The sequence below is a fragment of the Stegostoma tigrinum genome, chromosome X, assembly GCF_030684315.1.
Source record: "Stegostoma tigrinum isolate sSteTig4 chromosome X, sSteTig4.hap1, whole genome shotgun sequence".
Taxonomy (NCBI): Eukaryota; Metazoa; Chordata; class Chondrichthyes; order Orectolobiformes; family Stegostomatidae; genus Stegostoma; species Stegostoma tigrinum.
The window spans coordinates 5,851,105-6,118,775 of NC_081404.1; the positions used below are offsets into that span (position 1 = coordinate 5,851,105).

The following is a 267,671-nucleotide window of genomic DNA, read 5'->3' on the forward strand; positions in this document are numbered from 1 at the left end:
CTGTCACAAACTAAGATTAAGTTTCTGCCTAACGAGCGGCCAGTTGAACTGAATGGCCTTGTTTATGTCAGACTATGAAATACCAAGAGTCCATGCGTAAAGTTATGCATTTTTTAAATGCATTTCATCCAATACAACTTGCATTGTGGTACCAACAGGCTGATCTTTCAGTAACATTTCAGTAACACAGCAAGTGTGGTCTTGCCAACTAAAACGCTACAAAGTGACCAGACTGAGGTTGTATACAATCAGCCTCTTCTCATTGAGGCAATAAACTTAGGCAACAGTGTTGCCAAAACAAAAATGCTTTATTTATCCCAGACATATGAAGCACCAGACAGGCAGGCTAATGTAACATGTTAGAATGCCACCCAACACAACAATGATACTTCTGGTCCTTTCACTCAGGCCATCTTTTCCCCCCACTCCCCAAGTACAAGTTGGTAACTGAACATAGAGAATTAAACAGACTTGTCATAGCAAATACAAAATCAGCAATTCACTCCAGAAGCTGAGAAATGATTGGTCAAAAAGAGAGAGAGTGTTCTCCTTCAATGAGAAGCACAAATTAGCATTTTCAGAAAGAGCCAAGAGGTAAACAGAAGACGTCCCTGATCCTGTGAGGATTCAGTCTGGAAATGAACCATTTTAGGTGCTCTGATTCTAGCCACATCCATGCATTGCGCCATTGCCTTTAACAAAAATCAGTGGTCTAGAAAGTTTTTTTTTAATTAAAAATCAGTTGTGGTGCTCTGGACAAATCACATTGCAAATGGGCTCAAAAGTGACCATCAAAACACACAGTGGGAAAGAAAAATTCCTGACCCCTCCAAGAAGAAAACTGATATTTACGCAAAGAGACAGTTCAAGAGGTTACAGGTGAAAAAGCTCAATTTCCCTTTCAGGGATGAGCACAATTAACCCTTTGGAGACCTATTCACAGCCATCAAAAATCGCATGTATTTTTGAAAAAAGTGAAGAACATCATGAGGTTTTATACATTTCTCATTAACAGCAGTTACCCACACATTTCTGTCCTTCATAGACAAAAATCAATATTTTGAAATGTGATCAGAGACATAGCAAACAGACAATGCACCGAAAGTGTTGTTTTATTTATCAATTGAAGCCACTTTCTGATTAATTGGGAAAGCTCAGCAAGTCTGGCAGCATCCGTGGAGGGAGAAATTAGAGTTAACATTTGTTTCAGCGATCCAACCTGAAACGTTAACTCAGATTTCTCTCCACAGATGCGGTCAGACCTATTGAGCTTTGAACAATTTCTCATTTCCAGCATCCACAGTTCTTTGGGAGTTTATTCTGATCTAAAAAAAGGCACAAAACAACATTTTTAAAATTTCTTTTTTAAAAGTGACTCTTCTGTTTTATGAGCATTTCTCCCTGCTTAACAGATATACTACAACTTTAAACTCTGCACAAAAAGAGAGAAGGTTTTTAAAATATTTCAAAGCAGCTTAGTTATCAAGATACACCCATTACTTATCTAAACAAATAAAAGGTTAATGGTTCCTTCCAATAACATGTTCTTGTTGATGCTTTCATCTGTTTACCAGATTGTGTAACCACCATCTGAGCCACCAGAAATCCAGTCGGCCTTTCTCTGGGTCATAACAACGTTGCCACTCTGCACGGCTGCAATCTGAGCAGCGTTAGGAGCGCAACCAGGTGGAGGAGGCTAAAGTGAAACAGAAAAATAGAAGTTGCTTTTAAGGTTAACCAACAGAACGTGGTAAAATTGAATCCACTGTTTAAAAAAAAATAACCCAAACATTATCTTTCAGCTTAATCAGCATACATTCAAGTTTCAGTTTTACTTCTTCTCCGTCTCCAGTTTCCTCCTCTGCAGCATATTGGTACCTAGACAAGTCTCTGGTTTTCACTGACAAATGGGAACTAAATCATTAGAGTGCCTTGGGACAGGAAGCCAAATTAACCACTCAGCTGGTGTTCAGCTTTGTAAAGTACAGTCAGACTCAACGTTCCACATGTGCACAGGGTGACAATTCAGTCAGTGTCTTTGCTAGAGTAAGCACAACATGGTGTCATGATTAAAGCCATTTAAAGAAATAAATGAGATGTCAATGGGTGATATCATTTCCCAAGCCCGAGTTGGTGGCAAACAGGATATTCAATTAAAAACGGGTCTTTACGGAGTTTAACCCTTGTAAAAAGTGTGAGGTGATTCATTTCGGAAGAGCAAATTTGAAAACAGAATACAGGGTTAATGGAAAGATTCTTGGCAGTGTGGAGGAGCAGAGGGATATTGGGGGTCATGTCCACAGTTCCCTGAAAGCAGCCATCCAGGTGGACAGAGTTGCTAAGAAGGCGTGTGGTGTGTTAGCTTTCATTAATAGAGGGATTGAGTTCAAGAGCTGTAAAGTTAATCTCCAGCTATACAAAACCCTGGTTCGGCCACATCTGGGATAGTGTGTCCAGTTCTGAACACCTCATTACAAGAAAGATGTGGAAGCGCTGGAAAAGGTGCAGAGGAGATTTACCAGGATGCTGCCTGGAATGGAGGGAAGGTCTTACAAGGAAAGATTGAGAGCTCGGACTTTTCTCTTTAGAACAACGAAGGATGGGAGGGGACTTGATAGAACTTTATAAAATGATCAGAGGTATAGATAGAGTAGACAGCCAGAGACTTTTTCCTAGGGTGGAGATAGCTAAAACAATGCCCCCTCGTAATAAAGTGAGTGGAGGTAGATATCGGGGAGACGTCAGAGGTAGGTTCTTTACTCAGAGTAGTCGGGGCGTGCAATGCATTGCCGGAGTTGGCCTCATTAGGGACATTTAAGCGGCTATTAGATAGGCATATGGATGATAGCATAAGGTAGGGGTGGAGGTTAGATAGACCTTAGGTTTAGGGTAAAAGTTCAGCACATTTTGGGCCGAAGGACCCGTACTGTCCTATGTTCCTCACGGTCAACCCAATTCAAGTCAGCAAGGCTTTACAGTGATATAACCATTGACTACAAGAAATCAGTGTTAAAAGTGCCACTGACCAAAAGAATAACATATGAAAGAGTTAAACAGCCTCTTGTAACCTATAAAAGCTAAATAGGGATTTCTATGCTCATGGTAAAACTAAAAAAGGAGCAGAATTCTCCAAACCTTGTACACTCTAAAGGCAGGTATTAGCAGAATCCTTCTGAAAGGCCTTTGGAATCATGAAGGATTAACTGGTTTGGAGATGGGGGTGTGAGGATAAGCAGATAAGAGTTAAAGCGAACGGTATCAGGGACAAAGCCAGGCTAGGGCAAGATGATAGGTTCTGTTTGGGTGAGTACAAGATATGTATCTGGAATTGAAGGCATCAGCTTTTTGTGATTATTTACAGACAAAGGTGGAATTTGAGTAATGAACTATTTGACTACATGTGCACAGTAAAGATGTGTTTCTTATCTTCAGAGTTCTGTTCTAGCTGGTTCTAGGATAGGACGCTCACGCGTACACTTCAATAAATGATTATAATCCTCTACCCAAGACTCTTGTGGTCAATCATTAGAAGTAACCACAACACACAATTTAAGTGGCTGATACGGTTCCAGTCAGAAGAAACCAAATATACTCAAAAAAGGTGCAATTTTGCGAGTTTGGATTTCTAAATGCAGGATTTGTACAAGTTTGGCAGCATCAGTATGATACCATGCTTGATCATTGCATGCATTAATATACTGGGACAACTGGCAAAGTGAAGTTAGCAACCAGTCTATATTCAGACATGCTGCACTCAGTCTATATAAAATATCAGCGTAATGCATTGACCTTGCTGTCCAAGGATTTGGCCTTTAAAAGGAAGAGGGTTTATTAAACACAATGGGAATCAGGTAGATTCTAAAAGACCTCAATACAGGATGAAAAATTCACACAGAGGAATGTGTCTCTTGGGGTGTTACTGTTCTGCAATTTACAAATAATTTGCATATAATCAGTAATGTGACACCAAAACAGGAAGTGCTGGCGAAACTCAGCAAGCCTGCCAACATGTGACGTCTTCTCCCCCACAGACCTGCCAAGTTTCATCAGCAATTTGTTTTCATTTCAGATCTCCTGCATCGATAGTTCTTTGTGTTTTGTTATACTAAGATTTTATGGGGGGAAAAAAAGTGGGAGTTGAAAGTAAAAGCAACATGCTACAGGAAGGTAGTCAGTCTTGTAATCTGCAACAGTCACGAAAAGGGAAAAACCATACTCTGAGGAAATGCTGTTAAGATTGTATCTTTTACTTTTTCTTTATTTTTGATTTTAGACTGGGATGAAAAAAGGACTGTTATTAAACTCAGGACTGAAAGAATTGCTGCACTTCTAACAAGTTACTGGGCTCACTGCAAGGGGTGTTTATATAGTTGTTTTGTGACAATGGGAGGAGAGAGATAAGACACCACAACCCCAGACCGACAGTGTATATTCAGAGAGATTTGTCCAGCAACAGGTAGCTGATTGGTTTGTGCAATTGTGATCAATTTAGATACTGGAAGTAGTCAACCTGACAACAGCTCTCTGATTAGTTCTTGGATAGGTGAACAGCTTAGGTACTTACAACAGAAGGACAGGTGCCTCTGGACTACTAAAAAAAGGAGCAGGTTGTGTGGCTCTACCTCTCTGCAGTTCAAGTAACTGATGCCTGAAGGCCAGTCATTTTCTCCCACCAGTTGCTGTAGGCAGTTGCCTTCAAGCAGTAACTAGGAGATTTTATAATTAGTGGACCAATCACCTTGTGCCTCTTGCAAAGACATAAAGAAACCTGGAGGAGGAGAGCAGACAGCAGTAAGCCTTAAAAAGCAAAGTGAACATTGCGTCAATCCTGCACACTGGAACTCGAACTATATTTCCCCAGTGCCTTTTCCCTCCACCTATAACACCAAGTATTTTTTTTTTGGGATGTCTGTGTGTGACGAGAGTAGGGGAGAAAAAAAAAGTCTTACAGTCTTCAAAGTGGAGAAGTCCACAAGCCAAGATGATACATCTTCCTCAACCGTCTGGGATATTAGAAAGGCACTATCAGGAGACCTGGCAGTAATTTTCAACTCCTCGCTGCTCACAGGTAAGGTGCAAAAGAACTGGAGGGCTGCTAATGTCTCATTATTTAAACAGGGAGGAAGGGACAAACCACAAAAATCACAGGCCAGTCAGTATAACCTTACTGACATAACCAGAAAGAATTCTGAGGGACAGAATATCTCTGCGCGTGGAGAGACATGGATTAAATCAGGGATAGTATACATAAATTTGATAAACAAAGGTTGTGTTTGACATTTCAGAAGAGATAACCAGGAGTTTTGAGGAGGCTAATTCATTTAACGTAGTCTATATGGAAGTAAATAGAGGAGGATACGGATAGACTAGTCAGTTGTGCAGAGTAGTGGCAAATGGAATTCAACCTTGAGAGGTTATGCACTTGGAGAGTCACAAGGCAAGGAATTATATGATGAAGGTAGCACCCTAGAAAATAACTGAAGATCAGATGGACTTTGATGTGCATGTCAACAGATCCTTGAAGGCAGCAGGGCAGTAAGAGAAGGTGGTTAAGGCGACATATGGGATACTTGTACTCTGCGCCTTGGCTAATAAAAGGCAAGAACAAGGTTATGTTGGAGCTGTATAAAACACTAGTTCGGCCATGACTGGACGATGGCGTGCAGTCTGATCACCAAACTGTAGGAAGGATATGATTACAGTAGAGATGGTGTGGAGGAGATTCACCAGGATGCTGCCTGGGGTGGGGGGTTCTGAGCGATGGGCTGCTTTCTTTGGGACAGCAAAAGTGTTGCGTGAGACATGGTAAGAAGATTTCTAAGGGCATAGACAGAGTAGATAGGAAGGCACTTTTTCTTTTAGTAGAGGTATCAGTAACCAGGAGGCATAGATTTAAAAGGTAAAAGGTAAAAGGTTGAAGGCGAAGAGGGGAATTGAGGAGGCTGGTGGGTAACTGGAACTCACTGCCTGGACAGGATAAAGGGGCCTGGGACCAGAAGAAACAGCAAAGACCAACGAATTCTCTTCATAGCCCTTCTCAGGATGGTTATTGAATATCATGGCTGAAGTAGTAACAAAGCCAACAGAATTGGGCATTTAAGCAACAAAGATAGATTAAGACTACGAGTGTTATATATTGGAAAACAAGTGGATTAGAATGAAACTAAAGATATACACAAGATCTTCTAGGGATCCCAGAATGATCAAAATGGCCCATAAATACAGAACGATACGGAGACAGAAATGAAAGGCATTATAAAATTCAAATAAAGCGGAATAAATATTTGCTATTTGAAAGGCAGGGGTAAAGTGGGGATTGCAACTGATGGATGGAGACGGCTGCTTCTGGTTCTCTATAGCCTTATTACTCAAGACAGCCAGGTGGAGACAGTTAATTATTTCTAGTGATGAACCTTGGGTAATGATGGTTTCCTGGACCTTGATTAATTGCCTTGGAAATGAATTTCTCAGCACTTTTTCCAAATTTGGCCATGCTTCCCCCCCCACCCCCTCCCCCCCACCTCCCCACAGTGCCTCTCCCTGTCGACTCTGCCAAATGATTATCTCTAGTAATTACAGAGATTGGCACTGAAAATAAAAGAAAAGGTTGCAACAGCTCAACTCATTATTCATAGGTCTGATGATTTTCTTACACTTTTCATGCTATAGACAGAAAATTACATTTTCTAAAAAAAGAGAAATGAAAAAGTGACAAAAGAAATGGGTGAAAGATAGGAGAGAAAGACTACTAGAAATGTCATTTTTAAACTCATTTCTTATTGAAGTTTGAAATTACAGTATGAGTTACTTAAAATGATATAATTGGCTTTTTAAAACCTGTGGTTGCTTTAGCATCATAATACAGAAACTGCAAGTTTTGTAAAACTAAATTACAACCAATTCACCCTTAACAATCACAGATAACACACTGTGCCACACTATATTCATAACCATACCAATAGCACCAACTGTTTAGGACACTTACTGGAATATTAGCAGTGGCTCCTGCCCCAAACCTGGCACCTGCATCAAACCCATCCTTCACGACCACAGTTGAAGATGGAGAGAAGACTTGTGGCACTGCATAGTACTGTATGGGCACGGCTGCCCCAGGTGGACCCATTTGCATTTGGCTTGTGCGTGGCACATAGAAGCCACCTGGATAACCAGGTGGAGCCTGGACAAATCTTGGCTGCTGGTGAAGCTGGGATGTAAACAAATTCAAGTGATCATTTCACAGTAAATCGATAAAGTTTACTGTATAATGTCGTCCAAGGCTATTTGAAATAAACAGCTGACGACGTTCCTGGAAACACAAAAGGTCCATCAAGACAAAGAGAAACAACAGGTTCAAGTTTCAGCTCTAACCATGTATTCTTGTGAAGGAACAACAGATGAAACTTTAACTTGTCTTTCTACTTTTTAAAATGCGGATGAATTTTTTCCAGCACTATTTATATTTTTACATTTCCAGCACGTGTTCTTCCCCTGCTCATTCCCCTAGAATTCTCAATTAGATCTTTAGTTCCTCCATACGTGGGAGACTCTGTTATCATGGTGATGCCACTGGCTCAGGCTAATGCTCTGGGACAGAGGTTCAAAATTCAGCATGAAAACTGGTAGAACTTAAAATCAACTGGCATAAAGATTGTCTCAGTAATAGAACCAGCTAGTTTCCTTGTGCCCATTAGAGAAGGGAATCTGCCAATCTTACTGGTCTGACCCCAACATGAATTCAGGCCTACTATTTTTAAAAAAGACCACCATGTAATTATAGATCGGTTAGCCCGACATTGGTAGCTGGGAAAATGATAAAAGATTGAGTGGCAGGATCAGACAGAGTGAGCACAGACAGGGACATTGTGCTTGACAAATCTACTGGAATTTCTCGAAGATGTAACTAATAGAGAAAAAATTCTGACAGGACTAGACAGGATGTTCCCTATGACCAGGGGGCCCAGAACCAGTGGTCATGGTCGCAGAATACAAAGTAGGCCAGGAAGGGGGAAGGGGGGGAAGGGGGACTCACCAGACAGTGGTGAGCCTGTGGAACTCACCAGACAGTGGTGAGCCTGTGGAACTCACCAGACAGTGGTGAGCCTGTGGAACTCTCAGGCACAGAAAGTGGTGGAGGCCAAAACATTGTATGTTTTCAAGAAGGAGTTAGATAAAGTTCTTCGGGGTAAAAGGGAATGGAGAGAAAGCAGGAACAGGGAAGTGAGTGGGATGATCAGCCATGATCACACTGAACAGCAGAACAGACTCAAAAAGGGCTGAATGGCCTACTCATGTGACAACAAGGTGTCGAGCTGGATGAACACAGCAGGCCAAGCAGAGGAGCACGAAAGCTGACGTTTCAGGTCTGGGCCCTTCAGAAAATTTTCTGAGGAAGGGCCCAGACCCAAAACGTCAGCTTTCCTGCTCGGCCTGCTGTGTTCATCCAGCTCTACACCTTGTTATCACAGATTCTCCAGCATCGGCAGTTCCTACTATCTCTGGCCTACTCATGGTTTTCTGTTTCTATGTGGTTGATTCTTAAGTGTCCGAGAAATTGGCAAACAAGCCTGTCAATTCAGGGATAACAAATGCTGCAGATTTAACATTTGATAACACAATAGTACCATCATCTTGAAAGCTCACCCATTCCAGGAAGCCCTCTAATAACAGAGTACAGTAAATTTAGATGAGACAATTGATTTCAGAGCTCTGAGGTGATATCCACTCGGGCTTCATTCTGGGGATAACATTTACTCATAGTAAAAGATAATATTAGATCTCACTTCCAGCTTCTTCTTATTTTGATAAAATGAGAGATTAAGTAAGTTAAACCATCTCTTCCCTGTCACGCTCATCAAAAGGTATTCTAATATCAAGATATTAAAATAACTAGCAACTCTCTTAATTAAAATATCAAATGATATTAACCAATTTTGTGCCAAAAGGTAATTCTGGAAAGGTTAATGGGTGAGGCAGGAAGTTGTGGAGATTGTTCTGACAAAGCAAAAGACATTTGGGCTCCAATCGAAGTATAGCAAACATTAAATTAATAACTTGTCAGAGCCTAAAGTCTGTAATGGTTATGGTCACCAGTAAATCTCAGGGTGAACTAATAATATTTTGAGGCAATTATTCAACTAAAGTATTTTGGTATGTGTGGTTGAACTATTTAGACCAAGCAAGAAAACCAAAGAAAACCTGTTTCCTGTAATATTCACATTTTATGTTAGGTTAGCCACAACAGAAGTTTCCAAATGAGGGGAAAGAAGCATGTTGTTACACTTGGCACTTTTAAGGATGGGAATCCTACCAGAGATTGAGAACTTTGGTCTTCTGTTCTTGCACAAATCCTCTCTGAACTGATCTTGCAGCTCTCTCATATATGGTGTTCATGAAGGAGAGTGGAGGGAGTGGAGTGTTGTGTTGTACAGGAGAAGGTGAGAAAAGGAATGCTGGAGTCTCCTGGGAGCAGGTGGGGAGGGAAAACATGATGCCTTAACGTGAATAACATCTTGCGTCTCTCTGCACTCCCCTTCAAAACCGGATTCCACTTTGCAGCATGAACAGCAGCAACCTGATTGTTCTGGAAGACTGCTGAGATTACTAAGCTGGATGAAAGCAGGAAGTGAGAACCCTCATTGTTTGCTTTACAAAAAAAGTGATTACAATCCTTACATTTTCTACCCAAAACGTGAAAATAATTAGTTCACCTCTCTGGGCCTGTGCAAGTTGTCCATACCACAAAGCCACAATTTTTCAAGTCAGTTGCTAGAACAGCCTAGAGTGTGTTCAGAATCAAATACTTTATCAAACCAAATTTCAGCCAAGTTTTAAATCACACATCAGAGAATCTCCTTCTGAGGCTCACTGTCTAGGACATGTGAAGTGCCCCGAGATGTTTCACAATGTTAAAAGTACAATATAAATGGAAGTTATCCTTTCCATGTTAATTCTGAATAATTGCGCCCAAAAAAATGCACACGATGGCAGATTTCCTACCTGTCAGTCTGACATACATATCCTCTCTCTGAACAGGAATGTGCTGATACTAAACAGCGATGGTCAGAACAATTTAACATATTTCAGCAGAGCTCCCTTCTTGCGAAGCAGAAAAACAGGAAACCATGGCAGTCTACAGCAGACAAAAGATTACATAAAGGCTTTCAAATGGCCATGGGGTGTTCACGTTAATAGTGTTCGCTCCTTTACTGCAACTATGTTGAAAGTACTACGCACATAAATTTCAATACGAGCACTTTGATAGCATTAGCGCCATGCTTCAATACAGCTTTGCAGTCTGAGCCTCACCTGGCCACAGATTTGCGATCACTTGCCTCAGGTCTGCCATGCCTTGCTGCCTGAGCTCAGCCATGCCTCGCCGCAGCAGCTCGGTCATGCCTTGCCACAGCTCTGGCAGATCTCTAGCGCGCCTTGCTGCCACATCTTACTACAGTTCTGCTGTGGCTCTGCCACCTGACTTTTGCTACAGCTCTGCCGTGCCATGCCACAGTTGTGCTGCATGAGCTCTGGCACACCTTGATGCAGCCATACCACCTGGGCTCTGCCACTGTTCCAGTTCTTCCTCCTGATCTTTGCCATAGCTCTAACTCGCTATGGCACAGTTCTCCTGCACCTTGACATAGGTTGGCCACGCTGTGCAACAGCTCTGCTGCATGAGAGCTGGCACAATCTTTCCTATCTGGCCACAGTGTTCAAAAATCCCAAACTTATTTAAGAGGGAGTTCAGTGTGTTTTAAATGACTCCTCTGAGGCCTGTGTTTCTTCAGCAAGTCACCCTTTATTTACACGTAGAAAGTCTTTGACACTGATTCAGCTTCCTCAGAGCCAGCTCACAGGGTAAACAGAACCTCTGACCCTCCTGTTCTTATCTGTCAGCCAGGGCTCCGATTGGACAGGGTTAACAGCTCCAATCGGGGGCCTCACATTGTGAGGTCAAGCTAGCTGATCTGGTTACAAATCACTACAATACTACTAGAACAAAATGATTTGTGACTGGTCTCTTTTCCAATTTGATAGGTTAGAAGGATGCGGTTGGCACATGGGATTACGATCAGTGTTTCTGTGGAAGATAAATGCCATTGGTTAGTTGGGCTCTTAGAATTACACAGAAATTATGCATTGCAGTCAAAGTTATTTTAAATTCACCTGACTTTGCAACAGCAGGCAAAGTCATCTCAGCGTGCTCATGGGAACAGACTGTATGAAAAAGGTAATGAACTCAGTGCTGTCATTAAAATGTAGTGAGAATAAGTGTATAGTGCCTTTGTAAAAGATATTTCTTTCTGCAGCAGATTCTTCCCATCATACACAATTTTAGCAGCACTAAGTCAACTATTTTTAATACTAATATCTACGATACATCTTGAACTTTTTTTGGGCTTTTTTGTATTTACCTTTCTGGAATGCTATTTTGTTTAATGCCTTCATACGTCGTGCACTGCTCTTACAGTAATTATGCCTTGCCGTGCTTCAAGTCAAACTTTTTTTTAAAAATTTCGCTGGCAAGAGTTGCTGACTGCCCTATTGCTTGCCCGTAGTTACACCTGGAGAAGGCAGTGATGAGCTGTCTTCATGAACTGCTGCAGGCTGAATACCGTAGGTTATCCTATAATGGAGTTATAGCAGGTTTTAATCCCTCTGATCTCTCCTGGCTAACTTTCCAGGTAGCTAAGTCAGAAGCAGTACCCTCTGAAATATCCGACTTTATGAGAGAGAGAGTTGGGTGCAGCACCTTTCACACAGTCCAGAGGCGCCGTTCTAGTCTATGCTTCAGCAACTACAATCTTCCTAATTGAAAAATCTAGGCCTAATACTTTAAATTGAACAGTCAAAAGGCTGGGCCACTGCAATTTCTTTTACAGCATTCATTCCATTAACAACCAAAAAAACCCCAAGACATGTTGTGCACTCATTCAACATGCATGTTGCTGAATTTTTCAGACAAGCCCCCAGAAGATGCCATGCACATCTCTTTAACAGGATTCTGAAGAATGCAAACATAGGACAATTTATAGTAATATAAAACTTTAATAGAGAGGCTATTGATTACTAGTCCATTTGAAAAGGGATCCTTCAACCAAAAAACATTTGAGAACCATTCAACCAACCACACCTATAGCAGCTATAGACTAATCAAGAACATCCCCGGCTTAGCTGAAACATACAAGTGACCGAGGCCATTCAGTTCATCTTTCCACAGAAAACCTATGATTTTGCTATCTGTACACGGCTGCCTCTTGAATGTCTCCTCAGTTTTTGCCAGTGTTCTTTTACGTAGATGTCATACCAGGTATTGAAAATTCTGTGGGAGTATACATCCTGATAACCACAGTCATGAAATTAGCTTATAACAGGTTGTACTTGCAGTTACCCTGCAACCGAGTTCTAACTACAGGCCCATCTTATTTGCCTCTTTCGAAGAATGGAAGGTCCAAGTTTTCCAATATACCCAGATAGCTCAGTTGTCAGACACTGGTCAACTAAAATTCAGCTTAATCTAACACCTGCCCCCATCAACACTGTTCCCACGCCTTCCCCCCCACCAATCCCGTTCAAGACAAACACCACACTTCGTGGCCTAACGCCAACAGGGGCAATAGTTCTTATTCTGTGTCGTTGTGAAAGTTTAACCATGTCTCATTTCCACAAACACCAAACACCATCAACTGGGGAAACTAACTTGCAGAAGAATGGATGGGGTTGCCAAATCAGGAATTGTACCCAATCTCTTTAATTGAGAGCATATGGGCAGAATAGCTGGCTTACAGGCCAACCAATGAAAAAAAAATCCGAAGGCGCGGGGGGGGAGGAGGAGAGAAACTTAATTGAGAGGTTTTATTCCACTTTAAGGAATACAAGCAGACATGGTTTCCTGAAGAAAGGCAAGCAAACGTCACCTCCACAGAAACTCTCTGACAACTGGATAACTCAAAGTCTAGGAATGGTAATGTACTTTGTTGGTGCAAAAATACCTAGGTGGATCAAGAGGGCCATGAAAAGACTTAACATCTATGCCAAAGATGGCTCGAACCTTTTCCACAAGAACCTTCCTAGCATACAGAGAACATAATGATAATGGGGGTAAGAACAGAATTAGTACCCTAACGCTGCTGGGAGAGAGATTCCCTGATGCAAGTCACCAAGGAGGCCATGTCACAGAATCCAACATTTGAGAATTAGTCCAATGCCATATTTTGACTGCATAAATGAACAAACTTAAACAACTTCAGTTTTGAACCCTGATAACAAGCACCCAAATCTAATGATCAGGGTGTTATCTTACTATAGTTTTTAAATTTAATATTCTTCTTGAAATAACTGTAAAATGGATCTGAATTTGACCTTCGCCAATGACAGCAGTTAGGTAATTCTGAAATCAGTCAAAACCTTTGAATCTTGTAAATGTACAGCATGTTTTGTACTCAGAACAGGTAAGGTTACATTTTACTTCAACCCATTAGTACACCAAAGGGTACTTCCTGAAAACAAGCTCAGCTGCCAGGAGCCTAAACATTTACTGTCTGGTATAACTGACCACAGACACCTCACCTGTGTTTCTGACAAGTTGGGCTGGAGGAAGGGAAACAGAGAGCAAGTGAGAGAATTAGGTCAGAGCCATAGAATATACATGCTGGGTTGCAAACTCTGTTCATTGTGGAATTTATTGAAGAGGATGGAGTGCTGGTGCAATTAGATTTAGGAAGCAGTCGGTGAGATTGTATCCCGGGTTCTCAGAAAACACGTGGATTGCCACGACTGCAACGAGGGAGGGACTGGGATATGGGTGTGCTTATAAAAGGTGAGGTACAAAGTATAGAAATGAGGGAAAGGAGGCAAGAGGGGGAAAAAAACAGGAGAAACAGCATGGTTATTCTTCAGGAATACGGAGGTAAAGAGTACTTAAGGAAGTATGGAGACTGAGGCAGCTCAAGAGAAGGATCCGAGAGAACTAGGGCATGAAATTCTATATATAATCACACACGCAGTTGCACGTATTGATGTTCATCATGTTCTACAGGTTTAATGGGAGTTGTGCTAATTACAAAACCATTACTATCATTTCCACAGACTAATGCCTCTCAATGTCATATTTTATTCAGTGGTAAAGCACCCTCTTCACCTCCAACATCACTTTTTTTTTTTGAGTAAAGTAAGGTTTCTAAACAGAGACAGAGCATGCGAGAGAAAAACAACATCACAATAGTCTTACTGGATCACAGCCTGGTCTCTCATTCGAGAGAGATGACCAGTGGTGGTTTAACTGGAGGGTCACCATGCCTCAGACAAGGGGAAGAGGTTGAGAAGGAGAGTCTTTCACGGTAACCCTTGGCTGGTGGGGGAACTGAACCCACGCGGTTACTGTCACTCTGCATCATAAACCAGCTGGCTGGGCTGACCAACTCCCATTCACTGCACTATTACTGAACGACAAATACCTTTGATGTTGTGATGCTTTTAAAGGCCACTGCAGAGTGCTTCATTCATCTAAGAGTTGATGCAAACTAGCTGACTCACCTCGGCATAAGATGGAGGAGCTTCGGTGTAAGGTGGTGCCTGAGCAGCTTGAGCGGTGGGCTGTTGTTTTGGCGGAGCCATTGTCGGCTGCTGTGTCGGATAACTTTGCTGCTGAGGATATGCTCCTAAAATGGTAAAATGATGAGGGAAGATTTACACACAAGACAGTCAGTTCAGAGCACCACGATTTTAGATTTAAATATCAATGTCTGTTCAATTGATTTGTTGTTGGCGTGGGGCAAAAACCTACATCTGGGGAATTAGGCTGTATACAGTAGAACACCTACGGCAGAATCTTATGTATATTTGCACCTTGGACATAGCCAGGGTATTTTGGAGCAATTTTGTGCTGCAGGGCTTAGCAAGAGAGTTTGTCATTCCTTATCAAATTCACCTTATTAACTACTTATCCTGCCATTACAGCATTCCTCTCATCCAATTTCATTCCCATCTTACCATGTGCCCAGGCAAGTGTTGGCAATCCAGCATAGTCTGTTATGTGATGGCACAGCAGCCGTAAAACCACGAAATAACAAGGTGTAGAGCTGGAGGAACACAGCAGGCCAAGCAGCATCAGAGGAGCAGGAAAAGATGTTTCAGGTCTGGACCCTTCTTCAGCAGCCGTAAAACCATACTGCTCAAGGCACACGGACACAGAAAAATCAGAAGCTGAAGGTAATCCCCACAATGCAAGCCAAATGCCGGTATCATGACCATTCCACAATGGTCTGCTGCACCCAGCAGTCATCTGCTGGAACAAGGATGACAATAAAGCCCTTCCTTGTTTGTAATACGCAACGCTGCCAAGCTCTGACAAGCAGAAAGAGAGTTTCTTTCTCCCCATTATCCTTATGTTCCTCCTTGGAAAGCTGCTCCCATTCTCCTAGTTCCTCAGCATCTGTCACATCACCTTGCTGCCTGCTCCAATTGTGCACAGCACATCAGGCCAGGATGATATTGCCCAGGCTACACTGGAGGGCCCTCCCAAAGCTCCTCTAGAGACTGGTGCAAACAGCAGAATCATATCTTCAGCAACCCCATGCTCTGCTCCATCCTGGTCAAAGCATGAGCAACATGAAACTTATGCTTTGCATCAGTCAGGGGGACTGCTCCAGGATGTACAAGTCAGGGCAGCTGCAAGGGTAGCAGGCACCTAAGTAATAAGAGGTAACACTGATCATAGATGACCTGGACATCAATGGAATGGAACCCCTTCCTGTTGATGAATTCCAAATATTGATATATGGCCCTCTCAGTGGCATGTGTGCGCAGTCAATGGCACCCTGCGCCTGACAAAGCCCAAATCAGACTGCCCAGGCTGCAGCACTGACTTTGTCATGGAGAAACGAAATGACTCTTGCATAAACGGCATTGATCACTGCCCTAATGCTGGTGTCAGTGCACAGTAAAGGCGCCAATTGTTACACCCTGTCGCACAGATGTTCAAAAGTGGTTAAATGCAAAAAAGGAAGTAAAACAAGGATCCAACCTTTCTGCTCAACATTGATTTTGTAATGTAGAAATTGATGGTAACAGTAATGTCACTGGATTAGCTAAATCAGAGGTCCAGTCTAATGCTCTGGGAATACCACTTCAAATTCCATCGAGGTATGCAGTGAAACTGAGGCTCAATTGAAAGCTAGTCTCAGTTTCATGGTGAACAATATTATCAATTTTCATAATAACCCAAATGGTTCATTAATTGCCTTCAGGAAGGTAAATCTGCTCTCTCTTTACCTAGTCTGGCCCATAAGTGATTCCAGACCCAGAACAATACAGTACAGTTGTCTTTTAACTGCCTGGTCAAATGGCCTAGCCAAAAAAAAAGGGCATTTAGGACTGGTCAACAAATGCTGGTCTTGCCAGTTACACCCATAACTCAAAAGAATTTTTAAAACGTATTCTAACCACTAAGCACCAACACCAGTAACTGCACTTTGGTTTGGGTTTCATGGTCAGTGGCTAAATGCCAACACTCACCACAGACCTTGAAAAAAGTCACCCATAAAAGATGAAGACATCACTTTGACATAGATTGGCCTTAGAAAATGCCAAGTCACACAATAGTAATGAGATTGTTACATCATCACACGTTACTATATTAGTCAGGAGAACAGAAACAGCATGTACTAGGAGAGAGATGTACTTATCTTACAGTACAATATGTATTATAGTGTAAATAAAAACAGTTTTGCAGATAACTGCCAGAGTCAGATTATAGTCACTGATTAGGTAAAGTAAACCTTTAGGCCAGGGTGCAAAACTGCAAGAGACATTCAAATTGGATCCAAAAAAGTGGAACCAAACTACAAGCCAAAGGGAATTTTGAGACATTTAGCAGCAGTGATGGTATCAAGCAGGTTAAGAAACCAATCACTGAGAATATTCTCAGACAGTAAAATCAGGAAACACAAAGAGAAAGAAAAATCTGTACACTTCTGCACTCCATGTTCACAGATAGTGAAATAATGTCATGTGTATGCTTCAGTCATCAAGTTAAAATATGTACTAAAAACTTTAAATCACAATGAGATTTGACATTATACGTATGTAAAATTAGTCTTCCAGGGTCAGTTAGACAATTTAGCAGTAATTGTGAACTTAATGAACTGGAAATCAAGTCCCAACTATTCCCAAAAGCAAAAAACGTTTAATCTTTTGGTAAACTACACGAAGTCTCCACGTTACCAGTCAGCTTGACCCAGATTAATAAAAAAACATAGACAAAGCTTCTGTACTTAACTACTTATTGCAAGTAAATATGTAGTAACCACAGGGGAAAAAAATAAAGCAACCAACACAGAACTCTACTAGTTTAAACTTTAAAGCATCCCACCTACCCACAGGCACATGCATGCATACGAAAATGCATTATAAGAAGTCTCCAACTTATTGGTTAGAAGCTACAGTTTACTGCAACTGGTGAGATAAAATAAACTGACTTTCTTCAGGAGAAAGTAAGACAGAGAGGCTGCCAACATTGTTCACCCCCATACAAGTTGCTCAGCTACTCAAAAGTTGTATAGAAGGGTCACCAGTCTGTAGACATGAATCGGAGACAAAGGACTGTAGATGTTGGAAGCCAGAGTCTGAGAGAGGCTGGAAAAACAAGGCAGGTCAGACAACACCTTACAAGCAGTTAAGTCAAAGATTTCAGGTCAAAACCCTTCATCAGACGAAGCATTTCGGCCCAAAACATCGACTTTCCTGCTCCTCTAAGGTGGTGTGACCTGCTGCTCTTTTCCAGCCTCAAACCTATAGATTCAAAACATGAACTCTATTTCTCTCCATAGATGCTCTCAGACCAGCTGCATTTTGCCAGCATTTTTTCAGTTTTTTGTTTCAGTTCTTCAGCACCCACAGCTCTTGATTTTAATTTTTCCGATCATATCGTTGCTGTTGGCCTTTGATTTATGACATCCACAACTGGTCACATCTTCAATCAGCAACCTGTTACCAGCCAAATCTCACTTTGTAGGCTGTGCCCTGGAGCCGAGCCATCTCCTGTTACAATGAGCTTCAGGTGACTTGCTTTCTCGCTCCTTCTTCAGTCCTTTTTTTCCCCCACGTTCCCCCGCCCACCACCAAACAGTCCTTTTCTCAGTTCAATTCACTATCAAAAACATAAAATAAAGTTGTACTATCTTTACGTTAGCACACTGTGAGAGCACCCTCATTCAATGAGATGCAATATTTCCCACAAACTTGAAGCAAAACTAATAGCCTAAAAAGGGAAATGCTCAATTTTATTCAAGTCAATTCTAAATAGAGATGGAGTCATGTTGTTGAGGCCACTTTTGCAGCACTGCGTACAATTCTAGCTTCCCTGCTATAGGAAGGATATTATTAAATTAGAAAGGGTGCACAAAAGATTTACCGCAGGATGTTACCGGGACTGGAAGGTTTCAGTTGTAGAGAGAAGCTGGAGAGGCTGGGACACTTTTCATTGGAGTGTAGGAGGTTGAGGGGAGGCCTTATAGAGGTTTATAAAAATCACAAAAGGGCATAGATAAGGTAAAAAGCAAAGATCTTTTCCGTAGCGTAGGGGAGTCCAAAATTAGAGGGCATAGTTTTGAGGTGAGAGGAGAAAGATTTAAAAAAGGGACCTACGAGGCAACTTTTTCAAGCAGAGGCGGTTTATATATGGAATGAACGGCCAGAGAAAGATATGTAATGCAGGTAGAGTTCCAACATTTCAAAGACATTTGGACAGGTACACCAATAGGAAATGTTGAGGGGGATATGGGCCAAACAAAGACGAATGAGACCAGTTTAGTTTGGGAAACCTGATCAACATGGACAAGTTGGACTGAAGGGTCTGTTTCCATCCTGTATGACTATGAAAGGAGAAGGTACCTTACAGAGGTGTGTAAGATTAGGAGGAACATGGAGAGGGTGAACAGAATGAAGCTGTTCCCCTTAGGTGAAGGGCCAGTAACAAAAGGGGTCATAATTTTAAGGAGAGAGGCAGGAGGTTGAGGAAACATTCTTTTTCCACCCAGAGGCTGGCAGGAATCTGGAATGCAGTACCTAGGAGGGCAGTGCAGGTGGGCAACCTCACAATCTTCAAAAACAAAAAAAAACAACAAACAGTGGATGAGCACTTTAAAATGTTATAGCATTCAAAGCTACAGGTCTAGTGCGGGATAATGGGACCAGATTAGATTCAGAGCCGCTTTGAGTCAGTGCAGTCTAAGTGGGCTGAAGGGCTGCTTCTGTACTGTACAATTCTATGATTTACCATCTGTATCTGCTGCAAACCTTGAGAAAATGCAGTGAATCACTGACAGCAACTTCTGCATTTTTATGTTTTACTCCGCATTTACAGAAGCCAGCGTTCCTATCAGTTTCAGTGATGGTAAAACTACCAGTAGTCACCATCATTACACCAGCAAAATTCTGGCTTTTTGAAAATCATGTTCTCTAGTCCAGAAATCTTTATGCGTGGAACAGATTCACTGTACCATTGCCCTCCAGTATTTGCCACTTGTCAAAACTAGGTAACTGTTTTGCTACGCACCACCTAGCAGCATTTAAACATTCCCTAAACACTGCTCTTTACAAGAATGTACATCAATCTTCTGCTTTTCAATGGATGGACAAACACTAATAGACTATCACAAAGTATGAATCACGTTTATCAGGTAAACTTACACAGAGTAAGACTGTCACATTTTAGTAGTTTTTTGTAAAATGCCAGATTTCTCATTAGTGCTTCCAAGCCATCTCAGAACACTGACATTTCAATAATAATAGGAAAAAATCTGTTCATGAATTCACATTCATCTTCCATGCAACTACCCAAAGGGTAGATATTCATTTAAAAAGCTCGGTCTGAAATTTAAACAGTCTTTTTTGGCTCAGCTCATATGCCAGTTACTTTCCATCACGTCTTCCACTGGGAGCAACCCTTCAGTAAACATGCCCTCTCCTACACAGTATGACTCTATTGTAATATTTATGCATTGCCTTCAAAATAATTAAAATGTCCCAAGAAAGTTTACAGGAGCACTACACAAACAAAACGTCACATGCTATTATGTCAGATGACTAAAAAAAGTTGGTCAGAGGTAGGTTTTAAGAAATGTCTCAAAAAAGGAGGAAAGCAAGGTAGATCAATTATAAATGGGAATGCACAAGAGGCCAGAATTACAGTAAAGCTGTCTGGGAAGGGTATGAGGCTGGAGGTTAGAGTTATGGAGTGCTGAAGCCACAGAGGGATTTGAAAACAAAGCTGAAAATTTTAAAATCAAGATGTTGCCTGACTGAGAGTCAAGGCAATTCAGTGAGGGCAGGGCTGATCACTGGAATGGGCCTCACTTTCAATTAAGACTAGAGCAGCAAAGTTTTGGATGAGCTCCAAAGTGTAGGAGACTAACCAGGACTGTGTTGGAAGAGTTGAGAGGGGTAACAAAAAGTATCAATAAAGGTTTCAACAGATGAGCTCTGACAAGGGTGAAGTCAAGCAATGTTACACTGGTGGAAATAGATGGTTTTAGAAATAGCATGGGCTCAGAAGTTCATCTTAAGATCAACATGACAAAGCGTTCACGTGAAAATCCACACTGTGCCTTTGGATTTTATCACTGAGGGGCAGTCTGGAGATGAGGAATAGGAGGGGAACAAGGATAGATCCTGGAGGGATTATCAGAGAGAATAAGAGGAGGAAGAGAGGAGATTGTTTGTGATTCTTTGGGTATGAGGAGATGAATAAGAACGGAACCAGGTGAGAGCAGTCTCCCTGCGCTCCCCCAGCTGGATGACAGTGGAGGGGGCCTGGAGGAGGATGGTGTGTTCACTGTGTCAAAGGCTGCAGACAGGTCAGAGAGACTCAGGAGGGAAGGTCTACCACCGTCAGTCACGTAGTACCAACTGAACCAACAGCCACTTAAAAAGTTTCTTTATATCTTTGTACAATACAAATCACCAACACTAGAAACAAGTTATAAAAATACCAAAACTGTTTTCAGAAATCATCTCACCACAGTGCTGTGGGAAATATGAAACCAGTTAAGAGGTAAACCAGGTTCAATTTTATTGAAAATTGTTTTTATGCCAGAATACTTAAATTTTCTTCAAATTTATTGCTTTTTTAAATTGTAAACTTGATGACATCGCTTTTGGCATTACTGGAAATAAAACATATTATTTTGCTTATTTCAAAAGAAACTTTGCTTTTCTTGCTGACAATTTAACATTACAAGCATTCTCCTCTGCTGTCCTTGGTGTTTACCTGGATTCCTGAGATCCTGCAAGTGTGACCTTAACATCAGAAAGTAAATTACAAGCTGTGGCCACTAGATGGAGGCTGTATACTCTCTGACTAAAGTAAAACACAGCCTGAGAGATGGTAGGATACTGTGTGTTTTTTCCCTGCTGTGTTTTCAATGTTTAAAAATCAAGAAGCATCTTCTAATGCAACTCATTATTTTGGAGGGGCTCAACATTGCAAACTCTTCACTCCCTTAGGATTGTAAATCTTGGAAGTGTTACGGCACAAGACTTGTTCCAAATTGTGAATTTGCAGAGAGATGTTGCTACAGTACAGAATGGTGGCCGCCTTTCACTTTTGGGAAATGGGTAGTCTCCAGCCATCTGGATGGCACAGCCAAGATCAGGAATTCAATGGCTAAACAACTACAGATGCAAACATGCATCTCACTGCTCAGTGACTCGCTGTACCAAAAGTAGAGGCTTGAATAAAAGTAGCTAAGATATTCAGCAAATCAGGGAAAAAACGTTTACAAGTCCCCAGAAGCTAACTGTTGAACACAATGAGGGAAGTTGCCAAGATACCCATCCACTAAAAGCAGGACAAATCCAATTCAGCCAATTAGAACTTTATTAGCCAACTCCAGATAATTAAAGTCACGGATGGAGCACTGTCATGCAGCACTCATCAATGACCAGCTCATTGATGCTCAGTTTGTGTGCCAACAGGGCCACTCAATTCCAGACCTCATTACAATCTTGGCACAAAATCAGAATCCTAGGTGTGAGGTGAAAAGGATTGTCCTGGATATTAACACAGCATGTGGCTGAACATGGGACCAACCAGCCCAATGGGAATCAGGAGAACATTAGCTAACTGAACTCATACCTAGCACAAAAGGAAGATGATTGTGGTTACTGGAAAACAAATCATCTGGGCCCAGGGGCAACACTGCAGCCAAGACTCAGTGGCCCAGTAGATTCAAATATCTTCAGCAATACACTTTTAAAGAAGGGTTACTGAATCCAAAATATTAACTGTTTTCTGTCCACAGATGAAGCCAGAACTTCGGAGTTTTTCCCAGCAATTTCTGTTTATATTTAAGCAATTGTGTTCCCATTAGTGGGAAGGGCAAGGCTGGTAGAAGTAGGGAAAATGGGATGACTGAAGATCTTCAAGCTCTAGCCAAGGAAATGAAGGAAGCATGTGTCACGTATAGATAACTGGGATCAAGTGAACCCCTTGAGGAGTATAGTGGTTGTAGGAGTACATCTAAGGTGGAAATCAGGAGGGCAAAAAGGGGAAAGGAGATAGCTTTGGCAGATAAGATTAAGGAAAATTCAAAGAGATCCTACAAGTATATCAAGGGCGAAAAAGGGTAACTAGGAGGTAATAGGACCCCTTTAAGATCAACGAGGTCTTTTGCGTGTGAAATCACAGGAGATAGGAGAGATCCTAAACTATTATTTTGCATCAGTATTTAGCATGGAAGCTAAGGAACTCAGGGGGAAAAATATTGTTGTCTCAAACATCAGAGGATGGTCACCTCCAACAAGAGAGAATCTAATCATCCCCTTTGATGTTCATTGGCATTACTATTAATCAGCTCCAACAACATTCAAGACATTGCTTTGTCATGGATGGTGTCCAGTCAAGACTGAAGTGTGTATTACCACAACTTTTCTGAATGGGCAAAAGTGGAATAAAATATGGAAAAAATGTGAAGATTATCCACCTTGGTAGGAAATGTAGATTATTTCTTCAATGGCAAGAGTGTAAAGTATACAAAGTGACAATGTTTCCTTATCAAGAAGTCACTAAAATATAACAAAAGTTCAGTAAGCTATTAGGAAGCCTAATGGAGAATGTTAGACTTCATCGCAAGAAGATCTGTAATACAGAAGTAGTGAAATCTTGCTTAAATAGTGTTTGGTTCGACTGCACCGCGTGTGTGAAGGTTTGGTCTCATCTCAGGAAGGATATTAATGCCATACAGGGAGTGCAATGAAGGTTCACTAGACTTGTTCCTGTGATGGCAGGACTGTCATTTGAAGAGAGATTGGGTGAACCAGGCCTGCATTTTCTAAAGTTTCAAAGACAAAGGGGTTACCTGATTGAAACTTACAAAATACTTAAAAGGAATAGACTGGGTAGGTGAAGGCAAGATATTTCACCAGGTGGGTGAATCTAGAAACAGAGGGAACAACTTAAAAACTAAGGGGATGCCATTTCGGACCAATTAGAAGAATATAGTTTGCTCAGAGAGTTGTGAATTGTTGAAATTTTCTATCCCAGCGGGCTGTGGAAGCTCAGTCTTCAAGCATATTTAAATTCGAGGTTTGATAGATTTGTGTTTACCAGTGGCATAATGGGTTATGGAGATATTGGAGGTAAAAAGGCATTGAAGTGTTCAATCAGCCACTATCATATTAAATAACAGAACCAGGTCTGAAACCAGGGGGCACAGATTAAAAATAATGGGGATAACACTTAGGTCTGAGACGTGGAGAAATTTTATTATTCAGAGGGTTGTGAATCCTTGGAATTCTCTACCAATGGGAAGCTCAATCTTCAAATATGTTTAAAAGGCAGAGATTGATAGATTTCTGGGGATAAAGTGGGTAAAAAGGCATTAAAATGTTTGAGTGCATTGCATGATTGGGCAGGCTCAGTGAACTGAATGACCTACTCCTGTTCTTGTTCCTAAAAAGCAATTGAAGATGGGGAAATAAATGCCAAAGTTCACGTACCAAGGTTTAATAATCTTAAACATGAAACAATTGCTTGAGGAATCCAGGACAGACATGGAATCCAGCACAGCAGAATTGTGGTAGCAACATGAAATTCATAGATAATGGGAACTGCAGATGTTGGAGATTCCAAGATAATAAAATGTGAGGCTGGATGAACACAGCAGGCCAAGCAGCATCTCAGGAGCACAAAAGCTGACGTTTCGGGCCTAGACCCTTCATCAGAGAGGGGGATGGGGGGAGGGAACTGGAATAAATAGGGAGAGAGGGGGAGGCGGACCGAAGAAATTCATCTCAGGGACATTATCCAGAAACTTCTCAATTTCAACATGGAAAAACTCTCTAGTGGAATGAAGTGACAGTAGTCAAGACTTCACTTACAGATTTAGGGGATCATAAATCACATTATAGCGACAAATGCTTCTATTTTATACTCGTTTTAGATAACAGAATTGTTTTTCAGAAAAACATCAGCAGCAGGCGGAGCTGGCTATCCACAAGGGACACGCACTACTTAAGAATACCAGGCACTGAAATCTCATTATCACAAACAACAAATTTTATGACATTAATTAGCCTATTTTAAACCAGTTTAAGGTGTGGAGACATTTCGAGTCAGTGCAAGATGCGCTGAGCAAAACCGGCTCGTCAATCTGATATTTTATTAAGATCCCATTATCACTCAACAACTTGTATTTGTCAGTGTTTTGATGTGAGTCACAAGGTGCTTAAATGGAACATTGCGCCAAGTTTTGACACCGATCAAATGCTACAATGACTTTGATACATCACCAAACTTTGAATCTGTCCACCCCAGCGAGCATCTACATTGCCACCGGTGGCGTAGTTCATTGTTTGCTCAAAATCTACGCAGAGTTCAGAGCGGAAGAAAAGGTAAGGCTCCCAACGTCATGACCACGTCTCCAGTAACAACTGTGTGCGTGAGGACATTACATTAGCATAGCTGTAAGGGCCTAATCCTCGCAACAGAGGGAGGTATTGGAAAATAGGTCTACAACGGGCAGGAGGGGAAAACACACGAATTTCCCTCAGAGGGTTTGAAAAAAAACATGTACTAACATTCCTGTCAGCTGTTAGTAGTTTCAAAAATAAATTGAAAATAATTCGCAGTGTTTGTGTAAATCAGGGCTGGCCTCTTACTTCGATCAAGGATATTTGGCCAGGAGACAATCGAGACTGAAGTCGAGCCAATGGTCCTAATTTGATTGGGCGACCACACTCACCACTGTCCAAGAGCCGCACTTAGGCTGGGCTTCGCAAGGTGCAAACCACCAAAGCTTCCCTGGTTTTAATCCGGACAAAAGCCCAGACTTACCTTTTTTACTCATACTGAATGCAGCGTGCGCTATCGATTCTCGGTTTCTCCAAGCTCCGACTGATTTCGTTCAAGCGACTCACTTCCTTGTTCTGATTCTGTGGCAGCACCGCCCATCACTCCCTGGAAACGCACCAAGACTCTTAAAGGGAAATTGCATTTGTTCTATCATTCTATTTAACACGGGCACAATTAAAAGGAAAGATCTTTGAACAGTTCATTCAGGCCATCGATTGTTTTATTCAAGTTAGACTGATCGAAGGGGAAATTAGACGAAGGTTGTGGTTCTGATCATGGCAATAAAAACTAGTTTCGAGGAAGGGTCACTCGACCCAAAACGTTAACTCTGATTTCCCTACACAGATGCTGCCAGACCTGCTGAGCTTTTCCAGCAACTTGTGTTGTGGTTCTGTAAGAAAGCAAACGTGAATAGATAGCAGGAGAGAGTAATGCCAATCACAGTCTAATAGTTTATCAGTTATTGACCGTTACTGTTTAGCCTTAGCTGCCTTTCAGATGAGATGTGAAACTAAGTCTTCTCATTCTCATGAGGGCAGGAAATGACCTATTATCGCCAGACTATTAATCCAGAAACTCCGCTAATGTTGTGGGTTTGAATCCCACCGTGGTAGACAGTCGAATTTGAATTCAATTTTTTTAAAAAGCTGGAATTAAGGATCTACTGGTGTCCATGAAACCATTGTCATCTGTTGGGAAAAGCCCCAGCTGGTTCACTAATGTCCTTCAAAGGAAACTGCCATCCTCACCTGGTGTGGCCTACACGTGACTGTAGACCCACGGCAATGTGGTTGATTATAAATTGTCCTCTGAAATGTCATAGGAAGCCACTCAGTTGTATCAATCACGACAAAGTCTGAACAAAAAAAAAATCAAATTGGACAGACTACCTGGCATAGACAACAAAATCTCTGTCAACCCTGCAATGTCCTCTGGACTGAGTTCTCTTGATTACCTGTGTGTACTGTCAGTGCATACTATCTACAAGATGCGCTGCAGAAATTCACTAAGGGTCCTTAGACAGCACCATCCAAACTCATGCCCACTTCCACAAGTAGGACAAGAGCAACAGATACATCGGAACACCACCACCTGCAAGTTTTCCTCCAAGCCATTCAATGATTTGAAAGTTCCTTCTCTGTTGCTGGGTCAAACTCCTGGAATTCCTTCTCTAAAGGACATTGTGGGTCTCCCTACAGCATGTAGACTGCAATGGTTCAAGAAGGCAGCTTACCACTACCTTCTCAAGGACAAATGGTGATGGGCAGTAAGTGTTGGGCCAGGCAGCAATACCCATGTCCCATAAGCGAATTTCAACAAGTGGACATAAAAGATCCCTTGATGCTTTTGAAGGAAAGTAAGTTTTTCTTGTTTTTTCTTGGTATAATGGCCAACATTTGTTCTTCAAACAATACCACTAAAATGTATTGTCTCATTGCCAAACAGAGTTCCTACTTACAGCGATTCTTTGTCACATTTCCTACAACAGTTACTACTCTTCAAAAAAACATCATTGGCTGTAAAATATATTGGGATACTCTGAGGTTAAGAGAGGTACTCATACAGAAATGGAGGTGCTTATCACCATTTAATCAACACACACACTTGGGCTGGGAATCAGGGAGGTTTTGCCATCTGTGAAATGGCATCCAACCACCAGCTAACAGGAGAAATAGGTGGAAATTCGGGAAAATATCTCTCTTGTATCCCCACATGGGATAAGTTCAGGGAGTGTAGCATCATCATCTGGAGCTTCGCAAATGGGAAAGGAGTTGATAGCTTTGCTAAGCTCCTCCACTGCGGGTCTTGTATCACTCTTCTGTGTCAGTTAGGCTCTCTGCAAAATCTAGATATTCATGCCCCCCACTGGACTGTAACTCAAATTAGTGTTCTACTCATCTCTCTAACTGTCATTCCAAATGATAGACATAGAAACGTAGGAAATATGAACAGCAATAGGTCATTTGGTCCACTGAAAACACTCTGCAACCACTCAACATGGTAATAAAATGTGAGGCTGGATGAACACAGCAGGCCAAGCAGCATCTCAGGAGCACAAAAGCTGACGTTTCGGGCCTAGACCCTTCATCAGAGAGGGGGATGGGAAGAGGGTACTGGAATAAATAGGGAGAGAGGGGGAGGCGGACCGAAGATGGAGAGTAAAGAAGATAGGTGGAGAGAGTATAGGTGGGGAGGTAGGGAGGGGATAGGTCAGTCCAGGGAAGACGGACAGGTCAAGGAGGTGGGATGAGGTTAGTAGGTAGCTGGGGGTGCGGCTTGGTGTGGGAGGAAGGGATGGGTGAGAGGAAGAACCGGTTAGGGAGGCAGAGACAGGTTGGACTGGTTTTGGGATGCAGTGTGGGGGGGGGGAAGAGAGCTGGGCTGGTTGTGTGGTGCAGTGGGGGGAGGGGATGAACTAGGCTGGTTTAGGGATGCAGTAGGGGAAGGGGAGATTTTGAAACTGGTGAAGTCCACATTGATACCATATGGCTGCAGGGTTCCCAGGCGGAATATGAGTTGCTGTTCCTGCAACCTTCGGGTGGCATCATTGTGGCAGTGCACGAGGCCCATGATGGACATGTCATCTAGAGAATGAGAGGGGGAGTGGAAATGGTTTGCGACTGGGAAGTGCAGTTGTTTGTTGCGAACTGAGCGGAGGTGTTCTGCAAAGCGGTCCCCAAGCCTCTGCTTGGTTTCCCCAATGTAGAGGTAGCCGCACCGGGTACAGTGGATGCAGTATACCACATTGGCAGATGTGCAGGTGAACCTCTGCTTAATGTGGAATGTCATCTTGGGGCCTGGGATAGGGGTGAGGTGGGAGGTGTGGGGGCAAGTGTAGCATTTCCTGCGGTTGCAGGGGAAGGTGCCGGGTGTGGTGGGGTAGGAGGGCAGTGTGGAGCGAACAAGGGAGTCACGGAGAGAGTCGTCTCTCCGGAAAGCAGACAGGGGAGGGGATGGAAAAATGTCTTGGGTGGTGGGGTCGGATTGTAAATGGCGGAAGTGTCGGAGGATGATGCACTCCGCTCAGTTCGCAACAAACTGCACCTCCCAGTCGCAAACCATTTCCACTCCCCCTCCCATTCTCTAGATGACATGTCCATCTTGGGCCTCCTGCACTGCCACAATGATGCCACCCGAAGGTTGCAGGAACAGCAACTCATATTCCGCCTGGGAACCCTGCAGCCATATGGTATCAATGTGGACTTCACCAGTTTCAAAATCTCCCCTTCCCCTACTGCATCCCTAAACCAGCCTAGTTCATCCCCTCCCGCCACTGCACCACACAACCAGCCCAGCTCTTCCCCCCCACCCACTGCATCCCAAAACCAGTCCAACCTGCCTCTGCCTCCCTAACCTGTTCTTCCTCTCACCTATCCCTTCCTCCCACACCAAGCCACACCTCCAGCTACCTACTAACATCATCCCACCTCCTTGACCTGTCCGTCTTCCCTGGACTGACCTATCCCCTCCCTACCTCCCCACCTATACTCTCTCCACCTATCTTCTTTACTCTCCATCTTCGGTCCGCCTCCCCCTCTATCCCTATTTATTCCAGAACCCTCACCCCATCCCCCTCTCTGATGAAGGGTCTAGGCCCGAAACGTCAGCTTTTGTGCTCCTGAGATGCTGCTTGGCCTGCTGTGTTCATCCAGCCTCACATTTTATTATCTTGGTATTCTCCAGCATCTGCAGTTCCCATTATCTCTGATACACTCAACATGGTCATGGCTGATTCTCTACTTCAATGCCATACTCCTGCTCTTTCCCCATAGCCGTTGATGCCTTTGGCCTCAAAAAATCCAATTCTTTCTTAAATGTATTCAACGACTTGGGCTCTACAACTTCTGTGGCAAAGAATTCCACAGGTTCATCACTGTCCGAGTGAGGAAATTTCTGGTCAACTGAGTCTGATATGGACTACCCCACATCCCCAGACTGTAACCATTTGATCTGTACCTCCTAGCCAGGAGAAATATCATCACTTCATCCTATCTGTTTCTGTCAGAATTTTATGTTTCAATGAGATCCCCTTTCATTCTTCTGAACCCCTGAGAATATAGGCACAATCTCTCCTCATGTGACAAACCTGTTATGCCAGGAATCAGTCAGGTGGACCTTCACTGCACTTCCTCTGTAGCAAGTATGTCCTTTTTATAAGGTAAGAAGACCAAAACTGCATTCAAAACTCTAGTTGTGGTCTCACCAAGACCCTGTACAGCTGCAGTAAGACTTCCTGGCTCTTGAAATAAAAGGCCAACATACCACTCACCTCCTAACTGCTTGCTGCACATGCATGCTTGCTTTCAATGGCCAGTTTGCAGTGACATGTATACCCCTTTGTATGTCAACATTTCCCAATCTATCACAATTTAAATAATACCCTATCACTCTGTTTTTCTTACTAAAGTGGTTAGCTTCACAATTACCCCTGTTATCCTGCATCTATTATGCATTTGCTCAATCAACTTGTCTAAATCATCTTGAAGCCTCTTTACAACTTCCTCATATCTACGATCTCACACAGTCCCAATTTTGCGGACCACGCAAACTATTTTACTCTTGTCCAAATTGTTGATAATAGTTGTGAATAGCTGGGACCCAAGCACTGAACCCTGTGGTACCCCACAGCCTTCCACTCTGCTATGAATTCCTACTCTCTGTTTCCTGTCTGCGAATCAATTCTCAATCCATGCCAATACGTGACTCCCAATTCCAAGTGCTTTGGGTTGCACATGAACCTCTTACTTAGGACATAAATTTTCTGAAATTTAAAATCCACACCACTTTTTCTCCCTGCTAGTTAGTGATTACTTCTCCTGCATTTGTTTTCAATGCAATTGGAGTTGCCTTTTTAAGCATTTGTACACAGTTCTATCATAAAGAGTACAGACCAGGTTTCTTGCAGACCTGTATCCTCTCAACACTTCCCCTACCAGATGAACACGGAAAATTTTTCTTTCAGTGATCTGCTCTCAGCAACCTTGGTCTTTGTAGCAAACATTGCTAATGTTCAACCTATTTAGGTTAGATTAGATTCCCTATAGTGTGGAAACAGGCCCTTCAGCCCAACAAGTCCACACCGCCCCATGGAACATCCCACCCAGACCCATCCCCCTATAACCCACACACCCCTGAACACTACGGGCAATTTAGCATGGCCGATCCACCTAGCCTGCACATCTTTGGACTGTGGGAGGAAACCGGAGCACCCGGAGGAAACCCACGCAGGCACAGGGAGAATGTGCAAACTCCACACAGACAGTCGCCCGAGGCTGGAATCAAACCTGGGTCCCTGGCGCTGTGAGGCTGCAGTGCTAACCACTGAGCTACCATGCCGCCCAGAGTTCCATGCTGATATCATCGACCAGTTCATGTTGTCTGTCAATCGTGCACACATGTCCCTAACCTTCCAGCTTGATAACTGGAGTTGGCATGTTTATTCACCTAGTGCAATGAATTCCACTTGTTGAGCAAGGTCTCTGAATTCCAGGGCCCAAGCAGGCGGAGTGTGGCAGGGTAGCAACTTACCAGTTGGAAACCGCTTAATAGATTGGCAATGACAGATCAGTGAGACATGACTTCCCCTCCCAGCGTCAGTGACAGCTCACAAAATCCATTCTCTTAGTTAATTGAATTGGGCTCATTACTCATAACTGTTATCTCTCATTACATTTTTATTCTGCAGCAACGCTGGAGGGTCCTCTCCAGGGAACAAGCCTTGGCAAAAGAAAGACTCTGGGCTGTGCAAACATCAGGACACCCCTAACTTCTACAGTTGGATCCAAAGGAATGGAAAGCGCTACATTTGGCCCCGGCTCAGTTGCGATTTATTTTTGATTATTTATTTGGATGTACACATCAGTGACAAGGCCAGCATTTATTGACCTTCTCTAACTGTCCCAGAGAGGGTGATGTTATCTCTGATGCAGGTAAATATACAGCGGAACTGTGCAGGGAGTACCAGGCTTTTGATTAAGTGATAATGGCGGAATAGTGATATAATTACAACTCACAAACATGTGTGGCTTGGAGAAGAGCTGGAAGGCAGTGGTGTTTCCACGCATCTTGCTGCTTGTGTCCTTCTAGGCAGACGTGATCACGGGTTTGAAGAAGTCAGTTGGTGAGTTGTTGCAGTGCATCTTGTAACTGGCACACACTGGTACCACTGTGGGTTGGTGGTGAACAGAATGAATTTTTCAGAATTAAGGTTTAGGGATGGGGATACTGATCAAATGGGCTGCTTATACCTACGCTTGGTTTGTACTAAACATCGGGGAAACCAAGTGGAGGCTTGGGAATCACTTTGTGGAACACCTACGCTCGGTTCACACTAAACAACTGCACTTCCCAGTCACAAATCATTACAACATTCAAACAAACACTAAATACTGTAATAATTTACCTCCCCCACTCAACACCTGAAACAATACAAGTTAAACATGAATTAACATTTCTGAAGGGTCCAGACCCAAAACGTTAGCCTTCCTGCTCCTCTGATGCTGCTTGGCCTGCTGTGTTCATCCAGCTCTACACCTTGTTATCTCAGATTCTCCAGCTCCTACTCTCTGTGAATTAACAGGCATGTTGCAGTTATAAGCTGTAAATTACACATTCAGTGGCAGATACAGCCAAGACAGACCTTAGAAATTGGCTTGGCAGTCCACACAGTATATAACTCATCCAACTTCATCATACTATCCTTCAAAACTCTGGTTTTTCTTATGAAAGATTTCAGTTCCTAGCATCCCCAGACACTGCCTGGCCTTCAGCCTTTGCTGCACACAACCAAGCCAAGTTCAACAAACAGTCTTCACCAAAATTGCCACAACTTTGTAGAATCTCCTCAACTCTGGTAGGTTTATGCCTTACAGACAGCTATAAACAATGTTGTTATCTTCAAGCAACAGAAACAGCTGCAGCAATTATTTACTTGCTTATTCTGAGATCCTGAACCTGGCATGTTTTCTTCAACATTCTCTCCACCAAATTTATTAACTGTTACTTAAGGTTTTAGAGTATATTTGTATTATATATTAACTGTGTAATCTCCTATACACACATTAAATGTTACTTCTGAGCTTTTCACCACTCTATAGCCTCAGCCAGCTTCAGTCTGTCCAGAAATGTTGGTTTTCAATTTCACTTTCAATTTCAATTTGTGGTTCCTTAGAAACTGGAAAGAGTCAGTTTATGTTCATATTATTTTTTGTTTCCTTTTTCAGTTTAAGTTAGATTCTACAAATACAATTTTTGAAAGCATAGATTCCATCACGATAGTGTAAAGCTTTGAATGTTATTGGAGCTACACTCATCCAGGCAAGTACAAAGTATTCCATAACACCTCTGACTTGTACCTGGTACTTCATGCACAGGCTTCGGGGGTCAGTAAGTGCATTACTCACTGCAGTATTCCTAGCCTCTGACTTGCTCTTGGCCCACGGTATTTATATGGCTAGTGCGGTTGAGTTTCTGGTCAATGGCCAACAGCCACAACCCCACCTTTGGTGCTAAGAATGACTCCAATCAGTGCAGAGGTCCACCCACAACCACATCGCCCCTTTCCAATTCCCATTTACTCCAGTTTTAATAGGTCTTCTCAATGCCCACATGGACAAATGATACCTTGACGTTAGAGGCAATTATTCAGACCTTACCAGTTCAACTTCTTTTGTCTATACTTGGACCAAGTCTATAATCAAGTCAAGACTAGAATTGCCATGGTGGAACTCAAGCTGAGCAATAGCGAGCAGGCTATTATTGTGCAAATGCTGGTTGATAGCAATGCTGATGCAGAACCTACTTAATTAATTCGTGAGTTGCACCTGGGACCAATTAGTTAGGAAGCAAGCACATGGTTTGGAACAGTGCCGAAAGCATGGGGTTCAACCCTCATTCTCACTGAGATCCACTTGGGTCTTGCCTCCTTATCCTGCCATATAGTAAATTCATGATATAAACCATGTTTTGCAACTTTTAAATAATGGGGAATGCTAATTGTAGAAGGAGTAAACTATGTAAAAGAGTTGAATCTGTAACAAGCAGTGAATAGTTTCCTGGTCACGTTATAGTAAATTAAGACGTATAAAATGTATTGGTTGTAACTTTTCACACATGTGCAACTCAAATTTTTAGATGAAATTAAAATATAGGGGGGGAGAAATGCAGTATTTTTTTGATTTAAAAAAAAAATCAGGCAGCATGACCAAGTATATTGTGCAGAAGAAGCATCTGTAATGGAGATAGAAACATTAACTGCATACCAAGCACTGTCTAAATTCCAGGCAGAAAGTATGATTTTTACACCATAGAAGGTTTTCTACCAGAAGCAATGAAGATAATGTATACTCTTCATAAATAACTTCCTATATAAAAAAGGCAGATTTACCAATCAAATAAGGGGTACTTTAATTCCATATATTTACATTCTTATAGATAAGATACTTATCCAACACTGAATGATTTTATGTTTCATCTGTGACTGGACCATGTTATCTGCATCCATATTGATATCCACTTACCCTCAATGACTTCTTTCAGAAAGGTTTTTTTGGAGTAGCTTGCGGTAGAGCCCACGAGGGAACAGGCAGTTCGGGATTTGGTGATGCGTAATGAGGTAGACTTGATTAGAGAGCTTAGAGTGAAGTTACACCTAGAAGGCAGTGACCATAATATGATAGAATTCACCCTGCAGTTTGAAGGAGAGAGGCTGGAATTTGATGTAACAGCATTACAATGGAGTAAAGGTAACTACAAAGACTCTCATGTGGAGCTGGGTGAAATAACTCCATAGAGGCTGGTATTCCATCACAAGGTCACCCTTTATTTACATGTGGTATCGCCACTGAAAGAGACTGTGATGAATTTAAATTTTCTGACACACTTCCACTCACAGCTGATAATATCAGACTTTGGATGTAGGAAGATCTGGTCCTGGCAAAACAAAGAGCTTGTGGTGATGGGCAAAACCAAAGGGCCATCAGAACCAGAAGTAAACAAAAACAGAGTTGCTGGAAAAGCTCAGCAGGTCTGGCAGCATCTGTGAAGGAAAAAAACAGAGTTAACATTTTGGGTCTGGTGACAATTCTTCAGAACGGATGGTGGCTGGGGAAATGTCAGTTTATATGAAGTGGATGGGGTAGGGAGTAAACAATAGGATATAGCCTAAAGAGAGCGAAGAGCAGTTGGACAGACAGAGTTGCTAACGATCAGGCTGGGACGGTGGGTCGTTGTTAATGTGGACTGTTAGTGGCTTACCACAGGGGGTGTGTAGTGGCAGGCTATGTGGTAACAAGGCCTGGTGTGTGAGGTGGGGGTCTGGGACATGGGGGAGCTTAGGCCCTAAAATTATTGAACTCGATATTGAGTCCAGAGGGCTGTAGGTCCCCATGTGGAAAATGAGGAGTTGTTCTTCCAGCTTGTGTTGAGCTTTGCTAGAACACTGCAGTAAATGTTGGACAGAAGAGACAGAAATGTTGGCCAGGGAACAGGGTGGTGTGTTAAAGTGGCAGGCAACAGGTAGTTTAGGGTCTCTTTTGTGAGCAGAACGTAGACGTTCTGTGAAGTGGTCTACCCAATGCACACTTTGTTTCCCCAATGTAGAGGAGACCACATTGTGAGTAGCAAATGCAGTAGGCTAGATTCTGGGAAGGTATGTTTGGTCCCTTAGATACTAGGGAGGGAGGAGGAGGTAAATGGGCAGGTGTTGCCCCTTCGCCGGTTACAGGGGAAGGTGCCATAGGGCTGTGGGGGTGAAGGAAGTGTGGACCTGGGCGTCCCGGAAAGAATGGTCCCTGTGGAAGGCAGACAAGGGAGAGGAGTCGCCAGACCTGCTGAGCTTTTCCAGCAACTTTGTCTTTGTTCCTGATTTACAGCATCCGCAGTTCTTTGGGTTTTTACAACCAGAACTAAAACTTCTTCGAATCCGGAGAGACCCAGACACAATAAGTGGATGTCACATTATTATGGGGAGCAAGAATGATTGTCCCAAGCAAGGTCACTGTCAGATACTGGCTGAACTCCTTCTAGGGAGTTGACCTGGCTGACCCTGTTACAATCACTACACTAACTCGAGTTGTCATTGAATTGCTGGAAAATGAAGCTGGAGAAGAAATAATGGGAAACAAAGAAATGGCAGAGGAATTGAATAGGTACTTTGCATCAGTCTTCACGGCGGAGGACACGATCCTCAAGAGAGCCAGGGGATAGAGGTGAGTGCAGTAGCCATCACTGAGGACAAAGTGCTGGGGAAGCTGAAATGACTGAAAGGTGAATACATCACCGCAACTAGATGCGCTACACCCCAGAGTTCTAAAGGGCATAACTGAGGAAACTGTAGAGACAATGATGGTGATCTTTCAAGAATCACTAGAGGTCAAGGAGGGTTCCAGAGGACTAGAAAATGGCTAATGTGACACCCCTGTTTAGGAAGGGAGGGAAGCAGAAGACAGGAAACCATAGGTCAGTTAGCCTTACCTTGGTCATTGGTAAGATGTTCAAGTCCATTATTAAGGGTGAGTACTTGGAAGTGCATGGTAAAATAGGGCATTCTAACACCTGGAGGAGGAGGAGTGAGGCTCCAAAAGCTTGTGTTTTCAAATAAACCTGTTGGACTACAACCTAGTGTCATGTAATTTCTAACCTTGTCCACCTCAGTCCAACACCAAGGACTTGCACATCAAAACAGGGCAGAGTCAGCACAGCTTCGTCAAGGGGAGGTCGTGCCTGACAAATCTGTTAGAATTCTTTGAAAAGGTAACAAACAAGTTAGACAAAGGAGAGCCCGTACACATGATCTATTTGGATTTCCAGAAGGCCTTTGACAAGAAACCACACGTGAGCTGGGAAATAAGAGCCCATTGTGTTCAGGGCAAGGTACTGGCATGGATAGAAGGCTGGCTGACTGGTAGGAGGCAGAGAGTGGGGATAAAGGGGTCTTTTTCAGGATGGTAGCCAGTGACTCGTGGAGTTCTGCAGTAGGTCATTGTTGGGACCCCAACTATTGATGTTATATAGTAACGATCTGGACAACAGCACAGAGTACCTTTTTGCTAAGTTTACAGATTACACAAAGGACAGGTTAGGAGAGTGGGCAAAAAAAAAAATTGGCAGATGGAATACAATGTGGGAAAGTGTGAGGTTATGCACTTTGGTTGGAAGAGGAGAAGTGTAGACTTTTTTTCTAAATGGGGAAAGGCTTTGGAAATCTGAAGCACAAAGTGGCTCTGGAGCCCAAGTACAGGATTATCTCAAGGTTAACATACAGGTTCAGTTGACAGTTAGGAAGGCAAATGCAATGTTAACATTTGTTTCAAAAGGACTAGCATACAAAAGCAGTGATGTACTCCTGAGGCTGTCACACGGGACTGTTAATCCAGAGACCCAGGTAATGTTCTGAGGACCTGGGTCTAAATCCTGCCATAGCAGATGGTGGAATTTGAATTCAATAAAATAAATCTGGAGTTAACAGTCTAATGATGATCATAAATCTGTACACACTTGGAATACTGTATTCACTTCTGGTTGCCTCAATATAGGAAGGGTGTGGAAGCTTAAGAGAGGGTACAGAGATTTACCCGGTGTGGCTTCCTCTACATTGGGGAAATCAAGCGGAGGCTTGGGGACCGCTTTGCAGAACACCTCCGCTCAGTTCGCAACAAACAACTGCACCACCCAGTCGCAAACCATTTCCACTCCCCCTCCCATTCTTTAGATGACATGTCCATCATGGGCCTCCTGCAGTGCCACAATGATGCCACCCGAAGGTTGCAGGAACAGCAACTCATATTCCGCCTGGGAACCCTGCAGCCTAATGGTATCAATGTGGACTTCACCAGTTTCAAAATCTCCCCTTCCCCCACCGCATCCCTAAACCAGCCCAGTTCATCCCCTCCCCCCACTGCACCACACAACCAGCCCAGCTCTTCCCCTCTACCCACTGCATCCCAAAACCAGTCCAACCTGTCTCTGCCTCCCTAACCTGTTCTTCCTCTCACCCATCCCTTCCTCCCACCCCAAGCCGTACCCCCATCTACCTACTAACATCATCCCACCTCCTTGACCTGTCCATCTTCCCTGGACTGACCTATCCCCTCCCTACCTCCCCACCTATACTCTCTCCACCTATCTTCTTTTCTCTCCATCTTCGGTCCGCCTCCCCCTCTCTCCCTATTTATTCCAGAACCCTCACCCCATCCCCCTCTCTGATGAAGGGTCTAGGCCCGAAACATCAGCTTTTGTGCTCCTGAGATGCTGCTTGGCCTGCTGTGTTCATCCAGCCTCACATTTTATTATCTTTACCAGGATGCTGTCTGGACTGGAAGGCAGGCCTTATGAAGAAAGGTTGTGGGAGTTAAGGATGAGAGGTGACTTGATAGAAGTGTACAAGATGATGACAGGCATAGATAGAGTGGATAGCCAGAGGCTTTTTTCCCCACAGCAGAAATGGCTATTACCAAGGGGTGTAATTTTAAAGGTGATTGGAGGAAATTATAGGGGAGATGTCAGAGGTAGATTCTTTACACAGAGTGTGGTGAGTGCACGGAATGCGCTGCTGGCAGTGGAAGTGGAGTCAGCTACTTTAGGGACATTTAAGCGACTCTTGGATGGGCACATGGAGGATAGTAAAATGTAGGGTATGCAGGGTAGTTGGATCTTAGAGTAGGATAATAGGTCGGCACAACATTGTGGGCTGAAAGGCCTGTACTGTTCTATCTTCAGACCACATTCAGAATATTGTGGGTAGTTTTGGCTCCTGCATCTAAGGATGTGCTGGCCTTGGACGAGGACCAGAGGAGGTTTAGAAGGATGATTGTGGGGTGGGGCAGGTTGGGGTTGAGGACTCTGTGTTTGTATTTGATACAGTTTATAAGGATGGGGTGGGGGGGAAATCTGATTCATTATTCTGTAAGTTCCAGAGGCCTGCATAGAGTGGACGTGGAAATGACATTTCCACTAGCAGGGAAGACTAGGACCCGAACGTACAGCTTCAGAGTGAAGGGACGATCCTTTAGAATGGAGGTGTGGAGGAATTTCTTCAGCCAGAGGGTGCTGAATCTGTGGAACTCATTGTTGCAGAAGTCTGTGGAAGCCAAATCATTGAGTGCATTTAAGACACAGACAAATGGGTTCTTGGTTAGTAAGGGGATCAAGGGTTATGGGAAAAAGGCAGAAGAATGGGGTCGAGAAAAATATCAGTTATGATCGAATAGCGGAGTAGACTCAATGGATCACATGGCCTAATGCTGCTCCTATATCTTGTGGTCTTACACATTTGCACAATGTCACCCATCATTACTAACAGCACTAAGCCCCCACCTCATCCAAATGTGTGCCTCTGAAAATCAAAACTGTTTCACACCAATTTGGCAGAAAGATGTTGTAATGATTTTGTTGGCTTTTCATTTTTAACCTCAAGTTTCATCAAGTGGTTGTGGTGCTTCTGGAGGAGTGCAGGACTGGTGCATCATTCAGCCTCTGAGCAGTAGAATTTCTGCAGATGTATATCTTTGCACACAATGTTCTTATTAAAATGAAATAGCTCAGTTCTCTCTTCAGTATCTAAATAGAATCAAGACTGAATATTTTAGGTTTGTTGAATTAAAAACTCTTTTACCATAGAATAAAGAACAGTGAGTCGACTCTACAACTGATTGCCTTACAGAATTTCAGATACCTTGCCTGAAGGAGACATCAAATACAGACTAGCAATGAAGATTTGCTCTGTATTCAAAATCAAACATCCTATCTTGATAAATACAATTTCAATGTTATCACTCATGGTACATATTGGAAAGTTTTCCTGTAGGCAATTTCAACAGGGAGATTAGACAAAAATTGGTGATGGGTCACTGTTTGCACCTCAGCTACACAAAATGACAAACATAACAAAACAATGGTCCAAATTTTCCAAACCGGATTGGAATCCCTATTTCCAACTAAGATCAGATAAAATGTTAGAGATAATGGGAACTGCAGATGCTGGAGAATTCCAAGATAATAAAATGTGAGGCTGGATGAACACAGCAGGCCAAGCAGCATCTCAGGAGCACAAAAGCTGACGTTTCGGCCCTCTGATGAAGGGTCTAGGCCCGAAACGTCAGCTTTTGTGCTCCTGAGATGCTGCTTGGCCTGCTGTGTTCATCCAGCCTCACATTTTATTATCAGATAAAATGTTGCCTATTTACCTTTACAGGAGTCTTCCCACTGAACCTTTGAGACTACAGTCTCCATAACTGAAGCAGTCCAGCATTCAAACTGTAGTAGAGTGTATTGTCACTGAAATCTCACACATTTTTAGGGCTCTAGCCATTCTATTCCACTGTTTAGAAATCCCAAAGCCACTTTGACAACCACTGAGAGAAGGGAAGTAGAGGGAAGAAACAAAATAGGATCAGATGGTGTAGAATCTGTGTAGGTAGAATTGAGGAACCACAAAGGCAAAAAAAATTGTTGGAGTTGTGTACAGGCCTCCAAACAGTAGTCAGGAGCTGGGGCGCAAGATACACCTGGAGATAGAAAAGGTGTGTAAGAAAGGCAAAGTAACAGTGATCATGCGGGATTTCAATATGCAAGTGGACTGGGAACATCATTTGGTAGTGGATTTCAAGAGGAGGAATTTGTGGAATGTCTATGAGATGGCTTTTTGGAGCAGCTCATGGTGGAGCCCATAAGGGAACAGGCAATACTGGATTTAGTGTCGTGGAATGAGGCAGACTTGATAAGGGAACTTAAAGTAAAGGAACCCTTAGGAGGCAGTGATCATAATATGATAGAATTAACTCTGCAATTTGAGAGGGAGAAGAGAGAATCAGAGGTAACAGTATTATAGCTGAATCAAGGCAACTACAGAGGTATGAGGGAGGAGCTGGGCAGAATTGACTGGAAGAGGAGCCTAGCAGGAAAGACAGTGGAATAGCAATGGCAGGAGTTTCTGGGAGAAATTCAGGAGACACAGCAAAAATTCATCCCTAGGAAAAAGAAGCATGGTACAGGAGGATGAGGCAACCATGGCTGACTAAGGAAATCGGGGATAGCATAAAACAAAAGAGGAAGCATATAATGTGGCGAAGAGCAGTGGGAAACCAGAGGATCGGGAAGCTTATGAAGACCAGAGGGCAATAAAAAAAGAAACAAGCAAGGAGAAGGTTAAACATGAGGGTAAGCTAGCTCGTAATATAAATGATGACTGTAAGAGTTTCTTTAGATATATAAAGGGCAAAAGAGAGACAAAAGTGGACATTGGACCACTGGAAAATGACGCTAGAGAGATAGTAGTGGGGAACAAGGAAATGGCCGAGGAACTGAATAGTTACTCCGCATCAGTCTTCATGGTGGAAGACACGAGTAATATCCCAAAAATTCAAGAGAGTCAGGGGGCAGAGCTGAGTACGGTGGCCATCACCAAGGAAAAAGTGCTAGTAAAACTGATTAGCCTGAGGTGGATAAATAACGTGGACCAGATGGACTACACCCCAGAGTTCAAAAGGAGATAGCTGAAGAGAAAGTGGAAGCATTAGTGGTGATCTTTACAGGAGTCAGCGAGGGTCCCAGAGGACTGGAAATTCGCTAACGCGACACCCCTGTTTAAAAAGGGAGTAAGGCAAAAGATGAAAAATTACAGGCTGATTAGCTTAACCTTGGTCATGGGTAAGATTTTGGAATCCATTGTAAAGAATAAGATTTCTGAATATTTGGAAGTGTACAGTCAAAAAGGGTAACGTCAGCATGATTTCATAAGGCGAGGTCATGCCTGACAAATCTGCTAGAATTCTTTGAGGAAGTAACGAGCAGGGTAGACCAAGGAGAGCCAATGGATGTTATCTACCTGAACTTCAAGAAGGTTTCTGACAAGGTGTCGCTTAGGAAGCCACTGAGTAAGATAAGGGCCCATGGCATTAGAGGCAAGGTGCTCACATGGATACAAGATTGGCTGTCTGGGAGAAAGCAGAGAGTGAGGATAAAAGGGTCTTTCTCAGGATGGCAACCAGTGACAAGCAGTGTTCTGCAAGGGTCAGTGTTGCGACCACAACTTTTCACTTTGAAAATTAATGATCTAGATAAATGAACTGTGGGCATTCTGGCTAAGTTTGCAGACAATACAAAGATAGGTAGAGGGAGAGGTAGTATTGAGGAGGTGGGGAAGCTGCAGTAGGATTTGGACAGGTTAGGAGAGTGGGCTATGAAGTGGCAGATGGTCTACAACGTGGGAAAGTGTGAAGTCATGCACTTTGATAGGAAGAATAAAAGCATTGGCTATTTTCTAAATGGGGAGAAAATTCAGAAGTCTGAAGTGCAAAGAGACTTGGGAGTTCTAGTTCAGGATTCTCTCAAGGTAAACTTGCAGGTTGAGTCAGTAGTCAGGAAGCCAAATGCAATGTTGGCATTTATTTTGAGAGGACTTAAATATAACAGCAGGGATGTACTACTGAGGCTTTATAAGGCCCTGCTCAGGCCACATGCGGAGTACTGTGTGCAATTTTGGACCCCATATCTCCGGAAGGGTGTGCTGGCTCTGGATCGGGCTCAGAGGAGGTTCACAAGAATGGTCCCAGGAATGAAAAGCTTAACATTTGAGGATCCTGGGACTATACTCATTGGAGTTTAGAAGGATCAGGCAGGGATCGAGTTGAAACTTACAGAATACTGAATGGCCTGGACAGAATGGATGTTGTGAAGTTGCTTCTACTGGTAGCAGAGACTAGGATCAGAGGGCACAGCCTTAGATCAAAGGGAAGACCTTTTAGAACAGAGATAAAGAGAAACGTCTTCAGCCAGAGAGTGGTGAATCTACAGAATTCACTGCCACAGAAGGCTGTGGAGGCCATGTCATTGAGTACGTTTAAGACTGAGATAGATAAGTTCTTGATTATTAAGGGGATCAAGGGTTACAGGGAGAAAGCAGGAGAATGGGGTTGAGGAACTTATCATCCATGATTGAATTGCAGAGCAAGACTCGATTAACGGAATGGCCCAATTTCTGCTCCTATGTCTTATGGTCTTATGGATAAGGTAGTAGTTGGGTGGTGGGGGTGTCAGGGAGGCAGATGGGTGGAAGTGTAAAAATGGGTGTGGGCAACAGGTGGGTAGTATGGCAGTTAAGTGTGTGAGGGCTGAGGGAAGATCAGGGTAGTGGGTGCCCATAGGGTGTTAGGGAGCACAGGGTTGGATGTCCAAGGAGAGTCGGATGTCAGATTGGGGGTACATCCAGGTCCAGGGAGGGGAAAATCAGCTGTCCATGGGGTGTTTGGGAACTCAGGGCATGGGGATGGATATCCTTGGGGTTTGGGTGGTAGATGGTGTGGCTGGGGTGGGACAGAGGTTTTAATTCTTCCACCTTTTCCTAGGAAACTATAAAACCAAAGTTAGTTGAAAACCTCTGGAGCCTCTGATTCTAACTCAGAATTAGAGACATTTTCAGAAGGTTCCACTTGCTGGGTAATTGGCCACTGCAAGTTGCAACCTCCTGGGCAATCACCATGGAGTCAGCTGCATCGAGATATCTGCATGGTCCTGACATAACATTTAATAACTGTAATAACTATTTTCCAATTGGAAGATCTGGGCCAAAGACACAAGCAACTTGGCATACACAACTCCTTGTTGGTGATCATTCCCTCAGCAGGTGTTGTCAGCCATCAATAGCCGCAGAATTGGACTGCAACACAATCTGTAACCGCTTGCCCTGCACACCCTGCTCCCCCACTTAACCATTACTATCATGCCAAGGGATTAACCCTGGTTCAATAGACAGTGCAGGAGGGCATGCCATATGCAGCCCCAGGCATAACTGAAAATGAGGTGTCAACCTAGTGAAGCCACCAAACAGGACTACTTACTGCCAAACAGCATAAGCAGCAAGTGATGGACAGAGCTAAGTGATCCCACAACCAATGGATCAGATCCAAGTTCTGCAGTCCTGCTACATCCAGTCATGAAAGGTGATGGGCAATTAAATAACACACTGGTGGAGACTCCACAGATATCCACATCCTCAATGTTGGAAGTGCCCCGCACATCAGTGCAAAAGATAAGACTGAAGCATTTTCAGCAATCTTCAGCTAGAAGTGCCGAGTGGATGATCCATCTCGGCCTCTTCCAGTGCATTACAGATACCAGTCTTCAGCCATTTCAATTCACCCCACGTAATAGCAAGAAACAACAGGAGGCACTAGATAGCGCAAAGGCTATGGTCCCCGACAACATTCCGGTAATCATACTGAAGATGTGTGCTCCAGGACTTGCTGCTCCCCTAGCCAAGCTCTTCCAGTACAGTTATAACACTAGCGTCTATCAATGATGTGGAAAATTGCACAGCTATGACCTGTGCACAAAAAACAGGATAAATCCAAGTCTGACAATCACTGCCACATCAGTCTACTCTTGGTCATCAGTAAAGTGATGGAAGGTGTCATCAACAGTGCTATCAAGCAGCTTAGCAATAACCCACTCAAATGCCCAGTTTGGGTTCCAATAGGACCACTTAGCTCCCGACCTCATTACAGCCTTGGTTCAACAGCTGAATTTCAGAGGTGCGGCCAGAGTGACTGCCCTTGACATCAAGGCCACATTTAAAGCTCGTGTGCCATCAAGGAGCCCAAGCAAGACTGGAATCAATGGATATCAGGGTGCTAACTCTCCGGTGGTTTGAGTTATACTTGGCAAATAGGAAGACAGTTGTGGTTTGTTGGAGATCAGTTATCTCAGCTCCAGGACATCTGTGAAGGAGTTCCTCACGGTAGGCATCCTACGCCCAACCATCTTGAGCTGCTTCAATGACTTTCCCTCCATCACAAGGTCAGAAGTGAGCATGTTCTCCAATGATGGCACAATGTTCAGCACCATTCACAACTCCTCAGATACAAAAGCAGTCCATATTCAAATGCACTAACAACTGAACAGTATCTAGGCTTTGGCTAACAAGTGGTGAGTAACATTCATTCCACACAAATGTCAGTAATTACCATCTTCACTAAGAGACAATCTAACCATCAACCTTGACATTCAATGGTGTTACCATCACTGAATTCCTCACTATCAACGTCTTTGGGATTACCATTGACCAGAAACTCAACTGGATTCGCTATATAAACACAGTGGCTACAAGAACAGGTCAGAGGCTAGGAATACTGCGGTGAATAACTCACCTCCTGACTCCACAAAGCCTGTCCACCATCTACAAGGCACAAGTCAGGAGTGTGGTGGAATACTCCCACTTGCCTGGATGAGTGCAGCGCCAACAACACTCAAGAAGCTTGACACCTTCCAGGACAAAACAGCCCACTTGACTGGCACCACATGCACAAAGATCCACTCCCTCCTTCAGCAATGCTCAGTAGCGGCAGTGTGCACTATCTACAAGATACAGTGTGCACTGCAGAAATGTATCAGGGCTCTTTAGACAGCACCTTCCAAATCCACAACCACTTCCATCTTAAGGGCAGCAGACACATGAGAACACCACCACCAGCAAGTTCTCCTCAAAGCTCCTCACCATCCTGATTTGGAAATATATCGCCATTCCTTCACTGTCTCTGCATCAAAATCCTGGAATTCTCTCCCTTTGTGGATTGACCTACAGCACATGGACTTCAATCGTTTAAGGTGGCAGCTCACAACCACCTTCTCAATGGCAACCAGGAACAGACAATTAATAAGGGCCAGTCATAGACGCCCACATCCCACAAATAATTTAAAATAAAAGCAAAGCAATCTGAATTTCATCATCCCTGTTCACATATCCCTTTGTTTGTCTTCTCTTTAATCACTGTCTAACCTATTTTTCAACGTTGAGATGACTTTTGTTTTAATCCAGGTACTTACCACACTCTGCACAAAAACAAGATGTCTCTAAGCTTTAAACGTACTCTCTTTTAACTTAAACCTGTGTCCCTGAGTAATTGACATTTCTACCCCAGGAAAAACACTGCGACCAACCATTCTACCCATGCCTCTCATCATTTTGTAAACTTCTATCGGGTCAGCTTTTACCCCTAAACGTGCAAATGAAAACAAACCAAGTTTGTCCAATTTCTCCTCATAGCTAATGTCCTTCAAAGCAGGCAATATCCTGGTAAACCATTTGTGTTACCCTCTTCAAAGCTTCCACATCCTTCCGGTAGTGTGGCAATCAGAGCTGTATGCAACATTCCAAATGTGGCCGAACTGAAGTTCCAAACAGCTGCAACATGATTCACCAACTTTTATACTCTATGCTCCAACTGTTGAAGGCACGCACGCCATATGCCTTCTTGACCACCTTAGCCACTTGTGTTGACACTGTCAGGGAACTGTGGACCTGTACACCTAGATGTCTCTGTATGTGGATACTGCTAAGGATTCTGCCATTTACTGCATACTTCTATCCTGTATTAGATTTCCCAAAATTTGTCTGGATCAAACTCCATCAGCTATTTCTCCGCCCAAGTCTCCAGCCTTTCTGTTTCCTGCTACAACTGCTGGCAATCCTCCTCTGTAGCCCCAACCTTTGGGTCACCTGCAAGCTTAACTTACTAATCAGGCCACTTGCATTTTCCTCCAAATCATTGTATATATTACAAACAACAGGGGTCTCTGCAGCGATCCCTGCAGAACACCACTAGTCACGGATCTCCAGTCTGGAAAAAACACTCCTGCACAGCTACTCTCTTCTATGACTAAGCTAGTTCTGTAACCATCTTATCAGCTCACCACAGATCCCACATGACTTTAGCTTTTGTATCAGCCTGCCATGACAGACCATGCCAAAGGTCTTGCTAAAATCCATGTAGACTTCATTTATTTAATGTACCTCCTATTACAATAGTTTGTACATTTGGACATTATCTCCTATAGCCTTATATCCAAATCATTGATGTATACAATGGACCCAAATGGTTCCAGAACAGAAACCTGTGGTACACTGCTATCAGCTTCCTATCACCCTGAGAAATGGCCCTGATCTCCTACCGTCGCCTCTACTGTAACCCATTTCTAAATCTGATTCATTAATCCCTCTCTTATTCTGGAGCCTTTAATCTTCTCTCATAGCCTTTTTTGTTAGCTAAATAGCAACCAGAAACCTGACACTGGATTGCCTGCATACCCTACTGAATTTATCAAAAAGTGAGAGAGATAGGAGGCAAGAGAGATTAGAACTTAGTACCTGACAACATTATGACAGAATTCCAAGCACTATTAGGTCTAAAATTGTGAAATAATATAAAAGCAAAATACTACAATGCTAGAAGTCCAAAGTAAAAGAAAATGATGAAAATACTCTTCAGATTTGGCTGTATCTACGAGGAAAGATAAGAGTTAATGTTTCAGGTTGATGACCTTTCATCAGAACAGAAGAGAAATAGAAATGAAAGAATTAATAACACAGTTGAAGTGGGGGTCAAGAGTAGAAAAAAAGTGAAGATCCTTGGAGGTGGAGTGCTGGACAGATTAAATAACAAAAGAGGTTTTGTTGCAACGATCAAAGTGGTTCCAGGTAAAGCAAAGAAACAAAATGAAGTGCAGAGCAGCCATCCGAATATCACATGATGGGATGCAGAAAGAAACAAGCCACTAAAAAGTCTTCTATAAAAAAAAAAGACAGAACAGGATGAAGGCAGAGTTTGTGGTCTAAAATTGTTGATGTCAATATTGAGTCCAGAAGGCTGAAGAGCTCAAAGTCCAATTAATCTAACTTCTGCTACTAAAACTCAATATTTATCCCTTCCACACTGGTGCACTGTGGCTAACATAGGTTCCATTTATTAAAAAATATGCAAAACATCACTGAAGAAGACATTTTATTGAAGCTTTTCATCTTTCAATCATCAGGACAACTCATAAGTATGCCAATTCAAGGGGTAAAACAAAGCTTAGTGTATCAGGAGAGTGCTGGTTGGTTGGCAAGTGCACTCTGATTGGTAGGGGCAATAACATGGAGAGTGCACCAGTTAATGGTGAGTAACAGAATCCACTTGCCAACTAACCAGCATTCTCTTCTCCTAAAGTATAAATCTTGGTTTTAAACCAAAACTGGTATTCCTGCGAAATGCCCTGTAAGGTTAAGCTGAAAAGCCTTACTCAATGTGTCTTTTTCAGCAATACTCAACAGCATTTATTGGTTCCTACTGATTGATCACGAAATGACAAATGTGGTATACGATACTGGTGATGTATCTATTGACAGAGAAAAAATATCTGAAAGTATTTGCTCACTGGAGGATTTTGACATTATTTTACTATACTTCCAATCCGAAGTGAAATTCAATTCAAGTTCTTTTTAAAATTCACTCACGGGACATGGAATTTGCTGGCTAGCCAAATTTATTACCCATTCCTATTTGCACTTGAAGGTATATGAGCAGCTTCCTACTGCTCATTATTTGTATGTTTGGGTGTTCTCATAATTCGCCCTCTTAGTGAGAAATAAGCCTCAGTTCTTCTCTGATAACAAAGTGTACAGCTGGATGAACACAGCAGGCCAAGCAGCAGCTTAGGAGCACAAAAGCTGATGTTTCGTGCCATCATCATCTGATGAAGGGTCTAGACCCGAAACGTCAGCTTTTGTGATTCAAAGATGCTGCTTGACCTGCTGTGTTCATCCAGCTCCACACTTTGTTATCTCTTTATATAAACAGTTCATAATTTATGAAGTACATTACAATTTTCTTCATCCCCATTGACATACAACGCTGCCAGAAAATCTACATTAACTCAACTGACACTCAACCCACTCATAATTGAATGACTGTATTCCATTAAAAGCATGTGAAACCACTGAAACCCCTATTGCCCTATGTTATACTCTAATTCATTCTTTCTTTGGAAATCAAAATTATGGAACTAATTTTCCACTTTAGTCTTATCCAGCTTCTAGAATGTACATCGTCCAAGCTTCAAAACCTTCAACTACTATCTACTGATTTGTCTTGTCTTCTGTTCTTTTCAACTTTAATGCTGTTTTGCATGATTGGCCTTCATCTAGGTTTCTAAATTTTAAAGAAAAACTGGAAAAAGTTTCAGTCAGTGACAGCAATAAAGAATTTACACTGGCTGCAGTAATGGAATTGTATATAATGAATCCAACTTTGACCAGATTATCAGGATGCCTTACGATCATTTTAAACATAAATCAGTTGTTGATTAGGCTTGCTTTTATTTTGCAATGTCAGCACAATTGTAGAGTGGGTTTAAATGGAAAATGTGATTTGTTAAAAGTGGTTGCTTTATATTTTAGGAAATAAAATGTGCAATTAGTGTCAAGGAGTATTTTTGTTTTGGTCACAGTCCACTCCAAGTATTTCCAAGTGAAGAAAAGCTTGGGCCACATGCAGTGATTTTAAAGGAAAACTTCATATATTTTACCAGGACAGGCACAACATTTTGATTTCCTCAAACATATTCCCCATTTCTTTTGCTGTTACCTTATATAAGTATGACCAGTTTTGTAAAAACCTAAAGGGCTGCGGATGCTGTAAATCAAGAATAAAAACAGAAGTTGCTGGAGAAGCTTGACAGGTCTGGCAACATCTGTGAAGGAAAAATATCAGTTAATGTTTCAGATCCGGTGACCCTTCCTCAGAACTTCTTGACCAGTTTTGTGGTATGGGTCAATACTTGGCTGGAATTAGGTTCTATCTATAGTTAATTTCAAATAACTTGCTTGATGAATGAATAGGTAATAATGTAGCATCATATAGACAAGTTTCAGTCCCTTCTCAAGGGAGCAACTGGCACAGAAGATTGGTAAGAAGGTGAAACAAACTAAATTTGCTATTCAGAAACAGGACTTTGTGGCATCAACAAGGAATTTTGAATTTAATCAGAAGCCATTCTAATGAAGGGCAACTCATCCATGATGACATGTTGAGCCAATTATTTGAATTCATGTTATCTTCTGAAAGCCCTGCAAAATCTGTGATAATAGCTGCATTTTGAAGTGATTTTGGAAATGGTGTGCACTATTACAATAAATCCTATTGATACTGCAGCTCACTGTAAATGAGTTAATTGCCGACTCCTTGAGTGTTAATCACGTGAACAGTGTATAGAAAAAAGTATAGCTTCTGGATTATACAGGGTAAACTTGTCTTATATGAGATAAACTTTTCCTATCTGAACTACTGCTAGGCTGTTGAGCCATAAGATTGAAAACAAAATAACAACATTTTAATAGGAAGTTTTCATTACATTATCATTGGGTGTGATGTTCTTTTTTTGATAAAATGGATGAGATGCTTTTTGTCAATAGACTGAACTGTTAATTGAATGACTATCATAAAGTGTACATTTCCCGAGAATGGCTTTAGCGTGAACGAACCCTAGTAGTTAATAATGATGCATCTGTGCAATAATGATTTTTGACAACTCTCAAGGTGCTTAACTAGTGTAAATATCAGAGGTTTTATGCAATGTGCAACTATAATATAAAATGGCTGATCAACAGAGAAAATCCAAAATTAGCCATGCAGATATGCTCAGCCCCCAGTGGCCGTCCTGCATTCATTGTTCAAAGAATGGTTTTACACTGGCAGTCTCCACATTGTAGGCTGATCTATACCATATTATTTTGAATTGTTATGTTGGTGCTCATAATACCAAAATGTGAAAATCAGACTTCAAAGTAACCAGCAACAAGATTATTTGTTTTGCATTGCTATCTGTCCACTCACATGAACATGCTGGTTTAACCAAGTAAAAACCTATCTGATATGCCCAAAACAGAGTTTTAAATATTCCTCTACTGGATGGCGGTCAGTTTCTTTTGTAATTAGATGCTGAAGTGCTGTTTGAATGGCAAATGCAGTAATTAATTCGTTAATAGGTGCAATCAATTGTATTTTACAGGAAATACTGAACCTGCTTTAACTTTATAATTATAGTATAAAATATAACACAGGGTTACAGAATTAGCTCCATGACCAGTAGAAAACTACATCATATTTGGTTCTGAATCAAAACTTTCTGAAATATCACAATATGTTGCCCCCAGAAAAAACACTCATAATCTAATCGCTCTGATCACTCTTTCAATACAACTAGTTCTGCCATTGATTCCTCATGCCCTTCATTTTCCATAAGATTATTACAAAAAAGAATCATCAGTTGAACCATTGTAGCTTGTCAATCCAGAAAGACACTTTGACTACACAACTACAGCTTCCTTCTGTGCCTTGGTGTACAAACAAAAAGTAGTCTAATAACTAGTAGTCATAGAACTGGACCAGCAATCCAATGGTTGAGTGTCCATAAAACTGAATTCAGTAAATCTGTTATTTTGTGACCTTTAAATCTACCAAATTGATATCAACCTTAACTGGATTACCAAAAGTGCCTCAGAGAGGGAAGCTGCCACCTTTATCCAATCCATTCTACATGTGACTGTCATCTTTCATGATGTAGTTGACGACTAATATTGTCAAAGCAACTAGCAATGCATTACAAATTCTCCCTGACAACAGCTTTTTTGGTACTGCTAGTAAAAGTCACTGATGACATTCTGTGTGACTGACTATGATAAACATTTCCTACTCAGCATCTTCAACTTGTCTGCAGCCTTTGACACGGTGACTACACCATCTTCCTCCAGCCCCTCTCCACTCTCATCCAGCAGCTGGGGAGGGGAAAAACACTGCTCTCACCTGGCTCCATTCTTATCCATCTCCTCGTAACCAGAGAATTACCCACATTGTCTTCTCTTCCTGCTCTTGTTCCCTCAGATAAATCCCTCAATGATTTATCTTTGCTTCCTGCCCCACCTCCCCATTTCTCATCTCCATGCTGCCCCTCAATGACATCATCTGAAGACACTGTTCATTTCACATGGACACAGTCCACCCCCAGCTCTACCTCGCTATCATCCCTCTTTCCCAAGCCCTCCACTGGTGCTGAATTCTCAGAGTGCTGGATGAGTAGAACTTTCCAACCATTAATTATTGGGAAAACGGAAGCCATTGTTTTCAGTCTGTGCTCTAAACTCAATTCCCCAACTGCCTACTCCATCTGTCTCCCTGGTGACAATCCAACAGTGAACCAGTCTGTCCAAAATCAGTGTCATATTTGACCCTGGGACTCCTCCAGTGTCACAATGACACCACCCGCAAACTGGAAGAGCAGCACCTCATATTCTGCCTCGGGAGTCTACAGCCCAATGGCCTAAATGTGGATTTTACCAGTTTTAAAATCTCCCCACCCCCAGCCTAATCTCCTGACCAACCATCCATCTCACCCCCGCCTCCTTGACCTGACAACCTGTCAATCTTCCTCCCACCTCACTGACCAATCCCCACCACTGCCTACCGACACTCACCTATCATCATCCCACCCATTTCCCAGCCCTATTCTCCTCCCTCTCTATTTTCAAGCTACCATCTCCCTCTCCCATTTCTGAAGAAGGGTCCTGACCCTAAACATCAACTTTCTTGCTCCTCTGATGCTGCCTATCCTACTGTGATTCTCCAGCTCCACACTATTATTTCTACCTCCAGCATCAACAGTTCTTACTATCCCATCCTGATTTCATCTTTGTTTTCAAATCCCTCCTTCTTTGCCCCTATCTCTGTAATCTTGCCTAGACCTACAACTCTCTGCAATATCTGTGCTCCTTCAATTCAGCCTTCTTTCTTAATTCTGATTTTAATTGCTTCATCATTAGTGGCCATAGCTTCAGTTACCTAGGCCCTAAGCACAGTAATGCTCTACAATTGTCTGTATCCTAAGTTATATTTTGTCTACTAAGACATTCCTTAAAACATAACACTGACCAAAGTTTTGGTCATCTACCCTAATGTGGTTCAGTGTCAAATTTTGCTTGGTAACACTCCTGCGGAAAAAAAACCTTGGGAAGTTTCACTATATAAAATGCAAGTTACTGTTGTGTTATAAAGAGAAAACTGAAACAAGCTGAAAATATAAGGTGTTAATTCAGATTTTTGGCATTGGTAGTATTTTGTTTCTGCGTTGGCTTTGTTGTAGTTTTGTTTTTCTCTGTTCTCAAGTCTTTCTTACTGGCGCTAATTAGCGGAACAACTGTTATGGAAATTTGATACGGCTGAAACGGTAAGACATCGATTGAAACGTTCAAACAAGATTCAAGAGAAAGGACAAATTTCAGAGATGTGATGAGTACAAAATGAGGCTCTACTGAAGACTGTTCTATCTAGGTATTACTGCGCCTTTCAGTAATGTGCAAATGTAGTGTAATTTGGATAAATGTGAGATTATTCACTCTGGAAGCAAAAACAAGGAGGCAGATTACTACCTGAATGGCTGTAAATTGGGATAGGGGAAGAGCAGAGTGTGCAGCAGGACCTGGGAGTGCTTGTGCACCAGTCGCTGAAGGTAAGCATGCGGGTGTAGCAGGCGGTAAATAAGGCAAATGGTATGTTAGCCTTCATCGTGAGAGGTTTTGAGTACAGGAGCAGGCATGTGTTGTTGCTGTCATACAGGGCCTTAGCGGGGCCACACCTAGAATCTTGTGCGCAGTTTTGGTCTCCTTTTCTGAGGAAGGATGCTCTTGCTCTCGAGGGAGTGCAGTGAAGGTTGACCAGGCTGATTCGAGGGATGGTGGGTCTGACATATGAGGAGAGATTGACTAGGTTGGGGTTGATTTCACTGGAGTTCAGGCAAATGAGAGGGGATCTCATTGAGACTTATCCAATTCTAACAGGACGAGGCAGGGTAGATGCAGGGAGGATGTTCCCGATGGTAGGTGCATCCAGAACCAGGGGCCACAGTCTGAGAATTCGGGGTAGACTATTTAGGACGGAGATGAGGAGACATTTTTTCACCCAAAGAGTGGTGAGCCTGTGGAATTCGTTACCATAGGAAGTAGTTGATGCTAAAACATGGAATGTATTCAAGAGGCAGCTAGATATAGCACTTGGGGCAAATGTGATCAAAGGTTATGGGGAGAAAGCAGGAGTAGGCTGTTAAATTGGACGATCAGCCACGATCGTGATGAATGGTGGAGCAGGCTCTAAGGGCTGAATGGCTCTCCCCTATCTTCTCTGTTTCTATATTCCCAATTGTGCCATCATCTTTCTGACTCTGCTGCAGATTCCTGGATGTTCACTCCACAAAGTACTACCATCAATGCATCTTCCAATACTCTCTTCTCAAGTAGCTTCTGAACTTCAATCATTATACTAGTCTCTGAACATGGACAAACTCAGGTGATGTTCCATGCTGGTTCCATCCCACCTATTTACTACAGATGACCACATAAATCAGGAGCACAAGTAGGCCACTTGGTCCTTTGAGTATGCTCTTAAACGACAATATCAATCAATATTCATAAAGTCCCATTAATTCCATCTCCAGTTTCAAAGTGGGGCAAATGTAATGAGTCCAGAGAAGGAGCGAGGCTCATTTCGCACTCACAGGGCTGAGATATGGCCATATACAAATATAAGAATTAGGCAAGTAGGTAGGCCATTCAACCCTTCAGGTCTGCTCCACCATTCAATAATGGCTGACCTGTTTGTTTTTCAAATTGCATATTCCCATCTATCCTCGATAACTTGGGATATCCTGCGTAACAAGAATCTACCTACCTTTACATTTTACTGCATTCCATGCTAAAGTCCCAAAGTCCCACAATCAGTTCAGAGATTCCTGTCCTTTAAAAAAAAGTTCTCTAATTTTAGAGAGTGTCCTCTTGTTCTGGGCTCACTCATAAGAGGAAACAACATTTCTGCATTACCTTGTCAAGACCATTTAGGATATTACATACTTCAATCAAATCAACCCTTCACTCTTCTAAACTCCAGCGAAAACAAGCCCAGCCTATCCAATCTTTTGTCATAAGACAACCTGCTCACTCCCGGTATTAATCTCGTGAACCTTCTCTGAATCACCTCCAATATTTTATTCATTCATAGGATGTGGGCATCGTTGGCTGGACCAGCATTTATTGCCCATCTCTAATTGCCCAGAGGGCAATTAAGAGTCAACCACATTGCTGTGGGTCTGGAGTCACATGTAGGCCAGACCAGGTCAAGATAGCAGATTTCGTTCCCGAAAGGATGTTAATGAACCAGATAGGCTTTTCCCTGACAATCAGCAATGGTTTCACGGTCATCGTTAGATTCTCAATTCCAGATTATTATTGAATTCAAATTCCACGATCTGCCACAGTGGGATTTGAACCCAGGTCTCCAGAACATTACCCTGGATCTCAGGATTAATAATCTAGCGATAATACCACTAGGCCATCATCTACCCATTATACAGCACAACATAACATAACCCATAACATAATTACATGCTTACTTGAATAACAAGTGCAAGACTGCACACATTATACCACCACAGGGCCTCTGACTTTAGCGCTGGACAGTCTCATATTTATTGCTCATTATTGCTCAAATGGGCCATTCAACAGCTTTTCAGCTCCTCTGATGCTGCCTGGCCTGTTGTGTTCCTCCAGCTCCACACGGTTTTATCTCTGACTCCAGCATCAGCGTTCTTACTATCTCCGAGTGAGTTATAACCCCATTGCAAAGCATCTTTGAAGGACACCTGCCTTGAAGAAGTTATCCTCCTCCCACCAGAAAGATCACTGTGGATCTCTCACCCACTGCAACTCTCTGGTAATCTCTTTGGCCCTGAAAGTGCTCAACCACATACTGAAGCAAACGAGGTACTGCAGCCACGTTGCCTCTCTCAGTACCTGCCCATGGAACCAAATCATCCCAAAACAGATTGCAATCTCCATTCAAGCCATTCCCAATTTGACCCTGACAGTGGCCACTGCTACATACACAACATTCAGATCCTCCAAAAACAGTTTTCAAGCACACCCCCATTTCTGAAGAAGGGCCACGACCCAAAACATCAGCTTTCCTGCTCCTCTGATGCTGCCTGGCCTGTGTTCTTTCAAATCCATGCTGTGTTGGCAATTCGTACTACCTCTGAGCCTTGTATTTATTTCCTGTTTATTATCAGGGCCTCATTCCATGCTATTAAAAACTCTACAGCTCGAACCATCCTGAATTGTCTGGGCTGGCAACGGGCATCAATACATGTTTGCTTAGCTACACAAAATATACACATTTATACAATTAATTACTACCTCTTCATGGAGATCTAAACATGAATAATGAATACATACACAGATCACCATTGCCTTGTTTTTAAAAAAAACAAATCAAATCTCAAAATTCTGACTAAAAAAAAATGAAAGAACTACAGATGATGTAAATCAGAAACAAGAATAGAAGCTGCTGGAAAAGCTCAGCAGGTCTGGCAACATCTGTGCTGAGCTGTCAGAGTTCATGTTTTAGGTCTGATGCCCTTCATCAAAACTGGAAAGGTCACCGAACCAGAAACATTAACTCCGATTTCCCTGCACAGACGCTGCCAGACCTGCTAAGCTTTTCCAGCAACTTCTGCTTTTGTTTCTCAAACTTCTGATGGTAGGCTACCTACTTTTCTTCCCACAGATTCTGCCTAGACCTGCTGAATATTTCCAGCCCATTTTTGCATTCAAAGTAAATCTCAGAACCGAAGGAGCAAACGCTTCTAGGCTTGATGGCTTCTGACACCCTACCTGCGCTTTCTCGGAGTGTGTCACATGCTCCCAATTGAAGTGACTTGCTGAGATGTTGTCCCTTTAAGAAGGAAAGCGCGCCATCTGTCCTCACAGATCGGAAAGACAACATCAACATTTTTTTGTCGTATGCAGACTCGCCTTTGCATAAATTATGTTCATAACGTAGTGCTTAACGAGCAATGTTTATCGAAGCTGGTGGCTTTTTAATTACAAAGGAAGCAGCGGCAAGACAATTTCCTTAAGAGTTTGGGAGCGCCAAATGTTTCCACAACAATGGTGAAAACTGTGAAGAAAAAATAAAATATTTCTCAAGGCCTATCGCTTTTTTAAAAAATCGATGCAAATATTCCTTCGTTAAATCAATAGACTTTCCGTTCGTCTTAAATTGAAAAAAAGTCTCGACTTTTTTTTCTTGTAACTTGCCTCAAAAGAATTGTTGGCAAACAAGCTGGTGAAAAGCGAACAGTTTCCGGGCTACTTTCTGCAGCTGAAAGATTAAAAACTAACGGTAAGTAGATGCAGGTAATCCTGGGTGGAGCGGTGGGTGGGAGCAGTTTTTTTTCTTTTATATCTATGTGAGAGAGAGAGTGTGTGCACATCTCCGAGAAAGAGGTGAGAAGTGGTGGGGAGGAGGACGGAGGTTGTGTCGCCTCATTTGGATTTTTCTCCGCCATTAGCATAATTTATAAATTTATGGCAGCGAAGAGCAGCAGTTGATTTTTCTCGAGCGAATCGGCCGTTTGACGTCTTCCGGTAGAGCCGGAGTGCGCGCCGTAAACCGCTTTTTTTGGGGGAGGGAAATATCATTCCTCCCCCCGCCAATCTCTCTCTGACATTCAAAATAAGAGGAAAAAAAATAAAATTTTATGTGTTGTGTGTCAGAGGCCCCGAGAAAACCGAAAGCTCGCGCAGGCAAGTGAGAGGCTGCGCATGCGTGACGCTGTTAACGGCTAAATCGAAGTTCGGGGTGTTTTTTTTAAAAAAAACGGTTAAAAAATGTGTTCGATGAAACCCACTCACCTGCGAATTGAAAAGTTGAAATATCTAATGTTTGAATTACATGGCGTGAAGTAAGAAGTTAGTGTAGTAGCAATTATTGGATTATTTGAATGAAGCGCCTTTTTTAAGTTCTTAAAATACTGTCTGAGGAGAAATCTGCTTCCAGAGAGACGTCCTCCCATGTGATGTGGTGGTGAACTGTGCTGCATTCGTGCTAATTGGGAAAAGGATCGTGGATTGGGTTGTTTACACACAATTTTAAAAAATTATCCCATTTGTTTTCACCCGTTTCGAACTACTAAAAGATGATTTGGGGGGCTGGAGTCCTGCACAATTAGGAGAGGAAATTTGCGTGGAAATTAACTTGGTGAAGGGTGGTTTGTAGGAGAAAGATGAAAACAACAAAGGAAAAAATTACATTTATAGGTTACAATGTGATCAAGCAAAGATATGCGTTGTATTAGGGAGAGTGCTTGTGAAGACCAGACTCCAGTTGTTAGCACTTTGTGAGGAAAGGAAAACTTGCTTAGCGTGGATGAGGTACTTAATAAATGGATATGAGGTTTCTCACGAGTACCCGTCCCGCTCTAGTTAATGGTGATTTATTTTGTGCTGGTCAGAGGCAGTAGTATTAATCGGGCGGAATGCACTTTCTTTGTTTTTGAGAACATGCCAGCAAAGTGGCAATGTAAAAATATCACAAGACAAACTGTAATTTTGATCAGTTTTATCAGTTATTTCAGAACTGTAGTAGACAAATAATTGGTTACTTCTACTGAAGAGCTTTGAGTGATTTATTTAAATTTAGTTTCAATGCAGTATGGAAGTTCACTAGTTTCTAATTTGACAGAAATTGATTTGGTATTTTAAAGTAGAATTTAAACTAGGGGGAAAAAAAAATCTGATATGGACACTCTGGTGTTTGAATCTGCCATGTCAAAAGCAGGGCCACGTGGTTTACAATCTTTCATGTAAACATCACATCACAGAGTCAGAGATAATGGGAACTGCAGATGCTGGAGAATCCAAGATAACAAATTGTGAAGCTGGATGAACACAGCAGGCCTAGCAGCATCTCAGGACCACAAAAGCTGACGTTTTGGGCCTAGACCCTTCATTGGAGAGGATTCTGAAATAAATAGGGAGAGAGGGGGAGGTGGACCAAAGATGGAGAGAGGAGAAGATAGATGGGAGAGGCGAGTATAGGTGGGAGGGGATAGGTCAGTCCGGAGAGGACGGACGGGTCAAGGAGGCGAGATGAGGTTAGTAGGTAGGAAATGGAGGTGCGGCTTGAGCTGGGAGGAAGGGATGGGTGAGAGGAAGAACAGGTTAGGGAAGCGGGGATGGGCTGGGCTGGTTTTGCGATGTAGTGGTGGGAAGGGGAGATTTTGATGCTTATGAAGTCCACATTGATACCATTGGGCTGCAGGGCTCCCAAGCGGAATATGAGTTGCTGTTCCTGCAACCTTCGGGTGGCATCCTTGTGGCACTGCAGGAGCCCTATGATGGACGTGTCGTCTGAGGAATGTGAGAGGGAGTTAAAATGGTCTGTGACTGGGAGGTGCAGTTGTTTATTGCGAACCGAGCAGAAGTGTTCTGCAAAGCGGTCCCCAAGCCTCCGCTTGGTTTCCCCAATGTAGAGGAAGCCACAACGGGTACAGTGGATACAGTATACCACATTGGCAGATGTGCACGTGAACTTCTGCTTGATGTGGAAAGTCAATCAGTCATACAGCACGGAAACAGACCCTTCGGTCTGACCAGTCCATGCCGACCATAATCCCAAACTAAACCAGTCCTGCCAGCCTGCTTTCGGCACACGTCCCTCCAAACCTTTCCTATTCATGTGCTTATCTGAATGTCTTTTAAATGTTGTAATTGTACCCACATCCACTATTTCCACTTTTTCTGGATGTTCGTTCCAGATGTGAACCACCCTCTTGTGTTAAAAGAAAAGTTGGTCATGTCTTTTTTTTAAATCTCTCTCTCCTGTCACCTTAAAAATGTGTTTGCCCCCCCCCCCCCTCCCGTCTTGAAATTCCCACGTCCTAGGGGAAAAATATCAGCCATTAACTCTATTAATACCCCTCATTACTTTCTAAATGTCTATCAAGTCGCCTCTCAACCTCTTACGCTCCGATTGGGGGGTGGGAAAAAGTCTAAGCCTATCTGGTCTTTCTTTATAATTCAAACCTTCCATACCTGACAACATCCCGGTAAATCTCTTCTGAACCCTCCAGCTTAATAATATCCTTCCTATAACTGGGCAACCAGAACTGGACACACTTTTCCAGAAGAGGCCTCACCAACGCCCTGTACAACTTCAACATGCTGCCCCAGCTCCTGTTCTCAAAGGACTGAGCAACGAAGGCAAGCATATCAAATACCTTCTTACCCACTCTGTGTATATGTGATGCAACCTGCATCACTAGGTCCCTCTCTTCTACAACTCTACCCAAGGCTCTACCACTAATTATATAAGCCCTACCTTTGTTTGTTGTACCAAAATGTAATACCTTGCATTTGTACAGATTGAAAGCCATCCGCTATTTTTCATCCCATTGACCCATTTGATCAAGATCCCTTTTGTAATCTTAAACCTTCACTGTCTAATGTGCCACCAGTTTTGGTGATGCCCGCAAACTTACTGACCATGCCTTTTATATTCTCATCTGACATCTATGAGTTCAGAGGGAAACTGCAGTCATTTGGATGGAACCATACTCCAACCCAATATAGGCAATTGAGGAAAAAAAACCTAAAACTGGAGCTGTGGATTGAAGGCAACTTCTGAGAACTGTTACAGGTAGCCAGGGTGAAAACTTTTCTTGCTGTAACAGATCTTCAACCAGAGGCATTAAATGCTTTTTGAAGGGGTCAGTGAAGATTTTGGCAAGGACTTCCTATTGAGAAGCTATTTAACATAGAATATTCTAATCTGTATTGCAAGATTTAGTAAGTCTTCATTGGTTTTCTTTTGGTGATATATTTTTGGAGAAAATAAATAAAGAACCCTGCTTCCTGCTTTTACTCTGTCATCTTTTGCAATTCCATGAGTAATGCCAGTAATATCTGTTGATCAGTACTGGCCCATGGCAAGTTGATACTATTGTAAACAGCACGGTGAAATGTTGGTTGACAAGGCAATGAATCATTTAAAAACAATGCAGACAAAAAAAAGAGTTGCATCACATAGCTGTGTCTCTGATGTCACTGCAATACAAACAAAACATTGTCCCTCATATCATCCGCTTTCCCAATAACCTGCTGGGGATGATGTCAGCATTGTGTTGCCAATGTATTCTATCATAGTGAATTATTATTTAATTTTGAGCAAACAAGTCTACAAATCCTTTCATTTTGGTCAAAACTATAATTTGCCAGTATGATATCAACAGGAGATGAACTATTAAGATTAAATTCACTTTCAAAACTTGCATACAGACATTCATTCCGTAGTAGCCCTGATTCATTTTTGGACAAGGAAGAAATACTGATTTTTATCTTTTTCTTCCATAAAATTTTATTTTCAATTTCTACATAACGTAGCCCTGGCAGCTTTCTTTTGGAGAGATAATGTTTGGATTGTATTGTGAACATTTCTCATGTGAACGTGTTGCTCAATAACACCTCCATTTCAGTAGGACTTCAAAAATATTATTAAAATGGCTGAGGCCAATGATTAAGTGCTCTGTGGAATTCTGACCACATTTACAGGTTCATTGTTGGAATATTGATTGTAAAGCGAAAATGCTATGAATTTTGTCATTTCAGAAAGTTGCCTTGAAACTCACAAGTTGGTTTCTACTCTTGACAAAATGCTAACAACAGTATTGTTGAAGTAATATGATGTCAATTTAAAACAAAATTATGTTGCATGTACAAGCTTAATGTGTTGTGTTGCCTAATAGGAAGAGAAATGTGGGCATTAAAGTGGTATGGCTGCATTCTGATCCTGACTGCTATTTTAACAGAAAAATGAATCCACTCAAGCAATAACAAATAATGCTGGCATAAGAATGAGGGCTAATAGAAATCAGATTAACTGCTGGCAGGAACCTGAATCACAACCAAGAAGTTGGAGTAATATCAGGAAATTGGGAGTTGATGGGAGGAGGGAACTACCCACATTATCTGGCTGTAGTGCAGTTCATTCTCAATGTAATGTTAGGAGACATTTCAGAGTTATACTAAGTATGGATTGGTAACCATCTAGTACAGAGATTTCCACATTGACTTGAATGCATTTTGAACAGTGACCCATGTAATAGTCCTGCTTTTGGAGCATTACAAAAATGTATGTAGGTTTTGAGATAGTTATTGGTGTTGTATCTTGTAAATCAGGACAGACTGCAGCAAGAAGGTGAGAGTCATGTACATGTCGGTTGTGAAATGAACACTCCCTCTAATTAAGTAATAGTTTGACATTTTTCACGTGTGCATGAAGATTTAACACAAAGATAATTCAAACTGGGACGAGGGGAGGAAACTTTACAGAAGCAGCTCTGTTTCAGATCTGTTATGTTTGGACCTGTACCACGTGGACTGCAGTGGCCCAAAAAAATAGCTCCCAGCACCTTCTGAAGGGCAACTAGAGATGTGCAATAAATGGTGATCCAGCTCGCAACACCAATATGCCATGAAAGAAGAAAACAAAAAGACAATCAAAACTTTTTAAAGGGAAGTACTGATTTTTACTCATTTTATCAATTAAATTCAATGGGTGCTCCTTTAGGACGCCTTCATGAAGCAGATGGAATGACCTGCTATTGGACCACTGTGGTACCTGCTACGAAGGTGGCAGGAAGTAAAGATGCTCTCAACCATCCATTTAGGTGTCTACTTTGAACCTGGCTCATTCTGAACTCTGAGAATTTTTTTTTGCATGAATGCTTATAGTTGTGAAGATATTTTTCAAACATCAAAATGATGCCATATGACTGCAGTTTGGATTTGCAAGGTTGGGAAAAGGTGAATAAAATACTTCCTGGAATTCATATTATTCTGCTTGTCAGTGAGGTAGAGCTCTGGAAAATGCTAACGAGTGACTTGGATGTTGGTGATTTCTTGCCTGAGAAAGCTGACTAGCCTGTTCTTTGATACTTCAAATATGAAGCTAAATATTTAATTGATGACAGATGAAAATAAATGTATAGGCAGCCTTTTATAGGGCTATGAGGGGTCTGCTATTTTAAACATATTTTCCTATGAGGGGTCTGCTATTTTAAACATATTTTCCTACAGGTTGCTTCGTAAATATTAAACTTGTACTTGGTGTGTGGTCTGGGCTTTGCCGCCATCAGGTGTTGTGAAGTTGGGTAGAGTATTTTGAACTGGGAGGAAGGACATTAGAATTTGGTATTTGTAAAATGCCAGGGGGGGAAAGCATTGCATGGTCCTTCTTTAAAAGATTGTACTTTCCTTGTGCTTAGAGATTTTAAAAAGGATGTTTGTGGGTTTGCGGGTGCATGGAGCACTGGAATTGAAACATTTGTATCAAAAGGCTTTACAGTTTGCAGGCCAGGCAACAGTTTTGTTATCAAGACAACAAGTTTTGATTTTAGCCAATCAGTTTGAATCAGGTATTTGATATCAAAAACCAATTAAATTTAAATCTGATTGTTTTGACAACATAGGACTAATCTTCTTGTAAGATATTGATATGTCATCAAGGATATAAAAGGAGAGGGCAGTTGGAAAATCAAGAGAACTAATTGCCCTCTGCCAGAGTTAACAGCTCTCAGCTCACAAGAGAGATTTGCTGGCTCTCACAGTTTTCTCGAAGTTTTAGAGAAAGCACCATCTAAATCAGTGGTACCTCTGGCACAGCTAGTTAATATTCCTGACAGAAGGATTGATCGAGAAGACATTCTTTTACAGAACATTCCAGAAGACCTGTAACCTAGCTGTAATTTTGAGAGACTGAAGTCTAGGTTTTTTAAAAAAATGATGTAGGTGGGATTTATATTTATTGGAACAGCATACCGTTAGAATCTTATTTTATTCAGGAATAGTTAGTAGTTAGTTGGGGTTGATGAGGTTTGTTAATGGTTTATTTAATTTGTTCACTTAGAGTTAGGTAAATAAATTGTTAGTTGCTGATTGTACAGGTGAGTGTCAGGGATTTCTTTTAGTTAACCACTAGAAGTTGGTGAAAGGTAGGTTACACCACTTTTTACACCTTTTTAAAAACAGATTTTAAGTCAAGTTGCTCCTTTTTGGAGATTTTAGTTTTAGTTCTCAAAGGCGGGGGGGCTCAACCTCTGCTTTATAACACAGGGCAATTATAGCTGTGGGGTAATGTTTATGTTGGCTCCCATAATAAAAGAACTAGAGGAAGAAGGGTCACATTGGACTGAACATAATTCTGTTTCTCTCTCCTTAGATGCTGCTCGACCTGCTGAGTTTTATTTTGGCATTTTCTGTTTTTAATTCAGATTTCTAGCATCCACAGTATTTTGCTTTTACGTAAGAATTAAATGTGGTTATGTGGCATTTTAAAGAGTCTGAGAGAGCTTGGCAGAGTGGATATTAAGAATATGTTTCCACTATTGGAAGAATCTCGAACTGAGGGTGGGAAGAAGACAACTAGTTATAGAATATGTAGACACTCATTTAAAACTGAAATGCAAAGGAACCTGTTCTCCCAGGGTCAGTGAATGTCTGAAATTCTCTACCCCAGAGAGTTATAGAGGCTAGATCATCAAAGAGAAGGTGGATAGATTTTGCACTATTATGGAGTTGAGGGTTAGGGCAAATCAGCTGTGATCTTATTCAGTAGTGCTGCCGAATGTTACTTCTGCTCCTAATCCTTAAGTTCCTCTGTTATGTTCTTTATCAATGTTATCAACAGAAATATTTAACAAAACCTGAGTCCATGAGGGGGAAAAAAAAGGAACCATTCAACGCGCAGACTTGCTTATCATTGGACTGCAGACAAGAGCATCAGTTGTTGATTCTCTGAGCAAAACAAATTGATAGACTAAATGGAAACTATTTCCTTTGGTAAGGGAATGCAGAGTAAAAGGATAAAATCATAACATTGGACTTCAAGAGGGAAATCTGGAAGCATGTTTACACACGAAGGACAGTGAAAATCTGCAACTCTTTTTTTTCTGTGTATGCTGGTCAATTGAAATTTCAAAAATGTTTCGACTTGCATTGGGGAATCAAGGAATATGGAGTTAGTTGAGCTACAGGTCAGCTGTGATCTAATTGAATCCTAGTCCTGTACCTAATTTGCCTGTGATCTTTGGGTGGCCCAATGACCTGTAATGGACTGCATCTCTGTCTTCAACACCTAAATCAGACTGATAGTATCTAGTATCAGAGATAATGGGAACTGCAGATGCTGGAGAATTCCAAGATAATAAAATGTGAGGCTGGATGAACACAGCAGGCCAAGCAGCATCTCAGGAGCACAAAAGCTGATGTTTCGGAAGCTGACGAAAAGTCAGCTTTTGTGCTCCTGAGATGCTGCTTGGCCTGCTATGTTCATCCAGCCTCACATTTTATTATCTTGATAGTATCTAGTGTTGTGTTAACTACTTTTCATGTATTAAAAGTGTTGTGGTGATTCAGGTGCTATTGAGTTAGCTGGATCAGATCCAGATCTGGCCTGTTTTCTTACCAGACAACAATAGTCTCTCTAGTCATGCACCTTTTTTGTCCTATTGACAGATTCAAAGTACTGTTAAATCTAGATAATTAATGAGACCAAGTAGACTTGACAGGAGTCCATGTACTTTGCGCCTGTGCATCCCAGGGCATCAAATCATAAAACGATGATAGTGCAGAGTGAAACCATTTAGCCCATTGTGTCCAACTTGGCTCTCTGCAAGAGCAATTCAACTAGTCTTGCTAATCCCTCTCTCTTGCCTTGCTCCGCAGCTTTTGTAGTTTTCTTTCCTTCAGATAATTGTTCAATATCCTGTGAAAGACAAAATTGAATCTCCCTTCTCTATATACTCGGGCAGTGTATTACGGATCCTAGTCACTCGGTGCTCAAAAAACTTGAGATTCTAAGGGGACTTGATGGGTGGATTTTGAAAGATGTTTCCTCCTGTGGGAGAATCTGGAACTAGGGGTCATGACTTACAATAAGAGGCACCCCATTTAAAATAGAGGAGGAAACATTTTTATTTCGCAGACTGATGAGTCTTAGGGAATTCCTTTTTTTTCAAAAGACAGTGGATGCAGAATCTTTAAGTATTTTTGCGGCAGAGGTAGATGGATTATTGACTACCAAGGGGATGAACGATTATTGAGGAATATAGTGAGGAATATTGAGGTTATGTAAGGTCACCATGATTGTATTGAATGGCAGAGCAGGTTCTAAGAGCTGAGTGACCTCCTCTTGTGTCTTGTTTGTATGCTGATAAAAGTTTTCCCTCATGTCACCATTGCTTCTTTTGCCATTCACCTGTAAATTGGTGTGCTGTGACTCTCACCCCTTCTACCAATGGGAGCAGTTTTTCCCTGTACAATCTGTCAAAACCTACTACACATAAACTTCTCTGTCAGATCTCCTTTCAACCATCTCTTCTGCAAAGAGACCAGCCACAGCTACACAAGCTATTTTACTTAACTGAACTTTCTCATCCCTGGAATCATTCTTGTAAGTTTTCTTTCTGCATTGTCTCTAAAGCCTTTGTGTCCTTCCTAAATGCATTGCCCAGAACTAGACACAGTACAGCAGTTGAATTGTATTCTTCAGTTTTCATTGCCTCTTCTCGTTCTTTCCATCAAAACATATCACTCCACATTTCTCTGCAAAATTTCATTTACAGCATGTCCACTCATTGCACCAACTTATCTCTGTTCTGTTGAAGGCTAGCACTATCCTCCTCACAATTCAGTGATTTTTTTTTGTCACCTGCAAATTTTTTAATTGTCCCTTTACGCCAAAATGTACATAATTTATAACAAAGTGTGAAGCTGGATGAACACAGCAGGCCAAACAGCATCTCGAGCACAAAAGCTGACGTTTTGGGCCTAGACCCTCTCTGATGAAGGGTCTGGGCCTGAAACGTCAGCTTTTGTGCTCCTGAGATGCTGTTTGGCCTGCTGTGTTCATCCAGCTTCACACTTTGTTATCTTGGATTCTCCAGCATCTGCAGTTTCCATTATCTCTGTACGTCATTTATGTTGTATCAAGAAAAGCAGTGCCAACTTCCCCAGTCTTTGGGGAACCCCACTTGCAATTGGATAAACAACTGTTCACAGCATTAATTTTCTACTTCCTGTCACTCAGTCAACTTCATATGCAGCTGTCCTTTTTATTTCACGGGCTTTAACTTTACCAGTAAGCTTCTTGTATGATATTTCATCAAACAACATTTAAAAGTTCATATACACCACATCAACTGCATTACCCATAACAACTTTGTTCCCTCATTATAAACTCAATCAGTTTAGTTAAACATGATTTGATTTGTACAAATCCATGCTAACTTTCTGGAGTGATTTCACATTTGTCCAGGTAACTTAATTTAATTCTGAATAACCACCTCTAAAGGCTTTCTCACCAGAAGTTAAACTGACTGGCTTGTGGTTGCTGGGCTTCTTGTGGCAATAGGATTGACTAGTTTGCTTCACTGAGAATCAGTATAGACTTGACTGGTTGAGTGGCTGCCTTTTGTACCATAACTAACTCTACAACCTCCCTACATATCCTTGGAGACATCAGATCCGGTGACTTAGAAACTCTAACTATATTAAGTTTTTCTTTTATAGCATCCTCTTCATTAATTTTTGGATCATCAAATGTCTCATCTACCTTCTTTTTCATTAAGACTTTGGCAGCATCTTTTCCCATGATGAAGACAAATGCAAAGTATTCATTTAATACCTCAGCCATACCTTCTGCCTGCACCAGTTGATCCATTCTGATCGACTGTACTACTCTTTTTATTACATTTTGTTATTTATATGCTTAGCAAAGACCTTTTGAATTCCCGTTTTGTATCAGCTTCCAGTCTCTTCTTACGCTGTCTCTTTGCCTGTGTCATTTTTTCATTTGCCCTGTGAACTTACTGTATTCATTCTGGTTCTCCATTGTATTGTCCACCTAATGTCAGCATATGCACCATTTTACGACTTCAGCTTCCTCTCTTTCATCCAGGGAGCTTTAGTTTTGCAAACCATACTTTTCTCTGTCGTGGGAATGTAACTCACTTGTACCAGTACGATCTCTTCTTGAAAGGTATCTGTTTCAGTTTTCCCTTCCAATCTAGTTTTCCAATTTAGCTGGGCCATACCTGTTGTCAGCCCACTTAAATTGGCTGTCCTTCAACTTGGTCACATTCTGTAGTGCTCGTCTGTGTGTGCAGCTTACCAATGTTATATATCGTGCTACACACATTCATATATATACACTGTAAACAGAATTTAGTTATTGCATTTCCTTTTACTCTGATTCAATAACTTAGCATTTTTTGCTCCTAGTACTGTCTATTCCAGGCCTCTTGCGTGCCTTGCTTTCCTTTTTCAGTGTTGTATCTTGATTCCCTTTCCCATTCCCAGCTAGTCAAAGCCCTCCTCAATAGTTTGAGCAAGCTGACCTATGAAGACATTGCACCCTTTTTGCCTGTACAGATAAAAACTGAAAGAAATGCGGATGCTGTAATCAGGAACAAAAACAAAGTTGCTAGAAAAGTTCAGCAGGTCTTGCAGCATCTGTGAAGGAAAAAAAAGTTAATGTTTTGGGTCCGGTGGCTGTTCCTTACAACTCCGTTCTGAAGAAGGGCCACCGGACCCGAAACATTAACTCTGAAGAAAAAAAAATCACAGGTGCAGCCAGACCTGCTGAGCTTTTCCAGCAACTGTTTTTGTGCCTGTACGGATACCTCCTCCCCCGGAATTAGTTCCAATGTTCCAAGAATCTAGATCGATCTCTCCAGCCGCATGCTCAACCATTCTAGCCTACAATTTTCCTCGGGATATTTAATATTTGTAGTCAACTTATGATCAACTTATAAGGGTGGCATGGTGGCTAAGTGGTTAGCATTGCTCTCTCACAGCACTAGGGACCCAGGTTCAATTCTACCCTGGGGCTGTCTGCCTGGAGTTTGCATGTTCTTCTGTGTCTGTGTGGGGTTTTGCTGGATGCTCTGGTCTCCTCTCACAATCCAAAGTTATACACGTTAGGAGGGTTGACCATGCTAAATCGTCCCTCTTGTCCAAGGATGTGCAGGTTAGGCGAATTAGCCATGGGAAAGATAAAGTTATGGGGATCATGTGTGGCTTTGGGTCAGGGTGGGATGCTGTTCAGAGGGTCTATGCAGACTCGATGGGCCCAGTGGCCCTTTTCCATACTGTAAGGTTTCTATGATTCTATTCAGATATTATTTTACATCTCTGGAGTAAATGGGACTTAAACCCAAGTCTCTTGCTTCAGGGGTAGGGACATTGTCACTGCACCACAAGAACCCTTCTGTGCACACTCGATGGGCTGAATGGCCTCTTTCTCCACTATTAGGATTTTATTCTAACTCTAGATTTAATCTCAAATGTGTTTAACGAATCAGCCAATCATTGCTCTCCAAAGGGGAGATGTTTTCTTCATCAACCTATAATACACCTATGGAACTAGGTGGGATTTGAACCCTGGTCCCCTGGCTCAGAGGTAAGGACATTATCCCTGCACTTCAAGAGGTCTGAATTTCTCAGGGTAGCTTTTTTAGATATTTTGTAAGTTTCTCAGGGTAAAGTCTTCAGCTCCTTTTATTGTTAGCTGAAATGCTAGAAATACACAACAACTCAAGCAGCCTCTAGGGAGAGGAAAAAGCAGAATTCATGTTTCATGTTATCTCGTTTCATCAGAACTGGGAATAGTTAGAAATGAATGAGGAGAATCTATAAAGAACAATGCAAAGATTTGTGAGAGGTTGGAAGATGAGAGACATGACATGATAAAGGGTGAGAGTCACAGAGTCATACAGCATGGAAACAGACACTTCAGTCCAAGTCATCCATGCCAGCCAAGTTTACCAAACTAAACTAGTTCCTTTTCCCTGCATTTGGCCCATATCCGACTAAATCAGGGGTGGGGAACTTGCAGCCTTTTGGGGTACTAGTTGCGGCCTTGTGCCTATTTGCAAAAACTAAATCCATCTTTTTAAATCTGTGTACCATTTTTAAAATTTTTACTGATAACCCAATCATGTCAAAAGCTAGGAAGAGAACAGAGTATTCAATGAAGAAAGGGAATTGCAGTATTACGTAGTTGCTGTGAAAAGTAAAATGATATGTTTGCTCTGCGACGCCATAATCCCATCAGTGAAGAAATCCAATGCATATCAGCATTATGCAATCCGTAAGGGTCATAAATATGCTAAACTGGATGGAGACCCCGAAAGCCTGCACTTAAGAAAGTTAAAGATCAAAAGCAGCAGCAGCAACTATTTGAAACAATGTCAGGATAAGGGACTGACATCACTGAAGCACCTTATAAAGTAGCATATGTGCTTTGAAGAAAGGGTAAGCCATTTTGTGATGTGGAAATCATAAAAGAATGGATTGTTGAAGTTGTAGGATGTTTAGCTTCAGATAAGGTTAATAAGTACAAACAATTACCTCTTTCAAGAAGGACCATAACTGATCGGCGACATGAATTATACCTCAATGTAACAGAACAACTTCATACAATATGCCAAAGCAAAGACATTTATTGTTCAGTTGCCTTTGATGAATTCACTGACTCAGCACAGGTGTTATTTCTTATTCGAGTTATAATTGCAGATTTTCATTGCCATGAGGAGCTACTAGCTTTGCATACCCTTACGGCGAGGACACATGGAATTGACATCTTCACTATCTTCAAAGAAAAATGCCTGAGGCGAAACAGTATTTCTGTGCCAAATCTACTGTTTTAAGTGACACATTAAAGTTCTAGGCCTCGTAAACTACATTCAAACAAATGCATCACGGCTCTGCCAGTGTCGCAACATGCTTCAGCTTGATGAAACGTTCAGTGTGGATCTGCCATGTCATTCTAAAGTGTGCTGGTTGTCACAAGGACAAATACTTGTAAAGCTTTTATCTTTTCAAAAACAAATCACAAGATTTTTTTTGAGGAACTGAATGAATCATGTGAATTGTCAAGAGGCCTTCTGCAGAAATGCTGCACTTTTGTGTGATCTACTGATGAAGCAAAATGATCTGAATTTTTTTTGCACAGTAAGACTAAATCTACCTATGATATGTGGTTAAAAATCTAGGTATTTTGAAAAAAAAGTTGACCTTTTTCAAAACTATCCTTACCTGATTAGAGCTTTCAGCTGAGCACTTTCCTGAACTGGCAAAAGCAATTAATGACTGCGATACAAGCATGTGACATGAAAGAATACACAGCTGTTCTAGACTCCCTGATTGAAGAATACAATGAAAGGTTTGCAGATTTTGTGAAACACATGATCTCACACTGAAACTAGTTTTTCAACCACACATGGTTGATGTCTCCAAAGCACCTGATGACTTACAGATGGAATTGATTTGAGCTCTCAGAAGATGATATTCTGAAGTCTCTATTTGATGCCAAGAAGGATCCCATTGAAAGATGGAAAAATGGCGTTGAATACCCATGTCTACGTCAACATGCTCATTGAATGCTGTTTTTGTTTTTGCACAACCTACTGTTGTGAATCAACATTTTCATACGTAACACAAAATAAAATGCGCTTGAGATCTCAGATGTTCTCTTGGAGGACCAGTTAAAGCCAAATATCTGATTCCTATCTCTCAATAAGCAATCACAAAAAAGCCATTAAGTAGTTTGCCTAAGTTCGTCACTTCTTATTAGTTCTGCTGTCAACTTTGCCAAACAAATGTGTCTTTGAATTTTTATTTTGTTTAAAGTCCTCAATAGTAGGCTTTAATAAAATTAGTAGATATGTTGACAAAAACATGACATTTGTATATGTTAAATTCTCAGCATGCAGCCTAATAGGATCTTGGTTAAATAAAATGTGACCTTCCAATGTAAAAAAAGGTTCCTTGCCCTTGCTCTAAGCCTTTCCTCTTCCTGTACCTGTTCAAATGTCTTTTAAATGTTGTAACTGGACCTGCATCTACCACTTCCTCTGGAAGTTTAATACCACCTATGACCACCCTCTGTGTAGTAAAAGTTGTCCCTCAGGTCCCTTTTTTAAATCTTTCTCCTCTTGCCTTAAAAACATGCCCTCTAGTTTTGAACACTTCTTCCCTAGGGCAAAGACCTTTGCTATTCACCTTATCTATGCCTGTTGTTTTATAAACCTCAAGAAGGCCACTCTTCAACCTCGTATGTTCCAGTGGAAAAGAAAGTCCCAGACTGGGCAGCTGCTCCTTATAACGCAAACCCTCTAGTCCAAGCAACACCCTGGTAAATCTTTTCAAAACCCTCCCCAATTTAAAAATATTCTTCCTATTCCGGGGGTGGGGGGGGGGGGGTGCGACTAAAACTGTACACAAAACTCCTGAAGTGGCCTCACCAGTGCCTTGTACAACTCAACATAACCAGAGAAGACAGAAATGGAACAGGTAAAGGAACAGAAGATGTGCCTAGAATGGTTTCCACTGAAACCCCATGTCAAGACTGTATGCAAAGAAAATTAAACAAAATGGGGGAGCGGAGATTACAGTCTGAGATTATTGGACTCAGTTGTTCTACCAACATCATCCAGAATCATGGAATGTAAATTTGAAATTTGATCCTTTCTCATTTTCCTTAAAGCAATGGACACCTTGCTGTTAAAACAAAATGCAGTTGAGAAATCAGAACCCTTTTCTATTTGTGCACATAGAACTGGTCTTCGTGTCTGGACAAGATATTAAGACGCAAACCAACTTTCAAAATGGCTCATTGAGATTTTATCAAAATACAACAAACCTCTCCTGTGGATTAGTGGCTACCTTATCCAAATAATTATGGAAATTAGAGATAATAGGAACTGCAGATGCTGGAGAATCCGAGATAACAAGGTGTAGAACTGGATGAACACAGCAGGCCGAGCACCATCTTAGGAGCAGGAAAGCTGATGTTTCAGGCCTAGACCCTTAATTATAGAAATTAGTTCAGAGTGCACTTAGGGACTTCTCAGCTTTGGAGTGGAATTTCAAAGAATGGATGTGATCAAACTCATTCTGCTACAAGGATATGTGAATGACTGAGTCTCAAACACTAATGTGTGTTTAAGGTCTAAGTTGTCAGAGACCATTTGAAAAGACAATGAGAAACATGATATGGTGGCCACCTGATAGCCTAGTTTCTGATGAGGACCATTTAATGAGACATTTTTTAGGCAGATAGAGCTGAGATCAGCAAAGGAGCAGGTCCTTATTTAAGATCCATGAGCAAGCAGAGATTGCAGGCTAGCCTTTGCCTATCTAGTTGAAAAACCAACCAGAGATAGTAAGAACTGTGGATGCTGGAGTCAGAGGCAACACAGTGTGGAGCTGGAGAAACGTAGCAGGCCAGGCAGCATCAGAGGAATAGGAAAGTTGACGTTTTAGGCCAGGACCCCGCTTCAGAAGGCATTGTCTGACCTGCTGTGTTCCTCCAGTTCCATGCTGTGTTGCCCTTGTATTTGAAAAACCAAGCCACGTTTTTGCTTCAGGGATTTAACTCCTCTGATTGGAGTGAAGCAATAAACCACCATGTGCATCTGTCGTCGTCAACCTTCAGACTTTATTACTTCAGTGGACCAAGAGGGAAATGCAGGCCTGCAACATTTCAAGACTTAAGCTCAGGCAAAGTAAATGAGACTGAAGTTTTAGACTTTTAAGACCTGAGTATATGTTACTTTATTTGCTGGCCAGTCTTTAACTCTCAATTGGCATAGCAAAAACTGATCATTGTCATATTGCTGTTTGTATGATCTTGCTGTGTGTAAATTGTTGCTGTATTTCCTACATTCAGTGAGTAACTTCAGAAGTGCTACATAAAGCACTCTGGCCGCCCTTTGGGGCGGCACAGTGGCTCAGAGGTTAGCACTGCAGCCTCACGGCGCCAGGGACCCGGTTTCGATTCCAGCCTCGGGTAACTGTCTGTGCAGAGTTTGCGCATTCTCCCCGTGTCTGCATGGATTTCCTCTGGGTGCTCCGGTTTCCTCCCACAGTCCAAAGATATGCAGGCTAGGTGGATCGGCCATGCTAAATTGCCTGTAGTGTTCAGGGGTGTGGATCTGGGTGGGATGCTCCAAGGGGTGGTGTGGACTCGTTGGGCCGAAGGGCTTGTTTCCACACTGTAGGGAATCATATCTAATCTAATCTGGCTATAAACCATCTGCAACATTCACTACACAAATTCCCCAAGGCTTTCGCAACAGCACCTTCCAGGTCGTAGAGGCTGCGCAATTGTAAGGGTAAGGGAAGCAGATACATAGGAACACATCTGCAAGATCCCCTCCAATTACACAACATCCTGACTCGGAAATGAGCCACTATTCCTTCAGTGTCACTAGGCCCTGGAATTCCTTCCCGAACAGAACCGTGAGTGTACCTATGCCGTGTGGACTGAGGCAGTTCAAGGAGGCAGCTCCTCATCACCTTCTTGGGGTAATTTGGACAGAAGACAAACATTGGACCTGTGAACAAAGCTCACGTTTCATGAAAACTTATTTCAAAAAAAGCTCTGAACTGTTCAGATTAGCTGAAATGAAGTTCTTTTCTCATCTCGTACACTGCTATGGGGTTGGTTAGTTCAGTTGGCTGGATGGCTGGTTTGTGATGCAGAGTAATGCCAATGGTTTGAGTTCAATTCCTGTACCAGTTAAGATCATCATGAAGGCCCCATTTTCTTGACTGAACCTGAGGCATGATGACCCTCCGGTTAAACCACCACCAGTGGTCTCTAATGTGATTGAGAGCAACCCCATGGGACTGTGGCTACTTCATATTGCTGTTTTCTTGGTCTAAAATAGATGAGTTGCTACATTCAGCTAAGTATGTCAGTAATATTGGATCTGAAATTCCAGTATCTAATTTGTGTTGATTAAGTGTATGAAATGATCTTTTTCTCACACAGGAACATTTGATGTTTGCACTGGGATCATACATGTCACTAAATTTTTACTTTGAATACACATAACAATAAATAATTCAGTAATAAACGATTTGATAAACTTGTACTGAAGAACCTGTACCCAGGTACCTTGTACTTAAGATGGTGCTGTAAGTGGCGACTTGTAAACTTTTCACTGTACTCTTTTTGAGTACATGTGACAATAAAGCTAATTCAAGTCAGTTGAAATTCAACATTGGAAACTATGCTGCAACTTCATCTGACCCTCAATTTCCTGCCATCTCTCCACTTCCCTGAAGATGGTCAAAATTTGGGGATTTTAAGGACAAAATGCTTGGTCACTCCTCCTCATATGTGATTCTTTAGCTGGACACTTTTTTTTAAAAAGAAATCTAATTACCTCTCTATCCAGAGCCTTCAGATCTTTCTACATCAATGACTCTGTTAAAATGCAAATTGTGATGTAATTTATTCACTCAATCACAACAGGACCACAGTGCAACACTGAATCAAGTGTTGTTAATCCGGTTTTTCAGAGTCACTAAATTGAAAAGTTGGACTTAGATGCATTAACTGACATTGCTTTATTGAACCCCATTGATTTTGTTAATAATGGTCAGTAGTAGTATTCTCTTCTCATAACTTGGCAGATCAGATATTGAAGTCCCACTTTTAAAAACTTTAGCACATAAACGTGGCCTGTACTCCCAGTGGGGAACTGTGTAATTCTTCCTTTTTAGTGTCAGATGCTATAAATTGCCAGATTTTAATCGGGTTGAAGGCTAATGAAACGTTTGGATGTTAAAATCCTTTGCTGTGCTCGGTGCTTAAATCAAGATATGATTTGTGTTTTTTTTTCTGATCTTGGAGTTACTTAACATTCTTCCTCGTTTGCGCAACTTTCCTGCAGCCAACACCAGTGTTATCTGGGAGTATCTGCAATTACTACAATATGTAGGCTCTTTGTATCTCCGATTTTCCCAAGCAAGATTAGCCCTTTTAGATCTTCCAAGATGGCAGTATTGTGGCCTTGACAAAGACCCTGAGAACATGTTTAGCTGTTGCTAAGATGTATAGTTGTACCAGTCACTCCCTGCTCTACTTGATCAGTACAGCAACAGCGAAGCCATCATCTTACCCAGGTATGTCAGATCCACAAAAAACATGATTGAATTTTGAGCCAAGTCCCAGTCATCAGTAAAGTGACAGAAAGTCCTAATTCTGTCATCAGGTTAAACCTTCTTGTGGTTGAAGTCATTTCTTACGCACAGAAAGATAAAATATTTGTCGAAGTTTGACCATTGCTGCCCCTTGGCATTATTGCAAGACTTTCTCAAGGCAGCAGGCTTAGTCCAATCATTTTCAGGTGCTTCATCAATGACATTTTCTGACTTAATATCAGGTGATGGATGTTTGTTAACTGTTGGGACTCCTTTTATAAATCAGAGAATCATAGAATCCCTACAGTGTGGAAGCAGGCCATTCAGCCTATCAAGTCTACATTTCCTGTTGAGGAGCACCCCATCCAGACCCATCCTCCTACCCTGCCCCTGTAACCCTGCATTTTCCATGGCTAATCCACCTAGCGTGCAAATCCCTGGATACTAAACAATTTAGTGTGGCCGATCAACCTAACCTGAATTTTTTTGGACTGTGAGAGGACACCAGAGCAGCTAGAGGAACCCACACACACACACAGGGAGAATGCGCAAAATCCTCCTGAGAATGAAGTAGATATTGCTAGCCTACAGCAGGAGTTGAACAGCATCCGGGCTTGGGGCAACAAGTACACACAACAACATTGTTTGACACCCTCATGGTACCAATGACATCTCCCAAAATAAAAAGCATGAAACACCCTCTATTGGCCTCGGTGGCACCACCACTCGCCTGATGGGTCTAACTACAATAAACCTGAGTAGTATTTCATTCAGGTAAGCTTGAGACCCTTCATTCCTCCTCTTTATGGCTGCAGTATGTCATGCAACAGTACGCTATGTCATAACTCCACTTCTGTAACTCACCACACTTACTTTGGCATTTCTTTATTCCCCTTGAATTTTTTTTTAGTTCTTAAGGACAAGAGCAGTAACTCCACGGGAATACCATAATCTCTCACTCCTCTCCAAGTCTCACACGTCATTCTACTTCAACATACATCACAGTTGCTTGTTAGAGGCTCAGAAGCATACAATTCCGTATCCTGTGCAATATAGGTGTTCCAACAGTTCAAGGTGAAGGTCCAAGCACCAAGTTTTTGGGATAGCTAGAATGGGCAATGAATTGTGGCCTTGCCAGGATCCACCCACATCTCAAAAGCAAATGAAAGAAGAAACAGATTTTATGAGAAATCTTACTTAATGTTGGGACACCAGACTTAAATGAGTAAGAACTCACTTAATGTTGTAGTGTTCCTCAAAAGTGCAACTTTAAATAAAACTACATTAGAAATCAAAATTTTGGTTCTGTCAGGCCTTTCTGGTCAGAAAGCAGCATTGAAATGTTAACATTTTAAAAATATAAAAGAAATATGCTGACCTTATACTGGCTACCTCACCTGCTTGCCAACCTTGCAGCTCTCTGGCTGACTATCTCTCCTGCTCCAGAACTGTCTAGCTTGCTGCCGATCATGCTTGCCAATCCTCCCTCTTGCCACCTCTCCTGCTCACTCTGCACCCCCTCTCAAGCCTCATTGTGTGAGAGGGCTCACAAAATGAGTGACTAGAGGCAGCAAGAACAGCTTCGAGTTGCAGGGGTAAGCTGCCAGCTGCAGAGGCAGAGGGAGGGAAAGTCAGCAGTGACTGGGAGGGTTGGTGAACAGAAACGTTGGTAAAAGGGAAGGTCAGGAATTACTGGCAAGGCCAAGGATTGCAACATCACCAATCAGACCGTGCAGCTCTGTGCATGACCTGGTGTGTTTTTTGTTTAGAAAAAGGAAAATTAAATGCCTGAAGCTAGCGGGAGTTCAGGCACTATTAACTGACTGATGTCAGCCATTAAAACTGACTTAAAAATGGAGCAGCTTAAAACAAGAACTTGCTTTAGAACAGAAGGAAAATGAAATGTGTTTATGACTATTACACATTGAGAAATGCTACAATCCCGAGATCCATAAACCAAAATAATCAACTTCACTGAGTGAGTGAGTGCCTTTCAAGTGAAGAAATTACCAAAAGACTTCTCTTCATGTAAGCACATTCATTTACACATTTTTTAAAATATCAATTTGCCGTGAATTAACTGGTAAATAATACTTCAAATGAAAAGGTAAGTTTCACTTTGATATAGCAAATGTAGGCCTGGCGCAATCTGAGCACCTACATCACTTCCTGCACCTGTGGCCCTACATGTAATTCAAAAGTTCTCTAACTCCGCTCAAGTACAAAGGGTCTTTCACTTTCCTACTCTATCAATTCAGCCCTGGAGTTACATTTGCGATGAAACACATAAGTGAACATTCTTGGCTTGCATCAGTCCTGATGGAATAGCTTTCAAGAATTCCTGTCCAGCCAATTGCCCAACAGCACCCAGACCAGGATCTGGGTGTTCAACACAGACTTTCACTGCTTTTTGATGCTTGACCTATCTGCACTGATTTTAGGAGTTAGTTCACTTTTACCTCCATTCAAGTTATATTATTCTTGTTATCAAATGCAAAATTTCCTTCATTACGGAGAGCTTTTGTGGTTTTGCTTGTCAGAAATTCTGTGTTTCTCTTTCTGTCTGTCTTTTATTCTCTTTTTAACTGTGTCTATGTCTGATCAGCTGTCTGTATTTGGTCACCTGGCTTCCATATCTTCCTGTTGGGCACTGTTTCTAATTCAAGTGTATCTAGGTCATGCATAGCAGTATTTCTTACTACAGCAGAAAATTGCAATTGATCCTTTTACAATTGAGGTAAACTTCTTTAAAAAAATCATTTCCAAGCATTTCTAAAAACAATTACAGATTCCCAAAATATGTTGTAATAATAATCCTTACTGTTAACTACTTCCAGGTCAAAGATTATTACAGGAAGAACTATTCAATATGATCATGCTGATTTTTGCTCACAACTCTCCTTTCCTGGCTGCTCTTGAAACCCAAGAATACCCAAGTGACCAATAATCTGTCTCCGCCTTAAACGCAGAGAATGATTCAAAACCTTTTTTGGTACGTGGAAACAACCCTTTGAGTGGAGAAATTCCTCCACATCTCAACCCTAAATGTTCACCCCCTCCTACTGAGGTTGTGCTCTATGTTCTAGATTCCCCAGCCAGAGGGAACAAATCTCTTTAAAATCTTAAACGAAAAAAACAGAAGTTTCTGGAAAAGCTCAGAGGGTCTGGCGGCATCTGTGAAGAGAAATTCAAAATAATATTTCAGGTCCAGTGACCTTTCCTGAGCTCACAGATGCTACCAGACCTGTTGAGCTTTTCCAGCAACTTCTGTTTCTGTTTTTGATTTACAGCATTCACAGTTCTTTTGGTTTCTCTTCAGAATCTTGCCTACTTCAAATGAGATCCCCATCTCTCATTCTTCTAAAATCCAGGGAAAATAGACACAATTCACTCAGCTTCTTGTCATAGGACAATCTTCTCATTTCAGGACCAATCTGCTGAATCTTGGTTGTACCACCTTCAAAGCAAGTGTATATTTCCTTAAATGCAGAGACAAAAACTATGCACACCACTGCACTTCAGATGTGATCTCACCAACTATGTCTACCACTTGCGTTTGTTTATTTCACTAGGTAGAGCCACAATTCATGATGGCCTTTCTTCACTTGCCTCAGTCTCTGGACACCATTCTCCTTCAGATCATTTTGGATTGTATCCATCCATTCATCTCCTTGTTCTTCCTCTTTCCTGGTATATCCCACTCAAATATCCTTCTCATATACTGTGATCTTCACTCTGTCATTAGCCCTGCCAGTCTCCTCTCCAAATATTTCTGCCATCCTGACTTTCCTCCCAGATGCTGTAATTCTGGGCTCAATCTTTTGAGGCCTACACAATTGCAGCAAAAACTTTTTAATCTTGTCACTTAATCCCCTTGCAATAATAGCCAACATACCATTTGCCTTTCTAATTGCTTGTTGTGCCTGCATGCTACCTTTTGTATTCCTTGTATGAATAAACTGGAGTCCCTCTAAACCTAAATGTTTAGATGTTTTACACCTTTTAAAAAAAATCTACTTTCCTATTCCTGCGAAAGTGAATAACCTCACACTTCCACTTTATACTCCAGCTACAACCTTGCTGCCCAATCATTTAGCAATAATAGGAACTTCAGATGCTGGAGAATCTGCGATAACAAGGTGTAGAGCTGGATGAACACAGCAGTCCAAGCAGCATCTTAGGAGCATGAAAGCTGACATTTTGGGCCTATACCCGTCTTTTATAGTGACTTTCTGTCCACGTCACAGCTGATACTCCCACCTTGCTTTGTATCATCAACAAGTTTAGATGTATTACTCTTTGCCGCTTTGTCTAATCCATTCATTATAAATAATTGCAGTTCAATTATCCAACTGAACTCCAATAATCCAATTAGCACTCCAGTAATCACATTTTGCCAACTTGAAAATTCCCCATTTATTCCACATTGTAAAGATTATTTTTTTCTTTATTTTGAATTGTAGACTAAAATGGGAAATTGACTGTTTAAACCGAGGATTGTGGAATAAGTTGCACCATTAAAGACAAGTTATTAGAACTTGTTATGAATTGTGTTTACACTTGTTTTATCTAAGCAATGAGGGGGATATCTAAGATGACATGGCATTGGGGTGGGTGTGCAGATTATACTCTGCTGAGTGACAGCATGCTGATTGGTTTGTGTTGTCAGGACTGGTTGTGGATACAAGAAGTCATAAAAATGGTGACAGTTCCCTGATTGGGTGGGTAGGTGGTTGAGCAGCTGCTGTGTTTGTAATACAGGGGCAGAGTTCCCAGACAGCAAGAGTGACTAGGTCTATCTCTCTTGCCAGTGATTGGAAGACAGCTCATTATCCTTTCCCAGCATTTTCTGTAAGCTACTGCTACTAACCAATGATTGAATAATTTTGCAATTAGTATGCCAAATGCCCTGTGTCTTCTGCAAAGAATTGAAATAATTTGGAAATAAGAGTATCAAAGAATAGAAGGTCCTGGTACTATTGAACTGTGTCTCCCCAGTATTGTTTTCTCCACCCACAAATATGCATGTTTGTTTGTTTGTTTCTGTGTCTGTATTTGTTAAGGGAGTTTAAGAAGGAGCTAAGAGTTTCAACTATTTGAGCGTGTTGATCGTTCATATTTTTGTTTGCCTGTGGTTAGAATTCACTTCTTTATAATAAACAGTTTACTGTTATGTACAGGAACACTGGTCAGTGTTTATGTTAATCTGACACAGGTGTAAAGTCTTTGAGTACTTTGATTAAATCATTAACTTTTGTGACCACCCCAGCAGCAATGGGGCTCAAGTATCAGCACACTTTCCCATGTGAGTTGTGATAAGAGATTGGGAGCTCTTGTGGGATTGTTGAAATGGACAATAAAAATTTTATTGTGGTATTATTTAGTGATATAGGATTAAGAAGTATGCAATTACGAAATGAGATAGAACTATATTTAATGATGCACTAAAATCATCGTTACTTGTGAACAATCTGTCTGGCCCTGAAAAAGCTTTATATTTGTGAAATATCACATTTCTTATTAATACAAAAAATTCTATTCCATGTAATTTTTTTTTAATTTTTGAAACATGACTTTTCAACCTTTTACTGTTGTACATTGATCCAAATTATTAGTCTCTAAATGATTGAGAATTCGAACTTTTTTTAAAACTTCCAGTCTGTAATCATTCTTCATGCTGCTTAACTGCATAGCTTGCTTGATGAAAGACTATTGCGGGACACCAGAGATCCTCTAGCACTTAGACCAGAGCTAAACTAATGCTGGGAAATGGGAAAAATCTATGTCACAGAGTTGATGGACGTTTGGAATAACTTTCTTCAAACTCAGCAACAAGTGTTGTTATTTCCCCATGAGCACAATATCTAGGCCATGACCAAGTATGTTCATCATATACAAATCCACTTGTTGAGGTGTCATTGTCCCTGAATACATTTTTTGTTTCAAATCTTGGATACAGTAAACATTACAGAAAATTCTTAATGCCCATATTGTTAAATTGAGATGTGAACATACTAATCACTTCTGCACATGTTGGAAACTATGTCGTGCATTTCCAGGAGCCTTGGAAGGCGAACCATGAATTAAACAGATGACAATAAAATAAAATGACACTGGAAGCTGTGAAAGGCTTCCTGCAGGTGGCAGAGTTATCCCTCACAGACTTAAAAATAAAATTACAAAAGCCAGGTTAATTGAATTAGCAAGTACATTGGGTGTGGAATTGTCTTCTAGAGCTAAGGTGACAGACAGCATTTAGATTTAGGAGAAATATCTGGATGATACCACTATTTGATGTACAACCATCCATTCTTTGGCTGCAGGTTTGTGAGCCTGTCACCACCTTCTTGTGAGAACTCCATTCTAATTTTCTCATGCTCTGGAACTCCTTCAGCTTCCACTTCAGTGTGAGCTGTCTCTGCTAACTTACTTCACACCGAATCTGTCTCCTGAGCATCAACAAATAAAGACATGCCAAACACTTCTTTTGAGTTATCCATCTTCTGAAGGAGAGTTTCAGCTACCCTAACATAAGCTTGTAGTATTGCAGTAACCTCTGGTGATGGACTTTACTTAGCAGTTGTGCTGGTCGCTACACACAACGTTGGTGGGGGGGAGATACCTGAAATCTGTTCTTGCAACTGTTTTGCCTCTTTAGCCTCGCTCTGACACTTCACGATTATAGGTGAAGCTATAATTTCTACTCCGGCCAAATCATTCCCCAGGAATAAATCAACTCCATCCATGGTTGATTTGTTTACAACCCTGAATACTACTAGTCTACGTAACAAGTCACACTCTAGTTGGGTTTTTGTACAATAAAACGGGATATACTATCCATTGTCACATTGACTGACTAACATTTTGGCTTTCATTGAACTCTGGAGGATGTCAGAGAGAATAACACTTTAAGGTAGAAAGCGAACTAAATCATTTTCAAAGCAATCCTCTGACAATCGGACTGTCCAATGTAGAAAATGCTGGGTCAGAGACACTGCCCTCATATTTAGAGTGAGGACAATGGGAAGATCTTGTAAGGCAATATAAGAAGCATAAGATCATCTATAGATAAGCACCTGGATGGACGACATTATCTATACATGATACGGATATAGAAGAGTCAGGACGAATTTAGTTAAGCCCAGAGAAGAAAGGTCAATACTGGTTGAGGTCCGATACATGCTGGAAAATCATTAATTGAACGTAGCCACAGCAGGTGAAGTTCACTGGTAGTATTGTTCTTTTTTTTTAATTCACACATGGGATGTGGACATTGCTAGCCAGCATTTATTGCCTGTCCCCAGTTGCCATTGAGAAGGTGGTAGTGAGCTGCCTTCTTGAACCGCTGCAGTCCATGTGCTGCACTGTATGCCTTCTTAACAGCCCTGTCAACCTGGGTGGCAAGTTTCAAGGATCTGTGTACATGGACACCGAGATCTCTCTGCTCATCTACACTACTAAGAATCTTACCATTAACCCAGTACTTTGCCTTCCGGTTACTCCTACCAAAGTGCATCACCTCACACTTGTCTGCATTAAACTCCATTTGCCACCTCTCAGCCCAGCTCTGCAGCTTATCTATGTCTCTCTGCAACCTACAGCATCCTTCGTCACTATCCACAACTCCACCGACCTTAGTGTCGTCTGCAAATTTACTAACCCATCCTTCTACGCCCTCATCCAGGTCGTTTATAAAAATGACAAACAGCAGTGGACTCAACACCGACCCTTGTGGTGCACCACGAGTAACTGGTCTCCAGGATAAACATTTCCCATCAATTACCACCCTCTGTCTTCTTTCAGCAAGCCAATTTCCAATCCAAACTGCTATACCTCCCACAATTCCATTCCTCCGCATTTTGTACAATAGCCGACTGTGGGGAAACTTATCGAACGCCTTGCTGAAATCCATATACACCACATCAACCGGTTTACTCTCATCTACCTGTTTGGTCATCTTCTCAAAGAACTCCAAGGTTTGTGAGGCACGACCTTCCCTTCACAAAACTATGCTGACTATCCCTAATCAATTTGTTCTTTTCTAGATGATTATAAATCCTATCTCTTTTATAACCTTTTCGAACACTTTACTAACAACTGAGGTAAGGCTCACTGGTCTATAATTACCAGGGTTGTCTCTACTCCCCTTCTTGAACAGGGGAGCCACATTTGCTATCCTCCAGTCGTCTGGCACTATTCCTGTAGACAATGATGAGTTAAAGATCAATGCCAAAGGCTAGGCAATCTCCTCCCTGGCTTCCCAGAGGATCCTAGGATAAATCCCATCCGGCCCAGGGGACTTATCTATCTTCACCCTCTGTAGGATTTCTAATACCTCTTCCTTGTGAACCTCAATCCCACCTAGTCTAGTAGCCTGTATCTCAGTATTCTTGACAACAGTCATTTTCTAGAGTGAATACTGTTGAAATATATTCATTTAGTGCTTCCCCTATCTCCTCTGACTCCACACACAACTTCCCACTACTATCCTTGATTGGCCCTAATCTTACTTTCGTCATTCTTTTATTCCCTAAACACCTATAGAAAGCCTTAGGATTTACCCTGTTCCTATCCACCAACAACTTCTCATGTCTCATCCTGGCTCTTCTGAGCGATCTCTTTAGGTCTTTCCTGGCTACCTCGTAGCCCTCAAGCGCCCTAACTGAGCCTTCACATCTCATCCTAACATAAGCCGCCTTCTTCCTCTCGACCAGAGATTCCACCTCCTTCGTAAACCATGGCTCCCGCGCTCTACAGCTTCCTCCCTGCCTGACAGGTACATACTTATCTAGGACGCACAGGAGCTTTTCCTTGAATAAGCTCCACAGTTCTAATGCGCCCATCCCCTGCAGTTTCCTTCCCCATCCTATGCTCCCTAACTCTTTCCTAATCTCATCGTAATTGCCTTTCCCCCAGCTGTAACTCTTGCCCAGTGGTATACACCTATCCCTTTCCATCACTAAAGTAAACATAACAGAATTGTGATCGCTATCACCAAAGTGCTCAACTACTTCCAAATCTAACACCTGTCCAGGCTCATTACCCAGTACCAAATCTAATGTGGCTTCCCCCTTTGTTGGCCTATCTACATACTGTGTCAGGAAGCCCTCCTGCACACACTGGACAAAAACTGACCCATCCATAGTACTCGAACTATAGTGTTCCCAGCCAATATTTGGAAAGTTGAAGTCCCCCATGACAACTACCCTGTCTCTCTCACTCCTATCGAGAATCATCTTTGCTGTCCTTTCCTCTACATCTCTGGAATGATTCGGAGGCCTATAGAAAACTCCCAACAGGGTGACCTCTCCTTTCCTGTTTCTAACCTCAGCCCATACTACCTCAGTTGACGAGTCCCCAAACAATGTTGATGGTGGGAGTATTCAGTGTTGATAACACCATTGAATGTCAAGGGGACAGTGGTTAGATTGTCTGTTATTGGAGATGGTCATTGCCTAGCATTTGCGTGGTGTGAATGTTACTTGATACTTGACAGCCCAAGCCTGGATATTGTCTGTACCTTGTTACATTTGAAATGGATTGCTTCAGTTCCCAAAGAGTTGCGAGTATTGCTGAACATTGCACAATCGCTAGCAAACATCCCCATTTCTGACCTTATCATGTAGGCAAGGTCATTGATGAAGCAGCTGAAGATGGTTGGGCCTAGTACACTACACTGAGGGACTCCTGCAGAGACGTCCTGGACCTGAGATGAGTGACCTGTAACAACCACAACCATCTTCCTATGTGCCAGGTATGACTCTAACGAGTGGAGCGTTTTCCTCAATTTCCATTAATTCCAGGCTTCTAAACTCGAAGGATCATCTACATTCTGTATGGATTATAGAAAAGTAAGCAGTTATAAAACAAATTCATACCCATTCCTCAGTTAGAAGACTTGGATTGATAAGGTTGGCAGTCCTTCATTACTTTCTAAGATTGATCTGTTGATGGGGGGGGGGTTACTGGCAAGTGCTATTAATATTAAGAGCTAAAGAGATATCCATATCTGGCACACCAAATGAATTACAGCAATAGGGGACCGCTTGGGGACCGCTTTGCAGAACACCTCCGCTCAGTTCGCAACAAACAACTGCACCTCCCAGTCGCAAACCATTTCCACTCCCCCTCCCATTCTCTTGATGACATGTCCATCATGGGCCTCCTGCACTGCCACAATGATGCCACCCGAAGGTTGCAGGAACAGCAACTCATATTCCGCCTGGGAACCCTGCAGCCATATGGTATCAATGTGGACTTCACCAGTTTCAAAATCTCCCCTTCCCCTACTGCATCCCTAAACCAGCCCAGTTCATCCCCTCCCCCCACTGCACCACACAACCAGCCCAGCTCTTCCCCCCCCCACCCACTGCATCCCAAAACCAGTCCAACCTGTCTCTGCCTCCCTAACGGGTTCTTCCTCTCACCCATCCCTTCCTCCCACCCCAAGCCGCACCCCCAGCTACCTACTAACCTCATCCCACCTCCTTGACCTGTCCGTCTTCCCTGGACTGACCTATCCCCTCCCTACCTCCCCACCTACACTCTCTCCACCTATCTTCTTTACTCTCCATCTTCGGTCCGCCTCCCCCTCTCTCCCTATTTATTCCAGTTCCCTCTCCCCATCCCCCTCTCTGATGAAGGGTCTAGGCCCGAAACGTCAGCTTTTGTGCTCCTGAGATGCTGCTTGGCCTGCTGTGTTCATCCAGCCTCACATTTTATTATCTTGGAATTACAGCAATAATTGGTTTTAAAAATTTCACAGCTACTCCACTGTAAATCAAGTTGTAGCTGATGTACCTAACTGTGTAGTTTATTTAGACAATCTTATCATCTGCAGTAACACATGGAAAGAGCATGAAAGGTAATCCTTATAATGAAGCTGTTTTGGCTGCCTCTGACTTTACCAGACCTCTTAAATTTGTGATTGATGCCAGTGATTAGCGGGTAGGTTTAATCTTACGACAAGCTGATAAGCAGGGTGTAGACAAACCAGTGGGTACTTTCCCAGAAACTAAACCAGTGTGGTACTTACGTAACAAACTAAACCGGTATCAGAGGAAGTAGAAAATAGATTTTGGGATTAATATTGGTTCTTCAACACTTTAAAGTCTACATCTGGCATAGCAGCACATTTGTTCCCTCTGTGTCACATACTTTGTGATGAAATACACTTGGAAATGGTGCTTCATCTCCTATAAGGATTAGGGCATATAAAAACCACATTTTAGATTGTTGATTTAAAATGGAAAGTACTGTTTTACACCAAGGAGTGTGGAAGAAATTGCTGCACCTTTTAAAACAAGTGATTGGAACTCATTGTGAGTTATGTTCACTCTGCTGCTTTGTTCAAGCAGTGGGGGAGATGTCCAAGATGCTATGTCAGCAGGGTGTGTTCACAGTGAGCTTTGTCATGTGCCAGTTCCTGATTGGTTTGTGAAATTATGACCAACTGTGGATGTAGGCAGTGTGGCAGCAACTTGCTCATTGGTCCTGGTTGTGTGTGAATGGTAGAGGGAGAGAAACCTACAGGGTTCAGAAAAGACAAAGACTTGGACTCTCTTACTCTCTCTCGCTCACTGCAACCTGAAGACACCTAGATATTCACTCTGACTGACGAGTTGCTGTGAGTAAAAGACTTCACAATTAGTGAGCCAACTGCTGTGTCCTCTGGAGTTGAAAGAAACCTTGAAATAGGGAGATCTTGGGGAAAACGAAATCTTGTTTGCTCTCGCTGTGTGTGTGTGTGTGTGTGTGTGTGTGTGTGTGTGTGTGTGTGTGTGTGGGGGGGGGGGGGGGGGGGGGGGGAGAGGGAGAGGAGGTCAAATAGGTGTTTAAGAATTTTGACCAGCAGAGTGATGCTATTCATACTTTAGTCTATCTGTTATAATTTATTATTATGAATAAGCCACTTACTGTCAAGTACCGACATTTGGTCAATACATCCTACCAACCTCCGTATACAGCGCATCATCCTCCGACACTTCCGCCATCTACAATCCGACCCCACCACCAAAGACATTTTTCCATCCCCACCATTGTTTGCCTTCTGGAAAGACCACGCTCTCTGGGACTCCCTTTTCTGCTCCACACTCCCATCCAACACCACTACACCCGGCACTTTCCCCTGCAACCGCAGGAAGTGCTACACTTGCCCCCACACCTCACCCACGTCCCAGGCCCCAAGATGACTTTCCACATCAACCAGATGTTCCCCTGCACATCTGCCAATGTGGTATATTGCATCCACTGTACCCGTTGTAGCTACCTCTATACTGTGGACCACTTTGCAGAACACCGACGCTCGGTTCACAACAAACAACTGCACCTCCCAGTCGCAAACCATTTCAGCTCCCCCTCACGTTCCTTAGATGACATGTCCGTCCTGGGCCTCCTGCAGTGCCACAATGATGCCACCCGAAGGTTGCAGGAACAGCAACTCACGTTCTGCTTGGGAACCCTGCAGCCCAATGGTATCAATGTGGATTTCACAAGCTTCAAAATCTCCCCTCCCCACCCCCACATCCCAAAACCAGCCCAGCTCATCCCCGCCTCCCTAACCTGTTCTTCCTCCCACCTATCCCCTCCTCCTACCTCAAGCCGCACCTCCATTCCCTACCTCCTAACCTCATCCTGCCCCCTTGAGCTGTCCATCCTCCCCAGACTGACCTATCCCCTCCCTACCTCCCCACCTATACTCACCTCTACAGGCTCCATCCCCGCCCCTTTAACTTGTCTGTCTCCTCTCCACCTATCTTCTCCTCTATCCACCTTCGATCTGCCTCCCCCTCTCTCCCTATTTATTTCAGAACCCTCTTCCCATCCCCCTTTTTTTTGATGAAGGGTCTAGGCCCGAAACATCAGCTTTTATGCTCCTCTGATGCTGCTTGGCCCGCTGTGTTCATCCAGCTCCACACTTTGTTGTCTCGGATTCTCCAGCATCTGCAGTTCTCATTATCTCTGATACACTTTCATTAAATGTTCAGCTTTTTAGTCCAGCTTGAGAATCAGTGCACTTTTCCAAGTGACTCTCGGTTTTCTGTTTTTTAACTGAACCTCTTTTCTGCTAAAATATCACCCCAACTTCAGGAACTTTATGCTTCGAATTAACGTTTTTGTGTAGCACCATATTGAATGTCTTTTGGAAAAACAAGTACCGATTCCCTTTTATCTACACTACTAGTTATCTGCTTGAACATCACTCATAAATTTGCTGAACCTGATTTTCCCTTTCATAAACATGTGGACTTTCTCTAATCATACTGTGTTTTTCTAAGGCTGCCTTAATAATATATTCCAGCATTTTCCCAATGATTGATGGATACCTAGCAGGCTGTTCGCTGTTTACTTTCTCCATTTCTTCTTTCGTAGTGGTGTTTCTTTTGCTGACTTCTGATTCACTGTGACCATTGCAGGGCGCTTTAGAAAATCGTTCCCACAATCTGTGTAGCTGGCTTTTTTTGAAACCTGAGCATGGTGGGCCTTTAGGTCCTGGAAATTCTGTCTTGTAATTTCTGCAATTTTCTTTCTCTACTCATTTTAATTTAGTTTTAATTTCCTCAATCTTATTTATCCCCTGGTTACCTCTATTTCTGGAACAACATATAATCAGATAAGATGCACAGTAAGAGCTGGATTGCAGTGATATAATATGAAGATTAGAAGGAGCATAAAAGCAAATGAAATTGTTCAGAACACACATACAAAGACACAAAAAAAAAAGCAAGGAGCATAATAGTAAATTATGGCTTACCAGCTAGAGGGTGTGGACAAAGGAGGTTGATGGCTGTGGGAGGGAGAGTTGGGGAAATTAGTGAGGAGAACTGGAACTGATGAGTCTAAAGAAGCGAATGGTTATTCAGGCTCCATTATCGTGCTGCTTTGACATGCTTTCTCTGTACCTGTTGCTGGCACAGACTTTACTCATTTATTTCAGGGACCCCTTAAAGTTCAGAAGCAATGTAAAGGATGAAAACCTATTGTACCAAGTCTCCATCCCCAATTTCTGACTCATATGCATGGGCTAAGCAAATTCCCCAGGAGAAAAGTTGGGGAAGATCTGTGTCACAAATATTGAACTAACTAAATTAAATCACATTAACAATGATTGAACACACTTCATAGAATCCCTACAGTGTGGAAGCAGGCCATTCAATCCACTGAGTCCATACCAACCCTCTGAAGAGTATCTCACTCAAACCCACCCCTCTACCCCTGCATTTCCCATGGCTAACCCAGCCTACACATCTTTCAACTGGGACGAAACCGAAGCAAGCCTGACACAGATACAGGGAGAATGTGCAAACTCCATGCAGTCAGTTGTCCAAGGCTGGAATTGAACCTGTCCCTGGCATTGTGACACAGTACTGCTAACCATTGAGCCACCACTTCAGTTTAAGTTTTGTAACAGAACACCTTGTTCACAAAAGCTGCTTTTTAGCAACGTGTTGTCTGAGACAATGAGCAATGATTGGACAATATTTATGGAGAATTTGTATTCCTGGGAATATTTTCAACATGTTCAGTACAGTGGTACAGAAGATATTTTTGCAGCCAATCATTTCAGAATTCTATGTTTCGAAATTAAACAAACTAATTCAATATTACTGGTCACCTTCTTCAAATTAAGTTCGTTATTCACATTCTGTTCCCTGTTTATGCAATAAGGCAGATGAATCTTTTTCTTTCAGTGATGTGCAATGGAAACTGGCAGTCTGACAGAGCAGCGTGACGCTTTGTCTAGCACTAAGCAGGTATGACACTTTTTTTCTCTTTTTATTATTCTTTGCACCCTATTCTAATCTAAACGGGAAACCAGTAAACTTTGAAAATGTAAAATATCTATTTTTGATTAAGTTTTTATTCCTAAATTTGTATTAATGTGCTGGTGTTCTGGAATAGAAGAATGACTTCGATTATTTTGCTCTCAAATGCCCAGTGGAACTTTTGGAACATACATGCTTTCCCTGGAAATGTAAAAAATCTTTTTACTTTTGAATCATTTTGATGTTTAATATATTTAAGGAGTACGACTAGGAAATGATGTATCAAATGAGCATGTGGATGCTGTTGAGGCTGTGGTATGTATTGTAACACTGAGTGGTAGGATTTAGTTTTTTATCCTGGGATTCTAATGTGAGTTTCTAATTGCAGTTATACTATTGAGGAAGAATTAAATTGGGTTTGGACGCTGGTTATGTCAAGTACCCATCCAGTTTTCTGCTCAGGGAAGGGAAGGAAGGAGAATTGGAATCTTGCTGCAATATATTTTGATAAGGGAAAATCTTGAGCTGAGGAACTAATTACACAGACTATAAGCCAACTACAGCCTTTGCACCTCTGTTGCAGACCCCTCAAGTCCAATATCATGGAAGAACAAAATTTTCCAAACAGCTCCACCACGTGGTCACTGCCTTTGTCTCCCTGTTTTCTTTATTTAAAGTGCCGTTGTTTTGATCATTTTTCCCAAAAGCTCCAAAACAATGCAACAGCTTATAAAACAGTAATTACTGCTCCTAGAATTTGAGAAACTCAGCTCCAACACTGAAAATACCTCAAAAAAGGAACAGATCATACAGCACGACTTTCTTTTCCATTGTCCAACTTGGATTACCCAGAATTCATGCAATACAGAGAGAACTGGCTATTTGATACAGAACTGTCTCAAAGTTAGAAGAAGGAGGGTTGTGGAAGGTTGTTTTTCAGACTGGAGGCCTGTGACCAGCAGTGTGTCACAAGGATTGGTGCTGGGTCCACTGCTTTTTATTGTTTATATAAATGATTTGGATTTGAATGTAGGGGGTATGGTTAGTAAGTTTGCAGATTAAACTAAAATTGGAGGTGTAGTGGACAGCAAAGAAGGTTACGTCAGGATACAATGGGATCTTGATCAAATGGGCCAATGGGCTGAGGATTGGCATATGGAGTTTAATTTGGTGAACTATTAGGTTCTGCAGTTTGGAAAAGCAAATCAGAGCAGGTCTTATACATTTACTGGTAAGGTCCTGAGGAGTGTTGCTGAACAGACACGTTGGAGTACAGGTTCATAGCCCCTTGAAAGTGGAATTGCAGGTAGATAGGATAGTGAAGAAGGCTTTTAGTATACTTTGTTGGTCAGTGCATTGAGTTTAGGAGTTGGGAGGCCATGTTGCAGCTGTACAGGACAGTTCTTCAGCCACTTTTGGAGTATTGTATACAATTCTGCTCTCCCTCCTGTAGGAAGGATGTTGTGAAACTAGAAAGAGTTCAATAAAGATTCACAAGGATGTTGCCAGGCTTGGAGGGTTAGAGCTATAGGGAGAGGTTGAATAGACTGGGGCTATTTTCCCTGGAGTGTTGGAGGCTGAGGGGTGACCTTATAGAGGTTTATAAAAGTATGAGGGACATGGATAGTGTAACTCGGCAAGGTCTTTCCCTGGGGTGGAGGGGTCCAAAACTAGAGGGCATAGGTTTAAGGTGAGAGGGAAAGACTTAAAAGGGACCTAAAGGACAACTTTTTTCACACAGGGTGCTGTGAATGGAATGAGCTGCCAGCCGAAGTGGTGGAGGCGGATACAGTTACAATATTTAAAAGGCATCTGGATGGGTATATGGATAGGAAGTGTTTAGAGGCTTATGGGCTAAATGCTGGCAAATGGGACAAGATTAGTTTAGGATATCCGGTCAGCATGGATGAGTTGGCCTGAAGGGCCTGTTTCCATGCTGTATATCTCTCTGATTCTATGAGTCCCAATTGAAGAAATTGATTGTCAAGATTTCACTATTTAAAACTTTTACTGTAATGATCAATACTGCAGCAATGGAAATCCTAAGTATGAGCTAACAATCAGACTGTGTTCAGTAAAAACTATAATTTGCATTATAAATAGCTGATGATGAGGGAAACGTGATGGCCCTTGACACCAAGGCGTTATTTAACCGAGCGTGACATCAAGGAACTTGTGCAAAATTGGAGTCAATGGGAACTGGGGAAGACTCTGCGCTGATTGGAGTCATAAGAGTTTGGTTCAGCCACATTTAGAGTACTGCGTACAGTTCTGGTCGCCGCATTACCAAAAGGATGTGGATGCTTTGGAGAGGGTGCAGAGGAGGTTCACCAAGACGTTGCCTGGTATGGAGGGTGCTAGCTATGAAGAAAGGTTGAGTAGATTAGGATTATTTTCATTAGAAAAGTGGAGATTGAGGGGGACCTGATTGAGGTCTACAAAATCATGAAGGGTATAGACGAGGTGGACAGCAAGATGCTTTTTCCCAGAGTAGGGGACTCAATTACTAGGGGTCATGAATTCAAAGTGAGAGGAAGAAAGTTTGAGAGATATGCATGGAAAGTTCTTTACGCAGAGAGCAGTGGGTGCCTGGAATGCATTGCCAGCAGAGGTTGTAGGCACATGCATGATAGTGTCTTTAAGATGTATCTGGGCAGGGAGCAAAGGGATACAGACCCTTAGAAAATAGATGACAGATTTAGACAGAGGATATCGATCAGCGCAGGCTTGGAGGGCTGAAGGGCCTGTTCCTGTGCTGTAATTTTCTTTGTTCTTTGTTCTTTATACCTGGCACAAAGGAAGATATTGTGTTTGCTGGGGGTCTCCATCTCTGCAGGGGTTCCTCAGGGTAATGTCCTAGGCCTGACCATCTTCAGCTGCTTCATCATAATGTCAGAAGTGGGGATATTTACTAATTGCACAATGTTCAGCATCGTTCATGTCTCCTCAGATATTGAAACAGCCTATCTCCAAATGCGGTCTGGTCAATATCCAAGATTTGGGCTGACAGCAGCCAATGCCATTAAACAGACATTTATGCCACACAAATGCCTGGCAATGACCATTGCCAACAAGAGAGAATCTAACTATCACCCCTTGATGTTCAATGTCATTATCATCGCAGAATTCCCCACGATTAACACCCTGGGGGTTACCACTGACCAGAAACTGAACTGGTCTCATCACATAAATACAGTGGCTAGAAGAGTAGGTCAGAGGCAAGGGATCCTCCAGTGAGTATCTCACCTCCTGACTCCCCAAAACCTGTCCACCATCTACAAGGTACAAGCCAGGAGGGTGATGGAATACTCCCACTTGCCTAGATGGCGTCAGCTCCAATAACACTCGAGAAGCTTGACACCATCCAGGACAAAGCAGCCCGGTTGATTGGCACCACATCCACAAACATCCACTGCCTCTACCACTGATGCTCAGGAGCAACAATATGTACCAACTGCAGAAATTCACCAAAGATCCTTAGACCGCACCTTCCAAGCTCACAACCACTTCCATTTTCTCCTGCAAGGGCCAAATTCGCATTACTTCAACAAGCAGGGCAGCTCACAATGCTGGTGCAGCGGGGGAAATGTGGCATTTTAATCATGGAGTGCACAAGAGATACCAGTGTTGTAGCAGATATCTGGTTACTGGCGCAATTAATGTGGCGTGTTTGATAAGATAAGGCAAACGTGTTTTCTTGCGCTGTGATGACAAACGCTACAAATAATTTGATGTAACTTGAACTTGGGTTAAAAAAAACAGAGTACAGCCCTTAGTCCCAGTGCAAAATGACTTGAATGTTTTCAACAAGCTCTGCAATTCAATCACAAAGGGCTGTCTGTCAAGACTGTCAAGTATTAATGTTTCTGAACCCACAGATAGTTTAGCCCCATCCCCCATTCTCGTTTTGGCTTTCAAGAAAAATAGAGGTGCTAGACACCTAGATTCAGAGTCTGAGAAGTGGAAAGAAAGGGTTTGTGTAATGCAGATCCCTGTAAGCATCCTTTGGTTAAAGTTTAAATGTTGCCAGTTTAATCTCAGTTGCTGTCAGTGGTTGAAAAGCATGACTGTGCAGCAAAATATTTGCAAATTCAAAAAAAAAGCTTTGTAATTCTAATCTCTAAAAGACAAAAGGAAATGGTTTTAACATTAGTTTGCAGTTTTGTTTTTGTTGACATTTTTGCTATTGAACTGGAGCTTGTTTCTTCTTTTATTGTATTTCTATGGTATGAGTTACTGCTTGCTGCAGCTTATCAGTCAGAAACAGACCATTGTGCTTATACATGTTCAAGACTGCAAGATGCTGAGTTTAAGCACTTTGCCCCAATTTAACTGGGATTAAATCTGCCTCTTGCCCATGTTAGAAACCTGAACTATTTAGTGTGCAAGTATCCACAGAGTCCTGATAAGATTGTTGTGCACTTATGATTATCTCAGGATAACCCCTCCTGTTGCATTTCTAATATTCAGTTTAAGTTTTCAAGTGAATTGCCTCAATGAGAAACTGTTAAATTGAAACAAGAAAAGGAATTTTTGAAAAAGCTCAGCAGGTCTGGCACCATCTATGGAGAGAATCGGTTAACATTTTGTGTCGAGTGACTGACAGACCTGCTGAGCTCTTACAGCAATTTGTTTCGTTTCTGATTTACAGCATTCGCAGTACTTTTGGTTTCTAACTGTAAAGTTAATATTTGTGCCAGTCTAGACAGTTATGGTATACAAACTATTTTTGGAAAGCAAGTGAATGATCTCAAGTAAGACATTTATAACAGTTCATGATCTTCATGCTAATTATGGCCACATTTGTGTTTTAACAGCTATTTATTGGATCAACAGTTAATATTTGTAAGCAATAAAAAAAAATTCGCAAATTAGACAGTTAAGAGAAGAAAACAAAGGCCCAGATAGTTTGGGGGGAGGATATGATGCTGAGTAGAAACATGAAAACTCCAGCAATGGGGATACCTGCTGATCAGATTTAAGGACTGAACCTCATTTTTCTTCTGTTTTCTGTTTGCTGTCAGGCAGCTGGCCAGGTTGATAGGCCAATTCACTGCTGCTAAAGAAAGATTAGAGCAGTGTGGTGGGAACTTTCTGCAGTTGGCGAATCATGACAAGAGGTTTGTTTGTGGAGACAGGTCAACAGAGTAGGGTGGATGGGTCTCTCGGTCATCCTGGCCCAGAAACAATGCTGTGAACACCAATGAACTGCTGGCTGCAGCCACTTCCACCTTCTTTTCTCATTGCAGGCTTCAGAGCCCTGAGCAACCTGACTGCTCAGTGCTAAATTTAACTCATTGCCAAAATACCAGTAATGGAGCTTCACACTTTTTTATTGGTCAGAACGTTGAATGTCGGAGTTGGGACGTCATGCTACAGCTGTACAGGACTTCAGTGAGGCCACATTTAGAATACTGCATACAATTCTGTTTGGCCTTCCGTGGGAAAGATGTTGTTAAACTTGAGAGGGTGCAGAAAGGATTTACAAGGATGTTTCTGGGATTGGAGAATTTGAGCTCCAGGGAGAAGTTGATTAGGCTTGGGCTATTCTCTCTAGAGTGCCTGAGGCTGAAGAGTGACTGTACAGAGGTTTGTAAAATCATGAGAGACATGGACAGGGTGAATAGCCAAGATTTTTTTCCCCAAAAAGGTGGGTGAGTTGAAAACCAGAGGGCATAGATTTAAGGTGGGAGGGGAACAATTTATAAAGTACCTGAGGAGTAACTTTTTCCACACAGAGGGTGATGCATGTATGGAATGAGCTGCCAGAGGAAGTGGTGGAGGCTGGTACAATTACAACATTTAAAAGGCATTTGGATAGGTATATGAATGGGAAGGGTTTGAAGGGATATGGGTTAAATGCTTACAAATGGGACTAGGTGAGATTAGGATGTCAGGATGGTGTGGACAAGTTGGACCAAAGGGTCTGTTTCTGTGCTGTATGAATCTATGACTCCAACTTAAATACAACTATAAACCCACCACTCCAGAGCGGGCAACTTGAATGTGGTTGAAGCACAGGCTTGTTTTGTGTCAGATCAAGGCTAGGTTTTGCAAATCGTCTAAGTTTAAACCCCCACTCTGTCCAGAATGGAAACAAAGACTTGGAAAAAAAACAGTAATATTTGGAAATAAGCGTATGGATTGTAATGATCATATTCAGATGTATACATAAGTCAGACCAGTAGTCTCATTTGCTAATTTTACCTGTTTTCTTTTTTTGTAAATCAGCCTGTTCAGAGATGTTATTACACACCTCTGGAGCAGGTAGAACATGAACCCAGGCCTCCTTGCTCAGAGGCAGGGACGAATTCCCCCAATGCTACCTGCACACAGGATCCCTTTTTCACTAAATGGCTGATGAAACATGAAAATAGCAACACTGGGTTAACAGGAAGAAATAGCATGGACACTGGCACTTCAAGGGCATTGAAACATTGATGGGCATGATGCCATGCTACAATTTTGAACTGAATAAACATGTTTTATTCATGACTGAAATATTGCTTTCTTTTTGCTGCATTCTGTTGTATTCTATTCATTGAAGTTAGGTTCATTGTGACCTTGCCCTTCTTCCCAAAATTTCAAGTTAGGACTTCTTCTGGATATTGAGTTCTAGAAAAATTGATTTGTAATTGACATAATGTATAAATTGTGATTAATTAGCGTTATACAGCCTCCCTAATGAATAATAACTATAATACTGTTTTGTGAAAATACAACTTGGTATTTTAGAATCACAGGAGAAAGTCTGTTTTCTAACCAAGTTAACACCCACAAAATATTTATTAATTTGTATAAATCATTAAGATGTTCTCTTGTGACATTACAATTACTGTCGGTTTTGTAAAGGACTTACACTGCATATTCAAGGCAAATATTTACTTCGGTTGTTAATGTGTTGATACAAATGAGGCATAATTAATACAACTCATTAACCCTGAAAGTTCTTAATTCAAAACTTAACTTATAATTTAATTTTAATTAGTTATTTAATTAATTTTAAAACTTAACTTGCTTCTTCCCATTCTGCTAGCTTATCTATATCCTATTGCAGTCGTCTGCTATCATTCTCATTTTCTGCTACATCTATTTTTGAATAATCAGCAATGTCTGAAATTTTACACACTATTCCAGTATCTAGGTCATTTATGTATAGTTAAAAAAGCTGTAGCTGTCACAGCTAGTCTTAGTTCCTTAGGAAAAACTACTATCTGTATAACTCCAGCCTCAAAAATAACCACTAACCACAATTTTGCTGCCTTCAGTTCTTAAGCAAATTTTATTTATCCAAATTGATGTGATATTATTCCATGAGCCAGAGCTTTTATTACCAGGCTTTTGTCTGGTTCATTTGTCGTCATCTCCATATGTGGAACATCCAGCTTTTCCATCATCATCTCTCCTATTAATTCATCACAAAAATGAATTAGCTCAGTCAAGCACTGTCTTTTTTTTCAAACAAATCTGTGTTGGCTGTCCTTAGTTAACTCAAACCTGTTCAGATGCCTGTTGATTTTCTTTTCCCCTGATGAGTGTTTTTAAAATATCATCCACCTGAGATGTTACTAGGAATTTCCTTACAATGTTTCTTGAATAAGGCTGTCATTCTCCAATCCTTTGTCACTTCTCCGTGTCTAGGAAAGTTTGAAAGATTATTTCGAGTCCTTCCACTATCTTCTCCACTTCCATTAGCAACATGGAGTGTGAGCCATCTAGACCAGGTAACATAGCCAGCTTACTAATAAATCCTTTTCATTTATTTTCACCTCATCCATCACCTCTACTATCTCTGTTGCTAATGACATGTTGTTAGCATCCTGAATTCCCTGATGTCAACTTCTACTGCAGCATGGGATTAACATCTGCAGTTTAAATACAGAGCTCTGATGAGACATGAGAGGAACTCCTAGGATCCCAACAGTGTGGAAACAGGCCCAACGAGTCTGTACTGACCCTCAATTGTCACAACACCCAGCGATTGCTGATCTGGTCCAAAGCAAATTTCCCTTTATTATCTGCCAGAAACTTGGCTTGTGGCACATGTTTAGTCCCTATCCAATCTTGCATGAAATTGTCTCTTGATAACTCTTGTTCTTACTATGTATTACTATGGAGAAACTAAATCCAGTTGCTATGTTCATAAAATGTAAGATAAATATTTCTGCCCCATGCATGTTTAGATCCATGACGATGACATTGTTAAAGTCTCAAATCAACGGAAGGCTTACAATAAAATTTAGTGGGAACGTACATTGCTCATTACAGATTAAACACTTTTCACTAATCTCTAACATAGCACATAGAACACTACAGCGCAGTACAGGCCCTTTGGCTCTCTGTTGCGCCAACCTATGAAACCAAACTGAAGCCCATCTAACCTACACTATTCCAAAATTATCCATATGTTTATCCAATGACCATTTAAATGCCCTTAGACTTGGCGAGTCTACTGTTGTTGCAAAGTACCTGAACAGAAACAGTAGGTTTTCGGAAGGGCATACAATAATCCCCTGACTTGATAAATTGCAAAGCTACCAACTTTACAAAAATAATTGACACAATAAATTCATCAATCTATAACTAACAGCATTCTACATTGCAGTGGCCACCTTCCTCCTTCTGTGCCATAACATTTCTATGATTCTGGGAAACTGCTTGTTCTCTTAGATTATCAGATAATTAAGGAGTAGTGTGTGAAAGTGGAGTTGAGATAGAAGATTGCCATGATCTTATTGAATAATGGAGCAAACTTGAAGGGTCAAGTGGGCCACTCCTGCTTCACATTCTTAGGTTCTTATGACCTTCAAGGTCAGGAGGATGCTGGAGAGGTCAGAGTGTGGGGTTTGCTACTTACCCTCCGGAGGCCCTTGAACCTCTTTGACAATTGTCTCCAGCTGAGCCAACTTGTCACTAACCCCCACCCAAACCTGTGAAAATCTAGGCCAAAGAAACTAAAAGAACTGCAGATGCTGTAAATTAGAAACAAAATCAGAGATTGCTAGAAAAGCTCAGCAGGTCTGGCAGCATCTGTGGGGAGAAATCAGAGATAACGTTTCAGGTTGAATGACCCTTCCTCCAGTTCTGAGGAATGTTAAGTCTGATTTCTCTCCACAGAAGCTGCCACACCTGATGAACTTGCCCAGTAGTCTCAGTTTTAATACCTAGTTTGTGGTTCATTTGTTTTTAAACAAAAAACTTTGATTCTTAAAGCTAAAAGTTAACTCTAGAAAATGATTGGTGTGTGCGCATGTGTGTGTATAGAGTCTTTTTGGGAAACTGGTAAAAGCAGCTCCGAGATGAATGCAGTTGGGATGCAATTAGTTTAGCTTGTGATTAGTGCTGGATGCGGGACCAAATGAAAACAGGATACAAAGACTGGCTGGTTTAAGAGGCACAGCAAAGCCCATCACAAATACAATGGTTGGTATATTTCTGAGGAACTATATCACATTTTAAAATTTCTGTATTCCAGCAGTGTTTTCTAGATTGAATTTGTACATGTGATGAAAGGAAACCGTTTACGTTTATTGTATGAGACCTACTTTACAATGTTGCTGAAAGCTGTAATTTTTAAAAATAAAGTTAACTGGATTTTACTGAACTGCAGAATGAGTTCATGAGGCAGTGTCAATGTCGTTGATTTATAAGGTAAGATAACAAGGTGTAGAGCTGGATGAACATAGCAGGCCAAGCAGCATCAGAAGAGCAGGAAAGCTGACGTTTCAGACTGAAGAAGGGTCTAGGCTTGAAACATCAGCTTTCCTACTCCTCTGATACTGCTTGGCCTGCTGTGTTCATCCAGCTCTACACCTTGTTATTCTCAGATTCTCCAGCATCTGCAGTTCCTACTGTCGTTGATTAATAAGATGGGTCTGGGTGATATGCTCTTCAGAAGGCCGGTGTGGACCCGATGGGCCGAATAGCCTGCTTCCACCCTGTAGGGATTCTATCTGCCAATTTTCTGCCCACTCACATGTCATCCACAAATTTAGCGACTATACATTTTGTGCCTGCTTCTAAGTCACTGATATAGATTGTAAATGTTTGAAACCCCAGCATTGATCTCTTTGGCACTCCACTAGTCCACTTATCTCACCAACCTGAAAGTATCGCCTACTACCTGTTTTCCTGCTAGCAAGGACAACAAATTGATTAGCTAATCTGTTAGTTCCTACACCTTGTCAAATGCTTTTTGGAAATCTAAGTACATCTCCTCTAAAGGTTCCTTATTATCCACATTATTTGTTATTTCTGCAAAACCTCTAATAAATAAATGTTAATAAATTAGTTTTGTCAAAGGAAAATAGTATTTAACTATGTTGATGCTGCTCATTGCCCTGAGATTTCCTAAGTATTCTGCCATAACCACCTCAAGAATGACTTTGAGTACTTTCCCCGTAACAGATGCTGAGCTAAGTGGTCTGTAGATTGGAGATGATGGGAACTGCAGATGCTGGATAATGCGAGATAACAAAGTATGGAGCTGGATGAACACAGTAGGCCAAGCAGCATCTTAGGATGCTCCTAAGATGCTGCTTGGCCTGCTGTGTTCATCCAGCTCCACACTTTGTGGCCTGTAGATTGCTGCTTTCACTCTCCTTCCTTTCTTGAATAAAGGAGTTACATTTGCTATTTTTGAATGTGATAGCAATTTCCTAAAATCTAGGGAAGTTTAGAAAATTAAAATCGGTGCATCTGCTGTCTCAGCTGCCTTTTCTTTCCAGACCCTCTGCTGAAGTCCATCAGGACTTGGCAGCTTTTAATTCTAAAAGTTTTCTCAATACTCTTAGTGATTGCTATAGTTTTACATGTGTCCGTCCCTTTCAACTCTGGCTTTACAACTGTTTCTGAAATGTTATTTGTATCCTCTACTGTGTAAACAGATGCCAGTTAGTTTATCATCGTTTCCCTGTTCTCCACTATTAATTCCCCAGACTAACTTTATCGAGGATCAATGTTCATTTTTTACCTAGTCTTTTCCTTCTCAAATATCTTTGATACATCTTAATACAAATCTTCTCAAAACTCGCTATCTTAATATATTATTTTTATCTAGCTTTCCTCCATACTCAAATTTCTTTATTATTTTGTCATTCTTTGCTATATTTTATATATTTTCTTCTTTCTATCATGGCATATGGATATTGCTGGCAAAGTCAGCATTTGCCACCTGTCCCTGATTGTCCTTGTACTTTAAGGCCTTGCTAAACCATGTCAGAGAGCAGTTAAGAGTCAGCTGCATTGCTGTGGGTCTGGAGTTGCATGTAGGTCAGAGAGGGACAGCAGATTTACTTCCCTTCTGGGATTTAGTGAACCAGATGGGTTATTATGACATTCATTGATGGTTGTAATGGTTACCATATCAGCTTTATATCCCAGGTTATTTAATTGGATTTAAAGACCACCAGCTGCTATGGACAGCATTTACCTGGACCTCTGGATTATTTGTCCAGTGACATTACCGTCATGCCATCGTCTCCCCATAACTGTCCAATCTCTGACCTGCCACTAGTCTTTCTTTCAATTTGATACTATCTTTGAATTTCTTAGCCATGGATGGTATATCCTTTCCCTAGATTCTTTGTACTCAATGCAATGAAACTTTGCTGAGTGTTTTAAAATAATTTTTCAAGTATGCTGATGATCTATCCCTTTATCGAATGTTCCAGTTCACTTTATTCAGTATTATTTTCATACCCTCATAATTTTCCTTATTTAAATTTAACATGTCAGTCTTAGATTAACTCTCTTCTTCCTCAAACTGAAAGGAAAATTCAATAGTGTTTTGCCCGTTCCTTCTTAAGGGTACCATTATTGTGAGATAATTACTTAATCATTGTCATCTACAGAATAACCTGCTCTCTGCTAGGCTGTACCATTTGGTGCTTTAAGGAATTGTCCAAATATGCTCTATGAACACATCTTCTAGATTACCTTTGCCAATTTGATTCACCCAATCTTTATGTAGGTAAAGATCACCCATGATTCTTGCCACCACTTTCTACAAGCCTCTATTATTTCTGCTTGTATACCTTGTCCTACAGTGTGATTAGTGGCTTTCGACCTTTACTATTTCTTATTTCGACCCATATTGATTCTGCATCTTCATCTTTGAAACTAAGGACATCTCTCTCTATTGTATTAATGCCATGCTTATTAACAGAGCTACCCCTCCACCTTTTCACGAGCTTTCTGTTCTTCCAAATTTCATGTCCACCAAGAATATCGAGGTCAGTGTTTGCCACGTTGCCATTACACAGACATGGCTGCAATCAGATAGAAACAAATGCTTATTATTTTGCTGTCATTTAATCTGTTCTACCTGCATTCAGATGTGGATCGTTTAACACTCTCTTTGCTGGTTTTTTTTTTTGCATTCCTTGGCCGGATTTGTTGCGTAGTTTTTGTACACTCTGTCCCTTTCCTGGCACGTTCTGATCATCAATTCCCTTCATTGTTACCTTTCTCACTAGCTTTATTTCTTCTTTTTAATTCATTACATCTTCTTTCTCAAACTGAATGCTAAATTCAATCATGCTGTGAGGATTCCTTCCTAAAGAGCTAATTACTTGATCCTTTCTCATTGCTAAACCACCTCCAGTTATGGTAAAGAGTACTAAAATATATAGTTCAAATAATGGAATAAAAAGAAGACCAGAGTTGAAAAAGTGGAAGCCAGACGGTACAGGAGATGAGTCTTTGGAACATTATTATACAATAGGATTTTGCTGCTCACCAAACCTGTGCTGATAATGCAACTGTGTTCATCACATAATACAGGATGTATGTAACTTTTCAAAGACAAATGCACAATCTTTTGAAAAGATCTTTTGCGTCTTTATACTGGCATCAATCAAGACCAGTAGCCAGGAATGAGGCTTCAATAGAGTTATGGTTCTGCAAAACAAGTCTGCTGTATACGCTCTGAAAGAGTGGTGACAATCTGAAGGGCTCCGGCCTGAAACGTCAGCTTTCCTGCTCCTCCGGTGCTGCCTGCCCTGCTGTGTTCTTCCAGCTCCACACTGTTATCTCTGACTCCAGCATTGGCAGTCCTTGGTATCTCTGTTAACTAAAGGGTTTGGTTGTTGACAGTATGCTCTGTTTATTTTCTTCAAGAGCAAACTACTTTATCAGAATTGATATATTAGGAGACTTGGGGAGGAAAAACAATTGACAAATTGTCCATCAATTGTCTTCTGAGCTCTGATTCTATTACCTCCATTTCTCTATAGGGTATCCTGACATAGATCTTTGGCTAATAGACATCTGAATCATTTTCAACCTCCTGTAATCTCTGCTTTAACACCAATAACACCCTATTAATTTGTCACTTAAGGGCACCAGAGAGAACCGGGACAGGCAGAAACTCTTATTTTCTTGTTTCATTGAGAAAGTGGCACTTCAGCTTTTAGGTCACTAGAAACATCACAATTGATTCTTTAATCATCAATGGGATGAGAGTGTCACTGGCTAGGCCAGCACCTATTGCCCATCTCTGATTACCAGAGGGCAATTGAGTGTCAACCACATTGCTGTGGGTCTGGAGTCACATGTAGGCTGTACCAGGTAAGGATGGCAGTTTCCGTCCCTGAAGGTACATTAGTGAACCGGATGGGTTTTTCTGACAATCGACAATGGATTCATGGTCATCATTAGATTCTTAATTCCAGATATTTATTGAATTCAAATTCCACCGTCTGCCGTGGCGGGATTCAAACCCAAGTCCCCAGAACGTTATCTGGGTCTCCGGATTAACAATCTAATGATAATACCACTAGGCCATCGCCTTCCCAACTGATCAATATGTTCACAGTCTGATGGGAATGTGACTTTTGGCTGATTCTTCCGTGTTCAATCAGGGATGGGTGGTAAATAGCGGTCTAGCGAATGACATAATACTTAGGTACAGCATCTGCTGTACTTAACACAATTCAATTCTAAAATGAAAAGTATCAATTGCCACATGTCTTAGCTTGTTGGGTCTGTTCCACTATTTAATATGATCATGGCTAATTAAACACTACAGTATCTTTTACCCATACTAACGCCATAACTTTATGCTACTTGCAAACAGAATAGATTGATCTCTACTTTAAAGATACTCAACTGACTGCAGTTCCACAGCCCTCTGGGGTAAAGAATTCCAAAGATTCACAACTGACGATGTAAAAATGATTTTCTTTGGCTCAGTCCAAAATAACACAACATTTTTTAAGTTATTCTCCTTGTTTCTTGATTCCCCAACTAGGGGAAATATCTTACCTTCTATCTGGCTATTCCTTTCAGGATTTTGTAAGTTTCATTGAGGTTATCTCTCGTTCTATGAAACTTGAGAGAATACAGACCCAGTTTGCCCAATCTCTCTCAGGATAGTCCCGCCATTCCAGGAGCAAGTCTGGCGAACTTTCGTTGTACTCCCTATATGACGATAATAAAACCAGAGTTGAGACCTGGCAAATTCAGCATGCTTCTTGTTCTGAAGGACCTCTGTGTTGGAGTCTGGGCACCAATGTGTCAGAGTATGCTCCATGGGAACTACCCACATAAAACCCTCAATATGTATCAGCCTCTAAGAACAGTCACAGCACATCTCCAATCCACTTACAGGATGCTTCTGCACTTCAGTGTCTTTGCTACAGGCGTGTGACGTTTGGCAATGGTTTGTTAGTCTAGGGGTATGATTCTCGCTTTGGGGATTGTACAGCGTAGATATGCGAGAGATCCTGGATTCAAATCCCGGACGACTCTCATTACTTGTGGGTGGCACAGTGGCTCATTGGTTAGCATTACTGCCTCATAACACTAAGGACCCCGGTTCGATTCCAGCCTCAGGCAGCTATCTGTGTGGGTTTCCTCCGGGTGCTCTGATTTCCTTCCACAGTCCAAACGTTGAGGTTAGGTGGATTGGCCATGCTAAATTGCCAATAATGTTCAGGAATATGTAGATTAGGTGGGTTATAGGGGTATGGGTTTGGGTGTGGGTGGATTGCTCCGAGGGTCAGTGTGGACTTGTTGGGCCAAAGGCCCTGTTTCCGCACTGTAGAGATGTTGTGATTCTGTCATTGTAACACTGCAGCAAGGACACTGTTCAGGGACACACACCCAGCTCATTGACTGGACTAGACTATATCTCTGGGCTCCTTGCTTTTACTCTTAGCGTTCACTCACTGTGAGCCTACCTGGATGCTCACAGTATCTATGCCTTGCTTTTGCCCCTCAACCAGAGATGATAGGCTCACATTAGAACGTAAGAACTTGGAGCAGGAGTTGGCTATCTGGCCCCTTGAGCCTGCCACACCATTCAATAAGATCATGGCTGATCTTTTTAAGACTGAGCTCCACTTACCCGCCCGCACGCCATAACCCTTAATTCCTTTACTGTTCAAAAATTTATCTAGCCTTACCTTAAACACATTCAACGAGGTAGCTTCAACCACTTCACTGGGCAGGGAATTCCACAGATTCATAACCCTTTGGGTGAAGAAGTTCCTCCTGACCTCAGTCCGGCATCTGCTTTGCTTTATTTTGAGGCTATGCCCGCAGTCCTAGTTTAACCTGCTAGTGGAAACAACCTCCCTGCCTCCACCTTATCTCTTCCCTTCATAATCTTATATGTTTCTATAAGATCTCCCTTCATTCATCTGAATTCCAATGAGTATAATCCCAGCCTATTCAGTCTCTCCTCATAATCCAACCCCCTCAACTCTGGAATCAACCGAGTGAATCTCCTCTGCATCCCCCTCCATTGCTAATGTACCCCTTCTCAAGTAAGGAGACCAAAACTGCGCACAGCACTCCAGGTGTGGCCTCACCAGGACCCTATACAGCTGCAGCTCCCTGTTTTTAAACTCCATCCCTCTAGCAATGACAGACAAAATTCTATTTGCCTTTTTAATTACCTGCTGCACCCACAATCCTATTTTTAGTAATTCATGCACAAGGACACCCAAGTCCCTCTGCATAGCAGCGTGCTGCAATTTTTTACCGTTTAAAACATAGTCCATTTTGTTGTTATTCCTACCAAAATGGATGACCTCACACTTATCAATATTGTGCTCCATCTGCCAGACCTTTGCCCACTCGCTTAGACTATCTATATCCTTCTGCAGACTTTCAGTGCCTTCTGCACATTTTGCTCTACCACTCATCATAGTGTCATCTGCAAATTTTGACACACCACACTTAGTCCCCAACTCCAAATCATCTGTGTAAATTGTAAACAATTGTGGCCCCAAGACTGATCCCTGAGGTACACCACTAACCACTGACAGCCAACCAGAAAAATACCCATTTACCCCTACTGTCTGCTTTCTACTAGTTAACCAATCCTCTATCCATCCCAATATTATTACCTGTAATACCGTGCAACTTTATCTTATGTAGCAGCCTTTGGTGTGGCACCTTGTCAAATGCTTCTGGAAATCCAGATACACCGCGTCCACAGGTTCCCCATTGTCCACCATGCAAGTGATGTCCTCAAAGAATTCAAACAAATTAATTAAACATGACCTACCCTACATGAACCCATGCTGGGTGTTCCCAGCGGGAGAATTTATATCCTGATGTTGTGCTATGTCTTCCTTAATGATAGCTTCAAGCATTTTCCCCACTACCGTAGTTAAGCTAACAGGCCTATAGTTACCTACTTTTTGCCTGCTTCCTTTTTTAAACAGTGATGTTACATTGGCTGTTTTCCAATCTGCGGGAAGCACCCCAGAGTCCAGTGAATTTCAGTACATAATCACTAGTGCATTTGCTATATCCTCCAGCACCTCTTTTAGTACCCTGGGATGCATTTCATCAGGGCCAGGAGACCTGTCTACCTTTAGCCCCATTAATTTCCCAGCACTGCCTCCCTAGTGATAATGATAGTTTCTAGGTGCTCACCTGCAATAATCTTCAAGTCATCAGTTTTCGGCATGTTACTTGTGTCTTCCACTGTGAAGACCAACACAAAATAACTGTTTAATGCCTCGGCTATTACCTCATTCCCAGTTATTAAGTTGGCCTTCTCATCCTCGAAAGGCCCAATGTTTACCTTTGCCACTCTTTTACAATTTACATATTTATGGAAACTCTTGCTGCCTGTTTTTGTACTTTGGGCTAGTTCAAGCTTATAATCTATCTTACTTTTCTTTATAACTTTTTTGTAGCTTTCTGTTGGTCTTTAAAGAATTCCCAGTCTACTAGTTTCCCACTAATCTTTTTTTTTTGTTTTTTTTTTAAATCTGATACTTTCCTTTATTTCCTTAGACATCCATGGTTGACCATTTCTTTTCCTACAGTTCGTTCTTATCACTGGAATATACTTCTGCTGAGCACTGTGAAAAATCCTCCATTGTTTTGAAAGTCCTCCATTGTTCCTCAATTGACCCACCATAAAGTTTTTGCTCCCATTTTACCTTACCCAACTCCTCGCTCATCCCATCATAGTCTCTTTTGTTTACTTGTATCTTTGCCATTTAGCACAGATACAAAACCTGGAAGTCTATCATGGTTATCAAGAGTCATCTGTCAAGTCTAGGGGGATAGCTTTTGGTCAGTTTTTTTTTAAATTCAATGATGGGATGAGGGTGTCACTAACTAGGCCAACATTAATTGCCCATTCCTATTTGTCCAGAGGGCAGTTGGGAGTCAAGCACATTGCTGTGGCTCTGGAGTCACATGTAGACCAGACCAGGTAAAATGAAAATCCCTAAAGGACATTCAGGAACCAAATGGGTTTTTCTGACAATCAACAATGGTTCCATGGTCATCAGTAGGTTCTGTAATTCCAGATGGTCCCGGCTTAGTAAGCCAAAGGCAGCCTCCGATACCAGTTTAGGACTTTCGGAATGGTTAATCAGCCACTCTGGGTGGTCAGAGTCAGGATGTTCTCTGTTGCAAGGAGCGTCATTGACCTTCTTCCTGCGATGTTGTGCATTCCTTCAGATGGCTGAGAGCGCTTTAACATGGATGATAACTTCAGAGCAGGTTGGTGTGGCCTGGTGTCATGGCTTCCATTGCTGGTCCTGGGGGAAGTGGAAGTCCCAGCTCTGCAGCACCCCATCCAGCAGGACCTCCAGGTCCTTACCTGCAAAATGGGGTGATGATTTCCCCTACCTTGCTTTGCCTGGGGCAAATGATAGCAGCCATGTTTTTAAAGATGGTGCAGGAATAAGGGATGTCAGTGAGTTCCAGGATCTGCTGAGTGGAAAGTTGTTCAATGAATGGTAAGGTTTGGATCTGGTGACGCGTGTAAAGTTTGGATTTGGATGTGGGAGATGCCAAAGGGGTGCTGTAGGCAGTTGATGAGGCAATTTTAGTAAGACAGGGAGAGAAAACCTACTAGGCCTCATGACAGAAATCCCTCCAAAAAAACTCAGTGCAACTTGGGCTTCCTCAAAAAGACGCAATATTTAGCCCAAAATAATCAATTAACGTCTCTGCAATTTCTCTATTCCGCATTGTAAATCCTCCTGACTCTGCTTTTAATAGCACCAAATTCATCTTAGCCAACCATTTCCTTTCTACATTCCTGTAAAACTTTTACAGTCTATTTTTGTTTCTTGATAAATTGCATTTGTATCCTATTCTTCCTTTCTTTATCCCTCCTTTGCTGTAATCTTAAAAAACTTCCTAATCTTCTGATTTGTTAGTATTTCTGGCCATTTTATAAGCCTTTTCTTTTAATCTTATGAAATTTTTAACTCCCTTTGTCAGCCATGGTTGCCTGACCTTTTTTTGGGGGGCTTACAGCTAGACAGAATGTATAATTGCTGTAAATCATGACCTGTTAAAAACGATCCATTGCCTATGTACAATCAGAGCCATACAGCATAGGACAGATCTTTTGGTCCAACCAATCCATGCCAAACTCCCAAACTAAACTCGTCCCGCCTGCCTGCTCCTGGTCCATATCCTTCCAAACCTTTCCTACACTTCTATCCAGTCAAATGTTTTTAAACATTGTAGTTGTATCCACATGAACCACTTCATCAGGAAGTTCATTCCATGTGCAAACCACTCTCCTTGTATTTTTTTTAAATCTCTCCCCCTCACCTTAAAAATGTGTCCCCTAGTCTTGAAATTCCCCATCTTTAGGGAAAAGACAACTACCATCAACTCTATCTAAACCTCTCATTATTTTATAAACTTCTATCAGGTCACTTCTCAACCTCCTACGCTCTGGTGAAAGAAGTCCCAGCCTTTCCTTACACAAATCTTTCATACCCGGCAACATCCTGGTAAATAATAGCCTTCCTATAACTGGACGACCAGAAATGGACAGAATATTCCAGAAGAGGCCTCACCAACATTCCAACTCCTATACTCAAAAGACTGAGCAATGAAGGCAAGCGTACCAAATGCCTTTTTAACAATCCTTTCTATATGTGATGTAAACTTTAAAGAATTATGTGCCTGCACTCCTAGGTCCCTCAGTTCTACAACACTACCCAAGACCCTACCATTAATTATTATAAGCCCTGCCCTTTTTTTTGTACCAAAATGCAATACCTCACATTTGTCCAGATTGAACTCTATCTGCCATTTTTCAGTCCAGTGACCCATTTAATCAATCCTTTCATTTACATTACTATTTAGAATTCCTCCACTTGCCTTATCTATCATTTTAAAGTCTCCCTTAACAGAATGAGCAAATCTCCCTGCTAGGATATTCGTCCCTTTCCAGTTTAGGTTGGACTCATCCTTTTCAAACAGGTCTTTTCTTTCCCAAAAGACATTCCAATTGTCCAAAAACCTGAATCCCTGAACAGTACACCAGCCCTTCAGCCATTGATTTATCTCCTTTAACTCTTTGTTCCTTCCCTTGTTTGAGTTTGGCACTTCTAGTAAACCAGAAATTACTACTTTTAAGGTTTTATTTTTTAATTTTCTACCTAATGTCTTAAATTCACTCTGTACTGTTTTAATCTTTTCCCTAAAAATGTCATTCCTACCAATGTGTACAATAATTTCTGGTTTTTCAATCTCATCTTTAACAATATGCTTGAAACGTTTACAAATGTCCTTAATCCAGGCATCAGGAAAGCAACAAACTACCTTAAATTTACGTTCACTCCATGCCCCTGACAGGACAGTTCCCAATAACAATAATTCTATTAAATCTTGTCAAACACTGCCTAACATAATAATCATTCCAAGTGTCCAATAACCGACTGGCCCTTCCATTTTCCTCAGAGAGACTATCCCCCTCAACTGTTCCAAAAACTGAAAATCTGTTTGATCAAGGAATAGCCACCGGAGACTTTTGAGCTCCCTTCTTATCTATCCTGACAGTCACCCGTCTATCTGACTGATCGTGCTGGGTAATAACTTTGCTAAATCTACTGGTGATTTCAGTCTGTACCTTGAATATGGCCTTAATAACATTAAGCCTAAAAGAGAAATGATGCTTCAATAACATCTTTAAAATAAACTATCTTTCATTACCGACAGAAAACGATGTTAAAATGGAAAAAATGTGTGTATATCAAACATTAAAAATATCAAAAATTAAATAAAATCAACCACTTAGTTGATTAACTGAATAAAAACAATTCCTCTTCAATAAATTCCTCGAAGAAAAAAGAAATGTTCTCCGGAGCTGACCATGTGCAAGACTCTCCAGAATGAAAACGCAACTTCTTATTTTAAAAAAAAACTTCGGTTTTTACCAAAAAATACCTTTGCAATGTTAAAAAACCCTCTAAAACACATGTTGTCTTTTTTTAAATTTCTGAATTAAGAATAAGAAAACTCAGCCAATCACTGTAAACACTTTTTTAAAAAAAGTTTTTGAAAATGTCTGAGAAAACACTTGTATTAATTGGTTTATTGGGTTTTTTAATGTTAATAGAACAAAATGGAAGAAAATCTCTTATTAGCAAACTACCATGACTATAACAACTTTTTAAAAAAAATCTATAATAAATCTTTAACTAAGCCTGCAATCCCAGGAACAGTTGCAAGATCCATACTGCTCAACGAAAACACAACTCCTTATTGCTCATCAAAACTGGGCAACTTCTCTGAGATAGTCAGGGATGGCTGTTCTCTTTAATGTTCACAGGTACTTGGTTTATGTATTTTTCCAATCCAGTTCAGCCAACTTGAGCCTCATGCTTTCATATTTGCCCTTACTCAAATTTCACACCTTTGTTTCAGATTGAACTACCTCACTTCCAAATGGAATATAAAATTCAGACATATTGTGGTCACTGGGTGAGAGTATTGAATATGTAAACATAAAGTAGGCATTGCAGCATTATCCAATAAAATAAAGCAGGCTGATGGAGAGCACATTGGCCAGCACTGCAGTAGATAATGAGGCAGAGGGTTTTGAATTAATTGAATTGCAGGCTATACTTTTCAAATCAATCTGGTTACATTCCACAAGTTTCATTTACATAGTCCAAGCAACAGAGCCATGCAGTTGTGTAAGTAATTGATCATCCGTGTCTATGGTTATTCATGTGAGCATCAAAACCAGTTATTAGCTCTTTTGAATAAATATTTCGCAAACATTATGTTGATGACGTTTGTTTAGTGCATACTCCGGATATCTACTAATCACACTCTTTTATGTCTGATTCTGTTATCCTGAAGTGATGGTTTCAACAGATAATTAGATTGCACATTAGTTATGTGTTCAACTTTGGACAAGTTTGCATTATCAATTCCTATTCGATTTGTAATGGAATCAAATACTTGCCTCAACCAGAAGCAATAGAAAATCATGGCAGCATATTTTTTTAATCATAGAATCTGTAGGAATTAAAATGTTATGTGAAACTGTCCTGCTGTCTGACCTGTGCTTCTGATACTTACTTGATGTGATTACTGAAGTTTGAATGCTGCTATCAAGCAGGAATTTCTGATCTCCTAGTTTGCAACTTTGTTCAGTTGCATAGATAGTCAGTATCATTAGCTTGGAGCTGGGAGTAAAGGTTTGTAGAAAGACTGTTTCAGTGAATTGGACAAAGTAAGTAAATGTGAGGTAAAAACAGAGTAACTGATTAAGCAGTGGGGAAAGATGGTGGTGTAGTGTTAATGTCAGTAGTCGTCCAGAGATCCAGGTTAAGGCTTTGGGGTCATGGCTTCAATTTGCACCATGATTACATCAGGAATATGAAGCTACTTTCAGTGATGGATGTAAAACCCGTCTGGTTAACTAATTGACAAGGAATCCCTCCATTCTCATCTGGTTTGGCCTACGTGCAACTTCAAACCCACTGCAATATGGTTGATTTTTATGTATACTCTGAGGTGGTCTAGCAAGTTCATGATTCAAGGGGTCAGTTGGAAATGACTTTTCCTTCTGGAAATAAAATCCAGTACACTGGACTGAATTTTAGAATTCAAGTTAACTCTCTTTTTAAAGATGAATGGACAAGGTTGCGCGATAACAAAATGGCCTGTCTTAGAAGGTAAGTGATGCCAAGTCAATTGTCTTTAAAAGCGAGTTACTTTTTCATTCCGGTGATCTGTCGATTCTCCACCTGTTTGAATATATTTACTTACCAAGTAGTTAAGATAGAGCTGCCATGTCTAGTGAATGGTGGAGCAACCTTGATGGACTGAATGAACTCCTGTTGTTGCCATGGTGAGCTGGGAAGGAAGTGGAGATGGAGCTTCAATAATGACCTCCATCGTAAGGACAGAAGTGGGAATGTTTGATTGCACAATGTTCACCATTCACAAATCCTCAGATAACGAAGCAGCCCAAGTCCAAATATTGTCCATGACCTGGACAATAAGCAGGTTTGGACTGATAAGTGGCAAGTTACATTCACATGATACAAGTGCCAGGCAATGACTGCCTCCAACAAGAATTACTCCAACTATTGCCTCTTGTCATTCAATTATGTTATGTTATGGACCAGACCAGACTCTCTCAAAATATATTCAGAAGGTAGCCTAGACCCTAACTTTTCTTATTTTAAAGGCAAATGTAAAGTGCTGTGTTTCAGATACAATTTGATTGGTCAAACTACTCAGTTTTCAGCAAAGTACAATTTATTCAAACACTATAGTTAAAATACAACAAAACAAAGAAAACTTAGGTTTTCCAATAGAGTTAAGTTATTCTAACAGGATAATAGATGTAGTAGCTATTGCTAATTAACAGTTACAATGTAGTAACATCCTATGAACACAGCCCTTGGCAAAAAGGCAATTTCAGAAATCACATTTTCTCACATGCAAAACCCGCATTAGGATGCAAAACCCTAGCCTCTAGCTGTGTAACCAAGAGAGGGGGAAAATAACTTCTACTTCTTCAAGACTCTAGCAATTTCTGCCTTTGGATAAACCTAAGAAACTTAAAATAAAATTAGAAATCTTGGTCTGAGAGAGCTGGCCACAGGCTGCTTCTATTGTTCCAATTTTTAAAAAAAACCCCAAGGCTTCTAAAGCTGTTGACATTGTCACAGACTGCTGTTCACCACCACTTGTCGTACCAAGGAAGTCACTTGGCACATCATGTCTATACCAGCTCCCAAAGGAGCTACCCAGCTTGACCCACTCTCCAGCCCTATCTCTGCAGCCCTCTAACTTTGCCCCTTTCAAATATATATATCCAGCTTTCTTTCGAAACCTCCTATAGAATCTGCCTCTACCACGCTCTCAGGCAGCGCATTCCAAATCCTAACAACACTGAGTAAAGAAGTTTCTCCTCATCTCACTCCTAGCTCTCTCTTGCTGACAAGATTGGAAGTGTGACCCCTAATTATTGACATACTAACTTGTAAAAATAAATATTCTCTTTATCCTGTCAAAATTGTTCACAATTTTGAGCACCTCAGTAAGTTCACCTATTAATCTTCTCTGCTCCAAAGAGAACAAGCTAAATTTCTCTAATATTTCGTTGTATCTAAAATCCCTTGTTCCTGGCATCATTCTAGTAATTCTGTTTTGAACTCTGTCCAAGGCTTTAACATCCTTTCTTAACTAAGGTGCCCAGAACTGAACACAATCCGGCAAATGTGGTCTAACCAATGATATGTAGAGGTGCAGCATCACTTCCTTACTTTTATACACTATGCCTCTATTTCAACATAAACCCAAAGATCCTATAAGCCTTCTTAACATCTTTTTCAATTTGCCTGGTCACCTTGAGAGAATCATGTCCATGAACCCTGAAGTCCCTCTGTTCCTGTACTCTCCTCAAAGTTGTACCATTTAAGCCTGTATTGTCTCTCCATGTTTCTTGTGCTGAAATGTATTGCTTCTCATTTCTCTGCATTGAAATTCATCTGCCAGGTTTATGCCCAATTGGCCAACTTGTCAATATCTCTCAAGTTGCTTGGTGCCATCTTAACAATTTGACTATTCTCCCTAGCTTAGTATCATCTGCAAACTTAGAGATTTTTCCCTCAACAAGTCATTTGCATAAATCAGGAAAAGCAAGGGTCCAAACACCGATCCTTTGGGAACACCATTTTCATCTTGCCTCCAGTCTGAGAAAATGCTAACCTATAGCTACCTTCTGTTCCTGATACTTTAGCCAACTTGTAATCCATGCTGCCAAGGACCCATCAATTCCAAACATTTCTAATTTGCTAACCAATCTGCCACTGAAATTCTTTCACTTTTGTACAAGAGTAAAGTTGTTTTATTAAAACATTAGAGAGAAATCATGTTGGGTCCAGCAGCCAATACAGATGTTAAATGAGGAGACATTTATGATTGGTGAACTTGGAACATGTATTGAAGCTATTTATTGTTAAATCTGATAAATAGGCATTCTCTAGATGTTTAATAAACCATAGTACTAACTGACAATAGTGCTACCTATTATAAACTAATATGTACAGAACATGAGGTTCCCAATTTAGTTTCTGATCTATATTGGGCAGCACGCTCTCTGTGGTTAGCGCTGCTGTCTCGCAGCACCAGGGACCTGGGTTCAATTCCAGCCTCAGGCAACCATCTGTGTGGAGTTTGCACAATCTCCCTGTGACTGCATGGGTTTCCTCTTTGTGCTTCAGTTTCCACCCGGAGTCCAAAGATGTGCAGGTTAGGTAGATTGGCCATGCTAAATTTTTGTTTTCTATTCATTTGTGGGATGTGGGTGTCACTGGCTGGCCAGCATTTCATGTCTATCCTTAGTTGCCCTTGTGGTGGTGGTGAGCTGCCTTCTTGAACCATGACAGTCCTCCTGCTGTAGGTTGACCCACAATGCTATTAGGGAGGGAATTCCAGGAATTTGACCCAGCGACAGTGAAGGAATGGCGATATATTTCCAGGTCAGGATAGTGAGTGACTTGGAGGCAAACTTGGTGGAGGTGGTGTTCCCATATGTCTGATGCCCCTGTCCTTCTAGATGGAAGTGGTTATGAGTTTGGATGGTACTGTCTGAAGATCTTTGGTGAATTTCTGCAGTTTCTGCTGGTAGCGTCCAGGGATGTGTAAGTTAGATGTGTCAGCCATGAGAAATATAGGATGGGGTTGTGAGTCTGGGTGGGTTGCTCTTCAAAGAGTCCATATGGACTTGTTGAGCCAAATGGCCTGTTTCCACACTGTAGAGATTTTATGAAGAGTTATTTTATGAATATGTTGATTGATTTGGTCTCTGGTGGCTGTGGGTGCTGTAATCAAAAGAAAAGCTGTGTTTACTCGTAATTGCATGACTTTGCTACAAAATCACTTTTCATCTCAGAGATTGTAGAGAACATAATTTAAAATTAATGTTGCTGTAGCATTCCAATTAGGTTTGTTTAGATTAAATAAGACTATTTCATGACTAATATGCATGTAGAAATTATGATCAGTTGGTATAACTCAGTAAAATGTTGTTACTTTCAGCAGGTCAAATAATCATCCAAGTATCATTCAAGCTATGGTTTTTAATCATGAGTAAGGTACTTGTACAGAATCTTATTTTGAAATGCTAATTAGGCCTGATTAAGAGCACTGATCGAAGAACAATTCCAGACGCATGAGATTGCACATTTATAACAAGGCAAGCCTTTCTCCATTCTAATGGCCAATGCTTGAAGAATGCATGAAATAAGAACAGGCATTGTTATGGCTCTTCTAGCTTACTTTGTCACTCAGTATGATTTAGGCAGATCATCTTAAATTCTATTTTCCCACTCACTCCCCATATTGCTGGATTCCAGGAGAAATGAAATGTTTGTCTATCTGTGCCTTAAACATACGAATTCACGGCATGCATAACCATCTGGGCTAGAGAATTCTGAAGATTCACCACAATTCAAGTGAAGAAATTTCTCCTTGCCTCAGTCCTAAAATATGCTCCTGTATTCTAGATTTCTCAGCCAGGGAGAAACAACATTCCCAGTATCTACTCTGTCAGTGGGCAGCACAGTGGCTCAATCGTTAGCACTGCTGCCGCACAGTGCCAGGCATCTGGGTTCGATTCCACCCTCGGTTGATTGTCTGTGTGGTGTTTGTGCATTTTCCCTGTGTCTGTGTGAGTTTCCTCCAGGTGCTCTGGCTTCCTCCCACAGTCCAAAGATGTGCAGGCTAGGTGGATTGGTCATGCTAAATTGCCCATATTATCCAGGAATGTGTATGCCAGGTGGATTAGCCATGGGAAATGCAGTGTTGCAGGGATAGGGTAGGAGGTTTGGGTCTGGATGAGATGCTGTTCAGAGTGTTGGTGTAGATTCCATAGGCTGAATGACCTGCCTCCATACTGTAGGGATTCTATGATTCTTCTAAGCTTCAGAGTATAGGTCCAATTTACTTCAGCTCTCTTATTTTGGATAACTATTTACATACACAAATAAATAAACAAAAATGATGCACAAAAAATATAGATATATAAGTGATATAGATGAAAATGTGGAGGGACTGTTAAGCAAATTTGCAGACGACATTAAGTTTGGTAGAAAGGTTAATAGAGAAGAAGATAGTTGTAGGTTACAGGAAGATACAGATGGGTTGGCCAGACCGGCAGAGAAGTGACAGATAGTATTTGACCCTCATAAGCGCAAGGTGATGCACTTCGGAAAAAGAAACAAGATGAGGGAGTGTTTAGTGAAAGGCAGGACACTGCTTAGCTTAGAGGAATAGAGTGATCTTGGGTCAATTATTCACAAATCCCCGACGTCTGCAGAGCTCGAGAATAGGATAGTTAAAAAGGCATATGCTTTAGTCAGTTGTGACATAAAAGTAGGAAAGAGGCATCCGTTAGAGATGCCAAGAGGCAGTACTGGACCAAGTTAGAGGCCCTAAAAGACTATATGGTCACCTGCCACTTGTGGCAAGGCCTATGCAACACAACAGAATACAAAGTAAAGCAGAACAAAATAATGGACAAAGACACACGCACCCGTGACACGCTGAATGCTTCCTATGCTCGGCTCGAGCAGAATGTCAGCGGCACAGCGTTGCCTGCCCTGACCGCCTCGGACGCATCTGTTCCCTCCATCGCTGCTGCAGACATCAGACCAGACTTCCTGAGAGTAAACCCAAGGAAAGAACTGGCTCGGATGGAGTCCCCAGCTGTGCCCTTGGATCCTTTTCAGCTGGCAGAAATGTTCGCCAACGTCATCAACCTTCCTTGCTACAATCTGAAGTCCCCACCTGGAGCATATGGATAACGAGGACACCCACGTCAGGCTCCTACACATCGATTACAGCTGTGCCTCCAACACCATTATCCCTTCCAGACTCATCTCAAAACTCTGTGATCTTGGTCTCAGCTCTGCCCTCTACAACCGGATCCTCAGCTTCCTGACCCACAGACTGCAATCAATGAAGATAGACAACAGCACCTCCTCCACGACAACCCTCAACACTGGCGCCCCTGCAAGGTTGCATATTCAGCCCCTTAATGTACTCACTGTGCGTCCATGACTCTGTAGCCAAATTCTGTACGAACGCCATCTACAAGTTTACTGATGACACTGCCGTGGAAGGTCGGATGTGGAAAAATGATGAGACAGAATACAAGGAGGAAATAGCGTGCCTAGTGTTATGGTGCATTGATAACAATCTGTCTCTCAATGTCAGTAAAACGAAGGAACTGATCATTGACTTCAGGAAGAAAGGAGAAGGGCACACCCCTATCCACATCAACAGAGCTGAGATGGAGAGGGTCAAGAGCATCAAGTTTCTAGGAGTGACAATAACCAACAACCTTTCGTGGATCTCCCACGTAGCTGTGATGGTCAAGAAGGCACAACAATGCCGCTTCTTCCTCAAGCAGCTTAGGAAATTCGGCGTGTCTATAAGGACCCTCAGCAACTTTAATAGATGCACTGAAGAAAGCATCCTGTCTGGGTGAATAGCAACATTGAAAATTGGAGTAAGAGGAGGTCATATGGCCCTTCGAGCCTGCTCTGCCATTCATCATGATCAGATGGTGGAATTTGAATGCAATAAATATCTGGGATTAAGGGTCTAATGATGACCATAAATCTATTGCCGATTGTCAGGCAGAACCCATCTGGTTCACTCGTGACCCCTGAGGGAAGGAAACTGCCATCCTTATCTGGTCTGGCTTACATGTGACTCCCGATCCACAGCAATGTGGTTGACTTTTAACTGCCCTCTGGGCAATTAGGGAGAGGCAATAAATGCTGCCTGGCCAGTGACGCCCTCATCCTGTGAATGAATCAAGGAAAAAATATTTGCCCCATGTGCTTAAACATATGCACCAATAGGTTCAATAACAGCTTCCCTGCTGTTATCAGCCTGCTGAATGGACTTCTCTAACTTCAAATAATGTTGATCTTGCTCATGATGATCTTGCTTTGTGCAGCTGTAACCTTGTATGCCTTGCTTTGTCTAACCTCTCTTTTGTTTGCTACGGTCTGCTTGTACCGTTCGCAAAACAAAACTTTTCACTGTACTTGGGTACATGTGACTAGAGTAAATTAAATCAAGGTAATGTTGGCATTGTACAGAGTGTTGGCCAGGCCACAGCTGGAGTACTGTGTGTATATGTGTAGGGAAGGCAATACCCTTGTGGTATTATCGCTGGACTGTTTATCTAGAGACCCAGATAATGTCCTGGGGACCTGGGTTTGAATCCTGCCACAGCAGATGGTGGAATTTGAATTCAATAAATATCTGGAATTAAGAAACTAATGATGACCATGAATCCATTGTCGTAAAAACCCATCTGGTTCACTAACGTCCTTTAGGGAAGGAAACTGCCATCCTTGCCTGAGATAACAAGGTGTGGAGCTGGATGAACACAGCAGGCCAAGCACCATCTTAGGAGCAGGGAAGCTGACATTTCAGGCCTAGACCCTTCATCAGAAATGCATCCATCCTTACCTGGTCTGGCCTTCATGTGATTCCAGACCCACAGCAATATGGTTGACTCTTAACTGCCCTCTGGGCATTTAGGGATGGGTAAGAAATGCTGCCTAGCCACCAACACCCTTATCCTGTGAACAAATAACCAAAAAAAGTTCTGGTCACTCCAGGAAGGATGTGATAGCTCTAGAGGGGCTACGCAGGAGATTCACCAGGATACCACCAGAGACAGAGTAATTGAGCAATAAGGAGAGACTAGATAGGCTTGGATTGTTCTCATTGGAGCAGAGAAGAATGAGGGTGAACATGATCGAGGGGTATGGATGAGTGAGTAGAGAGCAGCTGCTCCCTTTGGTTGAGTCAATAACAGGAGGGCATAGTTTTAGGGTAAGGGTCAGGAGATTCGGGGGGGGAATTTTTTTTCATTCAGAGGGTGGTGGGAATCTGAAATGCACTGCTGGAGAAGATGGGGAGGCCAGAAACCTTACAACCTTTAAAACCAATTTGGATGAGCACTTGAAATATCATAACATTGAAGGATATGGGACAAGTGCAGGAAATTGAGATTAATTTGCCATCAGTTGTAGTTAAGTTGGTGCAGATTGATGGACTGAAAGGCCTTTCCTGCACTGTATGAGCCTGTAACCCTCCTATGAATAGAACAGAATCCCTTAAGGGGTGGAAGCAGTCCATTCAACCCCTTCAAGTCCACACTGACCCTCTGAAGAGCATCCCCCAAAGACCCAACCCACTACCCTATAACCTTGTATTTCCCATGGCCAAAGCATCCTAATCTGCACATCTTTGGACTGTAGGAAGAAACCGGAGCACTCGAAGGAAACCCACATAGACACAGGGAGAATATGCAAACTCCACACACAGTTACTCTGAGGCTTGAATCGCACCTAGGACCCTAGCACTATGAGGCAGCAGTGCCAACCACTGAGCCACCATGCCGCCCCCAGGGACCAATCCATTGAACCATTGCTATGACCAATAATTATATATTCTTCTTTCAAATGTAGAGACCAAAACGTAGAAATATTGAAATTCAGAGTTGGAGTCTGTCATTCAGCCTTTTGAGTCTCCTCTGACATTCAGTCTGATCATGGCTGATACTGTATGTCAATGCCATCCTCCTATTTTCTCCACTTACCCCTTGATGCTTTTAAAAATCAAAATAATTATCAGCCTCTTTCTTGAATGTATTCAGTGGCTTGACCTCTACGCCCTTCTATGGTAGAGAATTCCACAGGTTCACTACCCTCTGAGTGAAGAAATGTTTCCTCATCTCAGTGTTAAATGGCCTACCCTTGTATCCTGAGACTGTGACCCCTGGTTCTAGACTGCCCCTAACTAAGGGAAACATCCTCCCTGCATCTAGTCTGTCCAGCCCCGTTTGAAGGTTATACATTTCAATCAGATCTTCTCTCATTCTTCTAAATTCTAGTGAATACAGGCTCAATTGAACCAATCTTTCCTCATAGGACAGTCCTGCCATCCCTGGCATCAGTGAACCTCCGCTGCGCGCTCTCTATGGCAAGTACGTTCTTCACAACTTACAATCCTGTGTCATCAGCAAACTTGGAAACATTGCATTTTGTTCCTTTAGCCAGGTTATTGATATATACTGTGTATAGCTGGGTCCAAACACTGGTCTTTGCAGTACCCCACTAGTTGCTGCCTGCCGTCAGGATAACATAGAACAATACAGCAAAGGAACAGACTCTTCGGCCCACAATGTTGTGCCAAACATGATGTCAAATTGAACTCATCCCTTCTGCCTGCCCTTGGTCCAAATCCCTCCATTCCTTGCATATTCATATGCTTATCTAAAAGTCCCTTAAACGCCCCTATCATATCTACCTCCACCACCACCTCTGGCAGCATATTCTAGTCTCCTACCACACTCTGTGTGGGGGGAAAAAATCTTGCCCCTCATGCCTCCCTTGAACTTGTGCCCTCTCACCTTACATGCATGCCCCCCAGTTTTAGACATCTCAACTCTGGGGGATAAAGATTCTGACTGTTAACTGTACCTGTGAATTTCATAATTTTATAGACTTCTATCAAGTCTCCCCTCATCCTCCACCACTTCAAAGACCCACTTGATTAATTTTCATTAATTAAAAAGAGCCATTCTCTGTTTCCTGCCTGTCAACCAATTCTCAATCCATGCCAATATATTACCCCCTATCCCATGTGTTTAACTTTGCTCACTAGCCTCTTAATATGGGACCTTATCAAAACCTTCTTAAAAAGCCAAATATGTCAAATCTACTAGGTTTCCCTTTTCTATTCTACAAGTTATATCCTTAAAAGTTCCAGTAGATTTGTTAAGCATGATTTGCCCTTCATAAACCCATGCTGACTTTGTACAATTCCATCAATGCTTTCCACATGTTCTGTTATCATGTCTCTCATAATGGACTTTAGCATTTCCCCCACTACCGATGTCAGGCTACCTGGTCTGTAATCCCCTTTTTTTCTCTCCCTCTCTTTTTAAATGGTGGGGTTACATTTCCTACCCACCAGTCTGTAGGAACTGCTCCAGAGTCAATAGGTTTTTGGAAGGTGACCACCAATACATCCAATATTTCCAGGGCTACTTCCTTCACTCTGGGATGTAGATGATCATTCCTTAGTGACATCAGCCTTTAACACCATTAATTTCCCCAGCATGATTTTCTTACTCATAGTGATTTCTGGAGCACTCTGACGAGGAGAGCCATGGAATGCCTCTACATGAGCAGCCACAACTGATGACTGAGCAGATACCTGACTGCTCCCTACATTAGCTCCCTGACTGATGAACCATGAAACACTTGACTGGTTACACTGGACCTGCAGGACTGACCATAGCCTATGGCCCAGACTAGTGTAGTGAGACAGATCCCCTGACCCTGACTACCTCAAGCAGACTCAAGCCCCTGGACTGATTGTGGACACTGCCTATAACAGACTGTACCACCAACTGACACCAGTTGCTCTTGACCTGACTCTTTGTCGACTTGCAGATGTAGTGATTGTAACGAGGTCGGCCAGCTAGACCTCATAGAATATGAGTTCCATGACTGGGGCTGTGACCTGGTCCAATCAGGGAGCCCTGGCTAATAGATATGAACAGGAGCCTCAGAGGTTCTGCTCACTGAGGGAGCTGGTTGAGAGAACTGGATCAGTGTCAGGGATTCCCCATGTGTAAATAAAGGGTGACTTGGTGATGAGATGCAGGCCTCTATGGAATCACTTCAGGAGACAGGGCCACTTAGTTGAAGCACGTGCAGTGTGTTTGCCATATAGGTGACTGACAAATGCTTTAAATGTGTGATTGAGTGTGAGATTGAGATAGGACTGTACTATTACAACAACATGTCCACTCCCTTGACTGCTGGCAACCTTGACAATCTGCTTGGTTTTGTGTCTGTGCTGAATGACATGACAAGTGCTGTGAACTTTTAAGGTGCAGCTGAGAGACAGAGTTCTGCAAGGCCACGCATGGATTCTGTGAGCATTGAAGTAAGCACAAAGTGAGTAGCACTAAGAGACCGAGCGAGCAACCCTGAGGTACTCGCTAGTCCACACCATGAGTTGGATGCCTGTCCCTGCTTGCGAACCATCCTTGCAGCAACACTGTAATGAAAGGTGCCAGTGTGCTCCAAAGTGCAGCATTGAAGTGCAGAGGCACACATTAAGTGGATTAGAGATGTGCCATGATGATGCAGTGAGGCTGGTATATGTCTTACATACCAACACCTCTACTTCCTCAGAAGTCTAAAGAAATTTGGCATGTCCATAATGACTCTTACCAATTTTTATAGATGTACCATAGAAAGCATCTTATCTGGATGCATCACATTTTGGTGTGGAACTACTCTGTTAAGACTGTCAGAAATTACAGAAAGTTGTGAACACAACCCAGTCTGTTACGCAAACTAGCCTTCCTTCCATTGACTCCATCTATACTTTCTGCTGCCTTGGGAAAGCAGCCAACATAATGAAAGACCCTCCCACCCTGGTTATACTCTCTTCCACCCTCTTCTGTCAGGCAGAAGATACAAACGTTTGAAAACATGTACCAACCAATTTAAGAACAGATTCTCTGCTGTTGTCAGACTTATGAACAGACCTCTCACTTCTTAGAGATAGTAGAAACTGCAGATACTGGAGAATCTACGATAACAACGTGTAGAACTGGATGAACACAGCAGTCCAAGCAGCATCAGAGGAGTAGGAAAGCTGACGTTTTGAGCCTTGAGCCTAGACCCTTTCTGAAGAACACCTTGTTATCTCACTTATTAGAGTTGAGCTTCATCGGAGGCTCACTGATGATACCTAGAATGGTGACGAAACGTCTGAAAACTAACCTTCCAGCTCAGCGAGCAAACTCACATCCAGAAGCTCAACCTGAGCTACAAATCTTCTCAAAACTCGCCAGAGTTGAGTTTTCTCTGCACCTTCTGTGCAGCTGTAACATTATATTTTACATTCTGTTCTATTACCCTGGTGTACTTACTTAAGGTATGACTTGCCTGGATAACATGCAAAACAATACTTTTCAATATAATCTTGATACATATGACAATAAGTTAAAATCAAATGAAACGTCTGTCAGTATGAGGTGCATACAGCTGCAGCTGATGAAATGTGCCTGAGATGCTGATACCATTATGTGTTCAAGATGGAGATCCTGTGGAGCAAATGGTGAGCCACACTTGCCAGGTTATTGCTCTGACTTTCATGTCAGGAATTGTCCCTGTTTAGTTTCTGTCTGGTGAATGAAACAGTGGGAAATGTATTAATGAAACGAGATTAGGTAGTCATGAGGGTGATAATGAATGATGATCCATACTAATAGATCTCTCGCCGTTCACTGGTGAGAATCCTGTCTTGCAGTTTAACATCTGGGTGCAAAGTGGGACTTTTTGATCTCTCATCTCAATCAGCTTTTCCAAATTCCTCACCACAGCCCACATCATTCAGGGGCTGAGAGGATTCCACCTGGAGTTCCTTTTTCTGAGTTTATTCATATGGCCTAACAGTGTGTTCCTCAGTCATAATCCTCTTTTTGAAACCCTTTGTCTCTCTGACTTTTGAGCCCTGTCTACATTCTTTTGAATTGCTTTGACACAACTCCCAAACTGTCCTGAGGGAACTATTTAAAAATCTTGCAATAGGCCTCATCCCTATTTCGGGTAGAATTGCATGTTACAATTTAACTATTCCGAAACTGAATGTGCTCTAAATGTCACATCACACAGGCAGTGCTGTCTTCCTAGATACAATTATGCAGATGTCAGGTTAAAAACTTAGAAATCAGCCTGAATATAGAAAGTGAAGACGAGAAGCATCAAAGCAAATAAGAGAAGCAAAGCCAAGAGTGTGAGAAGGGTCTGGTAATTAAAATTAAAAAGGATTCCAAAAGCCTCTATAGGGTTATAAATAGTGAACGGGGGGTAAAAAGAGTGAACCCAGTTCGGCACTGAAAGGGGATTTACACTAGTAGGCAGAGAGCATGACTGAGGTATTAAATGAATATTTTGTTGAACATGCCTAACCTACAATGGAAACAGTGTACCTAGGTGGACATTATGATGGGAGAGCCCTACCTTGGTTGTGGAGAAAGGCACCGGGTGTGATGGAGGGGTTGGTGGGGAGTGTAGAGCTAACAAGGGAGTCACAAAGTGAATGGCCCCTGTGAAAAGCAGACCGGGTGGGAGGGAAATATCTTTTTGGTGGCGTGTCTGATGTTTATGGCCGAAATGTTGGAGGATGATGCATTGTATTTGGAGGTTGGTGGGGTGGTATGTGAGGACCAAGGGAACTCTATCCTTATTGTTGGTGGGAGAGAGAGTTTGAGGGCAGAAGTGCAGGAAATGGGGGAGATGTGTTGAGGGCATCCTTAATAACAGAGGAGGGGAAAGTACGGTCCCTAAAGTAGGAGGATATCTGAGAAGCCCTAGAGTACAACGCCTGATTCTGGGAGCAGATGCAGCAGAGGTAGAAGAATTCTGAGTATGGGATAGCAATTTTACAGGAGGATGGTTGAGAGCAGGTGAAGTTGAGGTAATTATGGGAGTCAGTGGGTTTGAAATGGATATCAGTGGTGAATTGGTTACCAGAGATGGAGATGGAGAGGACCAGGAAGGAGAGGAAGGCATCATACATGATCCAGGTGAATTTGATGGCACGGTGGAAGGTGTTGGTGAAGTTGGTAAACTGTTCGAGCTCCTCGCAGGGAGGCCTCATCAGCTCCACACTCCCCAGCAAATCTTGTACCTTTTTCTGCAACCACAGGAGATGCTACACTTCCCTTCTCACCTCCATTAAAGGCCCGAAACAATCCTTCCAAACAGAGAATCACCTGCATTTCATCCAGCCTCACTCACTGTATCCGTTGCTTCTGATGTGGTCCCCTATGTATTGGGGAGACCAAACACAGACTTGGGGACCAGTTTGTGGAGCATTTCCGTTCTGCGCGCATCAACCAACCTGACCTTCCAGTTGCCATCCACTTTTAACTCTCCCTCCCACTCCCATGGTGACATGTCCATCCTTGGCTTCCTCCGCTGTCAGAGTGAGGCTAAATGTTATCTGGAGGAACAACACCTCATATTTCACCTTGGGAGCATACAGCCCGATGGCTTGAATATTGACTTCTCCAACTTCAAAATCTTTCCTCCCATAACCTGCCCATCTTCCTGCTCACCTATGTGGTCCACCCTTCCCACTGACCAACCATACTAACCCCTACCTGCATCCACCTATCTCCATCTCACCTACCTTCCCCCAAGCTCCAGCCCTCTCCCTTTATTTATTTCTGGCCTCCCCTCCCCTTCCCCTATCCTGACGAAGCGTATCAGCCTGAAACACTGACCTCCCTGCTCTTCAGATGCTGTCTGATCTGCTGTGCTCTTCCAGCTCCACGTTTATTGACTCTAGCTTCCACCATCTGCAGTCCTTTCAGTCTCCTGCCCCTCAAGCCTACTTTGCTATTTGATACAATTATGTCTATGCTGTTTATGTTTGAAATGCTACATTAACATCTACCCACAACAACCTTTGATTCCCTTGCCAAACAAAAATTGATCCACTTCTGCCTTAAAAGGTAGAATGACATTGCCTCTACCACCCTCTGAGGCAGAATTCCAAGTTGCACAACATGGAAATCTCTGTCCTAAAGGGGCGATCCCTAATTTTCAAACAGTACTCACCAGTTCTAGACTTTCCGTCAAGAGGAAACATTCTTTCCATGTCCACATTGTCGAGACCATTCAGGACCTTTCTTCAATCAGGCCACCCCTCATTCTTTTAAACTCAAGTGAAACGAGTGCAGTCTGTCCAGCTCTCCTTAAAAGACAATCTGCTCATTTTAGGTATCAATCTAGACTACCTTCGACACGTTTGCATGTTTCCTTAAATAAGGAAATCTTCCTTGAAAACCGCAGACAGTATTTGAGATCTCGTACCATCTGCATAACTGAAGCATGACCTCCTTACTTTCATGGTCAATTCCCCCTGTGATAAAGCTTAGCATCCCATTTGTCTTAAGTTACTTGGTATACCTGCACACAAACTTTGCTTTAGTGCAGTAGAACACCTAGATCCTGCTGTACTTCAGAATTCTGAAGTTGTTCTCTGTTTAAGAAATGCTTTGCTGTTTTGATATTTCTTGCCAGGGTAAACAGCTTCACATTTTTCCACATGATATTCCGTCCCCCAGATTTTTGTCTGCTCACTCAATCAATGTTGATCTGAATCCTCTTTTTATGTCTGCTTGACAACATGCCTTTTTCCCCATGTTTGTGGCAACTGCAAATTTAGCTACCATGCCTTCGGTCCCCTCAACTAAGTCATTGATAAAAATTACAAAGAGCTGAGGCCCCAGCTGAGACCTGTGTGGGATCCCACTTGTTACATCCCCTCAATGAGGTAAAAACCCATTTATGCACACTGTGTTTTCTGCCAGCCAATCTTCTGTCCATGCTGTACTACCCCGTATATCATGAGCTCCTATTCTGCGCAATACGTTTTGCAGCACCTTGTCACATTCCTTCTGGAAGTCCAAATACAGTATGTCTATAAGCTCCTCTTTAACCATAGAGCATGTTACTCCTTCAAGGAATGCCAATAGAGTCATGGAGGTCTACAGCATCGAAATAGGCTCTTCGACCCAACTTACCCATCCTGCCTAGTTTTCACATTAAACTAGCGCCACTCGCTGCATTCGGTCCATATCCCTCCATGCCTCTCCCATCCATGTACCTGTCTAAATATTTCTTAAATGATGAAATTGTACTTGTTTCCACCGCTAACTCTGGCAGCCTGTTCCAGACATTAACCATTCTGCCTGTGGAAAAAAAATTGCCCCTCTGAACCATTTTGTATCTCTCCCCTCTCACCTTAAATCTATGTCCCCTAGTTTTGGACTCTCCTACCCTGGGGAAAAGCGGTTAGCTATCTACCTTATATGCACCCCTCATGATTTTATAGACCTCTCGAAGGCCACCCCTCAGTCTCCTATGCTCCAGGGAAAAAATTCCCAGCCTATCCAACCTCTCTTTATTACTCACACATTCCAGTCCAGGTAGCATCCTAGTAAATTTTTCCTGCAATCTTTCTAGTTGAATAATATCTTTTCGATATAGGGTGACCAGAACTGCATGCGTGTGGCCTCACCAATGTCTTGTACAGCTGCAACAAATCTCCCAACTCTTCTACTCAGTGTTCTGACCAATGAAAATAAGCATACTGAAAGCCTTCTTCACCACTCTGTCTATCTGTGACTCCACTTTCAAGTAGCTATGAACTCCTACCCCTAGATCTCTTTTTGTTTTCTATAACACTCCAGAGAGTTCTATCATTGACTATGTTCATGCTGCCCTGAATTGACCCACCAAAATGCAACACCTTACATTTGTCTAAATTAAACTCCATCTGCTATTCCTCAGATCACTGGCCCAGTTGATCAAGATCTTGCTGCATTCCCAGATAACCACCTTCACTGTCCACTATACCACCAATCTTGGTATCATCCACAAACTGACTAACCATATCTTCTAAGTTATCATCCAAATCATTTATATAAATGATGAATAACGATGGACCCGGCACCAATCCCTATGGTATACTGCTGGTCACAGGTTTCCAATCTGAAAAACAACACTCTACCACTACCCTCTGTTTTCTACCGTCTAGCCAATTTTGTATCCAATTACATCCCTTGAGATTTAACCTTACTCAACAGCCTACCATGCAGTAACTTGTCAAAGGCCTTGCTCAAGTTCGTGGAGACAATATCTACCGCACTGCCCTCATTTACTTTCTTGGTTACCCCTTCAAAAAATTCAATCAATTTCATGCACAAACCATGTCGACTATGACAAAAGAATTCTTGCCTTTCCAAAAGCCTATAGATTCCTGCCTCTCAGAATCCAAAATTGGTTAAACACAAATTGCTTTTCACCAAACCAGTTGACTGTTCACAACTACCTCAATTCTTCGAAGTAACCAGCCATGACCTGCTTAATGATTGATTCTAGTACCTCCATGACAGAAATCAAGCTGACAGGCCTACAGTTTCCTGTTTTCTGCCTCACTCCTTCCTTTTACCTGTTCCTGGCTAAATAAGAGCTAACAACATAGAGACCAGAGATCAAACCTGAATTCATCCCAGTCTTTGTACTCTCACTCTGTGGTGTGTTTACCTACTATAATGCCAATGAAATCATAGTTTACATGTTTTATATTTGAAATTGATGCATCTTTTTTCAAATAGGTACATCACAGGCAAAATGTTCAGTGTGTTTTTGTGTGCTTAAATTTGAACAAAAGCCTGTATTTTGGTCCCACAGAGAATCCGCGTTTATCCTTCACTATCTCAAAATTCATGCCAGTCCTTGAAAATAAAACTGAACCACTAGACATGAACCATAACTGAGGTCCAAGGTGCAGCTTTAATGTTTGATTCTTCATCTGCTTTCAGGCCACTGTGATGACTGGGCAAGAAATCATCAAGATTTCATTAAGGAAAGCAGAGGTCTCATCCAAAGCAGCAGGTGATGTGGAACCTCAAGGAATTGTTCTCCCTGCAGCAGTAGTGGTTGAGGAAAACAGCGAGCGCAACATTTCCACTGAGGCATTAAGAGTTCACAGAACCTCTATGGAGAAGAACCACCACTGTGGGTCTACCGGTGAGCAGAGTATCTTTATTAAATAGTCTTGGATCTGTAGGATGATGTGAGAAGGTGAGGGTGAGGTAGAAGATTAGTCCATGGTCAAGTTGAATAGTTATGCAGGCTAGAGGGGCTGAATGGCTTACTTGTGTTTTTGTTAGTGTTATGGGTACATTTGTAAGCTGCATTAGAATCCCAGTAATGTTTCTATTCCATCGTTGGGATCACAGCAGCATATAGATCCCAAAAAGAGAGTGGTCAAATACTAATCACATGGTTTTAACAAATATTGCATTGTAACTTGTCACTTGTTCAGGAAGTCTGAGAGATAATTTCCTATATTTATTTTCGAGCATTCTGTGGCATGATTTACGGGTCAATGGCAGTGTACGCCTTTGTTTAAAAAAACTTCTACTCTCTTCCTGTAAATTGTTAGATGCTTTGGAAGCCTAAATTCCAATTTGGCTTTGAAATTGATAACTCTTGTGCCAACAGAAATTCTAAATTGCCAATGACATAGCATGACCAATGATAATTATGCCATGTTTTAAATTAGAACAGCTAAATTGTAGCTGCTGTTGTAGCATATCACTGTATAAGAGACTGCATTTATTGTTGTACTTTATTTTTGATTGTGGACCGAATTGGGAAAAGGACTGAGGAAGTAATTACTGGACTTTTTAAAAAGTGAGTCACTGAAACTCATTGTCAGTGTTGACACTGTTGCTTTTCAAGAAATGGCAGAAAGTGTAACACATAACATGGTGTTGCGGTTTGTGCACAGGGATATTTGGCCAGCAACAGGTATGTGATTGGTTTGTGCAGTCGTCTGTTGTGGATGCCAAATGACATCAGCCTAATGACCTGGTTTCTGGATAACTGAACAAGTTGTCAATGAGGAGAGGGAAGCCTTCAAACCTTCAGAACAGGAAATAAGAGATAACAAGGTGTAGAGCTGGATGAACACAGCAGGCCGAGCAGGAAGGCTGACGTTTCGGGCCTAGACCCTCCTTAAGAAATGGGGGAGGGGAAGGGAGTTCTGAAATAAATAGGGAGAGAGGGGGAGGTGGATAGAAGATGGATAGAGGACAAGATAGGTGGAGAGGAGATAGACAGGTCAAAGAGGTGGAGATGGAGCCAGTAAAGGCGAGTGTAGGTGGGGAGGTAGGGAGGCGATAGGTCAGTCTGGGGAGAACGGACAGCTCAAGGGGGCCAGATGAGATTAGTAGGTAGGAAATGGGGGTGTGGCTTGAGGTGGGAGGAGGGGATAGGTGGGAGGGAGGACAGGTTAGGGAAATGGTTAGGGGACGAGCTGTGCTGGTTTTGGGATGCGGTAGGGGGAGGGGAGATTTTGAAGCTTGTGAAATCCACATTGATACCATTGGGCTGCAGAGTTCCCAAGCAGAATATGAGTTGCTGTTCCTGCAACCTTCGGGTAGCATCATTGTGGCACTGCAGGAGGCCCAGGATGGGCATGTCGTCTAAGGAATGGGAGGGGGAGTTGAAATGGTTTACGACTGAGTGGTGCAGTTGTTCAGTGCGAACCGAGCGTAGGTGTTCTGAAAAGTGGTCCCCAAGACTCCGCTTGGTTTACCTGATATGGAGGAGGCCACAACAGGAACAGCAGATGCAGTATACCGTATTAGCAGTTGTGCAGGTGAACATCTGCTTGATGTGGAAAGTCGTCTTGGGGCCTGGAATGGGGGTGAGGGGGGAGGTGTAGCACTCCCTGTGGTTGCAGGGAAAAGTGCTGGGTGTGGTGGGGCTGGAGGGGAGTGTGGAGCAGACAAGGGAGTCACGGAGAGAGTGGTCCCTCCAGAAAGCAGATAAGGATGGGGAGGGAAAAATGTCTTTGGTGGTGGGGTTGGATTGCAGACGGCGGAAGTGTCGGAGGATGATGCCTTGGATCCGGAGGTTGGTGAGGTGGTACGTGAGGACGAGGGGGATTCTGCTTTGGTTGTTATTGTGGAGAGGGGGAGTGAGGGATGAGTTGTGGGAAATGTGGGAAACACGGTCGAGGGTGTTCTCCACCACTGGGGTGGTTGGGGGGGGCGGTGCAGAATGTTGCAGTCCCTGAAAAATGAGGGCATCTGAGATGTACGGGAGTGGAATGCCTCATCCTGGGAGCAGGTGTGGCGGAGGCGAAGGAAGTGGGAATGGGGGATGGCATTTTTACAGGAAGGTGGGTAGAAGGAGGTGTATTCTAGATAGCTGTGGGAGTTGGTTGGCTTGAAATGGATATCAGTTTTTAGGTGGTTGCCAGAGATGGAGACTGAGAGGTCCAGAAAGGAGAGAGAGGTATTAGAGATGGTCCAGGTGAACTTAAGGTTGGGGTGGAATGTGTTGAAGTGGATGAACAAACTCCTATAGCTGCCTAGAATACACCTCCTCCCACCCACCTACCTCATCTCTACCTGCCCACCTACACTCACCTTTACTGGCTCCATCCCTGTCTCTTTGACCTGTCTGTCTCCTGTCCACCTATCTTCTCTTCTCGCCATCTTCTATCCGCCTCCCCCTCTCTCCCTATTTATTTCAGAACCCCCTTCCCCTCCCCCATTTCTGAAGAAGGACCTAGGCCCAAACATCTGCCTTCCTGCTCCTCTGCTGCTTGGCCTGCTGTGTTCATCCAGCTCTACACCTTGTTATCTCAGATTCTCCAGCATCTGCAGTTCCTACTATCTCTAGAACAGGAAGTAGTCTATTTCTCTTTTTTTCTTTCGGTCTCATGCTGTATCTCTCCACCTCTATTCCTCTATCTCCACTTCTCTCTTTCTAGTGGAAAATCGCTGAAGCTAAAGAAAATCTGTTGTTTTCTCTCACCAATTGCTGTCAACTGTTGTTTTTAACCAATAAGTCAATGACTTTATCATTTCTGAATGAGTCATTCTGTACCTCCAATGAAGAAGAGAAATAGCCCAGAGGAAAAATTTGAAGAACTAAAGGACTTAGCAAACAAATGGAATCCCTCCATCGAATCTTGAGGAATGGTATCATTAGGTTGCATTTTTCCATTTTTTTCTCTCCATCCATAATAACAGTTTTGCATATGAATATGTATTTTGGAGGGGAGTGTTTAGAAAAGGGTTAGAGTTTTTGCTAGTAGGCTTACATGTCAACAGTTGTTTGTTGTGGTTAGGATATAATTATTTATGTAAATAGTAGTTCTTGTTAAGTATAGAAACTTGGTACGTGTTTTCCCTTCAAGCACTCGCTGTTATAGCAAGCTCCACATTCTCAGCACGTGGTTGAATGCAGCCTTGATGCCAAGGGCTGTCACTCTCACCTCACTTCTGGAATTCAGCTGTTTTTTCCATGTTTGAACCAAGGCTGTAATGAGGTCAAGATCAAAATCTTAGTCGCTCTGGAGAGACCCAAACTGAGCATCAGTAAGTGGGCTATTACTGAGCAAATGCTGCTTCATAGTTGAAAATTCCTTCTATCGATTTACTGAAAGCATGGTACCAGGTTAAGTTTGTCCTGCTTTTCTTCTTTCCCTTTTTCCCAACCTGGCCTTCTCCTCTGCAAGACACCTTGTAGCACACACTCTTCTTGGAGTGAGGTGAGGATTAAGAAATTTGCACTGCAGGCTCAGTTGATCCACTCTGAGCCAAAGATTAGCTAGTAACAAAGATTAGTAACTTTGAGATTGTTGAAGAGAAGCTTGGGAAGAGGTTAGAAGTTGTGAACCTCAAGACAATGAGCAAATACTGACATAGCAAAGGAGACCTGAGAGTGGGGATATCACGTCTTTGACAAGGTTGAGCTCTTTGGATTGGAATGACTTATGGGGATTTAGGCATTTTCCACTTAGTGACTGACTGCTGAATACAGCTGCCGAAATACATTGTAAAATGAACAAATAGGACATCACAGGTCTTATTTTTCATCATTATCACAAAAGCAGTGCTGAACACAAAGGGTGCCATGTTATTGGGATCCAACTTTGTGAAAGGGACTCTCCATCCACCCATCCTGCAGCGTCAGGAATGAATGTGGATTGATCACTTGCATTCTGGGACCCTGCAAAATTTATCTACGTTTAGAAATAAAGGAACTCCTTCGGTGAGCATGCAAGCAGGCAGGGGGAGCCTGTCAAAAATATCTAAAGTTGCTTCATTGTTCTCCATCTAATCAATAATGTCTTCAAAAACAAACCACCGGCATCATTGTTCCCTTTCTGAATTCATGGTAGTATTTTCAAACAAATTATATCCTGTCAAACGTTCACCTTTGAAGGTTTTCCCTGATACTGATATAAAACTGATTTATCATTTTCAGCTGTTCCATTATTATGTCTACATTTTTTAGATCACAGATCTTTGTATGATGCATGGGAATGCCAAAATTTTTAGTATAGGATGTTGAAGAGATACAAAAGTAGCACTCTAAGTTCCAAGTGGGGAATCAAAATTACATTCGACTACATACTCTGCCCAAAAGTGATGCCTGCTTAAAGCCAGTGAAGATAGGTACCTGTACCTCCTCCACAATAACACTCAACACTGGAGCCCCCCAAGGAAGCATCCTCAGCCCCTTACTGTACTCCCTGTACACCTATGACTGTGTTGCCAAATTCCAAACGAACGCCATCTACAAGTTCACCGATGACACCACCGTAGTGGGACAGATATCAAATGACGACTAATCAAACTACAGAAGGGAGATAAAGGGCTTGGTAACATGCTACGAAAACAATCTGCCTGTCAACATTTGCAAAACAAAAGAATTGATCATTGACGTCAGAAAAAAAGGAGAACCTGCCCCTGTCTACATCAACAGAACTGAGATTGAGAGGGTGAAGAGCATCAAGTTCCTCGGAGTGATGATAACTGACAACCTTCGCTTCCCATGTAGATGCAATAGTCAAGATGGCACAACAATGCCTCAGGCAGCTCAGGAAATTTGGCATGTCCATAAGGTCCCTCACCAACTTGTACAGAGGCACTGATGAAAGCATACTGTCCTGGTGCATAATGCCCTAGTTTAGCAACTGCTCTGCCCAGGACCGTAAAAAATCTACAGTGGGGGTATACACAGCCCAGACCATCACGGAAGCCAACCATCCATCCATAGAATCCATTTACAAGGTTCGCTGCTGTGGAAAGGCTGCCAACATCATCAAAGACCTATCGTGCCCCAGTAATGCTCTTCTGAAACCTCTTCCATCAGGCAGAAGATATACAAACCTGAAGACCTGCACGAGCAGGTTCAGGAACAGCAGCTTCCCAGCTATTACCAGATTGATGAATGGACACTTGAGCCTCAAATAACACTGATCTTGCAAACATTGATCTCGCCCAGCTCACGCCCTTTGTAATGTAACCAGTATGCCTCTAAGTCTTTTTAATCTGTATATATCCTTTGCTTACTATCATCTGCCTGTATCACTCATAAACAAAGTTTTTCACTGTATTTGGTACATGTGACAGTAAATAGATCAATCAATCAATCAGCCACGTTAATTTTCTTATTCATCTGTTCATTTCAGAACAAGCAGAGACAACACCACCATCTGGCCCAACACCAGTGACTGAAGGGCAAGCAGAGCAGCTACATCTGCAACAACAGCAGACTATGCCAGTCTCAGCACCCACAATTTCTCAGGTAACTCAGTCAGTAGAAAATTGCTATTATTTGCATAGATTTCATACCCTGTAGTATAGGACTCTCACTGGATTTCTCCTATTTGATTAAGGTTTCTGTGTGTAAACTATGCAGTAATTGTTTGAAGTTTCACTACACCAGGTTGTAGTCCAACAGGTTTATTTAAAATTACGAACATTCTGAGGACTGCTCCTTCACCTGATGAAGGAGCAGCACTCCGAAAGCTTGTGACTTTAAATAAACCTGTTGGACCATAAACTGGTGTCATGACTTCTGACTTTGTCCACCCTGGTCCAACACCAGCACCTCCACATGATGATTGTTTGTACCTTCTATTACATATTCTTTTCATGGACAGTGGAAATCACTGGCAAGGCAAACACTGTTGCTCACTGGGTGGCATGGTCGCTCAGTGGTTAGCACTGCTGCCTCACAGTGCCATGGACCCAGATTCGATTACAATCTTGGGCGACTGTCTGTGTGGATACTCCCTGTGTCTGCGTGGGCTTCTTCTGGGTGTTCCAGTTTCCTCCCATAGTCCAGTGATGTGCAGGTTAGGATGAATTGGCCATGCTGAATTGCCCATAGTGCCCAGGGAAGTGCAGGCTGGGTCAATTAACATGGGAAGCGCAGGGTTACACGAATAGAGTGGAGGTGGGAGTCTGGGTCTGGGTGGGATGTTGTTTGGAGGATCGATGTGGATGCAATGGGCCAAATGGCCTGCTTCCACACTGTAGGGATTCTATGACAACTATGTCTATAGTGATGAACCCATGTCCACGCGGTGTTGATAGGACGACAGTGCTTTTAGGGAGGGAATTTTGACCCAGCAACACCGAGGGAACGGTGATATATTTCCAGTGATGGTGATGAGTACCTTTAGAAGGGAACTTGCACGGGGTGGTGTTCCCTTGTGTCTGCTGCCCTAGTCCTTTTAGAAGGTGGATGTCACAGTTTGGAATAAGCTGCCGAAGAAGCTTTGGTGAGATGCTGCAGTGCATCTTGTAGATTGTACACACTTCTGTTCCTTTGCCACTGAAGCTCAGTAAATGAATGTTGAAGGTTGAGGATGCGGTGCCAGTCAAATGGGTTGTTTTATCCTGGATGAGTTTCTTAAATGTTGTTGGAGCTGCTTTCATCCAGGGTAATGGAGAGTACTCCATCACACTCTTGACTTGTGCACCTTGGTGGACAGGCTTTGGAGAGTTGGGTATTTCTAGAAGAATTCCAGGTAGAATTTCCTATGTTTAGCCTGTTCTTGTAGCCACAGTATTTAAATGACCAGAGATGATTTGATTCTTTCTTAATGGAGATAGTCATTGCCTGACACCAGTGTGGCATGAATGTATTTGCCACTGATCATCCAATGCCTAGAAGTTGTCCAGATCCTGCTGCATATGGGCCATCCAGTATATGCTTCTGGCTGGACATATAAGGCTGAAGTAATGGTATCTCTTTTGCTTTGATGAGCTGAGATCCCCATCATTGAGGATGGGAATACTTGTGAAGTCTCATCCTCCAATGAGTTATTTAGTTATCGACCACCATTCACAACTGGATGTGTAGAAACACAGAGCTTAGGTTTGATCTGTTGGTTGTGGGATTGCTTAGCTCTGTCTATCACTTGCTGCTTCTACTTTTGGTAAGCACATAGTCCTGTTTTATAGCTTCACCAGGTTGAGACCTCATTTTTAGGTGTGCATGATACTGCTCCTGGAATGCCCTCCTGCACTCTTCATTGAATTCATTGAACTCCTGGCTTGATGGTAATGGTGGAGCGGGAGGTAATACCAGGCCATGCAGTTACAGATCATGATTGAATACAATTTTGCTAATGACCCAGAGCCATTCAAAACTGCATCCATGAAGTGCTACGTCATATTTAAAACACAGCGTGGTCTCTGAATACTAAAGGTGCTGTACCAGGAGGATGATGTTGTAAATGGTAAAATATTATGCAATGAATTAAACGCAGTGTGGCACCATGTAACATTTCATGGGCCAAATTTTCATGTCAAATTGGGAATGAGGCAAGAGGACTAATCTTGTAGTAATCCCACCTGTGTCTCAAGACTGCTGGCAGCAGGATCTTGGAGGGTGTCCAAATTTAAGCTGGCAGTAGGCCCAAACCAGGAATGGAGTCGGACTGAGCCTAGAGTGGGCAGCTTAAAAATCTTAGCTGCGTTGCTTAAAGGCTTTGGCCTGGTGTTTCTAACGCAGTGGGTTATTTATGTATTGTTGAACCTTCTGACCACTGTTAACTGTTTCGCCCACCCCCCACCTCTGCCCCCAATAACAGATATCTGGTCTAAATTCACACTGATACTGGGAAAATATGAAACATTTATATGTTGTTTTCAAACTAAGCTATCTTTTCAATCATGAAATATAGTATGCCTTTTATCCATTAGACAAACTTTTTTAATTTATCTGAAGATTGTTCCAAATTCACAGTATTGATTTTTTTTTTTTACTTGCCAGTTGACAGAATTAAAAGTCTAGCAAACACATTACATCATAGATTATAGAATCCCTACAGTGTGGAAATAGGCACTTAGGCCCAACAAGCCCATACCAACCCACTAAGCATCCCACCCTGACCAAACCCCTACAACCCACCTGATCTACACATTGCTGAACACTACAGGCAATTTAGCATAGCCAATCCACCACCTAGCCTGCACATCTTTGGACTGTGGGAGGAAACCAGAGCACCCAAAGGAAACCCACGCAGACACTGGGAGAATGTGCAAACTCCACGCAGGCAGTTACTCAAGGTGGAATTGAACCCAGGCCCCTGGTGCTGTGAGGCAGCAGTGCTAACCACTGAGCCACCATGCTGTTTAAAAGATAGCTACGTCTTCATTTCATGGCACTCTTAGTGTCGTAGATATGTACAGCTTGGAAACAGACTATTCAGTCCGACTCGTCCATGCTGACCAGATATCCTAAACTGATCTAGCCCCATTTGCCAGCATTTGGACCGTATTCTTCTAAACCCTTCCTTTTCATCAACCCATCTAGATGCCTTTTAAATGTTGTAATTGTACCGGCCTCCTCCACTTCCTCTGGCAGTTCATTCGATCCACACACCACCCTCTGCATGAAAAGTTGACCCTTAGCTCCCTTTTAAATCTTTCCGCTCTCACCTTAAACCAATGTCCTCTAGTTTTGCCCTACCCTGGGGAAACGACCTTGCCTATTCACCCTATCCATGCTCTTCATGAATTTATAAACCTCTATAAGGTAACACCTCAGCCTCCGATGCTCCACAGAAAATAGTCCCAGGCTATTCAGCATCTCTCTTTAGCTCAAACCCTCTAACCCTTGTAACATCCATGTAAATGTTTTCTGAACCCTTTCAAATTTAATAGCATCTTTCCTATAGCAGGGAGACCAGAACTGAATGCAGTATTCCAAAAGTGGCCAAACCAAAGTCCTGTACAGCCGCAACATGACCTCCCAGCTCCTATACTCAATGCTGTACTGACCATTAAAGACAAGCATATCAAAGACCTTCGCTCCCCTGTCTACCTGCAACTCCACTTTCAAGGAAGTATGAACCTGCAGTCCAAGGTCACTTTGTTCAGCAACACTTCCCAGGGCTTTACCATTAAGTGTATAAGTCCTGCACTGATTTGCTTCTCCAAAATGCAGCATTTCGCATTTATCTAAATTAAACTCCATCTGCCAATCTTCAGCCCATCTGATCAAGATCCCATTGTACTCTGAGGTAACTTTCTTTGCTGTCTGCTACACCACCAGTTTTGATGTTAACTGCAAACTTACTAACCATTCCTCCTATATTCACATCCAGATCAATTACATAAATGACAAAAGGCAGTGGACCCAGCACCGATCCTTGACACACACTGCTGATCACAGGCCTCCAGTCCGAAAAGCAACCTCACCACCACCCCATCTCTTCACCTTTGAGCCAATTTTGTATCCAACTGGCTAGCTGTCCTTATGTTCCATACGATCTAGCCTTCTCCCATGAGGAACCTTTTCGGACCCCTTATTGAAGTCCACATAGATAACGTCCACTGCTCTGCCCTCATCAATCCTCTTTGTTACTTCTTCAAAGAACTCAATCAACGTGGTGAGACATGATTTCCCATGCACAAAGCCATGTTGATTATCCCCTAATCAGTCCTTGCCTTTCCAAATACTGGTAAATCCTAATCCTCAGAATTCTCTTCAACAACTGACATCAAGCTCACCAGTCTGTAGTTCCCTGGCTTTTCCTTACGACCTTTATTAAATAACGGCACCATGTTAGCCAGCCTCCAGTCTTATCGCACTTCATCCATGGCTATTGATGATACAAATACCTCCGTAAGGGCCCAGAAATCACTTCCCTAGCTTCACACAAAGTTCTAGAGTACACCTGATCAGGTCCCGGGTTTTATCCATCTTTGTGTTTTAAGCCAACCAGTACCACCACCACCTATAATATGGACATATTTCAAGGTGTCGCTATTTATTTCCCCACATTCTATATCTTTCATATCCTTCTCCACAGTAAACATTGATGCAAAATACTCATTTAATACCTTCTCCATCTCCCGCGGTTCCACACATAGGCAGGAATCAAGTCAGTGAGACACAATTTCCCATGTGCAAAGCCATGTTGACTACCCTAATCAGTCGTTGCCTTTCCAAATACATGTAAATCCTGTCCTTCAGACTCCTCTTCAGCCACTTACCCATCACTGACGTCAAGCTCACCAGTCTGTAGTTCCCTGGCTTTTCCTGACTACCATTCTTAAATAATGGCACCACGTTAGCTGACCTCCAGTCTTATGGCACGTCATCTGTGGCTGTTGATAATACAAATATCTCAGTGAGGGCCCAAGCAATCACTTCCCTAGCTTCACACAAAGTTCTGGGGTACACCTGATCTAGTTCTGGGGATTTATCTACCTTTGTGTTTTAAGATATCCAGCACCATCTCTTCTGTAATACAGATGCTTTTGAAGATATCACCACTTATTTCCCCAAGTTCTCCAGCTTCCATTTCCTACTCCTTGGTCAACACTGATACAAAATATTCATTTTGTATTTCACCCGTCACCTGTGGTTCCTCACATGGGCAGACTTGTTGATCTTAAAGGGGCCCCATTCTCTCCCTAGTTGCTCTTTTGCCCTTAACATGTTTGTAGAATCTCTTTGGATTCTCCTTAAACTTATTTGCTGAAGTTATCTCATGTCCTGTTTTTGCCCTCCTGATTTCCCTCTTGATTATACTCCTCTCAGCTGTCCATACCTGTTATATGTCTCCTTCTGTTTCTTGACAAGAGCCTCAATTTCTCTAGCCATCCAGTGTTCCGTACACCTACTAGCCTTGCCCTTCACACTAACAGGAACATACTGTGGCTGGACTCTCGTTATTTCATTTTTAAAGGCCTCCCACTTTCCAGCTGTCCCTTTACCTGTGACTAGCTGCCTTCATTCAACTTTTGAACGTTCTTGCTTAATACTGTCAAAGTTAGCATTCTTCCAGTTTAGAACTTAATTTTGAGGTCAGGTCTATCTTTTTCCATAACTAATTTAAAACTAATAGAATTAGGGTCACTGGCCCCAAAGTGCTCCCCCACTGACACCTTAGTCGCTTTCCCAGCCTTAGTTCCCAAGAGACAGTCACCTTGCTAAAACAAGGCCAAATCATTCGACAGCAGTTTGTAATGAACTGTTAAAGGAGGCAAAACCACGTACTTACCTTTTAAACTCTTCCCATTCCAATCTATGGTTCATGCCTTCATGCAGCTGAAATCCAAACTCTGGTGGGAGAGCATACTAGATGTATACTAGATGTGAAATGCTTTTAGACAGAGTCCATTGCATACAATTGCTAGTCAGTCAGTCTTCAACCTTCCACACGCCATTAATGTTCCAACCTGCTGGCTGACTCTTTTTTTAATACATATTTTAATTCCATTAACTGATTAGTTCACAACATTTGTGCTGATACCCTTAACTGCTAGGCATTTAACATCATATTAACAGATTTAGATACTATCAGATTCCTGTCTTTCAATAAATAAATGAAATGATTCATATGAAAATATACAAAATGATACATTGCATTTTCATTGTTATAAATCTTTAATAAACTCTAGGTTCCATACCATCTTGAAAAATAAATTGATTAGATTATACATGAATATTTTATTCTCATAATTCATTATAACGCAAAGCATTCCTGTTTGAGGATATCCAACAATTTTTTGTAAAGCTATCCAATAGCTGGTTACGTGCATCAATCCATTTCGTTTTTGAAATTTTGTTTCTTTCTGACATGTTTTTCATATGTGTGAGGATCAATTCTCAATTTCTTCTCTGCAATACACTCATCAAGTGGACATTGTCCCATAGCAAGCCATTAACGAAATAGCATTCTATCGACACATTTTTTTCCATGATTGGCTCTTCTAAAGAAGCTCCTTTTAAAATACTCGATAAATACAAAGCTATTACTTCTGCCATTGCAAATGTCTGCAGTTAAAGTGCTCTTAACTATTTGAAGAGCAGAAGAGAGGAGGAGCTGTGGACAGTCATTGTGTCTGAGAGAGAGAGAGGAGAACCCTGTATTTCTGAAGCAACATGGGGATAGTAGTTTCATAGAGAGCAAGGGAGACAGCGTGAGGTCAGCAGTTCCTCAACAGTGCAAAGAGAGCATGGATAGGAGAAGAAAAGAGCAGACATGTGTGAGAAAGGCAGCATCAACAGGGGACAAAAACTGACAACACTGCCCTTTCAATCTGTTTCTACCTATCAGAGTTGAATTGTGGTGTCACAGGAAGACATGTAGGTGAAGTGCTACTCATGCCCCTACACCTCACGCTCCTCGCCTGCATTCAAGGCACAAAACAAACCTTCCACATTTGACAGGGGTCCACTTGCACATCCATCAATGTGGTCTCCTGCATCCGCTGCTCCCAATGTAGCCTCTACATCGGTGAGACCAAGTGGAGGCTTGGGGACTGTTTTGTAGAGCATCTGTACTCTGTTTGCAACAAACAACAATACCTTCCGGTCACAAACAATTTTCACTGTCCCTCCCACTCCCTGGGTGACATGCCCATGCTAGGTTTCCTCCAGTGTCACAACGATGCCACCGGCAAACTGGAGGAGCAGCACTTCATATTCCACCTCAGGAACCTACAGCCCAATGGCCTAAACATGAATTTTAGCAGTTTCAAAATCTCCCCAGCCTCATCCCGTGAGCAACCCTCCTCCTCGTCCCCACCTCCTTGACCTGAAACAACCTGTCCATCTTCCCTCCCTCCTCACTGACCAATCCCCACCACTCTCTACCTGCACTCACCTATACCATCCCACCCACCTACCTTCCCCAGCCCCACCCCTCCTCTCTTTCTATTTACTTCTGAGCTCCTTTTCCCCTCCCCATTTCTGAAGAAGCGACCCGACCCAAGACACCAACTTTCCTGCTCCTCTGACGCTGCCTGGCCTGCTGTGTTCCTCCAGCTTCACACTGTTATCTATAGGTGATTGGTGGGTATTTCTTCCATGTCCATTTTGATTGACCATGTGGCTTAAATCACAGATTAATACAAGTTATTACTGTTGTATGATTATCCAATCAACTTCATGCACAAATGCAGCGATTATACTATCTTATTATAACTGAGCACATCTTTAGAAGGCTAGGAATTTTCCCTTTGTCTAAAAAAAACTTGATGTATCAAAAACCTCCACACTGTGTGTTCTGCATTTTCTGCTCTCAGATACACGGCCTTTATCATAAGGGATAAAGTATTTGACAAGCTAATTAGGCTCAAGGCAGAGCAGCCACCAGGATTGATGGCCCACTTCCAAGGATTTCAAAAGAAGTGCTGGCAGAGATAGTGGAGACATTGATCGAAATATACCAGAACTCATTGGATTCTGGGAGAGTTCCAGCAGATGGGTGTCACATTAGCAATTCACCAATGTTCAGAGAAAGAGAAAGCAGCAATCTATAGGCCAGTTGTTATGAAAATGCTAGAGTCCATAATTAAAGAAGAAATAGAAGGTCATTTAGAAAAGCTTAATACAGTCAAACAGAGTCAACACAGTTTTGTGAAAGAGCAATCATGTTTGATAAATTTGCTAGAGTTCTTCGAGAGTATGACAAGTAAGGTTGATAAATGGGAGCCTGTGGACGTAATGTACAGTATTTGAATTTCCAGGAGGCATTCACTAAAGTGCCACACAAAAGATTATTACATCAGATAGGAACTCTTGGTAGTGAATAATGGTATTACCATGGATTGAGGATTGGTTAGCACACAGAAAACAGTTGGAACTAACAGGTCTTTTTCAGACTAGAAAGATGTAAACTAATGAAGTGCCACAAGGCTCAGACCTCAGGCCTCAATTAATTACCGTCTATATTAATGACTTGGAAGATGAGCCAGAATGTAATGTAGCCAAATTTACTGATGATACAAAAATATGTGGTGGGTGGGTGGGATGTGTTGTGATGAGGACATAAACAGTCTGCAAGGGAATATAGGTTGACTGAATGGGGAAAAATTTGGGAGATGGCATTTTATATAGAGACGTGTGAGGTCATGCAGTTTGGTTGGAAGAATCAAAAAGCAGATTGTTAGTTACATGAAGAGAGATTCCAAATAAAAGTACAGCACTAAGGGTTCTGAATATTTTTGTGCATGGAACACAAAGTTGGCATGTAGGTGCAGCAAGTTGTGAAGAAGACAAACGGGATCTTGGTCTTCAGTTCGAGGGGATTGGAATTTAAAAATAGGGAAGTCTTGTGAGAACAAGTACAGGGTGTTGTCCGGGTCCCGCCTGGGGTATTGTGTACAGTTTTGGTCCCTGTATTTAAGAAAGCATGTACTGGCATTGGAGGCAGTGAAGAGATTCACAAGGCTGATTCTCAGGATGAAGGGGCTGATTCATCAAGATTGATTAATTGACTTATGCATTCATTTGTTAGAATTTAGAAGGATGAGTGGTGATCTTATTGAAACATGCTAGATTTTGAGATGGATTGATAGGATAAGTGTGAAGAAGTTGTTTCCATTGTTGGGGGAATTCCCAAACTCAGAGACATAGTTACAGAATAAGGGGATCACTCATTTAAAACTGAAATTTGAGAGTTTCATCTCCCAGAGGACAGTGAATGTCTGGAATTCTCTACGCCAAGAGAGTTGGAGAGGCCAGATCTGTGAAAATAATTAAAGAGAAAGTAGATAGCCCTAAACTCCCTGATATTTTAAAAATCTATGAGGAACTGGCATGAAAGAGGCTTTGCCCAGATCAACTATGATCTTATTGAATATTAGGGCAGCTTTGAGGAGCTGATTGGCCTACTACTGTTCTTATTTATTCTTATGAACTCTCTTTACAATTCCCAAGCTAATGTCATGTCCTAATAAAAAAAAGAAGTTGCTGGAAAAACCCAGCAGGTCTGGCAACATCTGTGAAGAGAAATCAGAATTAACGTTTCAGGTCCATTGACTCTTCCTCCAGTCTGGGAAAGGTCACTGGACCCGAAACGTTAACTCTCTTCACGTTAATTTCTCTTCACAGATGCTGCCACACCTGCTGAGCTTTTCCAGCAACTTCTGTTTTTGTTTCTGATTTATGGCATCCGCAGTTCTTCCGGTTTTTAATGTCATTTCTTCCCACTGAAAATATAATGAATGCTCTGTATTTGAATAACATCACAGCATATATGTAGTGTAGCTTCTGCGCTTTACACGTTCAGTTGCCCAACTAAATTACTCAATTGGCCTGCTTCTTCCCTAGTTGTAGAGCCTTTTATTCTTATCAGGATTCTGTAAAAATTTTCCAGATGAGACTGTCGCTTCAGAATTATTCCCAACTTAGTCTGTCTAATATTTAATCCTGTATGTCTCAAAACCCTCCTGAACCATGAATTCTTATTTGAATTCTGCTTTAAGCCCATTTATGACAATGTTTTCAAACCTCCCTGCTACCAACCCACAAAAAAAACCACCTACTTGTATCCTAAAGATGCCTGAAAGTTTCCCTCATTCTGTCAGTAAAACATGGCTGGGTCTGCTTTCAATTTTAATAAGGCAGACCTTACTAATTAGAACCAAACTCCAGAGGCATCTTTTAGGTCACATGAAAATTTATTTAGTTTCCAGAGTGCCCACTGTGGCACCTTTTCAAAAGAGCAAAAAAAAACCCAGTAGGGAATGCTAAAAGGTTAATCAGGGGGAAGAAATTAGAGCACTAGAGGTAACTAACTGGGAATGTAAAAACAGATAGCAAGAGTTTCTACAGATATTTAAAGAGGAAAATAGTGTGTAAAGTGAGCATGTGTCCTCAAGACCTAGAGTGGGGATTTAAATGTTTGATTAGAAAGAAAATATTGAATGAAATGAGCAATTATTTTTGCTTCTGTCTTTTAACTATAAAGGATACAAAACTATTCCAAAAATAGCTGTAAAGCAAGAGGTGGTAGGTAGAGAAGAACTGAGCAAACTTACAGTCCACAGAGAAGTTTACTAAGCAAATTGATGGAGCTGTAGGCTGACGAGTCTCTGGTTCTAAATGGACTGCATCCTAGGGTCTTAAAAGATACTACTAATGAGATAGTAGATGCATTGGTGTTAATTTTCCAGACTTCCCTAGATTCAGGAACGCTTTCGTCGACTAAAAGTAGCAATTTAACCTAAATCTTCAAAAAGCAAGGGAGGCAGAAAACTAGAAACTATAAGCCAATGACCTTGATGTTTGTTGTGGGCGGGGTGTTAGAATTGATTATTAAAAGGATTACAGCTACATACTTTGAAAAATTCAAGGTAATCGGAAAGAATCAGCATGGTTTTGTCAAAGGGAAATCATAGTTCCTTAAAGGAGAAGCATGTTCTGTGGATAAAGGTGAGCCTGTAGGTGTAGTGCACTTGAATTTCCAGAAGGCATTTGATCAGGCTCATATTGAAGTTTATTGTGGGAAATAAAAGCTCATGGTGTTGGTGAAACATGGATAAAAGATTAACGGATAAGCAGAAAATAGTATGAATAAATAGGTCTTTGTTTGATTGGAAAGATGTGATGAATGGAATCCCACAGGAGTCTGTGCTGGAAGCTCAACTTTTTACAATTTATATCAATGGCTTGGATGAGGAAGCAAAGGCATGGGAGCTAAGTTCGCAGGTGACATCTAGGTATGTAGGAAAGTATGCTGTGAAGCCTCTGGTATGTGCACTTTACAATGATATTTTCTTGTCAAGGCATATGATCAATTTTCAAATTGTACGGTGAATTAAGCTCCATCAAAATAATTCTATGTTTTCATCCTAAAATGTTTCTAAGAAAATGTGAGGATTGTAGTCTGTACAGCTAATGATTTTGCCCACATTATTGGTAAAAATAAAGTCATCATTGTCTTACTGGACCACAGGGCTGCTCTCTCATTGGAAAGCAATAATTGGTCATGGTTTAACCTGAGAGTCACCACACCGTAAGCAAAGGGAGAGGTTGAGAAGGAGAGCACTTCATAGCTACCCAGTAAGCTAGTGCATGAATTGAACCGATGCAATCAGTGTTTCTCTGCATTGTAAACCAGTCATCCAGCAATTGAGCTAACTGAACCTCAAACTGTATATTTAAAATTGTGTAGAACCAGCACAAGACTTTGTCTCTTTTTCACCAGTTGAATAAATTGGTTGACCTGTAGTCAGGTTTCCTTGAAAATTATCTGACAGACCATTCAATCCACATCTTTTCAACTTGAAGTAAAAAAGCCAGTTTGAATGGTATTGCATAATTTGCCACAGCTAAAACTGGTGTCATTAATAGTAGTTTTAAAATTTTCAAAAGCAATTGGACACTCTTGCATCCTTTCAAAATTTCTGCCTTTTTTCAACATGCTTGTTAAGGGTGCAACAACAGCACTGATATTTGGAACACACTTGTGATAGAATCACTCATAATGTCAAATTTCACATTTCATGTTAGGCACTGTACTTCTGCTTCTCTAAATATTACTTGGCCTTGTCCCATGATATAACCCAAGTAGGTCACCTTGGCTTTGATAAATTCACTCTTGGACAAATTTATAACCAAATCACCTTTCTGAAGCTGATGAAATATTTCAGTCAAATGGTGTAAATGTGAAATGTATATTGGAAGCATTGTTCCTGAGCTTTGGTTTGTTAACTTTTCTTGAATTAATTTCAGTGGTTTACAATTCAGTTTGTGAGCAGGCTGCCTTGTGTAAATCTTTCAATTCCAAATCTTGTTTGTTGTGTTTCTGTTAAAGATAGGCTAAACATATCAGCCTTGTTCTCTTTACCTTAATACTTTTTAGTTAAATTTTCTATATCTGATAATTGAAGTTCAAAATTATCTTCTTGTTTCATTGACACATTTTCTTCCTGTCTAACTTTATCGTCCCAAGATCTCATCACAACACAGTCAGGAAACAGTCCAGGATATTCCTCCTGTAACATTTCAGTTTCTTTTACATCCACTGATGCTTCACCAAGGATGGGAGAACAATGTATACTTGAAACCTGCTAGGTCATTTCCAAAATAAATTTAGTTGCTTCCATCAGAAATTGTCTTGCCAGTCGCATTACAATTTCTCCATTTGCTATGTCCAAGACTGGTTTATAACCTCCATGTATGCATCCAGTTAATATTTTCTCCATCATTAACCCCTGATGAATATATAGGAGGTTTGGTTATTAAGCTTGCAAATGGCACCAAAATTGGAGGTGTAGTGGACAGTGAAGCAGGTTACCTCAGAGTGCAACGGAATCTTGATCAGATGGGCCAATGGGCTGAGGACTGAGAGATGGAATTTAATTTAGATAAATGTGAGGTGCTGCATTTTAGAAAGGCAAATCAGTACAGGACTTATACATTTAATGATAAGGTCCTGGGGAGTATTGCTGAGCAAAGAGATGTTGGGGTGCAGGTTCATACTTGAAAGTGGAATCACAGTTAGATAGCATAGTGAAGAAGGCGTTTGATATGCTTGCCTTTTTTGCTCTTTGAGTATAGGACTTCGGAGGCCATATTGCAGCTGTTCAGGATATTGGTTAGGCCACTACTATAATACTGTGTGCAATTTTGGTCTCCCTGCTATGGGAAGGATGTTGTGAAACTTGAAAGGATTCAGAAAAGATTTACAAGGATGTTGCCAGGGTTGGAGGGTTTGAACTGTCGGGAGATGCTGAATAGACTGGGGCTATTTTCTTTGGAGCATTGGAGGATAAGAGGTGACTTTCATAGAGGTTTCTAAAATCATGAGGGATATGGATAGGATAAGATCAGTTCCTTGGGGTGGGGGAGTCCAAAACTAGAAGCCACTGGTTTAAGGTGAGGAGGAAAGATTTAAAAAGGACCTAAGGGGCAACTTTTTCATTGCAGAGGGTGCTGCGTGTATGGAATGATCTGTCAGAGGAAATGGTGGAGGCTGGTACAATTACAACTTCTAAAAGGCATCTGGATAGTTATATGAATAGGAAGGGCTTAGAGGCATATGGGCCAAATGCTGGCAAATGGGACTAGATTTATGTAGGATATGTGGTCAGCATGGACGAGTTGAACCGAAGGGTCTGTTTTCATGTTATGTATCTGTATGACTGTGTCTGTAGACACCAAATAGTGTCATCAGCCAGCATCAGTGACTGGCTTGCTCCAGTGTGGGTCATTATTTGCCTCCTTGATTCAAAGCATAAATAAAAGGCATCTGGATGGGTACAAGAATAGGAAGGGCTTAGAGGGATATGGGCCAAATGCTGGCAAACGGGACGAGATTAGTTTCGGATATCTGGTCAGCATGGACAAGTTGGACTAAAGAGCCTGTTTCTGTGCTGTACAACTCTATAATTATGACATAAGAAAGGCACACTTCCCTCTTGCATCCAGTGAATTTAAAAATCCTGCCGAGATCTCCAACTAGTTGTGATCCCAACTAAGATAATAAAATGTGAGGCTGGATGAACACAGCAGGCCAAGCAGCATCTCAGGAGCACAAAAGCTGATGTTTCGGGCCTAGACCCTTCATCAGATCCCAACTAATGTTATTTTGGCACAAGTCGGATCCCAAACAGGAACCAGGCTTGATCAATCATACTTTGAGTGGTTTTTATTTTAAGTAGGATTTAGGAGGATTCCAATACATTTGATACGCATATTAGGAGCAATAGGGGAGCTAGGGAAAAGGTAGCTCCATTCAAGGACAAAGCAAGGGATTTATGTGTAGAGCTGAGGAAGGGGGTGAGTCCTTAATGATTACTCCACATCGGTTTTCACCAAGGAGAAGGACATTGATGATGATAAGGTTAGAGAGGGATGTGGTGATATTCTAGGACATGTCTAGGATATTAAGGAGGGGGAGGTGTTTGGTGTATTGAAAAACATTAAGCGTGATAAGACCCCAGGGCCTGATGGGATCTTTCATGGGATACTGAAGGAGGCAAGGGAGTAGATTGCTGGGGTCTTGACAGAGATCCTTGTGTCCTCTTTAGCCCCAGGCGAGGCCCAGAAGACTGGAAAATGTTGTTCCTTTTTTCAAGAAGAGCAACAGGAATAATCTAGGAAATTACAGGCTGGTGAGCCTTACATCAGAGGTAGGGAAGTTTTTGGAGAAAATTCTTAGGGACAGGATTTACTGCATATGGAAAATAACGGACTTACTGGGACAATCGGCATGGATTTGTGTGGGAGAGGTCTTGACTGACAAATTTGATTGAGTTTTTTGAGGAAGTGACAAACAGGATTCATGAGGATAAGGCAGTGAATGCTGTCTGCATGGTCTTTACTAACACATTTGACAAGGTACCTCATGGTAGGCTGTTCCAGAAGGTTAAGTCGCATGGGATCCATGGTGATTTGGGAAATTGGATACAACATTGGCTTGGTCATAGAAAACAGAGTATAGTTGTAGAGGGGTGTTTTTCTGACTCTGCCTATGAACAATAGTGTTTCATGAGGATCAGTGCTGGGACCTCCGATTGATTGTAATATTGTATGAATGATTTGGATGAAAATGTAGGTGGTCTGATGAATACGTTTGCAGACAACACGTAAATTGGCAAAGTTGTGGATAGTGAGGAAGGTTGCAAAAAGATACAACAGGATGTGGATCGGTTGGAAGGTTGGGCAGAGAAATGACAGATGGAATTTAATCTGGACGAGTGTGAGGTGATGCATTTTGGGAGGTCAAATGCAAGAGGAAAGCATACAGTAAATGGCAAAACCCTTAGAAGCATTGATAGACACGAGGATGTTGGGGTGCAAGTTCAGAGCTCCCTGAAAGTGGCAACACAGGTGGATAAGGTGGTAAAGAAGGCATACAGCATGTTTGCCTTCATTAGTCAGGGCATGGAGTATAGAAGTTGGCAAGTCATGTTGCAGCTGTATAAAACTTCTTAGTTAGGCCACATTTGGAAAATTGTGTGCAGTTCTGATTGCCACACTATTGGAAGGATGTGGAGGCTTTGGACATGGTGCAAAAGGGGTTTGCCAAGATTTGGCCTGGATTGGAGTGTATCCGCTATAAGGAGAGTTTGGACAAATTTTGATTGTTTTCGTGAGAGTATCAGAGGCTGAGGGATGACATGTTGGAAGTATATAAAATTATGAGAGGCATGGACAGGGTGGACAGTTGGAGTCTTTTTCCTGGGGTAAAAATGTCAAATACCAGGAGGAATAGGTTTAAGATGTGAGGGGCAAAGTTTAAAGGAGATGTGCGAAGAAAGTTTTTTTTGTAATGCAGAGGGTGAGGGGGGTAGGTGCCTGGAACTTGCTGCCAGTGGAGATGGTAGAAGCAGATATGATAGCAATGTTTAAGAGGCATTTAGACAGACACATGAACAAGCAGGGTATTGTGGGATATGAACCATGTGCAGGCAGATGGGATTAATTGACAATGGCATCATGGCTGGCATAGACATAGTGGGGCAAAGTGCCTGTTCCTGTGTTGTACTCTTCAATATTCTATCTTCTTAACAAAGTGGTCCCACAGCAAAACATAAGCAAACAATTCTGCAAATTTTGTTTGAACAACAAAACAGAAGTTTGCTAACAATGGAAGTCAAGATAAAATAGAATATAACCAAACCATCTACTTACTATACAAAATCAAAGATTTTTAAACACAGGAAAGTATAATCCTATTAACCAAAAACACTCCTTCATAAATTGAAAAGAAACAAAACATTTTTATTATACCAAAACACACTCAGACTATGCTAACACCAGAGTTCCAGTATCTAATGCCTCAGTAAGTTTGTCACTTGTAACTCCAGGTTTACGAATGGAACTGTAGATAGCTTCTTTCTGGAGCTATTACGCACCTGTTTATATGTATTTGCTTTAACTTCTTCAAGGCTCCTTTCTCAGGAACACTGGTCTACATTGCCATCCTATCCCAAGGTCTTCACAGGGCTGCACAAAACTCACAGTAAAACTAAAACCAAAAGCCTCCATCTTTAAGCTATGGCGTTTTCTTCAGCTTACAAAAACATTCTAGAAGTCTTTAACAAATCTCGAGGTCCCATTATTTGCCTTGTTGGGTTGCAAAACAATCTAAAATAAACAAAAAAAATCCCAAAGCAAAAAAAAAACAAAAACTCATTTTCTCTCAAGCCAGGCCTCAAAAGCTGTTTTAAAAGAAATCACCATGGCACAAGAAATGCTTACAAATTCATTATTAAATTCATATGCATAGCTGACCCACAGTTGCCAAGTCAAAAACCAGAAGACCTGATGTAAATAAATGATATTAAATATGAATAAATATCACAGTTTACACCCCAATTGATAGAACACATTGGGAAGTAAATACTCTGTTTTCTGTCCATGAGTTCTCAATCCATGCCAGCATATTCCCCTTAATGTCTTGTGCTCCAGTTTTTTGTTTACCAAGCTTTTGTGTGGGGCTTTATGCAGGCAGATATGAACTCCTAATCCTTGAGAAACATTTCTTTCTGCAGATCTTGCCTTCGGAAAACCTGGCAGCAGTGGTCATGGCTTCAACAGGTAGTGTCCCGTTGAACCAACCTCTTCTCATCCCGCTCAACATGGCTGGTCAAGTTACTGCCCAGCAAGGACTCGTGTTGACTTTTCCCACGGCATCCATTGGTTCTCTCCCGAGCCTTACCTCTGTCACTGGGGCAGGAGGCATTGTCAAGCTCCCTCTGACAAACTTGCAGGGTAAGCCATGCATCATTTATGTGGACACAATATTATTTTGCTGAACAAGTTCTTTTCTAGAGTAAGTGCATTTGGTCTGGCATATGTTATTGCATATGTCGAGTGCTATGTCAGTTACATCCAAAAATGTACATGCGCTATGATTAAAATTATATTTGTAGCTATGGAAAGTAAGGGGAGGTTTTCATCTATGAGTGCTTTGCAACTGATGTGAGAGAAAGTGGCTGCCCTTCTCAGTTAACAAGGTGTAGAGCTGGATGAACACAGCAGGCCAGGCAGCATCAAAGGAGCAGGAAAGCTGATGTTTCGAGTCTGGACCCATCTTCAGAAATAGGGGGGGGAGGCCATGATGGAAGGTGAACAGAGGAGCAGATAGGGGTGGAGAGAAGATGGACAGGTCAAGGAAGTGGGAATGGAGCCAGTAAAGGTGCATGTAGGTCGGGAACTGAGGTCGGGGTTGGTCAGTTGGGAGGGAGGGGACCAACCAATTGTCTTTGGGGAATGTGATTTCCCAAGTACATGGCAAATGACGATCTTGGCACAAATAGAATCTTCAGTACAAGCTTTCAGGGGAAAACAATTAGAAAAATGAAGAAATTTAAAAATCCAGCATTACAGCTCATAGGAATAAATTAGAAAACAGAGAAATAAAAGGGTCAGAACAACAGTCCTTCCAACCTAGTCCATGCTGGCACATAGCCTCTAGCCTGTGCTGGGCCATGACTCCAGACTGTTTTTCCTTGGCTGTGTACACCTATAAAGCCCAACAAGGCAATTTAGCACAAACCAGCCAGTCAGTTCACTGCGCAACCTCTCCTACCAACAGGAGACATTGAGCATGCTTATACTATCTTCTGATTATAATACCATTGCTGTTTTTGCTGCATTCATTTAGATTCAAGCAGGTACCCTTTTGAATTGAGCATTGCTGAGCACTAATTGGTAAATCTTTCTGAAGCAACCTGTTCAGAAATGTTATTACATAGCTTTGCAGCAAGTGAGATTTGAACCCCACTCTCCTGGCTGCAAGGTAGGGACACTGCCACTGCACCACAAGAACCCCTCAGCACTAACTGGCAGACTGAACAGAGTTTTAAAATCAACTGACAACAAAAATGCTGATGTCAAGAGAGAAGGTTTATTAGCAAATATCTACAAGCACTGGATATCATGGAGATTTAATTCTAAAGATGAGTTGGTTATCAGCGTCATTTAAGCTGCTGGTCAAATGCATCATTATGACCAGATTCTACTGTGTTATGAGTTCAGTAGACATGAGGTTTGAAACTCCTTGCTGGCTGTTCCTTTTACTGCACTGAATAAAGTGACATATCCAAGTCTGTCACAGGAAAATCTTGATTCTGGGGCAAAATTTTACTTAGGTTCCTTTTTGTTTAATAAGGCTACATTTGTTTTTGGCTTACTCTTGTAAGGTCACCTCAACAATAAATTTAGTAGAAAACATTCCAATTCAGCAGTTCCAAAAATTATGTTTTGCAACTGATTCCACTTTTTTAAAAACCTTGTAATTAAGGGTGCTGATTCCGGAAAACCTATAAAAGTGATCATTTTCTTCATTTCTGCTCAACACAGGCTCCTGTTTGATCTCTCTCTCCCTATTTGTCTCCCAGCTTTCTTTTTTAAGCCATCCTTTTCTTTCTAAGCTTTCATCCTCCTTTCTCTTCCTAATCAACTTAGTTTTTCTCCATTCCACCACACTTAGAACAAAGTAGAGAACTTTCTTGGCTCAGAATAATATGCCAAGAGAAGCAGATACAGCAAGAATGCATTTTATAGTGCATCATCAGTGGGCATACAGTTCACTTTACAGTTAAAAATATAATCAGTTGTTACCATGTGAAACAATAGAGCAAATCATCAAAGTAAGAGCTAAATCCATTTGATTGCAGTTAATTAGCAATGTTACATGCCAGAATTCTCACAGTACAGGTATAATTGATAAAAAAAATCATATTTACATACTTCAATGAATTCACTGTTAAAGTATTTACTTTCCAGCATATGCAAAGCTTCAGTAATGCTGAGTACTGATGGTGGCCCCACTTGCGGGAAGATCTTCACTGCACAATAAAAATCCCACAAAAGAACCTGAGTATGGGGTGAGATTGTAGGTTAGTTTGATCTGTCACCATACAATATACAAACTTCGTGCTGGGTGGAAAGAATCCACAATCTGGAAGGATAGAGAAGGAATTTGGGGTTAGTCTTGGCTGTGCCAGGCCCCACCGTTTATATGTGCAGATTGATTTGGCTGAAGGAGAGGGTGAAAGAAGCACCTGTCAACTCCATGCATACAGCAATAGCAAGGTGATGTCAACTGTTTGGAATGTTACAATTTCTTTCTGCCTTGCCTTCATAAAATATGATTAGTTCAACAGAGAGTCTTGCCAAGAACAGCTAATCAGATTAGAATTTTGTTTTGAAAGAGCAGTTCTACATTATCTTGTCCACATTGTTTCAGATCTGAATTAGACAAATACTGTCTTTTTTGGCTAGCACCTGACTGACTTTTCGACCTGACCAAAACCAGAAAAGTCTTTGGAATCCCAAAGAAAATTGAAGATACCCTTCTGAAAAAAAAAACAGGATGATGGGTTTCTCTTTGAGAATCCTTGTGTTTGTAATTTTATACAATGGGAGAGGAGGAATGTAGGTAATCAGGCTTGTACTTAATGGCTGTCTGAGCATTGTCGATTCCTTAAACTATGTGAACTTTGACTGTTGTTACAAACATAAGGTCGATAAGATTGTTGTGTTTTAGGAATGTATCTTTGATTAAGGGTTAATGAAGGGGTCATGTGACCTGTATGGAAGTCTGCCTCACAATAGGCCTGCATGATATGGCTGTTAAAGATTTTAAAAAAGATCTGGGTTAGTCTTGCTGGAAAGGTGTTTACATTGTTTAAACTGCTAATCTCCAAAGTCACCTGACAATGTTCTTTAAGATAAACGTGAGTTGTGGCGTCAAGGATAGCTAATTAGCATTTCTATATGAGTACGAGGCCCATGTGACTCCTGTCACAATGGAGTTGGGCTTTGAGGGGACGTGCGGTGTTTCTAAGATATCCCTAAAACTCCCAGACATAGGCATTCTTCCTGGATCTGGGATAAAACAGCTGGAGGCCAAAAGTCTCCTTGGTTCATCAGGTACCATTGTGGGTGGGACCTCACACTGACTACAAAAAAAAATCAGAATTTGAAATCAAGGCTGGAAAATTTACTGAGATTGTGCTAGAGGCAGAATTCTCTCACTGTGAAAGACGGTTTGGGGGTTTACAGTTATCTAGACTAAGAACGGAGAGGAACAGAGCTAAACATTTGGAGCTAAAAGCCAACTTGAGTGAGATCTTGCAACATCAAATGATTGTCATAGATTGCTGTGTATTAATAGACTCAGTGTACAAGATCATCCTTTTTTGGGCTCAAACTCCTTTTTTAATATATTTCACATACTGTACTGTCATTAAGCATCAATTATTTTTACTCCATAAATCGGCGTTTTACTGACTGATATCTTAACATATGGCTCATGGGATCCAGCAGGTGGTGTGGGCTATGTTGTGAAGGTTATGGGAGTTTAAATCATGTCCACAAAGAGCAGTCCATGGTGAACTATACAGATGGTGATGACCCACACCCACAGCAGTACTTCGCTTTTATACTCTGCATAGAAGCCGACCTCTCTCATTGAAGGGGTATTTCAAGCTGCAGAGCCTTGTCTTATCTGTGGATGGTGAGATCTCACAGTTCGGTCTAATTTGTGTTACTTCCATTGCCCAACATGTAGGGCAGGATCTGTGTTTGTCTTTTCTGGTGCCCATGTCAGGACTATAAAATACTACAGATGCTGAAAATCTGAAGCAAAAATGGAGAATGTGGGGGAGAATACTCAGTAGGTCAGGCAGCCTCTGTGCATAGGGAAACAGAAAAGCTTTCTCAGTAAAATCGATAAGGCATGGATGGATGAAAATGCTCCAGCAACTCATGCACTGCCAAGTTGATATCTTAAAAGATAACATGACAATTTTAACATTTTACAACTTTTAAAGTAAAAGTCTTCAATGGATGACTTTAGATAAGAATGCTGTTTTTCTCTCTACACAGAGGCTGCCTGGTCTGCTGAGTATTCCCAGCGTTTTCTGATCTTTCCTTCATTTGATGCAATTCCACCATGTCAATTGTCTTTGGGCTAGACAAGCAAATGTGTCAGTGGATACTTGGTGACAAAGGCCAAGTGTTCCTTCCAGGATCTCCTTCCATAACTCATGTCATGTGTGCAGATGCCCACCATGCCAAGTATACATTCTCCAAGCCGTGAAAAAAAGAAGCATGAGCAAGCATTATGCTGTGTACTATAAAGTATACTGCAAATTACACCAAATAAATGGGGTGCAAATTTCTGAAATACATGGGTAGGCCTCCCGACTAGTCTGTATAAAATATAATTGTTACAGGCATGGTTTATTGTTTTAGTGCCCACTACAAAGAGTAGAGCTAACTGGATTAGCTGAGAGGTTAATATACAGGAGTCACAGCTTTAAAGTAAATGGTAGAAGGATTCAAGGGGAGTTGAGGAAAACATTTTCACCTAGAGGGTGATGGGTGATGACAGCTAGCATCTGGTTCAGCTAGAATCTTTGGATAGATTTGCTGTCTCCAAGACTTCAGTAATACTAGCCTACAAGGCTAACTAATATTTAAAGTAATATTTAATGCTGAAGGGTTAAGTTAGTCTGAAAGAAGAAACACATACTTGGGTAACAGGAAATAGTTTACAAGGCAATTATAAAATAATAGATTAGCTGCAGTAATTGCAGTAGTACTAGGTAAGAGAGAATGGTATCCCTTACAAGATAGGAACGAGATCAAGATTTAGATTTAGGTTTTATTGTTACATACTCAAGTACGGGGTACAAAACCACAGTGAATAATGTAGTTTTGCCACATGCGCTGTCTTAGATTCGAAATCTTAATTACAGAAATAGAGACATAAAGAAATAAGCTTAAAAAGTTTAGCACTACATTCTTCTTAGCATAGAAGTAGAAAAATTGAGAGAAAGTTAAAATTTCAAACATTACAATTCTTTCTTAAGCCATGGGTCCGCAAATGCTCCAAGCTGGGCTTCCCCAAGAGGGTTCACTCTCCTCCAGGCTGAGCATGCTTTCACCCGTGCTAGGCTAAGACCTACCCAGACTTCCCTGCCGCTGGCAAGGCTTAAGCCCCAACTGCTGCTGTCACCATGCCTCGCATCTGACTGCTGCTGTCACCATCCCTTGCTGCCTGGGCTACATGGCTGTTGTATCTAATTGATGAATTGAAGAACCAATATTGAACTGGTGGATTGGTGGCTCAGTGGTTAGCACTGCTGCCTCACAGCGCCAGGGACCCGGATTCGATTTCATCCTTGGGTGACTGTCTGTGTGGAGTTTGCCCATTCTCCCTGTGTCTGCATGAGTTTCCTCTGGATGCTCTAGTTTCCTCCCAAAGTCCAAAGATGTGCAGGTTAGTTGGATTGGCCGTGCTAAATTACCTTGTAGTGTCCGGGGATGTGTAGGCTTGGTGAGTTAGTAATGCTTAATGTGGGGTTACAGGAATGGGGAGGTGCCTGGGTCTGGGTGTGATAGTCTTCGGAGGGTCAAATGGGCCAAGTGGCCCACTTTCGCATTGTAGGGATTCTCTGATTTATATGAATTGACTGTCTCTGTGAGGAGCCAGTCATTTATATCTCAGCGGGCAGATTTATTCCAATGTTAACCGTCCCAGACCAACTGTCTTATGTAACAGTGCAGGTCTGGGACTTACTGCACAAAAAGGTGGGGGTCGAGGCAGACTCACTCATGACATTTAGAAAATATTTGGAGATGCATTTGAAATGCCAGAATCCACAGGGCTAAGGACAATAAAGAAAATTACAAACAGCTGGATCGCTTTCTTTGGCCAGGACAGACATAATGGACCAAGTGACCTTGCTACACCATGAATATTCGCTATTTCTATGTCTAATCAAATAGAAGTATCCTTTCCACAATAGTCTGTCAGCCACACTTCCTGACTTGCCTATTGCTATGTAAATTTGCACATGGCACAAGGAATAGCCCCATGATATCTTGCATTTTGATTTAGTTCCTAGGTTCCGATACTCCCTCCTCTGTAGCTGATGCTAACATGAACCACAATGACTAGATATTCAGTTCTCCTTCTAGGTTCCTCTACAGATGCTCAGAGATGTCCCATACCATGGCATCAGATTATCCACATGAATGTACAGCCTCAGTTGCAATTTCAGAGGATGCTATCGAACCCTGTCATAGGGTGCTGGAAAGAGTGGATAGAAAAGCTTTCCATTAGTGGAAAGACTGAGAATGTAGAGGGGCACAGAAGATATGAGGAAAGTCATTTGTATGCAGGCAGTGGTTAGGATCTGGAACATGTGGTCTGAGAACATGGTGGAGGAAGATTCAATCAAGGCTTTCAGAAAAGAATTAGATCAGGAGCTGGAAAAGAAAACTGCAGACCCATGGGGTAAAGGCAGGAGAGTTGGACTTGGTGCATTGCTTATGCCCATGACCAGCATAGACACGAAGAGCTGATGGAGAGTCCAGAGTCATACAGCTATCTAGGCTGCTGTTGACAAATGATCAAACAGATTGACACATTGTCATGAACAGAGATTCTGCACAAATGTCAGCTAATTAGTTTTGTTCTCACTGCATGTCTTTGTGAGAGGAGAGAGCTCAGCCCCAGTTCTAGCTCCACCTTTAGCACCAGCTCTGAGGATGCTGCCTCAGAATCCTCAAAAGAAGTACCATCATGGAATCTGCTGCTTGCTTCACCAGCACAGATACATACACCCTGGTGGGTGTATGTTCTGGATTAGGCTCTGGGTCACAACCTGATGAGCATATCACAGACACGAATCCATAGCTGATGGAGAATATGAAAACTGGAGGACTGCTGAAGGTCAGTCCCCTGCTCAGCCCCGAGCAGAGGATGAGGCTCTGGATTTGGCCATAAGAAACCCGTTAGAGATGCAGAGACGGACAGGGGACCATCTAGCAGAGCTGCCGTGTACCCTCAGTAGACATGAGCACAGGCTAGAGCAGCTCGTAGAGATTCTGCCTCCTGTTGTGGCTCAGACCTGTGAGCACTTGGCTGCCTCCATGGGGACCTAAGTCTTGTGGATACGTGGACAGCCAGATACTGTTCGGGGCTGTCACTTCATTGCTGTAACCGTGGGTGCAGTGCAATGTAGCAATGGTTAGGCCAAAGTAGAATGAGGCATCTTGACTTCCTCAAAGAGCCAGGGAGGTGCCACCACACAGCAACAGGGATGGAAGACGAGGGCCTGCCATGGCCCCAGCTGGCGTGTTCATCCCTGGACATGCCAAGCATCCACTGCCTGTTCCCCCTCCTTTCTGCCAGTAACAGCCTTGCCTCCAGCAGGACAGCACAAGAAAAGAGCACCTCCACCTGTGGCAGCCTCAACCCCGATTCCTCACTCAGCCTGGAGACTGGTGGCCTGTTGACCATGTCACACATTGTCCAAAAATCTGTTGCTGCATCTACGTTATTCACTCTCTCAATAGCAACAGTAGCAGTGCCTTCCCAGCCCAATGTTGCTCATCAGAGGAGACAGCGAGCTCCCCTATCTCCCCCTCTGCACGTTGTAGCCCCCTCCTTTGTTCAGTGAGGTTGTGCAGGGTGAAACTGACCACTTAGTTCTGTTGAGTACTGCAGCATTCCTCCTGAATGGTCTACACCACACACCTCATCTTCAGCAGTTCAATGGTTTGCTCTAGTGTTGTCCTGGTTCAGGCCTGAGTGACATTATACCCCTACTGTGCTGAACTTTATTGCCTCTGTCCTGGTGTGTCACCAAGGGAGCCAACCCTGCAGAAGCTGAGCGGGTACAAACACTTACGGTCCCTGTGAGTGGGTGAGGGAATGTGAGAACTCCCGAGGTAATGTACACACACCTCAAAGATTTAGTTCACATTGAGGAATTGCTGTTCAATCAGTCTCCTCTCAATCATTAGTGAAGCGCTGGAAGGGATTGCCCAGCAGTGCTATCAGATGGCACATAGTCAGCTATAACTTGCTCACTGATGCTCTGTTCCCAAGTCTGCCAGGGCCACTTTGCTCCTGGCCTACGAGTAGCCTTGGTCCAAACATGGACAAGAAAGTTCACAGAGGAGCTGGGAGTAACTGCCATTGACATAAAGGCAGCAGTGGCATCCAAGAGCCCTAGTACCACTGGAGGTCGTGGGAATCAGGGGAAATACTCTGCTATTCAGAATCATACATGGCATGAAGAAAGAATGTCCCCCTGGCTCCTCAGCATCTATCGAAAAGCTTGATGCCTTCCAGCCTTCCAGAACAGAGCAGCCCCTGCTAGATTGACACCGCATTCACAAATATTAATTTCATCCTCCATGGATGCTCAGTAGCAGCAGCGTGTGCAGTCTACGAGATGCACTACAGAAATTCATCGAGGCACCTTAGCACCTTCCAAACCCATGACCAACTACCATCTGAAAGGAACGCTGAAAAAACTTGATTTCTACCATCTAAAAGGACAAGGGCAGCACATACATGGGAACAGCACCATCTGCAGGTTCCCCTCCAAGCCATTCACCATACCTGATTTGGAAATATATCGCCATTCCTTCACTGTCACAGGGTCAAAATCCTCCCTTAGGCAATTTTGAGTCAACCGACAGCACGTGGACTGCAGCAGTTCAAGAAGGCAACTCACCACCACCTTCTTAAGGGGAAACTCGGGATGGACAATAAATACTGGCCCAGCCAGCAATGTCCATGCCCCACAAGTGAATAAAAAAAATTTTAAATGACGTATCAATGATCCCCTTGTCTCGAAACAGCCTTACAAGTTCTGCAAATGATGTGGTGCTTTTAGCCAGTACTCACCTCCCTTTTAATATTTTGTTGCTAATCTCTGCCTTAGTGAGCTGACAATGTTAGTTTAGCTAGTACGATGGCATGGTGCAATCAGCCTTCAATCAATGTTTCAGGCATAAGCATATTCATTCTGCATGCATTACAAATAGGGGGGACATTTTTGTAAATGTAATGCAGCTAAAGTTTGCAAATATGTGTTCCATGTATTTGTCCCTTCGTTGTCCTCACATCCAGCAGATGCTGTGCTTTTACCCATCAAATTGACATTGCCTGCACCCACCCTGGGCTTTGTCCCAGTCATTTTCCAGTTACCTTTCACAGTTAAACAGCAGCAAGTGATGGCAGGGAGCACAGTTCATGGTGCACTCCATCAGCACCATGCTCCATCTGGTTGCTAGGTAACTACTCAGAGCCTTCATGTCCTCTTTTACGTCACTGTACCTTGACAGCCCATTTCCACCCATCGCCCCAATGTAGACTTCACCTCCAACTGTCCTCTCTCTCCCCTCTGACCCCAAAAATTACACTTTAATGATGCCCACCCTGCTCCTCCTGTGCTCTACTGCCCCACTGCCCCATAGAGGCAGTGTGGTGATGATCACTGTCAATAACCCTCCCCTCTCCTGTAGTTGACTGTGGCCTCCAATGCTGCTCCAAATAACTTCCCCTCTAAATTTCGAGTTTCCACTACTAGCATCCTTATCCCCAACTCTACAAATGCTTCTGCTTCCCTCCATCAGTGATTCCAGCACCACTACTCCCACAAGATGCTTCCTTGCACCCTACTGAAAGATGACAGGCAGACTTCCCATGACTTTATTCTCCACCATACACATTGAGGTTCCACTATCAAGGTCCTTGTTCTCACCACCACAAATGCCTCCACTTCCCCCACACTTCTGGCACAGTGGCTAGCACTGCTGCCTCACAGCACCAGGGACCCGGGTTCAATTCCAACCTTGGGCAACTGTCTGTGTGGAGTTTGCACATTCTCCCTGTGTCTACATGGGTTTCCGCCAGGTGTTCCAGTTTCCTCCCACAGTTCAAAGATATGCAGGTTAGATGGATTGTCCATTCTAAATTGCCTGTAGTGTTCAGGGATGTGTAAGTTAGGTGTATTAGGGAAATGCAGGAATAGGGTATGGGTCTGAGTGGGATGCTGTTTGGAGGGTTGGTGTGAACTTGTTGGGTTGAATGACTGTTTCTACACTGTGGAGGATTCTATGATTTCCCCTCCAGGTGGGTAGCTGATACATGCTGTTGGTGTTGGATCGAGGTCTTAGTGAGTCATACGTCAAGATGTGCCCCTCCCTGGCCATAAGCTGACTGACAAGCCAATATGCAGCCTGTCTGCTTATGCAATAGAGCTCATCAATCCAACGGTACTGATAGCCTTTTAGCTATTGCATAATCGGGCATTACGTGGCATGGCAGGGCAGGGCACAGGTACTGCAAACATGCCAGTGGATATTAAGTGACCAAGTTCTGAGAGATCAAGTGAGTCCTGCAATGCAGTTTGGTGCAGTCCCTGAGCTGGGTGCCTGGCCCTGCATGCAAAGGCCATGCCCCATGGCCTTTCAGTGCAACTCGCTGGTGTGCTCTGCATTGCAAATCTGTGCTTCCAAAGAATCCTTCAAGTGGATTGGAGAGGTGGCCATGAGGGGCTGGCAAGCACCAGACGCCAATGACCATGGGCAAGGGGTGCGTGCAGCTGGTGCCCATGGATCTTGCCCTGAGGTGCTGATCCACCTAGAGGCTGTTCACAACCAACAACAAGCTGAAGTTTCCCAGCACCTGCTCTGATTTCCATGTAGCGATTTCTTGACATCTAGTTTGGTATGTTTAGTAAGACGGGAAGCTGAATGTGGTGAAGTGGTGAGTTGCAGCATTGATAAGGTGTTTAGCAGCAATAATCTCATGAATTGACACCTTGCAGCTGCCTAGCAAGAAATGTGCCTCGTTGCTCAGCAAAAGCACAAAAGATGATGCAAGATGCTCCCAAAATTGAGATAGACTTCGTCCAACCTCTAGTGTGACCCTGCTACAAATCTTGGCAAAGCCCATGTTAACTCAGAGTGATAGAAGATTCCATCCAAGGTTACTTGGTGATCGAGGGTGGGAACTAAATATTCCAGAGTACACAATATTTCAGAAAAACAGACACAATGGCAAAGGAGAAAGGGAAGCCCTGATAATGAAGGATTACAAACAGGCATAAGTGAAAAGGGTACCAGTGATAATGGGAACCGCTTGGCCTGCTGTGTTCATCCAGCTCCACACTTTGTTATAAGTGAAAAGGGATCTGCCTCAGAAGATCATGAAGTAAAATCAGTATGGGTGGTAATTAGGAATGACTAGAGCCAGAAAATTTGGTGGGTGTAGTTTAGAGACTCCTAACAGAGGAATAAATTCAATTATTGGATCTTGTCACCAAAGGCAATGTGAGAATTACAGGGTACGTTAATCTTCATATGGACTGAATCAGTCAAATTGGCAAAAATACTCAAGATGAGTTTGAAGAATATTTTCCTGGCAGTTTGTTGGAGCAATGCATTGTGGAGTCAACTAATGAATAAATCCATCTTTGATCTAGCATTGTTTAACAAAAGCAGAGTAATGTAAAAGATCCTCTGAGAAATGGTGATTATAATACATTGAATTCCATGTTAAGTCTGAAAATAAAGTACAAGGTCCAAATGCAAACAATAATCTTAAATAATGCCAATTGCATAGGTATAAGAGGAGAACTGACTAATATTATTTGAGTACATAGACTAAAAGATATAATTGCAAATGAGCAGTCAAATTCATCAAAAGAAGCAATTCAAAATGCTCATCAAAAGTACATTCCTTTGAAAAACAAAGTCTCAACAAAAAAGTCCTAATCATTAAGGTTTGTGAATGTTTTAGAAACCATCAAAGGCTACCAAAAAGTTATAAAAATGGAAAAGGTACATTATGAAAGTAAACTAACCAAAATGTAAACATTGATTGTAAGAGCCTGTATAAGTGTATACTAAAGGCTCAGGTGGCTCAAGTAAATGTTGGTCTATTGTAAGAAGAAATAGGAGGAATAATTATATGGAATGTGAATGGAAGAGGCATTGTAAGGAATATTTTGGGTCTGTCACAGAGTCATAGAGTTGTACAGCACAGAAACAGATGCTTCTGGTCTTCCATGCTGACCAGATATCCTAAATTAATCTAATCCCACTTGTCAGCATTTGGCCCATATCCCCCTTAAACCCTTTCTATTCATATACCCATCTAGATGCCTTTTTAAATGTTGTAATTGTACTAGCCTCCACCACTTTGCCTGGCAACTTATTCCGTACATGCACCATCCTCTACATGTAGAAGTTGCCCCTTAAATCCCTTTTAAATCTTTCCCCTCTCACTTTAAACCTATGCTGTCTAGTTTTGACTCCCCTACCCTGGGGAAAAGATCTTGACTGTTCATCCTATCCATGTCCGTCATGGTTTTAGAAACCTCTATGAGGTCACCTCTCAGTCTTTGATGCTCCAGAGAAAATAGCCTCAGCCTATTCAGCCTCCCCCTGTAGCTCAAATCATCCAATCTCAGCAACATCCTTGTAAATCTTTTCTGAACCCTTTCAAGTTTCACATTTTTCCTTTATCAAGGAGACCAGAATTGAAAGTAGTATTCCAAAAGTAGCTTAACCTATGTCCTGTACAGCTGCAACATGACCTCCCAACTCATACACTCAGTGCACTGACCAATAAAGGCAAGTGTACCACATGTCGTCTTCACTACCCTGTCTATGTGTGACAGCACAAAATACAAGTTTATTTCCAGAAATAGATTGTAACATAGGGGCTTAAAAATGTAAACAAATTAATTATCAGAGAAAAAGTATTGGGAAAACTTGAGATAATTGAATCTGACAAATCGTTGAGACTCTATTGACTTTACCCTCATATTGCAAAAGAGATAGTTGGTACGTTCATTATCTCTCAGCTATATTTTTCCAAAATTCCCTGCATTTGGAAATGGTCCCATTGGATTGGAAGTTGGCAAATGTCACACTGCTTTTCAAAAAGGAGTGAGGGAGAAAACAGGGTAGTTAGCCTCACCTCAGTTGTTGGGAAATACTGGATTCTACTCTTAAGGAGGCCTTAACAATGTTCTTAAGAAAGCACAAGATGATTATAACGAGGCAACATCGTCTTAATAGAGATAAATCCTGTTTGCCAAATGATTGGAGCGTTTCAAGGATGTAAATAGTAGGGTAGTTATAAGGGAACTGGTCAATGTAGTGTACTTCGATTTCCAAAACTGATTCAGTAAGGTGCTGTACAAAAGTTTAATAGGCAAGATAAAGAGTTGGAAGAAACAGATTAGCATGGAAAGAGGATTAATTAATGGACAGGAAACAGAGATTAGGCATAAACAAAATATCTTCAAGTTGGCAGTATAATAATGGAGTGCAGCAATGGTCAGCAATGAGGGAATATGAGAGGCAGTCATACCCCTTAGGTTAACCACCTCACATTTGGTCAGTGGTTAGAGACAGGTGGGTGTGACTATAAGCGAGGCAGGCAGAGGGATCCAGGAGGTAGTGCTGAAGGATCCTCAGCATTTACACTCTTATAACAGGTTTGAGATTCTTGCTCCCTGTGTGGATGAAAGCTGGGGCTGCAGGGAGATCGAGCAAACTGACCCGAACGCATTGTAGAGGGAGCCATTCAAGAGTGGGGAGAAAAGAGAAATGTAATGGTGATCAGGGATACACTGTTCTCTGTGGCCAGGATCAAGAGTCCTGAAGGCTGTGTTGCCTACCTGGTGCCCAGCTCCAGGATGTCTCTTCTGGGCTGCAGAGGAGCCTGGAGTCGGAAGGGAAAGATCCAGTTGCTGTAATCCATGTAGGTAGCAATGATATAGGCAGAAAGAGGAAGGACCTTCTGCTGAGGGAATGTGAGATCCCAGGAAGTAAATTAAAAACCTAAAAATAACAGTCTCCAGATTACTACCTGATCCATGAGCCATTGGCACAAGGTCAACAAGATTAAAGTGGTAAACATGTGACTGAAAGACTGGTGTGGGAGAAGCAGATTCAAATTCATGGGACATTGGCGCCAGCAATGAGGAGGGAAGAAGCTTTTCTAATGGCTGCACCTGAAATCAGGCTAGTACCTCGGTCCTGGTGGATTGCATAACTAGGGCGGTGGACAGTGCTTTAAACTGGATACTGGGGTGAGGGAGTTGGGTCAGTTGCATAGAACATTATGGAAAATGTTAAAGTGGAGGCGGTCTCAGCAGAGATTATTCCAGCTTTTGGAACAAGTAACAAGACAAAGAATGTGGAAAGGGTCAGGTTTCTAACTTGAGGCACAACAGATAAGGGCCAACTATGAAAAGTCAACACAGGACTGAGGGTGTTGTACTTAAAAGTGCTCAGTATATGAAAGAAGGTAAATTAGTTTGTAGCACAGATTGAAATTGGCAGGTACGATGTTGTCAGTATCACTGAGACATGGCTGCGAAGGGTTTAGGGCATGGACCTAAATATCTAAGGATACGTGTCCTTTCTGCAGACGGTCAGAGGGTTCCCTTGTTAGTAACAAATGAAATTAAATCAATAGCAAGAAATGTTATAGAGTTGGAAGGTGTAGAATCTGTGTGGGTAGAGTTGATGAGCCACAAACGAGAAAAGACTCTGTGGGAGGTGTGTACAAGCCTCCTAGCAGTAGTCAGGGTGTGGGGAAGAAAATAAATCAGAAGATAGAAAATACACGTAAGAAAGGCACTATGACAATAGTCATGGAGGACTTAAATGCGCGGGTGGATTGTGAAAATCAGCCTGGTAGTAGATCCCAAGAAACTTAATTTGTGGAATGTCTACGAGATGGTTTTTGAAGCAGCTTGTGGTAGAACCCACTAGGAAACAGGCGATCCTAGATTTGGTGATGTGTAATGAGGCAGACTTGATTAGGGAACTTAAGGTAAAGGAAGCCCAAGGAGACAGTGAGGATAACATGGTAGAATTCATCCTGCAGCTTGAGAGGGAGAAGCTGGAATCAGATGTAACCGTATTACAATTGAGTAAAGGTAACTATAAAGACATGAGGGAGGAGCTGGCCAGAGTTGACTGGAAAGGGAGCTGGGCGGGGAAAATGGTGGAGCAGCAATGGCAGGAGTTTCTGGGTGTAATTCAAAATGCGCAGCAGAAATTCATCCCAAGGATGAAGAAACATGCTAAAGGGAGGACGACATGGCTTACAAAGGAGTCAGGGACAGCATAAAAGCAAAAGATAAAGCATACAATGTGGTGAAGATTAGTGGGAAGCCAGAGGATTGCGAAACCTTTAAAAACCAGTAGAGGATAACTAAAATAGGCAAGAAGTGGGAAGAAGATGAAATATGAGGGTAAGCTAGCTAGTAATATAAAAGAAGATTGCAAGAGTTTTTTTAGATATCTTAAAACGTAAGAAAGAAGCAAGAGTAGACATTGGACCACTGATAAATGAGGCTGGAAAAGTAGTAATGGGGAACAAAGAAATGGCAGAGGAATGGAATAGGTACTTTGCATCAGTTCTCACAATGGACGATGTCAGTAGCTCAGCAGAGGCAAGTGTAGTGGTCATCACTAAGGAGAAAATCCTGGGGAAGGTGAAAAGTCTAAAAGTGAATCTATCACCCGGACCAGATGGACTACATTCCAGAGTTCTGAAGGAGATAGCTGAGGAGATTGTGGAGGTATTAATAATTTTTCAGGAATCACTGGAGTCAAGGAAGGTCCCAGAGGACTGGAAAATGGCTGATGCAACACCCCTGATTAAGAAGGGAGGGAGGCAGAAGACAGGAAACTATAGGCTGGTTACCCTGACCTCATTTGTTGCTAAGATTATTAGTAAGGAAGTGGTTGCAAGCAAGTTAGACAAAGGAGAGCCAGTAGGTGTGATCTGTTTGGATTTGCAGAAGATCTTGTACAAGATACCGCACAGGAGGCTGCTAAGTAAGACAAGAGCCAATGGTGTTAGGGGCAGTGTACTGGTGTGGGTAGAGGATTGGCTGATTGGCAGAAGGCAGAGAGTGGGGATAAAGGGGTCTTTTTCAGGATGGCAGCTGGTGACTTAGTGGGGTTCTGCTGTGGGTCAGTGCTGGGACCACAACCATTTACATTATTCATTAACGATCTGGACAAAGGAACTGAGGGCATTGTTACTAAGTTTGCAGATGACACAAAAATAGATGAAGGGACAGATAATATTGAAGAAGTGGGGAGGCTGCAGAAGAACTTGGACAGGCTAGGAGGGAAAAGAAAAGGCATAGATTATTTTTGAAATGGGGAAAGACTTTGGAAATCTGAAGCTCAAAGGGTCTTGGGAGTCTTAATGCAGGATTTTCTTAAGGTTAGTATGCAGGTTCAGTTGGCAGTTAGGAAGGCAAATACAATGTAGCGTTTGTTTTAAGAGGGCTAGAATATAAGAGCAGGGATGTACTGCTATGGCTGTATAAGGCTGTGGTCAGACTACATTTGGAATATTGTCGGCAGTTTTGGACCCTATGTCTAAGGAAGGAAATGCTAACGTTGGAGGGGGTCCAGAGGAGGTTTCCATGACCGATCCCGAGGATGAAAGACTTGTCATATGAGGGGAGGTTGAGGACTCTATTTGTACTCCGTGAAGTTTAGAAGGATGAGGGGGGATCTGATTGAAACTTAGAGAATACTGAGAGGCCTGGATAGAATGGATGTGGAGAAGATATTTCCATTCATAGCAGAGACTAGGACCCTAGCACACGGCTTCAGAGTGATGGGACAACCCATTAGAACTGAGATGAGGAGTAATTTCTTCAGCCAGAAGGTGCTGAATCTGTGGAATGCATTGCCTCAGAAGACTGTGGAGGCTAAGTCATTGAGTATGTTTAAGACAGAGATAGATAGGTTCTTGATTAGTAAGATGATCGAGGTTTATGGGGAGAAAGCAGGAGAATGAGGCTGAGAAACATATCCACCATTATCAAATGGTATGCAGATCCGATGGGCTGAATGACCTCATTCTGCTCTTTAAATTCTGGTCTGGGCAGGAATGTGGGGTAATAGGATCAGCCGTGATCTTACTGAATAGTCAGGTATGTCTGAGGGGCTGAGTGGCCTACTCCTGCTCCTGATTGATATGTTTATACTTATATTTGCAGGCAATTACATGCTTTTGAAATGTAAGAAACACAGCAGCCATTTGTGCGGTCATTCCAGGCGATAAGGATGTATTGTTATCCCAAGAGACTGAATTATCCATGGCCATTCCAGGTCTGTGTCCACTATTGGATATTGGTGCAATATGCCCACTTCTCTCCACATTAACAGACCAAATGACAGCTTTGAGAATGGTAAAATTCCTATCACGACCATCTCTGTGCAATTGCTAAGCCTGGCTCTTCACAGAAGAGGATACAGAGAAGCAGGTGCAGTCTGAATATTCTTGAGTTATGCCAAGACTGGCTTGTTCCATCGGATCCTGTGCCAATGTGTCTGTAGTTACCATGTGCTCAGCAATGGGCTGCAGAATTTCTCTTCCGTGCAGGAACAAAGAAAAATTGTGATGAAAGAGCTTGGCGTATTGCCCAACAATGCTAGCATCTCTGCTGAGAAATCATTTTTCTCTCAGTCTAATTCCCCTGAGGTATGGATCACTGTCTTCAACTCAGAACAAAGATTAGTTAACTTTCAAATGGGTTGTACTTACTATCTGTTTGCCACTGTAATTTGCTGATTCTTATGTATTACTTGCTGCACTGTCCTCAAAGAAAGAAATCTGCCTTGCTGCTGTTTTGTAAGATCCAATAACTGGTTTTTAGGATACTGCAAGCTCTAATACTCAACCCGCTTTGGCTTATGGACCTCAACTCCATTTTACTGTGGCACATCTACAGAAGGGGAAGAAGAACAAGTGTTAGAAAGGCAGTCATTTATTGCTGCTGCACTATTTCCCATGAGATCGCAGTCTGTTTCATTCAGCGTGCCAGAAAGAGTTTGTCTCCCTGAGCTAAGCTTCAAATATTTCCTCCAAGCAAACCAATTGCATTTTTTTTTAAAACTTAACCTATTTTTCCCCTAATCAATTTGATCAGAGATGTTATGACCCACCTCTGGGGTAGATGGGACTTGAACCCAGGTCACTTGGTCTAGGGGTAGGGACACTACCACAAGAGGGCCCAGCAAACCAATTGGCAGCTCACTGATCGATCTGCCTCATGTGAGCCTCATTGTAACTGTGCTGTACTGATGTACAGGGTGATTGAAAAGCTGTTAAAAATCTCATTCCTGCAAACATCCATTGACCATATAGCCATCGTGTGGCTTTCTTACAGATATTTGGAATATTTAAAAAAGCAGAGAACATATAAGAAATGTAATTGCATTGTATTTATGTAGTGAAATGCAAATCCCCAGGAGGCAGACAGTTGCCTCATTTGCTGAATTTAAAGGTGATTAGACCATCACTTAGTACATAGTGAGAACATTCCGAGGTAATTGGGTTTGCCCCAAGGCCCCAGCAGTGGAAGGTGACTGTGCCAGGCCCCTGGCTTGTCCTGAATCTGTTTAGCAAGAAGCACTCTCATCCATGGTAGTTCACAGCCTGCTTTTCAATTGGTGGAGCTTGTCACAAGGAACTTCTTAGGGACTTCCCACGTTTCCCATTGCTTGACACGCAGAATGTCTGCTAGTAGATCTTGCTGGGGAAGCTTGCTGTATATGGAGTGCTGAGGGGGAAGACCGGACATGTTTGGACATTCAGAAAGCTGTTGCTTTTCTCAGTGACATAGGACCATGCTCCATTTGGGGACGCTTAAACTGTAACAGGAATACTGTCAATGTAGTAGTAACAAAGTGTGGAGCTGGATGAACACAGCAGGCCAAGCAGCATCTTAGGAGCACAAAAGCTGACATTTCGGGCCTGGACCCTTCATCAGAAAAGGGGGATTGGGAGAGGGTTCTGAAACAAATAGGGAGAGAGGGGGAGGCGGATCGAAGGTGGATAGAGGAGAAGATAGGTGGAGAGGAGACAGACAAGTTAAAGGGGCAGGGATGGAGCCCGTACAGGTGAGGATAGGTGGGGAGGTAGGGAGGGGATAGGTCAGTCCGGGAAGGATGGACAGGTCAAGGGGGCGGGATGAGGTTAGGTAGGGAATGGAGGTGCGGCTTGAGGTGGGAGGAGAGGATAGGTGGGAGGAAGAAGAGGTTAGGGAGGTGGGGATGAGCTGGGCTGGTTTTGTGATGCAGCGTGGGGAGGGGAGATTTTGAAGCTTGTGAAATCGGCTGGTTTTGGGATGCAGTGGGGATTTCACATCCCCTCCTCCCACCTCAAGCCACACCTCCATTCCCTGCCTCCTAACCTCATCCCAGCCCCTTGACCTGTCCGTCCTCCCCGGACTGACCTCTCCCCTCCCCACCTCTCCACCTATACTCACCTCTACGGGCTCCATCCCCACCCCTTTAACTTTTCTGTCTCCTCTCCACCTATCGTCTCCTCTATCCACCTTCGATCTGCCTCCCCTCTCTCCCTTTTTATTTCAGAACCCTCTCCCCATCCTCCTTTTCTGATGAAGGGTCCAGGCCCGAAACGCCAGCTTTTGTGCTCCTAAGATGCTGCTTGGCCTGCTGTGTTCATTCCAGTTCCATACTTTGTTATCTCAGATTCTCCAGCATCTGCAGTTCCCATTATCTCTATCTACCGTCAGTGCAATGTCAGCTCTGTAGCTAGAGAATGCATAATTTCAGGAGAAATACATCTGCCACTCCATATGCTGTTACTGTTCCTTTGTGAATTGGATAAATCTTGGCAAGCCATCTGTTTGATGGAACTAGACACACTGCAAGCTAGCTGCTGCTCAAAGATCTCATATAATAGCTTAGAATGACTGTGGTGGAAAAGGTTAAGGATCATGAGCTTTCTCGCGATTGTTATATATTGCCGGAGAGCAACACCCTGAGGTCTTATCTTGTGAGAGGTCTTATCTTGGGGATAGCCTGCAAAAGGTAACCAAGCTTGCCAAAATAGATCTCCCCTCCTGACCTTCTGCTTTCTCTGTCTGTGGTAGAACACCAGCTGCATCGGTCAATCTAATGCGTGCACCTACAATGTCTTCTGGCCATTTTCTCCTGCCCCTGATGTTTCTTTCCTCCCACAGTGCCACCTTTCTAGATGCCTATGTTCTGCAACCATGTTTCTGAACAATTTTCCTTTTATAGTTTCTAACCCTAGTGTAATGTTCTGAACGAGAAACACCTCTTCCTCCTGCCACACCAGATGTTATCAAGTTTGAAACCTGTATACTTCTGCAGAAATGAAGATTCTATAGTTTTGCTTTAATTGACTTTTGACAATCTCACAAGCTATGCCCCCAATTTACGCTTTAAAATGAAAGGCCAGAATACCAACACCGTTCTGCATAGAGTTGCATGGAAAAGCTGAAATATCTCAAGCAGAAATAAAAATGATTTTATACTGATGCTCAGTTTGTAACTTGCACTCTCAAGTCTGTGTTAATGGTAGGATGGGGATGACGTGGTGGCTCGATGGTTAGCACTGCTGCCACACAGTGTCAGGGACCTGGGTTCAATTCCAGCCTCAGCAGACTGTGCGGAGTTTGCTTATACTCACTGTGTCTGTGTGAGTTTCTTCTGGGTGCTCTGGTTTCCTCCCACAGTCTAAAGATGTGTAGGTTAGGTGGATTGGTTCTGTTTAAATTGCCCATAGTGTCTAGGGGTGTGCAGGCTAGGTGGATTAGCCATGGGAAATGCCGGGTTACGGGGTTAGGGTCAGGGAGTGAGTCTGGTTGGGTTGCTATTCAGAGAGTCAGTGTGGACTCATTGGGCCAAGTGACATTTTTCCACACTGTATGGATTCTATTGGAAGAGGGACCATGCCTGAAAAAAAAATTTCAGCGCTCAATTCCTTTTAAGCATGTGTTATTTAAATAAGAAAAAAAATGTGTTAACTTTGGCAAATAATCTTGTGGAAGGTTTTTCAACGTTCAGCATCATATCAGCTAAGTGATTAAAATCAGAGTCTCTGTTTGGCCATTGGCTTACATTTGTGGTGAACATGTCTGCTAGCAATAAGCATCTTGAGATCCTTTAATACTCAACAGAACAGTCTGTGTTTTGGATTCCAACCAGGCTGTTCAAATAAAAACTCAGAGCACAAGTATTTTTTGCTCAGTTTATTGACAAGACCACACCAGCAGCTCTCTCACCCTATGGTCCCCCTTCAGAAAGGACTATAGGACAAACTTTGTTACAGGTGCACAACCTGTACCATCAAATTTCCTTACATGGATTTTTTAATTTAAATTAACCTGTTCGGAGATGTTATTGCACACCTCTGAAGTAGATGGAACTTGAACCGAGGCCTCCTAGTTTAGAGATAGGGACATTAACATTGCACCCCAAGAGTCATCTTAATTTCTTGTTATGTTAACAGTCTAGATTGCATGGCAGAGTCATTTTGAATGGTAAACCTTTCCACCATCCTGTCTTTGGAATTTAACCACAATAAATGAAGTAGATAATACAACATGTGCAAATAAGAGATCAGTACGCAATGTGACTGAGAATGTGGTAAATCCAAGCGTGACAGGCTTCTATGCTGTCATCTGTAATGGAGTAATTCTGGGCTTTAGAAGTTTGTGCTTGATTCTGAACAATTGTTTTTTTTTCCCCAATTCTCTTGCAGCTGCTTCGCTGTTGAACACTGCTCTCCAGCCTACACAGCTTCAACAGGCCTTACAACCTCAGGCCACTCTGCAGTCCCTGCCTACATCCACTGTTCCCCTAAAACAGCTGGAACCACAAACCCAGGTCACTTCCATTCACCCAGCTCAAGGCCTGACTTTAAACCCGACAATAGTGAGTTACTCCACTGTTGGATTGTTAGATATGATAGAGGGACTTGTGGTAATAGAACCATAAAACCTTCTTTTTTGCTGCAGTATTTTATAGTGATCATTGCCTCATTAATGAAGTCTAAGTTAGAAGTATTGTTCTTAATCAATTGTCCACATTTGCATGTTAATGATTTTTAAAGTGTTTGATTTATATATTCTTGGCTTTAATATATACTTACAGCAAAATTTATAATGATTGCCTGTTGTGCAAAATCATCCTTTGACTGTTTTGGGACTGAGGCTTTGGCTTGCAGTACCTTTAGTATTGTGGGTGGCAGGAACATATCTACAAATCAATTTCCATGTTTTAACATTTGTCAGTGCTTCTTGTGTGATTACAGAGAGAACTTAATTACCTTGCTGAAATGTTGTTCTGAAACTGAATGGAACAAAAGGACCAGCCATAGTGTTTAGAATCATAAGAGAAATTTATGGAGGAGGCAGCATATTGCCATTAAAGCAATTTTTTCAAAGAAATAATTTTGTTATTACCTGACCAGGAGGGAGCTATTTAAATTAGCCGCCAGTTACAACTGGGCTGGCATAACTAGCTCGGACTCTTAAGCAGAATAAATAAAAGATAAGGAGCAATAAGTTAATCATCTGAAAAATTTGAAAAAACACAGAATATCCTTACAGTGTACATACAAAGCACAGAGGTACTGATGAGGCAGGATATCATTTCCAGGTCGTGATTTAGAGCTTTGTCAGCAATGTCCATTCATCACAACATGTTCCGTTCTCCCTCGGTTTTGAGTAAATAAGCTTCTTCATTGAGAGGGAGTGGCCAGCCAAAAGACATCAGTCAGAGTTGATGGGGATTCTTTGGATTTACAACTGATGATGCTGGTGCAGCAGCCTTTGCAAGTGAGTACCTCATCGTAGAATCCCTACAGTATGGGATCAAGCCATTTGGCCCATCAAGTCAAACTAACCCTCCAAAGAGCATCCCACCCGGACCCATCTTATCCCTATATTTCCCATGGCTAACCCACCTAGCCTACACATCCATGGACATTGTGGGCAGTTTAACATAGCCACTCCACTTAACCTGCACATCTTTGGACTGTGGAACGAAACCAGACCACCCAAAGGGGACCCACACAGACATGGGGAGAATGTGCAAACTCCACACAGTCAGCTGAGGCTGGAATTGAACCTCAGTTCATGGCGCTGTGAATCAGCAGTGCTAACCACTGCGTCACCGTGCTGCCCCCACACCGAGGCTGACCTTCAGGTACATCCCAGGTAGGCACCAGTGAGCAGACTGTCTCCACGTCATCCTCAGCCACAGAGGGAGAAACCTGTAGCAGTGGCTGTGAGTAGAGACCACTGAGTTAGTAGCGTCATTTTGTGGGTCCCTGTAGGTGTTTTTGTTATAAACAATATCAAACTGCTAATCAAGCCAGCACACTCAAAGCTTCACTGGACTTGAAACGTTGAACTCTGATTCTTTTTACAGATGCTAACCGGACCTGCTGAGTTTGTCCAGCATGATTTTATTTTTTGTGAATAAAGCACTAGGTGTGTTTTTGCAACAAGACAAGACTTGTGTGTTCATTTCGTCAGGGTGAAAGGAAGGAAAGTGTAAAAGAAATTTAGCAAAGTGAAAAAGATCTTGAAGAAGAGAGTGTTTCAGGTGGAATTCTGTACCTTGCATTATCAGTGTGATTGGAAGATTGCGAGCATTTGTTATTAAAAAAAATACTTGGTTTCACTTCGATGAAGAAGAGTGGCTCCAAATGTCATACAGAATGAGTCTAACACAAGTGAAACGTGTCCAGATTAGAGCTGGTGTCCCTGCTACTCCGATGTACACTTTGCCTCCTGAGTCTAGCATGGGGACAGTTCTTCATCAGCCTCGTCCTTGTTTTCCTCCACCTCTTCTTCGATCTCAGAGGTGCAGTGCCGTTCCGGCATTTCACTCTCTTTGAGGCTGATGCTTCTCGGGAGACCCAAGTTATGGGAAGTGCGATGACCCTTGTTCACAGGTGGCATCAGTGGTAGTGTCTTGCAGCTTTGGTGGCAGAGATACCTGCCTACTCATCTCCTCTAGGCTATTAGCTCAATGGAGAGTGCAGGAGGGCATGCTAGGAGCAGCAACTGGCATTCCAAAAAATGAGGTGTCGACCTGATGAAGCTACCAAACAGGACTCCTTGCATGTCAATAAGCATAAGCAGCAAGTGATAGACAGACCTAAGTGATCGAACATCCAACGGATCAGATCTAAGTTGTGCTGTCCTGCAACATCCAGTCGTGAATGGTGGTGGACAATTAAACAGCTCACTGGAGGAGGAGGCTTCACAAATATCCCCATCCTCAATGATGGAAGAGCTCAACACATCAGTGTAAAAGATAAGGCTGAAGATGGTTGGAAGTGCTTCAAATTTAAGTGCTAGATGGATGATGATACATTTTCAGCTCCCATGGATATCTCCAGCATCACAGATACTGGACTTTAGCAAATTTAATTCACTCCACATGATATTGGGAAACAGTTTAAAGCACTGGATACTGCAAAGATTATGGGCCTTGACTAAATTCTGACAATGGTACTGAAGTTTTTGAGAAGACTTGTAGCTGTGGTTGTGGATGGGGTTGTTGATTTGTTCGTCGAGCTGGTAGGTTGGTTTGCAGACGTTTCATTGCCAAAGTAGGTAACATCATCAGTACGCCTCCAATGAAGTGTTGTCGGTTTGTCCCATTTGTTACAAGTCTGATGTGGTGGCTGCCTACGCTTTGTAGCGGTCGGTAAATGGGGCCTATTTCCACATGTGCATTGATGGAGTTCCGGGTTGAGTACCAGACCTCTAGAAATTCCCGCATGTGCCTTTGGTTGGCTTGTGCTAGGATGGCTATGTTGTCCCAATTGAATTGGTGGGCTTCTTTATCCAAGTGTATGGAAACATGCGATAGTTGGTCGTTTCTATTGGTAGTTAGTTGGTGCTCATGTACCCTGATGGCTAGTTTTCTCCTGGTCTGTCCAATGTGGTGTTTGTGGCAGCGCTTACATGGGATTTTATATATAATGTTTATCATTATAAAGTGCGCAAAACTGGAGGAACCTCACCAACTCATCAACAACATTCTCATTGGCATAAAATTCACCAGAGAAGAGGAGAACAACTGACTCCCATTCCTGGACATAATGGTTGAACGAAGGGCCAACAGTGAGCTCCAGACTAGCGTATCCATCTCAACTCCCACAAATTGAGCAGCGTCAGAGCTCAGTTCAAAAGAGCCATAACTGTGCAAAAGAGCGGAACTGTGCAAAACCGAAGAAGAGCACTTCCACAGCGCCTTTTAAAAACAATGGCTAACCATAAAGCGTAGTCCACCAGTACTTACTCAACAGATAACAACAGGATGCCCAGATACACTAGTCACCCTGCCATACATCAAGAATGTATCAGAGATGACTACCAGACTATTCCAACCACTAGGAATCATGGTAGCACACTAACGCATAGCTACACTACATCAACTACTGACAAGAACAAAGGATCCCATACCCACAACTAACAGGATCAACGTTATATATAAAATCCCAAGTAAGGACTGCCACAAACACTACACCAAACAGACCAGGAGAAAACTAGGTATCAGGGTACATGAGTATCAACTAACTACCAAGAGACACGACTAACTATCACTATTTCCATGCACCCTGCACAGAGAAGGCCACCAATTTGACTGGGACAACATAGCCATCCAAGGACAAGCCAACCAAAGACACGCACGGGATTTCCTACAAGCCTGGTACTCAACCCGGAACTCTATCAACAAACATGTGGAAGTAGACCCCATATACCAACCACTGTGAAGCAGAACCGCAAGTGAGGCCAACCACCACATCAGACTGGATCCACATAAATAACAAACGGGACAAATCGACAACGCATCATCGGAGGCATACTGATGATGTATTATAGTGACAAAATGTCTACAAACTAACCTACCAGCTCAGCGAACAAATCAACAGCCTCAATAGTATTGAAGATTTGTGCTGCAGAACTTGCCGCTCCCCTAGCTGATCTGTTCCAGTACAGCTATGACACCAGCATCTGCATGACAAGTGGAAAATCCCGCCCAGGTATGCCCTGTACATAAAAGGCAGGAACAATCCACCACGGTTAATTACTGCCCCACGTAGATCATCAGTAAAGTGATGGAAGGTGTCAGTAATAGCGCTATCAAGCAGCACCAGCACAGCAATAACCTGCTCAGTGACGCCCAGTTTGGGTTCCACCAGGGCCATTCAGCTCCTGACCTCATTCCAGCCTTGGTTCAAACTCGAACAAAAGAGCTGAATTCCAGAGGTGAGGTGAGAGTGACAGCCCTTGACATCAAGGCTGTGTTTGACTGAGTGTGACATCAAGAAGCCCTAGCAAAACTGGAATCAATGGGCATCAAGGGGCAAACTCTCTGCTGGCTGGAGTCATACCTGGCACATAGGAAGATAGTTGTGGTTGTTGGAGGTCAGTCATCTCAGCTCCAGGACATTTCTGCAGGAGTTCCTCAGGGTAGTGTCCCAGGCCTAACCATCTTCAGCTGCTTCATCAATGGCCTTGCCACCATCATAAGGTCCGAAGTGGGGATGTTCACTGATTGCACAATGTTCAGCACCATTTGCGACTCTTCAGACACTGAAGCAGTCCATGTTCAAATGCAGCGAGACTTGGACAATGTCCAGGCTTAGGCTGACAATGCCACTCAGTGTTACACAACATTCAGCCACATAAGTGTCAGGCAATGACCATTTCCATCAAGCGAGAATCTAAACTTCACCCCTTGGCATTCACTGACATTACCATCACCCAGTCCCTCATTGGAAACATCCTGGATGTTATCCTTGACCAGAAGCTGAATTGGAACAGACCTATAAATACTGAGGCTACAAAGAAGGTCAGAGACTAGGCATCCTGTAGTGAGTGACTACCACCTGACTCCCAAACAAAACAGAAAATGCTGGAAAAGCTCAGCAGGTCTGGCAACATCTGTAGAGCGAAATCAGAGTTAATGTTTCTGGCCTAGTTCTGAGAAAGGATCACTGGACCGAAATATTGACTCTGATTTCTCTCCACAGATGCTGCCAGAGCTGAGCTTTTCCAGCAATTTCTGTCTTCTGATTTCCAGCATCCGCAGTTCTTTCAGTTTTTACCTGTCTCCCCAAAGCTGTCACCATCTACGAGGCACAAGTTAGGAGTATGATGGAATACTCCCCACTTGTCTGGCTAGGCACTGTGTGAAATAACGACCAAAATCGCTAAGTGGCAAAATAGCCTCTTTATTGAGCATCCACATTAGCATTGTTCAAGGTGCCGATTGAATCCTGAAGTATGGTTCTTACAGTAGCCTCTTTATACACAGTTTTTGCATGTATTAAAATTCTATCACTATGGTGTTATACAGTTTTTATCTATTGTACACAAGTTTGTGTGACGTTTGTCCCAGGGAAGCAGGAGATTTGTTTAAACATTTGCTAAGTACTGGCTGCTACTTGGATTAGAGTGTCTGTCCGGTTTGCTTGCATAATGAAGAGATGTTTGTCCTTTTATCTTTTACGTTAGTAAATGTTAATAAAGAATACTAGACCTGGATAATCTAAATAAGTTAGAAATTATGTTCTATAGATTCGGGATCAGTTCCTGCGGATTGGAGGGTGGCTAATGTTGTCCCACTTTTCAAGAAAGGAGGGAGAGAGAAAACAGGGAATTATAGACCGGTTAGCCTGACGTCAGTGGTGGGAAAGATCCTGGAGTCAATTATAAAAGATGAAATTACGAATCATTTGGATAGCAGTAACAGGATAGGTCAGAGTCAGCATGGATTTACGAAGGGGAAATCGTGCTTGACTAATCCTCTGGAATTTTTTGAGGATGTAACTATGATGATGGACAAGGGAGAGCCAGTGGATGTAGTATACCTGGACATTCAGAAAGCCTTTGATAAAGTCCCACATAGGAGATTAGTGAGCAAAATTAGGGCACATGGTATTGGGGACAAAATACTGGCTTGGATTGAAAATTGGCTGGCTGACAGGAAGCAAAGAGTAGTGATAAACGGATCCCTTTCGGAATGGCAGGCAGTGACCAGTGGGGTTCCACAAGGTTCGGTGCTGGGACTGCAGCTATTTACAATATACATTAATGATATACATGAAGGCATTAAAAGTAATATTAGCAAATTTGCTGATGACACAAAGCTGGGTGGCAGGGTGAAATGTGAGGAAGATGTTATGAGAGTACAGGGTGACTTGGACAGGCTAGGTGAGGGGACGGATGCATGGCAGATGCAGTTTAATGTGGATAAATGTGTGGTTATACACTTTGGCAAGAACAGGAAGGCAGATTACTATCTAAATGGAGTCAAGTTAGGGAAAGGAGAAGTACAACGAAATCTGGGTGTTCTTGTACGTCAGTGAATGAAAGCAAGCATGCAAGTACAGCAGGCAGTGAGGAAAGCTAATGGCATGCTGGCCTTCATAACAGGAGGAATTGAGTACAGGAGCAAAAAAGTTCTTCTGCAGCTATACAGGGCCCTGGTGAGACCGCACCTGGAGTATCCTGTGCAGTTTTGGTCCTCAAATTTGAGGAAGGACATTCTGGCTATTTGAGGGACTGCAGCATAGGTTCACGAGGTCAATTCCCAGAATGGCGGGACTATCATATGTTGAAAGATTGGAGCGACTGGGCTTGGAGACACTTGCGTTTAGGAGGATGAGAGGAGATCTGATTGAGACGTATAAGATTATTAAGGGATTGGACAATATGGAGACAGGAAGCATGTTTCCGTTGATGGGTGAGTCAGAACCAGAGGACACAGTTTAAAAATAAGAGGTAGGCCATTTAGAACAGAGTTGAGGAGAAACTTCTTCACCCAGAGAGTGGTGGATATATAGAATGCTCTGCCCCAGAAGGCAGTGGAGGCCAAGTCTTTGGATAGTTTCAAGAAAGAGATAGATAGAGCTCTTAAAGATAGTGGAATCAAGGGTTATGGGGATAAGGCAGGAACAGGATACTGATTGTGGATGATCAGCCATGATCATAATGAATGGTGGTGCTGGTTCGAAGGGTCGAGTGGCCTACTCCTGCACCGATTGTCTATTGTCTATTGTCTATTATACATGCACTAAATAAAAGTATAAAGGATATTAAACTGATTACCACAGCTGGGTCATGAGATACTGTTTACTATTTGCTAGTGTGAGTTTCATTCATTCATGCAATTTTATAGGAGCACTGTTTTGATAGTAACATTCTTAAAGGGGACAGAGGCCCTTTTCAATCTGTATTTAATAGATGCACGGCCCTTTTCAATCTGTATTTAATAGGTGCATGCTAGTGGAGGAAACTTGTTTGATGTTCTACAACTTAGTCAAGTCCAGACAGACTGTTGCTAAGGAGCCAATTAATATTATAATCTTTCCATAGTTTCGGGTGGTTGACACTATGGCGGTGAGGGTATTGTTTCTGAACAGGTTAATAGTCTTTGATATTTATTCAGAGGTAGCTTTTGATGTAAATAGGTCTGATAAGGTTTGAAAGTGTGAAGAAGCAGTAATGGGTTTGGAAGGAATGTTTTAATTTAGTCTATCTCACAAGAGTAAAATGCCCTGCAAAAATTGCAGTTTTATGAATGAATGAATGAAAACGCATTATAGTAAACAGTGAGTTAGTAAAGGGTTATGAAGGAATGAATGGGAATGTGGCACTAGTAAATATAGAGCGCTTGAGTGGTTTGGAAAAGAGACCTATAATACAGTAGTAAAGAGACTGTAATACAATATCTCATAATTGCAGCTGCAACAACACTCGAGAAATTCAACACCATCCAGGACAAAGCATCCCATTTGATTGGCACCACATCCACAAACATCCACTCTCTCCTGCACCAATGCTCAACAGCAGCAGTGTGTACTATCTACAACATGCTCTGCAGAAATTCACCAAAGGTTCTTCACACCTTCCAAACCCACGACCACTTCCGTCTCGAAGGACAAAGGCAGCAGATACATGGGAACCCCACCCCCTGCAAGTTCCCCTCCAAGCTTCTTACCATCCTGACTTGGAAATATAACAAGGTCAACTAGGGATGGGCAGTAAATTGTGTCCTGCTGGCAAAACCCACATTTCTTGAATGAATAAAAAATAAATTCCCCAAAATACACTGTCCAGAATGAAGAGAGAGTATAGGTAATTCTGCAGATACTGTACAAGTGATTATCTGTAACTGAGGTTCTTCTTTGAGCCTTCCTTCTTCACTGGTATCTTTATGATGCCATGCTGTGGTTAGGTCCTGGCATGGATCCTTTTTTTTATATCCAGCATTGTTAACTCACACAACTGAATGTTTGTTTTTTTTTCCCAACACCAAATCATCCATGATATGTTTTTTCCATTTATATTAACCACCACCAGTAAACCACCCATGTTTCCAATTAAATAAATTCTGTGTAAAGCCTATTAAGGACAATGCAAACCATCAAAGGTGTGAGAGAGGTAGGGGAGAGCAAAAGGAGGCTAAATCAAAATGGAGTTGGAATTCCACGCCTGATTTTTTTTTTAAAAAACCTATTTTTCTCATCAGTGTGGCTCAGACATAGGACACAAGAGACCCACTATCTAGATATATTTTTTAGAGGGCCGTCTGCCATTTTCAGAGAGATCACCTACTGTTGGAGCCTTCTAAACTTAGTGTGTCAGCATCGGGAAACTGGCATAGCCCTAGAGGTTGAGGTCTGACAGACCGTTCCCCTCCATACATATTCTCTCATTTGAATTAAAAATCCTGCCCACAAAATCTAAGAATCTCCTAGAAAGTGAATTTGGCTAGTTTGCAGTAATGTGTGTGAATGTTTGGAACATTATCAGTCTCTTCACCTCCTGAAATTGCTTATGCTTTAATTCTTCCCATAATTCTGTTGTAGACCCAACACCAAACTTTTTTTCTTGATTCTTGAGGTCTTGATAATTTGGTGAGGAATGTCCTTATTCAAGCATCACATTAATTATCCATGACTGGAGTTAAAGTATTGCAGTTCAGTATCAAAATGCAGAGAGAAATCTTGTGCTACACACGGTAGGGTTGCAGCATCAAGTCTGAGAGGACAGGAAGATAAGGAGCTGTAACGTTAGGACGTGACAATCAGAGATTCATAGGCATAAGAGGAAAACCATTCTGATGAGTATCATTATCTGTGGTGATTATGCGGACTCCAGGAACGAATGTTGTTTCTGGAGGCTGTGCCACATCAGGCACACAGTCAATAATTTTTTCACCTGGAACTACTTAAAATGCATAATCCTGATAGCACTGCTATTGGGATTGAATGGATTAAACTTAAAACTGGTTAGTTCTTTCCAGCATCTTTCAAGAAACATCCACGGAGCCAGCCATTAACCCGTTCAGCAACTGTTGAAACAGAACTAATCTTCTGAGATGTGCGGTATTCTTAGCATCCCATGCATCATTGTTTCCAACCACATTAGTGTACTTGCAATATTTCAAATGTTTCTGTTTCATTAATGGATTGAAAGAAAGTAAAGGCACAGAATCAGAGAAATCAGTGCTCCAAAAGTTCCACGGAGAAAGTAAAATTCAGCAACATGTAATATCTTTTGGACTTCAAAAAACAATGTCAATGTTTGAACCACCTGATGGGTGCCTTTAAGTAAACTGGAAAGAGAATTGACAGAATGAGCTGCAGGCTGTCCAGATGCTTATTTTGAGGAACAGCAGCAATCCTGGTCTCTGGAACTAGTAGAACGCTAACCATCTTGTAGCAGAGTAGCTAGCAGATGCGTGAAGAAATCATCAAGTTTTTTTTTCTCTTCAGACCTGCACAGGATCCTTATAGCAATCAAAAGTACAGAATTAAGAACTTTAAACACACATCTTCTGAAGTAAACCCCATGTTGCCTGGCAGTTTATTTCACTTAGCGCAAAAATGCTAGTTTACTTTCACCTCGTGTTAAGTATATTGCTGTACTGATGTCTGTCTTGCAGGTTGCAGCTGACTGAGGTCCTTAGTGGAAAAAGTAGATGCAGAGGCTTGTTTCACAATCTCCTTTATACCTTCTTGTGATTCTAAACACTAGGAATGCGCAGCAAGGTCCATCAGCATTTGAAAAAGGAAAGGATAAGAGTTTGAAATGTTGTGCGTATCCTGTGTGTTTTGATTTTATATCATAGCTGTGTTTGGCGTTTTTGGATGATTTCTTTTTCCCTCCTTTGATAGCTTAGCAGTCAACCTTCACTTGTGGGTTCTTTGACTGCCACTCCAGTTATTGCAAATGCTGTGCCCAGCTTCCAAGGAATTACAAGTCAGATCATAACTAATGCACAAGGACAGGTAAGTCTGCACCAGGTTGGAAGTTTATCCAATTTTTTTACACAGTGATAAAAATGTATTTGTTGCACTGGGAAATTGAACAGAACAGCTTAACATTCTGACCATCTTTCCCATCAAATCCCAATACACACTACCAGCAGTAAAAGTCGCCAGATCTATATGTGAAACAGGAAGATGTAGAAACTATCACTTGGGTTGGGTGAGTCACAAGTACTTCTACTGAATGGTGGTGAGGCAGGTGTTTGTCACTGGTTTTATTTTCTGAGAACAGTTTAGATTGTCTGCACATCTGCCATTCTCCCCCCTTACCTGCAAAAAAAAACTATGACTGTTACACTGGTAATTGTGACTTAGTCTGAAGTTGGGTCCCCGAGATGACAGTCTCAGATTTTTGATTGCTGTATCTATGCAAAATTCTTTGCTTGCCTGTCTTTCCATGTTGTCACATGTCTTGATACATGGTTGAATAAAACATTCTTATCTGTTGACTCATTTGGAAGAAGGGTCACTGGACCAAAACTTTAATTCTGATTTCTCTCCACAGATGCTGCCAGACTTGAGTTTCTCCAAAAACTTCTGTTTCTTTGTGAACCCAATTGCTGCACATGGTTTGATTGAACAGTCACACACTTTGTGGTGTACAGAACCTCTTGGCAGCCTAATAGGTAAAGGTGATGGAGTAGTCAAAAAAAAAGGCAATAGACTGGAAAAGTATAATACTTTGTGAGCTAAGAAGGAATTTGGTCCACATGAACTGGGCGCTATAGTTACTGAATGGGAAATCTTCAAACATAGTTTGGCACTTTTGCCTTTATTGGTCAGTGCATTGAGAATAGGAGTTGTGATGTCCTGTTGTGGCTGTACAAGACATATTTGTTAGGCCACTTGTAAAATACTGCATTCAGTTCTGGTCTCCCTGCTATAGGAAGGATGTTGTTAAACTTGAAAGGGTTCCAAAAATATTTACAAGGATGTTGCTGGGATTGGGGAGGTTGAATAGGCTGGGGCTATTTTCTCTGGAGCGTCAAAGGCTGAGGGGTAACCTTATAGGCGTTTATAAAATCATGAGGGGCTTGGACAGGGTAACTAGACAAGGACTTTCCCCTGGGGAGAAGGAGTTCAAAACTAGAGGGCGTAGGTTTAAGATGAGAGGGAAAGACTTAGAGACCTCAGGGGCAACTTTTTCACACAGAGGGTGGTGCAGGTATGAAATGAGCTGCCAGAGGAGGTGGTGGAGGCTGGTACAATTACACCATTTAAAAAAACATCTGGACAGGTACATGAATAGGAAGGGTTTAGAGAGGAGAAATGTTGGCAAATGGGACTAGATCGGCATGGATGAGGTGGACCAAAGCATCTGTTCCCATGCTGTACATCTTGACGACTCTAAGATGGAAAAGTTCATCATTACCCAGCAGTTGGCAAGCAGCATGCTTTAGCATGAGTGGCTGACTGAGTATATGCATAAACTGTTCCTCCTGACACCCAAACCTGGAGGGAGCAGACAGTTATTTTGTTCAACAATTCTGTAGTAGGAGCAGAGTACTTTCTTCTTGCTCTTGCATAGGTCAAGCCAGCCGGGAACTTCTGCAGTAAGAACAACAGTTACTTTAAGGTCACTTGCCATCTGGTTAAATTAGCATGAACGCAGGAGTAACAGCAGCAAAGGTTTGGTTCTTCATTAACACCAGCCTTTTAACCACTGCGATTTTTAAAGGGAGTACCCTTTGAACCACTAGAAACTGTTTATTTTTGGCAGTCGTCCTCTTGGTTATGTAAATTAGGGGTCATATGATGCAGTGAGAATCTGGATTGCAATTTTAAGACACAGATGGAGAGTGTACCATTTGTACCCATATGACCTGGCATTGAGTGGCCTAGCCAGTAATCATTAACATACCAACTGCTGGCTCCCCCAAACAACAACCTAGAATTTTTTTTAAAACCTGGAATGTATTTTCTGGCTTCACAAAGTGTTGGAGATTGCTACTACCCAAGTTCAACTTATATGTATTTATTTGATATGCTGAAGTAGTCAAAGTCTGTGAGATGTAGAATCTTTGGGACAAGTGGAGTGGTTAATGGAGATTACTAAGGTGGGAAGACTGCTGTCTGGGTGTAATTAATCTGGCAGGATGAGAAAGTTTGATTTCCCAATGGTGGGCAGAGATAAAGTCAGTAATATATTTGTGTTGAAGAGTACCACCAATCTTTTGCAGGTCCATACTTGTAATATATCTGCATATCATGAATATTCATCGACACACAGCCATTTTTACTAAGGTCAGGTGAAAGGGAATCCTGTAGTACACAATCAGTTCAAAATGGTGAACTGTCAGTTTTGTACAGCTGTTTGCAAACTCAGCAGCGTTTGGTGTTTTACTGTACGGCGCAGGCGAACAGCGGCTTGCATGGAGGCTCTGGACCAGAAAGGACAATACAGTGGTAAGGAGTCAGGAAGCTAGAGCAATTAAGTAGGAAGGGCCTAGTCTGTCCAGGTAATGTTACGACCCACTTGTGAAAGTGCGTAGATTCTCAAGCCCCACTATTCCTGGGGTTGTCACAAAGATATGGTTTAATTAAAGTACTGAAAGACCCCAGTTTACCTGTCTGATAGAATCAGGCTGACTTAAAACACTAAGCAGGTTCACTGTTTATTACAAATGAATAAATTCAAGCCACAGAAAGACAGCTCTACAATCCAGTTTTAAAATCCCTAATCACACAGACACACATAGACAAACAAAAAAAAATTGGTGTTATGGATGGAGGAAAAACACTGGGGAAACACAGTTCAATAGCCCCCATTCACAGGGTTCAATGAGTTGCTTCTTTTGCTTTGAAAAGTCTTCTGCACTCTGATCTTCTTCTCCAGGTCTTCCACTTCTTTGCAGGAGGCACAGGGCGAATGATACACTAATTATAATGTCAAATGTTAATTATTAAATGCAACAGCTCACACCAACTGATGAGAGAAAATAACAGCTTTCTTCAGGTTTCTTTTACTGCAGAGATAAAGGGAACCTTTTTGGTCCATAGTCCGAAGGTTTCTCTCCCTTTGTTATAAACAACCAAGCTGTTCAACTCCCCAGGTACCAATAAGAAAGCTGTCATCAGACTTATGATGTCCAATATCTGTAATTGGTCACAATTGCACAAACCAGTTAGCTACCTGTTGCTGAATAAAAATTCATTCTGCATCTTACCCAACTCAGTGCTATATCATCTTACCTCTCCTCCTCCACAGCTAGCAACACAATAACGTAAACATAACACACAATGAATTCCAGTAACCTGTTTCATAGAATCCCTACAGCCTGGAAGCAGGCCATTCAACTCATTGAGTTCACACTGATTCTCCAATGAACATCCCACCCAGACCCAACCCCCCCACCCCCCCAATTCCTGTAACCCTAGCACTGTGAGGCAGCAATGCTAACCACTGAGTCTCCGTGCCTGTTTCTTGAAGTGCAGCAACCTCTTTCCCTGTCCTTGGTTTTAAAACATTCCCTCCCTCATATTAGCCCACAGTCAAAAATATGGAAAAAATAATAAAAAAGGTCTTCAGAGTAAGAAAATGATGGGCCTAGCAGACAGTGTCAGTATTGTCCAATGTTTGCCCATCTCAGGGTATTGGCTAGCAGTCTTTACAGGGCTGTGGCTTCATGCACAGCTGCTCTTTCGGGAGCTAGTACAAACACGAAGGAACGAACGGCCTCCTTCGGTTCTGTACAATTCTATGATTCTATGATTTTAATGATCCATTCTGAGTGATCTCAAACAATGTCCTTCAACACAAATGCTAAATTGAATGTGTTTCCCATATATGCGGCTGACACTTCAAATTTTAGTTATGATTGTGTCAGGAAAAACAAAAAGGGAGAAAGTAGAAATGGTGCACAATTCTAGTCGCTGAGTTGGTAATGGCACATTTTAGACAACATCTAGCCCTTCATTTCTGTTCCCAGTATCTTCCTGCTTATCAAATGGGGCCTGATATAGATTACTATGTTTGTCTTAACTTTGTCTGAAATAAACTGACTGAATAGAAACGGAGGCTCATTGACCAGATACTTGTGTCTGCCACCCATATCACCTCAAAGGAGTGGCATTAACAAACATACATTGCTTTCAGCATAAGACAGCCATGTAAATGAACTTACCATGCACCCCCGACTGTTCCCCGACATTTCATGCAGTTGGGATTGTGCTGTGGAAATCAAGCCTCACTATTCCTGGAGTTGCTACAAAATTGCGAAGGTTCAACGGCACTAACACGAATCTCAGTTGCCTCTGACTTACTGCTACCCAGGATAAAAGTAAATCATCCAGGTTACTTCAGTAACAATAAAAATAACTATTTATTTTTACACTCTTAAATTTGACAAGAATGGTAAAAGAACAGGAATTCTAATTTATGTAACTTGAACTTTGTCTCTTTTAAGCTGTCATAGACATTCATAGTACAAAACATATATTATGAATGGAGGACAAACCGAGCAATACAGTTCTGTGATAATAAAATGTGAGGCTGGATGAACACAGCAGGCCAAGCAGCATCTCAGGAGCACAAAAGCTGACGTTTCGGGCCTAGACCCTTCATCAGAGAGGATGTGCTCCTGAGATGCTGCTTGGCCTGCTGTGTTCATCCAGCCTCACATTTTATTATCTTGGAATCTCCAGCATCTGCAGTTCCCATTATCTCTAATACAGTTCTGTGCTCTGGTTCACAGTCACAAAACTAGAGAGTTTGGCTCCACGGTCTTCAGTTCTTGGATGAGACCTGCAGTGATGATGCGTCTGTAGTTTGCTGGCTGCTTAGTTCGACCTGGGGTCTTTCTGGTTGTATTTGGGTTTTAGAATTATTTCTTTCAGCATCTCCAAATGTAGTTTTTCTGCTCTTTCAACAGAAATTTGGAGAAAACAGCAACTGAAGGAAGTGGGGAGAGAGAAAGAGATTAATGCAGCTAACGTCTGGAGATCTTCTTGCTTCTCTGTCTTTCACTCCCATCACAGAGACTGTGCTCAGTTGTAACCAGACTAATTAAAGGCTTGTTGCTATGCTGAGCTCTCCTGAACCCATAACAAATGGTTCCACTTCGTCTGGAATCCATGGCCCCATTGTCTCGTACACATCAGTTAACTTCATGTATTTTTCCAAAGCTGCGAAAAACTCCTTGTCCATTCTCTTTTTGAAAGAGTGCCCATATTTTCCATTTTCGTCCATAGTCTAAAAATAAAAAGGATATGGTGTCTAGTACAGTCAACATGTGGAAATTAGTGATCTCATTCTATTCAGCGCATTGTTTAAAAATAGACTGTGAAAACCACTTAAGCAAATAGCCAAATAAGGAATTCTTGTAAAATCTCACGGCAGAAGTTTTCTGATTTTGGCAGTTCCTATTTTTCACTGTATCCCATGACTGATTTTGTCATTCTCAAATGCAGGTCATAGGAACTGTTCCTTTAGTCATGAACCCAACAACAATAACAACAACCAACCCAGTGACAGCAGTGGCAGCACAGAGCCTACAAGTGCAAGCGGTTACACCACAGATGCTGCTGAACTCCCAAGGGCAAGTGATTGCAACTGTGATCAGCAACCAGTTTGTGCCAGTTCTGAGCCGGCAAGGAGTACCTCTCTCACCTGTAAAAGCGGCACAGCAGGTAATGTCTCCTAGTTTGGTTTCACATGCAGTAAGTTCTGCTTCTGGGAGCACCATCTTTTGAAATTACATTTCATGTAAACGTTACAAAATACATGAAGAACAGTGCCTTTGTGCCCAAAAAGGTTCGCTTTGACTTCAGTGGCGTTTATGAGAACAATATACACCCCACTCTTGTGAAATGTACTTAAGTTATCAGTTACTTTATAAGGTCATACAGTATGGAAACAGACCCTTCAATCTAACTCATCCATGTCGAACATAATTCCAAACTCAACTAGTCCCACTTGCCTGCATTTGGCCCATATCCCTCTAAATTTTGTGCTATTCGTGTACCTGTCCAAATGTCTTTTAAATGTTGTAACTGTACTTGCACCTACCACTTCCTCTGGTATTTCATTCCATCCACAAAAAGTGAAAAAGTTGCCCCTCAGATCCCTTTCAAATCTTTCTCCTCTCACTCCAAAAATATGTCCCCGAGTTTTGAACTCCTGCACCCTCGGGAAAAGACCTTTGCTAGTCACCCCGTCTATGCTGCTCATGATTTTATAAATCTCTAAGGTCACCTGTCAACCTGTCACTCTCTGCACCAGCCTCTTGCCCTGGCAACATCCTGGTAAATCTGAGCCTACTCCAATTTAATAATATCCTTCCTATAGCAGGGTCACCAGAACTGCACACAGTACTCCAAAGTAGGCCTCACCCACGTCCTTTACAACCTCAACATAACATCTGAACTCCCATACTCAGTGGTCTGAGCAATGAAAGCAAGCATGCTAAACACTTTCTTAACCACCCTGTCTACCTGTGACACAACTTTCAAAGAACTGCGTACCTGAACCTCGAGGTCTCTCTGTTCGACAACGTGGCGTAGGCACGTTGCTGTACAGCACTGTGCTACATCAGTGCTTCACCTGCAGCATGTGATAGTATTTCTCATGGTAAACGCACTGAATCTACACAGAAATCTATATAGAAACTTTGAAAACAGGAGCAGGAGTAGGCCCTGAAAGCCTATACAGCCATTCAATATGATCACAGCTGCTCATTCAACCCAGTATCTTGTTCCCATTTTTCCCCACACCCTTTGATGTTTTTATCCCCAAGAACTATATCTAACTCCTTTTTGAAAACATTGGCCTCAACCATCTTCTGTGGCAGTCATACAGCATGGAAACAGACCCTTTGCTCCAACCAGTCCATTCCAAACATAATCCCAAACCAGAGATAATGGGAACTGCAGATGCTGGAGAATTCCAAGATAACAAAGTGTGGGGCTGGATGAACATGGCAGGCCAAGCAGCATCTCAGGAGCACAAAAGCTGACTTTTCGTCAGCTTCCGAAACGTCAGCTTTTGTGCTCCTGAGATGCTGCTTGGCCTGCTGTGTTCATCCAGCCTCACATTTTATTATCATAATCCCAAACCAAACTAGGTCTACCTACCTGCGCTTAGCCCAGACCTCTCTAAACTTTGCCTGTTCACGTAATTATATAAATGTCTTTTAAATGCTGTGACTGTACTGGCATCTGCCACTTACTCAGGAAGTCCATTCCACACACAAACCACTCTCTATGTAAAAAAAATTTTGCCCCTCATGTCTTTTTTAAATTTCTCTCCCTTCACCTCAAAATATGCCCTCTTGTCTTGAAATCCCCGCCGTAGGGGAAAATGCACCAACCATTAACTCTTTCTGTACTCCTCATAATTTTATAAACCTCTTTAAGGTCACCTCTCATTCTCCTACACTCCAGTGCAAAAGGTCCCAGACTACGCAGCCTCTCTGTATAACTTAAACCTTCCATTCCTGGCGACATTCTGGTAAATCTTTTCTGAACCCTCTCCGTCTTAATGATATCCTTCCTATAACATGGTGACTAGAACTGGACACAGTACTCCAGAAGAGGCCTCACCAACGTCCTGTACAAACTCAGCATGACTTCCCACACCTATACTCAAAGGACTCAGCAATTGAAGGCAAGCGTGCTAAACGCCTTCTTAACCACCCTATCTATATGTGACGCAAAGTTCAAAGAATTATATACCTGAACCCCTAGGTCTCTGTTCTGCAGCACGACATAAGGCACTGCTTTTAATTGTACAAGTCCTGCCTTTGTCTGTTTTACGAAATAAGAGAGAAAGACAGTGACAGCATTTCAAGTCAATGAGCTGAACAGAAAAAAGTTACAAACATAATTAGTTTTAAGCAATAGAAAGGGATTAGCGAAGGGAGCAGGGGGATGTTGGGCAAAAAAATCAAAAGGGAAGCAGCTCGACGAAAGCTCACTGATTCCCGCAACTGAGGCGGGGATGGTGTACGGCTGTTATCCAATGAGGAAAGGTAGGACAGTTTGCGCCTATTTCCAATGGAGTTTAGAAGAATGAAGGGTCCTTTATTGATACATAACAAGATCCTCACAGCTTCTTAGGGCATATGCTGAGAGGATAGTTCATTTGTGATGGAACCTAGAACGAGGGGACAGTTTCTTTTTAATATGGAGTTGAGGAGAAATCTTTTCGCACAGAGGTTTGAAAGTCTGTATAGAAGGTGAGCGCAGTATCATTGAATATTTTTAAAGCTGCATTGGATTCTTGATTAATGAAGAAATCCAAGGGTATGGAGGGATTTTGTTATTCTCTCTTGGGGCATGGGCACCGCTGGCTGGATAGAATTTATTGCCCGACCCTAGTTGCCCCTTGAGAAGTTGGTGGTGAGCTGCCGCCTTGAACTGCAGCAGTCCATGTGCTGTAGGTTGACCCACAATGCCCTGAGGGAGGGAATTCCAGGATTTTGACCCAGCAACAGTGAAGGAACACAAATATATTTCCAAGTCCGAATGGTGAGGGGCTTGGAGGGGAACTTGCAGGGGGTTGTGTTCCTATTAATCTGCTGCCCTTGTCCTTCTACATGGAAGTGGATGTGTGTTTGAAAGGTGCTGACTAAGGATCTTTGGTGAATTTTTGCAGTGCACCTTTTGTGGATAGTACACACTGCTGCTGCTGAGCATCAGTGGTGGAAGGAATGGATGTTTGTGGATGTGTGCCAGTCAATTGGGCTGCTTTGTCCTGGATGATGTTAAACATCTTCAGTAGAGAGCAAAGTAGAATTGAGGCCACAAGCAAATCAGCCATGATCTTATTGAATGGCAAAACATGGTCAGCTATTGAATGGCATACTTCTGCTCCTAATTCATATTCTCCTATTCTCATAAGGAAGATCAGTGATCAGGCAGAAGACAGCAGATCTTTAATAATAAAATGGCTGAGTTGCAGGGCCAAAGGGAGTGTGAATTGGACAAGAAAAAAAAGCAAAAGATGTCTTGTGATAAAGGAACAAAATAGGGTCAGAGATTAGAGATTGAAACAATCAAATTCAGCATTGAAACCAGATGCCTTTAAAAGTGCCCAGGAAAATACTGAAGCACTGGCCATTGAACTTTACATTGAGAAAACAGGAGGCTGAGGATAGAGCTGTCTGTGTGAGAGCAAGGTGGAGAATTAAGATGTCAGGCTATCAGAAGGTCAGGCTCGCACTTGCAGACTGAAGGGAGGTGTCCCCAGACCAATCAACTAGCAATCTGCCCAGACCACATTGTGAGCAGTGAATACCGTAAACAAAATTGAGAGAAATACGCTGCTGTTTCACCTGGAGCTTTAGACAGGTATTATGTTTCCTAGACATTTTTGAAAATGTGCTATGGGAAGAGGATAGTGTGTGAGGTGTGGTGAAGGAATGGACCAGAATAGCATGGTTGGATTGGTCCTTCAGAATTCTGAATAGGGAAGGGAAAAACATAGTTGATAGTGGCATCGTGTTGGAGGTAGTGGAGAGTATAGGATTTGGGAGGTCATGTTGCAGCTGTACCGGACATTGGTTAGACCATTTTTGGAATACAGTGTTCAACTCTGGTCTCCCTGCCATAGGAAAGATGTTGTTAAACTTGAAAGGGTTCAGAAAACTTTTACAAGGGTTGGCTGGTTTGATCTAGTGGGAGAGCCTGAATAGGCTGGGGCTTTTTTTCCCTGGAGTGTCAGAGGCTGAGGGATGACTTTTTATAGTGGTTTATAAAATCATGAGGGGCATGGATAGGGTGAATAGTCAAGGTCTTTTTTCCAGGGTGGGTGAGTCTAAAACTAGAGGACATATGTTTAAGGAGAGAAGAGAGAGATTTAAAAGGGAAAAAGAGTTTTAAAAGGTTTAAAAGAGTTTTCACACAGAGGATGGTGCATGTATGGAATGAGCTGCCAGGGGAAGTGGTACAATTATGACATGTAAAAGGCATCTAGATGGGTACGTGAACAGGAAGGGTTTAGAAAGATATGGGCCAAATGCTGGCAAATGAGACTACATTAATTTAGGATATCTGGTTGGCATGGGTGAGTTGGACTGAAGGGTCTGTTACACGCTATACAGCTGTATGACTCTATGACTCTATTTGTGCAGCAGCTTAGGTGTGATATATATCTAGCAGCCAGCTGAGCAAAAGGAAGACATAACAGAAGAGCCAGTATGCAAGTTTTCTGTCCAGTGGACCTCTCTAGGATGACACAGCACTATTCAGTCAACTTTATTCATTCCCATTAGCTTTTTGCACTCAGTTGTTTTCCAGCATAATTTGAGGAAAAACAAGAGGGCACATTTCAAGAGTTTTGGGCTTAATATTTGCCATTGAGCAAACAAACTGGGGTCAGATTTGTTTTTGGGTCAGGAACATGCCTCTGATGGGAAACTGAATAAAGATGGGATGTTCACAGGGTGAACCCAGAGTTGTTATTGAGAGAGATTCCTGTCCAATTAGGAATGGCTTGGGTCACCAGGACTGGGGTGGACTCCGGTCAGCTGAAGTGTGTAATTGAGTTTGACTCCCCGTGATAGCTGCTGGGGGGGAGCTGAACTCAATTACACACTTCATCTGACCCAAGTCCACTCCAGTCCCCATTGACCTGACTCCACTCCAGTTACAGAGGCTGCTAGCTGTCCTGAGGGAGAAATCTGTAGTTTGTGCTGAAACCTTCCAGTACCAGAGGGAAGAGAGATGTTACAGGAAAGCTGTAGGCCTGGCACCCAGGGCACAGTTGCTCCTTTCTTCATTGATGCCAACTTAGCTGCAAAGTTGGAGGGCTCAGAAGAAGAAAATGGAATTCCTTAGATGAAAATGAGAGGTTTGGATTCCTATAGGCGCTGCTGTCAGCGGCAGCTGTGACACTAGAAGAATCAATATCCATCACTGTAAAAAGTTTAAAGATTTTGGACCCTCTGGACAGGTCTCAGGACTTGCAACCCCCAGCAAATACACCACCTTACGGGTTTCAGAGTATATGCACTACCTGAATATGAAAGGTATATGTCCAGGACACTTACTGAGCCCATGGAACGAATCACAGCTGTAGTGCTATTAAGGACCTGTCACCACTGAGACATGCAGCTTCTTATGAACATGGGCCATCTGAAGCAAGGGTTTTCTTTGTTTCCCCCACACTGCTGCTATTCAGCAGTGCTTATACGTCCCCTCAGCAACCATATTGTGTATGTTCTGCAGGGACTCGTAAAAACACCATTTGTGGAAATCATTTTATTCACTATTCCACCACCAGGAAAAACACCCATGTGGCCAGGGAACCAGTAACAAGCAAAGCCTGGTAGGGGCAATGCCTATGTGAAAGAAAAAGTAAAAGGGAAGATAGGATGGGAAAATAAAGCACTCCACTTCTTCCTAAAGACATAAGGAGCATTGGTGGACACCATGTGCTCCCTCTGCAAGGACAGCCAGGTTCGAACATAACCGCAGAAGAGGAACAGACAGTTGGCAGAAATGATCCCATCCACCATCCACTACCTGGTTCTGTTTATAGTCAGCCTGGTCAGGCCCAGGATTAGACCCGTGAGGAGATCCTCTGACTTGCCTGCACCCCTCCGCACTGGATTCCCAAAGATCAGGAGCGTAGTGCTGAACTGCAACCAAAGACAGAGGAGAAGATCCTTTAGATAATTAAAAAGGGAATGCAAATGCCCTCAACCAGTATACACATCATCCAAGATTCCACTGCACCGCAGAACAAACAGTTGGGTTGAGAGTCCATGAACCGCTGCAATCTGCAGTTACAGGGGACTGCTGCATGCAACACTCTCCACCCCAGATCCCCAAGGGAAAGAGGGAGGACTCCTGGTGGGGATCTCCACCGGCTGGCGGTAAATAGGCACCCCAAGGCGTATCTTGGCAGTAAACAAAGGGGAAGAGATGGTGTTGCCTTTGTTCACTGCGAAGACATGCCTTGGCGTGCCTATTTACCGCTGGCAGTGGAAAGACCCACCAGGAGTTTTCCCTTGGGGATCTGGGGTGGAGGGTGTTGCATGCAGCAATCTGTACATAGCCTGCTGTTTTGCATTTCTAAAAGACATATGACATATTTTGGAAGAATGAGAGTTTTCAATCTAAACAAGAGCAATTATGAAGGTATGAGGAAGAGGTTGGCTGTGCTGAATTGGAAAAATATATGAAAAAATTAGAGAGTGCCTAATATTTATAGATTAGATCTTGGGTTCCAAAAAAATGTACGTTCCTTTATGGCAAAAACAATGAAAGAGCCAAGAAAAGTTCAAGATATAAAGTAGCAAAGATACAAAAAGATGGATTGTAAAGGTTTCTAAAAAAGTAAAGAGATTAGCGTAGACAAATGTGGGTCCATTAGAGACAGATATTGAAAAACTTATAATAGAAAGTAGAGAAATGGCAGAAACCATTGAAAAACACTTGGTGTCTGTCTTCAAAGAAGAAGACAGAAGAAGTCTATCTGAAATATTTAAGATGCAAAGGTCTAGGGAGAGTATGGGCCTGAAAGAAATTAGTATTAAATAGTTGCTTTGTATTTGAATATTGCTGAATAATGACACATTTTGTTGAAGCTTTTCACTTTGCAACGTCAGGATAATTCACAAAAATACCAATTCAAGGGGAGAACTGATGTTTGTGCTGTATGAGAAGACAATGCTGATTGGCTGGCAAGTGGACATTGGTAGAGAAGTTGCAATGGAGAATATTCGCTTTAATGCTGATTGACAGTTAACTGACAGGCGTTGTTTAAATTTTAAAACAGGCAGGTTGATTTTGATTGGTCAGGGCATTGCCTTGAGGATTGAACCAGTGAATGGCTGTCACTCAATCTGCTGAATTGAAACAGACATAATGCATGTACATGCTCTTCTGTTGACAAAGAACAGGGCCATCTGTATTAATATGCATAGCGACAAGTGCCACACTGTGAGCCTGACTGACACACCTAAAGTGGTTGTCAGTGTAATTTTTTTGCGCACTGAGGATTATCCCTATCCAGCAAATGTTGTCCAATTGAGAATCAATGTTCAACAACTGGTAATGGTCACCTTAATCAGAACATTTCTGGTACCTGTCACAAATGCATGAATAGCCTAAGGCCATCACTTTTAATCCTGAAAAGTGTGCAGTCTGCCTCAGATTACCCTGCAAGCATAAGATATGCCAAATGTTTGAGCAACAGATGAACCTAGTTATTTCCCACTGTTGCTATGCAGTAGCAACACAAGTAATGCCCACCATTAACAAGATGCTATCATCAAGCAAAAACACGTTCGATCTCACAAATGAATAATGTGGTGCGTGAATTTCAGTACTGGTATGATGCCAGCTATGTAAGCCATATGTCCCAAAGACAGGCAGATTGTATCAAACAACATATCCCTTTAGCTATTAACAACAAGCAAGGTACTGAATACTCAACTAGTTGGCATTTACAACACAGTGACCAACATTAGATGTGATTCTGCCTGATTCGTCCTGCTCGAATACTCATCTCTGTTTCTTGCCCTTTACTGCTTCATTCTACAACTTCCCCTTGCAACCTTGACAGCCATCAGGAAGGGATAGCCACCCAGTCTATCAGTGTACAAGTGCTGCTCCAGCAGATGACAACATCCAGTGATGATAGTCGCAGTCATCCTTATTCTGCACTTGTATTTTTTTTCTCCCAAGAGCTGCAGACAATGACAGTGTGATTGGTAGATTGGAGGTCTGCTCATTCTACTCCACTTCCTTGGGAGCTTTTCACCTGCTGCTTCTCCCTCTCGGAGGCTGTGCAGTGGCCACTGGAGATTACTGTTCTGAAAGGGTTTGCTGGTGACATTGTAATTGTTTGATCTCACTGTTTAAATCCTAAGTGGAAAATCAGAATTTTTTTACTCGGTGTCAGGAATCTGATCTTTTCAATCCTGCTGTATATGCACATTTCCCAAATGCTCGCAACTGCCCTTGCCATTCAAGGGAGCAGAAAATTCTGCACTAATTTCTTTTCAACCCCCATTTCGGATTTATGTTTCTTCTCTCTTTAAAGCTTCACACATTTTTCTGAGTTATTTTTATGATTACTTACAAAAATGTTTCCTTTCTGTGAGGATTAGCAATTCTTGTGGAAGATTGGTTTTGTAGCTCTGTACCTGATGCTTTTCTGTTGTCAAGGTGATACTTTGCCATTGGCTGGATGACAATGGACTAGGTCAGTGTGAAACTCCTTAATAAAATATCTTACACTCCCTTGGGAAAAAATAGTTTCAAAAGCAAGTTGTTGAATGTGCAGCTGAAATGAGAATTTAAGAGAACCATACTGTACCATTGACAAAATTGTGTAACTTCGATGTGCCTGATAACTGTTCTCACTTCAAACATTCAGACAGTTAGGTAATCAGGTTTGCCTTGACCATGTAGTAATTTAATGAACTGTTCAAAAAGCAAGAGCAAGAGTGAGCAATATGGAAGAATTGAATACATTAAGTGCACTCGTAACATTGCGTTTATACTTAGTTGAAAGCATTTTGCATGCACAGTAGTTATGTTGAATATCATTGAATGCTTGTTCATGTTAATATAAACTTCTGTCACTTTGTATTTGTTGCAGAAAGAACTAGTAGAGTGGTAACCCTCAAACTATATTTCACTAATTGTCCTCCTGTATTCGAACTATGTCTATGCTCCTTTGTGCCCAGTGAGCAAACTGCCCACTGTATAAAGCTTAATTAATATTTCCTCACATTTATGGTCAGATGGTTTGGTGGAGAGTGCCATCTGCTGTCAGGAACTGAGTGTTACAAGATAACAAAGTGTGGAGCTGGATGAACAAAGCAGGCCAAGCAGCATCTTAGGAGCACAAAAGCTGACGTTTCGGGCCTAGACCCTTCATCAGAAAGGGCCTAGGCCCGAAACGTTAGCTTTTGTGGTCCTGAGATGCTGCTAGGCCCGCTGTGTTCATCCAGCTCCACACTTTGTTATCTCGGATTCTCCAGCATCTGCAGTTCCCATTATCACTGAGTATTACAAAGTTGGTCACAGCTATTTTTAAGCAACCTGCTCAGACATGGTATGGCATATGTCTGGAGCAGGTGGGATTTGAGCCCAGGCTTTCTAGACCAGAGATGGGGATGCTACCACTGCCACAAGAGCCCCATCAAAGTTAGTCATGAGAAAATGTATTGTAACAAAATCTGCTGCTTCATTAATTTATGAATTTGGCAGCCTGGTTGGATAACAACCATCAATGGCAGTTTCCTGGACCTCTCATACAATATAACATAGACATGAACATCTTGAATAAAAACCACGTCCTTGAAAAGTCCTAAAGTGTCCGTGGTTCTGGTGTGAAACGTTCAAATCTAATCCTCTTTGGGACAGTCCATGGGTTTTATAACAGAGTGACTCTGGTGCTGGGCCAATATGCTCTAAATGGAAATCACATTAAGCTTTGAACTTTATTTCTTCTCATTTTCTCTAAGGTACAACCTCTCCAGACAATGGCTGCTGTTACGCAACCCAGTGTGACACCAACCACAGCCACTGCACCGACTGAACCCATTACACCAAGCAGCACTTCCTCCGCTGCCAGTGTTGGACAACTAGTCAGCAGTACGTATTGGACCAAAACGTCTGGTGCTCAATGTGCAGTCACCTAATTGATGAAATACTGTTTTGTTATTGCTGAAGCTTTGCATTGAGCATCTAAATACCTTGAACTGTCACTACTTACAATTGATATGTCTTGTGTATGTTTGCATGTCTCACATAATATTAAGTGTAGCACACAAACAGGACGTTGGACCTGACAGATCCACCATGCTGGTATTTCTGCTTCACAGAAGCCCTCTCCCATCTCATCCCCTCCCCCCACTGCATCACAAAACCAGCCCAGCTTGTCCCCGCCTCCCTAACTTGTTCTTCCTCTCACCTATCCCCTTCTCCCACCTCAAGCCGCACCTCCATTTCCCACCTACTAACCTCATCCTGCCTCCTTGACCTGTCCGTCCTCCCCGGACTGACCTCTCCCCTCCCCACCTATACTCTCCTCTCCACATTTCTTCTCCTCTATCCATCTTCCGTCCACCTCCCCCTCTCCCCCTATTTATTTCAGAACCCTCTGCCCAACCCCTCTGTGAAGAAGGATCTAGGTCCAAAACATCAGCTTTTGTGCTCCTGAGATGCTGCTTGGCCTGCTGTGTTCATCCAGCTTCACACTTTGTTATCTTACCCTCTCCCATCTTTCTTTATTTAGACCAATTGATACAGCCCTCTTGTCCTTTCTCCCTCGTGTTTTTACCTAGCTACCCCTTAATTACATCAATACTGTTCACCTACTGCTCCACGTGGTGCTGAATTCTATATCTTCACCACTCTGGGTAAAAAATGTTCTCCTAGATTCCTATGTGGTTTCGTAGTGCCTAAATTACATTTAAGATCCCTCATTCTGGTTTCATCCATTAGTGGAAGCATTTTCTCAACATCTAGCCTTTCAAATCCCTTCATAATTTTAAAGACCTCAATCAGGTCACCCCTCACTCACTCTCTTTTCCTAGAGAAAATAGCCCCAGTCTGTTCAGTCTTTCCTAATAGGTATAACCACTCAATACTAATATAATTGTAAAAAATTGTTTTGGAATGTTCTTCAGTGCCTTTATGTCCTTTCCATGTGTCAATCAGAACTGCTCACAGTATTCCAAGTGTCATCTAACCAAGATTTCACATCAGTTTAGCATAACTGGAGTTGAAGAAGAGTCATATCAGAGTCAACACATTAACACTCCACAGATGCAGCCAGACCTCCTGAGTTTCTCCAGCATTTTCTGCTTTTACTTTAACATAGCTTCTTTGGGCAGAATCATACCAGAAATCAGCTCAGTGTACTTTTTGGTGAGTTTCGTGGAGGGTTTCTCTCCACAAGGCCTAACGGGTTTTCTCATGCTATCTTCTCAAACTCACTTCATTCCTAATGCACCATACCGTAATATCATCCTATTCTCCCACTTACCGTAGTTGGAATACTGGCCAATGTCAGGATATCCCAGCATCCCTGGCATTATCTTTGAAGCCCAGCTGTGCACCTGGGCAAATATTGACAGTCTGGAGTTGCCTTCACTGTGTAGATAGTGGGAGAGCAACCACAAACTAATGCTTCTCAGGGCACATTGGTGGCATAGCTGACAGTTCATTGCACATCAAAGTGCACAGCCTTTTAATCTATCGCCGTTTAAGGACCAAGCCCCACAATGTACATGTCCTTAGCCACATATCATTTTATAACTGTGTCTGAGTTAGTGCTACTGTTACTCCAAGGCCTAGTAAATGAGCATCATCTTATTGTCAAATGTGGGTCCCTTACATGCAGGAAAACCTTCCAACGGTTCTAAGCATTCACTTTTATTGAGTGACTGCAAAAGTGAAAAGAAGCATGCAATAGAAGCTGCATTTGCCTCTCAGACTAGAAGTAGACTGCTTTTTATTTTACAGTTTACAGTCAAAGAGTGATGATTGTACCCAGCTCGCATATGCTGGGACTGTCAAGTCCTGGAGAAACTCAGCAGGTCCAAAAGTATCTGTGGGGAAAAAAAGTTAACATTTTGTGTCTCGTGTCACTCTTCTTCAGAACTCAGTCCTTTAAACTTTGAATCCTGACAAATTGTTTTAATGCACATGAAATGCATTTGCCATTTAAGCTGCTGATATGTGCTGCATGTGTGAGATTGACATAGCACAGTGCTGCACAGCAACCTGTCTATTCTATAACCGATCACTGCTGACAACATGACAATTTGCCTGGCTTTATGTCTGTGCAGCAGTCACTATCCTGCCTTTCCTTTCATATTTACAGGCTGGATTTAATGAGGTAATGTTCCCCTCACCCTATCCATCATCCCAGCTTATCCACCATCCCACATAAAAGAACAGCTGTCCCATAATTATTTCATGCTCAGCGGGCTGTTAGTTGGCTCAGGGTGAGGCTTTTGTCCCCATCTGGGAAACAAGACCCACCTTGGAGAGGTACAGGCCATTCCAATTGGCCAGTAGTTCTGTCATTTAAGTTTACTCCAGACTGACATACAGCATTGTCTCCATCTTGCATCTATTCTTCCTTCTCAAAGAGGACTTGATTTAACCTTCATGTTTTATAAACTACACTCAGTACACTCAACTAATTCATTAATGAGGAGTCCTTGGAGTGGAGTTCTTGCAGCCTTAAGTGAGAACAGGAATGCTGGGTCGAGAAACACCATGTTGACTGTGGTGAATTTATTGCATTACTGAACTCTAAGGCAAAGCTGACTCTACAGACCTGTAAAGTATCACCACACTTCTAAACCACTCTGTTTTATGGGGAATAGTTTGGCCTTGAACATCGAGCTAGGTGAAAAACAAGATTGTCAAAGAACAAAACTGCTGACATCAATTAAAATATTGTTTCAACAGAAAACTTGTTCTCCCCTCAACCACTTTGGGGGGGGGGGGGGGGGGGGGGGGGGAAGCTATATAAATTGTTTTCAGCGTCTCAACAGCATCTCCACTTTGACAGTGATGCTCAGTGAGGAGAGGACATCAGTGTCATGAGAAATTCAGTGACAAAAGTTGGCAAGAAATGCACCATGCTTTTCCTTTCTTCCAGCAGACAAATTCGGACATAAGCAAAGAACAGGCTGAAAGTACTGAACAACTGACTAAAAAGCAGTGACTTTTCACACTCACCTCCCTGGAGCCGTACTGTAGGTGAAATAGATTTAAAATGTGGGTGGGTGGCAGACCAATGCAAACCGTGATGTCTATTGGGCGTTAGCTATATGTTTGCTCAGGAAGAGACTCGGTGCCACTTGGAGTTGGTGAACACATTAAATTTCCATTAGTCAGATAGAATGAGTAAGTGGACGTGTGGCACCCTAACACCATTCAGGCAGCAGTAAGTTGCAAAGAGAAAGTTCAACTTAAGGCTGTATCAAGAGTTGCTGTAGGAGAGCAGTAAAGTCACCATAATCTTACCAGGCCAGATGGCTGCTCTCTCATTACAGAGACAGATGACCACTGGTGGTTTAATGTGAGGGTCACCACACCTCAGGCGAGGGGAGAGGTTGAGAAGGAGACTCTTTCATGGTAACCTCAGCTAGTGTGGGGATTGAACCCATACTGTTGACATCACTGCATTTACCTGAGCATATGCAAGCACCAGGAGACAGCAGTTAGATAACACTACCCAAGTGACTGACACACTGGGAGACAGGGAACCAGAAAACAGGAATGTTGAGCCCACTTCTTCATTGAGACTGGATAGAAAGGGGTCCAGGAAGTGCAGAGGCATGGGACCCACGTTTCACGGGCTGCCTTAAAAGGTGAATATGTCAGGAGCATCAAGAGGATATGGTCACTTTGGAGACCAGCTGTGCCACACAGAACATTCCTGAAATTTAAATTAACATTGTGGATCCACCCACGGAAGTCAAGACTAACATTTGGAACAGATCGGATGGCACATTATGGTTTTATGGTCTTTAACTCCAGTAGTTGCTTAAGGCTTCCTGGGTGTCGCTGCAGACATGGACCTTGCCATCCATTTGGTGTCTGCAGCTGCAGATCCCATCATGACAGTGGCAAGTGGCTGATGCTGCTGACTTGCAGCATGGAAGCATTTTGTGGGACTCTGACTTTCTCCAATGACACCCTCCCCCCCGCCCCGCCTAATCTGCCATTTGGCTGTGTGCCATTGGACCTAAGTAGATGAATGTGGACTGCCTAGAAGCTCCTTGCAGAGATGCAAGCAGCAGCAGCTCATTTCTGGAGCGGGCTATGTGAGGCAACAGAAACCTTGGCCTTCCACTCCCAGTGTGCAACTTTGGAACTCTTCCCCCTTCCCACCTCCCTGATCCCAATAAACCTGTCAATGAGACAGCTGAAAGGCTTGTCTTGACACTAAGGGAAGGGGAAGTGCACAGTGCATCAAAAATTAGGGTAAACATCTGCTTGTTGAATTCATCTCCTCCTGCTCTTTCTTGTGCTCCAAGCTTGTTTCACACTGTGCATGGCCAATTGACTGTTAACTGTTCCTTTTGATGATCCATTTGCTAACAAAAACCAGTACTTTCTTTTGTGTGATGTCCCTTTTAAGAGCAAAGTGGACTGGGGTATATTCTGAAAGAGGGCAACTTTGATTGCTGGTTATGACATCATTAGGTTCCAACAAATGCCTATGTGATACAATATTGCCATGGAGATGGTTCATTAAGAATTAAGGGTAAAAAGTTCATTGCACTGGGGTTGGGTCAGCCTGGGTTTGCTGTTTGGCAGTTCATATACTGAGTGCTTTGAATGACTATCAATGCTAGCATGCTGTATCCATGCACTGTGCAACTTATACTGGCTCAAGCTAGCACCATTATAGCTTGATGAATTCTGTCCACCATGGATTCCCTCTAGGGGTTGAATGTCTGTCCCTCAAAGTATGAGGTTGTTCTCTTTAGCTCGACTGCTCCTGCTCTAAGCCCGTTCTATCTTATACTGATCAAAGACTAACTTTCTCTGAGTATATTCTGTAAACCTTTTATTTACATTCTGATATCCATTGTACTGATTACGGTTCTCTCGTACAATGTTCTTCTCTTCCTCAGCTACAGACAACATGTGACTGTTAATGTCAGAGTGGTATCACCGTGTACATCATCGTCGTCGTTAACTTCTTCATTTCCATTTTTCCTACATTGAGCAATTTCCCCCTCTCTGGTGGGAGTAATGGCAAGAAAGTTGGAAAATACACTGAGAATGAAAAAATCAAATTCTCAATGTCGTGAACTGGTTTCCCCTCTGGGTGGAAATGGTGACTTCAGAACCTCACCATTGAACAATAACGATATTATTTCAATGCTTTAGCATGTCATGAAAGCCTTAACTTTCTGCTTAATTCCATTTTCCTTCACTTAGAAACGAAATGGCACAAATTCCTGACCTATCAGTCCAAGCAGGTACCTTGTAGCTACAGTTCGCTGAATGTGTGACCCAGCCATCACAGAGTCATACAGCACAGAAGCAGACCCTTTGGTCCAACTGGTCCATGCCGATCATAATCCCAATCTGAACTAGTCCCACTTGTCTGCTCCTGGCCCATATCCCTCCAAACCTCTCCTGTTCACGTACTTATCCAAATATCTTTTAAATGTTGGAACTGTACCCGCATCCGCCGCTTCCTCAGAAAGTTCATTCCACACGTGAACCACCCTGTGTAAAAAAAAAAAAAATTGCCCCTTATGTCTTTTGTAAATCTCTCTCCTCTCACCTTAAAAATGTGCCACCTTAAAATGCCCCATTCTAGGGAAAAGACAATTACTCTATGATTTTATAATTCCTCATGATTTTATAAACTTCTTTGAGGTCACCTCTCAACCTCCCATGCTTCAGTGAAAAAATTACAGCCTATCCAGCCTTTCTTTATAATTCAAACCTTCCGTACCCTGTTTCCATGGACTGTATCCTCCTCAATCTTTCACCCATGCAAATGGTCATTGGCTAGCCACCAACCTCACCACATCATTGTACCTGCTGTCAGATCAACTCTCACACTACTTCAGCCCTTCAACATTCCACTTTGGAGCTCAAGAACACATCAGATTTGCTTGCTTCTGCCAGGTTGTTTTGCGCAGAAGGACAAACGCAAATCTCATGCATCAGCACAGGATGTATCTTATGGTTCTTCATTTCATTTCTTAGCATTCACTCACTTTGTGCTTATCTGGAAGCTGCCAGCCTCTGTGTACTTCACATTCCCTTTTTAATGCACACACTCAGACTCATGGGCTGCCTACCCCTGTAGCTTATGTTGCCTTTTGCACAGAAAGACAGGCAGCTTGTAACAGTGGGGAGCACTGAACAGTCAAACGTATCGCTATGATGTAGTTTTTTTTAATAAAGTACATTGATTATCACGTCATACTTTGATGTGTTTTAGATGTATTAAGCATAGGAAATTAGCAGTTTTCTACTCTCATGGCTTAATTACAGATAGGGAATTGTTTCTCAAACTTACTCAATCAATTGTCCAATTAGAAATATAGAAAATAGGAGTAAGAGTGGGCCATTCGACTCTTCAAGCCTGCTCCACCATTCAATACAATCTTATCTGATCATCCAACTCCGCTCCCGTTCCCGTTTTCTCCCCATATCCCACGATCCCCCTTAGCCCTAAGAATTGTACCTAAAGCCTTCTTGAAAACATTCAATGTTTTGGCATCAATCACTTTTATGGCAGCAAATTCCACAGACTTAGCACTGTCTGGATGAAAACATCTCTCCACATCTCAGTCCTAAATGGTCAATCCTTAGACTGTAACCCTTGGTTTTGGATTCCCCGCTCATTGGGAACGTCATTCCTGAATTTACTCTGACTAATCCTGTTAGAATTCTATAGGTTTCGATGAGATCCCACTGTCATTCCTCTAAACTCCAGTGAATATAATTCTAATTGATCCAGTCTATCTTCATATGCCAGTCCTGCCATCCCAGGAATCGGTCTGGTAAATCTTCTTTGCACTCCCTCCATCGCCAGAGCCTCCTTCCTCAGTATTCCAGGTGTGGTCTTCCTCAAACCCTGTATAATTGCAGCAAGCCATCCCTGCTGTTGCACTCGAAACCTCTCACTTTGAAGGCCAACATCCCAGTTACCTTCTTCACCTCCGGCTGCCCCTGCAGGCTTACTTTGTGACTGGTGTACAAGGACTCCCAGGTCTCATTGTACGTTCCCCTTTCCTAATCTATCACCATTCAGATCATAATCTGCCTTCCTGTTTTTGCTCCCAAAATGAATAACCTCAAATTTACCCACATTATACTGCATCTGCCATGCATTTGTCCACTCATTCAACGTGTCCAAATCATACTAAAGTATCTCTGCATCCTCTCACCCAGCTTTGTGTTGTCTGTAAACTTGAAGATATTATATTGAGTTCCCTCACCTAAATCATTAATATATACTTAGAATGGCAGGGATCCAAGCACTGACCCCTGTGGTGTACCGCCTTAGGCTGCCACTCAGAAGAAGACTCATTTATTCCTTCAGAGATAGTAGGAACTGCCAATGCTGGAGAATCTGTGCGTTTCCTGTCTGCCAACCTGTTCTCTGTTAATTTCAGGACACTACCCTCAATCCCATGTGTTTTAATTTTATACACTAGTCTTTTATATGGGACTTCAGCAAAAGCTTTCTGAAAGTGCAAGTCAACCACGTCTACTCGCTCCCATTTATCAACTCTACTAGTTACATCCTCAAAATTCTAGTAGATTTGCCGAGCATGATTTCCCTTTCGTAAATCCATGTTGACTCTGTTTCAATGGAGGGTAGCTAATCTGTCGGAACTGTTCCAGAGTCTATAGAATCTTGAAAGATGATGATCATTATTTCTAGGGACACTTCATTAATTACACTGAGATGTATATTATCAAGCCCTGGGGATTTATTGGTCTTCAATCCATCAATTTTCCCAATACCATTTCCCTACTAATATTGATTTCCTTCAGTTCCTCCCTCCCACTAGACCCTATTCCCCTCTTTCCCCCCCCCCCCCCCCAATTTTAGGACATAATTGATGTGCTCCTTGTGAATTTAACTGGTTTGTTAGCTCTTTGTTCCTGGTTATAATGTACCTGTTTCTGACTAAGCGATCTACATTTGTCTTTACTAATTTTTTCCCCTTCACATGCCTATAGAAACTTTGACAATCGGTTTATGTGTTCCCTGCAAGGTTACTCTTGTACTCGATTTCCCTTCTGTTCATCAAACCCTTGGTCATCCTTTGCTGAAATCTAAATTGCTCTCAATCCTCAGGTTTGCTGCTCTTTTTAGCCAGTTTTTATGCCCCTTCCTTGGATGTAATGCTATTGATAATTTCACTTGTTAGTAAATGGTCTAGCCACTCTTTCTGTTTTGTTTTTGTGGTGAATAGGAATGAACAATTGTTGCAGTTCATCTTGCGCTTTTTCATTGTTTACCATTGCTTTTCCACTGTCACCCCCTAACCCTGATTTATCATATTCTGTTCACAAATCATACCGTCCTAATTTCCTTTATTTAGATTCAGGACCCTAGTCTCCGAATCAACTACATCGTTCACCATCTTAATGAAGAATTCTGTCATACTATGGTCACTCTTCCTCAAAGGCCCTCACACAGTGAGATTGCCAAGTACTCTTTCCTGATTACACAACACCCCAGACCAGGATGGTCTGTTCTCTGGTTAGTTCTATTGATCCAGTAAACCATCTTGCACACACTCCAGGAATTCTTCTGATTATGGTGTTGATACTGATTTGACCAATCATAATGCAGATTAAAGTCACCCACAATTGCAGCTGAATCTTTGTTGCCTGCATCTCTAAATTTCCTGTTTTATGTCTTTCATAATATTACACTACAACTCAGGGGTATGTATACAAACGCCACTATCATTTTCTCCCTTGCTGTTTCTAAGCTCTATCAGTACAGATTCCACTTCACCAGGGCTGATATCCTTCCTCACTATTGCGTTAATGTCCTCTTTTACAAGCAATACTCTCCCATCTTCTTTTCCTCCTTGTCTGTCCTTATTGCCTGTCAACATTCTGCAGCCATGTATCCATATTGCCAACTATATCAGACCTGCTTATATCTTAGTTTGACTAATTTATCCCCTTTAATGGGAATTGTCTGAGCATTAAGACAAAAGGCCTTAAGGCTTGTCTTCTTAACATTCTAAGTCCAATTCACACTATTTTGCATTCTGGCCTTATTTGATTCTTACTTTTGTTCAGTCACTCTCACCTCACCGCTGGAATTCTTCTCTTTTGTCCATGTTTGAACCAAGGTTGTAATGAGGTCAGGAGCTGAGTGGCCCTGGTACAACCCAAATTAGGTGCTGCTTGTTAGCACTATTATTGACACCTTCCATCACTTTACTGATGATTACGAGTATACCATTGGGACAGTGATTGGCCTGGTTGCAATTGTCCTTTTTTTTTTTGAGTGCAGCACATACCTCATGTTGTCGGGTAGATGCCAGTGTTGTAACTACTGGAAGAGCTTGGCTAGGGAAGCAGCAAGTTCTGGAGCACAAATCTTCAATGCTATAGTTAGAATGTTGTCAGTGTGTTTGCAGTATCCAGCATCTCCAACAGTTTCTTGATGTCACATGAAGTGAACCAAATTGGCCGAAGACTGGTATTTGTAATGCTGAAGACCACTGGAGGAGGCAGAGATGGATCAGTTAAAAATTAACCCCAGAAAAGTGCATTTGCAGTTTGAAAGGCGCAAGCCTTTCTGATATTGCTGTCAAGATGACACAGACCAACAGCGTTCTGGGCTGTCAATACAACATATAAACGGTTCTGTTCAAACATTCAGCTATTCTGCTATTACTTACAAACCATTGTTAGCCACTAATAGTCTCCATTAATAGCTATTCACCCTCCTAGCCAGATCATTATCCACTCCTTTGTCTCTCTGACTGTTCTTTTTTCTCTTTTGGGCTCTACCCCCACCTATTGTTTACTCCATACTCTCTCCCTACCTTCTGCATATGAACTGACATTTTCCTAGCTACCATCAGTTCTGGGGAAGGGTCACTGGACCTGAAATGTTAACTCTGATTTCTCTTCACAGATGATGCCAGACCTGCTGAGTTTTTCCAGCAATTTTTGTTTATGTTCCTTCCAAAAGTTCATTCAATATAAACTTTAGCCATTGACAAAACCCAGTGTTAGTGACAAAGTGCAGAGGTAGGTACTGTATCTATTCATGTAAAACTCAGGTTGTTGAGACAAAATTGTTTTAGGCCAAAAGTCATGGGGTTGACTTTTACATGAGTCACATTTTATTTGTGGCCAAGTGAAATCCAAAAATGACGATCACCATGTAAACTAACAATGCTGAAAAATTTATATTCATTGTCATTCATAATCTGCTCTCCTTAAAAATTTGAATAACTAAAAACAAAACTTAAAAACTGGAAATATTTTAAGCATTTTCATACCAATACTCATTATCATTACAGTGAAATCAGTTCATTAACATCTTCAGGATTATACTGTGGGTCTGAATTTTTTGGGACTTGATTCCATTAATAAAGTAGAATCACGTTTACATGAGGTAAATGAAATCTTTTCATATATGTCAAAATCTTGGAGTCAACTTATGAATAGAATCATAGAATCCTTACAGTGTGGAACCAGGGCATTCAGCCCATCGAGTCCACACCGACCCTCCAAGGACCATCCCACTCAGACCCATCCCCCTACCCTATCTCTGTAACACTGCACTTCCCACAGCTAACCCACCTAGCCTGCACATCCCTAGACACTATGGACAATTTAAACACAGCCAATCCACCTAAGCAGCATGTCTTTTAACATGTGATCAACTTTCACAGTATACAGTAAATCCTTAAAAACATTTTCCTGTAACTCATGTCCACATATTTGTTCATCCACAGGAAATAACTTTTGCAAAAACATAGAGACCGATGATATCAAACATTCTGACAACATTATCCAACAATTCATTGTAATTGCAGGGCGCCTAGTTCTCCTATTTCAGCACTTTCACACTGCTGGGCTTGTCTCAAACAGAACAATAATTCTGTACACCCATTCTCTTTGTCCTCCATCTGTCAAAACTCCCCACTGCCAGTGGTTCTCAAAGTCTTCTTAGAATTCTGTGCATTGGTCATTCTTAGCCAGATTTCTCAATACAGTCCAAAAGCTCAAAATGTTAGAAGTGCTAAGTCAATCTTGCTCAATCCTTTTGGAAGTTCTTCCTCCTGTGTACTGTTTCTCTCCAAAGCTAGAATTTTTAAACTTCCATTGCCTGTTTTTGAACTCCTGGTATTTCAGGAGTCTCAACATGTCTGGATGTGTCTTGCTGCACTCCACTTGGAACCTGTAGTTGCTTGGTCAAGTGACTTATAGCAGCCATATTTTTTAGCTTCTTGGGTTCAATTAGAGTCAGTTAGTTTTTTAAAAATATCAATAATGTTATCAAGCCTTTGCTCATGATAGCAGCACTACAGACAGTCTGCATTTTTAACAAGTGAGATTGCCCTCCTATTAACAGTGAAACTGAAGTTTTTGAGAAGATTTGTAGCTCGGGTTGTGGATGAGGAGGCGCACTGACTATGTTTGTCATTTTTATAAATGACTTGGATGCAGGCATAGGTGGATGGGTTAGTAAGTTTGTAGATGACGCTAAGGTCGGTGGAGTGGTGGACAGTGTGGAAGAATGTTGCAGGTTGCAGGGAGACTTGGATAAACTGCAGAATTGGGCTGAAAGGTGGCAAATGGAGTTTAATACCGATAAATGTGAGGTGATTCACTTTGGGAGGAATAATAGGAAGGCAGAATACCGGGTCAATGGAAAGATTCTTGGTAGTGTGGATGGGCAGAGGGATCTTGGTGTCCATGTGCATAGATCCCTGAAAGTTGCCACCCAGGTGATAGTGCTGTTAAGAAGTCTTACGGTGTGTTAGGTTTTATTGGTAGAGGGATTGAGTTCCGGAGCCGTGAGGTCATGCTGCAACTGTACAAAACACTAGTGCGGCCTCATTTGGAATATTACGTGCAGTTCTGGTCGCCCCATTACAGGAAGGATGTGGAAGCATTGGGAAAGGTGCAGAGGAGATTTACCAGGACGTTGCCTGGTCTGGAGCGCAGGCCCTATGAAGAAAGGCTGAGGGACTTGGGTCTGTTCTCATTCGAGAGAAGAATGCTAAGAGGGGATTTAATAGAGACATAGAAGATGATCAGAGGATTAGATAGGGTGGACAGTGAGAGACTTTTTCCGAGGATGATGACTTCAGCTTGTACAAGGGGCCATAGCTACAAACTGAGGGGTGATAGATTTAAGACAGATGTCAGAGGCAGGTTCTTTACTCAGAGAGTGGTAAGGGCGTGGAACGCCCTGCCTGCCAATGTAGTTAACTCAGCCACATTAGGGGCATTTAAACAGTCCTTGGATAAGCATATGGATGATGATGGGATAGTGTAGGGGGAGGGGCTGAGATTAGTTCACAGGTTGGCGCAACATCGAGGGCCGAAGGGCCTGTTCTGTGCTGTATTGTTCTATGTTCTGTGTTCTATGTTACGTAGCAGGGTGACAAAATGTCTGCTATCAAACACGCCGGCTCGGCGAGCAAGCCTACAACGTCAGTGAAAATGACTCTTTAAACATCTTGTAGATTCACCATAATGTCCTTGCAGCTTGAGCCCCACATTGATGTCTCTTTGATAAACAGTGGGTGTGTCATTTTGAATGAAGTCAAATGCAGTTAGACACTAGACATCAGTTACCTATCAAATGCTGTCCTTACAACTCTGCAATTAGTATTGCAACTGCAATATATCAATGCAGAGTTGTGAAAATTGAGAAGCATGGTGGTCTTTCTCTTCGCTGATCACAGAGAGTGAGAAGTAGTTTGTGACTTTGGGTCATTCTGGAGAATTTCACACTGTAAGCCAATACTTCTCTCATGAAGCTCCAGTCCTACAGGTATTGCTCTCCTTCCCTCTTTATACGCACTTTGGAGAAATTATTGGTGCCTCACTGGCTGGGCCTCCAGCATCTATTGCTTCTCTCCATCTGCCTGAAAAACACTGAATACAGGATGCCTTTGGAAAGACCTTTGCAATTCAGTCATCTTTCTGAACACTGAGAGAGCTGGAAATTCAAAACCTCTGTGTTTCAGAAAGCCACATGACACTGTTCAGGAAAATAAAGCTGAAAACTTCAGAAATTCCAAATTATGCCAGTATTAGATGATTGTTTGCCCTCTATGCCTGGGTTTCTCAGCATCCAGAAAGCCAGTGTAAATCCAGCAAATGTATAATATGTCTAGTTTGAGGCCAGAGTTGTGTCAATGAATGACATCGGTTTATAAAAAAGAAACCAGACACTTATTCCTGAATTCCCTTCATAGTTCATCCTGAAACTCATCATTAAATCATACTTACACTGTTATTTCAACTTGGATATTAGGCAAATTTCCATCTCTGATCTTGGCAGTAATAGTCAACAGGAGTTTAGAATTTTGGTCTGTAAGGCCTTGATTTTAACTTGGCTGTGGCAGGTGACAAATGATCCTCACCACAGCAGCATGAGACTGGGTCTCATTTGTTTGTCCCTAGTCAGTTTCCCACCCAAAACCTGGAAAGTAGTTGAGGCTGGTAGGCAGGCAGGAATACCAAACTGGGCAACAGGATGAACTGTGTTTCAGAGATAGTAGGAACTGCAGATGCTAGAGAATCTGAGATAACAAGGTGTAGAGCTGGATGAACACAGCAGGCCAAGCAGCATCGTAGGAGCAGGAAAGTTGACATTTCGGGCCTTTTCTGAAGAAGGGTCTTGGCCCGAAACGTCAGCCTTCCTGCTCCTCTGATGCTGTTTGGCCTGCTGTGTTCATCCAGCTCTACACCTTGTTATCTCAGGATGAACTGTGCCCTAGATTTGTATAAGTTGCCAGCTTCACCTAACCCCACAAGTAATTTTTTTTTTAAAAAGCAAAATGCTAAAAGGACTTAGTTTGCCTGGCGCCAGACGCCTCTCCCCAGTCGGATTTGGATCACTGCCCAGATCTCTAATTACATCATTTATTTTAACTTGTTCATGGAATGTGAGCATTGCAGTTATTGCCAATGTCTAATTGGCCATAAGAGGCTGGTGATGAGCCACTGCAAGCCATGTGATGTCAGTACATTGTTCTTTTTCTGGTGGTTTGATACAACTGATTGGCTTGCTAGGCCACAGCAGAGGCCATTCAAATGTCAACCACATTTCTGTATGTCTGGAGTCACATGTAAAACAGGATCAGGACGGCAGATTTCCTCCCCTGAAGGATAGCTGTGGAGCAGATGGGTTCTGAGAACAATCCGGTAGTTTCAAAATCATTGAGGTTAGCAATTTATCCTGGAAATTTAAACTCCTCCCCCACCCCCACCCCCCTTCCCAGTTGCCATAGTGAGATTCAGCTTCACATCTCTACAGGATTAGTGCAGGCCTCTGGATTATTTGTCGTGTAAATTTACCATTGTGCTCTCAATCTCCTAGCTGTCCAACCCTGTGCATTTAGAGAAAGACCCACTGGTTCTGGCAGATACTCTTTAAAATGTGGGATCCATGGTGAGTATCTAAGATCCCTACAGTGCGAAAACAAGCCATTCAGCCCATCGAGTCCACACCGGCTCTCGAAGAGCATCCCCCCCATCCTTGTAATTCCATGGTTAATCCATCTAGCCTACACACCTTCACACTGTGGGAGGAAACCAGAGGAACCCATGCAGACACAAGGAAAATGTGCAAACTCCACACTCCCAAGGGTGAAATCGAACCTTAACCCCTGGTGCTGTGAGGCAGCAGTGCTAACCACTGAGCCACCGTGCAGCACCTGGCTAACTTTAACCCTGTCCCTACCAAGTTTTTCTGCAGGATGGATGGAGATAAAACTGTTAGTCTACGAATCTGGCCGTCTTTATCAAAGTTGTGGTCGAAGTTCTCTCGGACAGTCCAAGTTATGCAGAATAAAGTTATTTTCTGACCAAATATTCCAATCTGGAACCTTCTCTCTTGCCATTTTAGAGCCTCAAAATGCACCCACTGAGGTGGATGGGATAAACCTGGAAGAAATTCGTGAATTTGCAAAGAATTTTAAGATCCGGCGATTGTCCCTTGGCTTGACGCAGACACAGGTTGGACAAGCGCTGAGTGCTGCAGAGGGACCAGCGTACAGCCAGTCAGCTATCTGCAGGTAACACACCAAACAGAGGTGCTATTTCAAACCTAGCGGGGGCAGCAGGAATGATATCTAACAGGGGAAAATAAGGGTTGAGAAGAATAATTTCCATGCAGAGATAAAAAGAAATAAAACATCACAGAAGTTGGACATTTGAAATAGCCAGAAAAAGCTGAAAAATGCACAGTTCCTTAACCAGAACTGGAAATATTTTAACATTGCTATAACCTCCTTGTTTCAATCAGTTACTTCAATGAACATACACATCAGTGAACTGAGGCCCAATCTAAAAGGCTGCACAGAAAGCAGTGCAGACGGCATCCATTGCTATCCTCAATGTTAAGCTTCATATTCTCCACAAAGCAGGAGAAACAATACTTACAATACATCAGGTGACTTTTGATTTCTTAACAGGCCACTTGATTAGACTAGGACGTAGTTGACAAGAAATATCTTGCGTTTGATTCCTGGGGCAGAATTTTCCCTGCAGACATCTCAGCCTAACCCCTGTGGTCAGGCTCGAATGGAGTGAGAACCCCACACTGAAGACAGGGGCCGGCCTGCTATTTTCTTCAAATTGGCCAATTAGAGAGCCAAAGAGCAGGCTCACCAATCTAATAAAGAATGACAGGTAGGCTCTTGAAGCTGGGCAGCCAGTAAGAGACTTGGAAGAAGCAGCAGAATTCCCAGACAGGTAACTGAAAGAAAGGGTGTCTCAAATTTGAAACTTAAAATGAAAAACAGATCAAGCAGCTGTGAGTACGCATGCTTGAGATATAAGCATCACTGACTGGGTCAGTATTTTTGCCCATCCCTCAGAAAGATGGCAGTAGATTATATTCTTGAACCATTAAAGCATAATGAACTGCTACCACTCACTAGCTTTCTCAGCTATTTAGAGGGCAGTTAAGAGTCTGGAGGCACATGTGGGTCGGACTAGGTTAGGACAGCAGTTTCCTCCCTTAAAGGACTTCAGTGAGGCAGAGGGGTTTTCACAGCAATTAAGTCATTTGCCAATTACTAAAGCTAGCTTTTCATTCCAAATTGTTCCCATCAACTCAATTAAAATTCCCTAACAACCGCAATGGAATTTCACCTCATGTTTTTGGATCACCTTCTGTGTATTGATCTAGTAACAGAGTCATCAACTAACAACCTCTGTGCTACCGTCTGCCATTTATATGTTCAAGTTACTTAAAGCTAAGTAGGAATTAGCAACGGGTTGGATGACAAAATACCAGACAAGACTTCCCAGAAATAGTCTTACCCACACTGAATACCTGGTCAGGTATAGTGCTGCAGCAACAGTGGGCATGGTTTTAATTTGGCAACTTACACTGAAAGATGATTTTTTTTAGCCGCTTTTATTTCCCTTTGTATTTGGTTTTTATGGTGTTGTCAAAGTTTTCATCAACTGCTTTTTGCTATATAACCCTCATTACGTACTCCCTCTTCCATTCTAAAGTCAAGAAGGTGAGAATACGTCTTGATCTGTCTTTGTGGAGCAAATCAAGAGGCAATGGAAGCAGAGGATGTATGGCAAGCACCCACATCCCTACTTCAGAAATAACATGGCAATGTGGTCTTAGCTTCACTTGATCCAGGAAGAGTGCTTGCCCTTCATGTGGGAAGACATGAAGGCCAGCTAGGTCAAATATTGCAACCCCATTCCACCGTGGTCACTGCTCAAGAGCCATAGCAATCCAAAACACTTCCTCTGAAGACATGACAACATTGGTACCATGTGAAAAAAAACTCCAAAAGCTGCTTAACTGCTGTTTAAAAACCCAGCTAGTTCACTCTCGTAATTCAGGGAAAGAAGCTGCCAACCCCACCCTGTTTGGGTTACATATGACTCTAGTCCTGTGCCACTTGATTGATTTTTTTTTAATGTCCTCTGAAAGGGCCTGGCAGGTCAGTACCTAGAACAATATTCTTTTAACAACAAGGGATGGGCAAAAGAGACATTTGCTTATGTCAAGCATATCCTGTAAATAGTTCTTTTATTTTTGAAAAGGTCTATCAAATGTGTACAGGTACATTAAATATATCGATGATTGTGCTGGAGTTGTAAATTGCATCCACTTATTCATTGACAATTAACAGCAGCAGGACAGGATACTGCCATTTTGCCAAATTTAGAGTGGCAAGATTTTCCAGGGAGATTGTGCCATCATGGCCGTTGAAGTCTCGAGATCACTGCTATCATCTCTGTAAATATCAAGGATTCTGCTGTTTGTCTGTCTGACTTCTTTGCAACAAGCACCATGCCTCATGCAGTCAAATGCTCCCTCTCCTGGAAGTTGTCACAATGCCCTCATTCTCAAGGTAGTCCAGTGCTCCCGCACTCTGTCACCCAGCAGGTAGCTGTGTGCTTTCCCCCCAAGGTCATGAGCTGAGCAGCAGTGTAACAAGATCCATTTATCCCAAGTCACCACTAAACTACTTTGAGGGGTAATGGGTCTGCATGAAATGCAAAATTCAATAACACAAGGGGGTGCAGGGATGGTCATGTGCGATTAAGCCACTTCCAATGCTGGTAGCAGACAAGGCTTATTTATATGGCTGTAGCAATCAGTCAGTGCTAAGTGTGCTGTTGTGTGCCTGGTTTGTCCAAGCAGGAGGTGTAAAAGTGTGAGAGACTAGCACAAGTTCACTATTGATGTATCATGACTCATATCTCTGAAAGGGGAGGTGCCTTTTGACTGGAGCAGATGCTCGAAGTGGGTATGAAAGAGTCTCTGATGTTTGACTTGGTAGACTCGTGCCTATGATGAGGCAGGTGAAGAGTGAACTCTGCAGTGCAGCACTGGAGATCTTGCTGCATTTGGTCGACTCAAAAGGAGAGATCCTCTATTCATAAGGACCAAGGCACCCTCCAGACCATCGCTACGAATGCAGCTGAAGCAAATAGTCTTTGCTCTCAGTGTCTGTATTTCACTCCTAAGGACCTGGATGCAGTACTGTAGGAAGTTCATTGACCTCTCACAAGTGATCAAGGTTAGTGAATGTCTCTTTAAATTCCATCTCCAAATGCATGCAGCGCTCGCATCAGACAATGCTTGATGCACCATATCCCCATCACTCACATACCAGCAATTTCCATCAATCAGGTTTTATACTGAACAGTCATTACTTCAGCTCAACCTCGCACACTTAATACTGCTGTCAAGCTCACAACTACACCATATACACTTATGTCTGTTCAACGGTGACAGGCAGATTGGACCAGATGATACAGTTCCCTCTCTTTTTCAGGTCAAGAGCATTCACAGCCAAAGATAGCAGCAGCTACCCAGCAGAGGGCAGGCATTGCTGCATCTTCTCCCCCATATGGAGACATAGCCTAACTAAGGCCCTAACCAGCAGTGGAAGTGAAAGCACCAAAGATGATGGTATGCTCATCGCCATTCTTCGTCCTCACATACCACTCTCCCCTCATCCCACAGTTGTTTCTTATTGCCACGTTGCTGGTAATGAAAGTACGTACCTCTTTGTTTCCATCTCTCATCACCTTCGCAATCCGACCCTTGTGTCTTTCTCCTCTCAGATGCCTAAGAACTGACACCTGGGTAGGCAGTTGGGGAAGAAGAAGAGGTGGAAGAGCAAGAAGACGGTGCTTCACCTTCAGCACTGACACTCACTCTCCCACTCACAGCCACCAGCTCAGATACAACAACACAGCGAACTTAGAGGTGGAAGCTGCATGTGCTGAAAGCCGGGGCCTGAGTAACCTGCAAATAGAGTGAAGTGAAAGGATAGTGCGGCTGCCAGCTCACCAGGGCAGGGTTGTGCGTATTTTGTGGTCGGTAGGACCCAGATGAGGACTTCACAGAAAATAGTTGATGCAAATGTGCACAGAGATGTTTGCTACATTGACATGCTAATCACAGAGTCAAGAGCATGAGGAGTCCAATGCCAGTCTTGCACAGGGTTCTGCGTATAGCTTGGAGCCCATTCTTTCTAGCACGGAAGTGGGGGTACGACCGGCACAGTGGACCCAACCCTTCTGCAGCATCTGATGGCTGATGAGTCAAGTTCCACTACAACAGAGACAGAATCCATTCTGACTCTGAGTGCCGTGATGGTTGATGAGAGTGGAGTTACGTAAGTTCAGTTTGCTGCCATGCAAACTCAGTCTGCTGTTGCCAGAGCTGCTGATAACCTGTGCTTTAAGGAGCTTGCAGGTTCTTACCATACTGTAGCTACCTGGCCTCCAACATAACACTCGGATTGCTGAGGTGCCGTGACATGGGAGCTGCTGTGACTCCTTGGAGTACGAGCCTGCTGTCCTCCCATGGGACTGACAACATTCCTGCTCCCAGCCCTGCAATCTGAAACCGGACGCAGTTGAATCTAGTCAAATTGCAGACTCACTTGTGGGCATCCTGCAAGGTCACTTGTGGTTTGCCCGCAGTGAAAATGCACCGCCTTCCACCAGTCATGCTGCAGCCCTGTGAGGTTACACTCGTGTGGGTCTTTGCCTGTCCTCGTGCTCCGACAAGACAGGCATTGAGAGTGAATAGTTGAGGTTCCATTGGTTTGTTTGATAAAAGTTGCTTTTGATTGATTGATTGTTTGGACAAATTTTATCCTAGCACTGTGACCAAAAGAACACAGTGATCAGCAGTAACAGAAGGAAGGCACTGTGTGGCACTTGTGATGAAGGGGGCAGTTGGTGTCGTGCTCACTATTGCAGTCAGATGAATTGATCGGTAAGAGCCTGGTTCGAAAGGAACTAGTCGCCTCCTCTTTTCTTCCTGCTCCTCATCTTCCTCTTTATCTTCTCCTGCTGTTCCAACATGATCGCAGAGCTGTAGAGGCTACAGTACATACTAAGCCATGATACGTGCTGTGCTAAGTAGTGCAGGAATCCTCCAGAACAGTCTGGGCAGTGGCAGCATTGCTGAAGCACCCCAGTAGGCTGCTCAACTACATTTAGTATTGACAGCATGGCTGTTTTAACTGATGCTTGATTTGTGCAGCAAAGGCACGAGCCACACAGTCAAAGTATTACCCTTTGCCACACATTGGCTGCCCTCTGATTTTTTTAAGGTGACTCAAATGCTGATGGTCCATTGGACTGGTGCAGAATAAATGCAAGGTTTCTGTTGTCAGGCATTAACTGACTTCTTAGATTGAGGATGGCCACACATCGGTTACAGGTTGAGGCAGTGGAAATTACTGCGGTTACAGTTCCTCTCTGGATTTGCATACTGTGTCCACAAAGTAATGGGTACAGTCAGTGACCACCCTGCAACATGTGGAATCCTGACGAAGCCACATGCCCACTTTGCCTGCTTTCTTCTGGCACAAGAGAACGCAATTGTTTACTGTCTCTTTGTGTACAGGGTATGAGTGGCCTCCCTTATACAACAGTGAACAGTGAGCTGTGAGTTGTTGGAGATGTCATCTGTTCCAGGGATTCCCTTGTAAAACGTTCAAAGTCTTTGTCACTTTTACAGCTACAAGCAGCATTGCCCTTGGCCAGCTCTGAGGCTACAGAACTGCCAACAACAGACAGCAACTATCTGAGCACCTCCTCAGTGAAATAGAAACAGTGGCCACATTGTTCCTGGCTGAGGGTGAAGTTGGAGAATTGTTCAATAAAGGCCCCAAATAGATGTGGTCAGGTGCTGAGCTCATTTTTCTCCCTCTTCCTGCTCCCTCGTCATGCAGGTTGTCCTTGCTGTCATCTGATCTCATTCTCCCTATCATTCTGCAGGAATCATCCTGGCTGGGAAATATAACGCAGTTCCTTCATTGTCTCTAGTCAGAATCCCAGAACTAGAAGCTAGCGTCGGGACAATATTTCCAACAATTGACCACTCCTGATAAACTTCATTAAGTTTAAGCAGTGATACAGCCCACCAGACATGGTTACTAACTCACCAACAGCTTGAGAAATCATTCGTCAATGAACCTGAAAGTGATTGTCACTTGTTTGTTGCAAGTGGCTGTTGCTTTGCAAGCCAGTGTTTTTTGCCCTTGTGAAGGTGGTGGTGTAGCTGCCTTATTGAATGGCTACAGTCCTTAGGGTATAGGTACACCCACACTGCTGTTAAGGAGGGAGGTACAAGATTTTGAACCACAGACACTGAAAGAACATATACTTCCAAGTCAGGATGGTGAGTGGCTTAGAGGAGAATTGCAGGGGTGGTGTTTCCATGTATCTACTATCCTTGTCCTTCCATGACCACCAGCTGTTTCCGTCTTGCGATGACCAGATCTTTCTGCATCAAAGTCTGATATTGTCAGCTGTGACTGGAAGTGTGTCCAGAAATTTAACCATTATAGTGTATGGTGTATGCAGCAGTGGGAGGTGGCTCAATGCATCCGCATTTGCTACTTGGCCTCCCAGACTATTCCAATTTGTAATTACACACACTTAGTATTAGAGCCCACTGTTGAATTTGGCCTGAAGCTATGGGAGGCACTGCCTTGTCCTCTTTCTGTAGACCTAGCAGGAGTTTTTGGTCTGTTATTATTACAAATTTACATCTGTAAAGATACTGGTGGAACTTCCTGACTCCAAATATGCGTAACAAACCTTCCTTCTCTATCTGGGTATATTTACACTCTGCATTAGCCAAAGTCCTGGATGCATATGCTATTGGGCGTTCCTCTCCATTGAGCCAACTATAAGCTAATACTGCCCTGATGCTGTACAGGGAGACATCACATGCCAATACCAGATCTCGCTTGGGATCGTGGTGTACCAACACCTTTGGACAACAATACCTGCTTCTTCACTTCCCTAAAGGCTACATCTTGGCTACATGACCATTTCCAAGGCTGACCTTTTTTCAGTAGCAGATGTAAGGGTGCCAGGATGGAGGCCAGGTTATGTATGAACTTTCCATAGTAATTCACCATCCCAAGGAAAGACCTAAGCTCTGGTACTGACGTGGGAGCTGGGGCATTTTTAATGGCCCTCACTTTATCTTCCAACGGGTGTAACCCCGTCTTGTCTACTCTGTAGCCCAGGTAGGTCACCTGGGATGACTGGAACACAATTTTCCCTTCGAAGGCGTATGCATAGAGAAATGTCTAAGGACTGTGTCCAAGCTCTCTAAGTGTTCCTTACTGGTCTTCCCTGTTATTAGCACGTCAGCAAGATAAATGGTGACCTGAGGTAAGCCTTGTTAAAAAAAAAATTGTCCATTGTCTGCTGAAAAATGGCGCAGGCTGTCAGTACCCCAGACAGCAGTCTCATATATTGGTATGAACTCTTACGGGTATCAATTGTACCATACTTCTGGGACTCCTCATCTAACCACAGTTGCAAGTACACATATCTCATGTCCAGCTTCATGAAGGACAGCCCCCTGCCAGCGTTGTGTATAAACCCTCTATGCGAGGCATTGGGTATTTATCCAGCTGTGAAAAGCAGTTTAGAGTTTGTTTCAAATCCCCACAAAGGCAAACCAACCCAATGGACTTTACAACTGGTGTGATCGGGTGCTACCCATTCCACAAACTGGACTGGTTTGATGATTCCTTCGCTTCCCTGACTCCTGATTTCTGCTTCTACTTTTATCTGTAAGGCATATGACCATAAGACCATAAGTCATGGAGTGGAAGTAAGGCCATTCGGCCCATCAAGTCTACTCTGCCATTTAAATCATGGCTGATGGGCATTTCAACTCTACTCTCCCTATAGCCCTTGATTCCTTGTGAGATCAAGAATTTATCAATCTCTGCCTTGAACACATTTAACATCTCGATCTCCACTGCACACCACTCTCTGGCTGAAGAAATGTCTCCTCATTTCCGTTTTAAATTTACCCCCGCTAATTCTAAGGCTGTGCCCACGGGTCCTAGTCTCCCCGCCTAATGGAAACAACTTCCCAGCATCCACCCTTTCTAAGCCATACATTATCTTGTAAGTTTCTATTAGCTCTCCCCTCAGCCTTCTAAACTCTAATGACTACAATCCCAGGATCCTTAGCCGTTCATCGTACGTTAAACCTACCATTCCAGGGATCATCTGTACTGGGTGTATGGCACTATATATGGCACTGGGTGGGCTGTGCAAAATCATGGAATTGCTTCCTGGTCAGCATGCAAGCTGGCCTTGGCTCTTTTGGTAGTCCATAGACCTTCCTGAAGGAATTTAATTAAGACTTCACTCAAGCATCCATTTTCTAATCAAAAAATGTTGAGCCAATTTAAGCAAATCTTTCTCAACCAGCTTCGCCCCATCAAAACTGGAACTGAAGGTGTACCCTTAATCTGGAAAGGTTCCTCAGTATAAGTTCTCAGTTTAGCTGAGGTCTTGCACACAGTTAAGGGTCGGGTTCAGGGCAAAATTTGTTAAAGACTGGTTCTGTGATCACTGAAATGACTGTGCCAGTCTCAAGAGATAACAAGGTGTGAAGCTGGATGAACACAGCTGGCCTGCTGTGTTCATCCAGCTCCACACTTTGTTATCTCAGATTCTCCAGCATCTGCAGTTCTCATTATCTCTGTGCCAGTCTCAAACTCTGTTAGAACTGGGTGACCGTTTAACCAGACGTTTATTTTGATTGGTTCTGATTTAGGTGTTGGTAAGCAATTTAACTGTTCCCACCCAGATATATGTGGGCTTTTCAGGGTGTGAACTCTCTTGGATACTGACCTATGAGTTTCTTACTCCATTTAGGTCTCGTGGGACTCTTTGCTGTCTTGAGTCCACATACCGGCAGCAACTACAATGGCTTCCTGGTCCAGATCCTGAAGATATTTTTAACTTTTTTTTTAAAGGCTTGGCTTTGTTTTGGAGTTTTGCTGTGGGCTGACTTGGAGTCCCTCTGCTCAGGATATGTCCTGAGTGAGGCTCTGCAATTGCCTTCACTCAAGAGGTATCCCCCAAGCTCAGTGGCGAGTGTGCCCACTTCCACTGGCATACTCTGTAACTCATATACTCCACTTGCTGCATTTTCTAATGGCAAAGCAGTTGTAGTGCTTGTTTGAAGTTCATTTGGGCTTCAGCTAGTAGGTGCTTTTGCATGGTTATGTCGTTAGTCTCATTATCAAACAGTCCCTCAGCATTTCTTTTAGGATTAAACCAAAATCACATGCCACTGCTAGTCATTTTAACCTCATCAAAAATCCCAATATGGATTCCCCTGGTTCTCAAGTTGCTGAGTAAAACCAATAGCGTTTCAGAATTAGGGGAGGCTTGGAGTTGGGGTTGAACCAAGTCCGTCAGCCCTTAAAAGGTTTCAATATGTGGTGCCTCCGGGTAAGTTACGTTCCTAATAACCAAAAAAGCTGCGGGTCCACAAGCTGGCAGAAGAATTATTCGTTGGGGCAGACAAAGAACAATGTCATTTGCCTGGAAAAATGTGTGACTTCTTTCCACGTACTGGGCTCAGTCTTCGATGACAGGATCGAATGAGTCAATCTTCCCAAATAACCACATAATGCCAGAAATGCTTACTCCAAATCAAAGATGACTATTGCAAGCTAATCTCTTCATGGACATGTTTTTCTCTCATTGCCACTGAAATAGCTCCACAAAGGCTGGTATCCCATCGCCAAATCACCCTTAATTTACATGTGCATAGTACATTGGGCTTCAGATAGTAGTCACTTTTGCATGTTATGTCATTAACCCCACATAATAAATGGTCTCTCAGCATCTCATTAAGGGTTAAACCAAAGTCACATGCCTCTGCCAGTCGTCCTAACCTCGTCAAAAATACCAATACAGATTCCCTTGGTTCTGAAATTGCTGAGTACAACCAGTAGCGTCCCAGAATTAGAGGAGGCTTGGAGTTGTAATATTCCCTAACAAAATCCATAAATTAAGGATTCTTTCTTGAAAGGTCTTAATATCTGGTGGCTCAGGAATGTCAGGCTCCTGATAACCGAAAAAAAAATGGTGGGTCCGCAAGCTGTCAGGAGAATTACTTGTTGCTTTTCATTTGCCCCAATGTCAGTTGCCCAGAAAAAAATAATGCATTGCTTCCAAATACTGGGCCCAGTCTTTGACAGCACGATTGAATGAGTCAGTTTTCCCAACTACTGGCATGATGCCAGAAATGCTTAACTTAAACTTAAAGATGACAGTTGCAAGCTAATTTCTTCTTGAGTGTACTTTTCTCATATCGTCCTAGAGGCCGGTATCCATCACCAAGTTACCTTTAATTTATACTTGGACACTCATTGACACTGATCCAGCTCCTCAGAGCCACCTTTCAGAGTGAACAGAAACTCTGAGACTCCTGTTTATATCTGTCAGCCAGGGCTCCTTAATTGGACCAGGTTAACAGCCCCAATCAGGGAACTCATATGAAGTCTACCTGGGTAACCTCATTACAGTCACTACAGGCACTACCCCAAAGAACTCTTGCAGAGATATCACACAGCTGAGATTACTGACGTCCAACAACCACAACTATCTTCCTATGTGCTAAGTATGAATAAAGCCAATAGATAAAGTTTTTGTTTATTTCTGTTGACTCCAATTTTGCAGGAGATCCTTGATGCCACACTCAGTTATATGCTGCCTTGATGTCAAGGGCTGTCACTCATCTCACCTCTGGAATTTAGCTCTTTTGTCCATGTTTGAACCAAGGCTGTGATGAAGTCAGGAGTTGAGTGGCCCTGGTGGAACCCAAACTGGGTGTCACCAAGCAGGTTTTTGCTCAGCAGGTGCTGCTTGATAGCCCTGTTACTGACATCATCCATCACTTTACTGTTGATTGAGAGTAGACTGATGGGGCGGTAATTGACTGGGTTTGATTTGTCCTGCTTTTTGTGTACAGGGCATACCTGAGCAATTTTCCAAATACTTGGGTAGATGCCAGTGTTATAACTGTACTAAGAGTTTGGCTCAGGGAGTGATAAGTTCTGGAGTACCAGTCTTTAGTACTATTGCCGGAATGTTGTCAGGGCTCATAGCCTTTTTAAGTATCCAGTGCCTCCAAATGGCCCTTGATATCGCGTAGAGTGAATCAAATTGGCTGATGTTTAGTATCTGTGAGGCTGAGGTCTGCTGGATTAGACTGAGATGGATCATCCTTCAGTGAGTTGTTTAATTGTTGACCACTGTTCACAACTAGATGTGGCAGGACTGCAGAGCTTCGATCTGATCCATTGGTTGTGGGATCACTTGGCTCTGTCTGTCACTTGCTGATTATACTTTGGTGTGCAAGAAGTCCTGTTTGGTGGCTTCACCAGGTTGATACCTCACTTTCAGGTATGCCTGTTGCTGCTCCTGGCATGCCCTCCTGCACTCTCCATTGAACCAGGGTTGATCCCCTGGCTTGATGGTAATGGAGAGAAAGGGTTGTGAGTGGGGAATGTGCCAAGCTGTGAGGTTACAGATTATGGTTGAATACAATTCACACAGCCCCTCATGGATGCCTAGTCTTGAGTTGCTGTATCTATTGTGCGCCTGTTCCATTGAACACGGCAGTAATGTCACACAACATGATGGAGGGTGTCCTCAGTGTGATGGCAGGACTTCTCCACAAGAACTGTGTAATGGTCACTCCAACCAACACTGTCACAGACAGATGCATCTGCAACTGTTAGATTGGTGAGGATGAGGTCTTATTGTTTCTCCCTTCTGTCAGTTCACCCACTCTTTGCAGGATAAGTCTGCCTGAAATGTCCTTCAGCTCAGTCAATAGTAATGTTTCCAAGCCATCAAAGCCCCTCACTCAGAGTAAACTCCTATTACCCTCTTCTTAAAGTGCTGTTCAACCTGCAAGAATACTGATTCATCAGTTCAGTTTGTTGCTTGACTAGTCTGTGGACAGCTTTCCTATTCTCAGCACAACTCTCTGGGCATTAATGAGGAAGAGTTTGTAGAGTCAACTAACCTGGCTATACCTTTGTCCTTTCCGTTGCCTCGGACGATGCTGATTAGTCAAGGATCTGTAAGCATTTATTCTTCTTAGACTTTGTCTGAGCAATACAGGTAAGTGGCTCGCTGGATGGGCCATTTCAAAGGGCAGTTAAAAGTCATCCACATTACTGCGGGTCTGGAGTCACATGTAAGCCAGACAGGGTAAGGATGGCAGGTTTCTTTCCCCTGAAGGACATTGGTGAGACAGATGGGTTTTTACAGCAACAGATATCAGTTTTTTTCACAGTAACCAATACTGAAGCTAGTTTTTTTCCTCCAGATTGATTTCCAACAGTGAATATAAATTCCCCTAGCTGTTTTGGTGGCACTTGAACCTGTGCCTTCAGATCTTTGTCAAGGTCTCTGGATTACAAGTTCAGTCACAGAACTACATTACTACTGTACGCTCTGACTGACATCAACATCTGCCTCCTTTGCAATACTTCAGACACACTCCCAGCACTTGCGCTAACAACATCACCAAGATGGTGTCCAATGTGGTCTATGCCAGATGAATGTGCCCATGGTGCAGGCTTTATCCAGGACCTAAAACTGTACTCATTGCACCAAAAATATAGCTGTTGCACCATTCAGTTTTGTGTTTTGAGAATTTTAGTGATGTGATTACACATAAGCATTGATATGAAGGAATGCTTCCAGCTGAGAAGTTACGGAAGACACTGTTTCCCTTGTGTAGATGATGAGCAATTCACTCACTTTAACACAGAGAGGAGACTGCATAACCTGCCTTTTAGTTAACCCTGAATAATTTTCTTTTTCCTTGCCTGTCCTGGTTATGTTACCTAATGTTGAGCAGTACTGAGTTACTATACCCTGAACACCATCCGTTACTCTGTTGTTCTCCATTGTGCTGCTTCAATGTGCAGATTTCTATTGCCTGAAAGACAAGCTGGTTCCCAATCAACAACAGTAGTGCTGAGAAAATGGGGATTGATCACATCCTGTGGCAGCACAGAAGCTACATTCGAAGACAAAAAGATGAGGGGCACAGGCAGGGAAGCAGCTTAGTTGAAGGGTCAGTAATGAAGGGGTATTATTTTAAGGTGACAGGCACGAAGTTTAGAGGGGATTTGAGGGAAAATATTATCACCCAGAGGGTGGTGAGGCTCTGGAATGCACTGCCTGGAAAGTTGTAGAGGCAGGAAACCTCGCAACCTTTACAAAGTAATTGGATAAGCACTTGAAATGTCAATAACATTCAAAATTATGGGCCTAGTGCAGGAAAATGGGACCAGTGTAGATTACCGTAGTTTTTATTGTCAGCGCAGACTCAAGGAGCTGAAGGATCTCTTCTGTACTATATAATTCTACAATTCTCCCAATGTGAAAAGAGGAGAGCGCTAAGGGATTGCTAACAAAAATGAAGAGGTACTGACCTGGCTTTGCCAAGCTGCTTGACTGCCTCTGAGCTGAGGTTTCTGCTGGAACAGGTGCTTTAGATCAGCACAGGAGAAGGCTGTTCAGCCATTGTGTTTGTTCTGACTCCCTGCAACAGCAACTCATCCAGTCATTCTCTCCCACCTTGCCCTGCAAATGTATCCACTTCAACTGCTTCTCGAATTCTGTACTGAAATCCATGATTGAATCTGCATCCAGCACTTTCCCCCAAGTACACCCACCGGCCGCCTCGAGCCTGTTCTGCAATTCAGTAAGATCATGGTTGTTCGGATTGTGATCTCTACCCCAAGAATATTTCAATCCTTGCTTACCATGAATCTATCCTTCTATGTTTGAAAAATATTCAAAGGTTCTGCTTTGACCACCTTTTGAAGAAGAGAGTTCCAAAGAGCTATGACCCTCTAAGAGGAAAAGAGCTGCCTCAACTGTTTTAAATGGGTGACCCCTTGTTCTTAAACAGTTGCTTTCTGACCTCTCTGCCTCGACCTGTCATGATTTTGAACACAAGTAGCATTTCTCCAGTCTGTTAACTTGTTTATTTTTGTCTTACTTCTGTGGTGCTACTCCTGGCATGCCCTCCACTACTCTCCACTGAACCAGAGTTAATCCCTTGCTTGATGTTGATGGTAGAGTGGGGGATATGCTGGAACATGAGGTTGCAGATTGCAGTTGAATACAATTCTGCTGCAATTGATGGCCCACAGCACCTGCAGCTTAGCTACACGAGCTGTAATTTCAGTATGCTACATATACTTGCCTAGTCCTAGTTTAAACTATTGTGCTAGTGTAAGGAAGAAAGAAGCCTGAAAACCCAGCAATGAATCGCCTTACCTGCTTGACAATGTGCCCTCTCTCAGACCATCCCCTGTTGGGTAACAGGTCAGATTACTAAAGCAGCCTGTGTCCATATGCAGCAAGACCTGGACAACATCCAGGATTGTGCTGATAAGTGGCAAGTACCATTTGCACCACACAAGTACCAGACAATGCCTTTCTCCACCAAGAGAAAATCTGACCGTCACCCCCTGTCTTTCAATGGCATTGCCATCATTGAACATCCTGGGAGTTATCATTGACCAGAAACTGAACTGTGGCTACAAGAGCAGGTCAGAAGCTAGGAATCTTGCAGCAAGCACCTTCCTACAAGGCACAAGTCAGGAGTGTGATAGAATACTCCCCACTTGCCTGGAATGGGTTCAGCTCCAACAACACTCAAGAAGCTTGACACCATCCAGGACAAACCAGTCCTCTTGACTGGCACCACATCCACAAGCACCCACTCCCTCCACCATTGACGCACAGTAGCAGCAGTGTGTACAATCTATGAGATGCACTGCAGAAATTCACCAAAGATCCTTAGACAGCTCTTTCCAAAAACACAACTATCTAGAAGGACAAGGGCAGCAGACACATGGGAACACCACCACCTTCAAGTTTCCCTCCAAGCCACTCACCATCCTGACTTGAAAATCTATTATTGCTCTTTCAGTGTTGTTGGGTCAAATATTGGGATCTCCCTCCCTAAGGGCACTGTTGGTGTGCTTGCACCCCTTTGGAAAAGATATCTCCTGTTGTAGGAGAACTTAGCACTGGAGTTCTCAGTTTAACAATAAAGGGTCATCCTTTAAGACAAATATGCGGAGAAATGTGCTCTTTTAAGAGTTGATGAGTCTTTGGAACTCTCTTCTCAAAAAGGTAGTGAAAGCACCATCTTTGAAGGCAGATTTCGAAAGGTTCTCGATAAGCAAGATAAAGCTTACTGGCAGTAGGTAGAATAATCAGATCAGCCACAATCTTGATGAAGGGTCACTGAACCTAAAACATTAACTCTGTCTCTCTCTCTCTCTTTCTCTCTCTCTCTCTCCAAAGATGCTGCTAGACCTGCTGAGCTTCTTCAACAATTTGTGTTTTTGTTTCAGGTTTCCAACATCCGCAGTTTTGTTTTGTTTCAGCTGCAGTCCTTTTGTATGGAGGAGCAGGATTGAGGGACCAAGTGGCTTACTCCCGCTCCTAATTCGCATGTGTGTATGGTCTACATCGGTTCAAGAAGGCAGCTCACCATCTTCTTCTCAAGGGCAATTATTTTTCTGTTCATAATTTGTGATCATCTCTGGTTCAGCCAGTATTTATTGCCTTGGAGAAGGTGGTCATGAGCTGCCTTCTTGAACCACTGCATCCCTTGAGATAGAGGGACACCCATGATGCTGTTCTAGTATTTTGATTAAGGATGTGCAACTAATCCTGGCCTTGCCAGTGGCACGTGTATCCAATGAATAAATAAATTAAGGAACCTTTCCTTCTCTATGTTGAATTCATCTATTCACCAAATTCCCTGAGTTAATTCAGTGCTGTGTAGTCGCAGTACTCCTTTGAATTGCACTTGAATGGTGCTAACTTTATATGCAAGCAAAACCTCCAAAGAAGTGTGGCTGTTTCAAGGCACCATATCCTCAAGCCATCATTGCATCATGTCTGGATGGAATTGGATATCTGATACGTCACTGGACCTGTCAGTCCGTGGGGACACTTCAGCACTTGGTATCCTTGCAGTGTTTCTAGGGCTGGCTCACTGCTGTCACAGTGTGAAGACAGTCCTCACAGGTAGGTGTGATTCTGCATAGAGATACAATTGACAGCACTTTGGGTGTTGTGACCAATCAGGTCAACATCACCTTTTCATGCAGCATCAGTGAATGTATGACAGGCATAAATGTGAGTGAAGAGACCACTGAGGAACGATCTGCTTAAATTTTGTATGTATATCCCTGTCTGTAGCTGTGGGTGTGAGAGGACCTGTCTCCAGGTGGTTCCCAAGAGTTGGATTTTTGGGGAGTCAACAAAACTCAGTTGACCTTTTAAATTTGGTGGATGGAACTCAATCCCTAATGCCTTCAGTTTTCCTCATGGCGGGATAAAAGTGCAGGGTAGTTTGGATGATGATCCCTCACCCTGGAACTCCCAACCTATCGGATTTCATTATGGAGACAGGCATCTCCGAAACACCCATAATTTTAATGGATTCGGGTCAACTTTTCAAGGAGTCATGGTTGACTCCTCCCAGGTGTTAGGAACAATAATTTGATCGAGAGAGCCTATTGAAAGGTAGGCTCAACCCGTCTATGCCCCTCCACTACCTCCAATAGCCCTTCATAGCTTCCTTGCCAGCCTAAAACACTTGCATGCCTATTCACCCAGTGTACACTCTGTGCAGAACCAATGAACTCTGTAGAATGTATGCAAAAGTTTTAAATACCAATCAATAAAAACCAAAAGAACTGTAGATGCTGTAAATCAGGAACAAAAATAAAGTTGCTGAAATAGCTCAGCAGGTCTGGCAGCATCTGTGAAGAAACAATCAGATTTAACGTTTCGGGTCCGGTGACCCTTCCTCAGGACCTTCAGAGGTTAACTCTGAATGCTGCCAGACCTGTTGAGCTTATGTAGCAACTGTGTTTGAACACCAGTCATTCATTCATTAGTCTGAACAAGAAACTGTTATTGCAACATCCTTACAAATGTTTCAACCATCTAGACTTCTAAAAGTATCAATCCCAGAAAGTATGAACACTTGGCACCTCTTTAGCCTATGTACATAAAAATCTACAAGTGCCGCAATAGGTTTAAGAGAAAGAATAGTCCATCAAACAGTATTTTGCCTTGCATGCAGCTGGTTCAATAGACTAATGGATATCTGGGCTCTCAGTTCATAATATGGCTTGCTGAGGATTGTAAATCTAGAATCATGGGTCAGTAGCAAATTCCATCATAGCACGACAATATTAAATGAGAATCTTGTGATAATTGAATAGCTTCAAATAATTTTTTTTATTCAATGAACTCAATTTAAATGTCCCAGCTTCCATGGTGAGATTTGAACTCAAGTCCCTAGATGATTATTTTAGGTTGCTCTGCATTACTCATTCAATGACACAAGGACAATGTCATTCTACTGAAGTGTTTCCACCCAAGCTTTGTTTTCAAATCTCTGGAGTGGAACATAATTTTCTGATTTAAATGTAGCAAAGTGCTACCTCCTAAACCACAACTGGTAAGGGAGAAAATAATAAATATTTGGTAAGAATAAGAACATCTTTGGGCTGAGGCAAATCTCAAGTTGTAAAATAAATTTATAACTTTTATTTACTGTAGCCCACTCTTTATAAACTCTCAGTAAAGCAGGCCAGCAGCAATAATATCTGGGACTCCAGACTGGAAAACAAAATCCTCGTCAAAGTGACATGAACTTGTTTGGTGGAGGGGAGGAGTTTTGTAAATTTGTCTAGATTAGGGGGCAGAGATAAACCTTATGACTCACACACACATCTTTGACCAAACTGAAGTAATGGGAGGCAAATAAAAATGCCAGTCTAGGCATTCAATAATCCCGAGCATCAGGTGATCAGAACAGAAAAAAAACATTATATTGACATTTCTTTGGAGATGTAAAACGTAGTTGTCTGGAGGCCGACAATTATAGCACAGTTTTGTGTCCTGTTAGGTTTGAGAAATTGGACATCACTCCTAAAAGTGCACAGAAGATCAAGCCAGTTCTAGAAAGATGGCTGACAGAAGCAGAAATACGACACCGTGCGGGCATACAGAACCTCACTGAGTTCGTTGGTAGTGAACCTTCAAAGAAACGCAAACGACGCACATCTTTCACACCACAGGCCCTGGAAATCCTTAACGCCCACTTTGAGAAAAATACACACCCCACAGGTCAGGAAATGACAGAGATAGCCGAGCAGCTGAACTACGACCGAGAGGTGGTTAGGGTGTGGTTCTGCAACAAGAGGCAGACTTTAAAAAACACCATCAAGCGACTGCAGCAGAATGACACGACGGGAACAGGTTCAGTTGAACGATTATCGGACTCCACAGTAAACATTGCTGGAACAGGCTGACCTACAGAAGACTCTTTCAGTGAGTTGATCCAACGTTTTTATAAATAGCACTATGAGGATCATTTAGAGGGTAATGACCAAGCGGCAAAAGTAGACATCCCTCGATCACTGCATCTCTTCTGTCTACTAAGGCATATTGTGGTATACAGCCACATGGATGGAGCCATTAGAGTGAATTACTGTAATATTTAGGAATAGTATATAAGCTGCTGCATAATTCATTTTATAGCACCCACAGTCCTTCAGGTTAAATGTCACAGTCAGTTATAATTCCCCCTCTTCCTGTCTCATCTTACTTCAACTTTGTGACCAACTGAGCATCTCTGATGTGTATCCAACTGTCCAAGTTTGCCTTGAGGGGTCCATACCCTGTAAAATGATACATACAAGGGTGTTACAAGTTGCAATCCAGCTTTCTGAGAACTGAACAAATTTATCTTGTGAATTCTGAGATTCGTATCAGCCAATTTTGATCTTTAGTTTACTCCAGGTGACCTTGCCTCAAGCAGAATAGTTTAGCAGATGCAAAATAGACCTGGGGATCCTGGAGTTGAACAAGAGGTGGGGAGAACAAAATGCAATATTCCTTGTTGCTGCACAATGACCACACCAGAAATGTGTATATGTGGAAGTCAGGTGAGAAACTAGGCTCAGCTATGGTTGTCAAGCATCTATTTTTCCCAACTGGACTGCCACAAAAGGGTATGGTGACGGGATGAAGTTCTAGAAATGGCAAAATGCACGCAGCTGCCATGATGTTAAAACTGCAGGTACTGGAGTGGCTGGGTGTCCTGCAGTGGAGAGACGAGAGCTCGTGTTGATCTGTAAATTGGGGACCTATGATGCAGTTTAGATCCTGGATTTTAACTGATGCACCATGGCTTTTGTATAGGTCAATAAGATTTTAGAGCAACCCTTAGGCATTGGCTGATGATCTTCTGAAATTAAAGGGGTCTTAATCCGAATAAAGCTGCAACACTCGGTTCATTGTGGACTGTGATTCAATGACCACTATTTGCTTTGGACTGTATTTTGAAAAGTGTTCACCAGCACATTGGAGAAGCTGTTTATGGGTCTTGCTCCAGCTTCAATCTACTGGAGTGAAGAGGACGAGCTGCCACACCAAAGGCTTGATGAGGGAACTGCAGGTGCACCAGCAATAGAAAAAGCATGTATACTACAGACCACCCCCACTCTCGTGAGTCTTCATACTAAGGCTCAGTCTCCTTGGCCTTTGTCAGGAGTAGTGTTTCCAGATACTCAAATCATTTCACTTTGGTTAAGAGAATTATCCAGTTCTGGCCTGTCTGTCTCACTAAGGTGCTAACTCAGAATACTAGCCTCTGCTGCACTGGTACCTGAAACACATGTATCATGTGGTGGTGCATCTTCAGGACAGGTGATTTCCTCCAAGCATTCTTCATCCTCACAGGCTATGTTCAGTCATGTTGATAAAGAGTGTCTGGAAGATGGAAGAATGGGTAAATGTCTAGTCAGTAAGAAAATGTAAATGTCCATATGTAGCACCTTACTGGTTGATAAGTCAAAGTTGCTGAATGTGCATTTGGTTATATAAATTGAAGTCAATCAGACAGCTGTATGGAGCTGCCAACTTTGCCATCAGCAATGCTGAGAATTTAACTGGGTTCCATTCTTTCAGATATGTCCTCATCTGCCAGACTCACTCACTTCAGTTAAATTTGGGAATTCCCTATATGGGTCTTGGTACTGTCCCTTCTGTTCTTCACTCTCCTCTTGTAGTAAGGATGGTTACCTCCTCTAAGTGTAGTTTGTAAAGTGAAAGAGAATCAAACAGTGACAAAAGAGTGGATTTTAGGTAGTTATGGATAGTGGCCGCAAGACACAAACCAACCATCACATTTCCCTACATTGAAACAGAGGTACCACTGAAAAAAAGCAGTAAAACTCTTCAGGATGTCCTGAGGATGGGGAAGTCACCGTATAAATGCAAGTTCCTTCTTCCAGTGCAAATTGAGGAGGCATGTTGTGTGTGACACAGACAGGATGAGATTAGGTCATTGGCAACGGTGAAAGGAAGGAAAGAGGGGGACAATCCCCCTGATGCTGAGGAAATTGATACAGGGTCAAGACTTAGTGCGAATGTAGTAGGCCAGAAAATAGAATGAAAGCAAGCAATGAGTAAACAAGGACATGTGCTGACCTTGTCAGGTTATTAAACAAATTTCAAGAATGGATTCAGAACCTAAAACTAGACTAAGCATGTAAGCCAGACGTTTTCACCATGCGGGTGGAAGTCACATTTACTCCTGTATCATGACTCGAAGCTGTATTGAAATTATGTCCAGCTGATTTGCTTCCATGTCGTGCAGTGCTGCAGTCTTGTAGCCCTGAGCCACCCTCTTACACCATGCTCCCAGTTTCAGGTAAAAATTGGGGCCCCAGTGTTGTCATGTCTCACTTAGAGAATGGCCATTTGGGTCAAGGATGCAAGGGAAAGTGTACCCAACAAGGAGTTCAGGTTTCCAGGTGAGAGTGGGCAAAAATATCAACCACCACTTTTATTCCTTGTCTTGGGTTTCCCTTTGTAATCCTGTCATGTATCTGCTTTGCTGCATAGAGCAGCATCCATAAGCAAGCATGACTGAGAAGGATTAAAGTTTACAGGAGATTCATTTTTGGTTACAGCATAATTAATATGATCAATTAATCAGTGAAAAACATTGCCTGCAATATTTTGAGATTATGTTCATATTGTAAAATTAACAACCCTTCAAAAAGTTATAAATATTTCTTTCAAAACCATGACACTGACATCTGAAACATTAGAAGATACATCACAGCTCTGACACAGTGCAAATCACCTTCATAAAACAATACTAATGTCCGACTTTGTTCTTGCTATCAGGATAAGATAGCAAATGTTCATCTTCCCAATTCTGATTTCCTGTCCAAGTCCATCCTTCAAACAAGCTTTCCTGAACTGGGAAGGTAGGTAAGGCATTATCTTCTCCAAATCAACAGGAAATCCATTTACTGTAAGTTGAAACAGTACCATGTATCAGTTTATGTTCTCTCTGTTGAGAGATGCTCCACTTAAAAGGGAAAAAAATCAGTCTTACTAGCCTAGCCCAAAATAGAAACTCATTTTTTAGCAGGCAGCATGAGGGCCTATGGGACTAAAGTTACAAAGTATCAATGGCTTGAAGACCCAGCATGAGGGATTGTCTGGAACTACATCTGGAGGAAACTGAACAATGCCTTCTTGTGTTAGCCAGCTGTCCAGGCTGGTGGAATGTTTTACACTTAGTGGAGCAGATCTTGATTTTGTGCGATGGCAAGTAGGCAGCTCTCCCAGTATTTTATTTCCAATGACATTAAGTTGCCAATTGGTTATCACCATTTTACACAAAACCGCAAAGCCACAGTTACCAACTGATGTTTTTTAGTACCATTTCCAGAAAAATTACAAATTGGAACCTTTGGGAAGACATTTACCATATGCACCTTCTGTAGCATAATATGTACGGGGTGATGCCATTGCACTAACCCTCATTACAGGACTGCCTTTTGTCATTTATAATACAACCAAAATACTAAATATGTGACAGATGTGAAGTGATTGCATTTGAGGAACAAGTAACTGCATTGGGAAGCCTCCTGGTACCACCTGAACATCTATTGCAGTAGAAACCTGATTTTTACATACTATTTGTTTACATTTAAAAAGTTATTATTTACTCTAATGTAAAGTGTTCGACATTTAAAATGCCATAGTTCAAATACTGTAATTAGAATATCTTGACCCAGGGCCAAGTCAGTGTGTAGCCGCTATCCTTCCTGCCATCACAGAACAGACAGTAGTTGCAGATTATTATGGATAACGAGGTGACATTGTTCATGTTTATGTGCATCATTGGTTAAATTTGTTTCTGTGAATTTTCAAACAACTACCCCCTCCAACCCAAACATATGGGAGTCTTTTACAAATTGATTCTTGGGGTTTGGCTTGATACCTACAAGTCCACATTCATTGACTATTCCCTAGTTGCCCTGAGGGCATTAAGAATTAACCATATCGTCTGAAACTAAAGACACAGAATTGTTCTGGGTGTAGACACAGAATTGTTGTTCTGTCTAGGAACGGAGGCACAGTTTATAGATCCATATGGAGACAAAGCAATAACAGATAGGAAATGACTTGCTCGTCTACCTAACTTGCCCCATATAACTGTGATGTCCTGTGCATCTCAATACAATCCAACTTTCTTTAAAAAATTAAGTGAGTCAGCATTCATTGCTCCCACTGGTAACTTATTCCACAATTTCATTGTCCTCTGGAGCAGGGAAGAACCGCCCAAAATTCTCCCCAGATCTGATCTCAGAGTTTGGGAACATTGTCCCTGGGCCTGCCTAACCTGACACGTTGAAATAATTGACCCACATAAACACCATCTAGTTCCATCATGATTCTATATTCAGCAAGCAAACAGCAAGCAAACAGCAAGCCAGCAAGCAGGCAATAGCAAGCAAACAGCAAGCCAAGCAAGCAGCAAAAGCCAGCAGCAGCAGCAGTATCCAACGATAACAACCAAGCATCGGGCTGAGAGCGTAAAGGTCTAATAGGGACAGCAGGAGGAGCACAAGACTTCTGAATTGATTTGGAAACTTAAAGCCGAACCATATTGTCAACACCCGCAGCCTTGTTGTGGTGTTGCCACCTTTGCTTATGACCCCCAAAATGCCAGCTTAATAGAAATGCTAACTATATTGTTGCCACCACGTTGATTTTACAAGACAATCAGTATTACTGCAGCAGGTTGTTGGAGTCTGTTACAGTCATGGTGGTGCTTTTTGATGTGATCCAGACACACGTGGTCTATTTTCATTACCTCCTCTCTGAAAATACTGTCTTTTGTTCGGATACAATGCCATTGAGAGCCCTTGCCCAAGTATGAGCTTAATCAGGGAGTGTTGCCAGCTTATTTCATCACAAGTGCATCAGAGATCAATTTGCTCAAATGTCCACAAATATACATTTATCATAGGATTGTCATCAGGAAAAGCACTTCTGTTTATTTTCCTAACACAGGAATTCTAAGACTCATTATCGTGCATGGGCTATTGAAAGACTGGCACAGACTAGGCTTCAAGCTTCGGTCTGTCTCATTTTGTGTTACTGAGCAGATGCATAAAGTAGTTATAAATAAAGCATGCAATCGTAGGATACTTTATTCAATAACCACACAGTATACCTTTAAGTAATGTCCTAAAATCAAGATCTAAATAAGGAAAATAATGAGTTCCAATCTAATTAATGAGTACAAAGTTTTGTTTGCAGTTATTTGCTCCTGCAGTATTTTAGACAAATGGTATATTTTTTCATGTGATGCTCAATGAAGGTTTCTGAATGCAGTTTAATTTTATTCCCTCCTTTCATGAAATAGCAATAAATGGTCAGCTTTAAATGGGCTGTGAACTGACACACAGGGCCCCTGATGGTCATCTGGGTAAAGGCACTGCACAACATTGATCGAAGCCAAATGGACGCAAAGGTTCTTGGTTGAATCAGCAGTCTGTGTTGAATTAGCTGATCTCAATCAGGCAGCAAGAGGACCAAGGAACAGCTGGGTGAAGGACAAGACCAAGAAAAAAAATCTCCTGGTCAATCGCCAGTAAATTATGCTGGAATTGCACAGATTCAGTTGTTGGACAAGAACAGGATCAGTGTGGACTATGATGCTGCTATGTTGACTAGCCTCCTACCGTTGTGGCTAGGATTTCCTGATTCTGTCCTCGCCAACCCACAATTTTCTGCCATTCACTTGAAGAGGTGGGAAACTACAAGTTGGCAAACTCAGAAACAGAAAGCCTGATAATTCTATGCATGTGTTTTTGGGCAAATTCCCATCCCACCAAGATGAATACCCAGGAGTGATTCTAACATCACTTCTTGTTCAATGTCAGAACTTCAAGGTGAAACGATAACTTTGAAACTGTTTCTTCCTGCCCACAATTTTCCTGACCTATAGTGTGAAATTCCTGAGGTAATTCTACGCTGCCTATTAATATAGGGTATTAATGTTTGAGATATTTTATAATTTTAATAAATGCAGTGGTTAAAATAAAGTTGATTTGACCAAGCCTCTGTTACTGCAGTGGCAGGAATGAGGCATGAGATTTTGATATTAAATTGCTATGGAGGAGCTACAGAACCTTTTCTTGGATGCATGTAATTTTCAGGTATATTTATAGATACATTTGGTGAGTTATAAGTCATTTCAGGTGTTTTCAGGGTTTATTGCTGAAAGTATTTCCAAAGTAAATCAACTGGAAGACTTGAGGCAAGAAAAGAGTTGTATCGATATAGCACTTTTCACAACCTCCAAACATCTCCAAGTCTGGGTGGCACAAGTGGTCAGCACTGCTGTCTGGGACTTGGGTTTGATTCCATCCCCAGGTGACCATGTGTGGAGTTTGCACATTCTCCCTTTGTCTGTGTGGGTTTCCTCCAGGTGCTCTTGTTTCCTCCCACAACACCAAAGATGTGCAGGTTATGGATTAGCCATGCTAAATTGTCTATAGTATCCAGGGATGCACAGGCTAGGTGGGTTAGCCATGGGAAACGCAGGGTTACAGGGATGGATGGATGGGTGGGATGCTCTTTGGAGGGTTGGTCTGGGCCACATGGCCTGCTTCTGCACTATAGGGATTCTGTGATAACCTCCTTCCAGCTAATGATGTTGTGAAGGTTTTAACGAGTGCATATTCTAATTATTCTGTCATGCAAAAGATTAGTAGCTATCTGTTGACAAGGGTGTGGGAGGAGTGGAGTACAGAGTGCACACTGTGTCGGGGATTGTAGATGCTGTAACCTGCTTGTTACATAGGGACCAGGGGCAGCAGATAGCATGTCAGCAGAGGTTGGAAAGTACATTGTGCGGGGACACAACCTGTGGTGAGAATGTTGTGGAAGAAATTTGATCAGTGGGCCAGAAGTTTGGCTTTGGCTGTTAGCAGTGTGTGAGGTAAGATGATTTGAGATGTAGAACCAGCTGCTGACTTCCAATCATTTGTTTTACACTATAGAACAAAGTCAGGATCAGCACATGAATTCACCTATGATGCATTCCAACACCTTGTATAAACCACACACTTTGGACAAGGCACCAGAGGGAGTGGCTTTGTTCAGGCCTCAAGATGGACTACTGCAAGTCCCCTTTGATTTTAAATGCCCAGAGAAAAACATCATTGGGGATATAAGAGGTGTTGGTGAGTGTGATGTGAAACAAAAACTGAGAACTGTTGCCTTTTCCTGCTAAGTGATTGATGCATTAATCGCTGTTGGGAAAGTGTGGTCAGTAACTTAATAAAGGGAACATAATGTTTTGAGTTGTGTACAACTGGAAAAGATTGAGGAAGATAACTTGAGGAAATGAGAACTGTCACATAAAGCCTACAAAAATATAATTTCCTTAAACAATAGGGTGGAGAAGATAGTAAAAATTTCTTATTGTTGGTTTCAAATGAGCACCCATTTATGCTCATGAGATCTCATTCTTAGAGGTGGCATAAGTAATCAGTAGCAAAACTATGATGTTGTGAAGGTTTTAACGAGTGCATATTAATTATTAATGAACTATAGTTAGTAGTTACATTTCATATGTCTATTCTATTTATACTGCAAGTATAGAAAAACTTTTCGAAGCAGAAGCTCGTTTTTAATGTTTTTTCATTTGCGTTTTGGAAGGATTTATCAAAATCTGGTAAACTTCTGTTCTGATTTAAAAGAAAACAGAATTTTTGCTGTAAATCCTCATTTAGGCCTCCACCTTTGAAGGAGTGTGAAACGAAAATTTAGATTGACTTACTGTGGTCAGAGTCCTGAATTTATGAGGTGAACTGCTCTAACAGGTATTGGGAGCTTGATTGTCCAACTTCAAGAAAGTTGTATAAGTACCTAGAGAAAACAAATAACAAGTTGTGGTTATGAGAATTGTGGTGGGATATGATAATTTCTAAATACAGGAAACAACCAATTTGGCTTTTTCTAACCCCATACAAAAAAATGGAGCAAGATATTGATTCTGTGGATTACCTGGATAGATGATACTGCAACATAATCTTCATCTGTTAATTCCAAAAATCCCTGAAAAAGCAGGTTAAGAAATCTGGTAAATTATTTTAACATTGTGTGTCTACGTGTATACGCACAGACAGAGACATGTAACATGGCAAACATAGTGGAGTTTCTTCACACATTGTAACCTCCATGATTTTAGTGTTTTTTCTGTCTTTGTTGTTGATACTAATTAGTTCCTTCAAAACATTTTGATTCCTTTAATCAGTTGTGGAAGATTTCTGAAATAATTAAAATACATAGTTTGCAGTGAAACCTGTCTTTATTAGTGGAAAGAATACCACAGCTTTCTCAAATACGCTGCAGAAGAACTACGTTTATATTTTCAGTAATAAAGAACTGAACCTTTATAAAGTGTTGATTGTGCTAAGGGAAATCTCTTTGAACAAGAAGTTGGCAGCCATGGAGCATCAATTTTCACAGAGACAAACACTCCAGAGATATACAATGTAACTCTAACTTGCTGCGAATCCCATCCTGTAAACTGCAGGAGTTTTTTTTTTAAGAGCTGTGAAACTACCTGCATCCAAGTCTGACTGGCATGAACCTCTGGTGGTAATTTCCTTCAGATTTCAGTTCAAATTCCAGATGATCATACTTCACCACGGCCATATTAACCTGACTGAACGCAATCTCCAATGTGTTGAAATTACGAAGCAATGAAATTTGTAAAATAACATTTTTTTTTAAAACCTGCTGCTCAGTATTCTGAACAACTCAAATAAAGCAATGCAGTCATCAGCATTCAGTTCACTGTATTGAAAACTGGTGTCTTTGATTTGCTTCACCATCTCACTCCATTTTTGTATTTACTGAAAATTGTAAGTAGTTTAAAATATACTGGAGATAAGATGAAATGGATGATTATTTTTTAAAAGTGACTCCCTGACATGAAAGGGTGCAATAAGTTCATGATCTCTTAATGATTAATTGTAGTGTTTTTTCTTTGTTGCTGAGTTTAAATTCTTCAGATTGTAATTAGTAGTCAAAGAAATCAGTAACGGAGAAGTTCCCCAGGTCTGCAAGCAATATATAATTGTGAATAATGGTCTGTTACTAATTATTTGTGGATAGAAGCTGAAAGAATAATAAAGCATTATTTTAAGACTACAGAACAAAACATTTGTGTGGTGTTAACTTACTGCACTGAACTAGATTACCATTCATTTGTTAAACTCCATTTATCCTGGTTATTTGTGGGCTATTTGATAAACGGATATCTTTCCCTTTTGACAACTTCTTTCAAGAACCAGCTATCTGTTTGCAGTTCTTTGATCCATCTAATGTCAAATGTTTTCAAACCCAGAGCACATAATCACCTCATGCAATGCAGCAGTTCCCATTATAACTAGTCAGCTTTGAGATTTGGCGTTGATGACCCAGGAGACATGTTGCCCTTGTTATGCACCAGACTAGACCTCTACAAATTATTTTAAGAAGGTAATCTAGACCCCAAGTTAATATTATTTTAAAGGTAGGTGCGAAGTGCCATGTTCCAGATATGATGCAATTGGTGAAACTACTCAAAGTTAAGCAAGACGCAATCTATTTAAACACTATAGTTAAAATATAAACAAAAGGAAGAGTAATTTAGAATAACAACTATTGGAAAACTTAAGTGAATAATAGATATAGTTCTTTTGGGAGGCGATGGCCTCGTGGTATTATTGTTGGACTGGCCTACACGTGACTCCAGACTCTCAGCAATGTGGTTGACTCTGAACTGCCCTCTGGACAATTAGGGATAGGCAATAAATGCTGTCTGGCCAATGAGACCCTTATCCTGTGAATGAATAAAGGAAAAAAAATACTAATTAATTGTTCCAATATAGTAACATCCCATAAACACATCCTTGGCGAAAAGTCAAATTCAGACAGAGATTCTTACATGCAGTTCTCCAATCCAGGAGGAAAAAAATGAAGAGCTTTTGTGCTCCTAAGATGCTGCTTGGCCTGCTGTGTTCATCCAGCTCCACACTTTGTTATCTTAAATTTCAGAGAGTTGTAGCTAGGAATCATTTACTGAAACTTCTAAATCTTCTAGGACCCCAAACACCTTCTGCCTGCTATAGCTAAAAACACCTGGGAAGCCTGGTCTGTGAAAGATGGCCACTCTTCTCCTATTGTTCCAATTGTTTTAAAAAAACCTAAAGGCCTCCTAAGATATTTACTTAAGCTATACTCAAATAGTCAGTTTTCACCTCTGCCATTACAATCTCTCTTCAAAAAAGCCCAGGACAAAATAACCTTTTTACAGTGACAGCATCATCACACAATGTGGTACGTGACCTTGTTTTTATAACGATAGAACTCCCTCAGTTGTGAGCTATGTTCTCCATTCTCCTGCTGTCTGTGGCTGGAGCAATAGGATGAAATGAACTGCTTAGAAGTCCACAAGTGGAGCTTGGGATTGTTGTATGTCTAGTTTTCGCTTTCTCTAGAAAAGCAGCTGGATTATGTTTGATTTCTCTCCATGTATTCCCCTCTGTTTTATTCTTGTTGAAGATTGAATATAACACAAATCACTATTTCCTTTGCAAAGCACTGTACCCAAAATACAAGTTTAACAGCTCTATGCAAGCACCAAATTCAAAAGTAAATCAAATTATTAACGTGGAAATTCCCAGCATGTATTCCCCCTTTGGTTCCTCCTTCAGGTCTTAAAGCATTTATTGGCTGAAAAGCCAGTCAATCTTCTATTCCCAGATCGCTGAAATATTGCTCTACAGCTAGCCATCTGTGAGTAAACTCCTTGCCATTCAGCAGTTTTTCACAGACTTTGAATCTGAAATAAATGCGTTGAGTCTCCTATATTGATACCAGATGGCCACCAGGTTCATTCAACTATAGAATGCTTATCTGAAAATGTAGAGAAATAATTTGCAACTGTCCAATTAAAACAGGCCCTTAATGAATAATTGCACCAAGGACTAACTTATAGAGACTTGCACTGAATTAGTCTAGTGCAAGGTTGTACTCAGTAGGAGAGTGTGAGCCAGTTACCACTGATGCTGATGCTAGGGATGGCATCATTTTAAAAACTTGTCCCAAGATGCCAAAAAAATCTCTCGAGTGTTACTTTTCGCATTTCACATAAAATGTATTGCAATCTAATGTTAAGCTATCATTGTGAAATACTTTTAAATACAAAGTATTTTCTTGTATACCTTACCATTGTCAGAGCTGGCAGCAGCACACACCCTTTGAGAATGCCAGACTCCCAAGATGCAAATTCAAATAGAATCATATAGCACAGAAACAGACCCTTCAGCCCAATTTGTACATGCTGACTAGTTTTCCCAAACTAAACTAGTTCAATTTGCCTGTGTTTGGTCCAAAGCAAATAGCCAGGCCTCAAACTGTAAAGTGAGCAGTCCTCAGCAAAATCCATGCAGGCACCCTTCAGCCTCCAATACCAATGCAGGCATTTGGCTGCGGTGATCTCAGTCACAGGGTCTGTGCTCCTACAGTCCAGGGTGTGGGTCACGGTCAGTCCAATGGCTCCATAGCGATGTCCAAAGGGCAGGACTAATGTGGTCAGGGAAACATATAACCATCAGTGATACTTCTCATCCTGAGCTGTCACAGAGAGACAAACAACTAGAAGGAAGGTCAAGACAGTGAAATCTCTAGAAACATAACAAACACATATGGTGCATTGGCATCTGTGCCACAAAAGTGCCCTTAATAAGTTTTCTTCATCCCCTGCCTGCCACCATGTCTGTGTAGTCTCTGGTTCTGTGAATGGAGCCTGCTCAGCAGTGGAACCTGTTGGCACTGAAGATTTCATTCAAGGGTCACAGATCTTGATGGCCCATACATGCTGAGGGGTGTCTTGACTGAGGCAACTTGACAATCCTTGGTGTAAGCTGTGGCAGGTACAGTGGAGGGGTGGAGAGCCCAGCTGAAGGTGGTGTGATCAGTAGAACATGAAGCAACCGTAGAGAAGCTGGAGGCAATCCAAATAAAGGAACCAGAATTTCCAGACCTTTGAAAATTTTGATTGATGCTAATGAAATGGCAGTAAGTGTGGTCTTGTGAGAGGATAATGAGTCCAGGATAGAGAACTCAGCTGGGTACTCTTCTAAAACAAAACTAAACCACTGTCAGAGGAAACACTCTAGGTAAAAGCAAGTTTGGTTTCATTATTGGCTGTTCAATACTCTGAAACTTTTGTCCATGAGAGTCACAGAGAAACATTAATCAACACTGACCATAATTCACTGGCATTCATCGGAAATGTTCAAAACTCAAATGGCACAAATATTCAAATGGAGTCTGTTCTTTTGACCATTTAATGTAAAGATTATTCACATAGCTGGAACAGAGAATATGGCTGCAGATACATTATCTCCAGTGTAAATATTGCCTTATGTTAAAGGTTAAGAAATACTGAAAAACTGCATGGATGGGGAGGAAGGGGGAATGTCACATACCTTGTGATGAAGTACATTTTTGAAATAGCTTGCAGCTTTTATAAAGGTGGAGACCCATAAGGAGCCACATCTTTTTATTTTTCTTTTTTTTATTGTGGACAAGAACGGGGAAAGGGCGGTTGTAAAACCAAGGACAGGAGAAGGAGCTGCTGCACTCTTACAACGAAGTTACTCGTAATCATTGTGAGTTATGTTTAGACCAGTTGCTTTGCAAGCAGCAGGAAAGGAGAGACAAGAAGCCATGGCCCTAAGGGAATTTACGTATTTGTTCAGCAACAGGTAGCTGATTGCTTTGTGCTTACTAACATCTGGGGGTTAGTGCCAAAGTTAGGAGAGCTGTCTCATACACTAGTCAAGCAACAGCCTGACATAGTCATACTCAGAATTGCACCTTACAATGTCCCAGACACCACCATCACCATCACCAACCCTGGATATGAACCGGGAGGACAGACCCAGCAGAGGTGGCAGCACAGTGGGATACAGTCAGGAGGGAGTTGTCCTGGGAGACCTCAACATTGACTCATGAGGCATTGTGGGCCATCAACAGCAGCAGAATTGTACTGAACACAACCTGTAACCACTTGGCCCAGCATATCCCCCACTCAACCATTACCATCAAACCAGGGAATCAACCCTGGTTCAATGGAGGACACACGAGGATATGCCAGGAGCAGTGCCTGGCATCCCTGAAGATGAGGTGTAAAGCTGGGGAAGCCACCAAACAGGACTACTTGCATGCCAAACAGCGAAAGCAGCAAGTGATAGACAGAGCTAAATGATCCCACAACAAAACGGATCATAGAACAATACAGTGCAGAACAGGCCCTTCGGTCCTCGATGTTGCGCTGACCTGTGAACTAATCTAAGCCCATCCCCCTACACGATCCCAGATCTAAGCTCTGCAGTCCTGCCACATCCAGTCATGAATGGTGGAGGACAATTAAACATCTCACTGAAGGAGGAGGCTCCACAAATATCCCCATCCTCATTGATGGAAGAGGCCAGCACATCAGTGCAAAAGATAAGGCTGAAGCTTTTGCGGCAATCTTCAGCCAGAAGTGCCAAGTGGATGATCCATCTCGGCCTCCTCCAGTGGTCCCCAGCTTCACAGATACCAGTCTTCAGCCAATTCGATTCACTCCACGTGATATCAAGAAACAGTTGGAGACACTGGATACTGCAAAGGCTATGGGCCCTGACAGTATCCCGGCAATAGGACTGAAGACTTATGCTCCAGAACTTGCTGCTCTCCTAGTCAAGCTATTCCAGTACAGTTACATCATTGGCATCTCCCTGCTCAATGACGCCCAGTTTGGATTCCGCCAGGGCCACTCAGCTCCTGACCTCATTACAGCCTCAGTTCAAACATGGACAAAAGAGCTGAATTCCAAGAGCCACAGCCCTTGACATGAAGACTGCATTCGACCGAGCGTGGCATCAAGAATCTCCAGCAAAACTGGACTCAATGGGTATCAGGGGACAAACTGTCTGCTGGTTGCAGACATACCTGACACACAGGAAGATGGTCGTGGCTGCTGGAGGCCAGTCATCTCAGCTCCAGGACGTCTCTGCAGGAGTTCCTCAGGGAAGTGTCCCAGGCCCAAACATCTTCAGCTGCTTCATCAATGACCTTCCCTCCATCATAAGGTCAGAAGTGGGGATGTTCACTGATGGTTGCACAATGTTCAGCACTATCTGTGACTCCTCAGATACTGAAGCAGGCTGTGTTCAACGCAGTGTCAAAGATGACTCAGGATGTTCCCAGCCCCTGCCAGATTTAGGCATAAGCTAGGTAAGCTACAACTTCGGACTTCACATTATGAGGGGTTGTTAAATGTGAAAAGAAAAGACTAAATTTCAAGTTTTACATAAACAATTGAATAATAAACAAAATAGGGAAAAAGACACCAAAGCGGTCAGTTTAGTTCTCAGAAGACAACTATGACTCCAACCAGTGGAGAGCCTTTATACACATTGATCCCAGTTTTGCTCGGGCTCCCTGATGCCATATTCAGTTGAATGCAGCCTTGATGTCAAGGGCTGTCACTCTCATTTCACCTCTGGAATTCAGCTCTTTTGTCCATGTTTGAACCAAGGCTGGAATGAGGTCAGGAGCTGAGTGGCCCTGGTGGAACCCAAACTGGGCGTCAGTGAGCAGGTGATAATGGGAACTGCAGATACTGGAGAATCCAAGATAACAAAGTGTGGAGCTGGATGAACACAGCAGGCCAAGCAGCATCTCAGGAGCACAAAAGCTGACATTTCGGGCCTAGACCCTTCATCAGAGAGGGGGATGGGAAGAGGGTACTGGAATAAATAGGGAGAGAGGGGGATGTGGACCGAAGATGGAGAGAAAAGAAGATAGGTGGAGAGGAGAGTATAGGTGGGGAGGTAGGGAGGGGATAGGTCAGTCCAGGGAAGACGGACAGGTCAAGGAGGTGGGATGAGGATACTAGATAGGAAATGGAGGTGCGGCTTGGGGTGGGAGGAAGGAATGGGTGAGAGGAAGAACAGGTTAGGGAGGCAGAGACGGGCTGGGCTGGTTTTGGGATGCAGTGGGGGAAGGGGAGATTTTGAAGCTGGTGAAGTCCACATTGATACCATTGGGCTGCAGGGTTCCCAAGCGGAATATGAGTTGCTGTTCCTGCAACCTTCGGGCGGCATCATTGTGGCAGTGCACGAGGCCCATGACGGACATGTCGTCTGAGGAATGGGAGTGGGAGTTAAAATGGTTCGCAACTGGGAGGTGCGGTTGTTTATTGTGAACTGAGCGGAGGTGTTCTGCAAAGCGGTCCCCAAGCCTCCGCTTGGTTTCCCCAATGTAGAGGTAGTCACACCGGGTACAATGGATACAGTATACCACATTGGCAGATGTGCAGGTGAACATCTGCTTAATATGGAAAGTCATCTTGGGACCTGGGATAGGGGTGAGGGAGGAGGTGTGGGGGCAACTGTAGCACTTCCTGCGGTTGCAGGGGAAGGTGCCGGGTGTGGTGGGGTTGGAGGGCAGTGTGGAGCGAACAAGGGAGTCACGGAGAGAGTGGTCTCTCCGGAAGGCAGACAAGGGTGGGGATGGAAAAATGTCTTGGGTGGTGGGGTCGGATTGTAGATGGTGGAAGTGTCGGAGGATGATGCATTGTATCCGGAGGTTGGTGGGGTGGTGTGTTATGTCAGTGAGCAGGTGCTGCTTGATAGCGCTGTTACTGACACCTTCCATCACTTTACTGATGATCAAGAGTAGATTGATGGGGCGGTAATTGGCCGGGTTGGATTTGTCCTGCTTTTTGTGTGCAGGACGTACCTGGGCAATTTGCTACTTTGCCAGTGTTCTTGCTGTACTGGAATAGCTTCGCTTGGGGTATGGCTAGCTCTGAGCTATAAGTTGTCAGCACTATTCAGTACCAAAATGTTATCAGGGCCCATAGCAGTATCCAGTGCTTCCAACCATTTCTTGAGATCATGTGGAGTGAATTGAATTGACTGAAGACTGGTATCTTGATGCTGGGGACCACTGAGGGAGGCCAAGATGGATCATCTGCTCGGCAGTTCTGGCTGAAAGTAGATGCAAATGTTTCAGCCTTGAAATGCTATTTAATTCTCGTCTAGGAGGTTAACAGGATACAATGAGGCATTACTAACAATTATAGCATTCTTTATCTCGTTACTTTCACATGGACAGGAATAAAATGAATATCAGCATAGTAACTGTGAAGAATTTGGTTTATAAATTGCAACAACACATTTCTTAGCGAATACAGTGCCACAAAACAATATTCCGAGATTTTATAATCAAAGGACGTATTTGACAAGTGCAATTTTTATAATTAAATGGCATAGTGTCCGCTTTCCAGTGCTTCAGTTTATCACTTAGAGTCTCACAGCACAAAAACAGACCCTTCAGTTCAACCAGTCCATGCCGAACATAGTCCCAAACTAAACTAGTTCTACCTGCCTGGGGATAGTAGGAACTGTCAATGCTGCAGTCAGAGATAACACAGTGTGGAACTGGAGGTACACAGCAGGCTAGGCAGCATCAGAGGAGCAGGAAAGCTGACATATTGGTTCGGGACCCTTCTTCAGAAATGGGGGAGGGGGAAGGGACCTCTGAAATAAAGAGAGAGGAGGGATGGGACTGGGAAGATAGGAGGGATGGTATAGGTGAGTGCAGGTAGGTGGTGGTGGGGATTGGTCAGTGAGGTGGGAGAGAACATGACAGGTTGTGTCAGGTCAAGGAGGCGGGGATGGGAGGGAGGGTTGGTCATGGGGAGATTTTGAAACTGGTGAATTCCATGTTTAGGCCATTGGGCTGGAGGCTCCCGAGGTGGAATATGAGGTGCTGCTCCTCCAGTTTGCCGGTGGCGTCGTTATGACTCTGGAGGAGGCCCAGGATGGATGGGGGACACGGGGACGGGAGTCTCGGAGCGGAGGGGGGCACGGGGAAGTGAGTCTCGGAGCACACGGGGGTGAGGTGAAGTGAGTTATGGAGTTGGGGAGCTGACAGGAGTGGGAGGGGAGTTGAAACAGTTCACGACAGGAAGGTGTTGTCATTTGATGTGAACCGAGCACAGCTGCTCTACAAGGCTCAGAGACTGCTTGACCTGACACAACCTGTCCATCTTCTCTCCTGGCCCTCTGTGCTTTTCTAGCTCCACACTGTGTTATCCCCACCTGCCTGTGCTTGGCCCATGTCCCTCCAAACCTTTCCTAATATCTTTTAAACGTCATAATCGTACCCACATCAACCACCTCCTTCAAAAGTTCATTCCACACACGAACCACCCTCTGTGTAAGACATTTGCCCCTCAAGTCTTTTTAAAACTTGTCTCACCTTAAAAATGTTCCCCCTAGTCTTGAAATCCCACCTTTCCTCAGGTATCAGACAGCAGCCCTGTGACATACTCCACAATGCAAATGACACAAGCTAGTCCAACTCATTTTGCATACTCTGTGTTTAAAAACTAATCCTTTCTCCATGTGAATATATCACCTCCAAAACTCTGGGATCTGATTTTATTAATTCGCCCTATGTCTGATAGCTCATCAAACACATTTTGGCAACCCAAATATGTTACATCTACTGATTCCCCTTTATCCATCCTGCTTGTGACCTCCTCAAAGGATGCTAATGAATTTGTGTGACACAATTTCCCTGTTGTGAATCTATCGCTACTTGATTAGAATCATTGAAGTGCACAATAACACCATTCAGCGCATCAAGTCTATACCAATCCTCTGAAAAGCTTCCTACCCACCCCTCCATCCCTTGCCTATAATCCTGCATTCCCCGTGCCCCGCTCTGTTCCAAGACTCGCTTCCCCTCACCCACCTCTGCATCCACCCAGCTAACCCACCCAGCCTGTCCATTACAGGCAGCTTAACATGACCAATTCGTAACCTGCACATTAAGAAGCTGCAGCATCTGGAGAAAACTCACACAGCAAGGGGAAGCAGTGCCGGTACGGGAAAGTGAATCTCAGGGCGGAGGCTGCTGCAGGAGTGAGTCCTAGAGTGGAGGCCGTACGGGAAGCAAATCCTGGAGTGGAAGCTGGTGCAAGCAACATGTCCCAAAGCAGATGCCAGTGCAGGAATTCTGTATTGGAGCAGAGGGGTGAGCGGGGAAGTGAGTCACAGAGAGGTGCGGAGGAGGGGGAAGTGAAACTCGGAGTCGGAGGGGCACGGGGAAGTGAGACTCGGAGTCGGAGGGGCACGGGGAAGTGAGACTCGGAGTGGAGGGGGGCATGGGGAAGCAAGTCTCGGAGTGGAGGGGGACTCGGGGAAGTGAGACTCGGAGCAGAGGTGGGCACGGGGAAGTGAGTCTCAGAGTGGAGGGGGGTATGGGGAAGTGAGTCTCCGAATGGATGGGGGACACGGGGACGGGAGTCTCGGAGCGGAGGGGGGTGAGGTGAAGTGAGTTATGGAGTTGGGGAGCTGACAGGAAGCGAGACTTGGACCTCAGTGTGGCGCGGGGAAGGGAGTCTCAGAGCCAAGGGTGGCACAGGGAAACGGAACTCAGAGCGAAGGGGGACACAGGGAAGTGACTCTCAGAGTTGAGAGGGGCATAGGTAAATGAGTCTCGGAGCGGAGGGGGGCACGGGGAAGTGGCTCTCGGAGTGGAGAGGGGCACGGGGAAGTGAGGCTCGGAGTGGAGAGGGGCACGGGAAAGTGAGTCTCGGAGTGGAGGGGGGCACGTGGAAGTGACTCTCGGAGCGGAGAGGGGAACGGGGAAATGAGTCTCAGAGCCAAGGGTGGCACAGGGAAACGGGTCTCAGAGCGAAGCGGGGCACGGGGACGTGAGTCTCGGAGCGGAGAGGGGCACAGGGAAGTGAGTCTTGGAGCGGAGAGGGGCACGGGGAATGGAGTCTTGGAGCGGAGAGGGGCACGGGGAAGGGAGTCTTGGAGCGGAGGGGGCCACGGGGAAGTGAGTCTCGGAGGGGAGAGGGGCACAGGGAAGTGAGTCGCGGAGAGGAGGGGGACTTGGGGAAGCGAGTCACGGAGCGGAGGGGGGCATGGGGAAGTGAGTCTCGGAGAGGAGGGGGACTCAGGGAAGCGAGTCTCGGAGCGGAGAGGGACACAGCGAAGGAGGTCTTGGAGAGGAGGGGGATTCGGGGAAGTGAGGCTTGGAGCGGGGGGGCATGGGGAGGAGTGTCTCAGAGCGGAGTGGGGCACGGAGAAGTGAGTCTCGGAGCGGAGGGATCACAGAGAGGTGAGTCTCGGAGCAGACGGGCATGAGGAGAAGTGAGTCTTGGAGTTGGGGAGCTGATGCAAAGCGAGACAAGGACCGGAGTGGGGCGCGGGGAAGGGAGTCTCAGAGCCAAGGGTGGCACAGGGAAACGGGTCTCAGAGCAAAGGGGGGCACAGGGAAGTGAGTCTTGGAGTGGAGACAGGCACGGGGAAGTGAGTCTCGGAGTGGAGAGGGGCACGGGGAAGTGAGTCTCGGAGTGGAGAGGGGAACGGGGAAGTGAGTCTCGGAGTGGAGAGGGGCACGCGAAGGTGAGTCTCGGAGCGGAGAGGGGCACGGGGAAGTGAGTCTCGGAGTGGAGAGGGGCACGGGGAGGTGAGTCTCGGAGCGGAGAGGGGCACGGGGAAGTGAGTCTCGGAGTGGAGACGGGCACGGGGAAGTGAGTCTCGGAGTGGAGAGGGGCATGGGGAAGTGACTCTCGGAGCGGAGGGGGGCGACAGGGTAGGGAGTCTCGGAGCGGAGCGGGGGCACAGGAAGGCGAGCCGTGGAGTGGAAGGGGACTCGGGGAAGTGAGACTTGGAGCAGAGGGGGGCATGGGGAAGTGAGGCTCGGACCGGAGGGAGATGAGGCAAAGCGAGTCTCAGAGCGGAGGGGTGTGAAGGGAAGCCAATCTCAGCGAGGAGGGGGCATGGGGAAGTGAGTCTCGGAGCGGAGAGGGGCACGGCGAAGTGAGTCTTGCAGCGGAGGGGTGCACGGGGAAGGGAGTCTCGGAGCAGACGGGGGCACGGGGAGGAGTGTCTCGGAGCAGAAGGAGGCATGGGGAAATGAGTCTCGGAGCGGAGGGTGGCACGGGGAATTGAGTCTCAGAGGGGAGAGGGGCACGGGGAAGTGAGTCTCGGAGAGGAGGGGGACTCGGGGAAGTGAATCTCGGAGAGGAGGGAGACTCAGGGAAGCGAGTCTCGGAGCGGAGAGGGACACAGAGAAGCAAGTCTTGGAGAGGAGGGGGACTCGGGTAAGTGAATCTCGGAGCAGAGAGGGGCACGGGAAAGTGAGTCTCGGAGAGAAGGGGGCCTGGGGAAGCAAGTCACGGAGCGGAGAGGGGCACGGGGAAGTGAGTCTCGAGTGGAAAGGAGCATGGGGAAGTGAGTCTCGGAGCAGAGGGGGGCACCGGGAAGGGAGTCTCGGAGCGGAGAGGAGCACAGGGAAGTGAGCCTCGGAGCGGAGTGGGGCACGGGGAAGTGAGTCTCGAAGAGGAGAGGGATTCGTGGAAGCGAGTCTCGGAGCGGTGAGGGACACGGGGAAGTGAGTGTCGGAGCAGACGGCTGCACGGGGAAGTGAGTCTCGGAGCAGAGGGGACATGGGGAAGTGAGTCTCGTAGAGGAGGGGGACTTGGGAAAGCGAGTCTCGGAGCGGAGAGGGACACAGAGAAGCAAGTCTTGGAGAGGAGGGGGACTCGGGGAAGTGAGGCTTGGAGCAGGGGGTGCACAGGGAGGAGTGTCTCAGAGCGGAAGGAGGCATGGCGAAGTGAGTGTCGGAGCGGAGGGAGATGAGGCAAAGTTAGTCTCAGAGCGGAGGGGTGTAAGGGGAAGTGAGTCTGGGAGCGGAGGGATCACGGAGAAGTAAGTCTCGGAGCAGACGGGCATGAGGAGAAGTGAGTCTTGGAGTTGGGGAGCTGATGGGAAGCGAGACATGGACCGGAGTGTGGCGCGGGGAAGGGAGTCCAGAGCCAAGGGTGGCACAGGGAAATGGGTCTCAGAGCGGAGTGGGGCACGGGGAAGTGAGACTCGGAGTCAGAGGGGCACGGGGAAGTGAGACTCGGAGTGGAGGGGGGCATGGGGAAGCGAGTCTCGGAGTGGAGACGGGCACGGGGAAGTGAGTCTCGGAGTGGAGAGGGGCACGGGGAAGTGAGTCTCGGAGCGGAGAGGGGCACGGGGAAGTGAGACTCAGAGCAGAGAGGGGCATGGGGAAGTGACTCTCGGAGCGGAGGGGGCGACAGGGAAGGGAGTCTCGGAGCGGAGCGGGGGCACAGGAAGGCGAGTCTTGGAGTGGAAGGGGACTCGGGGAAGTGAGACTTGGAGCAGAGGGGGGCATGGGGAAGTGAGGCTTGGAGCAGAAGGGGGCACGGGGAGGAATGTCTCAGAGTGGAAGGAGGCATGGGGAAGCGAGTCTCGGACCGGAGGGAGATGAGGCAAAGCGAGTCTCAGAGCGGAGGGGTGTGAAGGGAAGCCAATCTCAGCGAGGAGGGGGCACGTGGAAGTGAGGCTCAGAGTGGAGAGGGGCATGGGGAAGTGAGGCTCAGAGTGGAGAGGGGCATGGGGAAGTGAGTCTCGGAGCGGAGAGGGGCACGGCGAAGTGAGTCTTGCAGCGGAGGGGTGCACGGGGAAGGGAGTCTCGGAGCAGACGGGGGCACGGGGAGGAGTGTCTCGGAGCAGAAGGAGGCATGGGGAAATGAGTCTCGGAGCGGAGGGTGGCACGGGGAATTGAGTCTCAGAGGGGAGAGGGGCATGGGGAAGTGAGTCTCGGAGAGGAGGGGGACTCGGGGAAGTGAATCTCGGAGAGGAGGGAGACTCAGGGAAGCGAGTCTCGGAGCGGAGAGGGACACAGAGAAGCAAGTCTTGGAGAGGAGGGGGACTCGGGTAAGTGTATCTCGGAGCGGAGAGGGGCACGGGAAAGTGAGTCTCGGAGAGAAGGGGGCCTGGGGAAGCAAGTCACGGAGCGGAGAGGGGCACGGGGAAGTGAGTCTCGAGCGGAAAGGAGCATGGGGAAGTGAGTCTCGGAGCAGAGGGGGGCACCGGGAAGGGAGTCTCGGAGCGGAGAGGAGCACAGGGAAGTGAGCCTCGGAGCGGAGTGGGGCACGGGGAAGTGAGTCTCGAAGAGGAGAGGGATTCGTGGAAGCGAGTCTCGGAGCAGTGAGGGACACGGGGAAGTAAGTGTCGGAGCAGACGGCTGCACGGGGAAGTGAGTCTCGGAGCAGAGGGGACATGGGGAAGTGAGTCTCGTAGAGGAGGGGGACTTGGGGAAGCGAGTCTCCGAGCGGAGGGGGACACAGAGAAGCAAGTCTTGGAGAGGAGGGGGACTCGGGGAAGTGAGGCTTGGAGCAGGGGGTGCACAGGGAGGAGTGTCTCAGAGCGGAAGGAGGCATGGCGAAGTGAGTGTCGGAGCGGAGGGAGATGAGGCAAAGTTAGACTCAGAGCGGAGGGGTGTAAGGGGAAGTGAATCTGGGAGCGGAGGGATCACGGAGAAGTAAGTCTCGGAGCAGACGAGCGTGAGGAGAAGTGAGTCTTGGAGTTGGGGAGCTGATGGGAAGCGAGACATGGACCGGAGTGTGGCGCGGGGAAGGGAGTCCAGAGCCAAGGGTGGCACAGGGAAATGGGTCTCAGAGCGGAGTGGGGCACGGGGAAGTGAGACTCGGAGTCAGAGGGGCACGGGGAAGTGAGACTCGGAGTGGAGGGGGGCATGGGGAAGCGAGTCTCGGAGTGGAGACGGGCACGGGGAAGTGAGTCTCGGAGTGGAGAGGGGCACGGGGAAGTGAGTCTCAGAGTGGAGGGGGGTATGGGGAAGTGAGTCTCCGAATGGATGGGGGACACGGGGACGGGAGTCTCGGATCGGAGGGGGGCACGGGGAAGTGAGTCTCGGAGCACACGGGGGTGAGGTGAAGTGAGTTATGGAGTTGGGGAGCTGACAGGAAGCGAGACTTGGACCTCAGTGTGGCGCGGGGAAGGGAGTCTCAGAGCCAAGGGTGGCACAGGGAAACGGGTCTCAGAGCAAAGGGGGGCACAGGGAAGTGAGTCTTGGAGTGGAGACAGGCACGGGGAAGTGAGTCTCGGAGTGGAGAGGGGCACGGGGAAATGAGTCTCGGAGTGGAGAGGGGCACGGGGAGGTGAGTCTCGGAGCGGAGAGGGGCACGGGGAAGTGAGTCTCGGAGTGGAGACGGGCACGGGGAAGTGAGTCTCGGAGTGGAGAGGGGCACGGGGAAGTGAGTCTCGGAGCGGAGAGGGGCACGGGGAAGTGAGTCTCGGAGTGGAGAGGGGCACGGGGAAGTGAGTCTCGGAGCGGAGAGGGGCACGGGGAAGTGAGACTCAGAGCAGAGAGGGGCATGGGGAAGTGACTCTCGGAGCGGAGGGGGCGACAGGGAAGGGAGTCTCCGAGCGGAGCGGGGGCACAGGAAGGCGAGTCTTGGAGTGGAAGGGGACTCGGGGAAGTGAGACTTGGAGCAGAGGGGGGCATGGGGAAGTGAGGCTTGGAGCAGAAGGGGGCACGGGGAGGAATGTCTCAGAGTGGAAGGAGGCATGGGGAAGCGAGTCTCGGACCGGAGGGAGATGAGGCAAAGCGAGTCTCAGAGCGGAGGGGTGTGAAGGGAAGCCAATCTCAGCGAGGAGGGGGCACGTGGAAGTGAGGCTCAGAGTGGAGAGGGGCATGGGGAAGTGAGGCTCAGAGTGGAGAGGGGCACGGCGAAGTGAGTCTTGCAGCGGAGGGGTGCACGGGGAAGGGAGTCTCGGAGCAGACGGGGGCACGGGGAGGAGTGTCTCGGAGCAGAAGGAGGCATGGGGAAATGAGTCTCGGAGCGGAGGGTGGCACGGGGAATTGAGTCTCAGAGGGGAGAGGGGCACGGGGAAGTGAGTCTCGGAGAGGAGGGGGACTCGGGGAAGTGAATCTCGGAGAGGAGGGAGACTCAGGGAAGCGAGTCTCGGAGCGGAGAGGGGCACGGGGAAGTGAGTCTCGAGCGGAAAGGAGCATGGGGAAGTGAGTCTCGGAGCAGAGGGGGGCACCGGGAAGGGAGTCTCGGAGCGGAGAGGAGCACAGGGAAGTGAGCCTCGGAGCGGAGTGGGGCACGGGGAAGTGAGTCTCGAAGAGGAGAGGGATTCGTGGAAGCGAGTCTCGGAGCGGTGAGGGACACGGGGAAGTGAGTGTCGGAGCGGACGGCTGCACGGGGAAGTGAGTCTCGGAGCAGAGGGGACATGGGGAAGTGAGTCTCGTAGAGGAGGGGGACTTGGGGAAGCGAGTCTCCGAGCGGAGGGGGACACAGAGAAGCAAGTCTTGGAGAGGAGGGGGACTCGGGGAAGTGAGGCTTGGAGCAGGGGGTGCACAGGGAGGAGTGTCTCAGAGCGGAAGGAGGCATGGCGAAGTGAGTGTCGGAGCGGAGGGAGATGAGGCAAAGTTAGTCTCAGAGCGGAGGGGTGTAAGGGGAAGTGAGTCTGGGAGCGGAGGGATCACGGAGAAGTAAGTCTCGGAGCAGACGGGAGTGAGGAGAAGTGAGTCTTGGAGTTGGGGAGCTGATGGGAAGCGAGACATGGACCGGAGTGTGGCGCGGGGAAGGGAGTCCAGAGCCAAGGGTGGCACAGGGAAATGGGTCTCAGAGCGGAGTGGGGCACGGGGAAGTGAGACTCGGAGTCAGAGGGGCACGGGGAAGTGAGTCTCGGAGCAGACGGGGGTGAGAAGAAGTGAGTCTTGGAGTTGGGGAGCTGATGGGAAGCGAGACTTGGACCGGAGTGTGGCGCGGGGAAGGGAGTCACAGAGACAAGGGTGGCACAGGGAAACGGGTCTCAGAGCGAAGGGGGGCACAGGGAAGTGACTCTCGGAGCGGAGAGGGGGACGGGGAAGTGAGTCTCAGAGCCAAGGCTGGCACAGGGCAACGGGTCTCAGAGCGAAGGGAGGCACGGGGAAGTGATTCTCGGAGCGGAGGGGTGCACGGGGAAGTGACTCTCGGAGCGGAGAGGGCCACAGGGAAGCAAGTCTTGGAGAGGAAGGGGACTCGGGTAGGTGAGGCTTGGAGCAGCGGGGGCACGGGGAGGAGTCTCTCGGAGCGGAAGGAGGCATGGGGAAGTGAGTCTCGGAGCGGAGGCAGATGAGTCAAAGTGAGTCTCAGAGCGGAGGGGTGTGAGGGCAAGCAAGTCACAGAGAGGAGGGGGCATGGGGAAGTGAGTCTCGGAGCAGAGGGATCACAGAGAGGTGAGTCTTGGAGCAGATGGGAGTGAGGAGAACTGAGACTTGGAGTTGGGCAGCTGACGGGAAGCGGGTTTTGGACCAGAGTAGGGCGCAGAGAAGGGAGGCGCAGGGAAGGGAGTCTCAGAGCCAAGAGTGGCACAGGGAAATGGGTCTCAGAGCGAAGGGGGGCACAGGGAAGTGAGTCTCGGAGCAGAGGTGGGCACGGGGAAGTGAGTCTCGGAGAGGAGGGGGACTCGGGGAAGCAAGTTTCGGAGCAGAGAGGGGCACAGGGAAGTGAGTCTCGGAGAGGAGGGGGACTCGGGGAAGTGAGTCTCGGAGCGGTGAGGAACACGGGGAAGTGAGTCTCGGAGCGGAGGGTTGCATGGGGAAGGGAGTCTCGGAGCGGAGAGGGGCACAGGGAAGTGAGTCTCGGAATGGAGTGGGACACGGGGAAGTGAGTCTCAGAGCCGAGGGGTGCATGGGGAAGGGAGTCTCGGAGCTGAGAGGGGCACGGGGAAGTGAGACTCGGAGCAGAGGGGGGCATGGGGAAGTGAGTCTCGGAGCGGAGAGGGGCACGGGGACGTGAGTCTCGGAGCGGAGGGGAGCACAGGGAAGTGAGTCTCAGAGTGGAGAGGGGGCACGGGGAAGTGGGTCTCGGAGCGGAGGGGGGCACGGGGAAGTGACTTTCGGAGCGGAGAGGGGCACGGGGAAGTGAGTCTCGGAGTGGAGGGGGACTTAGGGAAGCAGTCTCAGGGCTGAGAGGGACACGGGGAAGTGAGTCTCGGAGCGGAGGGGTGCACGCGAAAGGGAGTCTCGGAGCGGAGGGGGGCACGGAGAAGTGAGTCTCGGAGTGGAGAGGGGCACGGGGAAGCGAGTCTCGGAGCGGAGAGGGGCACAGGGAAGCGAGTCTCGGAGCGGAAGGGGGCACGGAGAAGTGAGTCTCAGAGCCGAGGGGTGCATGGGGAAGGGAGTCTCGGAGCGCAGAGGGGCACGGGGAAGCGAGTCTCGGAGCGGAGAGGGGCACAGGGAAGCGAGTCTCGGAGCGGAAGGGGGCACGGAGAAGTGAGTCTCGGAGCGGAGGGGTGCACGGTGAAGGGAGTCTCGGAGCAGAGAGGGGCACGGGGAAGTGAGTCTCGGAGCTTGGAGGGGCACGGGGAAGCGAGTCTCTGAGTGGACGGGGACTCGGGGAAGTAAGACTCGGAGCAGAGGGTGGCACGGGGAAGTGATTCTCAGAGTGGAGGGGGGGCATGGGGAAGTGAGTCTCAGAGTGGAAGGGGGGGCAGGGGAAGTGAGTCTCGGAGTGGAGACGGGAACAGGGAAGTGAATCTCGGAGTGGACGGGGGCACAGGGAAGTGAGTCTCGGAGCGGAGGAGGGCATGGGGAAGTGAGTATCGGAGCGGAGCGGGGCACGGGGAAGTGACTTTCGGAGTGGAGGGGGACACGGGGAAGTGAGTCTCAGAGCCGAGGGGTGCATGGGGAAGGGAGTCTCGGAGCACAGAGGGGCACGGGGACGTGAGTCTCAGAGCCAAGGGTGGCACAGGGAAACGGGTCTCAGAGCGAAGGGGGGCACGGGGAAGTGAGTCTCGGAGCGTTAGGGGGCACAGGAAAGTGAGTCTCGGAGCGGAGGGGGGCACAGGGAAGTGAGTCTCAGAGTGGAGGGGGGCACGGGGAAGTGGGTCTTGGAGCGGAGTGGGGCACAGGGAAGTGAGTCTCAGAGTGGAGGGGGGCACGGGGAAGTGAGTCTCGGAGCGGAGTGGGGCACGGGGATGTGAGTCTCGGAGCGGAGGGGGACACAGGAAAGTGAGTCTCGGAGCGGAGTGGGGAAGGGGAAGTGAGTCTCGGAGCGGAGTGGGGAAGGGGAAGTGAGTCTCGGAGCGGAGAGGGGCACGGGGAAGTGAGTCTAGGAGTGGAGAGGGGCACGGGGAAGTGAGTCTCAGACCAGAAAGGAGTGTATCCCCCAACGTTATGATCTTAAAAGTGAAATCTTGATGATGAAACAGAGACCATCACATATTCAGGTGGATGAGAAATGGGCAGAAATTCATCAAATTATATTACTGGTGGGTTATAGAAAGGAGGTGTTGTGGGTCACATATTATTACCAGTAGGAGGTCATTTGGGAGTGAGGGAAACTCAACCCAAACTACATTTTTATCGGCCTGGACTGCATAAGGATGTGGTTGAATTTTGTCAAAGATGTCAACTAGCAGGAAAATCTTGGGCAGTGATAAAACTAGCACGGTAAATTGCCATTTCTGAATGTGAGGAACCTTTTACACGGGTCTTAATTGATGATGTAGGCCCCCTCCCGAAAACAAAGGTGAGAATCAATATTTGTTGGCCATAATGAATGTGTTAACTGGATTTCCAGAGCATATTCCATTGTGCATTATCACAGTTAAAAGGTTTGTTGAAGATTTACTCAAAATGGACTAACCACAGAGATACAATCAGATCATGGATCAGCTTTTACATGAAAGTTATTGAAGAATATTATGGATAGTTTAGGAATAAAACAATTCAAATCATCTGAGTATCATCCAGAATTGCAGGGCGCATTAATGGTGGCATCAAATTTTAAAGACCATGTGGACGGCCTATAGTCAAGATCATCCAGACAACTGGAATAAAAGAATTCCATTTGTACTTTTTTACCATTAGAGACGCACCTAATGAATCAACTAAATTCAGTCCATTTGGATTAGTTTTTGGGCATGAGGTGAGAGGACAACTGAAATTAATTAGGGACAAATTGGTGAGTCAGAGTTTGGAGACTACATCTTGAACTATGTGTCAAATATTAGGCATAGATTAAGTGGAGTAAGTGAGTTGATTATACAACGTTTAAAAGTAGCATGACATGAGAAAACAGGAAGCAGACAAGAAAACAAAACTTCATAATTTCGCTAATCAAGTGTCAGTTTTGCTCTCAGTTGTAAGTGAACCTTTCAGGGTCAGGTTTCGTGCGCCTTATCATATCAAAAGGAAATTGAGTGAGGTGAATTATTTGATCAGAATGCCATTTGGAAAGAAAAATCGCGGAGTGTGTCATGTGACTATGCTCAAAAGGTATTTTGATAGGGAAGTAAAGCAAAAGGAGAATGTGTCACCTGTTTCAACCCAGAGTGAAGAACCAAATCCAGCTGATTATGAATTTGACATTCCTCAAATTAAATTAGACAATGAGGAAATTATTGAATTCCCTTTCAGAGTAAAATCAAAATGACATGAAAGAGTTATCACAATCACTTGGGGAGATTTGTGGGAATAAACTGGGAATTAATAGGTTGAAGTGTGTTTATTTCAATGCAAGGAGTTTTATAGGTAAGGAGGACGAGGTTAAGGCATGGATCAGTATATGGGACTATATAGGCTTGGTTGAGAGGACAAGACTGGCGGCTCAACTTTCCAGGATTTTGTTGCTTTATACAAGATAGAGGAAGGTAAAAGGAGTGACAGAGTTGCATTACTAATCAGGGATAATGTCACATCTGCACTCTGAGAGTACATACTGGACGGCAGTACAGTTCAAAAATAAGATGGGTGCGATCACTCTGATATGATTATACTGCACCCCAGCAGCCACCAGAGCCAAAGCAAAATGGGTAAGAGGGCCAATCCATGGCCTTCAAAGGAAATAAGAGATAGTATCCAATCCAAGGAAGAAGGATACAGATTAGCGAAGGAAAATAATAAATCTGAGGATTGGGAGCAGTTTAGAATTCAGCAAAGAGGAACCAAGGGATTGATTAAGAAGGGGGAAATCCTGTAGGAATGTAAACATGCAGGGAAAATAAAGACTGATGCTAAGAGTTTTTATAGATGTGTGAAGAGAAAGAGATTGGTAAAGAGAAATGTAGGTTCCCTACAGACAGAAGCAGGGAATATATAATAGGGGACCAAGAAATGGCTAGGAGCTGAATACATATTTTGGTTATATCTTCACAAAAGAGGACACAAATCAGCTACCAGAATTGTTGGAGGATGCAAGATTTAGTGAGAGGAAAGAGCTGAGGGAGATAAGTGGTGGTGGGAAAATTGTTGGCATTGAAGGTCAATAAATCCCCAGGGCCTAATAATCTACATCCCAGAGAACTTAAGGAAGCAGTTCTAGAAATAGTGGATACATTGGTAGTCAGCTTCAAGGATTCTCTATACTCTGGAACAGTCCCTACAGATTGGAGGGTGGCTAATGTCACCTCAGTATTCAAAAGGGGCGGTAGACAGACAACAAGGAATTATAGACTAGTGAGTCTAACATCAGTAATGGGGAAAATTCTCAAATCCATTGGTAAAGATTTTATAGCAGCACATTTAGAAAGCAGTGGCTGGATCAGAGTCAGCATGGATTTATAAAGGGGAAATCATGCTTGGCAAATCTGTTGGAATGCTATGAAGATGTAACAAGTAGAGTTGACAAGGGGGAGCCAGTCGATGTAGTATATTTGGACTTTAAGAAAGCATTTGACAAAGTCCCATGTAAGAGATTAATGTGCAAGATTAAAGGGTTTGGGGGAAGTGTATTGAGATGGATAGAAAACTAGTTGGCAGAGAGGAAACAAAGAGTCAGAATTAATAGGTCCTTTTCAAATTGGCAGGCAGTAACTAGTGAGGTGCCACAGGAATCAGTGCTGGGACCCCAGCTAGTCACAATATGTATCAATGATTTTGATGAGGGAACAAAATGTAACATCTCAAAGTTTGCAGATGATACCAAGTTGGGTGGGAGGGCGAACTGTGACAAGGATGCAAAGATCCTTCAGCATGATCTCCAAAGGTTGGGTGAGTGGGCAAATCAATGGCAGATGCAGAATAATTTGGATAAATGTGAGGTTATTCACTTTGGAAGCAAAAGCAAGAGGGCTGATTACTACCTCACTGGCTGCAAATTGGGACAGTGGAGTGTACAGTGGGATCTGGGTGTCCTTATGCACCAGTCACTGAAGGTACGCATGCAGATGCAGCAGGCGGTAAAGAAGTCAAATGGTATGTTGGTCTTCATTGTGAGAGGTTTCAAGAACAGGAGCAGGGATGTGTTGTTGCAGTTATACAGGGCCTTGATGAGACCACACCTAGAATACTCTGTGCAGTTTTGGTCTCCTTTTCTGAAGAAGGATGCTCTTACTCTCGATGGAGTGCAGCGAAGGTTAACCAGGCTGATTCTACAGATGGCGGAACTGATGTATGAGGAGAAATTGACTAGGTTAGGATTGTTTTCACTGGAGTTCAGACAAATGAGGAGGGAATATAATAGAAACCTATAAAATTCTAACAGGACTGGACAGGTTAGATGCAAGGAGGATGTTCCCGATGGTGGGTGTGTCCAGAACCAGAGATCATAGTATGGGGATTCAGGTTAGACCATTTAGAACAGAGATGAGAAGACATTTCTTCACCCAAAGCATGGTGAGCCTGTGGAATTCATTACCATAGGACGTAATTGCTGCCAAAACATTGAATATATTCAAGAGGCGACAAGATATAGCAATTGGGGCAAACGGGATTAAAGGTTATATGGAGAAAGCAGGATTAGGCTATTGAGTTGGACGATCAACCATGATCATGAAGAATGGTGGAGCAGGCTTGAAGGGTGGAATAGCCTCCTCCTGCTCCTATCTTCTACGTTTCTAAATTAAGAGATTAAGGAACAAATATGTAGGCAGGTTTTTGAAAGGTGCAAGAAAAACAGAGTTATCATAGTGGGTGGCCTAATTTGGGAGAGTCAGCATGGGTTTGTGCAGGGCAGGTCATGTCTAACTAACTTGACTAAATTTTTTGGGGCGGTAACAAAGGTGATCAATGAGAGTGGAGCAGTGGATGTTGGTTACATAGATTTTAGTCAGACTTTCAACAAGGTCCCCAGTACTGACTGGGGCTCCCATAGAGCAAGAGGCTTAGACAGGGTAGAATTTGTTAAGTGCATCCAAGAGGGTTTCTTGAAACAGTACGTGGATAGTCCAACTAGAGGAGGGGCCATACTGGACCTTGTATTAGCTAACGAGCCTAGCCAGGTGGCTGACCTTTCAGTGGGAGAGCATTTTGGAAACAGTGATCACAACTCCTTATGTTTTAAGATAGCTAATGAACAAGGATAAATCAGGACCTAGCGGGAAGGTACTAAATTGGGGGAGGAAAAATTATGTTAATATTAGGCAGGAGCTAGGGAGTGTTAATTGGGAAGAGCTATAATCAGGCAAATCCACATTTGACACAAGGGACAAAAACAAAGTTGCTGGAAAAACTCAGCAGGTCTGGCAGCAACTGTGAAGGAGAAAACAGTTACTGTTTTGGGTCCGGTGACCCTTCCACAGCTCTGAGGAAGGGTCACTGGATCCAAAACATTAACTCTGTTTTTTCCTTCACAGATGCTGCCAGACCTGCTGAGTTTTTCCAGCAACTCTGTTTTTCATGCTGATCTACAGCATCTGCAGTTCTTTTGGTTTTTATTTGACATGAGGGAGTTATTTAAAGACCGGCTGATCAGAGTTCAGGACTGGCATGTTCCAGTAAGGAGGAAGAACAAGGATGGCAAGGTAAGGGACACCTGGATAATGAGGGAGGTTATGAGTTTAGTCAAAAGGGGAAAAGAAGCTTATGTAAGGCTTGGGAAGCTAAAATCCAACGGGGCCCGTGAGGAATTTAAAGAAAATAAGAAAGAACTCAGGCACGGATTGAGGAAAACAAGAGGGGGCCATGAAATGACTTTGGCAAGTAGGGTTAAAAAGAATTCCAAGGCATTCTATACATACATTAAAGCCAAGAGGATAACGAGGGAGAAGTGAGGACGAGTCAAGGATAAAGGAGGGAATTTTGTGCTTGGAGGCAGAGGAAGTGGGACAGATCTTAAATGAGTACTTCGTATCAGTGTTCATCAAGGAGAAGGATATGGAGGATAGTGAGATTTGTGTGGAGCATGCTAATATGCTAAGGCATTTTAAGATCAAGAAAGAAATAGTGTTGAATCTGTTGAAGAACATTCAGGTAGATAAGTTCCCAGGGCCCAATAATATCTCCCTCAGGTCATTGAGAGAAGCAACATAGGAGATTGCTGGGGCCTTAACCAAAATCTTTGTATCTCATTAGCCGCTGGAGAGGTCCCAGAGGACTGGAAAGTAGCTGATGTTGTTCCTCTGTTCAAGAAGGGAAATAAAGATACTCCAGGAAACTATAGGCCGGTGAGTCTCACATCGGTGGTTGAAAAGCTGTTGGAGGGAATTTTTAGGGATAGGATTTACATACATTTGGAATAGCATGGCCTACTTAGGGACAGTCAGCATGACTTTGTGTGGGACAAGTCATGTCTGACTAACTTGATTGAATTTTTTGAGGTGGTAACAAATGTGATCGATGAAAGTAGAGCAGTGGAAGTTGTCTATATGGATTTTAGTCAGGCTTTTGACAAGGCCCCTCATGGTAGGCTCATTCAGAAGATTAAGATCCATGGTGACTAGGCCGCTTGGATTCAGAATTGGCTTGCTCATAGAAGGCAGAGGGTAGTGGTGGAGGGGCATTTTTCAGGCTGGAGGTCCATGACTGCTGGTGTTCCGCAGGGATCCATACTGGGATCTCTGCTGTTTGTGATATATGTAAATGACTTGGATGAAAATATAGATGGGTAGGTAAGTAAGCTTGCAGATGTTACAATGATCGGTGGAGTTATGAATAGCGTAGAAGGTTGTCAAAGGATACAGCGAGATATAGACCAGTTACAGATATGGGCAGAGAAATGGCAGATGGAGTTTAATCCGGGTAAGTGTGAGGTGCTGCAATTTGGGAGATCAAATGTTATGAAAAAGTATATAATTAATAGCCGGACCCTGAACAGCATTGATGTACAGAGAGATCTTGGGGTTCACGTCCATAGCTCCCTGAAAGCTGCCATGCAAGTAGACAGGGTTGGAAAGAAGGTGTACGGCACACCTGCCTTTATTGGGCAGGGAATTGAGTACAAGAGTCAGGATGTCATGTTGTAGCTTTATAAGACTTTGGTTAGGCCACACTTCCAGTACTGTGTTCAATTATAGTTGTCACATTACAGAAAGAATGTGGAGGCTTTGGAGGAGGTGCAGAGAGGTTTACCAGGATGCTGCCTGCATTAGAGGGTATGAGCTATAAGGAGAGGCTGGAAAAACTCAGGTTGTTTTCTCTGGAGTGGTACAGGCTGAGGGGAGAAAAGTATATAAAATCATGGAATGCAAAGATAGGGTTGATGGTCAAAGTCTTTTTTTCAGAGTTGAAATGTTTTTAACTAGGGGGCGTGCATTTAATGTGAGGGGGACAGGTCAAAGGACATTTGAGGGGCAGTTTTTGTGTGGAACATACTGCCAGGATTGGTCGTTGAGACAGATACAATAGGGGTGTTTAAGAGACTTTTAGATAAGCACATGAATATGCAAGAATGGTGGGATATGGACCAAGGGCAGGCAGAAGGGATTAGTTTTATTTAGCGTCATGTTCAGCACAACATTGTGGGCTGAACGGCCTGTTCCTGTGCTGTACAGTTTTATGTTCTATTATTACGCATGGTGTCGGTATAGGAAATGCTGCTCCAATTAAGCAACATCCTCATAGACATAACCCTCTAAAATTGGCACAGGTTCAAAAAGAGATTGAAAGCATACTCACAGATGATATAATCAAATGGAGCTCTCCTATAGTGATGGTGACAAAACCAGATGGTGCCCAACAATTTTGTGTGGACTATCGCAAAGTCAATGTAGTTACGAATCTGATTTGTATCCTATTCCACCTTTGTAAGACTACATGTAGGAGATAGGACAAGTAGCTTAAGCTGAACTTACTCAAGAGTATACTGGCAGGTACCTTTATCCGAAAGAGCGAAGGACTTCGGTTTCCATGAAACCAAATGGGCTTTACCAGTTTAAAGTCACGCCATTTGGTACAAAAATGTGGCAGTGACATTTCAAAGATTAACCAATTATGTCATTTCCGAATTACCCAATTGAGAAGAGTACATAGATGATGTGGTGATATTTGTCACACATGAAAGGAACATCTGAAGCATCAAAGGGAATTGTTTTATCAACTTCAGGAATCAGGCTTGGTGACAAACCTGGCTAAGAGTGAATTCGCAAAAGCCTAAGCCATGTTACTAGACCATATCATTGGACACGAGCAGATGGCCCCACAGGATTTGAAAGAAAAGGTTATTGGGGAATTTCCCTACCATCGACAAAGAGGGAAGTACTATAACTTTTGGAACAAAAAAACAGAAATTTCTGGAAAATCTCAGCAGGTCTGGTAGCATCTGTGGAGAGAAATCGGAGTTCATGTTTCGGGTGTGTTGTACCAGGGCTCGCTGCTCATGCTGCCCAGGGGCTCACAGCCCACGTGCTATACCAGGGCTCACTGCTCACATTGTCCCGGGGCTCACAGCCCACATACAGTACCAGAGCTCACCGCTCAC

General features: G+C 43.1%; 2 protein-coding genes across 5 annotated transcripts; one reads left to right on the forward strand and one right to left on the reverse strand.

Moving 5' to 3' along the window:
• Nucleotides 1–289: 289 nt before the first annotated feature.
• On the reverse strand, nucleotides 290–25,464 carry LOC125448196 (DAZ-associated protein 2). The gene is made up of 4 exons (XM_048523310.2): nucleotides 25,331–25,464; nucleotides 14,533–14,657; nucleotides 6,986–7,204; nucleotides 290–1,696 (listed from the first exon to the last, which is right to left on the reverse strand). The coding sequence occupies exons 1-4, from the start codon at nucleotides 25,341–25,343 to the stop codon at nucleotides 1,568–1,570; spliced, it is 486 nt and encodes a 161-aa protein (XP_048379267.1). The 5' UTR covers nucleotides 25,344–25,464; the 3' UTR covers nucleotides 290–1,567.
• A 30,511-nt stretch (nucleotides 25,465–55,975) lies between these two features.
• On the forward strand, nucleotides 55,976–242,321 carry pou6f1 (POU class 6 homeobox 1). Of its 4 annotated transcripts, XM_059643392.1 has the most exons (12): nucleotides 55,976–56,382; nucleotides 84,662–84,789; nucleotides 89,726–89,788; nucleotides 129,006–129,213; nucleotides 134,687–134,802; nucleotides 151,758–151,977; nucleotides 173,621–173,793; nucleotides 184,073–184,186; nucleotides 189,635–189,853; nucleotides 199,648–199,777; nucleotides 214,764–214,932; nucleotides 232,677–242,321. In XM_059643392.1, exons 3-12 carry the CDS (start codon nucleotides 89,735–89,737, stop codon nucleotides 233,080–233,082), a joined length of 1,809 nt encoding a protein of 602 aa, XP_059499375.1. In that variant the 5' UTR covers nucleotides 55,976–56,382; nucleotides 84,662–84,789; nucleotides 89,726–89,734; the 3' UTR covers nucleotides 233,083–242,321. The 4 variants fall into 4 exon arrangements, with proteins under 4 accessions (XP_059499375.1, XP_048379266.2, XP_048379265.2 ...); XM_048523309.2 differs by lacking the exon at nucleotides 84,662–84,789 and having other exon boundaries at nucleotides 238,509–242,321; XM_048523308.2 differs by lacking the exon at nucleotides 84,662–84,789 and having other exon boundaries at nucleotides 240,151–242,321.
• The last annotated feature ends 25,350 nt before the right edge of the window (nucleotides 242,322–267,671 follow it).

Coding starts and splice junctions, on each gene's coding strand:
- pou6f1 (XM_059643392.1), top strand. CDS start 89,735: ATGGAAACTGGCAGTCTGACAGAGCAGCGTGACGCTTTGTCTAGCACT. Junction 151,978..173,620: donor CCCTCTGACAAACTTGCAGG/GTAAGCCATGCA, acceptor ATTCTCTTGCAG/CTGCTTCGCTGTTGAACACT. Junction 214,933..232,676: donor AGCCAGTCAGCTATCTGCAG/GTAACACACCAA, acceptor GTGTCCTGTTAG/GTTTGAGAAATTGGACATCA.
- LOC125448196 (XM_048523310.2), bottom strand. Junction 7,205..14,532: donor CTCCTCCATCTTATGCCGAG/GTGAGTCAGCTA, acceptor TTTACATCCCAG/CTTCACCAGCAGCCAAGATT. Junction 1,697..6,985: donor GAGCCACTGCTAATATTCCA/GTAAGTGTCCTA, acceptor GTTTCACTTTAG/CCTCCTCCACCTGGTTGCGC.